A 282,742-nucleotide genomic window follows, 5' to 3' on the forward strand; every position below is an offset into this window, starting at 1 on the left:
ATGATCAGATGCGTCTTTGGCAGGAGGGTCACAGAAGAGATGTTAGGCTCTCCTTACATCTCATCAGGAAGTTTACTTTGATCACTTCGGTGAGGTGGCATCTTCCAGGCTTCTCCACTGTAAAGTTACTCTTTTCCCTTTTGTAATTAATGTGTTTTCTGGGGATATATTAATATTTTGCTGCTATGCGAATACCCCATTCCTCATCAAACTTTTAGTTTATTTATTTAGTCATATCAGAGTAGACTCATAGCATTGATGAATTATAATCTATTGCAATCATTGTTTATTCCAATGTTCAAAATGTCTCCAGTTTGACCTGTGGGAGCCTTTTAGAGCTGGCTTCTCTGTCCTTTCAACTTGTCTCCATCATTCTTTGAGCATTTCTTTGCTTCTCGGCACAAGACGTGCCAGGCTCCGCTTGTACTTTCCTATCCCAGTCCTAGAATTAGCCTTTACTCCAGGAAGCCCTGGTGTATTTCACTGGAGAATGACACTTAGAAACCAAAACTTGGAAGCTGCATATGGTCATTGCTCTTGGGCTCTGACTGCATCCAGGCTGTCTTAGTGGACAGAGGTAGGGAATATGTGTACACACGCACACACACACATACACACACATCTATTTCAATGTCTGTATATGTTGAAAATCATGAGTTTACCCTGATATCTGCAATCTTTACCCCACATGACAGCGTTCATTCTAATTCTTTCCCTTGCATAATTGTACCCATTTCTTCATCAGTGAGAACTCTGTCTCCCAATGTCCTTAATATATTTATTTATTTGCTCGATTCCCTCTGAAAGTAGCCAATCTCTTATGACTACCACAGCGCTATGGCCCCTGGAGTGGACACCCTGCTCACCCCACTTTGTCACCCTATTCTGAGTCCTGAGCCCCCTCCCCCCCACTGCAACCCCTCTTCCACACACCTACTTGCTTGTGTTCCGGAAGGGAAAGGAAAGGACAAGAAAGGAAGTGCTTAATTTGTTTAAAATCGAGTACTATTTTGCGCTTTCAGTTTCTACTTCTAAGCTCCTAGCTGGGTTTTCCTTTCCTTTTCTCTCTCTTGTTAAACATGCCAGATTCTGCATATATTAAATGTTCTTTTATTGAACTGGACAGAGCTTTAAAATAGTCAGTACGGCGCTCACCAATGGAAGAGAAAGGAGGAGATGAAGGACGTGCATGAAGGGCAGGAGAATCTAGTCAGATGAAAAGCAGCAGAGAGGGAAATGACCTCATCTGGTCCCCATATTTTTTCCTAAGTTTGATCTTTGAGGTCCATGTTTGTGCTTGAGAAATGGATTTCAACATCAGGCAGGGCTTGCTGGGGACAAGGCAGGTGTGACAGGGGACAGGGCGGGAGGTTCTGCCTGAACTGGCCTTGCTGGTTTTTCTTCTTCCTGGGTTAGTGTTTTTAATGAAGGGCTTATTTCATTTTAATGACATAAGAAATACATGAATACCTTGCTGCTGTAAAACATTCAAACAACACAGAGAGAGAGCAGAAATCCCTTTTGAGAAATGGACAGTCAACCAGTGGCAGAGGGGGGAATTTGAACACAATTTGGAAATGTGTTTCAAAATGACAAATGCGCATTACTTCCGACTTGGCAGTTTTCCTCCGAGGAATTTATCTTGGAGGCATGGACTCATGGCTGGCACAAGGTCTGCCCAAATACTATTAATTGCAGTTGTGTTGGTAATGGCAATAAACTAGGAATAACCTAAGTGTTTATTAAGAGGGAGCTAGTTAAGTTAATTCTGGTACTTCAGACAGTTGGATGCTTTATGGGCATTAAAAAAAAACACGAGGCACATCTGTATGTATTCATTCGTCTGGAGAGAACTTGAAGATAATATTAAGTGAAAAAAAAGCAAGATGCAGGCCAGTTCGCCACCATTGTGTTAAACGCTGATCTGTGTGTGCGAGCTTGTAGATGCCTAACGTATTTCCGGAAATTCCCACAAGGCAGTAAATGCTCTTGCCTCTGGAAAGGATATTGGATGGCCCCTGAATGGGGGTGGAAGGGGATTTTTCCACACTTCCTGTGTGATCTTGGATAAGCCACGTGTCTTCTCTGAGCCTCAGTTTCCCCATTTGGAAAGGGAGGGTCATTAAATGAGAGACTGGAGTTTCAGTCCAGAGCTGGCACACCAAGGAGGCCATTAAAGAGGGGTCATTCCTACCCCCCTCTCTTGGGACTTCACCAGGAACTCACTCCAACTTTGGGTTTCATCTAACCATAGAGTCAGCATTTGCAGCCACCAGTCTGCAGCCAGATACCCTCGGGGATTTTCCCAACTCCTTGGCAATCTGTGGTGGGTAAGAAGGAACATAATTCAGTCCTTTCCCATATCTCTTCATCTCACCCACACACTCTTGCTTGGGTCCAACTGCGGGTTTCCCCTTCAGGATTCTCAAGAATCATCATCATTGTGTTTCTGCCGTGACCTCCCCTGAGGGCAGGAGTGGCCCCCATGGGTTCTCACTCACCCAGCATAATATGTGACCTCTGTAGGAGCCCATCTCAGTTCTACGAGCAAGGAGCTGCACTTCCTGGTTCCAAAGCCCTGCTTCTCCTACGATTTGTAACTTTGGGCAAGTCCCCTCATCTTTCTGTGCCTCAGTTTCCTCATCTATGAAAATAGAAGCAATACTAGTACCTACTTCATAGGGTGGTTGTGAAGACATGTTAATTAGCTAATATGTCTATATCTGTCCTGTCCAGTACAGTAGCCACTGGCCACACATGGCTGTTGAGCCCGTGAAATGTGACTGGTATGAACAGAGGAGCGCTGTGAATGTAAGGTACACCCTGCATTTTGAAGACATAGTGAGGAAAAAATAAAAGAAGGTAAAATACTTCATTGATCATTTTTATATGGATCACATTCTAAAATGATAATATTTTGGTTAGGTTGGGTTAAAATACAATAATCTTACCTGTTGCTTTTTGCTTTTTCTAATGTGGTTCCTAAAATATTAAAAGTCACACATGTGGCTCAAAGTGCATTTCCATAGGATGGGGCTGGTCTAGAAAAGTGCTGCGCACATGAATTTTACTTTGTATTTTTGGTTTTTGTTTTCTTTTCCTTTCTTTCTTTTTTTTTTTTTTTATTAGAATAAGAAATTGGGACAGATTCAGAATTCTGTGTGATTCCTGAATGTTTCTCAAATAAATTCATTTCTTCCATTTCTACCACCTGAGTCCAGGCTATCTCATGTCTTGCTTGCTCCCTGTGGTTCTGGCTGCTTCCACGCTTATGGCCCGTGTTGGCCATTGCTCCTGGTCACCAATAGCCAGTCCTCTTCTACTTCTAGACACCTGGGAGGATCATCCTTTCCCATGCCTGAAAGACAACATGGCCATGTGACTTGTTGTGGCCAAAGAAATAAGAGCAGAAGTGACAAGGGGTGCTTTCAGGTGTTCTCTGCCCTGTTGATGTGACAACCAACCTTGCAAATGGCAGAGCTTTTGTTAGCCAGGGTCATAGAGTAAGGACGATGTGGAGGAAGGTCCTAAGAGATCCGTGACAAATGTCAATAAGTAAGGAAAAAACCTTGTTTTTTTCGAGCCACAGAATTCTGCAGTTGTCACCACAACATACCTTAGCCTGGTCACGACTGAGGGCATCCTTTGCAAATCTGGTCAAGTCCTCCTACCATCTAGAACCCTTTCCTGACTCCCCAGAACTGTCAGGATAAGGTCCAAATGCACTACTGTGGCTTTCTAGGCCATACCTGCCCTTACGGATCATGCTGACTGCTTCCAGCTTACCTTCAGCCTCTCCCTGTCCTTGATTGACATTCGTATTACAGTTTACTGTAAGCATCACACTCTTCTGCTCACTTCCCAGCCTTTCCATGTGCCCTCCCTTCTGCACAGAAGGCTTTTCCCTTGTCCTGCCTTCTTTATCTGGCTGACACCTACTCCTTCTTCAAGACTCAGCTCAGATAATCCTCTCCAGCAGGAAGACCTCTCTGACCTCCAGTCTTAGTAATGTGCCTCCTTTGGGGCTCCCACCATCCCTGGGCTTCCCCCCCATAATTGTTCTGATTACTGTAGATCATCTCTAGCTGAGGAACAAGTCTCTCTCCGCCACTGGACTTTGAGTCTCCTGAGGTCAGGGCTGGGGCTATGTTTTCAGCCCTGCTCAGTTCAAGGCCAGGCACAGAAGAGGGTATCAAGAAAATGTTTGTTGAATGCATAACAAATGAGTTCAGATATTAAATAGATCTCTTCATCACAGGATTTCTGAAAAGTGGAGGTACTGTCTCTACCTCTCACTTCTCTGCACTTTTCTGACAGGCTTCCTTCAGTGCTGAGACTTGACAATTGGCATCATTCGTTCCTGAGTGCTACAGGGAAGTGGCTGTGGTTTCTGTGGAAAGTCCCAGAGAAATTCTTTTTCTTGGCTCCTTTAACCAATTCAATCCAAATTTATTTGCTGACTCCACACCCTCACCAACTTTTATTTTTACATTTTCCCAAACATTTTAAATGAAAAATTTCAAACATACAGAAAAGTTGAAATGATTTTACAGTGCACGCTCATGTACCCATCACCTAGATTCTACAATTAACATTTGACTCTACTTGCTTTGTCAGACATCCACCCATCTTACTGTCCTGTCCATCACTCCCTCTAATTTTTCTGATCCATTTCAAAGCAAGTTGCTGTCACCAGTACATTTCCCTCTCAAAACTATCACATGTGTAAAATTAACAAGAGTTTAGTATTTACTTACAGTTCATTCTTATTTATTTAGTTTTTCCTTTTCAGGTAAAGTTTACATTCACTGAGATACACAAATCTTAAGTGCACTGCTAAAAGAGTTATGATATTGTTATGGGAGTCTCGGTTCTTCTTGCCGACACAGTGAAGAATCAAAGGTCAACAAGCTGATTAATATGCAGGCAGGTTTATTAGTGATACGTTCTCAGGGAAGAGAACAGGGCCTCGCTGGGCTGGGAGAGAGAGCACTGAGGGCCAGAGAAAGAGAAATCCCTTGTTCCCATCCCCGAGGACTTATAGTTTTCTGGGTGGGGTGAGGGAGTTACATATGGATTTGGTGGGAAAAGGTGGTGCAGGCTGTTCCACGGGAGGGTGTGACCTCCTAAGATGGGTGGAGGTCTGTTGACTCAGATCCTTATCTTGCTCCAGACCACCTCGTGTCATCTGTTGCTATAAAAACAGATATGTGGCTGGAGGCAGTTAATCAAAGTTATGAGCTTTTTCTGTAGGCACTATGGATCCCCTCCCACCCCTCCTCCTCCTCCTACATTTTCTAACTTCTACCTAACAATATGTAGACCTGCGCCAGCCAAATCCCTGTCATGAATCAGAGCAATACCACCACTCCAGAAGGTTCTCTCCCACCCCTTCCCAGTCAGTCTTTAGGTTTCAGACAGGAGTAGGGGAGGTAGGAGTAATGGGGTGGAAAGGGGGTGGGAAGGACCCCTTAAACTGTGATGAGGAATTTAATAATATGATCAATAGTAGTAATAATATTGATCAATAATATGATCAATAGTACTATTGATCATATTATTATCTTATTAAGAATAAGATCAATAATAATAATAGTATACTGGATATTTTTTGTTTGCTTCAGGTCCACTCCAGCTTTCCCTGTCATACTCTTGGGAATATGGTCCTACCTTGGGAGGCTGATCTGTATGGACTATAATGGGCTTTCTTGACCTCTAGCTTCCTGTTCAGTTTGGCCAGTGGGGAACACCGGCAAGAGATTGGAAGGAGGAGTATTTCTTTCCCAGCTCCCTCCCTGATGTAGAGGTTGCCTTTCCACCCAAGGCCACAGCTCCTATCAGGAGGTCCTCTCCACACGCATCTGGGTAATGGCTGCCTTTCAGGCCTGGGGGTAATGAATGCTCCCATCTTTCTGTTTCTGGAGAGTGGACTCTTCTCGGCGCGGTGTCCAGGTTCTTGGCGTCTCGAGCAAACAATTAAACAAGACACACAAATAAAGTGGTGAAAGAGTAGTTTATTAGAAGCTACAGTACACTCCAAAGAAATAGTGGACACGAGCAGCAGTGAATGGCTCAAGGGCCCAAGGTGGCATTATTAGGAGGAAAAACTACACTCCAAAGGGTTTGGAGTGGGCCCTGAGCAAAGGCAAAGCTCAAGAGGCTCAAAGGGCCCAGACTGGCGAGCACTTGGAGTTTTTATCCTTTTTTTCTCTAGAATAGGCTCTTCCTTTCTGGGCATGGGACCACTTGATTGACAAGAGGCTATAACCTCATCTTTTTAGACTGTGCATGTTCCTGCCCAGAATTCAGTCTGTTATAATGATATCAATGAACTTCCAGGCATATGTATGATATTATAATGAGAGTATAATGACGCCCAGGTGAAATGAAGTTCATTGTGGCCTTTACTGTGCAGGTGTGAGTGGCCAGTTTAATATAGTTGGGTATTTTGTACCCATTGGTTCCTCATAGGGGTAGATAATTACAATGAAAAGGGGAAGTTTTGGGCAGAGAGGGGAGGTCTTTTGGGCGGTCGCATTCTGTGCAGAAATGCAGAGACCTGATGCCTAGCTCTAACTGCCTGCCTTATTTTCCCCTTGAGAGACGTGATCCCCATAAAATCTCTATGGGAAGTTGAGGGACAGGAGGTCTGTTCTTCTGTATCTGCTTCCTGCTGGGCAAGGGCGTAAAGCTGTTCCTACCTATTGGGGGATTCAAGGAACTCTCATCCTATCTGATCTTAGATGAGAGGAAGGGGTCTCGAGATCTACCTGAAGGCTGTTGGCTTCTTTGGTTGCGACTGGCAATCTTGCTGGGGCATCCTCTGTGTCCCCAAGGCCCCTAAATAAGGAAAAATAGATTTTAATTAATAAATCCGTTAGCTCTGTAGAGCCTGTGGCCAGTCAATCAGTCACTCAGGTGTCGTTAATTGTCCAGGAGCTGGGCCCAGAACGGGTAGGAGAGAACATTAGGCTTCAATGATTACAATCAACAAGTATGAATCACAAGCTTTAATCGAAAGCAGGGGTAGGAGCCAAAAAACTGGGGGAAAGGAAACTTGAGAAGGAAACTTAAAATTTCTATAGGAAAGAAAACTTAAAAGTTTTTCCCGGGGGCGGGGGGCTACTCTCGTTGGCCCATATCATTTCCAGACCAGGGATGCTGCACCACCCTTTGTGGTTTCCCTACTTACAGCCTCCACCCTTGTTACTAATCTCTTCATTAAACTCTCCCCTATCACTCTGAATTTGCTGTTTCCTGCTGAGACTCTCAGTGCTGCTGCCCCTAAACATGTATTAAGAATGTCCCAAGTGACACTGTTCCAAGCGCTTTGTAGGAAACAATCTGCTTAATCCACCTGATGACCTTATGTAGAAATAGAGGTTTGGAGAGGTGATGTCACTAGGTCCGAGCTTCAGGTTGAATAAGTGGCCCATCCAGGATTTTAACCCAGTAGGCATTTTAACTGTTAATCATAACAGTAACTGGCAGCTATTGTCAGGGTTTGAAGCCAAGTCAGGTGGTGTTTTGAAAGCGCCCTCTGGTGGCTGGGAGGAGCAATGTCAGCTAAATTAGCGTCGACTTGGCTGAATACTTCTACTATTTAGCTATGTGGGTACAACATTCAACTAAATCCTGCTCTGGAGACACTGACAAATGGACTCTGCCTAGGTTCCAGGATGTCCTTGGTGGAGGTGACCTTGGAGCAAAGCCTTAAAGGACAAGTGGCAAAGGCCTGAGAGAACCCGCCTCCTTCTGGGAAGAGGGTGCAGTTTTGTATGGGAGGAAGTCGGGAGATGAGGCTGGGGAAATATGTTGGGGCCCATTTGGGAAAGAACCTTGGACTTGGCACTATGTCCTGTTACCCAGTTTGGAACTTGTGAACCAGCAAATTTCAAAGACAAAATTGGAGAGTCAGACGTAGGGTTGTCAACTTTTTATTCTGCCAGTATGGACTTAAAAACAAAAAAGAAGAGACCATTTTGATTCATTCTAAAAGCTTTTCTTGAGCACCTATTGTGTGTTGGGGAGTGTTCTGGGGCAGGGGCTGAGACTGTTTTGTCCACCGTGGTACCCTCAAAGTCCAGACTCATGGAAAGCCCCTACTAGAAGGAATGAGAGAAATTAAAGATAATTGCTAGGGCAAGGTCAATGCAGGAATGAACTGCTGGTAATGAGGTCGAGGTGAGTGGGGCTGTACATGAGTTTGGAGATAGAAGGGAATAGAGTTGGAAGTTTTCACTCTATTATTATTAATTTTTAAAAACGTCATCTTTAATATGGGTATTTCCTATATTCTGGGGATTTTGGGTGGGGATCATATAACAGAAATACCCAATTCTGGAAAAAACATTATGCAAATGTTTCTGTACGAGTATGTATTGGGATACAAAGCTTTTGTGCCTTCTCAGGTGACCTTGGTGACCTCCTTCCCAGGGAACAGAACAAGAGAGAGGGGAAGTAACTTGCTCAAGGCCCTTCAGCTGGTGAATTGTAAAGTCAGGAGTTGAATCCAGGCAGATTGGCCCAGGCTCTTAACCATTTTTCTCTATTATTTAAATTACCTTTTTCTAGAATTTCATGTTTCTTCTAAGGCAATGCTTTTTCTTGTTTTTCTTTTTTAAAGATTTCATTGGGGAAGGGAAACAAGACTTTATTGGTGGACAGTGTATGTACTTCCAGGACTTTTTCCAAGTCAAGTTGTTGTCAATCTTGGTTGTGGAGGGCACAGCTCAGTTCCAGGTCCAATTGCTATTGTTAGTTGCCTTGTGGGAGTCGAACTGGCAGCCTTGTGGTTGAGAGCCCACTGGCCCATGTGGGAATCAAACCGGCAGCCTTCGGAGTTAGGAGCACGAAGTTCTAACTGCCTGAGCCACTGGGCCGTCCCTTTCTTTTCTTTTTTTCCCCCTGTGACGTCATCATTGACTTTTTAGGAATTCTTTTGCACTGGAGTAACTTGTTTGATAGCACATGCATATCAAAGTCTCAAGTTTAATCTAACAGTTATCAAAATCCAGAACAAAGTAAACTCTCAGTCACGCAATTCCCCATATCTGGCAATTACCATTTCCTGTAAATGCCACATGCAGTATACTAAAATAGCTGATCAAATGTTCTTTAAGAAATATTGCAAGATATGGGGGGAGGAGGCAAAATGGGAAAGACACAGCCCAGTGGGGCAGGAGGACTCCAGCGGTGGAAAGAAAGAGAGGGAGAAGGCTTTCTACAAAGGGGGGCATGAGAGAAATGAGCCTTACTAATGATGGCAACTCCTGAAACACTCCAATGGCTTCCCTCCTCAATTAGGGGGAGGCCGGCACCCTCGCTGTGGCCCACAGAGCCGTACAAGTCTGGCCCTTGATGCCTGCCTGACCTCCCTCAAGTACACTGCCAATTATTTATGCCACTCCGGCTGTGCTGGCCTCCGGGTGGTCCCCAACAACAACGGCCCGGTCCTACCACAGAGCCTTTGCACCTGCTGTGCCCTCTGTCCAGAATGCCCATCCCCCAGTTATCCACAGTGATGTCACCAACACTTATGCAGTGTGCCAACACTTACCCGGTGCCAAAGACAGCGCTAAGCACTTTATAAACAACCTCATGAATCACTTCTTCACTTCCTGTTTCAGGTCATGGTGCGAATGATACTTTCTCCGTGAGGTCTTCCCAGGCCATCCTGTTTAAACACCCCTCACCCCCACACAACATACCCCTTGAACACTATTCTCCCTCCACATTTAATTTTTTAAACACGGATCTACAACTACCATAGTACAGGCACACCTCGTTTTATTGCTCTTTATTTTATTATGCTTCGCAGATATTACTCCCCCGCTCCCAAATTGAAGGTTTGTAGCAACCCTGCATCATGCAATTCTGTTGGCGCTATTTTTCTAATAGGCTTAGATGATGGTTAGCATTTTTTAGCAATTAATTATTTTCTACTTAAGGTATGTACTTTTTATTTTAGGTATGTACGTTTTTTAAAGACATAATAGTATTGCACATTTAATAGACTACAGTATAGGGTAAACATAACTTTTATGCACTAGGAAATAAAAAAATGTGTGTGTAAACTTGCTCTGTTGTGATCCTCACTTTTTGCGGTCGTCTGGTACCAAGCCCGCGACATCTCCGAGGCCTGCCTGTATGTGTTGAGCTTTCCCTTGTCTCTTATCTTATCCCCACCCCTGACTAAAATGTAAGTTTATTGAGGGTGGAGATTTTTGTCTGCCTTGGTCACTTGTATTCCCAGTGCCTAGAACAGTATTGGCACACAGTAGGTTCTCTGTGAATATCTGTGGAAGGAGTTTATGGAGTCCCTGAGTTCTGAGTACCTCCCGGATCATCTAATTTAATCCTCACATCTGTTCTATCAAGTGGAGGGTCTTATTATCGAGCCTATTCGACAGATGGGGAAATGGAGGTTCTCAGAGGTGAAGTCTCTTTCCTGAGGATGCACAGTTGAAGCAGAGCTTTGATACAAAATTGGGCCATCTGGCTCCCGAGCGGAACTGGGTTTTAAACACTGAGATGTGGCTGCACTTGTTGAGGGGAAAATGGAGCAGGGAGGGCATTTCAGTAATGGAACAACACGTGCAAGTGCTCGGGCTGGGGCAGGACACGTGGTGGGTGCCCGGGGAGTACCCAGTCTCTGAGAGGTGATGTAGGGTCCGCCTAGCTCTTTTTCTCTCCATAAATGGTCTCTGGGAGGAATTAACATGCTTCCCAAAGGGAGTGTTTTAGGGACCAAGTGGGGTTTTAGACTTCATGTCAGTTTATAAAAGGCAGGAGTGATTTTCCCCAGAAGACTTTACTTCCAATTGTTTTTGTGTTTTGAAAAAATTGAAATAAAATTCCCATAACATAAAATTAACCATTTGAAAGGGTACATTTAGTGCATTCACCATGTTTTAGAGTCACCACCTCTATCTAGTTCCAACACATTTTCATCTCTCCAAAGGAAAGTCCATTTCCATTAAGCAGTCACTCCCCACCCCACACCCCCAGCCCCTAGAAACCCCCAATCTGCTTTCTGTCTCTGTGGATTTTTCTGTTCTGGGCGTTTCATATAAATGGAATCTTATAACATGTGGCCTGTGTGTCTGGCTTCTTTCACTCAGCATAGTGTTTTCAAGGTTTATGTACGTTATAGCATGTGTCAGTGCTTCATTCCGTTTTAGGGCTATACCTCATTGGATAGATATACCACATTTTATTTATCCACTTATCTGGTGATGGGCATTTGGGTTGTTTTGTGTCTTTTTTTAAATTACATAAATCACACATGGACTCAATCTTGCTGTAGAAATTCAAATCACACAAACTCAGGTAGAGTCAAAAGTGAAAATTCCCCTTGTCAAGATTCCCCCATGAATCTTTCTCCTTAGTTTCTGGAGGGACAGCCATCCCATGGGAATTTTCCTCCTGGGACCCTGGAACAGGGAGACACAGCACTTTGTGGGTAAAAATGCCGACAGTAGACTGAAAGCTGACGCTTACTGAACACTCACCATGATCCAGGCACTGTCTAGAGGGCTTTCCACATATTAACTCACTTCAGTGTCACAACAATAAAATGCAAACTCCTTACTCATTTGCCTCTCAGACATCACCGCCTGTCACTCTACTCCCTGTCTTCTTCACTCCAGCCTTCTTTCCATTGTTCATACAGGATGACTTCATGTCTGCCCCCGGGCCTTTGCACGGGCCTCACCTCTGCTGGGAAAGCTCTCTCTCTCTATCTGTGTGTGACTTCCTCTCCCTTTTCAGTCCTGTGTCTGCTGGATTGTCACCTCCTCTAAGTGGGCTCCCTGGGCACCTTATCAGAAGCAGCAGCATCTTGTCTCCTGCACCCCCAGTCCTCTATCCCTTTCCTCTGCTTTACTTCTCTTCAGAGCAATTTTCTCTACCTGGCATTCTGCCGTAGATCTATTTGTTTCTTCTGCAGCTGCCCCCTTGAACGTCAGCTCCATGAGGCCAGGAACTTTGTCTCACTGTTGTTTCCTCCTCACACAGAGCAGTAGGAGCTCAGTAAACATTAGACTCCTGAATGATGAAACAGCCCTGTTGGGTTAGAGCTGCTCTCATCCCATTTTACAGATGAGGAATCTAGGGCACAGGGAGGTAAAGTCACTCAGCTTACAAATGGTGGAGGTGGGATTCAAATCCTCACAGTCCAGCTCAAAGATCTGACCAGGGGCCTGCAGGTGTCAGTATCATTTAGCTTTTGCTACAATAACACTGTGTAACAAACCACCCCAACCAACCTCAGAAGCAAGTATTTAGCTAGTGGGTTTGTAGGTGGGCCGTTTAGGGTGGGCTTGGCTGGATGGCTTTCCTAGGCTCAGCTGTGCTTGCTCATATGTCTAGTCACGTGTTAGCTGGTCTAGCTTGCTTTTGGCTGGGATGCCTGGGACACTTGGTTTTGCTCCATGTGTGTCACTTTCCAGTAGGCTAGCTCGTGCTTGTCCTTGTGGAGGTGCAAAAGTACAGGTGGAAATGTGCAAGGCCCCTCAATTGAGACCAAGGCTTGAAACTGCCACTCTGTCACTTCCCCCTCATTCTGTTGGTGAAAGTAAGTCACGCAGTCAAGCCAGAGTCACATAACTACGAAGTTACGTGGTAAAGCACACGGCTACAGGGAGGGGTGAAGAGTGGCAACCAACAGTACAATGTACCACGGTTCCCACCAGTTCAAAGTTCCTGGGCTCTGCTCCCAGGCAGGAGAGGTCAGAGGCCATTTGGAGGAGGACGCAGGGAGCTTCCATGCAGGGCTTCTTTGAAGGAAACTCACAGGCGCAGGGTTGACAGGATTTGTGTGGGGGATGGGAACAAAGTAGGCGAGGGTGGTGCAGCAAAGAAGTTGTCCTGTCTGCATTTCTCGCTTGGGTGTGGTTGTCTACAGGAAGCAGCAGGAAGCTCTGACGTTTGACAGCACCCACATTTGACAGCACCCACATTTGCTGGCCCGTGGGGTGAATGCCCTGACATTATTTCATCATAGTCACTGAATTACCTGTTTTGGGCTTTTTTTTTTTTTTTTTTTTTTTTAGTGAAAGAGCAGTTTATTAGAAGAAAAAGTACACTCCAAAGTGTTAGGAGCGACACGGTTCAGAGGCTCAAAGGTCTGTTTTGGGCTTTTTAATCTAAATAGGCTAATTTAGATCTCTATCTATCTACCGTGTTTCCCCGAAAATAAAACCTAACCGGAAAATAAACCCTAGCATGATTTTTCAGGATGACATCCCCTGAACATAAGCCCTAATGTGTCTTTTGGAGCAAACCTTAGTATAAGACCCGGTCTTATTTTCGGGGAAACATGATTATCTATCTATCTATCTATCTATCTATCTATCTATCTATCTATCTATCATACATTGATCTATGTTTCTCTTAATTTTTGCCTTTAGTTCAATTAAGCATTGGTTTGTAAGTAAAAGTGCAGAGGAGGGTTCCATGCATCCCAAGGTCTTTTGAGTTCAAGTTTTTTCTCGTAGTTCTTGTGAAAGCTTCAGCCTCACACTCCTGCCTTTCATCCTGGCTCCATTCAGAAGCTGCCAATGATCACAACTGCTCCGTAAAGCCAGAAATACGATTTTCTCCATTTTACAAATGAGAGCAATTTAGTGGTTTGCACAAGGACTTTTGCTGCTTGTAAAAATAAGCAGACCCAGATGATTTTAGAACTTCCCTGGGTTTGGTGATGCTGGCTGGGCCATCACCAGCAGAGCAGAGATCTCTGTCCTGGCAGAGGAGCCTGAGGCTGGATCCAGGCGCACACCCATCTCCCCAGAACCACAGATGTAGGATGGAGGGACTGGTCTCATCTGTAACTGTCATTCTTACAGTAACTGTGGGCGTGGGTTTTTCCTGGTTCCTGGTCTCCTGGCGTGGCCCTCCATCCTCAGGGCTCACAGGCTTAGAGAGGCTCACGTCTGTAATAACAGGGATGATTTGCAGCTAATCTGGCAAACCCAAGCCCAATCTTCCTCATCTGGAAGACTTAGCATTCCTCGTGGTGATTTGGAGGGTCGACTTCCTGGTGGTTTAGCAGTCAGAACTCAATTTTTCTGGTCCTTCATCTCTGAGCAGTGGGAGACACCAGTATGTCCCAGCCACTCCGAGATATTATTCTGTCCCAGAAGCCGGATCAAGTGTTGGGCTTTTGCAATATTGAATTTACTCCCAGCTCCCCCTATGCCCATGGCTGCGTCCCTAAGGGCTTCCCCAGCACTGACCATCGCACCAGGAACAAAGTCCTATTCCCCAGCTTGGTGCTGGCAAGGACATAATCAGTGCCGGCAGCCTCAGCCTGTGCCCACCCACCTCCTGGGGAGGCTGCCCGTGTGTAGGGACAGTGCAAGGATTAGCAACGACTTCCAAACAAGACATTGAGGCCACTGGCCTGCAGCTTGGGTCCTGAGGGGTCTACACGTCACAGCTATAAGGGGGCACGCTTGCCAATCCCAGGCTACATTCCACTCCTGGCTTTCCGTGTCTCCCATTCTCATAGCGGAGCCAGACTGCTCGTTCTGTGCTAGTAAGCATGCTTTGGCATCTTATTTAGACTTTCTGTGCCTCGGTTTCCCCATCTGTAAAGTTGAGATAATAGAAGCACTAAGATCATAGTGTTCTGAGGATGCAGGTGAGTTGACACAGTAAAGAGCTGTAACCCTATTGTACTGGTAAGTGCTCCATAAATACTGACTATTGATAGTGTAATTATTGAGGAGGGGTCCTACTCTTCCTGGGACTATGGATACTCAGCCCTCCCCACTGTGAACACAGAAGGGAAAGGATTGGGAGGGGGGGCCTAGAGGGCTGTATGTGAGATGATGAGTATATTTATTTATCCATTCTACTGTTGACAGGCATTTGGACTGCTTCCCGTTTGGGGGCAGTTACAAATAGTGCTGCTCGGAACATTCTTGGAGAGAACCTTTGGCGGACCAGACACCTTGCATTTCTGTTGAGTGCGTAGGAAGAACCGGCAGTGCAGGGTCTCTGGGTATGTATGTGTTCATAAATACTGAATTTCCCAAAGTGGTTGTATATACGTACTGAATTTTGAACCATGAGATGGTATTTCCTATTGAAATAAATAAAGAAAATTAAGATGTACTACTATAAACGCCACCAAGTTGCACAGACATTGCTTGAGGTTGAGTGTATTAATTTCCAGTTGCTGTTATAACAAATTACCACAAACAGACAGCCGGTTAGCTCTGTTGGTTAGAGTGTGGTGCTCTTAACAATGTGGCCGATTTGATCCCCACGTGGGCCACTGTGAGCTGCGCCCTCCACAACTAGATTGAAACAACTACTTGACTTGGAGCTGATGGGTCCTGGAAAAATACACTTAAACAAAAAATGTTAAAAAACAAAAACAAAAACAAAACTCCCAAAAAACAAATTACTAGAAACTTAGTGGCTTAAAGCAACACAGTTTTATTATTTTATAGTCCTGTAGGTCAGAAATTTAAATAAGTCTTACAGGGCTAACATCCTTGTTGAGCCTCTAGGGAAGAAACTGGTCCTGGCCTTTTCCAGCTTCCAGAGGCTGCCTGCATTCCTTGGCTCCCAGCCGCAGCATTCTGACTTCTGCTTCTGTTGTCACATATTCTCTGACACTGAGCCTTCTGCTTCCCTCTTATAAGGACCCAGGTGATTACATTGGACCCTTCCAGATAATCCAGGATAATCTCTTCATCTCAAAATCCTTAATTTAATCACATCTGTGAGGTTCCTGTTGCCACAGTAAGATAACATATTCACAGGTCCTGGGACTAGGATTTGGAAATCTTTTGGGGGGGGGGCATTGTTCTATCTCCCACATTGAGGTACACTACAGAGAGACCCATGAAAGCCTCTGGGTCACAAATCTGGACCAGGACTGGCTGCGGTGGCTGTGAGTGGGTTATCGGGTTCTGAACACAGAAGCCACAGTGGGATCTTTTATCTCCAGCTCAGCCAGGCTCCCCATACCCCGCTGGCTCCTGAAGAAGTCTTCCTCTATCGGTTACTGAGATTTCATCTCTTATTATTATTCAGGTAATGACTTTTAGCTCTTCTCGTGTGCCGGGTGAAGTCTAAGAGCTTTGTGAGGATTAACTCATTTCACACTAACAATAACAGCACCACCACCACCACCAACCACACCACAAGGTATGTACTATTGTTATTTCCCCTGTACCAGTGAGGACACTGAGGCACAGAGAAGTTAAGGGACATTCTCAAGGTCACACAGCTAGGAAATGGCAGAGCTGGGATTCAAGCCTTTGCCTTAACAGGGCTACACTCTTCTGAGGCCGGCGTCATTGCACAGCACTCACACCTCAGGCCCGTGCTGTTTGTTTCCAGAGCACACAACCGTCCTCCTCCAGTGACATTTCTGAGTGGGCATTGCCATCTTCAGCTGGTTTTCCCAGAGGACTTGGTCAGAGACCTGAGGGAGGGGAGAGAGCCACCTTGTGGCGGAGAGGGAACCTGAGACCCTGGGCCCAGATCTCCACGTGTACACTCTACCCGGCCAGTCTCGCATTCTGGTATTTCGTGTCTTGAAAATACTCACACAGTAGTCATTTATTCTATTTTATTTAAAGTTATGAAAAGCTTAACTTTTTAATTGGGGTATAACTTAGAGCGCAAAACTGACGTGTGCAGCTTGATGCATTTATATATGTATACATCCATGTAACCGCCACCTATGTCAGGATATAGAATATTCTAGTCATTCCAGAAGGTTTCCTTGTGCCCCCTTCTAGTCAGTACCGCCAAGGTTAACCACTTTCCGATTTCTTTCACTATGAGTTAGATTTGCCCATTTCTGATATTTATATAAAAGGAATCATATAATTATGTACTATTTGTCTCTGGCTTCTTTCACTCAGTGTTATGCCATGAGATTCAACCATGTTGTTGCATGTAGCGGTATTGTTTTTCTCGTTTTGAAATGGCTATGAAGCATTTCATTTTATGAATACACTGATTTATTCACCCAAGTCTGCTGTTGTCGGGTATTTGGGATGTTTCCAGTTTTCAGGTCTTATGACTAGAGCTGCCGATGGCATTCTTTTACATGGACATAAGCAGTTCATTATTCTGGGGAGTACACCCGGATGTGGAATTGCTAGGTCATAGGGCACACTTCTGTTTCGTCTTAGTAGGTAGGTACTGCCAAACATTTTTTTCAGAGTGCATACTGATATTTTTGATTCCATGACATAATTATTTCTGTATTGTAAAAAGAGTGAGAAATCTGAGTCATTTGTCTGGAGACACGCCCAGATATCAAACACTGTATTGAAAGCTTCTCTTAAATAAAGTTTGCTCATTTCTGGCTATATTCTTCCCTTGTTTGTAGAGCTGCCAAGGTAACTTGTTTCTTTTAGTTTGCATTTTCTGGGTTCCTAGCGTGGGAAATTGAACATATTTTCCAATCTCCTAACACACTAGATCATTTATGGATAATGCCATTGTCTGAAGGCCCGAGTCCAGTGGGGGCACCACCCCAGATGCACCCTTCACAGAATTCTGTTCCTCGGGCCATCATTTATATAGACCACTGGAGACTGCTGTACTTCGTAGGTCCCTGCCTCTCTTTCCCTTGAGATAATAATAATAATAATAAAAGAATCTAGACCTTCCTTCCTACTTATCCTATCTGGACCTAGAACCTAAATTTGGGCGCTGGAGGAATAAATAATGCAGTGGCCAAGGAGACCATAAGGAAGATGATAGTGACTGAAGTCACTTCCGATTAACTGTCTACTGAGCACCCATTCTGTCCTAGGCACTGTTCTAGTCACTGGGGCTACAGCAGGGAACAGAACAGACAGAAATCCCTACTCTTGTGGAGCTTATTTTCTGAAGAGGGAGACAAGAAATACTATAAACAAGTAGGATACATGAGGGTGACAAGCACAAAGGAAAGAAAAAAGGTGGGGAAGAGGGAGTGCCTGGGTTGGGGAGGATGGTTGCTCTTTTAAGGAGGGTAGTCAGAGAAGGGGACATTTGTGTAAAGACCTGAAGGAGGTGGCACCATGGCCCAGAGGGAACAGCAAGTGCAAAGGTCCTGAGGTGGGAGCGGGCCTGGTGCATTGGTGGAACAGGAAGGAGGCCAGTGTGGCTGGAGTAGCGTGACCCAAGGGATGTGTCTTAGGAGATGAGGTCAGAGAAAGGAGGGGATGATACAAAGAGTATAGCACCTTGTAGGCCACTGTAAGAAGTTTGACTCTGAGTGAGATGGAGAGCCATTGCAGGGTTCTGAGAAGAAGGTTTAGACTTACTTTTATTTATTTATTTTTTTAAAAGATTTTATTGGGGAAGGGGAACAGGACTTTATTGGGAAACAGTGTGTACTTCCAGGACTTTTTTCCAAGTCAAGTTGTCCTTTCAGTCTTAGTTGTGGAGGGCGCAGCTCAGCTCCAGGTCCAGTTGTCGTTGCTAGATACAGGGGGCGCAGCCCACCCTCCCTTGCAGGACTCAAGGAGTCGAACTGGCAACCTTGTGGTTGAGAGCCCACTGGCCCATGTGGGAATCGAACTGGCGGCCTTCGGAGTTAGGAGCATGGAGCTCCAACCACTTGAGCCACCGGGCCGGCCCCTAGACTTATTTTTAAAAAGTATCACCCTGGCAGTTGTGTTGAAAATAGAATGGGATTGAAGGAGGGCCAAGGTTGAAGCATAGAGATATTTGGCTTTTGCAATAATCAAGATGGGAAATGGAGGAGTTGGACCAGGGAAGTAGCAGGGGAGGTAATGAGAAACGGTCAGATTCAGAGGAAGTTTGAAGGTAGGATATACCAATGGATTGGAGACAGGATAGGAAAGGAAGAGATGAAGATCCAGTATGATTCCATTGTTGTGGTCTGAGGAGCACACTTGAAAAAACCCTTTGATTATGAACAATTTTGAACATATACATAAGTAGACAAAAACAGTGTAGGAAACCAACGAACCCCAACAACGACCACGTCATGGTCAATTTCATGTCTTCTATACCCCCACCCACTCTCCTTCCCATATTTTATTGAAGCAAATCTCAGACTTTATTTCATCTAATATGTAAATCCTTTATCATATTTTTTTCAAAAAGATAAGCCCCCCTTTTAATAAACATACCGCAAAAACTGTTATTATACCTGTTAACGGCTGGCTCCCACAAAGACCACCAGAATCTCTGCAGACAAAGGGGAAAATGTAATAAGGCTGTTTGAGATGGGTTTTTCAAAGCAAGAAACAGGCTAAGATTGGGCAAGGATTATGACACAATAATTTAGGATTAGTGAACATGACAAAATAGGGGTCTTGAAACAAGTCTTGATATGCAAACTGTCGTCTGTTAAGTGAGCTTTTTGCCCGGGTGAGCAGTCTGTTATCCTGGTAGGAGAGCTGTTTGCCCAGATAAATCGGTTTGCAGGAATTTCCTGGAGCAAATAATGAGTTCTTTATTGGTTTTACACATGTAGCCGTCTAAGCAAGACTTTTTTGGAACAAATCCTTAAGTCATGTTGAAATACATGGTCTCAGTTTTTATATCTAATAGAATTTAAAATGGTTAAATAGCCAATCAATTAACAGATTTCCTTACCTGTCTCATAACAATAAAATATCTAATATGGTTAAATAGCTACTCAAGTAATAGGTTTCCTTACCTGTCTCATACAAATATTTTTCCTGGATTGTCAAGTCAGGATCCACGTGAGGTCCACACATTGCACTTGATTTTGTGTGTTTAAGTCTCTTAAATGATAGATTCCCTCTTTTTTCTCTAAAAATGATTTTTTACAAAGCCACAGTCTGGATTTTGCTGACTGTATCCCCATGGTGTCATTTAACATGCTCCTTTACCCCATGAGTTCCCTTTAACTTGGTAGTTGGAACTCCTGATCTAAGCACCTCAGCTTACACTTCCAGCAGAGAGTGGGAAGATGGCAGACTAGAAAGCACCAGAATCTGTCTCCCACCTACAGAGCAATTGCACTGGCAGAATCTGTCTGATGTGATTATATTGGAACTCTGGAGTCTATTGGAGGCGTGCAACTTCCAGGGGGAGGACTTGGACACTAAATTGCTGTTAATTTTGGTCCGTTGCAGCTCTTAGCACAGCCATATTGCCGCTGCCCATCTCTCACCGCCAGTCACGTGGCAGGCAGCTGTGTGCATGTATGTTGCATGCAGCTTGTGGGAATCAAGGCGGGCAATAAGGACCCTGTCCCCCAAATGCCAGGAGTCTGTGTTCTGACTGCTGCGTGGGACCACAGAGGTACAAACACAGACACGTTATTGTTGCTTCTCCCCACGTTGTTGCGAGCCCCTCCCCCTCCAGCGGAAGTGACTCCAGAGGATTTAAAGGGCTGCCGCCTTTTCTTTCCCCTTCATTTTTGCTTCTTCCCCTATTGGGAGCCAGATATTAAAGACAAGAACATTAAAAAAAAGCTATTATATATATGCGGAAAATTAGTAAGTGACCGCACATGACCAAGGAAAAGGCTCAGGAAAAACGATAAGACTTGAAGTTTATACTTCAGGTTGGTCCTCAGCAAAGATAGTACACAACAATTAAAAAAAAGGGGAGGGGGGCAGCCTGTTAGCTCAGTTGGTTAGAGTGCGGGGCTCTTAACAACAAGGTTGTGTAGGCTGCAGGGGGGCTGAAGGGGGTCCCTCCTCACCCCACAACTAGATTGAAAAGGCAGCAGGACTTGGAGCTGAGCTGCGCCCTCCACAGCTAGGTTGGAGGACAATGACTTGACTTGGAGCTGATGGGTCCTGGAGAAAACACACTGTTACCCAATAAAAAATTTAAGAAAAAAAAAAAAAAAGCAAACCCTGGGGAAGGGGGAGAATCTGATGTTGAAAACCCTAAAGATTCCACCAAAAAATCTTTTAGAACTATTAAGTGAATTCAGCAAAGTAGCAGGATATAAAGTCAAAGATCAGTTGCATTTCTATACATGAACGATCTGAAAAGGAAATTTTAAAAAAACCCTATTTACAATAGCATTGAAAGACTAAAATATTTAGGAAAGACTTGTACCATGAAAACTATAAAACACTGCTGAAAAGAAGAATGCTCCTGGCATTCCTTGGCTTGTAGCTACATCCCTCCAATCTCCGCTTCCATCTTCACGTGGCTTTTCTCTGAGTGTTTCTGTGTGTCCTCTCCTTTCCTTATAAGAACACCAGTCATTGGATTTAGGGCCCAGCCTAATCTAGCCAATGACCTTATCCTAACTGATTATGTATTCAAAGACCATATTTCCAAATAAGATCATCTTTTGAGGTTCAGTGTGGACATGAATTTAGGGGGGGGACACTATACACACCACGACAGCTACCTTGAGCAACTGTTGCAAATATTGGACTCATGTATGAATCCTTCCAGAACCCCAATTTGGACTATTGAAAAAAAGAAAGTGCTTTTCACTGCAGGGAAATGAGATTTCATTATGCAACATCCTTTGGTGTTCTTTCACCTGAGAGGAAAATGTCTTTTTTCTCTTACCTACGTGCTTCTGCCATGCACACCCCTCCCACTCTACACAGCTTGACCAAGTGTTCATCTCGGACTTTGATCATGGTCCAGCTCACAAGGCTTTATGGTGTTTGTCTCAAGGACATAGGGCAAGGCCTGTGGAGAAGCATTCCTCTGAGGCCTGATTGGTGTTAGACCCAAGAGTGGATGTTTATGGTTAGGAAGTATACTTGTTAACCTAACAATAAAAGGCCATGATGAGAGGCACCAAGTGTTTATTTGAGATCCAGAAGAACAGCTATTCAGGAAGCACTGGTTCACGTAGAAACCCAAATAGTGGTCCAAAAGGAACAAAGAAAGGCAGGGTTTGTAAAGGCTCAGGCTGCGTGTGTTGTCCTCAATCCAACCCGCTTTATGTAAATGGAAGATTCTAGCTAAATTAGGGAGGATTGGTTGAGTCCAACATGCAAGCAAAGGATGCTGGTTGGCAAGATGGGTTGGCTTCTGTCGTGCGGGGAGGCCTGCAGGGTCTCTGGTCCCGCTCCCCACATAACGCAGGATATGGTGAGGCCAAAAAGGAACACCCACGGAGCCATAGGTAGGGGAGTCATACCACTATATTCTCTCTGGCGGCACTATACTCTCACTGGAGGCTGGATCCACACTGTCCACAAACCGCCATCCACGCTTGCCAGCCCAGCCGCCATCTTCTTGCTAGCCCCCATTCTTTCTCTCTTCTCCTCTCCTCTGTTGGCGTAGCCACAGCAGTTATATTAGTGGCCAATGGCTCACTGGTTACAGCTGACGGCCAACTAGCCACAGCTGATGGCCATGCAATCACAGTTGATGGCCATTTACTACCTGAGCCAGCACCTGTCTATGTGAGGCCGAGAGCCTGGAAACTACTTTCTGGGGCTCTGCCCCCACACTCCACCCCTACAGGCTCTCGCCTCACAATCTACGCGACAAGCGTCTTCCGCAAGGGGCCCTGTGCGAGGAGCCTGGAGGTGAATGCAATATCCTGGACACAACTAGGCTCTCTGAGCACAGCCAGGGTTTCTCAGGGCACCACCGGTGCTTCTGGGCACGGCCAGACTTCCTGGACTTCTTAGGGTACCACCTGTCTTCCCAGACACAGCCAGGGTTTCTCAGGGCACCACCAGTACTTCTGGGCACGGCCAGACTTCCTGGACTTCTTAGGGTACCACTAGTTTCCCCGGGCACAGCTAGGATTTTTAGGGCACCACCAGTGCTTCTGGGCACAGCCAGACTTCCTGGACTCAGCCAGGGCTCTCAGGGCACTGCCACAATCTCTGGGCCTCTCAGGGTACCCTGCTGGACCAACAGCGACTCACAATCAAGGTGCTTACATATTCTCAATGGCGGCCAGTCAAGAGACAAAAGCAAATATCCCCCAGTTCCACTAACAACAGTTCCCAAACAAACAGTCAAGCAGTCCACCAAATTAGGGATGGAAGGCAACTCCCCACAGTCCACAGTCATTCACCAGGGCTGTCCTGGGGGTGAGGGATGACCTTGACCTCACCCTCATCTCCCACGGAGGACTCAGCAAGCGTTACCTCCTGGGACTATAAGTCCTGCATCCGGGCTGCCTGAGCAGGAACTTCCCCAGCCCACAGGGCTGCAACGACCTTCGCTTTCTCCGGCCTGTGCTGGTTGGGGAACCGTCCACATCTTTCCACCTCTCCACGGGGCTCCATCTCTGCAGCAGCTGCATGGCTTTTCCTGTGCTGGTGGGAGAACCGTCCACATCCTCCCACCCCTCCACGGGGGTCCAGCTCTCCGGCAGCTGCTCCTCCTGGTCTTCCTGAGACTGGGTGTTCATACACACAAACTGCTCCACCATCCTTCGGAGAGCTTTGGCCGGCACCATACCCTGCTCGCTGCGCCATTTGTCATGCGGGAGACTGTCGTGCGGGGAGGCCTGCAGGGTCTCTGGTCCCGCTCCCCACATAACGCAGGATATGGTGAGGCCAAAAAGGAACACCCACGGAGCCATAGGTAGGGGAGTCATACCACTATATTCTCTCTGGCGGCACTATACTCTCACTGGAGGCTGGATCCACACTGTCCACAAACCGCCATCCACGCTTGCCAGCCCAGCCGCCATCTTCTTGCTAGCCCCCATTCTTTCTCTCTTCTCCTCTCCTCTGCTGGCGTAGCCACAGCAGTTATATTAGTGACCAATGGCTCACTGGTTACAGCTGACGGCCAACTAGCCACAGCTGATGGCCATGCAATCACAGTTGATGGCCATTTACTACCTGAGCCAGGCACCTGTCTATGTGAGGCCGAGAGCCTGGAAACTACTTTCTGGGGCTCTGCCCCCACAGCTTCTTTCAAAGTAAAGAAAGCAGATGGTCTGGCTGCCATGATAGGAAAGAAAGTAAGGTCCAGGCATGGCTGAGAGGTTCAAAAGTTTGTGGATAAATAGGCGGAGTGAAACATGTGTAAGACAAACTTCTTCATGGCCGCTGGGCTCATTTTTGTTCTCTTGACATAAATGACATAAATGATCGCCTCAGCAACCTCTGTTCACATACTGTACCATTGTTGAGTGGCAAGTCGTGAGTGATAGACACCCTCATGGGATCTTAATTAACTGTGTGTGTGAGATGTGTGGGACGCTAACATGGGCCCTCCTGCCTAAGTCTTGCCCAAGAAAATTGAGTGCTATTCTAAATTAAAGAAGCTAAAGAGACATAACCAGATGTTAGGTCTCTAGGTCCATGGTCCATGGACCTAGCTTGCCTTTTAGTAAAAAAAAAAAAAAAAAAAAAAAAGCTTCAAAAGATATTGGTGGAACAATTGGGGATACTTGAATACAAATAGATATTCAATGATATTATGGAACTATTATTAACTTTTTGTTATTTTAATTTGATGATTATGATAATTTTGCCTTCTCTTGTCGTTTTATTTTTTGCAATGCTTATTGAAAATGGTTTTTGTTACCAAGAGTGGAAAACTAATTGTCAAGTGTCAACCTAAAAAATAAAACATTCACTTATTTTACCAGCAAAATGGGTTTATTCAGGAATGGCAGAGGATTGCAACTTGGGACAAGCAAGCTATAGCAAAAACCATAAGCAAGTCCAGCAAGCAAAAGAAAGGAAAGCTACTTTATAGTGAAAAAGGTGGACAGTGGGAGGGGTTGTTTTAAATGAAAGTCCAGTGGAGGAAAGCGAGAGTGCAGGCTGGTGATGGTTTCTCATTGGCTGAGTTGCTGGGCAAGGAAGAAAGTCTTCCTTCCTCCTGCTGGAGCTGTAAAATAGTATCAACTTGTGTTTCTTCCTGTTCAGGTCAGTAATTGCCAATTGTTCCTGTTGGGGTTTATAATTGGACTGGAGCAGCAGTGCATGAGGCCCCCCCCCCACTCCATTTTAAATGCGGGTTCTTTTTAGTAATTTTCACACAAATACCAACCATATTGTTCCTACAATAATGAAAGTGAGACACTCATTTTAATGAAACATGTATAGTGACTTGGATTTCCAGAGACTTAATTTTCTTATATATGATAATGGTATTGCAGCTGTATAGAAGATTGCCCTTATTCTTGGAAGATGCATGTTGAAATGCTCAGGGGCGAAAAGTCATGATGTCTGACACTTAGTTTCAAAAGGTTCAACAACAACTGAGGGGGGTGGGTAGGGAGAGAAAGGAAGCAAATATGGCAAAAAATGAAAATTGTTGGGTTTGAGCACAGACTATGTGGGGGGGTGTTGTTCTGGTCATTAAATTTTTCTATGTGTATAAAAAAATTTTAATACAAATTTTGGAGATGGAGAATAGAAAGGAGAAATGCCATTAAAATGTAAAGGGATGGATACATGCCATTTACGTTTGTCCAAACCCTAGAATGCACAACACCAAGAGTGAACCCCGATGTGAACTATGGACTCTGGGTGATGATGGTGTTAATGTAGGTTCATCAGTTGGAACAAATGTTCCGTCCCGGAGCAGGATGTTGTTCCTGGGGGAGGTTGTGCATATGTGGGGGCAGGGGGCGTCTGGGAAATCTCCGTCCCTTCCCTCAGTTTTGCTGTGAGCCTAACACTTCTCTAAGAAAAATAAAGTCTGTTAAAAAAAAATTTAGGGGAAAAAACAGCAAACGGTTTAGAACCCTTGAGGACTTGATGGACTCTCAGAGGGTGAGCAGAGTTTTGACTGGACTGACCAATCACCATTTCTGAGATGAGCACGTGTGAAAACCATACACCCTCTGATTGTATGTAATGGTGACTGACACACCCCAGGCCTCGGGGTGGGGGTTGGAGTGAGAACAACCCTTCACTCATTGTTTAGTAATAGGAAAGGAAAACCTTAAGAACTTAAAGTTGTCATCTATGAGAATGGTCCCCTATGGTGTTTATTGTCTCCCCAGCACCCCAAAATAAAGCACTCATTCATTTGTTTATTAGGCATAAATTTCCCTACTACTGAGTATACATAGCGATGCCCACATAGCAAGCAACCAGCATGCTTTGCTTTTCAGGAGCCCATAGCCAACTAGCAAAACACTAGACAGGTAAATATATTAAAGATATACTTCATATAGATTAAAAATAGAAGTTAGAAGGAAAAAGATGTCGTGATGATAAAATCACTCCCCTCTGAACAGAACATTGTATTAAAGTTAAAATAACATTAACATAGTGTTAAAAGTTAAAAACTCAACTAACAAAACATATTCTTGATATTTTATCTTCCTTTTAAATGTTTATGTATCACGCTTCTGTCTTCTGTCCTAGTGAATGATGCCAAATTTCCTAAAGGTGGTGCCTCTGTTTTAGGAGCTTGATTTTCCATTGATTTTGCTTTAATAATGACATCTCTTGTGTTTCACCATTAATTACGATGTTGGTCATTGATTTGGAAAAGATGTTTCTTGGCAAGTTAAAGAACTATTTTGTTTCTGTTTTGAGGATCGTTGTTAATAAAGGGGAATGATTTAAAATGTATCAATATACTTTAATAACCATTGAGATGACTGTGTATGCCATATACGTTTTTTTGTTTTTTCGCTCAGCAGTATTTATTGAGTGGCTTCTGTGTGCCAGGTACTGATACACCCATGTCTGATTTTCATCCCCACCTTTTATTAGCTCCTCCATCCTGGGCAATTTACTTAACTTTTTCTGAGCTCTTGCTATCTTATGTATAAAATGATGATATTGTTAGCGCTTCCACTAGGAATGTGGTGAGACTCTATGAGGTCAAGTTCTTACCACATGTTGGGCACTGTGTTAATATTACAGCTCACTCTCTCCCCCGTTCCCTTCCTGTTGACCACCCACCTCTCCTCTTTCCGCTTTCCTCCATCTCCCTGCCTTGCTCACTGTCACCCTCCTTCCCCTTCCATCTCCTCTCCCTCCTTCCCAAGGTCCTCCCCATCACCGCCTCTTTTTCTCCCATTCCTCTGAACTACCCCCTTCCCTTTTCACTTCTTTTGTTTTATGAAGCTGCTACCTTCCTCAAATAGAAATAACTAAGAGGTGCATCCCTGGGAGGATTAAGTGTGGTGGTGTTGAGTAGAAAGGAGGAATGGTGGTGCAAAGAAGAGATAATGATCAGCTGGACCAGACAGGACATCCACCGAAAGTATCAGTGATGTGATTGACTCAAGTTACGCAAGCAACAAAGACATCTCATTGCTTTTCTTTTTTTTATTGGGGAATATCCGGGAACAGTGTGACTTTCCAGGACCCATCAGCTCCGTGTTAAGTTGTTGTTTTCAATCTAGTTGTGGAGGGCGCAGCTCACTGGCCCATGTGGGAATCGAACCGGTGACCTTGGTGTTATGAGCACTGCGCTCTAACCACTGAGCCAACCGGCTGCCCCAACATTTCATTTCTTGTGATAGGATGGGATAATAATTAACAAACAAACAAACAAACAAACAAGGCTTTTCCTTGAAGATAGGAATGCGTCAGGATCGTGTGTATTTGCCAAGGGAAACTGGCAAAAAGGAAACAGGTTAATACTATAGAATTAGGTTTCCAGTTTTGCATATTTTGTCTTTATCACTTTCTCTTATAGGAGTGGATTTTTACTCCTATAATAAGAGTAATGTGGAAAGCCCACAATAAACACAGTAAACTTTGATAATTCAGTTTTTAAACTTCCATCAGCCCATAATATTTGGATGTCACACTAGAAATTTTTTACTATATTCCCCTCCTAAAAAAAATCAAATAGAATATTCAGAAATTGGTTGTGTTTTTACAAACCAAAAAAAAAAAATCAAATAAGTAGAAACTCCATTAAGCCAAAATTCTCACTGAATCTTTACCTAGCATCGTTGAGTGTTAAAAATAACCTCTTATATTTTGTGAAAGCCTGGAATCACTGAGAAATGTATGTCAGGTCTGAGAGATAGAAATGGATATGTATAGAGATAGAGATGGAGGCCGGGGGGAGGAGAGAGGGAAAGGAGAGAGAAGGCAGTTTTTTTCCTTTTTCCTTTTTCAGTGTAGGGTATGGGAGCAGACATGGTGAGAATCTTAGCAGACTCCCAATACCAGGAGGAGGGTGGAGGTCTGCAGGCTGCAAAGAAATGGACTATTGATCCCACTCCTTCAGTAGTCCTGGTAGGATTTGGAGGGAAATAGCCATGTTGTTCTAAACACCTCCTGTTCACCCCATTGGTGAAGGAGGGATACCCCACCTTATGCAATGACCAACACAGCACCCAACACTGCACAGATGACATTGATTGACCGCAGTATCTAATCACATATATTCACAGGGGGAGGAGGACATTGCACCCCACGCAGGTCCACCCAGGGGTTACACTTAGGAGCAGAGCAAGTAAGCAGGGGATGCAGGAGGCAGGCTTGAAGTAACAAGAGGAGGAGGTGTCCCTTGGTTCTCTTAGTTCGATGGAAAATCTAATGATGAGAATTCATGAGGTTGATGCAGGGGGTACATATGTGTATAGATTAGTCCCTGGAGAGAGTCTTGGACTTTCTGATTCGTATCAAGAACATTCAATCCCTGGAAGAGAAAAACTGTGTTCATCTCTTCTGCTGATTGAATAATGATCCAGGTCATGGGAGCCAGTGTAAGCATCCAAGACACTTCCCCTTACTCCTGTTTTTAAAAAGAGCTTTATTGAAGTATCATTTGAGTACCATAAGTTTCACCTGTTTGATGTACACAAAACATTGCAGAACGAAATCGAAGAAGACTGAAATCAATGGGAAGACATCCTGTGTTCATATGGAGAGACATAATATTGTTAAGATGGCAGCACTCCCCAAACTGATGTTATTATTTCTGCCCTTTCCTCTCTTCTCCTTCCGGTACTCCTATTATGTGTATGTTGCCCTATCTGATGGTATCGCACAGGTCTTTGAGGTTCTGTTTATTTTTCTCATTCTTTTTCCTCAGATTGGATAATTGTTCATCTATCATCAAGTTTGCTGTGTTTTTTTTTTGCTAGTTCATCTGCTTTTGAGCCCCTCTAGTACATTTTTGATTTTCATTAATATACTTTTTTTTTTTTTTTTTTTTAAAGGAGGGCGCAGCTCACAGTGGCCCATGTGGAGATTGAACCTGCTGGTACCACGCTCTAACCAGCTGAGCTAACCGGCCACACTCATTATTATACTTTTAAACTCTAGAATTTCCAACTGGTGTTTTGTCAAAAAAAATAATTTTTTAATTCTTTTTCACCTATTTCCCCACACCTCCCCTCTGGCAATCATCAGTTTGTTCTATTTTTGTTTTGTTTTCTTGTGTGTGTTTTGTTTTGTTTTTTTTTACATTCCACATATAAGTGAAATGATATGGTATTTGTATTTTTTCTGTCTGACTTATTTCACTTAGCATAATATCTTCTAGGTCCATCCATGTTGTTGCAAGTGGTGAGATTTCATTCTTTTTTATGGTTGAGTAATATTCCATTGTATATATGTACCACATCTTTATCCTTTTGTCTGTTGATGTGCACATAGGTTGTTTCCATATCTTGACTATTGTAAATAATGCTGCAATAAACATAGGAGTTCATATATCTTTTTGAATTAGTGTTTTCATTTTCTTCAGATAAATACCCAAAAGTGGAATCCCTGGGTCACGTGGTAGTTCTGTTTTTAATTTTTTGAGGAATCTCCATACTGTTTTCCATAGTGGCTGCACCAATTTACAATTGTTTGTTGACCTAAAAATAATTTCCAACTCTCTATTTGATGGATCAGTATTATGATACTTTTTAAAAATTCTGTAACATGGCTTTTTTAAAGTTCTTTGAACATATTCATAATATAAGCTTTGGAGTCTTTGTCTGGTAAGTCCACCATCAGCACCCCTCAGAGACAGTTTCTGTTAATTGCTTTTTTCCTGTTTAGAGTACCTTTCTGTTTCTTTACATATCTCGTAAGTTTCTGTCAAAAATTGGACATTTTAGATACTAGATTGTCACAACTCTGGATTTTGACTCCCTCCCCAACCCAGGGTCATTTATGTTGCTGTTGGCTTATCTAGTCACTTGCCTCAACTAATTCTGTGGAGTCTGCTTACCCTGCAGAGACTGCTGGTATCCCTGCTTAGTTGTTCTTTTTAAGTTCTTGTGTGTTTGTTTTTAAACCTGGCTTCTCAGGAGTCACTGTGTTTCAGCAGCGCTTAGTGGTGAGCCAATGATTGGTCAGAGGTTGTGTTTACATATCTTGAATCTGTATATCTTCTTCCACATGCTGGTGGAGTTTTTTATGAATTGGGGGATGGATTTAAAGTCTGGATATAATTATGCATAATTAATTATGCACCAGGTTTTACTTTCTGTGTACACAAGGCCTTGCACTCAGCCAGGAACACATAGATAGTGAGGGTCCTCTCTCTCCTCTCACGCTGTCACACAGCCCTGCACATGAGCACAGACTGTTAGATCCCCAGCGATACGTGGGAGTTTATCGAGTCCTATTGGGGTCGTCTTGTTCCTTAGATCTCCCTGTTGAAACGTGACCTATCTGCTGCTCTGTTTCTGTCCCAACCAGCATCAAACCTGGCCATGATGTGGATCTCTCTTAAAGCTGGGCATGTGTTTTTAGATGCCCAGCTCCAAATCCACTCATCTCCCTCCAGGTGAGGCTGCCAGTCCTCAGGAGTGGTCCCTCCTCCTGGAGCCTCTGCTCCAGGAAATGGGTCATGGGAGATGGGAGCAGCCTCAGGCCAAAATGCCACAGACTTGTATTTTTCTTACCAAGTTTCAGTCCTTTTTTTTATTTTTTTAAAGTAGTTTTGAATTTAACTTATGCCAATGTTTGATTTCTAGAGTCATGAAATGGTTATTTTTGTGAGTTTTGTCATCATTGCTTTTTGGAGAGAAGACTTATCAAGCTCCTCACTCACCTGTTCTGGAAATCCGCACACTCTTTTTATTTTTAACGTAAGTTTCCTGTCTTGACTCATAACAAAACTATGTGATCGAAATTATTGGCATTTTCATTTTATAGATGACAAAACAGGGCCAGAGCAGTTAAAATCTTTCCCCGAGGTCCTCCTAGCTAGAAAGCGACGGAAGCAGGCCTGGATTCTAAAGGTTCTTGAAACGCAGAGCCACACTCCTCACCAGGGCACAGGGAGAGATTCCCAGTCAAGCCAGGAGACAGGGCACCATGTGGGTCTCTGTTAAATCTGCTGTAAAAGTGAGAAAGCACCTTTAGTAACGGCCTCCCAGTTTTTTAAAGCAGCTTTGTAGCGATACAATTCACATCTCCTACAATTCATTGATTTAAAGTATATTCAGGGGTCTTTGGTGGGGTCACAACTGTGCAATCATCATCACAGTCAATCTGAGAACAGCTTCGTTACCTCAGAAAGAAACGCAGTGCTTATCATTAGTTATTCCAGTTCCCACCTTCCCAGCCCTTGGCAAGCACTAATCTACTTTGTCTTTATAGATTGGCTTATTTTGGACATTTTCTATAAATGGAATCATACCACGTGTGTTTGGTGCCTGGTATAACGTCCACTTAGCATAACGTCCACTTAGCATAACGTCCTCAAGGTTTAGTTATGTTGTGGTATGTAGGATTACTCCATTCTTTTAAATTGCTGAATAACATTCCATTGTATGGATATACCACCTTTAATTTCCCCATTAGGTGAGGAAGAGAGAAAAAAGAAGAAAAAAAAAATATATATATATATTATATATATATATGTATATATATTATATATATATATATATATATATATATATATATATATATATAGAGAGAGAGAGAGAGAGAGAGAGAGAGAGCGCTGCATGTCTGCCTCTGGTTCCTGGCACAAAGCTCCTAAAACCCTTGTAATTTCCTAAGTGATATGATAGCAGTAGAAGCATCTTTTGTTCTAATATTTGGTTTTTGACTCTGGTTCCTGGCACAGGACTCCTAAATCCCTTGGAATTTCCTGGGTGGTGGGAGTATCTTTTGTTCTAATAGGTGACTCTTGGTGGGCCCCTGGATGGGGGCCAGTTACCAGAAAGACCAAGCCATGATTAGAGGCTTGGAATTTTCAGCCCCACGCCCCATTCTCCAGGGAGGGGAGAGGGACTGGAAATGGAATTAATGATCGATCATGCCTGCATGAGGGAACCTCCAAAAAATCCCCAAAAGTAGAGGTTTGGAGAGCTTCCGGGTTGGTGAACACATGTCAGTGCTGGGAGAGTGACGCTGCTTCCCACATACCTTGACTTCTGCATATCTGCCTTCTAGATGTTTATCTGTATCCTTTACCATATCCTTTTATGATAAACTGGTAAATCTAAGTAAAGTATTTTCCTGAGTCCTTTGAGTTGCTCCAGCAAATAAATTGAACCCAGGAAAGGGTCATGGGAAACTCCAATTTATAGCTGATGTGAGGTCAGAAGCACAGGTGACTGGACTTGCTATTGGCTTTTTTTTTTTTTTTTAAGCCCTGTCCATTGTTTATGTGCGTTTATGTGCATTTAGGTTAACATGCTTTTTTTTTTTTTTTTTTTAATTGGGGAAGGGGAACAGGACTTTATTGGGGAACAGTGTGTACTTCCAGGCCAGTGCAGCTCAGCTCCAGGTCCAGTTGCCGTTTTCTAGTTGCAGGGGGCGCAGCCAGCCCACCATCCTTTGCGGGAGTCAAATTGGCAACCTTGTGGTTGAGATTTGTGGTTGAGAGGACGCATTCCAACCAACTGAGCCATCTGGGAGCTCAGCGGCACCAGCTGCCGTGTTCAATCTTAGGTGCAGGGGGCGGAGCCCACCATCCCTTTCAGGACTCAAGGAGTTGAACTGGCAACCTTGTGGTTGAGAGCCCACTGGCCCATGTGGGAATTGAACCGGCAGCCTTCGGAGTTGGGAGCGTGGAGCTCTAACTGCCTGAGCCACTGGGCCGGCTCCTGCTATTGGCTTTTGAATCTGGGGATTAGCAGTCTCCAAGGACTGAGCCCATAGCTTGTGGGATCTAACACTATCTCCAGGTAGAGAGTGTCAGAATTGAGTTAAATTATAGGACACCCAGCTGGTATCAGAATTGCTTGGCGTGGGAAAAACCCCCACACATCTGATTTCAAAAGTGTTGTGAAAGTGGTAGTCATGTGAGAATAAAGGAGGAACACAGGAGGAAGACCGTTTTTCCTGCTAACCTGGATCTGTACCTATAAGTGGAATTTCTGGGTTACATGGTAAGTCTATGTTTATCTTTTTCTTTTTTTTCCCTTCTTCCGCCTCCCGTGCCCCCCACCCCAACTCCAGTTCAAGCCGTTGTTTCTCAGCCTAGTTGTGAAGGACACAGCTCCCTGGTCATGCTGGTGTTATGAGCATTGCACTACCCCCGGCTGAGGCAGTCTGTCACCAGTTGTCGGTCAGCCGCTCACAGCCGCTCTCACTGGCCACCAGCCGCTCCTGGCAGCTCATGCCAACCTGCAGCTGCTCACGGCAGCCTGGCAGCCCAGCTGCAGGGAGAGCTGTTGTTCACAATCTTAGCTGTAGAGGGCGCTGCTCACTGGCCCATGTGGGAGTAAAACGGGCGACTGCAGCTTTAGGAGCACGGCGCTCCAACCGCCTGAGCCACTGGGCCAGCTGAAGCTGTTCTTTTAAAAAGAAAAAAAGGTCTGTTCCCTCTTACCCTCTCAACCTTTTGCTTTGCTCCATACAGCTTCTATATCATTTGAGACTTTTAAAATAAGATAGATTTTATGTATTCTTAATAATTAAGCAAATACATAAATAAGCATGAAAATCTTAAAAAAAAATCCACTCCCAATAGTCTCAGGAGTAGCTCCCTCCTAAGTTCCCTCTGGCCACTGAAAAGACGTTAGGTAGGCAGCAGAGAAGGGAAGGAATGATGCAAAGTGGGCAAGGGACAGACAGGACATAGGGAAATGGAGCCCATGATAATTGGAGAACTTGGAGTCTCGTTTTTCTCGTTCTCATTCTGCCATACCTCCCAGGGAAATACTAGAATCCCAAACAACCAACTTTGGCCTTACTGTATTGGACCGGGAGTGTTCTGGAGGAGGTCAATGTTAGTCTCGTGTTCAGCTAGCCTATCAGAGTGAATGGAAAACCAGACTTTAGATCAAAATATCAAAGTTCTGGTCTTGGCTCTGCCCATAGCTATAAATGTGTGACACTCTCTAAAGCTTTCCAGATCTGTGATTCACTTTCTGCAAAACGTGTGAGTTGGAGAAGATGAATTTTAAAGGCCCTTTCAGCATTAAAATTCCACTTGTAGTCTTGGAGCATACACAAATCACAGCAGAAACTTTATTATAAATGTCAAACACATCCACAGAAACACTGTTCTTCAGATCTCCACCTGCTCATCCGCTAGTTCATGTTCAGCAGTCAAAGGATCCCCGTCAAAAGGGGTGTCCTGTGACCTGGGACAGACAAGCCTCTTCAGGAGAAAAGGACAAGCAATGGCAGCAACAGCAGCAGCAGCAGCAGGAATTCAAACCTCCCAACTGAAATGGGAAGCAAGGTGGCCCCATTTTCGATTTTTCGGGGTTGAATGAGAGACTGGTATGGACATATTTCATTCACCCACATGGGTCCTATTGTGAGGAGCCCAGACATCAGCCTGCAACCAGTTATGGATGTACAGCCTTTGACCTCCAAAGCTGAGTTGATGTCTCCTATGGAACAAAAAAGGATGGGGAGACACATAGATGTCTTAGGACATCAGAGAAAAATCCAGTCCCCCTTTATTCCTGGGCCCCAAGAGTGTCAGGACCTCTTGGGATCCACTCAGATGTCTGGTTTTCCAGCCCCTGAAACCTTCGATGTTCGGTTTACCTCCAATGATCCGAAGTCTTCCTTGATAACATCGACCTGTACCTTTGGGACAGGGAAGAGCAGGCGCACTCAGACAGGTCCCCAAAGCCACACAGGTTGGACAATGGAGGGTTGTTGACACATTGGAAGCTGGAGGGGAAAAGAGAGGGACAATTATGGATATGTCCTGCCTTTGGAGTTGTCCCTTCTTTCTGCCTTCCCAAGTCCTTCCTGCTGGCGCCACTCTAATCAAGGCCTATTGCTGCAACCTCCCCACCCTTTTCCAACTGATTTTTCTGTGTTGTCAGAACCCCATCCAATCTGACTTCCAAACTCCATGCGTAAGTGTGGAGATACAGAGATAAAAAGGACCCAGTTCTATCTAGGATCATTGTCTAGAAGGACAAAGACGACAGTAATTAACTACAACACAACTCAGTTGGCACTGTGTCCTAGGTGTAATAGCAAAGGATTAGAGGAGGACCTAATTACGCGAAAGAATTTAAAGATTTTCACAGAGCGGGAACCTGAGTTGAGATGGAGGATAAATAGAGGTTAGCTACGTGGAAATGGGGGTTGAGTGGGGGTAGGAATGGAAACAGCAAGGACAAAGGCCTGGACGTGTGAACCAGCTTGGTGAATATGGAGAATTGTGAGAAACTGCAGTGTTGATATTCAGCTGGTAGGCACAAGTACGGCTGGACTGATTTTTATAAGCAGTGTCCATTCTGATTGGCCAGTATCCTCTCCATTGTTAAATATTTTGAGTACTAGCCCCAGCTAGAACCCAATAAATGACAGAGGGAAGAGGAGGAAATGAGCTGAGAAGATAGTCAGGGCCAGATTATTTATAAGCTTTGAAGCCAAATGGGAGACTTGGGCTGTGGTCATGCAGCAACTGTTGGATTGATTATGGCATCACCCTGCTCAGAGACCTCCACTGACATCTTATTGTTTAATAAACACAAAACCCAATTTACACCCTAGCCTTCGTTGATGTCCCTTTGCTCTGAGCAGTGTTTAGATCCCAGGTTAACAATTTAGAAAAAGGAAGACAAACTGACTCTGGGTGGTGAACACACAGTGGGATTTATAGGTGATGTAATACAGAATTGAAATCTATGTAATTTTACTAACAATTGTCACCCCAATAAATTAAAAAAAAAGAAAGAAAGAAAGAACAGAAAAAAAAAAGAAAAAGGAAGACAAGCAAAAGGTCTGAGGTCCTTTTGTGTATGGCCCACTTGGGCCTAAGCCAAGTAAAACCACAAAGAAGGAAGACCTACATTCTCTTCAGGGGTTTAACAAGTTTCTCTTCGCAGCCATCTCCCCCTCCCAAGGTACCTGGGGTCACATCTGGTCTCCATAACTCAGTTAAGTTCTTCTGGTTGTTGCACAGGGAATCCTCACAGTAGTTACTGTAAGAGACTGTGATTATGCCGGGGGGTGGAGAGTGCTGGGCAAACGTTACTGCCTGTGTTCCTTCGGAAATGCAGCCCTTAGTGGCCAAAACTGCTGTCCTGGCCCCTATTATGAGACAAGAAGGAAGGAAAGTGGACGGTGGGCCTAATGTTTGGCCTGGGGAAGGGGGAACAGCAATGACACGGACTCACTCACCCTTCCTCCCACCTGTCCCAATTTCCCCTTTCTCATTTTACCTGATTTAATTATCAGCATGGATTCCTGGCAGAGTGACCCATTGTCACAAGTCTCAACTTTCTCTGTGGTCCAGTTAAATGTACTTCTTGGATCCTCTTCTATACTCATGGAGATACCCTTGTGACAATACAAATCTTGTGCCACTGGGGAGAAAATGAGATAAAGCATTTGCCCTTCTGTGTGGGGCCCAAATCACACCTTTTCTAGAAATCACCTTGTGACCCAGCTGTTCCTTCCCTCCCCCATACATACATGCCAAGGAGGAGGCTCCGAGGAGAAAGAGGAACAGCAAAGTTTGGATGTGATGGGTTCCCATGGCTTCTTTTAGAGAGGCTGGGAATAGCTGATCAGGATCTGCAATTTGATGGAGAAGAGGGAACTTTGCAACCACATGGATGAGATTCAATCTAGGTCCTGGCAAGTCCCAACTTCAGGGCAGAGCTTATGGTACATAACACTATGACTTCTAAAGTCAGTCTGTCCCTATCTAGCTTGTGGGTTTGAGCAAGTTAACAAGTTTAATGTGCCTCAGTTTCCATAACTGTAATTCTCAAACCCGGCTACCTATTCCCTTAAGATAAGAAGTTCAACAACTCAATACCCTCCAACCTCAGGATCCAGGAGTCGGGCCCAAAGACGCCTTCTTCCTCACACTCAGGAGTCCAGGCTCAAACCTACAGGCTCTCAAGGCCCAGGTATCCCAGTCCCCAGCCCTCAGGCCCATCAGAACCCAGGATTCTGAGATCCCAGCCCTGTTCTACCTAACGATCCAGGAGTATGGGTTCAGTCACCTTTTCCTGTAGGACACGTCATTCTGGGCCCAGCCCCTCCTCCCTCAGACCCAGGAGCCCAGGCCCCCAGCCCCTCCTCCCTCAGACCCAGGCCTCCAGCTTTCTCTTTCCTCAGCACTCAGGAATCTGGGTCCCCAGCCCCCGTGGACTCTTTAAGGGACCAAATTCCTCTTGGCTTCCAGGTAATCTCACAAGAATCTCACCAGGTTCTGAAAGTGCTCCCTGGAACGCCCGTCCTGCTCAGCCTGGCCCTCTTGAAGTCTTCGTGAGGTACGGAAGGCGGGCTAACCCCCCCCCTCCACAAGGTCATTCGAAGCCCCATTGGTCAGTGCGAAAGCATCAGATGAGCTTATTGGATGAGCCTGGAAGAACGCTACTCCTCATTGGCCCTGGAGACACCAATTCCCGGCAGTCTTAGAAGGTGCGCATGCGCAAAATGGTGAGCAGAGGGCAAGGCCGTTAGGAAGGGAGGGAAGGTAGCTGGTTTTTGCAGCGCCCCACGTGCATTGCAGGGTGGGCAGCGCATCGCCGAATGACCTCGTCTACCCTCTTCTCTCTTTGGGCTACGGAGTGTGCTTCTCCAGCCACACTAGGAGGTCACCCTTGGCCCTCACCCACTGAACTTGTTTCCCTGCCCAAAGGACCTCTCATGTTTGCAACCTGGCCTCTGCCCCACCCAGTGGCCATAGCCAACTTGACCTCCTCACTTTTCACTTGCAGTGGCTCCTGCTCAGCCCAGGAGTCATCCTGTGATGACGTCATCCTCTCATCGCATCCTGGCACCAGCCCTGTCCGTGGTCTTTTGGAAGGCTGAGCAGAGGAATGTCAGTGTCAGTGTTATTTCCAGCACTCCTAAATGTGTGCATGAGCAGTAACTGGTGGCAAAGGTTGCCATCTTGTCTCACCTGTGTGTCCGTGTCAGTACCACGAGCAAGACGTGTCATTCAGATTTCTTGTTCATGCAGAAAATTCTATTTTACATATATGTAAACCTTCCAGTGGCAACATGAAGTAAAGATGCCCTTTGTGTGCTTTCTGATGTGGTACTGTGTCTGTGAGTTCTGTGGTATAAATGAACATTTATTTTTAATAGAGAAAATGCCTGCATAAAAGCCTGCCAATGGGGCGCCTCACCAGGGAATGCTTCTTCTCTTCCAGACTTACAAGAGTGAGTTTCCAGCAGAGTCCAGAGGAGCACAGGGCTTGGTCTGGCCTGAGCAGGCCGCACACTGAGCGTTACAGGACCTCACCAGCCTGCATTGGCGGGAGTCCCGGAGCACGCGCGTGAATAGCTTCTGTGCTGGTTATCCTCTTATTGCCCCTCAGCCCCATCCAGATCCACTCTTCATCACCCTGCTGGACCTTGCAAGCGTTTTGCACTGTCCTCCTGGCACGATGCTGGGCGTTGCCAGTAGAGAGTGCTGCAGGAGGCAGCGCTTCTCTTCCAGCCCCAGGGGGGAGGTGGCTCCCTATGTCTCCCATTCCCTTATTCTTTAGAGTTCTCTCTGCCCTTTACTAACCAATCCCCACATTGATGCTAATCTCCTGCTACCAGATAATGATTCTTTGTATTAAACTTTCCCTATTAAAATTAGTGTGTGGCTTCTGACTCCTGCCTGGACCCTGACTGAAAGACTGTAAGGGTGTGAGACCAGAGGACCTGGCTTGATGGGGCTGAATCCTTCCACATGGGAATTAGGACTTAAGGTGTTAGCTCAGGCATCTGGGCCTATCATTACTACTCTGCCAGGATAGTTAGTTAATGTCTGGATTCAATGCTAGAGCTTCTTTGGCGTGTTGGAGAGAAATAGAGTCCCAAGTTTGGGGACATGGGAAAGCTGGAATGAGTCTGTCAATGTACAGCCTCTTCAGTCATCTCCTTACCGTATTCCCAGGAAGGGGACACCAAGAGCTCTGTGGTGGCTCACCTCTGAGGCAGAAGATGCTTGTGGGAACTGCTGGGAAAAGAGGGTCCTGGAGTGGCCAAGCGGTGACACTGGGTATGCAGAGGCAAAGTGGCCCCAAGCACTGCAATAGCCACAGAACTAAAAGGTCACCAGAGTGTTTTGACACGTAGGGATCTGTGGTGAAGCTAAATGACCAAGAGGTCCCTAAAAGTGAGTTCCCTGGGAAACCTACTAAGGAGCTGCTTGATACTGATGGAAATTTTCAGGCTCTGATGGGAAGCATTAGGACTTGGGTCGCCATGACAAGAATAGATGACTTTACCCAGTTCCCAGACTAAGCCAGCTCATAGACCTGGAGCACCATGAATGAGGGGGGAGGCTGCGTCCATTTGAGAAGGACCCTGCAGCGTAACCACAGGTGTAGACAGTGAATCTTCCCCAAAACCAGAGAGAGCAGGGGCCATTGATCTGCAGGAGTTGGGCGCCGCTTTAAAGGGAAATAAACACACAGAGCTTGTGGGGTTAGTTGGCTGGTGCCTCTGGATGGGGGCTGATCCCACCATGAACCAGGTCAGGGCTTAGATGGACTTTTGGGCAGGTCCCTTTCCCAGTGGGCTCCATGGGCCCACAGAATCATCGTCTTGGTGTTTAAGTCATCACAGAATGTGTAATCCCGTGTCTCCCCGAAAATAAGACCTAGCCAGACAGTCAGCTCTAATGCGTCTTTTGGAGCAAAAATTAATATAAGACCCGGTCTTATTTTACTATAAGCCGAGGTCTGTATAATAATATAATATAATATAATACCGGGTCTTATATTAATCTTTGCTCCAAAAGACACATTAGAGCTGATTGTCCAGCTAGGTCTTATTTTCGGGGAGATAGGGTAGGAATTAGTTCCTATTACATAGGTTCCCTGACTCATGGAGTGAGGGCTATTATGGTAGGAAAGGCCAACTGATACTTCTGATACCATCCCTACCCCCACCAAGATAGTAAATCGGAAAAAGTAATTCCCTGGAGAAATTTCTGAGATTAGTGTCAACACCAAAGATTGGAAGATGGAGGGTCTAGGTTGTTGCTGTGTCTCCATTTACTGTGCTTGTTTGGTTACTGCAAAAGCAGAAGGGTCTGGAGAATCATGACAGGTTACAGCAAATGTAAGTGGCAAATGACAATTGCAGCTGCAGTTCTAAATGTGGTTTCTTATAGACCTTGAATATACAGCAACAGATCAAACACTTCATTTTCCTGTATCTCTTGGCAGAGATAATCATTTATGTTCATATTTCAGGGACAAGAGTATACCTTCACTTTCTGGCCTTGTGGCTTGGTCCTCTCCTGCTCTCTCCTACAATGCGATCCACAGGGATCTTGATCTGATTTTCTACAGAACATCACATTTCATTGATGAATTTATGTTATTTAATCAGACTCAGTGAACAAGATGTAGCAAGCATCCTTGATGATTCAGGAATAAGACCATGTCAGAGGTTGGGAGAGAAACTGCAGTATCCAGCACCCACCGCACTGATGTAAATCTTATAGTTCTGGGGCATGTGCCACTATTCCTTCTAAACTGAGAGACAATTTGCTACAACTTCAGAAAAGACTTAGGTCTCTCAAGATTTTTTTGGAGGGGAAATGTAGTACATTTTTTCCTCGGCATGAATACTTTTATGTAACTGGGGGGAAATGAGCCACAAATTTTGAAGATGAATTTCCTGAAAAGATCATAGTAAATTTTAGAGAGGTTTCTATAATCACATGACAATGACATTTATATTAAAACACTAGTAATTGAAGTCTTTTTAAATTTTATGTACAAAGAGCTGGCATTGTTTCTGCAGCATTCTTCCATTCATTCATGGAAGTTCATTTAGTCCAATTTAATGAACCTTATATCCTTCGCGAACTGATGGAAACACTGGTGACACATATTGAGGCCGTACTTTCAGATCACACCGTGCAGGTTTGAGCAGACACGGCAAGAACGAGAACCCTGACTGAATTTTCTTGGATGGCTCCAGTAGAGCTGCCGGTGACCCATCTTGCTCTCTCGGATGCAACGAGGTAAAAGGCTGCAGCACATTTTGATACTCTGCTCTTGAGCATTTCTGAGGGAATCCATAAGAGGGCCGGTTTTGAGTGGATCCTAGAGCAAGAAAGGGCCCTGTTGAAGGTTCAGGCTAGACACCCAGCTGTCTGAGCCTCAGGCCATAAGACACAACAGACCCAATGTCACTGAAAGTTTCTGTGACAAAGAGATAATAGGATAATAACAGTGCAAAACTTCAGGGTTTTAGAGCAAAGGTGTGTCTCTTCTGCAGAAAACTATCCTCCATTTGGAAAACAGCTCCTGAAGTATCACCACTGGGTCCCAGTAAAGTCGGAAATTGTGACTTCAAGACACCAACAGCATTGTGATCGAAACTGCGTATCACACACTGGGCGCTGTCTGAGCCACCAAGCGTGACATTGGGCACGTACAGCAGCATCCATCATCCATGAAACAGGTGTGCATGGGATCAGGTTCGAGCAGGAATGGAGGGCTCGGGTGAACGCCCCATGAGGGGGCTCGGACGCCCACCGCGCCTGCTCTTCTAGCCCCTGCCTCCACCCACACCTACGGGCTCATGCTGCTACCCCGTGATCTGTTTACAGAGGAGAGAGAGTGCCGACCAGGTTTACGTGAGTGTGCGTGAGGAATCCCATCACATCGTACTCGCGTGGAAGCCATGACTGCGCCCTGGCCATTTTGTGCTCCAGCTGCAGCTGAAACAGGCAGAGAACAGGTCCCTCTGCTGATCACCAGAAGGAACGTGACCACTAGAGGGAGGCCACGCACCTCGGTGGAGGAGGACGAGGTTTGGAAGCCAGGAGATTTTTGGGGGTACATCTTATCTCATTGGCCAGTGGCCCTGTTCAGTGGGAAACTACAGAAACTCAAGAGTCAAAACCATCAGACACTCACGTCCCAAAAGAACAAAGACTTGCGTCACACAACAATTGTCCACAGCAGGTGTGGGCAGGTGGTGAGAGAATGTGGAACAGGTGACAGAAGAAGGCAGCTCTGACTGGCACGAGCTGCACTGACAGGACCTTCGCAGCTTTGCTGTATGCACCCCCCCACACACACTGTGTACGAGAAGAACTGGCCCCCTGACACTGGGAGTATGGCTGCACTGTCATTACCACCACGTTACTAGGATGGAGTAGCAGATGGGATTGTGTGTGTCTTCTACATGGGAGACTGATTCCCATCGGGACAGAGAAAAAGGATGGATGTGAAGAGGAAATGGGAGGACAAGCTGGCCACGCTTTCCTTTCCCAGATTCCCTCTCTCCCCTCTTCCCCCTGCTCTGTGCTGTGGGTGAGATTTACGGGGCCTGCGTCAATCATATCTGCTGCCTTCCAGCTGGGCTCAGTCAATGGGAGACAGAAGACGGACAGAGTGAGGCTGGGGGACTAATTTCCCAGCTCCCTCCCTGCAGTGTCACCTGGGCTGGACGGGTGACTCAGCCTGAGAGCAGAGCCCCTGTCAGGCAGCCCTTTCTAAACCTCCGCGCTCCCTCTCCAGATTCTCGTCACGGTAAGGACTTGTCGGCCTTCAGGCCTATGATGATAACAGACCCCATGACATCAGCCTCAGGAACCTGTGCCTGCCCTCCTTTCTCTACTTACTCACTCAGACCCTTATGTCAGTGACTCAAGTAGCGTGAGCCCCCTGTTTGTGCGGGAGCCCTGACTGCTAAGTAGAAGCCTCCTTGGTCAGAGGACACCTTCACCACCCAGGTCATGGTGATGCCCATAGACCTTTGGCTGCAGCTCCGTGCAGATTCTGCTACCATCCAAGCTCGATCGGAGACGTGCACTGGGCCAGTGAAGGATGGGTCTGAGATGGTGAATTTCTCTCCAGATTAGCCCCACCCGCCTCCATGCAGATCTGTGGGTGTCCCGCCCTCCCCTCCCATAGAGGAACGCCAGTCCTAGGAGAAAAGACGATGTCTTTATTCATCACACACACGTGGCCACTGCTTGAATGTTCACTCTCCCACAGCGCAGGTTCAACTGCTCCCAGGCCCTTCCATATGTTGTTATCAGGTCACAAGGTGTGTGGGTTGTGCGTGGATGAGAATTCATGGAGAAGATGGGAAATAACTCAGTGTTTGGTTATAAGGTCAGAGGGAGGTTTGGGTTTAAAGGGTCAGCAGGGACTAAGAATCAAGGGGAAATGGATTCAGCAGGGAGGGCACCCCACACCAAAGGGCTAGGGAGAGCCCCAGCGTCACCACCCAGACCAGGTAGGGGGTAGAGGCAGCTCCAGATTTCTGTCTATTGGGAGCCTTATCTTTCTTCCCAGTGACCTCCAATGCATACAAGTCCCCAATATTGAGGGTGTGGTTCAGCAAGGAGCTGGAAGGTTGGGCCACGCAGCCCTGAATGTCAAATGTGTAGCTCAGCTTACCTAAAGGGCGAAGACAAAATCAGACAGGACTCAAACTGGAGCACACTTCAATTCCTAAGACCCAGGGTTTCCACACCCATCCTCTCCCCCATGAGACCAGGAGATCAGGCTCTTAGGCCCCTCCGCCCTCAGACCAAGGAATTTGGGTCCCCAGCTCCCCAAGCCTATAAGTCAGAGCCTCAACCACCATCCCACCTCAGGGCCAGTGAATCCAGGCCCCCATCCCCTTCATCCTAGGAACCTGCCCTCAGCACTTACGCCCTAGGAGTAGAATGGAACCACTGTAACAATGACTGGTGCCATTAGGGCATGTGACAGTTCTAGTACAGGATCCATGGAGTCCCACGCAGGCAGGACACTGCAGGTCTCCCGGGGCAGGGGCCGCTGGGGGGCAGAGAGAAGGTTGGGGTGCACAGCCCTGCTCCCAGCTGCAGCCACCCTCCTTGAGCCCGAGTCTCTGAGTCTCTGTGTCCAGCCTCTCCTCGTGGCCCTGGTCCCCCCAGCTGTCTGGGCTGCCATACCTGGATGAAGGAGGGAGTCCAACAGGACACTGCTACTGCTGGCATTGTTGCAGCCACTGGAAGAGCAGAAATGGGCATAGGAGGCAACGAGTACTCCGGGGGGCGCCGAGTGGATGGTCACGGTCTGGGAATCCCAGGTCCTGTCCCTGGTGCAGCCTTTGTTCCCCACTATCAATGATTGGGGTCCTGAGGGATGAGAGCAAAAGCACAGGCTGGGGAAGCGGAGGCTCCGAGGGGGCTGCAGCCTGTGATTCTGGGATGCTCACAAGCACAGGGGGAGGCAGGGCCCCTGAGAACAACAGCACAGGTCCTGGCAGGTGGGGCAAGGACTGGGTGGGGCCTGCGCCAGGGTCCTCCCCCAGCTCTGCCACCTCAGATCTTGCCCAATTGTCACCTTCTCAGGAGATCCTCCTTGACCTCTGGGTTTCCATTTGCAAACTTCACTTGACTCTCCCTCCCTCCTTTCCTGAGGAGTTTCTCTCCATTGCTTACGTCTTTCTGCCCAGATCTTGCTCTTTCTTATTTGTTGTTTCCTCTTTTCCCACTGGCGCATAGAGCTGCAGGAAGGCAGATGCCATGGGATCTACAGAGCCTGGCACACAGCAGGTGCCCAATGAGCCTTGAATGAAGACCCTGAGGTCATTCTGTGCCAGCTCTGTTCTCAGCTCTTTGCATGGATTATCGATTATGTCCTCATGACCACCCAGCAAACAAGGTAGGGTTTCTGCTAGCACCTCACCCCGTTTTCCGAAGGGGAAACCAAGGTGCAGACAGAAGAAGTTGGAGTTAGAACTCCAGGCATGGGGGACACCAGGCGGGAAATTCAGGGGACACCATCCAGGGCAGGGGCCCCGGGACTCTGCTCAGGGGTCCGGCCAATTTGCACAGCCCACGCACCTACATCTATGAGCAGAAGTGTCTCCTGACACATCTCCTGAAAATTACACCTGACGTTGTTCAATGCGTTCCATTGGATGGCTTTGTGAGTCAGGTTTCGCTGAGTCGTAAATATGGTCCCCTGTTGACAGGTCAGAAAAGCTGAGGAGAAGAAATGAATAGGGTCTGTGTAAGCCAGGGAAGCAACCATCACTGTCCCTCCAGGTCCCATGTTGAGGGGCTGATCACGTTCTTGAGTCACACTCCAGGTGACCTGGACACAGAGTCACTCAATCTCAGGCTTACGAGGGACCTTTGAAGTCTGAGTCCAACCCCCATTCTCTCCTGCTTCTGTTCCCACAGCTGCAGGGATGTGGGGGAGCCGGAGGTTCGTCCTCAGCGGAGCCCATCTGTTTCCCTCACTGGGTCTCAAAGTCCTCATCTGCATAATGAGGTGCTAGTCGGACACCACATATTCTTTTAACTGAAAAGCCCTATGTTCCAGACAAAAATAGTCCAGCGCCTACTGTGTACTGAGCACTTCCTACATGCTGGCGGTCAGGATTGCTTGCACGGATTAGCCCATTTAAGCCTCCCAAGCAGCTTCCTCACCTCAGTTCCCTCATTTCCTACAGCGACCACCCCTCCCCCAAAATAGGTGGTGTTATCCTCCCGCTCCCCTTTTTCAAGATGGGAAACAGACAGAGGACTCCTGAAGCAGCTTGCCCACTGTCCCACCACTAGAATTAGCAGAGCTGGGCTCCTTGGGGTGAGTGATGGGGAAGACGGTGGTTGTTGACCATCCTCAGCTGCCTTGGTCTCTGAGGCCCTCAGGAGACCCGTTAGAAAACCAGGATCCCAGAGCTTCTCTGAAGGTCGCCGCGTGACCAGCAGGGCTGTGTCCCATGCTGCAGAATCTCCTCTGCTGACCACGTGGCACCAGCACCTCATGTAAGCCTCTCTGCAGCCCACGAAGGAGGCCCGCTCATTCCCCCCTGGCAGACCACATCCAGCTCCTGCTGTCCTCCCAGCCACGACCCCACTCTCCCCACCCCCATCTTCCCCATCTTGGTCAGTGGCAGCTCCTTTCTTGCAATTGCTCAAGTTGAGAACATTGCGGTCATTCTTAACAATTCTCTGTCTTACAGCCCGTGTTGCACCCATCAGGAAATCCTGGTGGCTTAAGCTGCAAAATACCTCCAGAACCAGCCCACTCCTCACCCCCAGGCTCCGAGACTCCCTGCGCTTTCAGCTGCTTCCTCCTGAGTCCCTGGGGCCCCCGCACCCCTGCTCCTGCCTCCCCCGACTCTATTCTCCACCCGGCAGCCACAGGATCCTCATAAACGGTCAATCGATTCATGTCACTCCTCTGCTCACAAGACTCCAACAGGTCTCCATCCCTCTCCGAATATTACAATGGCCTCAAAGGCCCTCTGTGATCTGGCCGCCCCCTCTGTCTGCCACATGTCCTGCTCTCCTTTGACCACACTGCTGGCGCCACACAGACAACCTGTGGCTCTTCCTTGAGCACAGGGCAGGCACCCGCCGCCCCGGGGCCTTAGCCTCTGCTCCCCTGCTACTGATGGTCGCGACCATCACCACCTCCCTGAATGTGGTCCAAAAGGCTCAGAGATGGAGAGCCTTCAACAGTGGCTCAGTGGCAGAGCGCAGACAGGAGCCCGCGTCTCTGACTCGGAGCCGAGGCTTTTAACTGCTGTGCTCTCCTGACCGTGCGGACCCACCACTCTCACCGGGACCACTGCCCAGGTCCTCAGGGGCACAGTCGAAGGCACTCACGTTCCTGCCCTTTGGTTCTCCTTCATGGACTCCTGCGAGGGCCTGGTTTGGCGATCTGTGCTGTGCACCCAGTCTACTCCCAGCCCCATGCCTGTCAGGGCTGTCTGTCACCCCGGAATGCCCTTCTCTCTGCGTGACATCTTGTTGTACCCCAGCTTCCGACTCCCGGCCTTGCTGATGCTCAGGCATAGGTTGGTGCAAAAGTAATTGTGGTGTCAAAGGTTAAAAATAGTTGCCAAAACCGTAATTACTTATGCACCTAATTGCTAAATTGCTGCAATGAACTGAGGCAGGGAAGGCAGACACGTCCTCCAAGATCTGCCTCCAGTGTTGAAAGCGAACAGAATAGGGTTATGTATTAGGAATATTCATTTGTGGTGTAGTCGCTGTGTTTTGTGGGCCTGTGTGTGGTTTGTGTAGCACATGTGTATGGTGTGTGGGTGAAGCGGGTGTGTGGTGTGTGTGTGGGAGGATGGGGTGTGTGGCACGTGTATATGTTTGTATGGTATATGCAGTGTGTGCATGTGCGGTGTGTGATGTACTGGTATGTGTGTAAGATGCATGTGGTATGTTTGTTGTGCAGGTGTGGCATGATATATGTTCTGTGTGTGTGTGTGTTGTGTGTTTGTGGTGTATGGTCTGTCATGTGTGGTTTATGTGGTGTATGTGGTATGAGAGGTGTGGTGGGTGGTCTGCGTGTTGTGTGTGGTGGGTGGTCTGCGTGTTGTGTGTGGTGGGTGGTCTGTATGTTGTGTGCTCTGTGTTTTGTGTGGTTTGCGGTGTGTGTGGTGCATGAGATTTTGGTGTGTGTGGTGTGTGTCAGGTGTATTGAAGAATGTGTGGTGTGTATGTGGCATGGTGAGTGTGTTTGTGTCTGCTGTGTGTATTATATGCTGTGTGTCTGTGCGGTATGGTTTGAGGCGTGGGTTACATCTGATTTGTTACTGAAATTCTGTCTGGAGGATGAATATTTCCTAGTCCCAGAGATGAGGGCCAGACAATTAAACAGCACGGATCAAAAGGACTCACACCGTCCCTCCGTGCTCAGCACTTCCGTCGCCCCCCGCCCTCAGGAGAAAGGCTTTGAGCTACTTGACCTGCACCAGGCCCCCCACCTCCCTCTCCACTCCCACACCGACGTCCAGTCCCAAGGTCACTTCCTGCCTCCTGGCCTTGCACTGCTGTTCCTTCTGCTTGGAACAGCTCTGTCTTGCTTGCCCACACACACCTTGTCTACCCGGAAAACTTGTCATCCCCCCACCCAGCTGCACCCGTCCTCTTGATGGGCCCTTCTCAGGCAGAGCTGAGGAACCCTTCTGGAAATCAGCAGGCTTATTCCCAGCTCCAGGCCTGTGCACATGCTGCTTCCTCTCCCTGTCAACGTCCTTTTCCTCTTCTACTAATAAACTGCAGCTTACCTTTAAGACATGGCCCTCAGGTCACCTCCTCTGTGAAGCCCTCCTTGATGCCCCAGTCAGGACATCATATCTTCCTCCTCTGAGCTCCCCAGACCCCTACACCACAGCCCTGTGACCATCTGCATCTGTGATGACTCCCCTCCCCATCCTGGAGGCCCTTTAGGGCAGGGATGGGGTCTGAGTCCGCTGGGATCTCCACGGGAGACCTTGGAATCCTGCACAAACACATTTCCCATCCTGAGCCAGCCCTTGTGCTGCCTGAGGCTGGAAACCTTGGTGCCCGTGATGTCCAGGCCCTGTCCTCAGGCTCCCAGTCTAGCCCGAGAGTTCTGAGCACACAGAGGAATGTGCTGAATTCACTCAACGTTCTCCTTGAAGCTTTAAGGACTGGGTGCCATGGGCAGATGAGGAAACTGAGGCTGGGCCAGGGATGGCTCTCTCACAGTCTCCTGGGTCCCCAGTTCCATGTGCCACAGAGGTGCTTCTCATTGAGACACTCTAGGCCACTTTCCATCTGTCTGGTGTTCCTGTCGGGCTGGGCTTATGTTGGTAGGTGGGGACCCCCCTGTGTCACTGACTGGCTCTTACTTTCTCTATCACACCTGAAGCATCCTTGATTTTCTCTCTTATCTTCTTTCGTATGTAGCATGTCTACTGGGGTTGTCAAGGGGAAGTGGGAGACCCAGGGCTACCCAGTTCAGGAGTGTAAAGAAATAGAATTGAAAGGAATGAGTCAGTCCCAGCATGAAAACCAGTGGATGCCCCTGCACTCACTTCCGCCCCCAGTGGATTCATCAGAATGCAAAGTCACCAGCCCTCTGTGCTGCTCTGACCATCCTGCCTGCTCCTCTGCTCACTTACCACCCTCACAGGTGGTCCTAACTTAGTTGGCCAATCGTGGCGTCATTTAAAACATCCCCCAGTGGGTTTCTGTCCCTCATATCTGTCCTCTGGACCAGTGCCGTCTTTCTCCTCTTCAGCTGGACACACCTTACTGATACCCTCACCCTGAAGTGCCTACTGGGAGAATCCCTCACTTTGCCTATGCCTCATTGAGTAACTTCTAAATCACTTCTGGGTACTGGCTTTGGTGGGATGTATCTGGATGTCCGACTTTCCCATGGGCCAACGTGCCGGGGCCAGGGGGCAGGGCGCAGCCTTCCAGGTGTGGGACTCACCACTAGAATCACAGTTCTCCCTCACAGACAGAGGCCCGATTTCCTGAGTCTGATTCAGCAGGTCGCAGGCTGCTTGGGACATGCAGCCCTGGACTTCCAAATTGGTGTAGATGCCCTCTGTGGAAAGAGGGTGAGGCAGAGGGGGACAGAGGGAGAGGCTGGAGCCATCCAATCCTGGGAAGCCAAGCCCACCTTCCTCCAGGTCCTGGGCCTCAGCGACCCTCCCTCCCAGAGAACTCCCCCCCTCCTGCCTTTTCTCCCAGGAAACCTGCCCCTTTATATCTTGCCTCCCCCAGGCAGCCCAGGAAAGGGGTGGGGAGTGGAGGTCTTGCCCCCTCCTTAGATCTTGGTCCTCAGACCCTCCTTGGCGTTGCTGTCCCGCCCTTGCTGGCCTGCCCGGAGCTTGATGTCCCAGCTCACCTGCCCTGAGCTGGAGGACCCCCTTGTAGCACTGCGTGTGCCCGACAGGGCATGTCAGCTCTGTTACAGATTCACAGCCTTTCGTAGACAAGCAGACTGGGCATCGCACGGAGGATTCTGGGACAGGGGAGGTGAGAGTGGAAGGGAGGACTGAGCAGTCTCTGCATTCGGATCCAGTGCCTTCTACCCACCCCACTTTTGCTGGTCCCCAGAACCAACATTCTCAGTCTCCCCAAATGTGCCCTCCTCAGACTCCTGTCTTGTAGGTCTGGGGTGTATGAAATTAGAATCATTTGGCTATAGACAGAGCAAGGGAGGGAAGGAACATGAGATCTGGGGAGCGACACCAGGAATGGAGTCAAGAAGGGGTGTCCTGGGAGGAACCAGGGCCAATTTTGCCTGCAACTTCTGCTACACAGTCAAAGCAGACAAGATGCCCCAAAGAATAGAGGTGCACAAAACACCACCCCAAACCCAGTTTATGATTCAGCAAGGACAGTGGAGAGTTACAGACCAATTTCACTTTGGAAGAGGAAATACCAAAACCCCAACTGAAACACAAGTGACCCAAAGCCCACAGTGTAGGAAAAGGGCATGTCCAGGTTGGGGCCATCGCCAGGGCCTGAGGTGGGGGGTTGAGCTGCAGCAGAGCAGACCACACTGCTGCCCCGGGACTGTCAAAAGAAGCTGCACTGGGAGGAAGACGCAGTCCTGGGGAGTGTGGCCTGTCCAGGTGAGAGGGAGGGAGTCTCAGGGAACAGGCCCTCTCTGCTCGCCTCAGCCCCTTTTTTCGCCCCCCTCCCCGCACACCTTCGAAGGAGGACGGGGTCCAGACAGGGAGAGTGGTGGAGAGGTCATTGCAGAGGTCCTTGTCCCGGCACACGTAGGTGTAGGAGACGATGGAGAGGCCAGGGCCTGCCCGGTGCTGGGTGACCTGGACGTCGTGATCTCTTTCCAAGGTACAGCCCTTTATGATCACCAGGAACGCATTGGGTCCTGGACCGAGAGAGGGCGGCAGGCCAGAGTGACCATCTGGACACCAGGGTCCTGGGCTGGGAGTGGGCGGGTAGGGGGGACAGGGCTGGGCTGAGAGGCTGGAGAGGAGGCGACTGGGCACCTGAGGGGTTGTTCCTGCTGGGGAGGGGACAGCTGCTGGTACGAGGGGAGGGGGTCTTCTGAGTCCCTACACAGAAGGCAGGTAGGACTAGGCAGGGGGAGCTTTATTTCTGCACAGGACAGGGCGGGAGTCAGGCTTGGGGGTTCTCACCATTCTCTATGGCCATCAGCGTGTCTTGGCAACCCCAGCTGTCCTCACAGACAATCTCGCCAGCTGTCCACTCGAAGGGCGGTGCTGATGCATTCCTCATAGACTGCAGTGTTCCCGACTGACAGGTCAGGGCCTGCACTCCTGAGATGGGAACACCAAACCCATCTTAGCCTATCCTCCAGGGCAAATCCCCTCCCACGTTGAGGTCTTCACTCACGGGGCAGCATGAGGGTGACACCCAGGAGGGCTGGCAGCAGGACAACCATCATGGTCAAGGCAGCTAGAACTCTCTCCCTCCTGCTCTTTCTCCCAGGAAACCTGCCCTTTGTATCTTGCCTCCCCCCAGGCAGCCCAGGAAAGGGGTGGGGAGAGGAAGGCCTTGCTAAAGGAGGCCTGGGCCCACCCTCTGAGTCTCAACAGCTTAGAGAAACCTGAGTCTCTTCTCTCAGACCCAGGAGCCCAGCCCTCCAGCCCCTCCTTCCTCAGACCCAGGAGCCCAGGCCCCTCCTCCCTCAGACCCAGGAGTCCAGCCCCCCAGCCCCTCCTCCCTCAGACCCAGGAGTCCGGGCCCCCAGCCCCTCCTCCCTCAGACCCAGGAGTCTGGGCCCCCAGACCTCTCAGCAGTTGAAAACTGACCCTTAGCCCCCATGGGTCCAGATCCTCAGCCTTATTTCTTCCTGCGCCCAGCTGTGTGGGTCCCCACCCCCACCGTGTATCAGGGTAGTTTGGGAAGGCAGTTTCCTCATCTCTCTAAATAGCAACCTGGCCATCCTCTGGCCCCAGGTGGGGAAATGGCCCAACTGCCTGTGAGGACACTGTGTGGTGGGTCGTGGCTGGTCCCATGGTTTTTCTACCCCAACCTCTACCCTCTACTAATTCCTACTTCCCCCTTCTTTGTGTGGCCACTCACTCGCGGGGGTAGAAATATAGAAGTGTCAACGAAAAACATCCAGCCTAAGAGAAAGTTTATAAGAGTTTATTTGAGCCAAACTGACAATTGCCAGGAAGCAAATTCTCAACAGATTGAGAAAATACTTCACAAAATGGCGGTTTGCAGCTCATTTTATACATAGAATCAAAGGAAGAAGGTTACATGAAACCCACGGGTGGTAGGTTAAGGAGGTGGGAGAAAGCAAAGTGGGGAAATCTCTGGGATTGGATAAAAGTAAATTGGAGAGACAGGTACTTCTTTCACATAGGTGGGTACAGGACAGTTAATAGTTCTCATAGAGATGGTAATCAAAGGACAAGAATAATAACGAGGGAGTCTGCAGTTTCCCTGCTCTGGTCTGGAAAAAGGGATTACTGACCTTCCAAGGATGTCACCTTAGGTTCAACAAGACAACAGACAGGTTCACTTAAGGTGAATATTGTCTTTATGAAGGAAGCTTCAGGCTAAAGATGTGACTTCCTGCCGTGGCCCACCTTAGTTATAATTTTTTTTTATGTTCATGCCATCTTATGTGGTTATTTTCAGTCTCCTGACCTTGTTAGGTTTAACCTGTGTCCCCTTTTCTGTCCTCATCACAAAAGGAAATGGGTTTCTGGAGGTGGGGATACTCACCCAGAGTCACACACCTGCAAGTGGCAGAGCTGCGATTTGGAGCCAGACAGGCCATGTATTGTCTATTGGCACTTGGCACCTGTACTCCATCTCTATGTTCCCTCCTATATCAGAGGGACTGGAAGGTTAAATACTACTTTTTTTTCACTTCCTAGCAAATGATTTTTCAGATGTGATTTAAATTCTGTCACTGAGATGTACTTGTGTGAAATTTGGAAGGTTCAAGGGAGATGGAGGCTGTTATTTCTGCTACTGTGTTGACTGATGATGGATGGGCTCTGGCAGACACAAATGTTATGTGAAGAACCAGGTATTTCCTTACCTCTGGGTGGGGGCTGTGGCAGTGTGACCTTGAAACCGGACTTTCAGTGTCAACTCCCTAGCTTTCATTTTTCTAGCCCTTGAGTGGTTTTATAAGCACTTAACTCCTTGTGTTAAAGTCCTTTCTTAGAAGTACCTAGAGGGTTTTTTTTTTTCTTGAATCCTTGAATGGTATACGATAAAAGTGAACTGGTGTCTTGTGATGTGTAACCATGGAGTTGAGGGGACTGTGGGTAGAGCCGGGCTCCTTGTTGGCTCTCTTGTCCTGACTTCCTGTTGGACTTTGTGGTGACTTCCGGGGGAGGGATGCAAATAAATAGAATAGCCATCTTAGAATCGAGGTCATTCTTCACGTGGGCAGCCGGCTGGAGCCCCGGGTTGGAGCTGTGCATTCCCGCACAGCGGTGATGGTTTTTGTTTCTTTTCCCTTTTCCCGAATAAACCATTTTTTTTGTGGATGTATCTGGAGAGTTATTTTTGCTGGTCGACGTATACCAGTCGTGCTTTTCCCAAGATCTATAGTGTTTTTACCAGTACACTATAAATGTGGGGACCAGAAGTAGAAGTGAGAAAAAACGAGAGTAGTGAGGATCAAAGAGAGAACGGAGAATGGCAGTCAGAGTGCCTGGGTCCTTGGTGTGAGTCCCATGAAAATAGAATGGGGGAGGGGAAGAAGAGGAGGAAGAGTTTATGTAGAGATTCTCTTCCCCAAAGCTGTGGACAGAGAAGGTACATCACTGGATGAGGGACCCCCTAGTCACATCACTCTGCTTCTTGTGAGGGATCTGTTTTAGAATCCACTGGGAATCTTTGTCTGGGAGGTCTTTTAAAATTAAAGAAGAGACTCTACTGGGCGCTGAGGAAGAAAGGACCCCTCAAGTCTGCAATCTGGCTACTGCAGAGCTGGCCTGTGTTCCAAGATCTATTCTCTCTCAGCCTTCAGGAAATGACTTTGAGATAGGACGGGGGCAGAGCCTCCAAGAAAAACCACTAACCACCAGCCGGAGACAAAGGCAAAGAATCAGTAAATCAGGATGTGACAAACCAGCCAGAACCAGCCAAGACCAAGATGGCAATGACATTCGCTTCCAAGTCATCTCCAGTCTCATTATACTGTCATTGTAATAACTTCCCATACTAAATAACACACTGCCAACGAAAAAACATCCAGCCTAAGAGAAAGCTTATAAGGGTTTATTTGAGCCAAATGGACCACAATTGCCGGGAAGCAAAATCTCAACGGACTGAGACAACGGTCCCCAAAATGACGGTTTGCAGCTTATTATATACATAATATCAAAGGAAGAGGGTTACATGAAATCCACTGGTGATAGATTAAGGGGCTGGGAGAAAGAAAAGTGGGGAAATCTCTTGGATTGGCTAAAAGTAAATTGGAGACACAGGTACTTCTTTCACATAGGTGGGTACAGGACAGCTAATAGTTCACATAGAGATGGTAATCAAGGGGCAAGAATAATAATGAGGGATTCTGTACTTTACTGCTCTGGTGGGATTACTGTCCTTTTAAGGAAGTCATTTTAGATGCAAAAAGACAATAGACTTAAAGGCACAGATTAACTTTATGAAGGAAGCTTTTTGCTAAAGATGTGACTTCCCGCCATGGCCCACTTAGTTATGAAATTTTCTTTTTTTGTGCTCATGCCATCTTATGTGGTTATTTTCAGTTTCCTGAATTTGTCAGGTTTAATATGTGGCCCCTTTTCCGTCCACAGCCTTCTACTTAGGAGTTCCTGCACAAACAGGGGGCTCACCCTACTTGAGTCACTTGACATGTGTGAGTAAGTAGAGAAAGGAGGGCAGGCACAGGCTGATGTCATGGGGTCTGTTATCATCGTAGGCCTGAAGGCCGACAAGTCCTTACCGTGACGAGAATCTGGAGAGGGAGCGCGGAGGTTTAGAAAGGGCTGCCTGACAGAGGCTCTGCTCTCAGGCTGAGTCACCCGTCCAGCCCAGGTGACACTGCAGGGAGGGAGCTGGGGAATTAGTCCCCCAGCCTCACTCTGTCTGTCCTCTGGTCTCCTATTGACTGAGCCCAGCTGGAAGGCAGCAGACCTAATGGACGCAGTCCCTGCAGATCTGCACCTACGATGTCCTTCCTCCCCAACTTCATCTCTCCTCTCCTCCTCAAAGCTCAACATGGAGTCCCAGGCAGAGGAGTAAATGAGTTCAACAGACTTATTTGGGTGATTGAATGAGCTAACAGGCCTGCAGAGCCCAGCACACAGTGAGCTCTAAGTAAAGGCCCTCGGGACTATGACTACACTCTTGTGGGCACACAGCCGGGCCTGGTCACTTGGAAACAGCAGTAACAGGGGACGACATTCTCGGCTGACCACACAGGCAGTCCATAACATCAAGCCTCGATCACAGCTGGACTGAGGCGTAAGTGACAGACAATGAACATATTTAAAGTGAACGATTTGATGGACGTTGACGTGCCCGCTCACTCCATGTGAATCCATTCACACAAAAGTTTCTCACGTGCCTTTGTAATCCCCACCCCCAACCCTCAGGAAACCACTCATCTTCTCTCACTCTAGATTAGTTTGCATTTTCTAGATTTTATGTCAATGGAGTCATAGAGTATGTTCTCTTCTTTGTCTGGCTTCTTTTACTCAGCTTAATTATTCTTTAATGAGGTAGAATTCACGTAACATAAAACGAGTCATTTTAAAGTGAACAATTCAATGACATCAGAATGTGGTACGACCACCACCTTCTATCTAGTTCAAAGCATTTTCATCCCCCCAAATAAAGCCCTGTATCCAGTAAGAGTTTGCTCCCCATCCCCCATGCCCTAAGCTCTGGAAACCACCAATCTGCTTTCTGTCTCTATGGATTTACTTGTTCTGAATATGTCATATAAATGGAACCATGTACTATGTGGCTTTTTGTGTCTGGCTTCTTTCACTCCTAGATATATATTCCAAAGACTTGAAAAACGGTATTCAAACAAATGCAAGGACACATGCTCATAGCAGCACTATTCACAATCGCCAAAGATGAGAACAGCCCACGTGTCCATCAATGGATGAGAGGATAAACACATTGTGGTGCAGACAGTCAATGACAGATCCTTCAGTCCTAAAGAGCAATGAAGTACGGATACGTGGCAGGACATGGGTGAACCTGACAATATCATGCTCAGCCTCATTACTTTGAAATCCCGATCGTTGCCTGTCTCAGCAGCTCATTCCTATTTATGGTTGAGGAGCGTCCCATAGTGTGGTTACCATAGTTTGGACGCCTTGTTTCCCAGTTTGGGGCTATTGAAAATAAAGTTATCATTCACGTGTCTTCATAGGCCTTTGTGTGGACATATGCTTATATTTCTGGGGGAAAAGTTGCAAAACATCGATTTAACAAAGGACTTGCAACTAGAATATACAAAGTGCTTACAACTTGGTAAGAAGACAAAAATCAGAAATTGGCAAAAGATTTGAACAGGCACTTAGGAGGCACATGGATAGCAAGTAAGCACATGGGAAGAGGCTCAGTATCCTTTGTCACTAGAAAAATGCAAACTCAGACGACAAGAAGGTACCACCACAGAACTCTTAGAATGGCTGACACTGAAAAGAATGACTCTAGTGAGCGGTGGAGAAACTGGAGCCCGCACACACTGCTGGTGGGAATGGAAAAGCATGCAGCCACTTTGGAACACACTCTGGCAGTTTCTTAAACAGGCAAGCGTGCACCTAGCATGTGACCCGTGAGTCCATTCCATTTCCACATGACTGTCATTTAAGAGGGACTCAAGTGAAATTATCTTGAAAGACTTTTGCCAAAGTGACGTTATTGATGAAGGGTGGAGTAGGCAAGTGACATTCTCAGGTCAAACCACTGTCGTTTCATCTGTGGCCTTGGTGGCTTCTAGGCAAGATGGCTGCTAACACGAAGATGGGCCCAGCGCTGCCAGCAGTGGGCTTGGTCCTTTTCTGTGTCTTCTTGTTTGTGGTGAAAAGACTGAAAACCACGCCTCACTTTCCATAGAAGGCTATTGAAGGCAAGAGCCAGGAAGTCTGTGGTTCAGATCAGAGTGAGACCACGGCTGGTCTAGAATCTCAGCCTCTTTACTCACAGCTCACAGTTCCCAAAGATCACAGCTCCCCCTGTCTGTATGTACTTTAGGAATTCCCCCCCCCTCCCCAAATGAAACTCCAGGTCAAAGGACTTGGAAGGCTTAGTGCCAGATTAGTCCCCCGCGGGGCGGGCAAGTGGGTAACCTACCCAGTGTCACCAGCGCTGGGCTGATGACATGCAGCACAGCCAGTTTGTGTTCAGGCATTTGTCTCTGTCCCTCTGGTGAGTGTACACAGGCAGGGAAAGATATTAGGTGCAGCTTTTCAGCAAGTACCACAGACCCCTCCATTTGTTAAATCAATTCCTGTACCTGAGTGTGAGTGACTTGGCCATACAAATAAGTTTTCTTTACTGGAGAAAACTGGGTGCACACATCCCACCGATGTCAGCACCCACAAGTAATTTAGAAGTTAATTACTCACTCAGGCATGCATAAAGTGAGGGATTCTCCCAGTAGGTTCTTTGGGGTGAAGGTGTGTGGGGACAGAGTCCCAGAGAGCAGTTTCCAGGCTCTTGGCCTCACGTGGAAAGGTGCTGGCTCGGGTAGTAGATGGCCGTCAGCTGTGGCTAGTTGGCCATCAGTTGTAACCAGTTAGCCATTGGCCACTGATATAGCTGCCATGGCGGAGCTAGCAAGCGCGGATTGCAGTTAGCAAGGGGTTGGTTGCTTGGTTGGTTGGCAGAGAAGCGGAGGGCGGATTACAGCTAGCAAGTGCGGTTAGCAAGCGTGGATGGCGGATTGCGGATCATGTGGATCCTACTTCCTGTGTCTCACCTGGCCACCAGCGAGACTGGGGTACAGGAAGGCCCCTTGTTGGGGTACTGGTGGATGTCTGCTTCCTGTTTCTCCAAGCCAGCGAGACTATAGAGGTATGACCCCTTATCCATGGCTCCATTGCTGTTCCTTGTTGACCTCACAATATCCTGCGTTCTTGTGCGGGGAGCAGGACCAGCGACCCTGCATGACAGGATGCCAGTAAGGGGTGTCCAGCTGAAGGGGAAAGAGGGTGTGTGGTCCAGGGGACAGACAGGAGGGACAGGAACCCTCTGGTGGGTGTTTTAAATGATGCCGGGACTGACCAACTAAGTTAGGGCCACCAATGAGGGTGGGAAGTGAGTAGAGGAGCAGGGAGGAAGGTCAGAGCAGCACAGAGGGCTGGTGGCTTTGCATTCTGCTTAATCCATTAGGGGCAGAAATGAGTGCAGAGACATCCACTGGTTTTCATGCTGGGACTGACTCATTCCTTTCAATTCTATTTCTTTACACTCCTGAACTGGGTAGCCCTGGGTCTCCCTCCTCCCCTCGACCACGCCAAAGATGATCAGAAGAAAATCAACGGTGCTTCAGGTGAGACGGTGAAAGTGACAGCCAGGTGGAGACATAGGAGGGTCCCCACCTACCGACATAAACCCAGCCCGACAGGAACACCAGACAGATGGAAAGTGGCCTAGAGTGTCTCAATGAGAAGCACCTCTGTGGCACATGGAACTGGGGACCCAGGAGACTGTGAGAGAGCCATCCCTGTCCCAGCCTCAGTTTCCTCATCTGCCCATGGCACCCAGTCCTTAAAGCTTCAAGGAGAACGTTGAGTGAATTCAGCACATTCCTCTGTGTGCTCAGAACTCTCGGGCTAGACTGGGAGCCTGAGGACAGGGCCTGGACATCACGGGCACCAAGATTTCCAGCTTCAGGCAGCACAAGTGCTGGCTCAGGATGGGAAATGTGTTTGTGCAGGATTCCAAGGTCTCCTGTGGAGATCCCAGCGGACTCAGACCCCATCCCTGCCCTAAAGGGCCTCCAGGATGGGGAGGGGAGTCATCACAGATGCAGATGGTCACAGGGCTGTGGTGCAGGGGTCTGGGGGAGCTCGGAGGAGGAAGATATGATGTCCTGACTGGGGCATCAAGGAGGGCTTCACAGAGGAGGTGACCTGAGGGCCATGTCTTAAAGGTAAGCTGCAGTTTATTAGTAGAAGAGGAAAAGGACGTTGACAGGCAGAGGAAGCAGCATGTGCACAGGCCTGGAGCTGGGAATAAGCCTGCTGATTTCCAGAAGGGTTCCTCAGCTCTGCCTGAGAAGGGCCCATCAAGAGGACGGGTGCAGCTGGGTGGGGGGATGACAAGTTTTCCGGGTAGACAAGGTGTGTGTGGGCAAGCAAGACAGAGGAACAGCAGTGCAAGGCCAGGAGGCAGGAAGTGACCTTGGGACTGGACATCGGTGTGGGAGTGGAGAGGGAGGTGGGGGGCCTAGTGCAGGTCAAGTAGCTCAAAGCCTTTCTCCTGAGGGTGGGGGGCGACAGAAGGGCTGAGCACGGAGGGACGGTGTGAGTCTCTCCTTTTGATCGATGCTGTTTAATTGTCTGGCCCTCATCTCTGGGACTAGAAAATATTCATCCTCCAGACAGAATTTCAGAAACAAATCAGATGTAACCCACGCCTCAAACCATACCGCACAGGCACACAGCACACAATACACACAGCAGACACAAACATACTCACCATGCCACATACACACCACACATTCTTCAATACACCTGACACACACCAAAATCTCATGCACCACACACACCGCAAACCACACAAAACACAGAGCACACAACATACAGACCACCCACCACACCTCTCATACCACATACACCACATAAACCACACATAGCAGACGATACACCACAAACACACAAAACACAAACACACAGAACATATATCATGCCACACCTGCACAACAAACATACCACATACATCTTACACACATACCAGTACATCACACACCGCACATGCACACACTGCATATATCATACAAACATATACACGTGCCACACACCACATACTCACACACACATACCACACACCCGCTTCACCCACACACCATGCACATGTGCTACACAAACCACACGCAGGCCCACAAAACACAGCGACTACACCACAAATGAATATTCCTAATACATAACCCTATTCTGTTCGCTTTCAACACTGGAGGCAGATCTTGGAGGATGTGTCTGCCTTCCCTGCCTCAGTTCATTGCAGCAATTTAGCAATTAGGTGCATAAGTAATTACGGTTTTGGCAACTATTTTTAACCTTTTACACCACAATTACTTTTGCACCAACCTATACCTGAGCATCAGCAAGGCCGGGAGTCAGAAGCTGGGGTACAACAAGATGTCACGCAGAGAGAAGGGCATTCCGGGGTGACAGACAGCCCTGACAGGCATGGGGCTGGGAGTAGACTGGGTGCAACAGCACAGATTGCCAAACCAGGCCCTGGCAGGAGTCCATGAAGGAGAACCAAAGGGCAGGAACGTGAATGGCTTCGACCGCGCCCCTGAGGACCTGGGCAGTGGTCCCGGTGAGAGTGGTGGGTCCGCACGGTCAGGAGAGCACAGCAGTTAAAAGCCTCGGCTCCGAGTCAGAGACGCGGGCTCCTGTCTGCGCTCTGCCACTGAGCCACTGTTGAAGGCTCTCCATCTCTGAGCCTTTTGGACCACATTCAGGGAGGTGGTGATGGTCGTGACCATCAGTAGCAGGGGAGCAGAGGCTAAGGCCCCGGGGCGGCGGGTGCCTGCCCTGTGCTCAAGGAAGAGCCACAGGTTGTCTGTGTGGCGCCAGCAGTGTGGTCAAAGGAGAGCAGGACATGCGGCAGACAGCGGGGGCGGCCAGATCACAGAGGGCCTTTGAGGCCATTGTAAGGACTGTGGATCTTATTCGGAGAGGGATGGAGACCTGTTGGAGTCTCGTGGGCAGAGGACTGACATGAATCGATTGACTGTTTATGAGGATCCTGTGGCTGCTGGGTGGAGAATAGAGTCGGTGGAGGCAGGAGCAGGGGTGCGGGGGCCCCAGGGACTCAGGAGGAAGCAGCTGAGAGCGCAGGGAGTCTCGGAGCCTGGTGGTGAGGAGTGGGCTGGTTCTGGAGGTATTTTGCAGCTTAAGCCACCAGGATTTCCTGATGGGTGCAACACGGGCTGTAAGACAGAGAGAATTGTTAAGAATGACCGCAATGTTCTCAACTTGAGCGATTGCAAGAAAGGAGCTGCCACTGACCAAGATGGGGAAGATGGGGGTGGGGAGAGTGGGGTCCTGGCTGGGAGGACAGCAGGAGCTGGATGTGGTCTGCCAGGGGGGGAATGAGCGGGCCTCCCTCGTGGGCTGCAGAGAGGCTTACATGAGGTGCTGGTGCCACGTGGTCAGCAGAGCAGATTCTGCAGCATGGGACACAGCCCTGCTGGTTACGTGGCGACCTTCAGAGAAGCTCTCGGATCCTGGTTTTCTAACGGGTCTCCTAAGGGCCTCAGAGACCAAGGCAGCTGAGGATGGTCAACAACCACCGTCTTCCCCATCACTCACCCCAAGGAGCCCAGCTCTGCTAATTCTAGTGGTGGGACAGTGGGCAAGCTGCTTCAGGAGTCCTCTGCCTCTGTTTCCCATCTTGAAAAAGGGGAGCGGGAGGATAACACCACCTGTTTTGGGGGAGGGGTGGTCGCTGTAGGAAAGGAGGGAACCCAGATGAGGAAGCTGCTTGGGAGGCTTAAATGGGCTAATCCGTGCAAGCATCCTGACCACCAGCATGTAGGAAGTGCTCAGTACACAGGAGGCTCTGGATTATTTTTGTCTAGAACATAGGGCTTTTCAGTTAAAAGAATATATGGTGTCCGACTAGCACCTCATTATGCAGAATATAAGCCTCCCATCCCAGAGAGAGCTGGAGCTGCCCCTACCCCCTACTTGGCTTGGGTGGTGACGCTGGGCTCTCCCTAGCACTTTGGTGTGGGGTGCCCTCCCTGCTGAATCCATTTCCCCTTGATTCTTAGTCCCTGCTGACCCTCTAAACCCAAACCTCCCTCTGACCTTATAACCAAACACTGAGTTATTTCCCATCTTCTCCATGAATTCTCATCCACGCACAACCCACACACCTTGTGACCTGATAACAACATATGGAAGGGCCTGGGAGCAGTTGAACCTGTGCTGTGGGAGAGTGAACATTCAGGCAGTGGCCATGTGTGTGTGATGAATAAAGACATCGTCTTTTCTCCTAGGACTGGCGTTCCTCTATGGGAGGGGAGGGCGGGACACCCACAGATCTGCATGGAGGCTGGTGGGGCTAATCTGGAGAGAAATTCACCATCTCAGACCCTTCCTTCACTGGCCCAGTGCACGTCTCCGATCGAGCTTGGGTGATAGCAGAATCTGCACGGAGCTGCTGCCAAAGGTCTATGGGCATCACCATGACCTGGATGGTGAAGGTGCCCTCTGACCAAGGAGGCTTCTACTTAGCAGTCAGGGCTCCCGCACAAACAGGGGGCTCACGCTACTTGAGTCATTGACATAAGGGTCTGTGTGAGTAAGTAGAGAAACGAGGGCAGGCACAGGCTGATGTCATGGGGTCTGTTATCATCGTAGGCCTGAAGGCCGACAAGTCCTTATGTGACCAGAATCTGGAAAGGGAGCGCGGAGGTTTAGAAAGGGCTGCCTGACAGGGGCTCTGCTCTCAGGCTGAGTCACCCGTCCAGCCCAGGTGACACTGCAGGGAGGGAGCTGGGGAATTAGTCCCCCAGCCTCACTCTGTCCGTCTTCTGTCTCCCATTGACTGAGCCCAGCTGGAAGGCAGCAGATATGATTGACGCAGGCCCCGCAAACCTGCAACCACAGCACAGAGCAGGGGGAAGAGGGGAGAGAGGGAATCTGGGAAAGGAAAGCGTGGCCAGCTTGTCCTCCCATTTCCTCTTCACATCCACCCTTTTTCTCTGTCCCGATGGGAATCAGTCTCCCATGTAGAAGACACACACAATCCCATCTGCTACTCCATCCTAGTAACGTGGTGGTAATGACAGTGCAGCCATACTCCCAGTGTCAGGGGAGCAGTTCTTCCCATACACAGTGGGGGGGGGGGGCATACAGCAAAGCTGCGAAGGTCCTGTCAGTGCAGCTCGTGCCAGTCAGAGCTGCCTTCTTCTGTCACCCGTTCCACATTCTCTCACCACCTGCCCACACCTGCTGTGGACAATTGTGTGACGTAAGTCTTTGTTCTTTTGGGACGTGAGTGTTTGATGGTCTTGACTCTTGAGTTTCTGTAGTTTCCCACTGAACAGGGCCACTGGCCAATGAGATAAGATGTACCCCCAACAAATCTCCTGGCTTCCAAACCTCGTCCTCCTTCACCGAGGCGCGTGGCTTCCCTCTGGTGGTCACGTTCCTTCTGGCGATCAGCAGAGGGACCTGTTCTCTGCCTGTTTCAGCAGCAGCTGGAGCACAAAATGGCCAGGGCGCAGTCATGGCTTCCACGCGAGTACGATGTGATGGGATTCCTCACGCACACTCACGTAAACCTGGTCGGCACTCTCTCTCCTCTGTAAACAGATCACGGGGTAGCAGCATGAGCCCGTAGGTGTGGGTGGAGGCAGGGGCTAGAAGAGCAGGCGCAGTGGGCGTCCGAGCCCCCTCATGGGGCGTTCACCCGAGCCCTCCATTCCTGCTCGAACCTGATCCCATGCACGCCTGTTTCATGGATGATGGATGCTGCTGTACGTGCCCAATGTCACGCTTTGGTGGCTCAGACAGTACCCAGTGTGTGATGTGCAGTTCTGATCACAATGCTGTTTGTATCCGTGCCAGGTGTCTTTGTCCTTTTGGACTTCTATGACAGAATACATGGCTTATCATCAACAGAAATTTATTTTTGTTTTGAAGGCAGAAGTCCAAGGTCACGGTGCTTGCATGATCACGTTCTAGTGGCGGTTCTCTTCTGGGCTGCACACTTCTTATTATATCGTCACATGGCTGCTAGATGGCTAAACAGCTCTGCTGTCTCCATATAACGGCACTGTGGCGGATAAGCTTATGTTCTACTTCCCCAGACTAAGGGATGCCCAGGTAGCTGGGAAAACATTATTTTGGGGTGTTCCTGGGAGGGTGTTTCCAACAGAGAACAGCATTTGATTGGTGGAGTGATGGCTCTCACTATGTGCATTGGCGTCTTCCAATCCTTTGAGAACAAGAAGGTGGAGGAAGGAGGAATTTGCTCTTTGCTTGACCTGGGACATCCATCTTCTCCTGCCCTTGGACATTGGCCATCCTCTTCTCCAGCCTTCAAATTCAGACTGGAATTTACACCATAGGCTCCTCTGTTTTTGGGTCTGAAGTTTGGACTAGAACTCCCTCACCAGCTTTTCTGGGCCTCCAGCTTGCAGACAGCAAGTCATGAGACTTCTAAGCTTCCATAATCGTATGAACCAATTCCTCATAATATCTATCATCTATCTTTCTATTATCTATCATCGTATTGGTTCAGTTTCTCTAGAGAACCCTAATGGGATTAAAAGCACTAATCCCATTCATGAGGCTCCAGCCACGTGACCTAATCACCTCCCAAAGGCCCCAGCTTCAAACACCTGCGCACTGGGAGTAGGATTGCAACATATGAAATTTGGGGGAACACACACATTAGTTCAGAGCACCAGGTAGCCAGACTCCACTAGGGTACAGTAACAAGCCAGGAGTCTCTTTCCAAATGTCAGATCTCTGTCTGTAGAAGGAAGCACGATTTTCTCCAAAATACTCAAACCTGGAGTTCTGCACTGCAATTCTCCTACTGGAGCTTGTAAGATGTGCCACATAAAATATGCTGAGTTTGAAACTTCTTACTGTCCGTAATTTCTAAATATAATTACCCAGGAGTTATTTAAAAGACTATTTTACAATTTCCTACTGGAAGATTTTGGTGGGAGGAGGCTAGGGTTAATTTCTAATATAATTTTTTGTTTCAGTGGTTTATCCTTTTATAACTTATGGCTCTTTCCTACATGGTCTAGCATTTACTGTCCTGCTATTTGATATTAAAATGTATCTGCATTTATCAACGTGTGATTTTACTTCAGAAGGAAGGAAGGAAGGAAGGAAGGAAGGAAGGAAGGAAGGAAGGAAGGAAGGAAGGAAGGAAGGAAGGAAGGAAAAAAGAAAGAAAGAAAGAAAGAAAGAAAAGATCAACTGTGGGTGACTCCAGAATAAAAAAAGCATTGAAATTTAGATTTTGTTTGTTTATTTGCAGAGGTTTGAATGAGCTTATGCTTATTTAATTTCTAAATTATTCTTGTTGGGTCAAAAGTCAATTTCAGTCACCAAAGAACCAATTTTTAACGCTGTTTAAATTCTCCTAGTATGGGATAAGAAAAGGAGTTAAGAAAAAGAGAGAGGAGGAAAGAGAAGAGAGAGAGAGAGAGAGAAATGAAAAACAGAAGCAAAAGAAAAGTAGCTACAGAATAGAGGAGAGGAAGGAAGTAGAAAGAGACAGGGTGAAGTCCAGGTTTATAGTTTCTGAACACCAGCCTCTCTCCTCTGGACATTGACCTCTAATCTAATCCCAGAATCAGAATGACCCTTAATTCTGACCCCACAACCAGTTCCTGTTCCTGACCAGGCTGAGCCCTGACCCAGACCCTAAAATCTGACTCTGTTATTCGCACTCTGTTATTTGATCTTTAGAGAACCTAAAGTTCCCCAAGCGAACCTAAGTTCACCCCCCCACACACAGATGGTGTTTCTCGGGGTAACTGTGGATGAAGCAGCCTCTGTCCTGCCAACCTTCAAGCTCTTAACATGTTACCACGCAGCAGCCCACCCGTCTGTCTCCTTGTACCTGCCCCTAAAGAAAGGAGAGTCTGTGAGACGGATCCTTTCAGGGACTTTGCTTCATCTTTGTGCCAGCACCTTATGTCTCCCTGTTTGGCCCCAAAATATGGCTGGCTAGTCAAAGACGGGTACAACATCCCACGGGTGGAGGGGGACAACCCAAGCCAGACACAGCCATGTGGGGACCATCTGGGGAACTCGCGGGTCGATAGAGGTGGGCACAGCCCCCACCTTCCCCCGGCTAAGGAGAGCCTCTGCCTCTGTGGCTGCATTCCTTCCCACAACCTGCAGGGGAAGTGACTCGATGTGCTCTCCATCTATTCATATGCATAAAGGTTTTGTCCCTTGGGGAAGTACTTATCCTGGGCGTTGTGGTTTGGCTGCCTGCAGGCAAGGGTGATTGGCTTAAATCAGTTTCCTATTGTAATGTATGGGATTCACAGATCTTGAGGTTGACAAGCTTTCCTTCTTTTACTTCCACACCTAACTAATAAAAGCCGTGCGTTGGCCCAACTCGGGGCTCAGTCCTGAGGCTGCAGTCCCTTGGCCCCGCTTGCAACACGTCCATGTTATACCTCTTCTATTCTTGTCTACTGTCTTTCTTAACCTTGGGCCGCCCTCCTCACTTCCCACAACTCTTGTCGTGCTGGACGTGACATCTACATCCGATGGGGAAATTGACGTTAAAATGGTTCTCTGCCATGTGGAACTGACCTAAAATGGTGGCCCCAGCGGAGAGAGAGGTCCCCAGCATAAGCCCCGGCCCACTTCCGCATAACCCCCTCCAAGCCACACCTTGAGCCAACCACCAGACAACACCTACGCCTTCCCCAACTCAAGAAAGTCCCCAACCCATAAAAACCCACTCAAAACCTTGCTAGGGGCTCAGTCTTTTGGGAAGGATCTCGCTGAGTCCCCTGGCATAATAAAGCTGACTCCCCTAACTCTCTGAGTGTCGCTTGGGTTCTTTCCCATCTTAGATTCTGCAATATGTCCATGTTATACATCCTCTAAAGCCTGACTGAAAAAAAAATCACTTCCTTGGTCTTCTATTCCTCTTGTCTTGCTAAACCTGCCACCTGCCCCTCAGATGAGTTGTGATGCACGACTTCTTTCCTGGAATAACAACTGTAAGGGTAAATAGAAATTGAAAAATAAAAATAAATTAATTTTCCTTGATGCAAAAAGGGAAGAAGATCCCCCTTTCTCTCAGCGCATTTTCTTTAGAAAATGTGTTTTTGTAGATTCTTTCTCTGTCCCTTTGAGACACATGTTGAATAAATTTAACCAAAGAGGTGAAAGATTTGTACACTAAAAACTATAAGGGGCGGGCCCCGTGGCTCCAACGGTTGGAGTTCTGTGCTTCTAATGCCGAAGGCTGCTGGTTAGATTCCCACATGGGCCAGTGGGCTCTCAACCACAAGGTTGCCAGTTCAACTCCCACAAGGGATGGTGGGCTCCGCCCCCTGCAACTAACAATGGCAACTGGACAGAAGCTGAGCTGCACCCTCTACAACTTTGATTGAAAGGACAACAACTTGACTTGGAAAAAATCCTGGAAGTACACACTGTTCCCCAATAAAGTCCTGTTCCCCTTAAAAAAACTGAAAAAAACCAAAAAACTATAAAACACTGATGAAAGAAATTGAAGAACACACAAATAAGTGGAAAGATATCTTGTGTCCATGGATTGGAAGAATTAATATTGTTAAGATATTTGTACTACTCAAAGTGATCTATAGATTCAATGCAATCCCTATCAAAATTCCAATGGCATTTTTCACAGAAATAAAAAAAGTCCCCAAATTTGTATGAAACCACAAAATACCCTGAATTTTAAAAATATAGACCCACTTCCTTATTTTGGTATTGTTGCCTTTGTTCTTGGTGTCACATCCGAAAAGTCATTGCCAGACTGATATCAAGCAGCTTACTGCCTATGTTTTTTTCTAGGAGTTTTATGGTCTCAGGTCTTAAGCTCAAATCTTTCATCCATTTGGAGTTTATTTTTGTATATCATTTAAGATAGTGGTCCAGTTTCATTCTTTTCTATGTATCTGTCCAGTTTTCCCAACACCATTTATGCAAGAGACTGTCCCTTCCCCATTGTATATTCTTGGCTCATTTGTCAGAAATTAATTGACCAAATACGTATGGGTTTATTTCTGGGCTCTCTGTTCTGTTTCATTGAGCTATGTGCCTGTTTTTATGATAATACCATACTGTTTTCATTACGATAGCTTTGTAATATGTTTGAAATTAATACACTGCATCCAGCTTTGTTCTTGTTCAAGATTCTGCCTATATTAAATATTATTTTATTTGTCTATATCTCTGAGTCTATTTTTGTTTTGTTTGCTCATTTATTCTGTTCTTTAGATTCCATATATAAGTGAGATCATATGGTATTTGTCTTTCTCAGTCTGACTTATTTCACTTAGCGTAATAATCTCTAGGTCCATCCATGTTGTTGAATGCCTTTTGTTTCTTTTTCTTGTCTGGTTGCTAGGACTAGGACTTCCAGGACTGTGTTGAATAAAAGTGGAGAAAGTCGGCAACCTTGTGTTGTTCCTGATCTTAAGGAGAATGCTTTTAGCTTTTCCCCATTGAGTATGATATCACCTGTGGGTTTGTCAAATATGGCCTTTATTATGTTGAGGTTTGTTCCCTCTATTCCCACTTTGCTGAGAGTTTTATCGTAAATGAATGCTGGATTTTGTCAAATGCATTTTCTGCATCTATTGATATGACAATATGATTTTTATATTATGTGATGTATCACATTAATTGATTTGTGAATATCGAACCAACCTTTCATACAAGGAATGAATCCCACTTGATCGTGTATGATCTTTTTAATGTATTGCTGAATTCGGTTTGCTAATATTTTGTTGAGGATTTTTGCATCTGTGTTCATTAGGGATACTGGCCTATAGTTTTCTTTTTTGTAATGTCTTTGTCTGGTTTTGGAATCAAGGTAATGCTGGCCTCATAAAGTTAGTTCGGGAACCTTCCCTCCTCTTCAATTTTTGGATTAGTTTGAGAAGAATAGGTATTAATTCATCTTTGAATGTTTGGTAAAATTCACCTGTGAAGCCATCTGCTGCAGGATTTGTTGGGAGTTTTTTGATTACTGATTCAATTTCATTAGTAGTAATCAGTCATTTCAGATTTTCTGTTTCTTCTTGATTCAGTCTCAGAAGTGTGTATGCTTCTAGGAATTTATCCATTTCTTCCAGATTATCCAATTTGTTGGCATATAATTGCTCATAATATTTTCTTAAAATTTTCTTTGTATTTCTGTAGTGTTGTTGTCACTTCTCTTTCATTTCTGATTTTATTTATTTGTGTCCTCTCTTATTTTCTTGATTAGTCTGGTTAAAGTTTTAGCATTTTTTAAAATTTTTTCAAAAAAACAACTCTTGGTTTTGTTGATAATTTTTATTGTTTTCCTTGCCTGTTTCATTTATTTCCACTTTGATCTTTATTAGTGCCTTCTTTCTACTTTGGGCGTTGTTTGCTGTTCTTTTTCCAATTCCTTTAAGTGTAAAGTTAGATTATTTATTTGAGAGGTTTTTTTGTTGTTGTTATTGTTGTTTTATTGGGGAAGGGGGACAGGACTTTATTGGGGGAACAGTATGTACTTCCAGGACTTTTTTCCAAGTCAAGTGGTTGTCTTTTCAATCTGTTGTGGAGGGTGCTGTTCAGCTTCAAGTTGTTGTCCTTTCAGTCTTAGTTGTGGAGGGTGCAGCTCAGCTCCAGGTCCAGTTGCCGTTTTTCTAGTTGCAGGGGGCACAGCCCACCATCCCTTGTGGGAGTCGAGGAACTGAACTGGCAACCTTGTGGTTGAGAGGACATGCTCCAACCAACTGAGCCATCCAGGAGCTCAGTGGCAGCTCAGCTCAAGGTGCCGTGTTCAATCTTAGTTGCAGGGGGTGCTGCCCACCATCCCTTGCGGGACTCGAGGAGTTGAACTGGCAACCTTGTGGTTGAGAGCCCACTGGCCCATGTGGGAATCGAACCGGCAGCTTTCGGAGTTAGGAGCATGGAGCTCTAACTGCCTGAGCCACCGGGCTGGCCAGAGATTTTTTTGTTTGTTTCTTGAGGTAGGTAGTCCTGTATTACTATGAATTTCCCTCTTAGGATTGTTTTTGGTATGTCTCATAGATTTTGAGTTGTGTTTTCGTTTTCATTTGTCTCAGGTATTGTTTGATTTCTTCCTTGATCTCACTGTTGACCCATTCATTTTTTTAGTAGCATGTTATTTAGCCTCCCATGTGTATTTTTTTGTGTTTTTTTTTGGTAACTGACTTCTAGTTTCATATCATTATGGTTGGAGAGGATGCTTGATATGATTTCAATCTTCTTGAATTTATTGAGACTTGTTTTGTGGTCTAATATGTGGTCTACCTTGGACAACATTCCATGTGCACTTGAAAAGAATGTATAGTCTGCTATTTTGGGGTGGAATGCTCTAAAAATATAAATTAAATTCATCTGGTCTAGTATGTCATTTAAGGCCACTGTTTCATTGTTGATTTTCTGTCTGGAAAAATATGTCCATTGGTGTCAATGTCCCATGCTATGATTATATTACAGGTAACCTCCACATAACACGGCACGTCTATAACACGGTTTTGCTCTAACATGGTTTGAGAATTGGGGAAAACCCTCGCACAACACGGCATCCTAGAACATGGCTTCACTCTAACATGGTTTAAGAATTAGAGAAATCGCTGAACAACATGGAGTGTAATAAGAGCTTTTAAAAATATATGTATAGATTTTATTGAGGAATATTGGGACAGTGTGTTTCTCCAGGATCCATCAGCTCCAAGTTGTTGTCCTTCAATCTAGCTGTGGAGGGTGCAGCTCAGCTCCAAGTCCAGTCGTCATTTTCAATCTTTAGTTGCAGGGCGTGCAGCCCACCATCCCATGTGGGGATTGAATCAGCAACCTTGTTGTTGAGAGCTTGTGCTCTAACCAGCTGAGCCACCCAGCCCTCCAGCGGAAGTTCAGGGGCAGCTTGTTGTCTTCAATCTAGTTGTGAAGGGTGCAACTCACTGGCCCATGTGGGAATCGAACCAGCAACCCTGTTAATCAGAGCTCGCACTCTAACCAACTGAGCCATCTGGCCACCCCAATAAGAGCTTTTAAGAGCAAAATATATCTCATTTGAAATTAGGGAAATCCCCGAACAACACAGAACATAATAAAAGCTCTTAAGAGCAAAAAATATCTCATTTGAAATTTTTCATTTGCGTGTGTATGCCATATCAGATTTGACTGCAGAATTTTAAAATTTATTGAGTTTTTTAATCCACAAAGTTTAAGAGAGAACTTTACAAGTAGTTAGCACCATATAACAAAATTTAGAAAGATCTCTCAGCTAAAAGCAAGCAATCTAAAATAACAGATTTCTTGCAAAAAGTACAGAATAGAAGTCAAGATAATGCTGAAGAAAGGTCAGAGGATGAAACTATCTTGTCAAAAAGAAAACACCCTCAGTTAATGGTGCTTAGTAGTGATGACAAAAAGAACATTATTTAATACATATTAATATGTTATACTTTTGGTGAAAATTGCTTTAATAAAGATATTTCTCTTAATTATAAAAATATAATACTATGTTTTTTTTAAATTTTGGAAACTAACCCCCTTTTTTTGTACTAGTCCTTTGTTTTGTATAACACGGATTCGCATCACATGGCATTTTTTTAGGAGCCTAACAGCCGTGTTATAGGGGTTACCTATGCTGTCAATCTCTACCTTTATGTTGGTCAATATTTACTTTATATATTCAGGTTCTCCTATGTTGGGTGCATAAATATTTACCAGGGTTATATCCTCTTACTGAGTTGATCCCTTTATCATAATGTGATGTCCTTCTTTGTCTCTTATGATAGTCTTCATTTTAAAGTCTATTTTGTCTGATATAAGTATTGCAACCCCAGCTTCTTTTTTTCATTGCATAAAATATCTTTTTCCAACCCTTTACTTTCAGTCTATGTGTGTCTTTTGATATGAAGTGGGTCTCTTGTAGATAGCATATGTATGGGTCTTGTTTTCTTATCCAGTCAGCTACTCTATGTCTTTTCATTGGAGCATTTAATCTATTTACATTTTAAGCCATTTTATTATTCATATTTTTTAATCTCCCCCCCCTTCTTAAAAAAAGTCCCTTTAACATTTTTTGTAATACTGTCTTGGTGGTAATGAATTCCTTTAGCTTTTTCTTCTCTGGGAAGCTCTTTATCTCTCTTTCAATTTTAAATAACTTTGCTGGGTAGAGTAGACTTGGTTGTAGGTCCTTTCTTTTCATCACTTTGAATATTTCATGCCACTCCCTTCTGGTCTGCAGAGTTTCTGTTGAGAAATCACCTGACAGTCTTATGGGAGCTCCCTTGTAGGTAATGAATTGTCTTTCTCTTGCTGCTTTTAGGATTATCTCTTTGTCTTTAACCTTTGCCATTTTAGTTAAAGTGTGTCTAAATGTGGGCCTGTTTGGGTTCATCCTGTTTGGGACCCTGTGCTTCCTGGGCTTGTATGTCTATTTCCTTCACCAGGTTAGAAAAGTTTTCCATCATTTGTTCAAATAGGTTCTTGATCCCTTGCTCCCTCTCTTCTTCTTTTGGTACCCCATCATGCAAATATCGTTACACTTGATGCTGTTCTAGAAGTTCCGTAAACTATCTTTGTTTTTTTAAATTCTTTTTTCTTTTTGTTGTTCTGATTGGATGTTTTTTGTTACCTTGTCCTCTAAATCGCTGATTCAGTCATATGCTTTATTTAATCTGCTGTTGATTCCTTCTATTGTATTCTTCATTTCAGTTATTGTATTCTTTATTTCTGTCTGGTTCTTTTTTATGGTCCCTATATACTTCTTTATTCTTGCTATATCTTTGTTGAAGTTCTCATTAAGTTCCGTAAGCATTCTTCTAACCAGTGCTTTGAACTCTGTCTCTGGTAGATTGCTTGCCTCCATTTCATTTAGTTCTTTTTCTGGAGTTTTTTTTGTTTTGTTTCCTCATTTTGGTTGCCTCTCTGTGTTTGTCTCCACGTATTTGGTAGAACTCCTATGTCTCTCAGTCTTCACCAGGTGGTCTTATGTAGTAGATGTTCTGTGTGGCCTAGTGGTGCAATTTCTCTGATCATCTGTGTTATATGTTCCAGGAGTGTCCCTTGTGTGCGTTGTTGTGTGTTCCCTCCTGTTGTAGTTGGGCCTTGATTGTTTTGGAACATCAGTGAGTGGTATTGACTCGCAGGCTGACTGGCTATGGAAATTGGTTATGCCCACAGCATATGAGCTGCTGTGTGGGGGCTAACCGCTCACAGAGTTGCCCCAGGAGGCTCTTGTGCCTATTGAGACCACCCTTTGGGTGTGCTGCTTGTGGGTCCAATCAGGTGATGCTCTGTTTTGGTCTGAAGCCGGCCTCTGGGTGTGTTGTTTCTGGTGCCTCTTGGGAGGGGCTCCTGTGCAGACCAAGTTCAGCCATTGCCTATGAACAGCCCAGGGTTACCTGATAGGAGCTACAAAGCTATATGTGATTGGTTGCTTTGTGTGGTAGACATGGAAGTGTGTGTGTGTGTGTGTGTGTGTGTGTGTGTGTGTGTGGCATTGCTGTGAACTAGGCTGGCTGGCATCAGTATTGGGCCCGGGGCAGCTTAGCAAAAGGCCCAGGGCAGCCCTAGGCCTGTTGTCACCTGCCACCTGCCTGTAAAACTCAGCTGCTGAAGAGCCTCCTTAGGTGTGCAGGGCTGGGCTGATTGTCTCAATGCTGACAGTGCCCCCAATAATGCAGCTCAAGTTTGGCAGGGTGGGGTCCCAGAGAGTCACAAGGGTTGGGTGGGTGGTGTTCACAAAATTAATGCAGATTCAGTTCTTGCGCCAGTGCTGAGCCTGTGGCCACTCCGCAAAACACCCAGAGAATACCACATCCAGCCACCACTAGCCTTGGGCCCACACATCCCCAAGAGCTGCCCAAGAAAGGCTGTGGCATGAGCTGGGACTGACTGTCTGCTACTTTCTACTGACTGTCTGAAAATTTCCCAGGCAGATGCACAGGTTCCTGCAGGCCCGTCAGCTGCTGGAATAGCCTCCTGCACTGGGCCGGGCTGGCTGCCCAGGTACAGACAGTGCCACCCCAGCCCCTGTGATGTTGTATGAGCTGGGCAGGGCGGGGTCCCAGGGAGTCACCAGGATAGGGCAGGCCAATGCAGTCTCAGATTTGGCCATGTGGGGAAGGGCTCAACACAGGAAAGGTGGTGCCCACCTGTAAGCTACACATGAGGTCAGCTACACACAGGGATAATGGCGGCTATCCCTTCAGTCTGCGCCCTGAAGTCACATAACTGAGTCTTTCCCTGTATGTCTCTGGCACCTCTTGAGTTGCTGCCCCTCTGCTGGATCCCAGACTGAGTGCTTGCAAGCAAATGAGTCCATGTGAAGACACTTTAAGAGGACATCTGGGTTTCCAGCTTCCTTCTGTCTCACAGAAGGGCAGAATCCTCGCTGATTTTCACAGCAAGATGTTGTGGGACCTCCTGGCACTGGACCCCTGGGCTGGGGATCCTGGTGTGAAGCTGGGACCCCTCACTTTTTGGGGGGAACTCCCACCGCCAAGGTGTTCCTCTCGATGCTCAACCACTACCTGTGGGTTTGGGTCAGCCTGTTTTGCATCTCTGCCCCTCCTACCAGTCTCAACATGACCTCTTCTATATATCCTTAGGGACAGGGCTTCCGTTCAGCAAGTCTTCAGATGGCTCTCCACGTTGGTTGTTCTAGAATTTAGTTGTAATTTTAATGTGGTCATGGGAGGCGGCAGGCACAGCGTTTACCAAGTACGTTTTGTTTTTTTGTTTGTTTGTTTGTTTAAGGAGGGTGCAGGTCACAGTTCATGCGGGGACTGAACCGGCAACCTTGGTGTTATTAGCACCACAGCTCTAACCAACTGAGTTAACTGGCCACCCCCGGCACAACATTTACCTATGCCACCATCTTTAGACTTATCTAAATTGTATACTTTTAATATGTTAAGTTTATTATATGTCAACTACAACTCAATAAATATGTTAGAAAATATATATACACACATGAAATATTGCTTAAAGTCCAAGTTGAATAAAAAATACAAAACTAAAAAAAAAACACGGAAACTGTAGCGTGACTTTTTCTTGCACATTTTCTCCTTGTCCACCAGAGGGCGATAGAGCTGCTCCACAGCCTGCAGCTTCCTTAGGGGGCTGCCGACTCCCCTCAGCAGCGTCCACAGCCCAGCAGGGCCCAGCCCTCACCAGCCTCACTCAGTCCACAGTCCTCCTCACTCTCCAAGCTCCCCACACTGGACTCTGTCAGCTCCTCTATCCAGCCAGGCGTCTGCCCAACAAAGGCCAGTCCTCTGCAGGCAGCTCCTCCCTCCACACCCGCTGTCCTTCAAACGACGAATGGCCACTCACATCCACTCACGCTTCAGGTCTCAACCAAGAGGTCACTGTCTCAGAAGTGCTCTCTGCGATCCCCAGACCAGCTGAGACTCCATCCACTACATGCTCTGGATGCATCAGACACATTCCCTTCATGGCCTTTCTCTCGATTATAATTAACTCCTTAGTTCCATGATTTCACTGAGTGCCTGTCTCCGTTACAAGGTAAACTCTGTGAATGCAGGACCCAAGTGTGTCCTGTGCTCTATGGAGTTCCCAGCCCAGGGCCAGACACATTACAGATGCTCGGTGAACACTCATTAAATGGATGAGGAACCATACAATGGTAGCCTGTCACTCCGTGTGACACCTGTGATTAGAGCATGTTCCCTGTAGACACAGGGGCATTGGTGTCAGCATGGGAGGGGGCCACCAAGTGCCTGGGGCTGTCCCAGGGATGGGCTTTTACTCCTCGTAGAGTCAGGACAGAGGACGGAAACCTCCTAACAGTGAGGAGTTGGACCCTCCTTCATTTCCGGAAAACCACAGCCCTGCCCATCTCTACTTTGTGAGTAACCTCTCCCCAGGGGTCAGGAGGGACGCAGCAGCCTGTGTCCTTCCTCTTCTCACAGAGACCTGACCTGGCACAAGCTCTGGATCCTCCTCCATCCCAGGTGGAGGAGGGAGCCCACTTTGACCTCAGAGGAAGTCAGGGGGCACTTCCGCACCCCCATGGTCTCTGGTCTATGGGAACACCTGTCTGTGGTCCCCTGAAGACATCTCACCAGCCTATGATGTCCTGGGGAACAAGTGGAACCTTCCTGTGCAGGAAAGGACAGGCGAACCCAGGAGCTGTGTTTGCTTCACTCTCAGAGGGGCTGAGAGTTCCAAGGGGGCTTCTCATGCCGTAACGGAGGAACCCATGGGGTCCCATGACTGAGTCTCCATGTGGAGCTGCTTCAACTCTGGGGCCCTGTGGAGAGGCCTAGAGCAGATGACAGGCAGGGACACAAATGCAACACCCCAGTTCTGTGATGGGGGATACACAGGGCATTCTGGGGATCAGCTCCCCAGGCCAGAGCCTTCTCCTGAAAAACCTCAAGAGACCACTCACCGGGCCCTTCCGTTGAAACCTCAGGCACAGAGAGCTCCTCCTGAGGCAGCACATCCTCCTGGGGACAGTTCTCCTGATGCAGGACCCAGAGTCCTCTGAACCATGCCCGTCCTCTCCACAGGGTCACCCAGCACTGGGATGGAGTCAGGAAGCCTGAGACCACTCAGGAAGCAATGACCAGGAACCGGGCTAACTGGCCCCTCAGCCTGGAGGTCAGAGCCCACCTCTGCCCAGGGCTCAGGCTCAGCTCACACCGTGTGGAGCCTGGTCGGCATCCCTGGCTCAACTCCTGACATTGACCGCAGGTCTCCTCGTGCCCTCCAGGGGGCGGCATTGAGACACACAGACAACACACGGGAAATTAACACAGGAACCTGCCTTCCGCTAAGGAGGTGGAAAAGGACACTGATTTCTATCCCACAGACCCTTCTGGGCCCCTCCCATGTGCCTGCTCTGTTCCACCTGCTCCTTCTAGGGGCTGTGAACGAAAAGGGGCCTATGCGATAAACCTGACAAGCTCAGGGGGGCCACATAACAGGCCTGACCAGCTCAGTGACCAAAAGTCACCACACAGGATGGCCTGACATACATTCCTAACTGGGCAGGTCATGGTGAGAATCACGTCCCAGGCCCACAGCTTCCTTAGCAAAGGTCAGTCTTTACTTTAAGTGAGCCCTGTCCACTGTTCTTATGCATCTCAGATAACATACCTTTGACGTGTCAGAGTCATTTTCTTTGCTAGGGCCTTGGAGGCACAGCCTCCGGCACCAGAGCACAAGACCACAAGACCCTTATTATCTTGTCCCCCACATACCATCTCTGTGTGCTGTAAATGTTAATTGTTAACTATTCTGTACCCACCAATGTAACAGAAGTGTTTCTCCATTTTGTCTTTTATCTACACCTAGAGATTTCACTGCTTTGCTTTCTCTCACCTCCTTAATGGATTTCACGCATCTTCCTTATGTTTTCTCCTTTGATTCTAATGTATAAGCTGCAAAACTGCCCTTCTCCGCAGCATTTGAGATCTTGCTCCCCGACATATGTCATCAGTTTGGCTCAAATAAACTCATAAAAATTCTTCACAGGTTTGGACGTTTCTTACGTTGCTAGGGCCTAAAAGCCCCTACCTGCTCTGTCAGGGGTCCCTGTGCTGCTCCCCACCCCCTACCTGGCACCACCCATGAGGAAGGCGGGGTGAACACAGGAAAGTCCCCAGGCAGAGTACAGAGCCTGGCCAAACGGTCAGGGGGCACGTGGACAGCCTCTGAGTCACAGCTCAGCCTACAGACATGGAGAGGAGGGTCTCCCTGGAACCTTCCCCCGAGGCCCAGGGAGCCCGCAGGCACCCGACCACCCACCACTGTCCTCTCTTCCCAGGACACACAGGACACCTTCCCCGTCACATATGGGAACTGCAGGTCCTTCTGAGACACCTGATCCTGGGTCTCTGACCCAGGAAGCAGAGGCCGGGCTGGTGACACCAGGATATAGAAGGTGGGTCCCCTCATCAGTCATCATGCAGCTCACCCCTTTCTCACCCCCAGAGTCATCCCTGTGACCTTCCTGCTGGGAGGAAATCCAACCTTCCCAGAGCTTTGAAAACACGGGGAAGACCCTGTGCCCAGCTGGGTTTCTGTGTCACAAACAGAAATATCCCCCGGGACTTGGGGACTTTTTGTGTGGTGCTGACTGACACATGGCCAGAAGAAAGCAGAGGCTAATGCTGGGGTAGGCAGGTCGTCCTCTCAGGGAACAGGGGTCCGCATCAACCTTGCTATTGGAAGTGTGCTCTTATGTAACTTTATTAACAATTGTCACTCCAATAAACTTTAATAAAAAAAAAAGTGTGCTCTACAGGCCAGCATGAGCAGTATCCCTGGAAAGCTTGATAGATGCAGAGTCTGGGCCACTGCACACGAGTCAGAATCTGCATTTGAACAGGATCTGCAGCCCCTCCCTGTGCCTGGGGCCCACATCATAGGGTCCAGCCCGGCATCCATGTGAGCTGGTAGCTGCTGAAACAGCATTTCTAAGGTGTCACCTGGGCATCACAATCTTTATCAAATTTCACAGTTAATTCCGATGCACAGCGGGTGTGACATCCCTGTGACAAAAGTTCCTGATGAAGCACCCTGGGCTCCTGCTCTGAAGGGAGAAACCAGACAGAATGAGAGAGGGCTGTGCGGGGGCTGTGCACCTACCTGACACCCCAGGCTTGTGCTTGTCCAGACAGAGAGAGTGTGTGTGTGTGTGTGTGTGTGTGTGTGTGTGTGTGTGTAAGGCCCGGAGTCACAGCTGAAGAAGGCAGAGGCCTCAGTAGTTACAGGGAACAAAAAGATAGATGAGAAGGAGGGGACAGGAGAGGAGGGAGTGAGGGGAGGGAGAGGGAGGGTCCTGGCAGAGACCCCGCCCCGGTGTCAGGACTTGGGAGGTGCTTCTGGGCACCGGGAGGGGACATCAGATCCGACACCTCGGGACAGCGGTGCCTGTGTGCATCTCTGGAGCCCAAGCTTTTCTCCCAGAGGGAGAGACAGAGCTGGCAGCAGACACCATGGAGCCCCTGCCCCCAGCCTCTGCCCTCAGAGGGAGCGTCCCCTGGCAGGGTCTCCTCTTGGCCGGTGAGAGGGGACGATTCTCTAGGGGAAGACAGGCGGATGGGAGACAGAGAAGGACTGGGGTCTCCTGGGTAGGACAGGGCTCTCAGAGGAGACAGAGTGCTTCTGTCTGGATCTGAGAGGAGAGGACACTGAGGCAGAGAAGGATGGGGGAAAGGGGTCAGTAACAGGAAAATCTCAGGATCTGGAAGTGGTGAGGGGCAGGAAAACCTCAATTACAGCATTACAAGTAATTAATCTCTGAGCAGCAATTTCTAAAAACATGATAATAATAACAATTTATGTCAGAGTGACACCAGAAAAAGCTTAACCAGGAAATATAAATATTGTCCTTACCACCAACCTCAGAAATGGGCAAATACACAGCAGGAGGAGGAGGGCCCTGGGAACACCCATTCATTCAGCCAGGGGTATTTGCAGCCTGTTCCAGGCACTGAGGTACAACAAGACCAGACAAGCCCCTGCCTGCATGGAGCTCACATTCCATGGGGGAGGAGACAGACAGGAAAGCTCTAGATGTGATGTCAGGTACCCACAATGCCATGAAGGGATCAGAGCAGGGAAAGGTCAGAAAGTGAAGATGGAAGGACATTAGAGGTGGTGGTCAGGGCAAGTGTCTCCCCAGGACGCCCCTGAGTGTCAGCAGGGGTCTGAGGGTGATATAGGGGTGCCCCTCACTATAAAAGTCCCCTCACTATAGAAGTTTGAAGTCTCCTTTTCCCTAGTTTCTTAGCTCCTTTTCCCCTGGTTTTAATCACTCTTCTAATCAGTTTCTAAATCTTAAAGATTGCTCCTAGCCTAAATCACAGAATGTCTCTCACTGCTTAATAACTACTTAAAGGCCTGCGAGCTGTAATCAGTGTAGCCCAACATTCCCCTAAGCCATTCGATAAATAAACGCCATCCCAGAGACAGAATGAGTTTTAACACTCCTCCAGGCCAGTCCAGACCTAACTCCTGGATGAACAATCATCACCTGAAATGAAGGTAAATAGGCTTTGAGTTCCATCCCTGGAGCCAGCGCTTTTAATTTATTAACTAATATCTGTCTCTCCTCATCTAGGGGCCGTCAGGATACAAATTATGTCCCAGTGAGGCTCCCAGTGCACCCCTGACCAAGAAAGAAGAGATCCCCCTTTTTATTTAAGATCAGATAGGGTGAGAGTTTCGTGAATCCCCAGTAGGTAGGGACAGCTCTACCCCCTTCTCAGCTCGAAGCAAATACAGAAGAAGAGACCTCCCATCCCTCAATTCCCCACAAAGATTTATGGGTTCACATCTCTCAGGGAAAACAAGGCAGGCAGTTAGAAACAGGTAATTGGGTCTCTGCATTCCTGCACGTCCAACACAATATATGGGGAGCACCGCCTGGAGACCTCCCGAATACTTCCCTTATCTGCCCTAAACCTTAGCCACTGTGAGGAGACGAAAAGACCATAAATTAGATCCATCCTGCGCAGTAAAGGGCTACAATGACCTCCATCTAACCCTAGCCTTGTTTTACCATCATTATAATATCATACATATGCCCAGAAGTTCATTATTATAACAGACTGAACTCTGGGAAGGGACATGCGCAGTCTAAGAGGGTGAGGTAATGGCCACTCATCAATCACAGGTGTCAATCAAGTGGTCCTGCATTTGGAGGGAAAGAGCCCAGCCCAGAGAAAAGAAATAAAACCGCCAGACCCTTGCTACGAAAGGGCCTTGAGCTGCTTTTCTTAGTGCTCGGCCAGCTCCTAATTCTGTGGAGTGCACTAGCTCTTCTAATAAACTTTTTCCACCACTTTACCTCTGTGTCTCGTTCAATTCTTTGCTCGAGAAACAAAGAACCCGGACACCACATCGAGAAGGGCCCAACCTCCGGAAACGTAGCAGCTGGGATTCCCGCTTCTCACCCAGAAGGCCCGGCTTCAATTCCCTCTGTGGGGAGCTAGCCCACACTCTGCCCCGACTCCACCAGGTTAAACCCCCAGTGTGAGAGCCAAGTCCGGACTTCTCCCTGAGAAGGGCCCCACTCTCTGGTAACAAGGGCAGTGAGGGGGTGAGCCGGGCAGACACCTGGGGAAGAGTATTTCAAACAGAGGAAATAACAGGTTCAGAGGTGCTGGAGTAGTGGTGGCCATGCTGCTGACCTTGACCATGGGACACACACACACACACACACACACACACACACACACCACAGGGCTGAGAGATGAAGAGACCTGCTCAGGACTCAGGGCCTCATCTTTCCATCCCAACACATACATCCAAATATTGATCAACTTCTCCCTTTCCTCCTAGTCTCACTCTTAACCTTGTGGAGCCCGCCCACCACTGCCCGACTCGCTCTTGAATTGATGCCGTCCAATGCTGCTGAATGGGAGGATGTGCTTTTCCTTGCTCACAATCTGCCTGACGATCTTCTAGGCTATCTGTGGTGCTAACCCTGGGCTAGTATACAGTGGCAGAGAGACAATATACCCCAATGGATCCCTGCTGGTCCAGAAGGTCGTCCTGGAGGACAAAGGATACTACACCATAATAGCCTTAATTGGAAATATAAAAAGAGAAATAGGTTTTGGACAGCTCTATGTATGTGGTGAGTGATTCCTCGCTGAACTCTGGGTGTCGGGTGGGGTGAATTCTACTTCACACACACAGACTGACAGCCTGGACTCTGCCCCCAACCACTGCATTACGTCCCATGTTGGGGCTTCAGTATTTAGTGCAGAACACACATAGTGGAGACAAACTTTACAAGATCAGAGTTCCCTTCCCGGATTCCAGGCCCTGCAGATTCACCCCAGAAAGAAGGACCAGTCTGATGGGAGCAACTCAGCAGAGGGAGACCAGTCTCAGTGCAGCCCCTGGGCCCCTCCCGTGGCCATGACCCCGAGAAAGACCCTGCAGAGCTTGTCAGGTCCTGGACTGAGTGGCCCCCTACAATCCTCCTGGAGAAGCTCAGCCCAGGCAGCCCCACCCCTGTCCCCTGTCCCAGGGCTGCTGATGCCAGGGACGCTGGGGATCGTGTCCCAAGTTGGGATTGGTCTCCTGGGCAGGGCTGACCGGGAGCAACGATTTCCCAGGTGCCTGAGCCCCCAGGCTCCGGAGCTGGTCACCAGCCAGGGCTCAGCCTCAGGAGCCACATCTGGGCAGGGGCGGGGCCTGGTCCTTCACCTGAGGCTGTGTGGAGATCAGAGACAGACAAGGTCATCAGCCATTAGCCGACTCCCTGGGGGACTTAGGAGACCCCAGAGCAAGGTCAGCGTCCCCAGGGAGGGACAGCGGAGAGAAGATGCTCTTGGCAGCTCCTCGTCCATCAGGTACCACACCAGGGGATTCTCTTTAGAGTGGGTCATAACAGATGCCTCTTATTTGGGCAGCTCCCCTATCCCAAGACATAGGTCAGGACTGTGAATATTTTAAGTTTAATTCACTGACAACCTGGCAGCCGAATCTTTATCTTATTTCATTGAGGGGGAACTGAGGCACAAGGAGATACAGTCACGAATCAGGGTCACACAGACGACGAGAAGCAGATCAGACTCATGTGAAGTCTGTCTGCAGTCACAGCCCTGTCCTCTCCTCCACCCGGGACCTATTATGCAAATATAGACCCTGAAACCAGCTGTTGGTTCAGGTCCTTTCTTCTTAGGCGTCCCCAGTTCAGAGGGAGACATTCTGGTCTGGGGAGTGAAAGCAAATGGAAAATTAATCTGGTTTTACTCTAGAACCAAATCACCTGCAGTAACCACCACGGTCAGTGCTGGGACGCCCAGGCCTCCCCCTCAGGTGGCCGAGGCCCCGCTCCCTGCACTGGCCTTGAAAGCAGTTGTTTCCTGATGTGTTGGTGTCACTCCCACTGGAGTATAAAGGGAAAGGACTTTGCTTCTCACTCCCCACTCCACACCTGCAACAAGCTCAGGGACCAACGTATAACAAACACCCAATTGCTTTTGATGAAGGAGGAAGGAATTATGATGAGTGAATGAATGAATGAATGAATGATTCATAATCTCTTCAGAGACGGAACCTGGATTTAGAGTCCCTGGAATTCCGGCCACATAGGACAGCCTCCTGTCCCTCCAGGGTCTGAGACCCATATTTCAATCGTTTTACTGCTCTCTCTAGAGAAATATTCCTTCCTGAAATTGGTCTTAGGCCCTGGGGCATTAAAATAATTTTCACATATCGAATAATTTTAACTTCTTCCCGAATGTTCACCTCATAACCACCAAACACGAATGGCCCATGAGAGCCAGAATGTCAGCAAGCTCATGATCCCTCCTTTCCGTCTGTCACCCCTTCTTTGTTTGCACAAGTCCTCACCTGCCCTCAACAAAAGATGAATGACTTTAATGACCAAGGATAGAAAGCTGGTTCTGTTCCCATAGCCACACTCCTGCCTGTCCCCCTCACTCTTTTCTAGATCATTCCTTGGACTCTGCTCTATCATTTATTGGCTCAATGGCTCATGTCAGTCAAATTCACCTGGGAAAACCTGACCCACTTCTTGGCCTGCGTAGTCAAGTGACCACTGGCTTACTCCTGGTCCCCAAGTGTTATTTCTGCTCCAACCCCAGTCCCTAGGATGTCCTGGGAAATGGTGCTTCATGGAAACAAACACATCTCGGCTGTGTGAGGGAGGTCTGTGCAGCGGGAAGGAACTGCCCTTGGTTGGCTGGATAGTGAGCTGGTCAGTGAAAAACCAGGACAGGTACGGGGTGGGGGGGTCTTTGACTCCCAGTCCTGTGTCTTTTCGCGACCAAATCCTACTAATCTATTGACACTTGAGAAAGTCTGTGCTTTCTCCCAGATGTAGAGCTGGCGGCCTTATGTTCTCTGAACACTCAGAGCCTCATGCATTTGTCTTGTGATACACAGACCTGCCTTATTCTTTGAAGGACTCAGGTTGGCTGAGAGGTGAGAGGTGCCAACTGTGATTGAAGATGCCTTTGGAGGAATCAAAGGTACCACACAGGGCAATGTTCTCTGTTATCTTCACATTGGAGTTGCCTACACCCAACATCACCAATAACACTCTGACCCCGACAGTTTTAATTTGCATTTCCCTGGTGGTAGAGATGTTGAGCATCTTTTCATGTGCTTATTGATCATTTGTATATTTGCTTTGGAGAAATGTTTATTCAGGTGTGTTGCCCATTTTTCCACCAGGTTATTTGGTTTTATTGCTGTTGTTGAGTTGTAGAAGTTCTTTGTATATTCTGGATATTAACCCCTCATGCGATATATGATTTGCAAAATATTTTCTCCCATTCCATAGGTCACCTTTCACTCTGTTGATTGTGTCTTTTGATGAAAGAAGTTTTCATTTTGATGAAGTACAATTTATTTTTTTATTTTTTTGCCAGTGTTCTTAGTGTCATATTCAAGGAATCATTGACAAATTCAATGTCATAAAGCTTCCCTCTGTATTTTCTTCTAAGAGTTTTATAGTTATAGGTCTGAGCGATAGGATTAGATTCATTTGGATTAGTTTTTGTATGTGGTATAAGGCAACGGTCTGCTTCATTCATTTGCATGTAGGTATTTTTGTTCAACACCATTTGTTGAACACTCTGTCCTTTCTCCATTGAATGGTCTTGACTCCTTTGTCGAAATCATTTGATCATATAGTTGAGGCTTTATTTCTGGGTCTCCCTTGTACTCCATGGTGTATATGTCTGTCTTTACGCCAGAGTCATGCTACTTTGGTTATTTTAGCTCTGTATTAAGTTTTGAAATTAGGAAGTGTGAGACTTTCAATTTTGTTCTTCTTTTTAACATTGTTGGAACTATTTGGTGTCCCTTGAGATTCCATATGAATTCTAGGATGGACTTTTTCTACTTCTGCAAAAAAAAGTCGGGATTTTGATAGGGATTGTATCAAATATATCTGTAGTTTGGGGTATTTTGACATCTTAACAATATTAAGTCTTCCAATCCATAAACACGGATGTCTTTCTATTTATTTGTTTCTTTCTTACTTTCTTTCAGCAACATTTGGTAGTTTTCAGTGTATATATCTGCCACCTCCTTGGTTAAGTTTATTCCTAAGTATTGTATTCTTTCTGATGCTATTGTGAATAGGATCATTTTCTTAATTCCATTTTTGGATTGTTCATTGTTACTGTAAAGAAATGGAACTGATATTGTGTTGATTTTGTCTCCGGTAATTTCACTGAACTTATTAGTTCAGTGAGTTAACAGATTTTTGTGTGTCAGTGGAATCTTTAGGGTTTTCTACATATAAGATTATGTCTTCTTCTAAAAGAGATAAGTATTCTTCTTCTTTTCCAATTTGGAGGCCTTTTATTTCATGTTCGTGCCTAATTGTTCTGGCCAGGACTTCCATACTGTGCTGAATAAGTGATGAGAGCGGCATCCTTGTCTTGTTCACGATCTTAGTAAAGTTTTTGATGTTTCTTCATGAAGTATTGTGTGAGCTGTGGGTTTGCATATGTGGCCTGAGCATATCGAGTAGTTTCCGTCTATTCCTACAGTCCCTGTCTTTTGATCAAACCATAACTGCTTCTCTCTAGAGATTTCTTTCACCATAATATTCAGGCCACAGATGAGGAAGTAGAGTCCTGTTCAGATTGAGAAATCCTTTAGATGGAACCTGTCCAGGTCCAAGGTCATGGAGACGGGACTTGGCCATCTTTATTGCATAACAAATTATTTAACTTAAAGAAGTAAATGGCTTCCCCACTTTATGTAAAGCTGCCCTGGCCTCAGAGATGAACAGGGGTGGCAAGTCTGCCTTCTCCAACCTACATGGAAGTTTATATGAGGAGCAGGACCTGATTTTTTTTGAAGTCTAAGAAAGTTCCAGGAAAGGATCAGTAAAAGTTCATGAGAGAAAAATTCCACCTGAGGATGAGGATGCTGGACACGTGAGCTGAGAAGGGGTTCCCGGTGCTGATACTACAGAGATGTCCAGGAGGACAGGTCAGGGGTCGCCCTGAGGTGATCTGGGGTCAGATCTCTCCTGAACAAAGACACTTGTCCTTTTGCAGAGGTCAGGGCCATCCTCTGGTGACCTTTACAGAGCTCACAATGGACTGCGAGCGGCTGAGATGTCTGAGGAAGCAGCGTGGCCTCAGTCAGTCACCTCTTTTGTCCACAGAGCCTGTGACAGAGCCCACCCTCCTAGCCAGCAAAGCCACAGTCACAGAACATAAGGACGGTGTGGTCCTGACCTGCTGCACAAATGGGATCTCCACATAGTGGTTCCTTAATGCCCGGAGTCTGCGGCTCACGGAGAGGATGACGCTGTCCCAGGACAGCAGCGCCCTCACTGTAGACCCCACCAGCAGGCAGACACTGGGGATTATCACTGTGACATCTCCAACCCCATCAGTTCCAGCGAAAGTGCTGGATGTGGAATATGAAAGATCCTCTTCCCCACCTCTATGTTATTAAACTCTGAATAATTTTTTAATCTGAAAATGATGGTTATAATGTACTTTTAAAATTATATAAATGTCTAACCACTCTGCTGTACCCCTGAAACTAATATGAAATAATATTGAATGTCAACTATAATTTTTAAAAAATTAGATTTGTTGTGCATAGTCAATGATGAAGGTGGAAAGTCCTTAGAAGACTGGCTTTGAGTCCATAAATGCTCAAAAATGTGAACTGACATTGTCATTATTGTTGGTTTAAGGCCACATTCCACTCCAGCTCCCATCCCTGCTTGGTCTCAGTTGCACCATCTCCACAGTGGAGGTGACACTGTGTCCTTCAGAGGACGGGCAGTCGTCGTGCAGTGAGGGGTGGGAGCACACGATAAGCTCCCGGGAATCCCAGCTCTAGCCCTCCTCCAGGGGGACGTGTGGATGGCGCCTGGACTCAGACACGGGCAATGGGAATAGGTGGGAAGACACACATGTGGGTAGCAACACCCATCTTCTTCTCCCTGTCTGATTCCTCCCAAAGAATTCCTAACATCTTCTTGAGCATTCTTCTTTTCATAACAACAGTTACTTGCACAGGTTCAGTAAGACTCTGTCCTCCTTACTAACAGGATATAATTGGAGACGCTGGTGAAACAACTGAGGCTTTGACTTGAATGTCCTACCTTAGAATGATGGCCATGGAGGCAGAGGGGACCGGAAATGTGAAGGAGCTAAGCTTGACCTGATGGGTACTTTAGCATTTTAGAAGAGAGGATGTCACCCAAAACTAGAGAGACTGCAGGTGAAGTCTGAGGGTGGGGCTTCCCAACCTCAAGAGGCTGTTAAAAGTCCCATGTGAAGTTTCTTAGGAAAACCTGCATCAGAGGAAACTATGTGGTGAATGTCACTTCCTCTGCACTTATGTAAACAATCAGGCTGAATCGAGTGAGACCAGCCATGTTGTATGATCAAGAAAACTCTTCCTTGCAGATGATGTTTGATCAAAGGGGGTGACTGTCGAGAGAAATATGCTATCTCCCTGGAAAACTCCAGAGGCACAGCCTTCTGGGAGACCAGATTCCGGCCTGTTCAGTGTCTTTCAGCTATTTTGCAATCTTTTTAAATGACAGGAACAGACGGAGATGGGTCTTGACCGAAAGAGATGTAGTTGAGTTTTCCTCCACTGTGCAGACTTTTGTTATGACCCAGAGGCCTTAATGTTCCTCTCAGAGTCACTAAACTTTAGACAGGTGCTTCCTGACGATGCGCCCCTGACCTCCCTTTTCTTAGAGTATTTCCCTTAGAAATGTAATCGCAATTTGTACTTGCAGATTCTTTCTCTGCCCCTTTGAAAAGTATGTAAATCTCCTTAGAAGCCTCTTGCCAGTATTAGGACCCAGGGAATGTCTGTCTCAAGAAACTGGACCCGTCCTTTTGAAAAGTAACCCGCCTGATGTCTCCATGTGTCCCAGGCTCCGAGGGAGAATAGGAGCCTAACATGGGTGGGACCTTCACAACCCAGAAGTAAAACTACTGCCTATCGGGGTTTCATGAGAAGTTTTATTGTTCTCTTCTGAAAAGCCAATTAGCAAACACAGATGCCTATGATTCTTTCTCCTGCTCTTGAAATCTCTCCAGCTTTTTGTTTCAAGGGCGCTGAATTCAGTTTCTGTCCTATTGCATTGTCTTGAACAGTCTTTCTCACCTCTTTAACTTTGTCTCCTGCAAGTTTTACTCTGACGTGACCTACCTGTAATTAGTTGATCCTGTCACCTTGCCCACACTGTCAATCCTTACCATATTTTCAAATCTTCCCATTTTTTTCCTTCTCTTCATCCTCCTCCAAATGAATGTTTCCAGTTTCCTCCCTCTCTCTGACCACGTCCACAGTAGGAGACGACTTCACCATCCAGATCTCTCTGGGGCCCTGGGTTGTCTCAGAGCAGCCTTTGTCCCAGAATCTGAGAAGACGTGCGGGCTGTCGCCTGACAGAGGCCTGAAAGTGCACACCTCCGCAGCGGCCCCAACCAGCCACAGTGTTCTCACTCCACACACATTTCCATTGCACCTTCAGGATCACAGAGATTTTAAAAGACATTCTGTCATAAAACTCAACAACTCTAGTGGACAAGCAGGTTCCTGCCACGTCAGCTACTGACGGGCTGACGGCCGGCTCTGGACCATCATGCCCTGGGCCCTCCCTAGCCTTGAGCTCAGCCCAGACATCAGCGTCCTCATTCTTTGTTTTCTTTGTTGTTTTTACAAATTGCCTGTGCCTGTCCTGAAGAGAGTCCATGAACAGAACCTGGGAAATGGAAAATAAATCTCTTCTCTGGTCCTGTTTCCTTTCTTGCTCCTTCTTGTCTCTAGGGTATTTGGCTGAATTCCTTGGAGACTCTGCCAGAGGTGGATTGTGGTTAAATAGAGGTGGGCATGAAGCAGGGCCTGGTTGGCACCCCCAAAGTGGAGGCCTCTACATGTCCCCGGCCTCACCTCTTCTTGGCCTATAGCTTAAGGATAGGTCATCCCCCTGTGGCTTGAGCTCAGAATGTCCCTTGTCGCACCCAGTTCCCTGTTTTAGAAAATTACCCTGAAACTTCTGTTTAATACCCTTAGGCTTATTGATCACAATCTCAATGGTCTACCAGACTACTCTCATCTTTGTTCCTGGATAAATGACTCCACCGGAGAGCCACATTGCCAGAGGGAAGGCTCCGTGCAGACCCCCGAACTGTCCTGTAGCTTCTGGAGGAACACCCAGATTTTCCCTTAAATACCCCAAACCGGTCTGAAAATGTTTTGCCATGACGGTCAGATATATCCGAATGAATATATCTGAAATTTTCATACATAAAAAAATGTCATTTGTATACAAAGCAGCTTAAATTGTTATTATTAAATGCATAGTCAAAATGTCAACGTTTTGTTTTTTGTGTTTCTGACAATTTGGAAAAAAAACCTTGAAATTAAAGCAGCGAAAGAGTTAAGGCAGTTTTTGCAGGTGTCAACCCACTGCCTTCTCAGACCCCCGGTGCTCTGAGAATAAACGCTTATTCTGTGACCCAGCTCCTGTGTCGGTCTATTGGCTGAGCGGCGCAAGCAGCACCAGCCCCGGACTCAGTTGGCCTCCGGTTTCAGGCATAGAGGGGCCCATGGAGGGATGGGGTCTCCTCAGATTCAGGATGAGAAATTGTAAAGCCTGGGTAGGGTGTCAGAGTGTTAGGCATGGTTTGGGTTCAACAGAATTTGGGTGCCATGCAGGAGGGCTCTTACTAGGGGGTTCAGGATGGGGTTGAGAATTCTGAGTGAGTTGCCAAACTACACGTTGAAGGAGGAACAACTGGAGGTGGTGCGGCTGAAGTGGGGGGTGCCGTTCTCTCAGACTCGGATGGGCGTGAGGGGTAAGACAGGGTTGGGGGAAAGGATAAGGTTCTTGAAGACTCAGATTAGTGCCCTGACACTAGGGACAAGAGGAAGCACCAAATGTACAGGCTGACAGGGGACATGGGACAGGGGACAGGGGACGAGGGGGAGAGGGAGACGAGCATCCAGTGAGGGGCCAGGAGTCTGGAGAGCGACAACGGCCTGTAGGAGGGTGGACACCATGCATGCAGAAGGCAAGCAGGTGTTTGGAAATTCGAGTCAGGAAGCAAGTTTGAGTGCGGGGTAGTCAGGCTGGAAAGGGGATTGGGATGGAGCCTGGGGAAGGTGTGAATGCAGGGCACACTAGGGGTGCGGGCCAAATTGAGGTCCTGAGATTTCCAGTCTCCAGTTCTGACCTGGTTCAGACACGTACAGCTGGCTCTCAAAATGTGGTCTGGGTGCAACAGTTTCCACACAGCCTGGGAAGCCAACCCTCGCCCTCATACCCCAAGACCTGCTTCAGCTGAGTCAGCAGTTAGCCATGTCCCAGGGGATTTGTATGTCAGCTGAATAGGAGCCTGGGGACAGGTGAGGGAGTGGCTGATGATGGGGGGCGGGCGGGGACTGAGGGCCACGATGAACTTGGAGTGAGTGGACCCTTTTCCTTCTTTGTTGACTAGTCAGAGCGAACTTCCCATGAACAGTTGAGAGCTGTGCTGGAGGGGCAGGTGCCAGTGGTCTTGGCCACCTGTCCTTATTTAATTGAGGATTTACCACTTCCATCTGTGATGGCTGCTGCTGTCCCCACCTGACCTTATGTTGGGAGTGAGAGAATCCAGGTCATCGTGAGAAGTTCTGGCTACCCACCTGGTCATATCACGTCCCACGTTCAGACACTCCGTCTCTCCCCAGGCCTCGAACAGGCTGGAAGCTGTCATTCTATCGCTGTAGAAGACGTGGTCTTACTTTAGATCCCTAGAAGTCTGCATGTCATTCTCTTATTAGGTCCCACCAAAGGTTTGACAAAACACCTTTCTCCTTCTAACATGGATTATATGGAGGTACAAGTACCGTAACTTGTCCTTTCCTCTGGGGCGGGGGGTGGGGGGTATATCCAGCATGGCCCTGACTGCTGGAGCCATGAGACTTCACAGACATAGCAGATCCTTGAGTGGTCACAGAGGTAGAAGTCCCTACAGCCACGGAACTCTCACCCCTTTGCTTAAATTGGTGATCACTAGAGCTGATCCTGTCACTGGTGTCACTGTCATCACTGATATCATTGTCCTCAAGCATCAACAGCAGCAGGCATCCATTTCCACTCTTTGGAGCACACGTGTCTTACTAAGGCATTTAGAAAACTTGCCATTTTGTTCAGCATTAGTGGGAAAGCCTCTGATTCTCACCATTAAGGATGACATTAGCTGTAGGTCTGTAGAATTTTTATGACTTGAGTTCAGCGTGGAATTTACTTGGCAGATGGACACATCCATCAGGGCCGGCTTCATGGGCTCACAATCTGTGCGGTCACCTAGAAGGGACTGTGGTAGATTTAATACTCTGCTTTTGCCATCCTGAAATTCTTAATGATTGTTGAACAAGGAGTCCTGCATTTTCCCTTGACATTGACGTTTACTGGTTCTGCCCCTAGGAGTGACCATGAGTTGATGAGTTCCCTCTGGGAAAAAAAGGTCTGACCCTATTGGGAGATGCAATTTGTGAGGTGACCACCAGAGGGCAGCACCACCATAGGTAACCTAGAGGGGTGTGAAAGGATTTGGAGGGAAGTTTGGCTTTTGCTACTCTGTTTGTGTCATTATAAGTCTCTAATTAGTAGCAGGACCACGCCTCCCCCACCTCTGTAGCTCACAGAAGGAAGGGTCTCCATTCCTGATGTACTTCAGAGAGTTCAAATGTGAAGAAATCACAGCTAGCTGGCTCAAATGTGAATAGTATTAAAGAGACGTAACAAAGTCCACACTAAATGTTGTTCTTAAGAACACACTGGAGAGATGTGGCTGGGAAGGTGCATCTGTTAGTGACGGGGAGAAAGCAGCTGTGTCCTCATCTTCCAAAAGGGAAGATGTTAGATTATACCTAATGTGAAAAATCAGTAATTATCCTCAAAACACGTTGTTCAGAGATGACTTTGTTTCCGTCCAGGGGAACTGTCACAGATGTCCTCAGCGTGGCCCTGACTGAGATGGCAGAATCTTCCTGTGATCACTCTGAAAAAAACACTCAGAGACACAGGGCTTATCACGGCAACATCCACTGTTGTTACATATACAAGAAAGAGAACATCCAACAGGAGTGAGCTAGAGCTGGCTTTGCTCATAGTGTAAATATTAGAAATAGAAAAATAATTTCACGTTCCAGCCACAGTGAGAGTTCAAATCTACTTAGGGTTGTAGGTCATTTACATCAAAACAAGATGACCCCTCTGGGCCTTACACAGCTGAATTAAGATTCACCTGAGAAACCCAGACTTCTTGGGTCTTTGTCCAAATGACATATGATGGGCACTGACATGTTCTCTCTGTTTGCTTTGTTTTGTTTTTGACATTAGGAGCAGAGAACTGAAAATTCTACAATCCTGGTTTCATGACCCAGTACCCTCACCAGTCCATAAATGGCCTGCCTTGGTGTTTTAGAGAAATATTACTTATTGAACTTAATTTTTATTTTTTAGTTATATATTTGGAAGCAGACTCAAGGTGCAGGTTCAGGAATGATCTCCAAGGACAAGACTGGAGATATGGCTCACAAGAAAAAAAAGCTGTTGCTACTTCCTGGATGAAGAAACTGGGAAATCGAGATGCTGCATTTATCTTGAGCCACAGACCTCTGTGGCCTCTTGGTAACGACAGGCTTGGGAGCCACCATCTCTGTGGCCCTGAGTGACGAGAGAGGCACACCCGCATCTCACAGGAACTACTTCCCTCTTTCAGGCCTCACACACTTGCATCTGCTGTTAGAGATTCCAGGAACTGCTGTCGTCAGATTCCCAGGCTTTGGTGTGTTTTCCAGGGGGTTGGAAGAGAATGAGCTAAATCAATCTGGGGTATCTATCGTAGACATTCTTGGGGCACCTGTAATGTAACATGTGCACAACCAAGGTCTTTATTCCTGCACTTTCCAATCTGATCTGACCAGAGTCTTCCTCTTCTCAGTCAAGGTCAATTCCATCCTTCCAGATGCTCAGGCTGGAAATCTTGGCATTAGCCTTGATGCCTCTCTTGCTCTCGCACTAATCTCTCATCCATCAGCAACCGTGCAATCAGTTTACAAAATATAAATAGAACCCAAATACTCAGGTCTAAACCACTATCACCCCTACATGGGTTGTTGTAGGGTCTCCTAACTGGTCTATCTGCTGCCTCCTTGATCCACCTTGTTAAAATTCACAAATGCAATATAGGGCAAAATGAAAAAAAAAAGATATAAAAATTCACAACAGAGGCGAATAATAAGACCAAAGACAAAAGGAAAACATGAGGGGGTGGCCGGATGGCTCAGTTGGTTAGAGCGCCAGCTCTGAACAACAGGGTTGCGGTTCAATTCCCGCATGGGATGGTGGGCTGCGCCCCCTACAACTAAAGATTGAAAATGGCGACTGGACTTGGAGCTGAGTTGCGCCCTCCACAACTAGATTGAAGGACAATGACTTGAAGCTGATGGGCCCTGGAGAAACACACTGTTCCCCAATAAAATAAAATAAAATAAATAAAAACATTTAAAAAAAGAAAACAGAGGAACTATAAGGAACACGATAAAATTAAATACATAAATGTAATATAGGCAGAAATGAAAAAAATGATATAAAAATTCACAACAGAGATCAATAATAAGACAAATGACAAAGAAAGCATGCGATGTTACAACTAAACTACAAAACGACCAGCATTGAGAATCACTTGAAGTCTAGCTGAACAGAAATCCTATAACTGAGGACATACAAAACAAGCCATGTAGAGAATGGTAGGAAGGGCAGAGACTCAGAATTGTCTGGTCCACACCCATGAGTGGGGATTAAAAATCGGGAGAATATCTAGGTTGGGGAGGTACCCCCTGAGGAGTGAGGGGTCCCAGCCCCACAACAGGCTCCCCAGCCCAGGATTCCAGTGACAGTAATAGAAGTCCCCATAATTTCTGGCTGTAAAAACCAGGGGAGATTGTGGTTGAGTTAGACGAGGGTGGCTGGAGTCCCAGGTGTTCCTCGTACAGGGTCCGCACATAGACTTCCGTGCTGGTGGATAACGTATATAAATGTAAAATATGTAAAAGACCAAGCTGAAATAAAAATTCATAGCAAAAATAAATAATAAGACAAATAAAAAGTAAGCATAAAATAAAATATAAAAGAACATGATAAAATAAAATATAGAAATATAAAATACATTAAATGGACAAACAGAAATAAAATTTTGTAATAAAGATAAAAGGACATAAATAAAAAGAAAGCATAAAAATAGATAACTATGAATCAAGTAATAATAAATTAAGTAGAGTTAAAAATATTAAAATAAATGAAAATTAACACAAGACTAAAATGGTTTAAAATGGATATTTGAACGTAACTTACTACTAATGTTGCTTATAACACATAATAGCCCCTGAATAATTAAGTGTTGAATGAATTCACTCAACTCCTTACCTTCGTCCTCACTCTCATTTATCATGTGTGCCCATTCTTTTCTCTGCTACATCCTGAAAATAGTATATTGTAATACACTTTTTTTCAAGCACGCATGGCACATTTATGAATATTTGCCACACACTAGGCTAAAAAGCCCATTTCTGCAAATATGCAAAGACTGACTTGTACAACCACGTTCTTTTCTGTGAACATTGTGCTACTAAGTTAGATCAGGTTGCCAAAAGTTAGAGTGGTTTTAACCTATTGAATTTCCAAAAATTGGAGTGATACTATAAACTCTTCATTTTGCTTTAGGACAGCAAGTTCACTTAACAAAAAGCAATATGCTGCTCAAGTAAATAGTAACTAAGTAACTCTTGATGGTTCAATATCCCTTCCCCACCCCCAGGGCTTTCTTTTTTTTTCTTTTCTTTTCTTTTTTTTTTTTTAAGATTTTATTGGGAAAGGGGAACGGTGTGTATTTCCAGGACTTTATTGGGGAACCGTGTGTTTTTCCCAAGTCAAGTTGTTGTCCTTCAGTCTTAGTTGTGGAGGGCGCAGCTCAGCTCCAAGTCCAGTCACTGTTTTCAATCTAGTTGTGGGGCAGGTGGGCACAGCCCACCATCCCATGTGGGAGTCGAACCAGCAACCTTGTTGTTGAGAGCATGCGCTCTAACCAACTGAGCCATCTGACCGCCCACTGGGAGCTCAGCAGCAGCTCAGCAGCAGCTCATTGTCTTCAATCTAGTTGCGGAGGGTGCAGCTCACTGGCCTATGTGGGAATCGAACTGGCAATCCCGTTGCTCAGAGCTCACGCTCTAACCAACTGAGCCATCTGGCTGCCCTTGATGGTTCAATTTTATTAGAGATTTTTTTCAGGTTTTTGAGCTAACATGTTTTAGGTTGTCACATCTCTCCTTAAAAATCACTTGGGGAGGAACCAAGATGACACAGTGGGTAAACGATGTGTTTATGTTCTCTCACAGCCACATCAAAATTACAACTAATCTGCAAAACAACCATTATAGAGAATAGCCTAAAATTAAGCTGAACTGAAACCTTTCAACTAAGGACATGCAGAAGAAGACACCTCCAGACTGGTAGGAAGGTCAGAGACACAGAACAGGCTGGTCCCACACCCGTGTGTGACCATTAAAGATTGGGAGGGCTATTTTGGTTGTGGGGGTCCCTCACCATCGCCTAGAAGGGCAAGAAATCCCAGCCCCACTTCAGCCCAGGGTTCCAGTGCTGGGGAGAGAAGTCCCCGTAATTTCTAGCTGTGAAAACCAGCGAGATTGTGACTGAGGGAGACTGAGTGCGGCTGCACTCCCAGGCGCTCCTCTTAAAGGGACAGCAAACGGACTTACCCACCAACGGATTCACTTGCTCTGAGCTCCAGCATTGGGGCAGCAGCTGGAAAGGCGTCAGGGACAAATGGTGGGGAAGTGAGTTGTCTGGCTTGGGCCGGGGCTAGGAGAGGCAGCTTTCTCCTGGATGGGGGAGCTGGTGGAGACCATTGTTTCTTTGTTGAGCCCTCCCTATTACCAGCGTGTGGAAGCTGGCAGCCACCATATTGGAGTATCCACCATTAATTCCCCACACCCTGGCAATTTGATACCCAGCCCCGCCCAACTTTCAGGCATATCCAAGCACTTCCAGTGGCTTTTTCATGCATATCGCCTGCCTTGGCTCATGCTGTAGACTATCCTAGACTCTCAGAGGTTCCTGGAACCCAGACAAGCAACATCTGGCTTGAGTGTGTCCTGTGCCTCTGTCTGAGCAGCCCTAAGCCGGCACAAAATGCAGCTGGCCTAGGTTCATGGCTTGGCCTCTCAAGGCGCTTCCAAGCATAGCACAGATGGCAACCATCTGCAGATTTCTTTCTGGTTCCTGCTGGGTGGCCCCAGGTGGGGCACCAGCTGTGGCTGAAGTAGACCTACAGTGGATCCCCTCCAAGGTGGTCCTAGGGCTGGCACCCACAGTGGCCAGCTGCAAGACGAGCTGAAGCCCTAGGGTCAGCCCCTCACAGCGGCTCTTCCACTGTAGTCCAGGCCAGTCCTCACACCCGGTGAGCCCAAGAGTCAGTGCCTCACATTGATGTGCAATTATCAACCAAGGCTCATCTACAAGAGGAGGGCACACACAACCTACACAAGGGACACACTTGGAACGCATGGCTCAGGCGACCAGAAAGACTGCGCCACTGAACCCCTCAGCACACCTACTACATAAGGCCATTCTACTAAGACCGGGAGACATAGCAGCCCTACTAATACTTAGAAACAAACACAGGGAGGCAGCCTAAATGGGGAGACAAATAAATATGTCCCAAATAAAAGAACAGAACAAAGCTCCAGAAAAAGAACGAAGTGAAACAGAGATAAGCAATCTATCAGATGCAGAGTTCCAAATACTGGTTATAAGAATGCTCGATGATCTCAGGGAAAACTTCAACAGAGAGACAGGAAGCACAAAAATGGAGATGAAAACCATAAAAAAGAACGAGTCAGAAATAAAGGATACAATTATTTCTGGAAATGAAGAATATATTACAGGGAATAAAAAGTAGATTAGATGAAGCAGAGGATCCAACCAGTGATGTAGAAAACACCCAACCACAACAGCAAAAATAAAAAAGAATCCAAAAAATTGAGGAGAGTTTAAGGGGCCTCTGGGACAATATCAAGTGTACCAACATTTGCATCATAGGGGTACCAGAAGGAGAAGAGAATTGAAAACCTATTTAAGGAAATAATGACAAAAAAATTCCCTCACCTGGTGAAGGAAATAAGACATACAAGCCCAGAAAGCACATAGAGTCCCAAACAAGATGAACCCAAAGAGGCCAACACTGAGACACATCATAATAAAAATGCTAAAGGTTCAATACAAAGAGAGAATCTTAAAAGCAGCAAGAGAAAAGCAGTTAGTTACCTACAAGGGAGCCCCCGTACGACTGTCAGCTGATTTCTCAACAGAAACTTTGCAGGCAAGAAGGGAATGGCAGGAAATATTTCAAGTGATGAAAAGCAATGACATACAACCACGATTGCTCTACCCAGCAAGGCTGTCATTTAGAATTGAAGGACAGATAAAGAGCTTCCCAGACAAGAAAAAGCTGAAGGAGTTCATCACCACCAAACCAGTATTACAAGGAATCTTAGAGGGACTTCTTTAAGATGGGAGGGGGGTAAGGATGGGTGAAAGGGAAAGGGATTAAGAAGTACAAATTGGTTGTTACACAGTAGTCATGGGGATTTAGGGTATAGCATAAGGAATATGGTCAATAATACTGTAATAACTAGGTATGGTACCAGATAGATACTAGATCTATCAGGGTGATAGATGGGAATGGGGTTGGGAGCAGGGCGAAAAAGGTGAAGGTGTTAAGAAATACAAATTGGTAGTTAATACAGTATGGGGAATATAATCAACAATGTTCTAAAGATCATGTAAGGTGCTAGATGGGCACTGGACTTATCAGGGGATCACGTCATAGACTGTGTAGACGCCTGACCACTGTGCTATACACCTGAAGCTGAAGTAGAATAATATTGAATGTCAACTATAACTAAATATATAGGTGTATATAGTCACAGGATGTGAGTACAACATAGGAAAGATAGTCGATGGTATTGTAACAGCTATATAAGATGTCAGAGGACACAGACACAGACAATAGTTTAGTGGTTACCAGAGGGTAAAGGGGGTGGGGGGTGGGAGGTGAGGGTAAGAGGGATCAAATATATGGTGATGGAAGGAGAACTGACTCTGGGTGGTGAACACACAAACGGATTTATAGATGATGTAATACAGAATTGTACACCTGAAATCTATGTAATTTCACTAACAATTGTCACCCCAATAAATTAAAAAAAAGAGAAAAAGAAAAAAGATGTCAGAGGAGTAGTAGCTTGGGGAGTGGGTTATCACTTTATGAGGGGTTTAAATGTCTAACTATTATGTTGATTTGTGCACCAGAAACTAATTTTAAAAAATGGAAAAAAATCACTTGGAATTCAATCTCTTGGTAGGAGATTTAAGCATATGTCTCTCACTAATCTAGAGAGCAAACTAAAAAGTAAGGCTAGAGAATATCTGGACTATGCAAGACGCTTGAGCTAGCGACATATATATTATATTGTAATACATTTTTTTCAAGCACACATGGCACATTTATGAATATTGCCACATACTAGGCCAAAAAGCAAATTTCAACAAATACTCAAAGACTGAATCACACAACAATGTCCTCTGAACATTGTGCGATGAAGTTAGAAAACTGAGTGGAAGGGTAACCAGAAAAGCACCATATGCATGGAAACAACCTTTTCAAAAAAAACCTCATGCTTTGAAGAAGAAATGGTAATGGAAATTTGAAAATATATATAACTCAGGGCAAATATAGTTTATGGAAAGCACACAGGATGCAGCTGAAATGTGACTTGTGAGTAAATTTAAAGTGTTAAAATGCTTAAAGTGGAAAAAAAGAAAAGTATAGTTGTTCATGAGTTAGTTGTCACTTTAGAAGTAAGAAAAAAAGAACAAAAATTCAAAGGAGAAAGAAAGTAAAGCTAAAAGCAAAACCTCAGCAGCTGGTTACTATGTATTAGAATTAAAGTCTAGAGATGCTTCTTTAAAAACCAAACTTCTGGCAAGATTATTAAGAAAAAGTAAGTGCTGGCAAAAGAAGCAATACTAGGAGTGAAAAAGGAAACAATGACAGACAGCAGAAAATAGAGGGATATTACGAGCATCCTTATTGTAAATATTTGAAAAATTAGATAAAAGGAATGAATACCTAGAAAGATAAAATGAAACCAGAACTGAGTCAAGAAGGAAGAAAGGCATGAGTGGGCCCCTTAACCAATATAGAAACTGAGTTAGTATTTTTGATCCTTCCAATAAAGGTTACACAAAATCTAGATAATTTGATAGGGAGTTTCCCAGCATTTAAGGAAAAATGCATCCTAATCTTACACATACCCTTACAGAAAACAGAAAAGAGAACACTTCTCCAGCTCTTGTGAGGCTAGTATAACCTTGACCGCCCCCAAACCAGAAAGAACTCAGAAGGGAAAATAACAGGCTAACATCAGCATATACGAACATCCTACAGAATATTTGTATATATGTAACCACACTCCAGCAATTAATGAAAAAGATACTGTGCATGAAAAGTGGGTTCATTCTGGGAATACAGTGAGTTTAACGGTAGAAAATCAGTGTAATTCACAACATTAATGGTTTAAAGAAGAAAAACCATATACATTTTTTGAAAGACAAAAAAATCCCACTCCACTTAAAATTCAGCCTCCACTTAACATGTTAACATAAAACTTATGTTAAAAACTCAGGAAAAAAAAAATGGGACGATCAAATGGCTCAGTTGGTCAGAGCACAAGCTCTGAATGACAGGGTTGCTGGTTCGATTCCCACATGGGCCAGTGAGCTGTGCCCTCCACAACTAGATTGAAGGACAACTACTTGGAGCCTATGGGCCCTGGAGAAACACACTGTTCCCCAGTATTCCCCAATAAAATTAAAAAAAAAAACAAAAAAAACCCTCAGTAAACCAGAAATAAAAGGAGCTTCCTTAATCTGACAAAGAGTGTCTACAAAAGCTACAGCACATGTACTTTTTAAGATCAGGGAGCGAGGCAGGGTGTCCGCCATCACCACTTCTAACTGTACATCTGGGTTGCTTGCCGTGCAGCATGACTAAAACGGTAAAATAAAAGGTCTGAGAACTAAATAAAAAAAAACAAGGTCATAGTTTAAAGGTGGTACTATTGCCTTATGGAAAACTCAGAAAAACCTGATCAATGATCAGGATCCATACTGTAATTTACCAAGATTGGCAGATATGGGATCCATGAGACTCAATGCTATTGCTTTAAAATACACGTGCACTTTTTAAAGATAATACTAGTAATAGCAATCTAGGAATAAATACATCTATATGCAAGCTCTTTATATAGAAAAACATGAAACTTGGCTGAAAGACATACTAGCAATAACTAACAGATGATAAATAATTCAACAGATGAAGAGAGAGATACTATTTTCATTAATAGGAAGGCTGAGTACAATGACGATGCCATTCTTCCCAGTTATCTATAGAATTATGAGTTTCTGGATCAAGTCCTAGGCATTTTCTTTTAATTTGACAAGCCAGTTCTAAAATTAAATAGTATAACAAAGAAGAAGAGTCACAAGGTGGCAACTGCCCCCCTACATGACAAGATGTATCATTACGGCACTATTTCAGACAGCGTACTGCTGGGACACTGGGGGACTGTATAAAATTGAGAACTACTCCCACACACACAGAAACTTTATAACAGAGGCGGGATTACAGATAAGTTGGGGAAATGAAACACTTTTCATAAACGATTCTGGAAAAATGAGTCACACACACATGCAGCCTTGGGGAAGTATTCCAAATTAGATAGGAAAGTGTTAATGTAAAGGCAAAAGAGATAAATTCTACTGTACTAAAATTAACATCTATTTATAAAAGGAAACTATGAAGACAGTCAAAAGACAAGCCACTAACTGGGAAAGCGTTGTGCAGCACACACAGCTGACAAAGAATCGTATTCCGAATATATAAAGGACTCCTACAAAGTGACAAGGGAAAGACCACCCAGCAGAAAGCTGATGTCACAGCCCAGGAATGTGTGTGTGTGTGTGTGTGTGTGTGTGTGTGTGTGTGTGTGTGTAACAACAGACATGTAGAAACAGGAATGTGCATAATGACAGAGTTTGTGCAGCACAAAAACAAAATCAAACGCCATCCGAAATGTTCACCAATAACCGATTTGAGAGAAATAAAATGTGGTCAGTTAACACAGTGGGAGACGATATAGCAATGAAAATGCAAAAGCCACAGCCAGCCATGCAAGTCTACGCGAGTGGGTTTGGGGAACGTAATTTTGACTGAACAAAGCAAGTAGAAGAAAATTCAGTGTAATTTCATTTTTATGAACTTCTAAAACACTCAAAATAAAATATATGGCTCAAGGATACAGTGTGTGGTTGGAAACTAGTGCAGATAGCGTTGGAGGCTATTTTGCATACTGCTGCTGGGGTGGGGGGGCTGGGAGTGGGTTGGGTTGGAGCACACAGGGCCTGTGGGGAACTGTTTTCTTCTTCCTTAAGCCGGGTGAAGACACATGGTGGGTTTTTAAAAAATGGTTGCTCTCCATGCCCTGCGCAGATGTTATAAATAATTCTTTTGACTATATTCAATATGATATGTGAAAACAAAAGAAAAGTTTTAAGTTTTTTGTGCCCTATTCAAGAGGTAAAAAAAAGCCCCAGCGTAGACAGACAAGCTCAGTGCAGACCTTTACCAAAAGCCCTTGATGATCAACCAAGTTCTTAATAACATGGACTTTACAACCAGGAATCATAAGACATTTGAGAACAATCTGTAACGAAAGAAAAGGGGGCGATGAAGAACAGCCAGGTGACCAAGGTGCACACACTGTGAGGACAGGGCATGCAGGCAGGATGTGGAGCAAATGGACCGGCGACTGGGGGGAAACTCACAAGTTTGGAAAGACATGTAAACATCCTTAGACTTTTTCGGGATTCAGGAAGATTGCTGAATGAAAAGATGCAGTCAGAACAAGGAAGAGTTCCCAGAGACCAAAAGAGTTCAGTGTAATTGCTGAAAGATCGACCGAATGATCTGGGACAGGAACAAAACAGAAATTGGCTGGGCCCTGGGCCCAGAGGACGCCGGGAGCTGCCTAGGCTACTGTGCCAGCTTCATCTTTGGCAGTTGGTCCCTCGCACAGCATTGCCCATCTCCCAAGAACCAGAGCCCACCGTGGCAGCTGCTTGAGACTATGGCTGCAGCTGCTGCGCTGCCCAAATGGGGTGTGGGATTGACTCCAAGGGCCAGGGAGGCCAAGCTAGAATGGGTCTCAGAAATCACCCCCATCCATCCCCATTTTATAGATACAACTGGGGAAACCAACCACAATGTGAGGGGAAAGAGAGACAGGACGCATGAGAGAGAAGTGGTTTGAGGACATGTGCACATTAGCTTAGTGTTTAGAGGATGCCACCTCTGTTCTAAGTGTATTAATTCTGTGAACAAATCCAGTATTTAGACAGCTCGACGAGGAGATTCATAGGATATTTGTTCAGGAATTAGGTTTGAATTTTATCAAATGTGGTTGATGTGGTGAATTACATTTTAATATTGAAACATATTTGCTTTCCTGATATAAACTCCACTTGGTCATGATACTTTTTGTTGGTTGGTTGGTTATTATTAATTCTGGATTGGGTTTCACGGATATTTAATTTGATTTTGTATGTATATTAGTAAGTGAAATTGGTCCATATTTTCTTGTCTGGTTTTAGTGTCAGTTATACTAATCCCATAAAATGAGTTAGGGAATGTTCTCTTTTTAAACCTTATAATTCTCTGAGACGGTTTGTTGAGGATTGTCTTTAACTGGAGATTTGCTAGAACTCACCCATAAAGACACCAGAGCCTGGCACTGTGTGGTTGGAGGAGGGAAAATACTGGCTCTCACTGTAATTTCTTTAATGCTTATTGCTCAATTCATATTACCCTTTTTTTTTTTCTTGAGTCAGTTTCAGTTTACATTTATCTAGATAATTGACCATTTAATCTTGGTTTTAAAATATATTGGCATAACATTCATGGTAGTCTCTGGTAAATTATATAATCTCTCTTGTATCTCCCTGATATGTCCTCTTTAAATTTATATCAATATATCAATCAATCGCTTTCTTTCTCCCAACACCCCGGTTTGGAGGTGAATGGTACAGGGTGGAGAGAAACACGTAACAAAGACCCTCTCCGTGACCAGACTTGAACCAGGCTCCTCTGAGCCTCTGGTCAATCACACCTGACGTTGGGTTCTGCCTCCGACCCTGTAGCATCCAGATTTAGCAAGAATCCTGCTGAGTCAGTTTAGCCAGAATCCCCCACCCTTGATATCTGATCACCCTCCATATCTGACCAAATTCCTCATCCCTCACCGTCCTCGGGTGATATCTGATCACTCTGGCCCGACTTCAGTAAGAATTCTCTTAGGTCAGTTTAGCAAGAATTACTTTCCCCTCTTGGTAATTTTCCATCCCCCGACGGCCCCACCCTGCACCCTGGCTATAAATCCCTCCTTTTCTTTGTTGATTCAACATTGAGCTCAATCTCTATTCCCTGTTGCAAACCCCACTGTAGGAGTCCCTCTGGACAGAGTGCGTCTTGCCACCTTTCACAAGTGTCAGGACAAGTTTTTCTTTAATACATGTAAACAAATAATTACAATATGGTTGATGAGTTCTAAAGAAAGTACACAAAAAGGGGCTCTGGGGTCACAAGGGAATCAATTAATTGCATTTTAGGGGGGTAAAGATCCAAGAGTTGGGAAAATATAAGAAAAGTGGTAGTGCCCAGGCATGATGGGAAGTTGGGAGCAGGCACCGCTAAACACTGTTAAGGCCAAACTGCTGGCGGTGATTTGGGGCAGTTCAGTGTCACTCAGTCACACAATGTGCACATCCTACGAGTGAGCAAACAGACTTCTGGACATCACCTCACAGTAAAGCACAAGTACAGCGTGTTAATCTCCACGGCGTTTGCTGCAGCCGAGTCTGACTGATCATTGAATCAAAGGCATTTACGTCCCAGACACAGCAAACAACAACCGAGCGTTTTCTACGGCGCAAGGCTCTCTCATTCTCCAGCCTGTGATGGAGGTGTGACTGCGAACCCCAAGGTAACTCTAATTATGTAGAGTCCAGGTAACGCTACATAATTGCTTGGATATGGTGGTTTACTTTTATAGATTAGGAGGAGGAGGACAAGTTTGCAAATCTCCTGTAACCCCTAATACAGCAGTGATCTGTCCTCCTGGGAGAACCTCTAAATTATGCTATTTAGGGAAATGTTGCTCATATTCTCACTGTTCTTGAGAATTACCTGAGGGGCTTTTTGATGATGGAGATCCCCAGACTCCATGTTTTTAAGGCCAAGCCTGAGATAAACGGGGCTGGGGTGGAGATGTGCTGTCCCTCCATTGGGAAGAGCTGCAGGGTGCAGGGGGCCAGGCAAACGGGGGGGGGGGGGAATGAGTCATGAGTCATTGTAACGTCAGGAAGGTAGGAAGGTTAAGAAGAGGGATTGATCTACAAGATGAACCTGTGTTTATCAGATGCAGAAGGCCTGCCCATGAACCCTTGCATTTAAAATAAATGTTTGTTAAAGGGCTCTCAAGTCCCCTTACCTTGAGACTTCACACATGTCCAGGGTCACCACACACACACACACCCCTAAACACACAAACATACACACCACACACCTCAGGACATGGACAACACCAGACAGTCATCAGGAGCAGAGCAAAGAGAGCCAACGGCCCTGAAGATGTGCCCGATCAGCTCAGAGACTGCAGTGAGGGCGGTGATGGGGCTGGGGGGTGGGGGGCTGCAGGGAGCGGGGAGGGCACCGGGGCCTGGGGACTGCCGGCCAGGGGGCACTATTCCATACAGAGAACACATCTCTCTGCAGCAGCGCACACGCAGAGGGTCCCCAGGGCCCAGCAGCCAGGGCCTCCCACCAATTCCAACCTTGCACCAGGGCATGCAATTTGCAGTCGGTGCCCCAAATGGGTGGCACTAGGCTGATGGTGGCATTAGGAAAAAACATCTTAAGAAAATTATCTCATAGGAGTTTCTCTGAAATTCAGGATCATAAACCGTGGCAACATTCCTTAAGTGTGAATCTACCCCCGAAAATGGACTGTCGGTGACTGGACTCAGTCAGGAGCTCAGTCCCAGCACCTGGGGGCTGACAGCTCCCTGCCCCCCAGGCCTGGGCCCCTCTCTGAACCACAGGAGCCTTTGATGCTCCCTCATTAAGGGGGGAGGGGGTCTCTGTAGTGTCCTCACCATTCACCCTCCACCTCTAGACTCTGGGCAGGATCTGTTGTCCACTCTCTGATGTGATACTTAAACTACCAGCCTCTACTTCCATCCTTCAGCCATCACCACATTGTAACAGGCCCAGCAGGTGCCTTTGTATGTGATTTTGAGGGGAAAGTTCTCACAAACAGTGGCCCTCACCACCTTGCCCTGACCTCCACCCTCAGTGCCTCATCATTACCCAGCAGCATTGGGACACTTTCTTTTTTTTTCTGTAGTCAGATGCTTTCTACCCAGCGGGGAATGTGTGCCTCTCTACCCTGTGTACGGGGGTGACTAGTAGAAGTGGACAGAGTGAAATCGCTGGAGTGTTCACAGATGATCTATATGAACTGATAAAAGTTGAAAATCATAGGAGAGCCTACGCAAAATCCACTTCCCAAGCTAAAACATGAACTATAAGCAGCTTTCACCCTGTCCTTAAGAACTAAATTGTAAAGAGTGACATTAATAATAAACCAGAAGAATGAAACATGCATCCCAGTTACCGGTAAAACTGCTATCTCTTTGTCCCTCAAAGAGCATTCCAGGGGATTACCTTCATTTTTACCACGTAGGAAGGGGATGCCTTCCAGTCAGCATGTCTCCCCACCACCCTGACGCAACTGTCGATCTGTAATTTTTGTGCCCTGATAGAAATTAGCCTTTCTCCCTTTAACTCTCAACTACAACACTGGGGGCAGCTCCTGAGCCAACCACCCACAGCCGTGTTATTGGGGTGCCACAGCGCCCTGCAGTCTGTGTCCTCGCCCCCCCCACCCCACCCCCGGCCTGGTGTGTCCCAGGCAACATCCTACAACCTTTATGCCAACCGTCACCTGAGCCCTGTGCGCCTCGCTCGGGCCGCATCCGAGCACTTGGGAACCTTCTGGAAGCCGAGTCCCCGTCGAAGGCCCACCCCACCGCCCGCTGCTTCAGGACAACAGCAAGAGCGCGGGGCCTGTGCACGCGCGAGTGCGCGCCGCCGCCCCGCGCCCGGAGTCTGCGCCGCATCCAGGGCATCCAGGGTGAGCACCGGGTCCCGTTCGGTGCCCACAACCACCCGTCAAGATGTGGCGGGACTAGCACTCGCCAATCCCGGCCCGCGGCGGTCACAGGGGCTTGGAGGCGCGTTCCCACCAGGAGGCCCAAATCCCATCCCCGCGCCATTCGCTCCGCTGCGATGGTTACGCGAGGCTTAGGGTTTGGTCAGCTCCGCACCGAGAGCGGTGTGTGGCCCGGGGACCTCAAGATCGCTCTTCTGAGAGCGGGGACCGGGATCTCCAGGGCCTCCACCGTCGGAGAGCGCCCAGACCCGAGTGCCAGCGAGACCGTGCTGGGCCCTCAGGCAACGAGAAAGCGAGCCCGGGGTTGGACCGGGAACCGCTCCGGGTTGACAGCCCGACAGTGAGCAGGAGGCGGAGCCTGGGCGCCCCAGATGAGAAAGGGGGCGGTCCCTTCCTTGTGCCCCGGCGGGCCCCGGTACAGAAGCGCCTTCCCCTCGGTCCCGCAGGATGAGACAGAGCCTGATATTCGGCCCCTGTCTGCGGGCCACTTGCTGCGGGGACCGCACCAGGCCAGGGCCCAAATCCTCAGCTGGGTGGGCACTCAAACTCCACGGCCTGGATCTACAGCAGAGGCCACCAGTGGGGCCCATTTTCCACTGCGGACCTCCTCTTGCCGGGTGGCCCTCTGAAAGTCGAGGCCGTCCAAGGCACCTCTGGGGACTCAACTATCAACTGCTTTCACCCTGATGGGCCCTGCGTCACCACCATGGCTCACCGACCACCGCAGGCCACCTCCACCAGCTCCCACGGACGGCACTGCCAACCTCCCGGACCCCTGTCTTTCTCCTGCGGAACCACCCAGCAAAGGAGCTTAAGTGGAATCATGAGATCCCGACTCCCCACCATCCTACTCTGCACTTCTTGAAGACACTCTGCTCTTCCCATACTGAACCCACTTGGGGTCCCCCCAAAAGGAGATGGGGGCCCCTTGTAGTCCCAGTCCAGTAACAGCTGCAGCACCTCCCAGCCCCTCTCCCCCCTCAATTCCTCAGCCCCCACCTTTGCCAACCCTAAGGGCATCACACCCACAAGTGGCCTGTGTCCCTATCAGCCCCACCCCACTTAGACCTCGGCTGACTCAGCCTCTTCCACTTCTGAGAACTCAGAAGCCCCAGATTTCTGACTCAGCCATCAAGGAGGTAATGTTAGCCATAGGGGCTCCTGGCCCCTTTCTTTCAAAAAGTGGGGGCCCATGGCCTCTGTGGGGACCCAGAAGGAGGCCAGGCAGGGTCCCCTTGGGCATGAACTAGCCTCCTCTCCACCCTGGAGACACCCTGTTCTTATCACAGCCCTTGTCTTCCCCCCACTCCCTCCGCCCACCCGCTCCTTCCTGTCTTCTCCCCACAAGGCTGACTTGCCAGGAAGCCTCTTCCTTCCCCACCTGCCCCACCTGCCCAGGTTGACATACAGATTCGTTCTCATATAAAATATTAAGAGGTTGCTATTGTCATGGAAATTGTCATATTCTTTCTTGTTAAAACTTATAGAGTAAGACTTTGTCTGCAGAGGATTTTCAACCTTGCACTACGCTCATTTTGGACCAGAGAATTCTTTGTCCTGTGCATTGCGGGCCTTTGAACAACATCCCTGGTCTCTATCCAGTAGGTACCAATAGTTCACCCACAGTTCTGACCACAAAAAAATACCTCCAGACGTTGCCCAAGATCCCTGGGAGGAAAAATCCATACAGTTGAGAACCACTGAACGAGACCTAAATTGTTTTTAAGGTTAAATCTAAAACAAGATAATGATGAATGGAAAACATTAGAGATAGACCTTATGTGTAGCACAATGTCATTTAAATAACTACAAAATATTTCAGGCAGAATAGAGAAGATCTAAACCAGGGAAGGGTCCTTTGGACACTGTCACGGTCTGGTCTTTCCATCCAAAGCATCTTTAACTACTGAGCAACATGAATCTCGTGGTTTTCCCTAGTTACAGAGGCAGAAAATGCTGCTGTAAACAAAGCAGCCACTTCTCTGTTGGAGCTCACTTTCTACAAGCTGTGGAGACAGAAGAAAAGCAAATAAACAAGAATATCCTATGTCAGTTGAGGATATGGGCTATAAAGAAAAATAAAGTCAATTGATTCATTTCTTCTGAGGAGCTGACACTGGCACTTTGAATGGGAAATTTCTTACGTGGGACTGTCCTGCGCCTTTACCGCATTTGTTATCTCTCGCCTCACACTAAGTTCTGGAAGGCCTATCACCTCACTGATGGAGTGAAATTACTCCCCCCACCCCCAGCATGCCCCCCCCACACACGCCCAAATAGTCTCTGAGCATGGCAGTGCCATCCTAATTGAGAAAAACCTCTCTAACTCTTTAACATTTATTTCCAGGCTTTGTGGCCTTCTCCTTAGAGAGGAGGGGGTTTCCGGGGGAAATGAGCAGGTCTGTGACCCACCCGTGATCACCAGGAAAGGTTCTGAATAAAGAGGACCCTTCCCTCATTTGCCTTTTTCTGCTCACGGGAATTTTCTCTTAGCAGAAAGTCACCTGAAACTCCAAGTCCATTCTTTCCTGGGGCACACAGGGAAAACATTATGTCTCAGGTACTCCAACCCCCATCCCCATTTCCTGGGAAAGCAGAGTTGTGGCAGGGACAATATTAACAGGAGAGGGTGAGTTCACGAGAGTCCCTGTCCATCCAGGAAAGGGCTGGGCGCTCCTCACACGGCCCCTGGAACCAAGGCACCGTGGTCAGCTCCCAGCTTTCTCCCCTTTGCAAATGCAGGTAGAGACACAGAAAACAGAGAATGGGGCCCGCTGGTGTCCACACAAATAGGAGCAACGAAGGAGCAACCATGGGCTGTGCCACTTCTTCTCGGCCCCTCCCCCAGTGTCCTGAGTCCTCCTGGCCTCTTCAGCACAGGCTCTGGAGGAAAGACACCCACAAGGCACATCAACTCTTCAGAAAAGCTACCATCTTGTTTCGTCTCACCTGCCCTCATGTCCTCCCTCTCACTGGCTCCTTGTCATTCCACGTCCGCATATAGTGTCCCCTCATAACTCTTGGTCCATCAAGACTTGCTCTTGCCTCCCTGTATCTGCCCGTACGGTACCCTCCTGGGATGCCCTCACCTCCTTTCTCTGTGAACCTGCTCCTTCCCCTTCTTTACAGCCAACCTCATTGGCCATCGTGCCACAAGGTCATCCCAACCTCCACAGGCAGACACAATGGACCCCCTCTAACTCCCTCCTCTGACTCTTCTTTGTGCTCTGACATGTTTAGGAGCAATGACCTATGTGTCCTATGGATCCCGGAGTTCCCGAGAGACAGGCAGGACGAGGCTAGCTGTGATTCTCAACGGGCCCCATCGCTCCTACACACGGTCCTGGCACAGGGGGAAATGGTTGTAAGTGTTCAGGGAATGAATAAAGGAAGGGAAGATGGATTAATGGTGGACACGGCTTCTTCTCCCATGTAATTACTATGAAAGTGCTAAGGGCGTGAAGAAATGGACATCCACACACACTCCCCATGGTGTACTGGTGCAAATTTTGTACCAGGTAATGTGCAGGCTTCTCTCCTAAGTGCTGTGTTTGTTTTAAAATAAAATTCACCATGTTTAGCCATTTTAAAGTGTGGGGCCAAGGGATGTGGCCAGTCTGGTCCTCCCAGCGTTCTTCCTGCTGTGGGTAGACGGGGTGGCTGGAGTCCTGCACGAACCCTGGGACATGAAGAGGTGTGTTGTACTGTGTGTCCCAGAATCAGAGTTTCTTCCTGAACACCAGGCCCTGGGAGTGAGAGGGGATTGACTTGCCCTACTTTCCCCCTCTGATCCCCTGACACAGACCTTCACTTCCTGACACACCCAGTTCCCTACTCCTCCATTTTCTCCCCCACAGACCCACAGCCCAGCTTTGCAGCCACAGATACCTCTCAACCCAGGGGGCAGACATGGTATAATTTACTAGAGACAAACACAAACTGATATACATTCCTGGAAAATTGAGCTTGGTGACATCACATTAAGGAAGGAGGTAGGAGTTCTTGGAGGAACAGAGACTGCGACTCACGGAGCTGACACATGTGGAGCCTTATGCTGTGTGACCCATGTATGTCTATGAACTGATGTTGAATAAACACAGAGAAGTGCATGGCGACTGCTGCATTTCCCTCTTTGACCACCAGAGGGAGGAAGAGCTACTCCGCAGCCTGGAGCCTCCCAGGGGGCTGCTGACCCCCCCTCAGCAGCGTCCACAGCCCACCAGGGTCCAGCCCTCACCAGCCTCACTCAGTTCACCGTCCTCCTCACTCTCCAGGCTTCCCACACTGGACTCTGTCAGCTCCTCCAGCAGCCAGGCATCTGCCCAGCAAAGGCCAGTCCTCTGTAGGTAGCTCCTCCCCACCACCCTCTGTCTTACAGGGCAAACATTCAGTCATACCCACTCACACTTTGGGTCCCAGACAAAAGGAACCTTTCGCAGGGTAGCTCTATTATATGGTACCACCTCACTAAGTACTTCCCTTCATATTCCCTCTCGATTGTCATTAATTAGTCACTTCTATAATGACATAGTGAATGCCTGGCTCCCTGCTCCAAGTACAGGGATCACATCAGGCCTGTTCTCTGCAGGATCCCCTGGCCAAGCCCAGGGCTGACATGGAGAAAGGCTCAAGGAGTGCTCGTAGTGACAGGAAGTTGATCAAGCAGAGACATCCACCCGGCCCACTGGACACTGGAAGAGCACCGTGTGTGAAGACCCACAGGCACTGGTGCCCTCAAAGATTCCCCCAGTGACCTGCATCCTTGGCCCCATGAAGTCGGGAGTACAGGTGTGCCAGGTGTGAGGGATGAGATCTGTCAGCAGCTAGGACACTGACCACACCCACCCTGTGAGTTGTGAGCAACTTCATTTCCCGATATGGGCTCTCCTGGCACCACCTGTCCTTCCATCCTGACACACTGTCCAAGATCCAAGATCCAAGGTGACAGCACAGTCACATGAGTCAGGATGAGTGTCCCCAATCCTGACCATTCTATTCATGAGCCTCTGAGAGCCTGGTCCTGTGGGGATTCCCATGCAGCTCCCCACTCCCTGCTCAGCACCACTCATAGGGAAAGGCAGGGTGGTGACCAAAGGAAAGTCAGCTGAGCAGAGGACGGAGGGCGCACCCAGAACAGTCAGGAAGCACGTGGACAAGCCTCCGGGGTACAGCTCAGCCAGTCAGACCCGCGGGGGCCAGAGTCTGGCTGAGACTCGCCCCTGGTGACCTGTGGCCCACAGACCCAACTGCCCAACCACCATGGGCCTCTGCTCCCAGTACACACAGAGATTCGCACTTCACACCCGCAGGAGTTACTATTCCCTCTGGGACACCCAGGTCCTGAGAGTCTGTCTGTGGAAGCTGTCGCCAGGCTAGAGCCCCATGTAGATAGATATTGGGTCCTCTCTATAGTCCTTACCCAGCTTGACCCTTTCTCACCCCCAGAGTCATCTCTGTGACCTTCCTGCTGGGAGGAAATCCAAACTTCCCAGAGTATTTGAGAACACAGGGAAACCCCGGTGCCCAGCTGGGTTTCTGTGCCACAAATGGAAATAATCCCCCAGGGTTTGGGGACCCTTGGGGCTCTGTGGGGTGCAGACAGACACAAGACCAGGACAGAGCAGAGGCCAACACTGGGGTGGGTGAGTCGTCCTCTAAGGGGACACGGGTCCCCATCAGCCATGCCATTGAAAGTGCACGTCAGGCCTGCACAATCAGTATCCCCGGAAAGCCTGAGAGATGCAGAGTCTCTGGTCCACCGCACACGTGAGTCAGAATCTGCATTTGAACAGAATCTGCAGACCTTCCCTCTGCACAGGTCAGGGGGAGGGGTGGCCCCACTCCCACATCACAGGGTCACAGCCTGGCCAGGAATCCACATTAGCCGGGTAGCTGCTGAAATAGCATTTCTGAGGTGTCACCTGGGCATAGAATCTTTACGGAGTTCCACAGGTGATTCCAATGCAAAATGGGTGTGACATCCCTGTGACAAGAGTTCCTGATGTAGCCACGGAAGCTCCTGCTCTGAAGGGAAAAGCCAGAGGGATGAGAGAGGGCTACGTGGGAAGGTACTGAGTACCTGACAGTGGGGCTGTGGGGAATGAGCCAGACATGGGCACCTCAGGCTCGTGCGTGTCCAAACAGGGTGTTTGTGTGCGTGTGTGCGCGCGCGTGTGTGCATGTGTGTGCGCCTGTGTGCGCGCGCAGAGGCCTCAGCAATTCCCAGGCAACAGAAATGTAGACAGAAGGTAAACGGAGGAGTGGACAAGGGAGGCAGAAATGAGAGGAGGGCTAGGGAGGGTCCTGGGCACAGACTCCGCCCCCCAGCCCACGTGACTGGGGAAGCACTCCTGCCCCCGAGGAGGCTCAGCGCACCTGGAGGAGGGACATCAGATGTAAGGCGTCTGGACAGCGGTGCCTATGAGTGTTTCTGGAGCCCAAGTTCTTCTCGCAGACAGAGGGATCGAGCAGGCAGCAGACACCATGGAGCCCCCCTCAGCCCCTGCCCGCAGAGGGCGCGTCCCCTGGCAGGGTCTCCTCTTGGCCGGTGAGAGGGGACGATTCTCTAGGGGAAGACAGGAGGATGGGAGACAGAGAAGAACTGGGGTCTCCTGGGTAGGACAGGGCTCTCAGAGGGGAGAGAGCGCTTCTGTTTGAACTTGAGGGGAGAACACTGGAGCAGAGTAGGATGTTGGGGGGGGGGGGTCAGTAACAGGAAAATGCCATGATCTGGTGAGGGGCAGGAAAACCTCAATTACAGCATTACAAGTAATCTCTGAGCAATAATTTCTAAAAACATGATAATAATAACAATTTATGTCAGAGTGACACCAGAAAAAGCTTAACCAGGAAATATAAATATTGTCCTTACCACCAACCTCAGAAATGGGCAAATACACAGCAGGAGGAGGAGGGCCCTGGGAACACCCATTCATTCAGCCAGGGGTATTTGCAGCCTGTTCCAGGCACTGAGGGTACAAGACCAGACAAGCCCCTGCCTGCATGGAGCTCACATTCCATGGGGAGGAGACAGACAGGAAAGATCTAGATGTGATGTCAGGTACCCACAATGCCATGAAGGGAACAGAGCAGGGAAAGGTCAGAAAGTGAAGATGGAAGGACATTGGAGGAGGTGGTCAGGGCAAGTGTCTCCCCAGGATGCCCCTGAGTGTCAGCAGGGGTCTGAGGGCAGTGAGGGGGTGAGCCGGGCAGACACCTGGGGAAGAGTATTTCAAACAGAGGAAATAACAGGTTCAGAGGTGCTGGAGTAGTGGTGGCCATGCTGCTGACCTTGACCATGGGACACACACACACACACACACACACACCACAGGCTGAGAGATGAAGAGACCTGCTCAGGACCCAGGGCCTCATCTTTCCATCCCAATATATACATCCAAATATTGATCAACTTCTCCCTTTCCTCCTAGTCTCACTCTTAACCTTGTGGAGCCCGCCCACCACAGCCCAACTCGCTCTTGAATTGATGCCGTCCAATGCTGCTGAATGGGAGGATGTGCTTTTCCTTGTCCACAATCTGCCTGAGGATCTTATAGGCTATGCCTGGTTCAAAGGGGGAAGAGTGGACAGCAAACGTCAAATTGCATCCTATAGGATAGACACTCGAGTAAATAATCCTGGACCAGCATACAGTGGACGAGAGATAATATACCCCAATGGATCCCTGCTGTTCCAGAAAGTCACCCTGGAGGACACAGGATACTACACCCTACAAGCCATAAAGACACATTTTCACAATGAAGAAGTAACTGGACAGCTCCGTGTATACCGTGAGTGATTCCTCTCCGACCTCTGGGTGTCGGGTGGGGTGAATTCTACTTCACACACACAGACTGACAGCCTGGACTCTGCCCCCAACCACTGCATTACGTCCCATGTTGGGGCTTCAGTATTTAGTGCAGAACACACATAGTGGAGACAAACTTTACAAGATCAGAGTTCCCTTCCCGGATTCCAGGCCCTGCAGATTCACCCCAGAAAGAAGGACCAGTCTGATGGGAGCAACTCAGCAGAGGGAGACCAGTCTCAGTGCAGCCCCTGGGCCCCTCCGGTGACCATGACCCTGAGAAAGACCCTGCAGAGCTTGTCAGGGCCTGGACTGAGTGGCCCCCTGCAATCCTCCTGGAGAAGCTCAGCCCAGGCAGCCCCTCCCCTGTCCCCTGTCCCCTGTCCCAGGGCTGCTGACGCCAGGGACGCTGGGGATCGTGTGCCACGTTGGGTTTGGTCTCCTGGGCGGAGCTGAGCGGGAGCAATGATTTCCCAGGTGCCTGAGCCCCCAGGCTCCAGAGCTGGTCACCAGCCAGGGCTCAGCCTCAGGAGCCACATCTGGGCAGGGGCAGGGCCTGGTCCTTCACCCGAGACTGTGTGGAGAGCAGAGACAGACAAGGTCGTCGGCCATTAGCCGACACCCTGGGGGACTTCGGAGACCCCAGAGCAAGGTCAGCGTCCCCAGGGAGGGACAGCGGAGAGGAGATGCTCCTGGCAGCTCCTCGTCCATCAGGTACCACACCAGGGGATTCTCTTTAGAGTGGGTCATAACAGATGCCTCTTATTTGGGCAGCTCCCCTATCCCAAGACATAGGTCAGGACTGTGAATATTTTAAGTTTAATTCACTGACAACCTGGCAGCCAAATCTTTATCTTATTTCATTGAGGGGGAACTGAGGCACAAGGAGATACAGTCACGAATCAGGGTCACACAGACGACGAGAAGCAGATCAGACTCACGTGAAGTCTGTCTGCAGTCACAGCCCTGTCCTCTCCTCCACCCGGGGCCTATTATGCAAATATAGACCCTGAAACCAGCTGTTGGTTCAGGTCCTTTCTTCTTAGGCGTCCCCAGTTCAGAGGGAGACATTCTGGTCTGGGGAGTGAAAGCAAATGGAAAATTAATCTGGTTTTACTCTAGAACCAAATCACCTGCAGTAACCACCACGGTCAGTGCTGGGACGCCCAGGCCTCCCCCTCAGGTGGCCGAGGCCCCGCTCCCTGCACTGGCCTTGAAAGCAGTTGTTTCCTGATGTGTTGGTGTCACTCCCACTGGAGTATAAAGGAAAGGACTTTGCTTCTCACTCCCCACTTCACTCCTGCAACAAGCTCAGGGACCAACATGTAACAAACATTCAATTGCTTTTGATGCAGGAGGAAGGAATTATGATGAATCAATGAATGAATGAATGAATGAATGAATGAGTGATTCATAATCTCTACAGATTCTGGAACCTGGATGCAGAGTCCTAGGAGGTTTTGGCCACATCTGTTCCCTGTCCCTCCAGGGGCTGGGACCCACGTTCCGCCCCTCTGACCACCTGTCCCCAAAGCCCCTGCAGGAGCCAAGTCTCATGGTGACGGTGGGGCTGCTTGCTGCGGGAGGATTTTCCTTCTCTGGACCAGCCATGGGCTCCTGGTCCCTGGGGACTCTGAAGTCACCTGTGTTCCCCACTGTTCTGGCTCTCTGCTCCTTCCCTGTCCTTCGCCTGCCTCCTCCTTCATTCTAGCCACGCTGCCCTGCTCTGCTCTGCTTCCTCCACTCGAAGCCTCCCAGGATTCTCCCACTAGCACCTGTGGCCAGGCCCACCCTCCTGGGCAATAGGAAAGGACACAGAAATGAGTCGGAGCAGCAGCCCCTGGCTCCATCATGAGCCAGTTTCCCCGGTCACCAGGAGCACGAGCTTCCGTGGTGTCCCCGTCCAGGGCTCCTTCCCTCCCTGATGCCAACAAGAGGAACACGCCACAGGACAGGGACTGTGACCCCTTGATCTGCTGTCTACATGACTCTACCAGGGAGTCAAAGGCAGAGCACAGGTCTGTCCCCAAAAGCTCTCGGGCTCACTTCACCCAACTCGTGACACATCCTCCTCCTGGTGTGAGGCTCCCGTTCCTCCCAGTGGTTCCCGAGACCTTCCCAAGGTGGGGCCTGTGCCATCTGATGGCGTATTGCCTATTTCACACACGTGTCCTTGTGCTGACGCCTTTACCACAGGGTGGGATCCTCGCAGACAGTGAGATCCACAGGCCACTGTCCCTTCTCTTAGATGCTGTCCAGTTTGATGAATTGGCTCAAGATCTAGCTGTTTCCTGAGTTAGAGAGAAAGGGAAGAACGCGTGCCACGTGCCCGTGTGGGGGCTCCTCCCCATTCACCTGATCGTCCATAGAAATTGGTGACAGGGACCTTCTTCCTAAATTTGCTAACATAACGCATATTATTTCTACTAATTTGGGCTCATTCATCCCTTTGTACAACAGAGAAACCTAGATTTCCCTTCTGATCACTTCCGTCTCTTAACAGGACTCACATTCTCTCTCTCCCCGGGGAGGCACTGATTTCAAACCCACTGTAGCATCTTCCTTTCACCACAATGTGACCTGGTTGGACTGCAGAACTGGTCTACGAACTTCAGTGCTAGACAGAGATTCCTCTAGAAACTGGTCTTAGATCTTTGGGGCATTGATAATGATTTTCACATACTTTTACAATTTAACTTCTCAAATTTCTATCTCATAACTGTCTGCAAATGGTCCACGAGGGTCCGATTTTTCAATAAGTCCATGCTCCCCCACTTTCCACAAGTCACCCCTTCTGTATTTGCTATTGTCTAGGAGGATTTCAGGGAGAATCGACATGGTCCCCACTGCCCTCAGCAGTGGGAGAAGAGACATCAAAGACCAAGGACAGAGAGCATGGTCCTGCCAAAGCCAGCTAGCTCCCGCCGTCCCCTCACTCTTTTCTAAATTATTCCTGGACTCTGCTCTATCCTTTACGGGGTCACTGTTTCTTGTCAGTCACCACTGAACACCCCACCTCATGGCCCTGTAGCCTAAGTACTGAACTGACTGCCGACCTGCTTCTGGGCTCCCCATGTATTATTTCTGCTCAAACACCCAGTTCCAGGCCATAATTACTGCCCAGTCTTGCCGGGGTTTAAGGACTATGGGATGGCCCATCATTACTCACCTCTACGACAACCTTGGAAAGTGAGGCTTCCATGAAAACACATCTCGACCAGCAGTGCAGGTCTATGTAGCTCGAAGGTGCTCAGCACTTGCACATTCGAGGTGAGCACCTCAAGGTTGGCCAGGCAGTCAGCTGGTCAGTGAAGAACCCAGAGAAGTGCAGTGTGTAGGGTTTCTGACTCTAGGTCCTGTGTCTTTCCATAACCAAAACCTGCTAATTTATTGACACTTGAGAAAGTCTATGCTTTCTCCCAGATGTAGAGCTGGTGGCCTTATGTTCTCTGAACACTCAGAGCCTCATGCATTTGTCTTGTGATACACAGACCTGCCTTATTCTTTGAAGGACTCAGGTTGGCTGAGAGGTGAGAGGTGCCAACTCTGATTGAAAATGCCTTCAGAGGAGTCAAAGGTGCCACACAGGGCAACGTTCTCTCTGTTATCTGCACAGCGGAGTTACCCGAACCAAACGTCACAAGCAACAACTCGGACCCCGTGGAGCACAAGGACCCTGTAGTGTTCACGTGTGAACCTGAGATTCAGGACGTCACCTACCTGTGGTTGATCAACAGTCAGAGCGTCCAGAACAGTACCAGGCTGGAGCTGTCCAAGGACAATAGGACCCTCACGTTACTCCGTGTCACAAGGAATGACACAGGACCCTATGAGTGTGACATCCGGAACCCAGTGAGTGCCAGCCTCAGTGACCCATTCTACCTGAATGTTCTCTGTGAGTAACTTCTGTTCCTACCTGGCCCAGGCTGCCCGCCCTAATCCACACTGCGAGAGGCCAGGCTACATCCGTAACCCTCTCAGGTCCAAGTACATGGACCCTCACCCTGGACACCCATACTAGCCATCACTCCCTCGCCCAGGCAAATCCGGGCATGCCCAGCTTTGAGCTGAGACTAAGAGGGGATGGGCTGCTCCTGTCTCGAAAGGTTCGGGGTCAATAACCTCTCAGGGGGAAACTGGTCAATGTCTCAGACTCACGCTCAGTGAACGCAGGGAGTTATGGTTGGGACTTTTTGAAAACTAGGTTGATCCAGCTCAGAAGGACAGTATGGCCTTTATACAGACAAGGAGTGTCCCCTTTCCTCTGATTACATCACAGGTGGCTTTGTTCTGTTTGCTCCAGATGGCCCGGAGGCCCCCACCATTTCCCCCTCAGACACCCATTACCGTTCCGGGGCAAACCTCAGCCTCTCCTGCCACGCAGCCTCTAACCCAGCCGCACAGTATTCTTGGCTTATCAATGGGAGGCCCAAGCAATCCACACAGGAGGTCACTATCCCCAACATCACTCCGAATGATAGTGGATCCTATACCTGCTTTGTCCATAACTCTGTCACTCGCCTCAATGGGACTGCAGTCAGAACTATCACAGTCTCTGGTAAGTTACTCCCTGGACCACCAGCACTAAGCTCTGGGGTGGAAGTCTCTGATTTTCAGAAAAGAGCCTAGAGGTTCTCTGCCATCCCGCAGCCATGGATACAAGCAAATCACAAATTCTGCCCCTGAGCCCTCCTATTACATCTCTGTAGACTCTCTCTTCTCCTCGCTCTTCTGATTTCTCATGGTAGAGTGTGGGTCCAGCCTCACAGTGTAGAAAGGGGTTCTCTCAGCCCCAGAAAGCCCCATGGGGTCAAGGGGGTTTCACAGAAGGGCAAAAACAAAGGTGCTCAAGGGCAAGTTGCTGCTTCTGTCACTAACACATTCCTCCTGTCACTTCTTTATTTTCTGTTACCTACTCCATGTGCTATAATGAACATACAGGGCTCTGAATCAAGCTCACCTCTTTCCCCCAAACAAAAGGACAAAACTACATATAAGGACAGATGAGCAGGACAGACTCCTGCTCTCTGCTCTGCTGCAGGTTCACCTGGTGACTGACTCTGCTCTGATGCCATCTGTGGTAGAACAGAGGCCCGTAGAGGAGTTGCATGGGCAGCATGTCCTCAGTCTGGCCAAATTGTGCTAGTCTTTTATTTCTTTTACCAATGTTTTGTAATTTTTCAGTATTCGATCTTTCACCTCGGTTAATTCCTAACTATAGTGGTACCTCGGTTTTCAAGTGTCTCTGTTGATCAACATTTCTGTTTACGAATGCCATAAATTTTTTGGATGTATAGTATCATTAGATAGTAAAATTCATGCTAAGTTTGCAGTTTTAGGGGTTGATTTTAAAGGTCTGGGACGGATTAATCCATTTTGCATTACTTTCTATGGGGAAACCGTGCCTCGGTTTTCGAACGTTTCAGAACTCAAACGGTCTTCCAGAATGGATTACATTCGAAAACCGAGGTACCACTGTATTTTATATTTTTTGATGCTGTTATAAGTGGAATTTTTAATTAATTTATTTTTCAGATTGTTCATTGTTAGTGTGTAGAAATACAACAGATTTTTGCATGTTGATTTAGTATCCTGTAACCTTGTTGAATTTGTTGAATTTGTTTATTAGTTCCAATAGTTTGTGTGTGTGTGTGTATTTGTGTGTGAGATCTTTAGTGTTTTCTACATGTGAGGTCATGTCATCCATAAACAAAGATCATTTTACTTCTTTCCAATTTGGATGCCTTTTGTTTCTTTTTCTTGCCTAATTGCTCTGGCAAGTACTTCTAATACTAGTTTGAATAAAACTGGCAAAAGCAGGCATTCTTGTCTTGTTCCTGAACTTAGAGGGAAAACTTTCAGACTTTCACCATTGAGAGTGATGTTAGCTGTGGGCTTTTCATATGTGGTCTTTGTTGTGTTGAGATCTATTCCAGTTGAGTGTTTTTATCATGAAATTTTTATCATGTTGAATTTTATTGAATTGCTTTCATTGATTCATTTTCCTTACTAGTTATAGGGTTATTCATATTTTCTACTTCTTTGTAATTCCATCTTGGTAAGTTTTGTGTTTCTAGGAATTTGTTAATTTCATCTAAGTTATCCGATTTGTCAGCATACAATTATTCATGGTACTCTTAAAATTCTTAATATTTGTGTAGAATTGATAGCAATTTCCTTACTTTCATTTCTGATTTTAGTCATTTGAATCTTCTCTCTTTTTTTCTTAGTAAATCTAGTTAAAGGGCTGTCAATTTTGTTATTCTTTTTTGAAGAACCAACTTTTGGTTTCACTGATTTTTCTCTATTGTTTTTCTATTCTCTATTTTATTTATTTATATTCTAATCTTTATTATTTTCTTCCTTCTGCTAGCTTTGGGTTGAATTTGTTCTTTTTTTTTAGTTCTTTACATTGTAAAGTTAGGTTGTTGGTTTGAGGTCTTCATTTTATGTAAGCATTCACAGTGACAAAATTCTTCACGAGAGTCTTAATTTCTCTGAGCCTCATATTCCTGAACTGAAAATTACAATAAGTGTGCCTGCTTCCTGGTATTGTTTTACAGATTTAATGCAATAATCAATTAAACACTTAGCAAAATGCACACACAGAGGAAATGTTCCGTGACTGTTAGCTGCTGTTATCACTACTATATCATTAGCCTCTATGAAGTCAGGTAGTCCTAGAGTCAAATCTCAGATCCACCTCTTACTAGCCATATGACTTTGGGTAAAATTTTCACCACTCTGAGCCTCAGTTTTTTCATCAGTAAAGTGGAAATAATGTCTATCTGACAGTGTTTAGCACAGAGACTGGCACATAGTAAGTATTCCATAACAGTAATAATGATATTAACATTAATATTAGTTATCAACCTTGATAGGTGGGGGCAGTGGAAATAAAAAAAGAAAAAAACAAATGCAAAATGTATAAGGGGTGCATTACACACATAAATCATTGGGACGTGGTTACTGACCAAACATGGGAAAGGCAAAATAGGAGTTGAGTGCAAAGTTCCAAGCCTGGTTTGTTACTTTTCATCCCCTGAGAGGCAGCCAAGATGGGATTAGACATACAAGCTATTTATTGGGAAACATGCCTGTGAAGGAAAGTGGGATGGGAGTGGGAGAAGCCTGGGAGATTCGTCAGCTCACAGTGCGGATCTGATTCCTGTGAAGGAGAAAGAGAAGGAAGTTTCGGGGTGCAGTGCAGTTCTAAGAGAGGATCCACAGGGGTGATGGGGGGTGGGGGGGTCTTTGAGGTAACTTCACCCATCAGAGGGAAAGCATTTCTCACAGAACTGGGCTTATTTCATATCCCTGCTGGGAGCCTTAGGTAGCGTGGTCTCCATGCAAAGGAGGCAGTGAATTCAGAAAGCACCGCCTTCCGTCAATGAAGTCCCCCCACAACAGACCTGACAGGCACATATTCATGGCCGCAACCATGAAAAGTGGGAAGTAATACAAAAGTAGCAATCAGCCTTTCTCACATTTCCAAAGCTTCAAAAATATCTGAGTGCAGAAAGGCCAGGATGGAATTGAGGCAAGTCTGACCATCAACCTAGAAATACAGTGGCAAAAAATATTACAAGGATATAGTCACTAATCATCTCACAGCAGCCTTCCCACAGAAAACGTATTCCTTAGAGGAACAGGTAGAGACTGCTTCCAGCTGAGAGTTTTTCCCCAGGGCACCCGCACTGTAAAATCATGTCACCTTCATTCATTCTCCTCTTTTCTATCCTCGACAGATGATTCAACACAAGGAAGTTTTGGCCTCTCAGCTGGGGCTATTGCTGGCATCGTGATTGGAGTCCTGGCCGCGATAGCTCTGATAGCAGCCCTGGTGTACTTTCTGTATATCAGAAAGACTGGAGGGTATGGTGGCCTTTCTCTTGTCCTGCTTTCCCCAAGGCTAACCGCCACGCTTGGGAGAGGGAAGGAGACTCCCCTCTGTCTCTGGGCCTGCATCTGCTCCTCCTCCTTCCGAAACCCCTGCTTCTCGGCACTAATTCCTGTGGTCTCTCCTTCCCTGGGTTTCAAACTTCCTGTACCCCACTTTCTCTTGGCCTGGTTATTCCCATCCCCATCTGGTTTACCGTGGGCGGATCGAGTTCTATTCCTTAGTCCCCAGGCAGGGAAGTCATGGTCCAAGAAGGAAAACAAATGAAGATGACAGGAGGGGCAGGAGAAAGCGAGCTGTGTGCTCTGTCAACCATAGGAGGACGGGGGTGAGGGGAGAGGGATAGGACAGGGAGAGAACTTAAGAAAAAGCAGAAACCAAAGGCCTCTTGAGCAACAAATAGAGAAAAGGGAAAAAACAAAAACAAAAAAAACCACAGCATCTACCTACAAAAGGGAAAGGTGTCAGAGTACACATAGGCTCAGAAGCAGTTGGAAAAGAATGGACCTAAATGTGAACCTCAGGCAAGAGGAAAGGAGTGCACACTAGAAGGGATGGTGGGTACATTGAAGAAGAGGCCCTATGAGCAAAGGCAGTGCCAACCCTGGTGTGGGGACAGAGCCCCAGAAAGTAGTTTACAGGCTCTCGGCCTCACGTGGAGGGGTGCTGGCTCGGGTGGTGAATGGCCGTCGGCTGTGGCCGGTTAGCCGATTGGCCACTGGTATAACTGCTGCGGCTACGAAGGATTGCCAAGGATTGCCGAGGAGCCGAGCAGAGCCTAAGAGAGCGGAAGAGGAGGGCCGAGGAGAGCGGAAGAGGAGAGCCGAGAGAGGAACGGAGGAGAGAGTGGAGGAGAGTTGTCGGTCAGTCGGTTGGCGGAAAAGCGGACGGCAGGTCGGCGTCCAGTGGGCCCAGCCTCCAGTGAGACCGTGGTGGTATGGCTCCCCTACCTATGGCTCCGTGGGTGTTCCTTTTCGGCCTCACCATATCCTGTGTTCTTGTGTGGGGAGCGGGAGCAGAGACCCCGCAGGCCGCCCCGCCTGAAAGATGGCGCAGCGAGAAGGCCTCTGCGCACGACAAATGGCGCAGCGAGCCGGGTCCCCCGCACGACACCTGTTATGACTGACTGAACACTGAGGAGCCCCAAGGAATTATCTGCTGACAGTGTCCTTCCTAAGTCAAGGAGCAAAGATACTATGCTTGGGAATAGCAGTCACAGCGTCTGATATTTATTTAGGGCAAGTGACCAATGTGATCTCACAGACCACAAACCCTCAGCCTCCAATCACAGTAAGTAAAGCCATCACCCAGTGAGCGTTGGTGTGTTCTACCACATGCCCTGCCCTAGCAGGGAATCCTGGATTCCCAAATACTCCCTACCTTCTGAATTTGTAGAGGGCATCTCCATTTCCCAACCTTACATTGGCATAAGTCCTCACATCCTGCTAGCCACAAAAGATCCCGCTGAGACACAGCCCCGGGAGAGACTCACTCGGCCTAGGCCACACAGGCCCAAGTAAGATGGACATGTTTCCAGGAGCCACCCCTCACCCTTACTCCTTCCCTCCTGCCTCTTACGGATGTGGGCACTGTCCTTTGGTGAGACATTCCCTATCTTGTGGCGCTCTGGGTGCTGTGGGCCTCAATGCCCCTCTTTGCCACTGCGGCCTGTTGCTGAGGAGCACATTTGGGCAAAAATCAAGGCCTTTGAACTGGGAAAAATCTTCAGAAGTGGACTGAGGCCTCCTCCTGCTCCCCCTCTGGTACTAACACCCTAGGTCTGGACCCCAGACTCTGAGGAAAGGTAATTCCTTAAGCAATCACGGGCTACCTCCCTACCCCATCTTCCCACCACCTGCCATCTGCTTCAGCTAGAAATGTGGACAGCTTAGGACCACCACCCTCTAAGGCTGTAAGTCAGCTTTGCATTTTCATGGATTGGTAACTCTTCTTTCACTTCCCCAAACAGGGTCACTCTGACAACTCACCTAACAAGGTAAGCACAGCTAATTTCACTGGCTCATTTGCTCATGGAGCTATCTCTGTGTAGAGTGGATTACTCTTGAAGACACAAATGCGAGAGCCAGTTTGGGTCAGAGTTCCTCAATGCAGCAACAAACAAAGATATATTGATTAGTTACTCGCTTGGGTCTACTTCATGCAAGACCTTGGACTCTGGAGTTATCGCCAACACTTGTTTGAGTCCTGGTTATGACTCTTAGTAGCTGTGTGACCTTGGGCAAGTAACTTAACCTCTTTGATCCTCAGCTTTGTCATCTGTAATTTGGGCATGCTGCCCACTTCAAAGAGATGTTGAATGAATTAAATGAGATAACAAATGCAAAGCACCAGCCCAATGCCCAACACCAGAAGGCACTGAGTCATTCTCCCTTCTCTCCCTTCAATCTGACCTTGCTCTTACTGTCAAAGGATAATGTCCATTCCAGTCGGTCTGAGGTCTTTGTTCATTTACTTTATAATAATTTTACCAAATTGCACTCATCTTAGCCTTTCAGTGGAACACACACACACACACACACACACACACACACAGACATCCTGAAAAGTACTTCAATCACAAGCATGTGACAACAATGTATAAATTTTCATGAGTTGAACATACCCACGTAAGCAGCATGGAAATCAAGAAACAAAACATGTCATCCCTCCGCAAAAACCCTCCAGTCCCTTCCCTCCAAAGAGTAACCACTATCCTGAATTCTAACGCACTGGGTTAGTTTTGCCTGTTTGTGCTCTTACATTGAAAATCACAGCATATCCTTATATGTGTCTAGTTTCTTTCATTCAAAATTGTTTTGTGAGATTTATCCATATTGTTGTATGCATTTGTCGTTGCTTTTTCTCATTGCTGTATCATCGTATTCCCTTGTATGAATGCCATAATCTGTCTCTTCTAACGATCAGTCAGAGGATGTCAGCAAGCAGAGCTAATGGGTAATAAAAGCCCATCTCCAAAGCCAGAAGTTTCAAAGTGGTGATAGGAGGTGACGCTGAATCACAGCGGACAAGCTGAGGGCCTGACCTATGACACTGATCTAACTGACTGCTGCTCATGCCTTTCAGATCGATGAAGTCACATAATCTACCCTGAACTTCAGTGTCCAGGAATCAAAGAAACCAATTTCAGCTTCCCCATCCCCCAAAACCACAGAAACAGTGAATTCTGAAGTAAAAAAAGAAAGAAGTAATGCAAACTGCCCTGATCACTGCACTGGCTGAATTATTCCAAGCTTCTCATCTCCATCGCTAGGAGATCTCTTTACCCTCAGGAAAAAGGAGAAGCCTTTTCCCCCACTTTACACCCTCATGAGGCACCTGTAGGCTGCCTGGCCAGCCCCTCCCTTCAGTGTCAACAGTGAAAAGGTACCCAGGGGAGTCTGAAGGAAGCCCAGCCTTCCTTGTCATTGAAATGTGGCTGGTTAATATGTACCAGAAACCACAAAGTCTAGAGATGCTTTGAAAAGCAAACTTCTGGCACGATTATTAAAAAAAAAAAAAATGAGAACAGGCACAATAAGCAATATTAGGAGTAAAAAAGGAAACAATGACAGACAGCAGAAAGTAGAGGGCTATTACGAGCATCTCTATTGCAAATATTTGAAAAATTAGATAAAAGGAATGAATACGTAGAAAGATAAAATGAAACCAGAACTGAGGCAAGAAGGAAGAAAGGCATGAGTGGGCCTCTTAACCAATACAGAAACTGAGTTAGTATTTTTGATCCTTCCAATAAAGGTTACATAAAATCTAGATAATCTGACAATTTGACAGCGAGTTTTCCAAACAAGCAAGGAACAATTCATTCTAATCTTACACATACTCTTACCAAAATAGAAAAGAGATCACTTCCCCAACTCTTGTGAGGCTAGTATAATCTTGAGCCCCCTAAACCAGAATAAGCACAGAAAGGAAAACAACAGGCTAACATCAGCATATACAAACATCCTACAGGATATATGTATATGTAACCACACTCCAGCAATGAATGAAAAAGATACTGTGCATGAAATATGGGTTTATTCCAGGAATACAGTGAGCTTAACAGTAGAAAATCAGTGTAATTTACACTATTAATGGTGTAAAGGAGGAAAATCATATACATTTTTCAAAAGACAATTAAAAAAAAAAAAACTCCACCTAAAATTCAGCCTCAATTTATGTTAAACACTCAGTAAACCAGAAATAAAGGGCGCTTCATTAATCTGATAGACTATCATAAGGAGACTCGATGACATTGCTTTATGATAGCAAATGTACTTTTAAAGATAATGTTTGTAATAGCAATCTAGGAATAAACAAAGATCTTTATGTGCAAGGCTTTTATATAGAAAAACATGAAACTTGACTTAAACACATTCACCAATAACTAACAGATGATAAGTAACAAAACAGATGATGAAAATATCCATTCTTCCCAAATTATCAATAGAATGTATGACCCCCTGATCAAATCCTAGATTTTTCTTTTAACTTGACAAACTAATTCTCAAATTAAATAGTGTAACAAAGGGCCCTGAAGAAGAGTCACAAGGTGGCAACTGCCCTGCCAGATGGGAGGGGCATTGGGAGTCCGGGTGAAAGGGGGGAAGGGATTAAGAAGTACAAATTGGTTGTTACAAAGTGGTCATGGGGATGTAGGTGTAGCATAAGGAATATAGTCAATAATATTGTAATAACTATGTATGATGTTGGATGGGTATTAGGTTTATTGGGGTGATAGATGGGAGGGAGTTGGGGGCAGGTGAAAAAATTGAAGGGATTAAGAAATACAAATTAGTAGTTACAAAATAGTCGTGGGGATGTAAAGTAAAGCATAGGCAATATAGTCAATAATGTGGTAATAACTATGTGTAGTAACAGGTGGGTACTAGACTAATCAGGGGGATTACTCTTTAAATTATAAATGTCTAATCACTATGCTGTACACCTGAAATTAATATAAAATAATACTGAATGTCTGTAACTGAAAAATTTTTAAAAGGGGGCAAAGGTGAAGGGGGGTAACGTTCAAATTTCCAGGTATAACACAAGTCATGGGGATGTAATATACAGCAGAGGGAATGCACTCAGTATTTTATAGCATGTCATGGTGTAAGATGGTTGCTGGATTTATCATGGTGATCACTTCTTTCAGTATATACATGTTGAATAACTATGGTGTATACCTGAAACTAATATAATATTGTATGTTAGCTATATTTTAATTAAAATCTTTTTAAAAAACATATTATTATGGCACTATTTCAGACAGCGTACTGCTGGGACACTGGGGAACTGTACAAAATCGAGAACTACTCCCACACACACAGAAACTTTATAACAGAGGCGGCATTACAGTTAAGTAGAGGAAGGAAACAATTTTCAAAAATGATTCTGGAAAAATGGGTCACACACATACGTCCTTGGGAAAGTATTTTAAATTAGGTAGGAAAAGCGCTAATGTAAAGGCAAAAGAGGTAAATTCTACTGTATTAAAATTAACATCTATTTATGAAAGGACACTATGAAGACAGTAAAAAGATAAGCCACTAACTGGGGAAGCGTTGTGCAGCACACACAGCTGACAAAGAATCGATTCCAGAATATATAAAGGACTCCTACAAAGTGACAAGGGAAGACCACCCAGCAGAAAGCTGATGTCACAGCCCAGGAATGTGTGTGTGTGTGTAACAACAGACATGTAGAAACAGGAATGTGCATAGTGGCAGAGTTTGTGCAGCACAAAAACAAAATCAAACGCCATCCAAAATGTTCACCAATAACCGATTTGAGAGAAATAAAATGTGGTCAGTTAACACAGTGGGAGACGCTATAGCAACAAAAATGCAAAAGCCACAGCCAGCCATGCAAGTCTACGCGAGTGGGTTTGGGGAACGTAATTTTGACTGAACAAAGCAAGTAGAAGAAAATTCAGTGTAATTTCATTTTTATGAACTTCTAAAACACTCAAAATATATGGCTCAAGGATACAGCGTGTGGTTGGAAACTAGTGCAGATAGCATTGGAGGCTATTTTGCATACTGCTGCTGGGGGGGGGGGGGCTGGGAGTGGGTTGGGTTGGAGCACACAGGGCCTGTGGGGAACTGTTATCTTCTTCCTTAAGCCGGGTGAAGAACACATGGTGGGTTTTTTAAAAATGGTTGCTCTCCATGCCCTCATGACTATGTTCAGTGGGCCATGTGAAAACAAAAGTTTTAAGTTTTTTGTGTCCTATTCAAGAGGTAAAAAAAGCCCCAGCGTAGACAGACAAGCTCAGTGCAGACCTTTACCAAAAGCCCTTGATGATCAACCAAGTTCTTAATAACATGGACTTTACAACCAGGAATCATAAGACATTTGAGAACAATCTGTAACGAAAGAAAAGGCGGCGATGAAGAACAGCCAGGTGACCAAGGCGCACACACTGTGAGGACAGGGCATGCAGGCAGGATGTGGAGCAAATGGACCGGCGACTGGGGGGAAACTCACTCACAAGTTTAGAAAGACACGTAAACATCCTTAGACTTTTTCAGGATTCAGGAAGATTGCTGAATGAACTCCCATGCAAAGATGCAGTCAGAACAAGGAAGAGTTCCCAGAAACCAAAAGAGTTCAGTGTAATTGCTGAAAGATCGACTGAATGATTTGGGAAATACACCTGAGGAAACCAACCAAAACGTGAGGGGAAAGAGAGACAGGACGTGTGAGAGAGAAGTGGTACCAGAACATGAGCACGTTTGTTTAGTGTTTAGTGGGTGCCGGCTCTGTTCTAAGTGTATTAATTCTGTGAACTAATCTAGTCTTCAGACAGCTATACGAGGAAGTGTATGTTTCCGTTTCCGGTTTTTAAGAGATTCACAGGATTTTTGTTCATGAGTTAGGTTTGAATTTTATCAAATAATTTTACTAAATCTATTGAGATACTAAGTATTTCCCCTTTAGATTGTTGACGTGGTGAATTACATTTTGACATTAAAACATATTTGCTTTCCTGATATAAACTCCACTTGGTCATGATACTTTTTGTTGGTTGGTTGGTTCTTATTAATTCTGGATTGGGTTTCACTAATATTTAATTTAATTTTGTATGTATATTAGTAAGTGAAATTGGTCCATATTTTCTTGTCTGGTTTTAGTGTCAGTTATACTAGTCCCATAAAATGAGTTAGGGAATGTTCTCTTTTTAAACCTTATAATTCTCTGAGACAGTTTGTTGAGGATTGGCTTTAACTGGAGATTTGCTAGAACTCACCCATAAAGACACCAGAGCCTGGCACTGTGTGGTTGGAGGAGAGAAAATACTGGCTCTCACTTTAATTTAATGCTTATTGCTCGATTCATATTACCCATTTTTTTTCTTGAGTCAGTTTTAGTTTACATTTATCTAGATAATTGACCATTTAATCTTGGTTTTAAAATATATTGGCATAACATTCATGGTAGTCTCTGGTAAATTATATAATCTCTCTTGTATCTCCCTGATATGTCCTCTTTAAATTTATATCAATATATCAATCAATCGCTTTCTTTCTCCCAACACCCCGGTTTGGAGGTGAATGGTACAGGGTGGAGAGAAACACGTAACAAAGACCCTCTCCGTGACCAGACTTGAACCAGGCTCCTCTGAGCCTCTGGTCAATCACACCTGACGTTGGGTTCTGCCTCCGACCCTGTAGCATCCAGATTTAGCAAGAATCCTGCTGAGTCAGTTTAGCCAGAATCCCCCACCCTTGATATCTGATCACCCTCCATATCTGACCAAATTCCTCATCCCTCACCATCCTCGGGTGATATCTGATCACTCTGGCCCGACTTCAGTAAGAATTCTCTTAAGTCAGTTTAGCAAGAATTACTTTCCCCTCTTGGTAATTTTCCATCCCCCGACGGCCCCACCCTGCACCCTGGCTATAAATCCCTCCTTTTCTTTGTTGATTCAACATTGAGCTCAATCTCTATTCCCTGTTGCAAACCCCACTGTAGGAGTCCCTCTGGACAGAGTGCGTCTTGCCACCTTTCACAAGTGTCAGGACAAGTTTTTCTTTAATACATGTAAACAAATAATTACAATATGGTTGATGAGTGCTAAAGAAAGTACACAAAAGGGGCTCTGGGGTCACAAGGGAATCAAATAATTGCATTTTAGGGGGGTAAAGGTCCAAGAGTTGGGAAAATATAAGAAAAGTGGTAGTGCCCAGGCCTGATGGGAAGTTGGGAGCAGGCACCGCTAAACACTGTTAAGGCCAAACTGCTGGCGGTGATTTGGGGCAGTTCAGTGGCACTCAGTCACACAATGTGCACATCCTACGAGTGAGCAAACAGACTTCTAGACATCACCTCACAGTAAAGCACAAGTACAGCGTGTTAATCTCCACGGCGTTTGCTGCAGCCAAGTCTGACTGATCATTGAATCAAAGGCATTTACGTCCCAGACACAGCAAACAACAACTGAGCGTTTTCTGCGGCGCAAGGCTCTCCCGTTCCTCAGCCTGTGATTGAGGTGTTGCTGCGAACCCCGAGCTCAAGCCTGTTCCACATTTCAGGGTTCCATCCTGATGACGAATTTTTGGGGTCACTTAGGACCTATATTTATTTACAAATGACAAACCCAACATAAGCTGACATTCACTGCAGAAGGGCTGTGTGAGCTCATGGAATTGGAAGTCCGGCTGCAAGCTGGGCTTGGGCATGAGGTGGTGTGAGGTTCGCTCCAACAATCTCACTACATCTCTTGACAGTAGGTGACATAGTCGTCCCCAGATTAAAAAAATAATCAGTGGTGGCTATTGGCAGTGTGGCGGGGAGAGGAGGAAGACGCAGTAAATGTCGACTTTGGACTCTCCAAACCCCGCCTCATTTTGTTTCCGGTCCCTCCTCTGTTCTCAGTGTTGTGTGCACTTCATCCTATAGACATAGGTGTTGATGGTGGATGCTTGAGGAAGGTGCTTGGAATTTTAGGGACCAGTGACCTTCAAGGACGTGACCCGGGATGTGGCTCCTGCACCCTTCTCAGAGAAGCCTGTAGAGACGTGACGTCACGCTGGAGGATGACAGGCCCCTCCTCTCAGCAGGTAAGGGCAACATTCTGATTCTCATTCAGCCCCTTGTGGGGGAGTCTTCATCTCCTCAGAGGTCAGAGGCTGTGGGGTGCTTCAAGGGCCCACAAACCTCATAAAGTCCCAGACTCATAAAGTTTGGGTCTAAAATACAGGGACCAGGGTGTCTGAAACCCCAACATACAGAGAAAGACACATTCTTTTCCCACTTGGGTAAAAGACTTTTCTTTTTAAAGTTATAAAGGGATGCTCTCAGTGGGTTGCTTCTGAAGCCTTATTGTACCTGTCTCTGAGAGATTTCAAAGCTCCCGTGTGGCTAATATAAATTGGGGGTAATTTTGTCTCTTGCGTGTTTTTCCAGGCCCTTATGGTTCCCCTTATTCTCAGGGAATCAACTCTGGAAAGCAGACGTTATATCCCAACCGAACCCAGAAGAACAGCGTTGCATGATGGAAAGAGAACCGTTCCAAGAGGCATGTCTGGGTGGGAACCTACGGCTGAGAGTTCTGGCAGGCACCCTCACGTCAGTACTGACCAGGGAGTCACCCCCACATGTGGCTGCTGAGCCTTTGAAATAGGGCGAGTCCAAATGGACACATGCTGTGAGTGTAAAACACCAGATCAAAGGTGTAGAATGAAGAAAAGAGTGAAAATACCTCATAAATAATTTATATTGATTACATGTTGAATTATAATATTTTGGATTAAATCAAATATAATGACATTAGATGAAGTTCATCTGTTTAGTTTCACTTTTAAATGTAGTGTATGACACAATGGGATTTATAGATGATGTAATACAGAATTGTACACCTGAAATCTATGTAATTTTACTAACAATTGTCACCCCAATAAATTTAATAAAATAAAATTAAAAAAAAAAAAATGTAGTGTATGAATTTGCTAGGACTACCATTACAAAGTCCCACAAACTGGATGGCTTAGAACAACAGAAATTTATTATCTTGCAGTCCTGGAGCCCAGAAGTCCAAGATCAAGGTGTCAGCAGGGTGGGTTCCTTCTGAGGGCTGTGAGGAAACATCTGTTCCATGCTTCTCTCCTAGCTTCTTGGTGTTCCTTGGTTTGTGGCAGCGTAATTCCAATCTTCATGTGGCCTTCTTCCTGGGTCTCTGCCTCTGTGTATGAATTTCCTCTTTTTATAAGGACACCAGTCATATGGATTGGGGTCCATCCTAACGGCATCGTTTTTTAGCTGATTACACCTGCAATGACTCTATTTCCAAATAAGGTCACATTCTGACGTAGGACGTAGGACTTCAAAACAGGAATGGGGGGAGGGAGGGACAAAATTCAACCCACAATGTAGCTACTAGGAAACCTAAAATTGAATATGTGGCTTGCCTTATATTTCCATTGGACAGAGCTGGGCTAGGTCGTCAGTAAAACAGCGATGGCCGTTGACCTGGATCATGATGGGGCATGTTCACGCATTCCATAATGACTCCTTGAGGTTTACTACATGGTCCATCACCAGAGATCAAGCATAGGATAGTTAACTGAAGCATGTTTCCCCCCTCGAGGCACTTGCAGTTTAGTGAAGGAGGCAGAGAACAGTCAATAACCACACAAATATTTAATTGCAAAGTGGGCTAAGTGCTACGAGAGACAAGTACAGGTGTGACGGTCTTGAACTTCACCTGTGCCCTTGCTCCTGGACATCAGCGATGGTTAGAAGCTCGCCCATCCTTCTATGTTTGGGAAATGGCTGACTGTGAGAAACATCCCTTCCCCATAGGAGTTAGATAAGACTTGCGACGGCACCTTGTTTTCCTATGACAAGGCCAGACACAGGCCCCACAAATTCCCACGCTTTGTCTCATGAATGAGTTCTGGTTTATTCACTGAGCAGCAGGAACCATGAAAAGAGCCTCATTGTCTGACCTACACTATGAGACAATCCTGGTGCATCTCCGACCTTGACTCTTTCCACCTGTCAGTCGTGTCCCGTTGATCTCTCTCAGAGTCTCTAAGGTCTCAGAGAGAATCGCAGTGTTTGATGCCAGTGGCAGTGTGGATAAATGTGCGCTTAGGTTACTGACACCCTGGATGCTACATGTTGCTACTGCAGGCTTTTAGCTACCATTTTTTGTGTAGTCATGTGTTTTTTTCATGTGTTCCAGACACTGTGCTAAGCCCTTTACACACATTACCTTATTTAATTTTTACAACCCTATGAATTAGATGCTATTAATTCTTCCATTTTTCGGATGAGAGGCTAGGTTGACAAAGGGCATATTGCAAGTGAGGGGGAGAGCAGAGATCTAAAACTACCGGTGTTCTAGCCTGAGTCCATAAAACCCACAGTTCTCCATGTTCTTTATTAACAGTATGTCTGCTTTTCTTGATTAGACCTAAATTCCTGAAGGGCAGAGGCTGAGTGTTATTTGGGTTTGAATACCGAGCATGTGATAACTGGTTATGGCATATGAGCTTCAGACTGGTGGATGTTTAGGATTTGAACCCTCCAAGAGAAGTGAGGAGAACATTTCTGGTTATGGCAGCAGCATGTTCGAAGGCCTAGAGTTGGAAATGGGTGTGGTTCGTGGGGTTGGGGAGGCAGGCAGAGCAGAGTCTCACCCAAGTGGAGCAGTGGATGTTTGTTGGGGCTGGCAGGTGCCATGCTTGAATGCACTGGGGTACCCTGGGTAGTGCTCTACACACCAAGCAGAGGACATGTGAGCTTTATGCGGTAGCCACTGGGGACAAGGACATTGATGGCAGCAGAGGTAAGGAGTTCAGAAGAGAAACTAGTGGACAGCAATCTAATTCCAGTTAGAAAGCTTCAGCTTAAGGGAATAAAAGGGAAACCAACCTTAGCTTAGCACCTGCTTAGTACCAAGTGTCGCGCTGGATCCTTTTCTGCACAAGGCCACGCTCAGCTACAGAGTCCAAAGAAAGATGTTAGAGTAAAAGGATCAGGAAGGGGCTGTAGCCTGTCTGATTTCATGGAGGTTGAAAGCATTGATGACAGAATTTGATTACACATCTGCTTCACTGCAAAACGCATTTTCTTTTTATTCAACACGCCGCCTTTGCTGGCTCTGTTAAAGGTCAGGCTTCAGGGAACCAAGAGACATTATAAATAAGTCCATTGTTTCAGGGTTTAAGAGTGAAATAAAAGACTGGGGAAGCAATGGGTTAGAGAGGTTGAAAGAAATTAGCCCATCTTTATGGGAAGGGCAAGTAAGGATTCCATGAAACAGGTGTCTAAAATATTTCACCTGTCTAATAGACATCTCAATGTTTTACATCCCAAATGAGGTTCTTGGATTTTTTTGTCCCCCCAATGTTTTTCCCTAGTGTTCCCCATATCATAAATTGGTACCACTACCCCCCCCCCCATCAAGCCAAAAGCTTAGGAGTCATCCATGATTTCTCCTCTTTTCCCTCAACTCCTCCCACATCCAATCCATGAACAAGTCCTATTGGTTCCACCTGACAATAGAGCTGTCAATCTTTGGTCCACTCTTTCTTTTCACCTCTGTTGCCAGCAGCCTCATCTGAGCCACCATCATCGCTCCACTATACTTCTGGTCTACCCAAATCCAGGCTCCACAAAGTAGAGAGAGTCATCTTTAAAACTTCATGTAATATCTCACTCCAACCTAAGACTTTCCAGTGGGTCCCTGGTACTCTTAGACTATACCAACTCCTTCACATTGCTTAAAGTACTTACGTCATCCACAACTGTCTCTAAACTTATGTCATCTGAGCCAAGCACTGTTCTAAATACTTTACATGCATTAGCTCATTTAATCTTCACCACAGCCTTATGACGTAGGTATTAACTATTAGCCCCATTTTACTTGTGGGGAAACTGAGGCGTGGGGTGACTAAATGACTGGCCTAAAAATCACATAGTCTCACCATTTAAATGGTAAAGGCTAAACTTTCCCATGGTCAAAATGGCAGAGTCAAAACTGTAGAATGGAGCGAGTCTGTGTTCTTTAGCTCTTACTCTTGTGAATTGGGACTCAGGAACCACCACTTCTTTGCTCAGCCATTGGGAAAGGGCTAAAGAGAAAGCCAAAGAGGTGACTCTCACTCACAAACACTTTATATTTTGTCTGGCTCCAGTCTGAAATATTTAAATGGCCAACCATAATAATGACTTGTCATTATTGAATCTGCTCTATCCTTACAACTAATAGGAATGGAATAGCTACCCGAGTTTCTTACTATAGGAACTATATAGTGAATATATTCATTTGCTAGGCTTCCATGACAAAATACCATAGACTGGGTGCTTGGACAAAAGAAAATAACTTTCTCACAATTCTGAAAGCTAGAAGTCTGAGATCAAGTTGTTGGCAGGTTTGGTTCTCTGAGGCCCTTCTCCCTGGCTTCCAGGCGACTATCTTCTGGTCGTGTCTTCACATGGTTGCCCTCGGTGTGTTGTCTCTGTGTCCAAATCTCCTCTTTTTATAAGGACACCAGTCAGATTGGAGTAGGACCCATTCTAATGACCTCATTGTGACTTAATTACCCCTTTAAAGATCTTATCTTCAAATACAGTCTATCATACTCTGAGATACTTGGGGTTAGGGCTTCCACATGAGTTTGGGAGCTACAGTTCAGTCTATAATGCTAATTCTTAAAGGGAATGGTTCCAGTAATTTAGAAAACCAAGAATTTTCAATTTACAAAGCTGAATTGCAGACAAGAAAAGTAATTGGGAAAACTATTTCCAAAGAAAAAACTAAAGAGCAAACTTAGGGGCCAGGAAAAAAGTGATCTTACCTGAAAGTGGTCAGGTTTTTGAAGGAGATTCTAATATAAAGTTGGAGGTGGGGATGGAACATTCTAGAGACTGTAAAAGTCTTCAGCACAGCCAATCAGATCATGAGATAAAAATGTAAAGCTACAGCAGTTATGATCACTACCATCTACCCCTTAAACACTGATTAACAAGATTCTCTTGGTGAATTAAGCCTGATCAGCACAGCTCCTGAGGTAGGAGGCATATTTCCTTAGTGTTTCATCAGACAAGCAACATACCAGAAGCAGCCCTACTGTTATTAACGTAATAGGATATTCTGCTTTTTCTCAACAGCAAGATGTAATAACACAGCTGGACTGGGTAGAAAGCTATAGTTTGTCACAACCAGATGGTCTTTGTGACCCTTGTTGGGTCTGGGATTTGATTTCACCCTATTTATAAGCTAATAAGTTAGCCTGTTACTGTGGGTGCTGGCAGAAGACACAAGACTCCTGGGTCAGAGACAAAGGACGCTCGACAAGAAGTATGAGCCTCTTGTTTGCATTTGCTCCCTTGCTCCCTAAGTTCCACAGCAATGTTAAGGGGCCCAGATGGATGCTGCCACGTAGTGGGTCTACCCCGCAGCTGAGGAATACAGAGTGTGGGGAAGCTGCTGCTGTGTAGGAAGGAGTAATACACCTGCTCTTTGTGCCAGAGGAAGACACTACGTCCCTCAAGGTTTCTCACTGCAAACACAACCCTGAGCAAGAGCAGGTAAAGACAGTTAGGGCCTTACATTCTTGAGGCACCTAGTGAGTACATGCAGGGACACTCGGGGCCCATGATGGAGCTTTTCCTACAGTCTACGGCTTGCTGAGGTGGCCCTACGGAGTTCTTCCTGTTGCCTGAATTATCAGGCAAACAATCAGTGGGCATAGTGTCAGTGACAGCGAGGCATGCAAGAAAATGTAGGAGAAACAATTATTTTAATAAAAGTGAGAGTTCTGGGTGACGTAGAAGTGCAATGAGTTTTACTCATAGTCACCAGTGGTGATAGAACGAGGACACTTGATAAGCTCTGATGATGTTAAATGTGAGGTAGATTACAGGAAAATTCAAACTTTTAAAGTTTGCTTCATATCAACAAACTGAGAATTACAGTCAGAGATAAGGCAGCTGGGAGTCCATGACCAAAATGACTCTTTTGTCCAAAAGATACTTCTAGACTTTTTTTTCATTCTCTTGCTGCAAAGCATGTTATTATGCAAGCCAATGATGCCATCAGAAACCTATACTAAATTACGTGTATCTGGAAGGACTTTTTAAATGTGTAATCTCAGATAATGGCAAAGTTGGGTAGGTACCCCGTAGGTCTAATGTTTCAGAAATCTAACCCAACAAGTTTTTCTGGGATGCTGGTCACCAAAGAAAACTGACAATGTTCCTTAGGCCATGGCAGCCCTCACAAAACCAACGTTCCTGTCATTTTTTTTTCTTTAGGTCAGCACAGGACCTTCACAGTGAGGCTGAGGGTTCCCTAGGACACGGCTGGGCACGAGGCTCCAAGGAGCAGCAACCATTAGCTTCATGAGATGAAAGTGTGCGTGGTGTGCGGTGCAATCACAGGCGTTCAAGAAATACCTTAGGGCCGGCCCGGTGGCTCAGGCGGTTAGAGCTTCATGCTCCTAACTCCAAAGGCTGCCGGTTCGATTCCCACATGGGCCAGTGGGCTCTTAACCACAAGGTTGCCAGTTCAATTCCTCGAGTCCCACAAGGGATGGTGGGCTCTGCCCCCTGCAACTAAGATTGAACACGGCACCTCGAGATGAGCTGACTCCCGGATGGCTCAGTTGTTGGTTGGAGTAAGTCCTCTCAACCACAAGGTTGCTGGTTCGACTCCTGCAAGGGATGGTGGGCTGTGCCCCCTGCAACTAGCAATGGCAACTGGACCTGGAGCTGAGCTGCACCCTCCACAACTAAGACTGAAAGGACAACAACTTGACTTGCAAAAAAAGAAAAGACCTGGAAGTACACACTGTTCCCCAATAAAGTCCTATTCCCCTTCCCCAATAAAAATCTTAAAAGAAAAAAAAAAAAGAAATACCCTAGTACGTATGTTATCAGTCGTGTTATTGTGCATAATTGTGTGGGGAGAAATAGTGTCTGAGGGAGAAGGGAGAATAAGTCTTTTGAGTAAAGGGGTGTTTGCCTCTGCCAGTACACAGGTGATGGTGGATTTGTTTTTTGTTTTTTTAAATATAGTCAAGTTGCATGAGAAAAAAGAAACAAAAGATACTCAGGACAAAATGCAGTTTGAATTATTCTCATTCTACTTGGGCCAGTAAAGTACAGACATTCTATTAATCACAATATAACACAGAAAACAAGGAAGATGGGGGAAGCAACTAATTAGTTATGACCTGCCCAGTGACTTTCCTACTCTTTAGCTGTAACACACAGGGTAGTGCTGCCACAAGCAGGGCAGCCAGGAAACAGCACTCCAGGCTGCAGCCCAGGAAGGCGCTGGATGAGCGCAGATCTCCGGTCTGTTAGCTGTCCCACTGCCCATCAGGTTCATCCACGTCTTGTAAGTCTAAAGACCTCAAGGCTCAGGTCAACATGTAAGAATCATGTCACTCTGGATGGACTGCACACACCACTCCTCTCTGGCCTCTCATCTCAGCTGGGACCATGCTCAACCAACCAGTTAAACCATTCACTCTCCACCATCTTAAGTATACAAACAATTTAAAAGTATAATTCTGGGCTCCACGCAGGCTCACTCTGCATATATCTCATTTTATTAAAGGTGTTTCCATCCACCTACATAGTTGTTCAAGCGAGAATCATGGGAGTCACTATTGATTCTCTCCTCGCCCTCCTGCCCCACATGGAATCCATCACCAAAACCCTATAGCTCCCTCTGCAAAGCATTTCTCATATTTCTCCACTGCTTTCTTCTCCACTATGACCAAGGTTCTAATCCATCATCTCCTACTTGGACCTGGCAAGGTCTAACCAATCCTCCAGTGTATTAGGTTCCTGTCGCTGCTAGTAACAAACTATCACAAACTTAGTGGCTTAAACAACAGAAATTTATTATCTTGCAGTTCTGTATATCAGAAGCCTGACACAGATATATCCAGAGGACAATCTGAGATCTTTCCCTATTTAAAGAGATCTCCTGGGGCGTTCGGATGGATCAGTTGGTTGGAGCGCGAGCTCTGAACAACAGGGTCGCCGGTTCGATTCCCACATGGGCCAGTGAGCTACACCCTCCACAACTAGATTGAAGACAATGAGCTGCCGCTGAGTTGCTGGAGGGGCGGCCGGATGGCTCACTTGGTTAGAGCGTGAGCTCTCAACAAGGTTACCGGTTCAATTCCCGCATGGCTGTGCCCCCTGCAACTAAGATTGGCAACTGGACTTGGAGCTGAGCTGCACCCTCCACAACTAGATTGAACGACAACGACTTGGAGCTGATGGGACCTGGAGAAACACACTGTTCCCCAATATTCCCCAGTAAAATTTATTTAAAAAAAAGATATCTCCCTATTTAAAGGCCATTAGCAACCACAGTGCCATCTGCACTTAACTCCCTTGTTGCCATGTCAAGTAACACATTCACAGGTCCTGGGGATTAGGGTGTGGACATACTTGGGGGCCACTCTCCTGGCTGCCATACCCAGCTTCCTCTCTCTCCTCTTTCTGGTCCCTTTTCCACCCAGTAAGCAGGGTGATAGCATTATAATGACATCATCATGTAAATTAGATCAAATCAGTCCTAGAAAACAAATCAATCAAACAACTAATAAACAAACGCTTTAGCAACTTCCCACTGCACTTCGGATAAAGCCCAGATTCCTTCACGTGGCACCCAAGGCATCGCATGGTCTGTCCCCCATGCTTTAGGCACACTGGCTGCTCCCAGTTTTGAGCAGATGTGGATATGGGCGTAGGGAGGGAGGGTGGGTCTCCAGGTTGTTTCATTCCATGGAATAGATCCACATTACCATTAATTTTTTGGTAAGGTCATAAAGATTAAATCTCCTGACCATTTTATCCAGGAAGACAGCCTTCGTGTAGCTATTTATACATGCTGGCCCTGCTATGGTGATTTGCAGTGTCTGTTCCAACAGCTTTAGGCACAGCGTTCTAAGTTTAGACCAAAACACATGTGAGTTATTGTTCCAGTTACCCAAAACAGTAACAGATACATGCTCGTCTGAAGTCCCCAATGTTGCAGAAGGGAGAATAGTAACTGACCTGTTCCTGCTATTTCTGAGGGGGTTCACAGCCAAAAGTGGTATTTTTACCTCCTGAAAGTCCAGGTAACTCTACATAATTGCTTGAATACGGTGGTTTAGTTTTATAGATTAGGAGGAGGAGGACAAGTTTGCAAATCTCCTGTAACCCCTAATACAGCAGTGATCTGTCCTCCTGGGAGAACCTCTAAATTATGCTATTTAGGGAAATGTTGCTCATATTCTCACTGTTCTTGAGAATTACCTGAGGGACTTTTTGATGATGGAGATCCCCAGAGTCCATGTTCTTAAGGCCAAGCCTGAGATAAATGGGGCTGGGGTGGAGATGTGCTGTCCTTCCAGTGGGAAGAGCTGGGGGCGGGCAGGCAAATGGGGGGAATGAGTCATTGTAACGTCAGGAAGGTAAGAAGGTTAAGAAGAGGCATTGAGGGCGGACAGGTGGCTCAGTTGCTTAGAGCACAACTCTGGGCAGTGGGGCTGCCAGTTCGATTCCCACATGGATCAGCAAGCTGCACCCTCTGCAACTAGAATGAAGTCAATGAGCTGCCGCTGAGCTCCCGGGTGGACAGACGGCTCAGATGGTTGGAGCATGCCCTCTCAACCACAAGGTTGCCGGGGTTCGACTCCCACAAGGGATGCTGGGCTGTGCCCCCTGCAACTAACAACAGCAACAGGACCTGGAGCTGAGCTGCACCCTCCACAACTAAGATTGAAAGGACAAACGACTTGGATGGAGCTGATGAGTCCCAGGAAAAACACACTACTGTTCCCCAACAACAACAAAAAATGTCCTGGAAATACACATTGTTCCCCAATAAAGTCCTGTTAAAAAGAAGAAGAAGAAGAAGAAGAAGAGGGATTGATCTACAAGATGAACTTGTGTGTATCAGATGCAGAAGGCCTGCCCATGAACCCTTGCATTTAAAATAAATGTTTGTTAAAGGGCTCTCAAGTCCCCTTACCTTGAGACTTCACACATGTCCAGGGCCACCATACACACACACCCCTAAACACACAAACGTACACACCACACACCTCAGGAAACCCACCTGGTCATGGACAACACCAGACAGTCATCAGGAGCAGAGCAAAGAGAGGAAACGGCCCTGAAGATGTGCCCGATCAGCTCAGAGACTGCAGTGAGGGCGGTGATGGGGCTGGGGGGTGGGGGGGCTGCAGGGAGCGGGGAGGGCACCAGGGGCTGGGGACTGCCGGCCAGGGGGCTCTATTCCAAACAGAGAACACATCTCTATGCAGCAGCGCACACGCAGAAGGTCCCCAGGGCCCAGCAGCCAGGGCCTCCCACCAATTCCAACCTTGCACCAGGGCATGCAATTTGCAGTCGGTGCCCCAAATGGGTGGCACTAGGCTGATGGTGGCATTAGGAAAAAGCATCTTAAGAAAATTATCTCATAGGAGTTTCTCTTAAATTCAGGATCATAAACCGTGGCAACATTCCTTAAGTGTGAATCTACCCCCGAAAATGGACTGTCGGTGACTGGACTCAGTCAGGAGCTCAGTCCCAGCACCTGGGGGCTGACAGCTCCCTGCCCCCCAGGCCTGGGCCCCTCTCTGAACCACAAGAGCCTTTGATGCTCCCTCATTAAGGGGGGAGGAGGGTCTCTGTAGTGTCCTCATTCACCCTCCACCTAGAGACTCTGGGCAGGATCTGTTGTCCACTCTCGGTTGTGATACTTAAACTACCGACCTCTACTTCCGTCCTTCAGCCATCCCCACATTGTAACAGGCCCAGCAGGTGCCTTTGTATGTGATTTTGAGGGGAAAGTTCTCACAAACAGTGGCCCTCACCACCTTGCCCTGACCTCCACCCTCAGTGCCTCATCATTACCCAGCAGCATTGGGACACTTTCTTTTTTTTCCTGTAGTCAGATGCTTTCCACCCAGCGGGGAATGTGTGCCTCTCTACCCTGTGTACGGGGGTGACTAGTAGAAGTGGACAGAGTGAAATCGCTGGAGTGTTCACAGATGATCTATATGAACTGATAAAAGTTGAAAATCATAGGAGAGCCTACGCAAAATCCACTTCCCAAGCTAAGACATGAACTATAAGCAGCTTTCACCCTGTCCTTAAGAACTAAATTGTAAAGAGTGACATTAATAATAAACCAGAAGAATGAAACATGCATCCCAGTTACCGGTAAAACTGCTATCTCTTTGTCCCTCAAAGAGCATTCCAGGGGATTACCTTCATTTTTACCACGTAGGAAGGGGATGCCTTCCAGTCAGCATGTCTCCCCACCACCCTGACGCAACTGTCGATCTGTAATTTTTGTGCCCTGATAGAAATTAGCCTTTCTCCCTTTAAATCGCAACTACAAGACTGGAAGCAGCTCCTGAGCCAACCACCCACAGCCGTGTTACTGGGGTGCCACAGCGCCCTGCAGTCTGTGTCCTCGCCCCCCCCCCCACCCCCATCCCCCCACCCCCACCCCCCCGGCCTGGTGTGTCCCAGGCAACATCCTACAACCTTTATGCCAACCGTCACCGGAGCCCTGTGCGTCTCGCTCAGGCCGCATCCGAGCACTTGGGAACCTTCTGGAAGCCGAGTCACCGTCAAAGGCCCACCCCACCGCCCGCTCCTTCAGGACAACAGCAAGAGCGCGGGGCCTGTGCACGCGCGAGTGCGCGCCGCCGCCCCGCGCCCGGAGTCTGCGCCGCATCCAGGGCATCCAGGGTGAGCACCGGGTCCCGTTCGGTGCCCACAACCACCCGTCAAGATGTGGCGGGACTAGCACTCGCCAATCCCGGCCCGCGGCGGTCACAGGGGCTTGGAGGCGCGTTCCCACCAGGAGGCCCAAATCCCATCCCCGCGCCATTCGCTCCGCTGCGATGGTTACGCGAGGCTTAGGGTTTGGTCAGTTCCGCACCGAGACGGGGTGTGGTCCGGGGACCTCAAGATCGCTCTTCTGAGAGCGGGGACCCGGATCTGCAGGGCCTCCACCGTCGGAGAGCGCCCAGACCCGAGTGCCAGCGAGACCGTGCTGGGCCCTCAGGCAACGAGAAAGCGAGCCCGGGGTTGGACCGGGAACCGCTCCGGGTTGACAGCCCGACAGTGAGCAGGAGGCGGAGCCTGGGCGCCCCAGATGAGAAAGGGGGCGGTCCCTTCCTTGTGCCCCGGCGGGCCCCGGTACAGAAGCGCCTTCCCCTCGGTCCCGCAGGATGAGACAGAGCCTGATATTCGGCCCCTGTCTGCGGACCACCTGCTGCGGGGACCGCACCAGGCCAGGGCCCAAATCCTCAGCTGGGTGGGCACTCAAACTCCACGGCCTGGATCTACAGCAGAGGCCACCAGTGGGGCCCATTTTCCACTGCGGACCTCCTCTTGCCGGGTGGCCCTCTGAAAGTCGAGGCCGTCCAAGGCACCTCTGGGGACTCAACTATCAACTGCTTTCACCCTGATGGGCCCTGCGTCACCACCATGGCTCACCGACCACCGCAGGCCACCTCCACCAGCTCCCACGGACAGCACTGCCAACCTCCCGGACCCCTGTCTTTCTCCTGCGGAGCCACCCAGCAAAGGAGCTTAAGTGGAATCATGAGATCCCGACTCCCCACCATCCTCTCTGCACTTCTTGAAGACACTCTGCTCTTCCCATACTGAACCCACTTGGGGTCCCCCCAAAAGGAGATGGGGGCCCCTTGTAGTCCCAGTCCAGTAACAGCTGCAGCACCTCCCAGCCCCATCCTCTCCCCCCTCAATTCCTCAGCCCCCACCTTTGCCAACCCTAAGGGCATCACACTCACAAGTGGCCTGTGTCCCTATCAGCCCCACCCCACTTAGACATCGGCTGATTCAGCCTCTTTCACTTCTGAGAACTCAGAAGCCCCAGATTTCTGACTCAGCCATCAAGGAGGTAATGTTAGCCATAGGGGCTCCTGGCCCCTTTCTTTCAAAAAGTGGGGGCCCATGGCCTCTGTGGGGACCCAGAAGGAGGCCAGGCAGGGTCCCCTTGGGCATGAACTAGCCTCCTCTCCACCCTGGAGACACCCTGTTCTTATCACAGCCCTTGTCTTCCCCCCACTCCCTCCGCCCACCCGCTCCTTCCTGTCTTCTCCCCACAAGGCTGACTTGCCAGGAAGCCTCTTCCTTCCCCACCTGCCCCACCTGCCCAGGTTGACATACAGATTCGTTCTCATATAAAATATTAAGAGGTTGCTATTGTCATGGAAATTGTCATATTCTTTCTTGTTAAAACTTATAGAGTAAGACTTTGTCTGCAGAGGATTTTCAACCTTGCACTACGCTCATTTTGGACCAGAGAATTCTATGTTGTATGGGCTTGTCCTGTGCATTGCGGGCCTTTGAACAACATCCCTGGTCTCTATCCAGTAGGTACCAATAGTTCACCCACAGTTCTGACCACAAAAAAATACCTCCAGACGTTGCCCAAGATCCCTGGGAGGAAAAATCCATACAGTTGAGAACCACTGAATGAGACCTAAATTTTTTTTTAAGGTTAAATCTAAAACAAGATAATGATGAATGGAAAACATTAGAGATAGACCTTATGTGTAGCACAATGTCATTTAAATAACTACAAAATATTTCAGGCAGAATAGAGAAGATCTAAACCAGGGAAGGGTCCTTTGGACACTGTCACAGTCTGGTCTTTCCATCCGAAGCATCTTTAACTACTGAGCAACATGAATCTCGTGGTTTTCCCTAGTTACAGAGGCAGAAAATGCTGCTGTAAACAAAGCAGCCACTTCTCTCTTGGAGCTCACTTTCTACAAGCTGTGGAGACAGAAGAAAAGCAAATAAACAAGAATATCCTATGTCAGTTGAGGATATGGGCTATAAAGGAAAATAAAGTCAATTGATTCATTTCTTCTGAGGAGCTGACACTGGCACTTTGAATGGGAAATTTCTTATGTGGGACTGTCCTGAGCCTTTACCGCATTTATTATCTCTCGCCTCACACTAAGTTCTGGAAGGCCTATCACCTCACTGATGGAGTGAAACACTCCCCACCACCCCCAGCACCCACACACACACGCCCAAATAGTCTCTGAGCATGGCAGTGCCACCCTAATTGAGACAAACCTCTCTAACTCTTTAACATTTATTTCCAGGCTTTGTGGCCTTCTCCTTAGAGAGGAGGGGGCTTCCGGGGGAAATGAGCAGGTCTGTGACCCACCCGTGATCACCAGGAAAGGTTCTGAATAAAGAGGACCCTTCCCTCATTTGCCTTTTTCTGCTCACGGGAATTTTCTCTTAGCAGAAAGTCACCTGAAACTCCAAGTCCATTCTTTCCTGGGGCACACAGGGAAAACATTATGTCTCAGGTATTCCAACCCCCTCCCCATTTCCTGGGAAAGCAGAGTTGTGGCAGGGACAATATTAACAGGAGAGGGTGAATTCACGAGAGCCCCTGTCCATCCAGGAAAGGGCTGGGCGCTCCTCACACGGCCCCTGGAACCAAGGCACCGTGGTCAGCTCCCAGCTTTCTCCCCTTTGCAAATGCAGGTAGGGACAAAGGAAAACAGAGAATGGGGCCCGCTGATGTCCACACAAATAGGAGCAATGAAGGAGCAACCATGGGCCGTGCCACTTCTTCTCAGCCCCTCCCCCAGTGTCCTGAGTCCTCCTGGCCTCTTCAGCGCAGGCTCTGGAGGAAAGACACCCACAAGGCACATCAACTCTTCAGAAAAGCTACCATCTTGTTTCGTCTCACCTGCCCTCATGTCCTCCCTCTCACTGGCTCCTTGTCATTCCACGTCCGCATATAGTGTCCCCTCATAACTCTTGGTCCATCAAGACTTGCTCTTGCCTCCCTGTATCTGCCCGTACGGTCCCCACCTGGGATGCCCTCACCTCCTTTCTCTGTGAACCTGCTCCTTCCCCTTCTTTACAGCCAACCTCATTGGCCATCGTGCCACAAGGTCATCCCAACCTCCACAGGCGGACACAATGGACCCCCTCTAACTCCCTCCTCTGACTCTTCTTTGTGCTCTGACATGTCTAGGAGCAATGACCTATGTGTCCTATGGATCCCGGAGTTCCCGAGAGACAGGCAGGACGAGGCTAGCTGTGATTCTCAACGGGCCCCATCGCTCCTACACACGGTCCTGGCACAGGGGGAAATGGTTATAAGTGTTCAGGGAATGAATAAAGGAAGGGAAGATGGATTAATGGTGGACACGGCTTCTTCTCCCACGTAATTACTATGAAAGTGCTAAGGGCGTGAAGAAATGGACATCCACACACACTCCCCATGGTGTACTGGTGCAAATTTTATACTAGGCAATGTGCAGGCTTCTCTCCTAAGTGCTGTGTTTGTTTTAAAATAAAATTCACCATGTTTAGCCATTTTAAAGTGTGGGGCCAAGGGATGTGGCCGTCGGATCCTCCCAGAGTTCTTCCTGCTGTGGGTAGACAGGGTGGCTGGAGTCCTTCCCTGTCACTGCAGGTGAAAGGTCAGAGCCAATCTTTGCCCAGGGGTCCATGTCCACAGCACTAATCTGAACCCTGGTCACATGCCTAGTCTCATGATTAACAGAGGGTATAGGTCTCATGTCCACCAGAGTGTGACACTGGGACACACAAAGGTTTGTGTCACATACACACACACACACACAAACTGCTAGACTCACTTGACCCACAAATATCCTCAAGTATCCTGAGCACGGAGTCAATGATTTTGGGAGACAGTGACCACCATCTCAGATAAAATAATAGACATGCCTTTGCTAGACAAATGATCCTGCCCCAGGAGACATGACATGGTGTCCCAGTGTGCACTTCGCAGGGAGAGCTGAGCTGAAGAGACACTCATGGAGTCTGAATGGGGTAGGGGTGAGCTCCTGTAAGTGTAAACACTTCTCCTTGCTCTCTTCCGCACAGATGGACATGCCTAAGGAGCCTCCGCACCTTTCCCCTGCGGGGGCCGTCGTGGGCATCATGACTTGGGTCCAGGCTGGGCTGACTCTGACACAAAATCCTTGGGTGTCTGCTGTTCCCAGAAACCTATGGGGTAATGGGGCCCCTCTTCAGACCAAGCTCCCCTCTGTCTCCCTCCTCCTCTGCTGGGGAGAGATCAAGGGGTCCCCCTTATCTGTAAATGGGTCTTCCTTCTCATCCTCATCCCTCATTCCCAGTCCCAGGACATTCTCCTGCACTCAACTAACGAGGATGACTTTTCAATAGGCCTTTGACCAAGGCAACCCCAACCCCATCGTGTGAGCCCAGGAAGCAGCTGAGAGTAAGGGCTCCAAGGACACCTGCATCTTTCATCCCCCACCTCCTTGCACTGGGATCTCTGTCACCTGGATCTAAGTCCCTTCAAGTCCAAAGCCTCAGTACAAAGAGCTCACACTCCCCCCTAAGGCATAGGACATTCCCAAAGAAAAAGACACCTCCCGAGAGGGGACCTTCCAGGCTGATCACGTCAGGCTGACCAGACGGTCCATGTCCATGGGCATCTCTTCACCTGGCTCACTCCCCTCAGCCATTCCAGGAGAACTTGGGACTGTGTGTGGGGTATTCTTTCCCTCCTAGGGGTTCCATGGGATGGGCCAACTCAAGACCTCCTCAAAGAAAAATACCTCCACATCCTCCCTCACTCAGCTCACTATCTGTCACTGCTCTTACATCTGTATCTATTTATCCTGACAGAACCAGAACCAGGAGGTCTGTGCATCAGAAAATAGACCATTTCCTCAGCAAGAGAGGAAGGGATACAAAGGCCTAGGGAGATTGTAATGTGGTGTGGATTTATCATTTAAGACCTGCTCACCCACCCTGGGAGAGTCCAGAGGACACACCTTTCACCATGACTGTGAGATATCAGTTTGTAAGGGAGCCCAGTATCCTTGAAGAACTACATGATGGTTCTTCTCCGTAGGTCAGAAATTACAGCACAAACTGCTGCCACTGAATTGGGAAACCTAAGTGCAAAGGGGGTAATTGGATCCTGAGGTAGCAGAGCTAAGAGGCAGCGCTTAATCACCAAAGGCAAGGTGGGCCATAGTCACCATAATGGGCAGCAGAGTCAAAGCAGCAATCAGAATAGCCTGACTCAGAGACCAGTGGCATCGGTAGGTGACCCTAGTGTTCCTAGAAATGAAATAGGTGTGAAGTCTACTAAATTTGTACTTGGTCTGTGTAAACAGAAGAGTTCTATGCCAAGGAAACAAAAGTATAACTTGAATTATAGAAACAGAGTATTGTGGCCCCTCAATCAATTCCCAGACTTGGGCCAGTTTACAGACCCAGAACCCCTTGAATGAAGGGAAGGCCAGGTCCCCTTGAGGAAGGACCTCAATACATACCAAAAATTTATAGTTATTCTTTCTCCCAGTCTTTCCCAAAGAGACCTATGGTCTTTTACCAGGGTAACTGTGCACTAGGGAAAAAGAAATAATCTGACCTTTCAGGGACTACTGGACATTGGCTCTGAACTGACACTAATTGCAGGAGACCTAAAACATCACAGTGGCCCACCAATCAGAGTGGAGACTTATTGAGGTCAGGTGGTCAATAGAGTTTTAGCTCAGGTTCATCTCACAGTAAGCCCAGTGGGTCCCCAAACCCATCCTGTGTTCTGGAGTACATAATTGACAAAGATGTACTCAACAGCTGGCAGAATGTCCACATTGATTCCGACCTGTGAAGTGAGGGCTATTATGGGGGGAAAGGCCAAGTGGAAGCCTCTTGGCTTCTACCTAGGAAAATAGTAAACCAAAAGCAATACCACATTCCTGAAGGAACTACAGAGATTAGTGCCACCATCAAAGATGTGAAGAATGCAGGGGTGGTGATTCCCACAACATCTCCATTCAACTCTCCTACTTGACCTGTGCCAAAGAGATAGACCTTGGAGAATGACAATATAGCCCTGAGTTGCTTAACGATGGGGAATGTGATGTTAGGCGATTCTATCATTGTGCGAGCCTCATAGAGCGCATTCACACACACCTAGATGGTCCAGCTGACCACACACCTAGGCTGTATGGTACAGACTACTGCTCCTAGGCTACAGGCCTGTACAGCATGTTACTGTATAAAACGACACGAGATTAAATCCAGCACATGAGAAAATGATGTGGTAAACACAAGATGTACGAGGCTGCTGCTGGCGTAATACAGCATACTATTTTACAACAAACTTCTTTTTTTCATAAGTGGAAAGAGTGCATTCTAAAATAATGATTAAAAGTATAGTATAGTAAATACATAAACCAGTAACATAGTCATTTACCATCATCAAGTATTATGGACTGTCCATAATTACATGTGCTATAGTTTTGCACAACTGGCAGCACAGGTGTGTTTACACCAGCATCACCACAGACACGAGAGTAATGTATTTCACTACAACATTACAACAGTGATGATGTCATTAGGCAATAGGAATTTTTCAGTTCCTCTGTAATCTTATGGGACCACCATTGTATATGTGGTTCATTGTTGACTGAAACGTTGTTATATGGCGCATGACTATAGATTATCATAAACTTAACCAGGTAGTATCTCCGATTGCAGCTGTTGTACCACATGTGGTTCACTGTTTGAGCAAATTAACACACCCCCTGGTGGTTGGCATGCAGCTATCAATCTGCATTTTCTCCTTACCTGTTAGTAAAGAGACCAGCCAGAGTCAGTTTGCTTTCAGTGGGCAAGGCCAGCAGTACACCTTCACTGCCCTATCTCCAGCCTTATGTCATAACTCAGTTCACAAGAATTGTGATCACCTTTCCCTTTCACATGAGATCACACTGGTCCATTCATTACATTGGTGACTATGCTGATTGGACCTAGTGAACAAGAAGTAGCAGCTACTGTAGACTTATTTGTAAGAATTTTGCACATCAGAAAATGGGAAATAAGTCCAACATGGAAAATAAATCCTTCTACCTCAGCGAAATTTCTAGGGCCCCAGTGGTGAGGGACATATTGAGATACCTCTTCTAAGGTGAAGGGCAGCCGGCCCGGTGGCTCAGGTGGTTAGAGCTCCATGCTCCTAACTCCAAAGGCTGCCGGTTCAATTCCCATATGGGCCAGTGGGCTCTCAACCACAAGGTTGCCAGTTCGATTCCTTGACTCCGCAAGGGATGGTGGGCAGCGCCCCCTGCAACCAAAAATTGAACATGGCACCTTGAGCTGAGCTGCCGCTGAGCTCCCAGATGGCTCAGTTGGTTGGAGTGCGTGCTCTCAACCACAAGGTTGCCAGTTTGACTCCCGGAAGGGATGGTGGGCTGTGCCCCCTGCAACTAGAAAACAGCAACTGGACCTGGAGCTGAGCTGTGCCCTCCACAACTAAGACTGAAAGGACAACAACTTGAAGCTGAACGGCACCCTCCACAACTAAGATTGAAAGGACAACAACTTGACTTGGAAAAAACGCCTGGAAGTACACACTGTTCCCCAATAAAGTCCTGTTCCCCTTCCCCTATAAAATCTTAAAAAAAAAAAAAAAAAAGCTATAAGGTGAAGGGTAAGTTGTTGCATCTGGCTCTTCCTACATCCTACAAGAGGCACAATGCCCAGTGGCCTCTTTGAACTTTGAGGTAACATATTCCTTATTTGGGTATGCTACTCTGGCTCACTTATCAAGTGATCCAAGAGCTGCTAGTTTTGAGTGGTACCCAGAATGAAGGAAGGCTCTAAACAGGCCCACACTGGGCTAACCGCTCTGCCATTTGGGCCATATGATCCAGTAGTCTCAATGGTGCTTGAGGAGTTTGTGGCAGATGGGGTTGGTGCTTGGAGTCTTTGGCAAGTCCACATAAGTGACGCAGGCCCTTAGGATTTGGGAGCAAAGCCTTGCTATCCTCTGAGGAAAGCTACTCTCCTTTTGAGAAATAGCTTTTGGCTTATTAACGGGCCTTAGTAGAGACTGAATGCTTGACCGTGGGCCACCAAATTACCATGCAACCTTAGCTGCCTGTGCATTGGGGAAAAGGAAATAATCAGATCTTTCGGGGGTTGCTGGACACAGGCTCTGAACTCACACTTGTTCCATCATGAACTGGGTATTGTCTGACACACCACGCCATAAGGCTAGGTGTGCACAGCAGCACTCCATCATCAAATGGAAGTGGTCTATACACGATCCAGCCTGAGCAGGCCCTGAAGGCACAAGTAAGTTACAAGAAGAAGTGACTTAAATGTCCATGGTTCCTACTCCTTTACCCTGTCCTCTCTCCCAGTAACACCTATAGGGAGTTCCCTAAATTAATTGGTGGAGAAAGAGAAAACTTGGGCCTGATTTGCAGGCTCCACTGGAAATAGACAGCTGCAGCACGATAGCCCTTTTCGAGGACATCCCTGAAGGACAGCGGTGAAGGGAAGTCCTCTCAGAGGGTAGAGCTTCAGGCAATGCAACTAGCTGTTCATTTTGCTTGGATGGAGAAATGGCCAGATATGTGATTAGACACCAATTCGTGGGCTGTGGTCGATGATCTGGCTGGATGGTCAGGGACTTGCACATGATTGGAAACTGGTGACAAGGTCTCAGGATGATGGAATAGACCTCTCTCCATGCTCACTATTCACCTCAGCAGAGGAGGACTTTAATTACCCAGTGGCTGGGATGACCCGTCCTGTGGCTACCAGGCAACCTCTTTCCCCAGCCCCTTTGTCATCGCCTGGTGGGCTCATGAACAAAGTGGCCATGGTGGCAGGGATGGAAGTTATACATGGGCTCAGCATCATGGACTTCCACTCACCAAGGCCAACCTGGCTATGGCCACCACTAAGGGCCTAGTCTGTCAGCTGGGAGACCAACACGGAGCCGCAGGGTGATCCGCAGCTCCCTGGGGGCAGCTTGATTATGTTGGACCACTTCCACCACGGAAAGGGAGCATTTTGCTCTTATTGGAATAGACACATACTCTGGATACAGATTTGCATTTCCTGCACACCTGCTTCTGCCAAAACTACCACGGACTCACAGAATGCCTAACCTCCATCATGGTACTCCACATAGCATTGCTTTGGATCAAGGGACTCAAGTCACAGCACATGAAACGCAGCAGTGGGTACATGCTCATGGAGTTCACTGGTCTTACCATCATCCTGAAACAGCTGGCTTGATGGAAAACTGGAATGGCCTTTTGGAAACTCAGTGACAGCACCAGCTAGGCGGCAATACCTTGCAGGCTGGGAAAAGGTACTCCAGAAAGCCATATATGCTCTGAATATGTGATGCTGTTTCTCCCACAGCCAGGAATCACAGGTCCAGGAATCGAGGGGTGGAAATGGGAGTGACACCACTCGCTATTACCTCTGATGAGCCATTAGCAAATTTTCTGCTTCCTGTCCCCAGGACATTATGCTCTGCTAGCCGTAGAGGTCTTAGTTCCGAAGGAGGAACGCTCCCACCAGGAGACGCAACAATGACTCCATTGACACATCAGTGTTTCTCCCTCTTAAGCTGCCCAGAAAGTGCATCACCTTGGAGAGCGCCAATCGCACTTCCATCCACCTTCCCTCCCAGGGGCCAAGGCTCAGAACAAATGAGGCAGGTGAAGCCATTGGCTGAGGCTGCCACAGAGACTCAGGGAGAAGGTGGTACAGGAAAGAAACCCCAGGAATGGGGATGGGGAAAGTAGAGGAACACAGGTATTTGGGGGGTTCCAATTAAACCGTGGGTGGAATTGTGCGTGGAAAGCCATCTCAGGACCAAGGGCTTCCCCCACTCATGCTGATATGAACAGAAGGCACCAACAATAGCCCTGGATCAATGTGGACTTAACCCTTGACAGTTCAGCCCTGGGCACAGGCACACGTGAGGCCCAGGCCATGATGAACTGGAGAAGAAGCAGTTCCCACTAATCTGATGCAGGGACACAGAGAAGTGGGCGATGCTGTGTATCCCCAGAATCAGGGTTCCCATCCTGGGTGCCAGGCCCTGGGAGTACGAGGGGAAGCTAACTTGTCCATCCTTCCCCCTCTGCTCCCGACACAGACCTTCCCCGGCTAACACACCTGCTTCCCTGCTCCTCTTCCTCCTGAGAGACCCACCAAGCAGCACTTCAGCCACACGCACCACTCCACCCAGGGGCACGCATAGTGTAACTTATTGGAAAAAAACACAAATTGATATATGCATTCCTGGAAATCTGAGCTTGATAATATCTCACCGAGGGAAGAGGCAGGGTCTCAAACTGGTCCTTCAGCCTGGAGGTCAGAGCCCACCTCTGCCCAAGGCTCAGGGTCAGCTCACACCGTGTGGAGCCTGGTCAGCATCCCTGGAGCAGCCCCTGACATTGACCGCAGGTCTCCTCGTGCCCTCCAGGGGGCGGCATTGAGACATACAGACAACACACGGGAAATAAAGGAATCTGCCTTCCGTTAAGGAGGTGGAAAAGGAGACTGAGTTCTATCCCACAGACCTTTCTGGGCCCCTCCCATGTGCCTGCTCTGTCCCACCCTGTCCTTCTAGGGGCCTAGGAGCACCTGCTCTGTCAGGGGTCCCTGTGCTGCTCCCTACCCCCTACCTGGCACCACCCATGAGGAAGGCGGGGTGAACACAGGAAAGTCCCCAGGCAGAGTACAGAGCCTGGCCCAACGGTCAGGGGGCACGTGGACAGCCTCTGAGTCACAGCTCAGCCTACAGACATGGAGAGGAGGGTCTCCCTGGAACCTTCCCCCCGAGGCCCAGGGAGCCCGCAGGCACCCGACCACCCACCACTGTCCTCTCTTCCCAGGACACACAGGACACCTTCCCCGTCACATATGAGAACTACAGGTCCTTCTGAGACACCTGATCCTGGGTCTCTGACCCAGGAAGCAGAGGCTGGGCTAGTGACACCAGGATATAGAAGGTGGGTCCCCTCATCAGTCATCATGCAGCTCACCCCTTTCTCACTCCCAGAGTCATCCCTGTGACCTTCCTGCTGGGAGGAAATCCAACCTTCCCAGAGCTTTTAAAACACGGGGAAGACCCTGTGCCCAGCTGGGTTTCTGTGTCACAAACAGAAATAATGCCCCCTCCCCCGGGCTTCGGGACCCAAGGGGCTCTCTGTGCGGTGCTGACAGACACAAGACCAGGACAGAGCAGAGGCCAACGCTGGGGTGGGTGAGTTGTCCCCTCAGGGACTGGGTCCCCATCAGCCTTGCTATTGCAAGTGTGCTCAGCAGACCATTATGATTAGTGTCTCCTGAGAGCTTGTTACGTGCAGACTGTCAGGCCCACCACACACCTGGGAGTCAGAATCTGCAGCGCCTCCCTGTGCACGGGGGAGGAGGAGGGGCTACCCCGCCCCCACAGCATGGGGTCTCAGCCTGGCCTGGCATCACCGTTAGATGGGCATCTGCTGAAGCAGCATTTCTAAGGTGTCACCTGGGCACTCACAATCTTTACAAAGTTCCACAGGTGATCCAAAGCACAGCGGGGGTGACATCCCGTGACAAGAGTCCCTGATCTCACTCTTAGGGCTCCTGCTCTGCAGGGAAAAGCCAGATGGTGATGAGAGGGCTGCGCGGGAGGCTACTGTGCACCCAATACGGAACTGTGGGGAATGCCCAGACCCCGATGTCCCAGGCTTGTGCCTTTCCCAACAGGTTGTGTGTGTGTGTGGGGGGGGGGGGGGTGAGGATAGAGAATCACAGCTGAATAAGGCAGAGCCTCAACATTTCCCAGGAAACAGAAACAGACGGAAGGTAAACGGGGAGGGGACAAGGGAGGCAAGAATGGGGAGGGGTGGGGAGGGGTAGGGAGGGGTAGGGCGGGGCAGGGAGGGTCCTGGGCAGAGACCCCGCCCCCGGCCCACGTGACCAGCGAAGCGCTAACTACCGCGGGAGGCGGCTCTACGCACTGAGAAGCAGAACAGATTGCACTGGTCGAGAGCGCTGCTTGTGAGCGTTTCTGGAGCCCAAGCTCTTAGCACCGAAAGAAAGACAGAGGAAGCAACAGACGTCATGGAGCCAGCCTCAGCACTTTCCCAAAGAGGGCACGTTCCTTGGCAGGGGTTCCTGTTGTCAGGTGAGAGGGGACAGTTCTCTACGGGTAGAAAGGAGGATGGGAGACACTGGCTGGGGCCATCTCCTGTAGAGAACACAGCTCTCAGAGGGTGGAGGGTCTTCTGTTTGGACCTGAGGGGAGAGGACACTGAAGCAGAGTAGGGTGGGGGAGGGGGGCCGGTAACAGGAAAACCCTCTGATATGGAAGTGTGCGGGGCAGGAAAACCTCAAGTACAGTAACTGTTACAAGTTATTTTTCAGTGAGGAGTAATTTCTGAAACTGATGATAACAATTTATGTCAGAGTGACACCAGAAAAAACTTAACCAGTGAATATAAATATTGTCCTTACCACCAACCTCAGAAATGGGCAAATACACAGCAGGAGGAGGAGGGCCCTGGGAACACCCATTCATTCAGCCAGGGGTATTTGCAGCCTGTTCCAGGCACTGAGGGTACAAGACCAGATAAGCCCCTGCCTGCATGGAGCTCACATTCCATGGGGAGGAGACAGACAGGAAAGATCTAGATGTGATGTCAGGTACCCACAATGCCATGAAGGGAACAGAGCAGGGAAAGGTCAGAAAGTGAAGATGGAAGGACATTAGAGGAGGTGGTCAGGGCAAGTGTCTCCCCAGGATGCCCCTGAGTATCAGCAGGGGTCTGAGGGCAGTGAGGGGGTGAGCCGGGCAGACACCTGGGGAAGAGTATTTCAAACAGAGGAAATAACAGGTTCAGAGGTGCTGGAGTAGTGGTGGCCATGCTGCTGACCTTGACCATGGGACACACACACACACACACCCCACAGGCTGAGAGATGAAGAGACCTGCTCAGGACCCAGGGCCTCATCTTTCCAGCCCAATACATACATCCAAATATTGATCAACTTCTCCCTTTCCTCCTAGTCTCACTCTTAACCTTCTGGAGCCCGCCCACCACGGCCCAACTCGTTCTTGAATTAATGCCGTCGTCCAATACTACGGAAGGGAATGATGTGCTTTTCCTTGTCCACAATCAGACTGATGATCTTATAGGCTATTCCTGGTTCAAAGGGCAAACACTGGACCGCAAACATCAAATTGCATCCTATAACTTAGGCTCTCAGAGCAATGCCACTGGGCCAGCATACAGCGGTCGAGAGACAATATACCCCAATGGATCCCTGCTGGTCCAGAAGGTCACCGAGGAGGACACAGGATACTACACCCTACAAGCCCTAAATTCAGTATTGCAGGCTGAAATAGTAACTGGACTGCTCTATGTATACCGTGAGTAATTCCTCTCTAATCTTTGGGTGTCGGGTGGGGTGAATTCTACTTCACACACACAGAGTGACAGCCTGGACTCTGCCCCCAACCCCTGCATTACGTCCCATGTTGGGGCTTCAATATTTAGTGCAGAACACACATAGTGGAGACAAACTTCACAAGATCTGAGTTCCCTTCCCGGATTCCAGCCCCTGGAGACACTCTCCCCAGAAAGAAGGACCAGTCTGATGGGAGCAACTCAGCAGAGGGAGACCAGTCTCAGTGCAGCCCCTGGGCCCCTCCCGTGGCCATGACCCCGAGAAAGACCCTGCAGAGCTTGTCAGGGCCTGGACTGAGTGGCCCCTTGGGATCCTCCTGGAGAAGCTCAGCCCAGGCAGCCCCTCCCCTGTCCCCTGTCCCAGGGCTTCTGACGCCAGGGACGCTGGGGATCCTGTGCCACGTTGGGTTTGGTCTCCTGGGCGGGGCTGACCGGGAGCAATCATTTTCCAGGTGCCTGAGCCCCCAGGCTCCAGAGCTGGTCACCAGCCAGGGCTCAGCCTCAGGAGCCACATCTGGGCAGGGCCTGGTCCTTCACCTGAGGCTGTGTGGAGAGCAGAGACAGACAAGGTCGTCGGCCATTAGCCGACTCCCTGGGTGTCGGAGACCCCAGAGCAAGGTCAGCGTCCCCAGGGAGGGACAGCGGAGAGGAGATGCTCCTGGCAGCTCATCCACCAAGGATAGAACCAGGGAGCCCTGTCTCGTGGATTAAATAATAACAGACACTGTTACCTTGGGCAGCACTTCTATTCCAAGCTTTAGGTCAGGTAATTGTGAAAGAGTTAAGATTCACAGGCAACATGGCAAGCCATTTACCATTTATCCTGTTTCATTCAGGGGAAACTGAGTGACAGGGGGACACACCATGACTGGCCAATCAGAGTCATGCTTACATCTGTCTGCAGTCACAGCCCTGTCCTCTCCTCCACCCAGGGCCCATTATGCAAATATAGACCCTGAAACCAGCTGTTGGTTCAGGTCCTTTCTTCTTAGGCGTCCCCAGTTCAGAGGGAGACATTCTGGTCTGGGGAGTGAAAGCAAATGGAAAATTAATCTGGTTTTACTCTAGAACCAAATCACCTGCAGTAACCACCACGGTCAGTGCTGGGACGCCCAGGCCTCCCCCTCAGGTGGCCGAGGCCCCGCTCCCTGCACTGGCCTTGAAAGCAGTTGTTTCCTGATGTGTTGGTGTCACTCCCACTGGAGTATAAAGGAAAGGACTTTGCTTCTCACTCCCCACTCCACACCTGCAACAAGCTCAGGGACCAACATGTAACAAACACTCAATTGCTTTTGATGCAGGAGGAAGGAATTATGGTGAGTGAATGAATGAATGAATGAATGAGTGATTCATAATCTCTACAGATTCTGGAACCTGGATGCAGAGTCCTCGGAGGTTTTGGCCACACCTGTTCCCTGTCCCTCCAGGGGCTGGGACCCACATTACACCCCTCTGACCACCTGCCCCCAAAGCCCCTGCAGGAGCCAAGTCTCATGGTGACGGTGGGGCTGCTTGCTGCGGGAGGGTTTTCCTTCTCTGGACCAGCCATGGGCTCCTGGTCCCTGGGGACTCTAAAGTCACCTGTGTTCCCCACTGTTCTGGCTCTCTGCTCCTTCCCTGTCCCTCGCCTGCCTCCTCCTTCATTCTAGCCACGCTGCCCTGCTCTGCTCTGCTTCCTCCACCTCGAAGCCTCCCAGGATTCTCCCACTAGCACCTGTGGCCAGGCCCACCCTCCTGGGCAATAGGAAAGGACACAGAAATGAGTCGGAGCAGCAGCCCCTGGCTCCATCATGAGCCAGTTTCCCCGGTCACCAGGAGCACGAGCTTCCGTGGTATCCCCGTCCAGGGCTCCTTCCCTCCCTGATACCAACAAGAGAAACACGCCACAGGACAGGGACTGTGACCCCTTGATCTGCTGTCTACATGACTCAACCAGGGAGTCAAAGGTAGAGCACAGGTCTGTCCCCAAAAGCTCTCGGGCTCACTTCACCCGACTCATGACACATCCTCCTCCTGGTGTGAGGCTCCCGTTCCTCCCAGTGGTTCCCGAGACCTTCCCAAGGTGGGGCCTGTGCCATCTGATGGCGTATTGCCTATTTCACACACGTGTGTCCTTGTGCTGACGCCTTTACCACAGGGTGGGATCCTCGCAGACAGTGAGATCCACAGGCCACTGTCCCTTCTCTTAGATGCTGTCCAGTTTGATGAATTGGCTCAAGATCTAGCTGTTTCCTGAGTTAGAGAGAAAGGGAAGAACGCGTGCCACGTGCCCGTGTGGGGGCTCCTCCCCATTCACCTGATCGTCCATAGAAATTGGTGACAGGGACCTTCTTCCTAAATTTGCTAACATAACGCATATTGTTTCTTCTAATTTGGGCTCATTTCTCTCTTTATACAACAGAGAAACCTAGATTTCCCTTCTGATCACTTCTGTCTCTTAACAGGACTCACATTCTCTTTCTCTCCCCAGGGAGGCACTGATTTCAAACCCACTGTAGCATCTTCCTTTCTTCACAATGTGACCTGGTTGGACTGCAGAACTGGTCTACGAACTTCAGTGCTGGACAGAGATTCCTCTAGAAACTTGTCTTATCTTCGGGGCATTGATAATAATTTTCACATATTCTTTTACAATTTAACTTCTCAAATTTCTGTGTCATAACTGTCTGCAAATGGTCCACGTGGGTCCGATTTTTTCAACAAGTCCATGCTCCTCCACTTTCCACAAGTCACCCCTTCTGTATTTGCTATTGTCTAGGAGGATTTCAGGGAGAATCAACATGATCCCCACTGCCCTCAGCAGTGGGAGAAGAGACATCAAAGACCAAGGGCTGAGAGCATGGTCCTGCCAAAGCCAGCCAGCTCCCGCCGTCCCCTCACTCGTTTCTAAATTATTCCTGGACTCTGCTCTATTCTTTACGGGGTCACTGTTTCTTGTCAGTCACCACTGAACACCCCACCTCATGGCCCTGTAGCCTAAGTACTGAACTGACTGCCGACCTGCTTCTGGGCTCCCCGTGTATTATTTCTGCTCAAACACCCAGTTCCAGGCCATAATTACTGCCCAGTCTTGCTGGGGTTTAAGGACTATGGGATGGCCCATCATTACTCACCTCCACGACAACCTTGGAAAGTGAGGCTTCCGTGAAAACCAGCAGTGCAGGTCTGTGTAGCTCGAAGGTGCTCAGCACTTGCACATTCCAGGTGAGCACCTCAAGGTTGGCCAGGCAGTCAGCTGGTCAGTGAAGAACGAGGACAGGAGCCAGGTGGTCTCTAACTCGCAGTCCTATGTCTTTCCGTGATAAAACCCTGATACTTAATTGACACTTGAGAAAGTCTGTGCTTCCTCCCAGATGTAGAGCTGGCGGCCTTATGTTCTCTGAACACTCAGAGCCTCATGCATTTGTCTTGTGATATACAGACCTGCCTTATTCTTTGAAGGACTCAGGTTGGCTGAGAGGTGAGAGGTGCCAACTGTGATTGACGATGCCTTTGGAGGAATCAAAGTTACCACACAGGGCAATTTCTCTCTGTTATCTGCACAGCGGAGTTACTCAAACCCACTGTCACAACCAACAACTCGGCCCCCGTGGAGCACAAGGACCCTGTAGTGTTCACGTGTGTATCTGAGATTCAGGACGTCACCTACCTGTGGTTGATCAACAGTCAGAGCGTCCAGAACAGTACCAGGCTGGAGCTGTCCCAGGACAATAGGACCCTCATGTTACTCAATGTCACAAGGAATGACACAGGACCCTATGAGTGTGAAATCCGGAACCCAGTGAGTGCCAGCCGCAGTGACCCATTCTACCTGAATGTTTTCCGTGAGTAACTTCTGTTCCTACCTGGCCCAGGCTGCCCGCCCTAATCCACACTGCGAGAGGCCAGGCTACATCGTCCCTCTCAGGTCCAAGTACGTGGACCCTCACCCTGGACACCCATACTAGCCATCACTCCCTCGCCCAGGCAAATCTGGGCATGCCCAGCTTTGAGCTGAGACTAGGAGGGGACGGGCTGCTCCTGTCTCGAAAGGCTTGGGGTCAATAACCTCGTGGGGGAAACTGGTTAATGTCTCAGACTCATGCTCAGTGAACGCAGGGAGTTATGGTTGGGACTTTTTTAAACTAGGTTGATGCAGCTCAGAAGGACAGTATGGCCTTTATACAGACAAGGAGTGTCCCCTTTCCTCTGATTACATCACATGTGGCTTTATTCTGTTTGCTCCAGATGGCCCGGAGGCCCCCACCATTTCCCCCTCAGACACCCATTACCATTCCGGGGCAAACCTCAATCTCTCCTGCCACGCAGCCTCTAACCCGCCCGCACAGTATTCTTGGCTTATCAATGGGAGGCCCAAGCAATCCACACAGAAGCTCTTTATAAGCAACATCACTCCGAAAGATAGTGGATCCTATACCTGCTTTGTCCATAACTCTGTCACTCGCCTCAATGGGACCGCAGTCATAATTATCACAGTCTCTGGTAAGTTACTCCCTGGACCACCAGCACTAAGCTCTGGGGTGGAAGTCTCTGATTTTCAGAAAAGAGCCTAGAGGTTCTCTGCCATCCCGCAGCCATGGATACAAGCAAATCACAAATTCTGCCCCTGAGCCCTCCTAGTACATCTCTGTAGACTCTCTCTTCTCCTCGCTCTTCTGATTTCTCATGGTAGAGTGTGGGTCCAGCCTCACAGTGTAGAAGGGGGTTCTCTCAGCCCCAGAAAGCCCCATGTGGTCGAGGGAGCTTCACAGGGGAAAAAACAAAGGTGCTCAAGGGCAAGTTGCTTCTTTTGTCACTAACACATTCCTCCTGTCACTTCTTTATTTTCTGTTACCTACTCCATGTGCTATAATGAACATACAGGGCTTTGAATCAAGCTCACCTCTTTCCCCCCAAACAAAAGGATAAAACCACCTATAAGGACGGATGAGCAGGACAGACTCCTGCTCTCTGCTCTGCTGCAGGTTCACCTGGTGACTGACTCTGCTCTGATGCCATCTGGGGTAGAACAGAGGCCCGTGGAGAAGTTGCATGGGCGGCCTATCCTCAATCTGGCCAAATTGTGCCACCAATCTACACCTGAGCCATCATCAGTCCAGGCCGCACAGAAATGGGAAGGAAAGAGGTGCGGGGCAGGCTCCTCTGAGCTGTGTCCTGGCTCTGAAGTCACCAGCTGTGTAACGCTGTGTGACACCAGCATATATGATATACCCAGGAGAACAGTGAATGATAGTGGATACTTGAAAAATAGATAGGTTCATCCATGAAGTTCTTTCATAGAACAGAAGGAGCAGTGCCAAAAATTTATAGTTTACAGAGAAGGCTAAGAGCAGCAGCCTATTGTTAAAACTGTGACTACTTTTCTCTAGAGATTTTCTCTGCTAGTCACTCCACAGACCAGGAAGGGAAAGTCCTATTCAGATTGGGAAATGCTTTAGATTGGAGTTTCTCCAGGTCCTAAGGTCATGGCTAGTCATTCTCTAATAAATTATTTAACAAAAAGAAAATGCCTTCCCTTCTCTACGTAAAGCTACCATACTGGAAAGGCGAGGGGGTCTGATCTTTTTGAAGCTCACGAAACCTCTAGGAACGTGACCCCCTCAGACTGGATGTGCAATATAAATGACCCCTTGCCCCATCCTGCACCTTCCTGGGAGGATTGTTCTACCAGTGGTGTGCAAAGTGACAGAACTCACAGGGGCAGACTATCGATCAGGAGACCATTACAGTAAACAGAATGGAAAGTGGTTAAAAGCTCAGTCTCTGAAACTAATATTCTTAGTTTCTTCTCCTGGGTCTGGCACTCACTGCGACCTTGCACAAGATTATTTTCTTTTTTCGGTTACTATAGATTATGTGGTAAAATATACATAAGATTCACTATTTTATTCAGTTAAATATACAGTTCAGTGACATTAGTACATTCATATTAATGGTTGTACAACCATCACTACTATCCATTTCCAGAACTTTTTCATCTTACCGTACTAAAATTCTGTCCCCATTAAACAATAACTCCCCACTCCCTAACTCAACCCCTGGTAACCACCATTCTACTTTCTGTCTTTATGAATTTGACTATTCTAGGTACCTCGTATAAGTGGGATCATACAACATTTGTCCTTTTATGTCTGGCTTATTTCATTTAGCATAATATCTTCAAGGTGCATCCATATTGTAGGATATATTATAATTTCATTCTTTTGTTGAGGCTAAATAATATTCCTTTGTAATGTATACATTACATTTTGTTTATCATTTATCCAGCCATGAATATCTGGGCTGTTTCTACATTTTGGCTGCTGGGAATTAGGCTGCTGTGAACATGGGTATACAAATACCTGGTCAAATCCCTGCATTCAGTTCTTTTGGGTGTATACCCAGAAGTGGAATTGCTGGATCAAATGGTAATTCTTTGTTCAATTTTTTGATGAATTTCCCTACCATTTTCCACAGTGGTTGCATCATTTTACATTCCCACCAGTAATGCACAGAAGTTCCAGGTTCTCCACAAACTTGCCAACAATTGTTGTTTTCTGTTTTTGTTTTTTTTTTAAAAAAAACGTATAATCGCCATCCCAATGTGTGCGAGGTGGTATTTCATTGTGGTTTTGATTTGCATTTTCCTAATGATTAGTGATGTTGAGCATGTTTTCATGTGCTTATTGGCCATTTTTTGAAATCCTTTTTTTTAAATTGGGGAATATTGGGGAAGAGTGTGTTTTGCCAGGACCCATCAGCTCCAAGTCAAGTCATTGTTTTCAATCTAGTTGTGGAGGGCACAGCTCACTGGCCCATGTGGGAAATGAACCGGCAACTTTGGTGTTATGAGCACTGCGCTCTAACCAAATGAGCCAACTGGCCTCTCCCTTATTGGCCGTTTTTATATCTTTGGAGAATTATCTGTTCAAGTCCTTTGCCCATTTTTTTATTTGATTTTTTTGTTGTTGAGTTGTAGTTCTCTATATATTCTGGATATTAATCCCTTATCAGATATATGATGTGTAAATATTTTCTCATTCTGTGGGTTGTCTTTTCATTTTGTTGATAGTGTCCTTTGATAACCAAAAGTCTATAATTTTAATGAAGTCAAATTATCTAGTTGTTGTTGTTGCTGTTGCTTGTGCTTTTGGTTTCATATCCAAAAAATCATTACCTAATCCAAAGTCATGAAGCATTCATCCTATATTTTCGTCTAAGAGTTTTTGTAGTTTTAGCTCTTCCATTAGGTCCTTGATGCATTTTGAGTTAGTTTTTTGTATATGGTGTCAAGTAAGGGTTCAACTTCATACTTTTGCATGGATATCCAGTTTTCCCAACACCATTGGTTGAAAAGCTTTTCTTTTCCCCATAAAACGGCTTTGAGACCCCTGTCAAAAATCAGGATATTTGGGGCCCCTTGAAATTGCATAGGAATTTTAGGATTAATTTTTTATTTCTGCAAAAAAAAAAGTCATTGGGACTTTGATAGGGATTGAGTCTGTAGATCACTACTTTGGGCAGTATTGTCATTTTAACAATATCATGTCTTCCAATCCATAAACACATAATGTCTTTCCACTTTTTTATGTCTTTGATTTCTTTCAGCAATGTTTTATAATTTTTCAGTGTATGAGTCGTTCACCTCCATGGTTAATTCCTAACTATTTTATATTTTTTGATGCTGTTATAAATGGAATTGTTTTATTTTCCTTTTCAAATTGTTGTTAGTGTATAGAAACATATTTTTGCATGATGATTTAGTATCCTGCAACCTTGCTGAATTTATTATTTCCAACAGTTTTTTGTTTTTCGGGTGTGTGTGTGTGTGTGTGTGTGTGTGTGTGTGTGTGTGTATATTTGTGTGTGAGATCTTTAGTGTTTTCCACATGTGAGTTCATGTCACCTGTGAAAAAGATCATTTTACTTCTTTTCAATTTGGATGCCTTTTATTTCTTTTTCTTGCCTAATTGCTCTGGCAAGCACTTCTAATACTGTATTGAATAGAAGTAGCAAGACCAGCTATCCTTGTCTTGTTTCTGATCTTAGAGGGAAAACTTTCAGTCTTTCACCATTGAAAATGATGTTAGCTGTGAGTTTTTCATATGTGGCCTTTGTTGTGTTGAGATAGCTTCCTTCTATTCCAATTTGAGTGTTTTTATCATGAAAGAATGTTAAATTTTGTTGAATGATTTTACTGATTCATTCTCCTTACTAGTTATAGGTCTATTCATATTTTCTACTTCATTGTGATTCTATCTTGGTAGGTTTTGTGTTTGTAGGAATTCGTCCATCTCCATCTAGGTTATCCAATTTGTTGGCATACAATTATGCATAGTACTCTTGTAATTCTTCTTATTTCTGTAGAATTGATAGCAAGTTTCCCACTTTCATTTCTGATTTTAGTCATTGACTTTTTTTCTTAGTCAATCTAGTTAAAGGGTTGTCAGTCTTGTTATTCTTTTTTAAAGAATCAACTTTTGGTTTCACTGATTTTTCTCTACTGTTTTTCTATTCTCTATTTTATTTATTTATATTCTAATTTTTATTATTTCCTTCCTTCTGCTAGCTTTGGGCTGAATTTGTTCTTCTTTTTTTCTAGTCCCTTATGTTGTAAAGTTAAATTGTTGGTTTGAGGTCTTCTTTTTTAATGTAAGCATTTACAATGACAAATTTCTTGCACAAGATTCTTAACTTCTCTGAGCCTCATATTCCTGAACTGAAAATTACAATAAGTGTGCCTGCTTCCTGGTATTGTTTTACAGATTTAATGCAATAATCAATTAAACACTTAGCAAAATGCCACACGCAGAGGAAATGTTCCGTGACTGTTAGCTGCTGTTATCACTACTATATCATTAGCCTCTATGAAGTCAGGTAGTCCTAGTGTCAAATCTCAGATCCACCTCTTACTAGCCATATGACTTTGGGTAAAATTTTCACCACTCTGAGCCTCAGTTTTTTCATCAGTAAAGTGGAAATAATGTCTATCTGACAGTGTTTAGCACAGAGACTGGCACATAGTAAGTATTCCATAACAGTAATAATGATATTAACATTAATATTAGTTATCAACCTTGATAGGTGGGGGCAGTGGAAATAAAAAAATGAAAAAACAAATGCAAAATGTATAAGGGGTGCATTACACATAAATCATTGGGACATGGTTACTGACCAAACATGGGAAAGGCAAAATAGGAGTTGAGTGCAAAGTTCCAAGCCTGGTTTGTTACTTTTCATCCCCTGAGATGCAGCCAAGATGGGATTAGACATACAAGCTATTTATTGGGAAACATGCCTGTGAAGGAAAGTGGGATGGGAGTGGGAGAAGCCTGGGAGATTCCTCAGCCCACAGTGCGGATCTGATTCCTGTAAAGGAAAAAGAGAAGGAAGTTTCAGGGTGCAGTGCAGTTCTAAGAGAGGATCCACAGGGATGATGGGGGGCGGGGGGTCTTTGAGGTAACTTCACCCATCAGAGGGAAAGCATTTCTCACAGAACTGGGCTTATTTCATATCCCTGCTGGGAGCCTTAGGTAGCGTGGTCTCCATGCAAAGGAGGCAGTGAATTCAGAAAGCACCGCCTTCCGTCAATGAAGTCCCCCCCACAACAGACCTGACAGGCACATATTCATGGCCGCAACCATGAAAAGTGGGAAGTAATACAAAAGTAGCAATCAGCCTTTCTCACATTTCCAAAGCTTCAAAAATATCTGAGTGCAGAAAGGCCAGGATGGAATTGAGGCAAGTCTGACCATCAACCTAGAAATACAGTGGCAAAAATATTACAAGGTTATAGTCACTAATCATCTCACAGCAGCCTTCCCACAGAAAACGTATTCCTTAGAGGAACAGGTAGAGACTGCTTCCAGCTGAGAGTTTTTTCCCAGGGCACCCGCACTGTAAAATCATGTCACCTTCATTCATTCTCCTCTTTTCTATCCTCGACAGATGAGTCAACACAAGGAAGTTTTGGCCTCTCAGCTGGGGCTATTGCTGGCATCGTGATTGGAGTCCTGGCCGCGATAGCTCTGATAGCAGCCCTGGTGTACTTTCTGTATATCAGAAAGACTGGAGGGTATGGTGGCCTTTCTCTTGTCCTGCTTTCCCCAAGGCTAACCGCCACGCTTGGGAGAGGGAAGGAGACTCCCCTCTGTCTCTGGGCCTGCATCTGCTCCTCCTCCTTCCGAAACCCCTGCTTCTCGGCACTAATTCCTGTGGTCTCTCCTTCCCTGGGTTTCAAACTTCCTGTACCCCACTTTCTCTTGGCCTGGTTATTCCCATCCCCATCTGGTTTACCGTGGGCGGATCAAGTTCTATTCCTTAGTCCCCATGCAGGGAAGTCATGGTCCAAGAAGGAAGACAAATGAGGATGACAGGAGGGGCAGGAGAAAGCGAGCTGTGTGCTCTGTCAACCATAGGAGGACGGGGGTGAGGGGAGAGGGATAGGACAGGGAGAGAACTTAAGAAAAAGCAGAAACCAAAGGCCTCTTGAGCAACAAATAGAGAAAAGGGAAAAAAAAACCCCACAGCATCTACCTACAAAAGGGAAAGGTGTCAGAGTACACATAGGCTCAGAAGCAGTTGGAAAAGAATGGACCTAATGTGAACCTCAGGCAAGAGGAAAGGAGTGCACACTAGAAGGGATGGTGGGTACATTGAAGAGGAGGCCCTATGAGCAAAGGCAGGGCCAACCCTGGTATGACTAACTGAACACTGAGGAGCCCCAAGGAATTATCTGCTGACAGTGTCCTTCCTAAGTCAAGGAGCAAAGATGCTATGCTTGGGAATAGCAGTCACAGTGTCTGATATTTATTTAGGGCAAGCGACCAGCGCGAGCTCACAGACCACAAACCCTCAGCCTCCAATCACAGTAAGTAAAGCCATCACCCAGTGAGCGTTGGTGTGTTCTACCACATGCCCTGCCCTAAGCAGGGAATCCTGGATTCCCAAATACTCCCTACCTTCTGAATTTGTAGAGGGCATCTCCATTTCCCAACCTTACGTTGGCATAAGTCCTCACATCCTTCTAGCCACAAAAGATCCCGCTGAGACACAGCCCCGGGAGAGACTCACTCGGCCTAGGTCACGCAGGCCTAAGTAAGATGGACATGTTTCCAGGAGCCACCCCTCACCCTTACTCCTTCCCTCCTGCCTCTTACGGATGTGGGCACTGTCCTTTGGTGAGACATTCCCTGTCTTGTGGCGCTCTGGGTGCTGTGGGCCTCAATGCCCCTCTTTGCCACTGCGGCCTGTTGCTGAGGAACACATCTGGGCAAAAATCAAGGCCTTTGAACTGGGAAAAATCTTCAGAAGTGGACTGAGGCCTCCTCCTGCTCCCCCTCTGGTACTAACACCCTGGGTCTGGACCCCAGACTCTGAGGAAAGCTAATTCCTTAGGCAATCACGGGCTACCTCCCTACCCCATCTTCCCACCACCTGCCATCTGCTTCAGCTAGAAATGTGGACAGCTTAGGACCACCACCCTCTAAGGCTGTAAGTTAGCTTTGCATTTTCATGGATTGGTAACTCTTCTTTTACTTCCCCAGGTCAGGGTCATTCTGACATCTCACCTAACAAGGTAAGCACAGCTAGTTTCACTGGCTCATTTGCTCATGGAGCTATCTCTGTGTAGAATGGATTACTCTTGAGGACACAAATGCGAGAGCCAGTTTGGGTCAGAGTTCCTCAATGCAGCAACAAACAAAGACATATTGGTTAGTTACTCGCTTGGGTCTACCTCATGCAAGACCTTGGACTCTGGAGTTATCGCCAACACTTGTTTGAGTCCTGGTTATGACTCTTAGTAGCTGTGTGACCTTGGGCAAGTAACTTAACCTCTTTGATCCTCAGCTTTGTCATCTGTAATTTGGGCATGCTGCCCACTTCAAAGAGATGTTGAAGAAATTAAATGAGATAACAAATGCAAAGCACCAGCCCAATGCCCAACACCAGAAGGCACTGAGTCATTCTCCCTTCTCTCCCTTCAATCTGACCTTGCTCTTACTGTCAAAGGATAATGTCCATTCCAGTCGGTCTGAGGTCTTTGTTCATTTACTTTATAATAATTTTACCAAATTGCACTCATCTTAGCCTTTCAGTGGAGCACACACACACACACACACACACACAGACATCCTGAAAAGTGCTTCAATCATAAGCATGTGACGACAATGTATAAATTTTCATGAGTTGAACATACCCACGTAAGCAGCATGGAAATCAAGAAACAAAACATGTCATCCCTCCCCAAAAACCCTCCAGTCCCTTCCCTCCAAAGAGGAACCACCATCCTGAATTCTAACGCACTGGGTTAGTTTTGCCTGTTTGTGCTCTTACATTGAAAATCATAGCATATCCTTATATGTGTCTAGTTTCTTTCATTCAAAATTGTTTGTGAGATTTATCCATATTGTTGTATGCATTTGTCGTTTTTTCTCATTGCTGTATCATCATATTCCTTTGTGTGAATACCATAATCGGTGTCTTCCAACGATCGTCAGAGGATGTCAGCAAGCAGAGCTAATGGGTAATAAAAGCCCATCTCCAAAGCCAGAAGTTTCAAAGTGGTGATAGCAGGTGACGCTGAGTCACAGCAGACAAGCTGAGGGCCTGACCTCTGACACTGACCTAACTGACTGCTGCTCATGCCTTTCAGGTCGCCGAAGTGGCGTATTCTTCCCTGAACTTCAGTGTCCAGGAATCAAAGAAACCAACTTCAGCTTCCCCATCGTCAACAACCACAGAAACGGTTTATTCAGAAGTAAAAAAGAAGTAATGCAAACTGCCCTGCTCGCTGCACTGCTGAATTATCCCAAGCTTCTCATCTCCATCACTAGGAGATCTCTTTACCCTCAGGAAAAAGTAGAAGCCTCTCCCCCTCTTCACTCCCTCTGGAGGCACCTGCCCATGCCTGGTCACAGCCCCTCCCTTTAGTGTCAACAGATGGAAAGCTACATCCGGAGTCTGTAGGAAGCCCAACGTTCTTTGTTATTGAAAGTTGGCAAAGCAGACCTTGAGATAGAGCTGTCAGAAACTCCTGCCCCTCTCCTTTCCTGACCTAGACTTGTTCTAAACTTACCTTTCAGAGCATAGTCATTCCTTCCCATCCCTGTCCTCTCCTGTGGGAGTCTAACTGGAATGTGCCTTAACCTTGAGAGTTACGTCCTTATCCACTAAATTGCATGTGCCAGAAAAGGAGAGAAAAAGTAAAAGCTTCTTCTCTCTCTCCAAAGCCTGGTGTAAACCCACCACACCCAGGAAAGAATATATACATTACTAGTTTTTAACTGGAAAATTCTACACCTTTGTCCACTGGCAGGGTGTCTACCTGTAGGATCAGAGCCTAAACACCTTGCTGCTTGGCTGGAATACCATCCAGCCCTTTGGTGAGCCTGTCTTCAGAGAATCCACTAGAGGCAACTAGGAAAACTATAGGTGATTCCCAATGGAATTTTTTTTAATCATGTATTTTTTAATAACTTTATGGGATTTAGTCAAGGAAATGCCTACAGAAGAAGGGGGTTACAGAGAACTACCCTTCTGAGATTATTTAAATAATTATTTAAGAATGCACAATTTGAAGTATTGGGCTTTTTCCCGTTTCTCTAAGACATACCACTGTTTTAATTTTTGTAACTCCTTATTTATGTGAATGGGGTTATTTGTACTTAGCTGCGTACGCCAATCTGAGGGCCTTCGGTATGAGAAGCCACCAAAACCCCTCACGTCCCCTCAGCTAGGAGTTCTTCATGTCAGGGGCTCCAAATAGAAAAGAAGCAGTTTTCTTACTCATGGTTAGAAGTGGCTCTGACTCAGTTTCCGTGGATCTCAAGCCAATCCCCAGCCACCATTCTATTCCATGTCTGTACCGCGCGTGTCCTGTGGGTCTGCCCCACTCCCTTTCTCAGGAAACCTGGGCCTCTGCTGAGGAGTGTTTGACCCCTGAGAAGCGGGTGTCCCACAGGCCACACTGTCCCTCACACTGTTGACGTTGTTTACAACCTGGAGCTGCACTGGTGCTGATGCTCATTCGGGACCTGGGGCATTATCACTGGGACTAGGTTTCCTGAACAGTCTCTGAAATCTGTTTTCTCCCATGGGGTCTGAGTCCCAATGTGTCAGAATAAAAAGGAAGGGCAGGAGGAGAGGCAAATGTACTTCGTAGCCAGCCTCGACATAGACGGACTCTCTGGGGCTGTTGAGAGGAAGGTTTCATTTGATATTGATAATCTGATCTCATGCTGTGTCTAAGAGAACCCTCAGTGAAGGTTAGTTGGGGGCAGACGGGTGGCTCAGTTAGAGCACGAGCTCTGGGCAACGGGGCTGCCAGTTCAATTCCCACATGGGCCAGTGAGCTGCGCCCTCCGCAACTAGAAGTCAACGAGCTGCTGCTCAGCTCCCAGGTGGCCAGATGGTAGGAGCGCGTCCTCTCAACCACAAGGCTGCCAGTTTGACTCCCGCAAGGGATGGTGGGTGCACCCCCTGCAACTAACAATGGCAACTGGACCTGGAGCTGAGCTGTGCCCTCCACAACTGAGACTGAAAGGACAACAACTTGACTTGGAAAAGTCCCAGAAGTACACTGTTCCCCCAATAAAATCCTGTTCCCCTTCCCCAACAAAATCTTTGGGGGAAAAAAAAAAGAGGGTTAGTTGGGAGTTCTCTGTACTCAGGTACCTCTTTCAGGGATTTCTAATCCTGACAGACTGTATATACTTCCCCTCATCCATGCTATTCTGTGTTATTTAATTTTGCCTGGCTAAGGCCACTCTTGAATTATTTGTAAAATTGGCTCTATATTTATAATAAAAATTACATATCAAACATCAACACGCTGCCTTACCGTTGATGCTACTTAAGACAATGTCTTCTTTACAAGCAGAAGAAAGAGAAATTGCTTAACTGGGAATCAAAGTAAAGTCTATTCTAAGTCTACAGATATTTGATCTAGTGATCAGAGAATTAGCCAAATCCATTTGCACACCTGCTAACAAAGCGAGTCCATCTAGAAGTCATAGGCCACAGCTGCAAACTGACTGAAAGAAACTGTTTTCCTCTGGGAAAGAAGATGATTTCAGGGGTAAATGATCTCCCAGCCTCTTTATTAGGAATAAATAACACTTCCCCATGAATCAGATGCAGCAACAGAGTTTTCATCATAGGAGCCTCCACATGTTCTGACATATAGAACTCTCTCTAGCACCTTCTATCTTCCTTGTCCCCAGTTACTTTTTTTGCCCCTTCATAGGGTCAGATCTCTTCTAACCAGAATAACCTTCATTTATTAATTCCACGAAATATTAGCCTGTTACCTCATTTCCTTCACTTCCAAGCAATTGAAACGTGTGCTATCTTTCCATTTCCTCATCACTGAATTTCTCCTCCATCCCCAAGACCACTAGAAGCAGCTTAAAATCAGTATCCACCTCTTAGCCAAATTCAAAGGTATGTTCACTGTCCTCACGTAGTTCATTTTTCCGACATCTAAGACCACAGACAACTTTTTCTTGCTTCGGTGTCCTTCATCTGTCCCCACCTCCCCACTGCACCCCACACACACCAGAGTTAGTACTCAGAAGCTGCTGTCTCCCTCCACACCTTCTTCCCGCAGCTTCAGTGACCTCTCTGCAGATGTCTCATACATCTATATCTCGAGACCCTATGATTTCCCAGAACTCCTGACATTCACATCTGAATACCTTCTGAAATTACTTCCCATTTAAACTGGCTTTCCCTCACAGCTCACTCATTTATCTCAGTGACAGCACTGTTTCCTCAGCTCTTGCTTTTTGTTTCCAGATTCCATGCAACAGCAAAGCCTGTCGATTCTTTTTTAACACCTCTCAGCTGTGTCCTTCTGTCCATTCCCACAATAGTAAACAAGCCAGGCTCTCAACAACTCTGCTGGAAATAGACCTTCACGTCTTCTCCCTGGTCTCTACTGAAATCTTTCTTGTACACCACTGCCTCATTACATGACCCTCCTAAAAATTGGTTCCCTCCTACTCAAGAATCTACAGTGGCCTGCCCTGGCCTATCAGGTAAATTCAAATTTCTTCCCCTCTACTAATATTACTTTCGTTACCACTACCCTCTAGTGTAATTCCTCCATTTGAATTAGATCTGCGTCTTTACCCATCCATGCCCCTCTACCCCATACACACATATCATTCTTAGTCCCAATAATATGCCTGAAAACAAATACACAGGGCAATATTCCCTCTGTTATCTCACAAAGCAGTGACCCACATCGTTCATCACAAGCACAATTCTGAGCCCAAGGAGGATGAGGCCCTGTAATACTGGTGTGTGCACCTGAGACTCAGGATACAACCTCCCATCGAGACGCTTTTCCTAATGACCAATTTATGTATCCATGAAATCCTTACAGAGCACCTACTGTGCTACAAGTCTCAGTGTTAGACCCCAGGCAAGAGACACAAATGAGAAAGGCAGGGTCCCTACCTCAAGGAACATAAATCCTAAGACAGGAGATCAGACTTGAGAAATTATTATAATACAAAAATAGCAAGAGATAAATGCCACAAGACAGAGAGAAATTCAATGGAAAATATGGCTACTCATTAGAATGACTAGGTGTCATGTGGGGCCTCTGGTCTCGCTCCCTACATCAGAACGCAGGATATGGTGAGGCCAAAAAGGAACACCCACGGAGCCATAGATAGGGGAGTCATACCACTATAGTTTCTCTGGCGGCTGGGTTGGAGACACAGGAAGCAGGAGCCACACGATGCACAATCCACACTCCGCTTCTCTGCCAACCAACCAACAACCAACCAACCCCCTAGCGTAGCTACGGCAGTTATATTAGTGGCCAATGGCTAACTGGTTACAGCTGATGGCCACCCAGTCACAGCAAATGGGCATCTGATTACAGCTGTTGGCCATCTAATAACTGAACCAGCACTTTTCCATGTGAGGCTGAAAGCCTGGAAACTGCTCTCTGGGACTCTGTCCCCACACTGGGAAAATTTTAAAAACTACTGATACTCAGTCCCCACCCACAGATTCTAATTTAATTGGTGTGGGGTGGAACCCAGGCACTGGTCATTTTTTAAAGCTTCCCAGATACTTTTAAAGCCAGAATGGAGAACCTCTACTATGATAGGTAGGACTTGAACCTAAAAGCAGCAGTTTTTAGCCAGGAGTATAAATCAGAATTGCCTAGGTGTCATACGGGGTCTCTGGTCCCACTCCCCACACAAGAACGCAGGATATGGTGAGGCCAAAAAGGAACACCCACGGAGCCATAGGTAGGGGAGTCATTCTCGCTGGTGGCTGGGTTGGAGATACAAAAGCAAACATCTTCCAGTACCCAACAAGGGGTCTTCCTGCACCCCAGTCTCACTGGCAGCAGGGCGAGACACAGGAAGTAGGAGCCACATGATCTGCAATCCGCCGCCTGGTTCTCTGCCTGCCAGCCAACCAACCAATCAACCCCCTAGCATAGCCATGGCAGTTATATCAGTGGCTAATTGGCTAACTGGTAACAGCTGATGGCCAACTAGCCACATTTGATGGCCATCTTCTACCTGAGCCTGCATATTTCCATGTGAGGCTGAGAGCCTGGAAACTGCTCTCTGGGACTCTGTCCCACACTAGGGGACTTTTTCAACATACATAATAAGCCTATAAACCATTCCTGAGGAAGTTGATACAGTACGTCTAGGGTGAGACTGGAGCTTATATATTTGAAAAGCTCCCAGGTGAGTCTCACATATATTCCATGTTAGGAAACACTGACCTAAAACATAGGTAGGATTGAAAAATTGGGGAGTTGGAAAAGTTGCATTTCTGTAGAAACCAAGGTTGATGTAAGGAAGTTCTTCCAGCAAAATTAAAATCAAATTTTGAAGCCAATAAAGAACATCATTGAAACTTCAAAAAAAAAAAAATTGGGGAGTTGGGAGAACATTCCACAAGGTAAGCATAACGTGAATATTGTATTCTGCAAGGCATCGAGAAGTAGTCAAAAAGAAATTATTGGCAAGTAGCTGAACTTTAAAAGGCTGATGGTACCAAATGTTGTGAGGATGGGAAACAACTGGTGGAAATATGATGTGGCACAACCACTCTGGAAAAGAGTTTGGCATTTTCTTGTAAAGCTAAATATACTTATACAGTTCAGCAATTCTATTACTAGGGTTTTACCCAATAGGAACGAAAATATATGTCCACACAAACAGTTATACTTGAATGCCCATAGCAGCATTATTCATAATCGCCAAAACGTGGAAACAACCCAAATATCCATCAACATGTGAGTGGATAAACAGACTGTGGTCTAGCCATACAAGGGAATGCTAATCAGCAATGATAATGGCACAGACTGCTGCTAAAATGAGATGGATGAACCTTCAAATATTATGCTGTGCAAAAGAAGCCAGACACAAAGGAGCACGTACTATAAAGATGCTATTTAAATGAAGATCAAGAATAGGTGACAGTAATTCATAGCGTTAGAATTCACCATGGTGTGGGGTGGGGAGGGCGGCTAGAATTAACTGCAAAGGTGCACACGGAAGAGTTTTGAGCTAATGGAAATGCTCTCCATCTCAATTCAGGTGGTCATTTCACAGGTGTATACATTTACAAAAATCCAACTGTACATTTAAGATGCATTGCTGTATGTATTTCAATGTATTTTAATTTTACTTCAGTTTTTAAAAACTGAAATAAGGAACAGCTAATTCAATCTAACAGGTAAAAACACCTGTATTCATTTTCTATTTTTGCAAAACAAATCACCGCAAATCTAGTGGCTTAAAACCACACCCATTTATTAGCTCACAGAATTCAATTCCTTGAAGTAATGAGACTGAGGTCCCATTGTCCTGCTAGAGACAGCTCTCAGTTGCTGCAAGGCATTCTCAGGTCCTCACTACAAGGTCCCCTCCATCTCAGCAATGGAGACCATCCCTTCAATCGAATCCCTCTCACACTTCTACTCTCTGATTTCCACTTCTGGGATCAGCTGGGGAAAAAACTGTCCGCTTTAAACGGTTCATGTGATTAGCTCAAGCCCACTCAAATAATCTCTTTTTGTTAAACTCAGTCAACGAATTAGTCACCCTAATGATATCTGCAAAATCCTTTTTGCCACATAAGGTATCACAGGCATGATGTCTCATCACAGTCACAGTCACAGGGGTCAAACTTGGGGTGCATCTCAGAAGTCTGCCTACCACAGCACCAGAGGAGAGCTGTCCATACTCTCAACATACTCCTTCAGAGTTCCTGTTCTGAAGAAACAGTGAAAAAGCCAAACTTGGTCAGTCCAAACTCAAAGTGAGAGAACAAGAGACTAAGGACAAAAAGCAGAGGCAGGCAAGACAGCAAGGGCCCATTTCCCTCTGGCCTGTGCGTGTCTGAGTCACAGGGACACTCACTGCCCCCGACCTTTAGTCATGTTCACAGGCACTGACAGTAGCTAGCATCTAAATGAACCCCGAACTAAAGTTATCAGAAACCAAAGTCACCCCAAGAGACCAACCAAAAATGACAATAAGACTACACTAATTCAACCAGGATATTTTATAGATTTCTGATGATTCATTCATTCAACAAACATTTATTAACGATTTACTATATGTTGAGCACTAAACTGGGTGCTGAGAAGGTGAAGATAAAAAAAATAAACCCTTACTTCGATCTTTATTCAAACAACTCTATTGTTAAAAAAGGGGGTGGGGGGAAACAAAGGAAGAAATGAAAGAATAAAGAAAAATGGAAGGGAAAGAGGGAGGGAAGGGAAGGAAAAATATTATGAGATAATTGCAGAAATCTAAACATTGAATATTTTTTGATATGGAGAAAGTATCAATTTTTATGTGATAATGGTTTGTGGTTATGTTTTTTAAAGAGCCCTTCTGTGTTAGTAATACAACTGAAATATTAACAGAAGAAATGATTTGATGTCTGGGATTTGTTTCAGAATGATCCAGTTTGGGAAGGGAGTATAGATGAAACAAGATTGGCCATGAAATAATTGCTGAAGCTGGTGATGAGCACGTATAGATTCATTATATTATTAGCTTTGCTTTTGCAACTATTTGTAATTTTCTAGGGGAAAAAAGTCCTTGCTCTCCAGAAGGTTATAACACAAGGAGTGAGATATTCCAACAAATAGAATACTATGTACTTAAAATAGACACAAAGTGCTCTTCAAGCTCCAAGGACAGTGACTGGCCAGGGACAGGCAGAGGGAGTCAGCCCCCGACCAGTCTTTAAGGAAGAGTACCCCAGACCACGGGCAGAAGGGCAGACTGAGGTGGGAACTGCGAAGGCAGAGTTCCCACACACTGATGGCTTACTGAGCTGGAGTTCCTCTCCTGAGCGCCTACTGTGAGACTCCAGGCCAGCTATTGGTAATGCCTCGGTACCTCAGATTCTTTACCTATAAAACGGGATTTATAACAATATACACTTCACAGGGCTCTTGCCAGGAGTCAATGAGCTAATTCATGTGTAAAACGTTCAGAAGCTGGTGGGTAAACAATAAACGTTAGCTGTTAGTAATGGTAGCAGTATCTCAGCCCACAATACCACACATTTTGAAAAATCTCATCTAATTTCTAAAACCTACGTCTTATTTCTCTCTATATCCCCAGAGCCTAGCCTGAGGCCGTGCACTCTGGTTGCCCGTAATAGGCACTGACCAGGCATCAGTGGACAGAATACCTTATTCCACCTGGATTACACCCTCAGTTCCTACAATTCTTTGGCTTCCTTTAGCTTCCTTCTCGTTTCCACCTCCTCCCTTACTCTGCTCCGGAGATGTTCATTCACTAATGGTGTTCTCTGGTCCCTTCCCTGGCAGGTGATCCAATGCTTCCTCTCTCTCTCCCCACAGCTATATTCTCAAACAGCCTCAGCGTCACTCATTCTGCAATTCATAAAGCGTGCAGGGAGGCTGAATTGCTAGACCATCGGCCTCAGACCTATTCGTGAGTAGAATCCTGTGGAAAAGAGAAAAGCAGGTAAGATGGTAGCGAGACTATAGCTCCACCTTTGAAGAAATCCTATAGACATATTTGTACAGTCAGCTAACATCTTACTGGGGTTTTGAGGGGCTCAGAAATTACTCAGGAGGAAAGGGTGGCGTGATAGGCAGGAAGCCCGGCTTTGTATTAATTTTTGCTTTGCAAACTTCAGGGTTTCTTTCCCCCACTAGTAAACATCCTCGTTTTCTTCCTAGAGCTGAGACTCAGAGAGGAAAAGAATATGAAGATCCAGAGACAGAACTGAGAAGTTACAAGACCACAGCTGGCCGCAGACTCTTAAGATGAAGGAGGAATGTCAGACGCAGAGCTCATTCAAATCACAACTCTAGAAAGTGCCCTCTGCCCTGAACAGCAGTGTTGGGCTGGAACGTGATCCTGGGCTCCCCGAGACTGGGGATTACTGGTGGAACATTAACTAGCTATCCAGAAGCAGAAGGAAATGGAGCCCGCTGAAGTGTCTCTCCCTACCCATTCTCCCAAAATTCCTCTGAGAAGACAATTCAAGGCTATGTTCCCTAGCCCTAGGCTTTGATGGTTCTTTTCCGAGAAAAAATAAAAAAGGTGGAAGAGGGGATCACATAGCAGAAATGGGACACTGGCAAGACTGCACTAAAAACATAGTTCAAGCGTGCTTTGTTTAAGGTCAAAGTCTTGTGAAGCATGCGTCTCCCTCCACTGCCTGGGCGCTCTCCGATCATGAGCTTTGCCCCATAATGGAGCCCTAGCTGAACTCAGGTTAGAACAAGAAAGAAAAAGGGGAACTGGGAACAAGAGACAAATGAATACAAGCAGAGTGACACGTTCCCTGAAATACTTCCTTATAATAATGCTATTATAAGGAAGTGAAACTGTTCTTGTAGGGCTCAGATAGGTTTTGAGAACAACGCTACATAAGTAACCAAAATATTTTTGGTAATGACAGAACTTTTGGAATATATATATGTGTAGCCACCTTGGCAACTACTTGTAAGGTGTCCATATTTATCTAGATATGATATATTTATAAAAGGAATCCTATAACTCATGTTTCATAATTGTTGTCTTAACTTTCAGAAGAACCAGGAACAGGTTGATACTACCAGGAATTTGAGGAGAAAGGTAAGAGCAGGAAAAAAACAAAAGTATTTATGGTGGCAGAGACGTGTGGAGAAGAAAAAAAAAGAGCCAAAGAGAAGAGTAATATGAAAGAAACAATAAATTCCTATCATAAATATGGACATGAAAGCAGTGATTTAATTATGTCTAAAATCAGCTTAGTAGGCCAACTCTCCCAACTGAAGCTTTCCTGGGTAACGCTGTCAGCCAGCCCTATGCTGTCCAGGGGTGGGCTGGAGAGGGAGTGGAAATGGGCAGGAACAAACATTAATCTCCCACTTCCATTTAAACCTGAGAAGGACTTTATCACCCTCCACAAAAGAATTAGACTTTGCACCTTTGTTGGCTATTGTACACTAGACAGAGACATTTGATCAATGTCAATTCTTCAAAGAATCAGCTGTGAAACTTGCCTACCACTAAATGAAAGAGCAAGAGTTATTCGTGCTTCATGTATGTGTCCATGAGCTTATTCTCTAACACAACCTCTGTTCTTAAGAATCCTAAGACCGCCACATGACCCAGCAATCCAAGAGAAATGAAAACATATGTCCACACAAGAACTTGGGCACAGGGCGGACGGGTGGTTCAGTTGGTTAGAGCGCGAGCTCTGGGCAACGGGGCTGCCGGTTCGATTCCCACATGGGCCAGCGAGCTGCGCCCTCCGCAACTAGAATGAAGTCAACAAGCTGCCGCTCAGCTCCCAGGTGGCCAGATGGCTCAGTTGGTTGGAGTGCTGCCTCTCAACCATAAGGTTGCCAGTTGGACTCCTCGACTCCCGCAAGGGATGGTGGGCTGCACCCCCTGCAACTAACAATAGCAACTGGACCTGGAGCTGAGCTGCACCCTATAAGACTAAGATTGAAAGGACAACAACTTGATTTGGAAAAGTCCTGGAAGTACACAGTGTTCCCTAGTAAAGTCCTGTTCCCCTTCCCCAATAAAAATAAAAAATAAAAAGAAAAAGAACTTGGGCACAAATGTTCTTAAGAAATATTATTTGTAATAGCCAAAAAGTGGAAACAACCCAAATGTTGGGAATGAATAGACAAAATGGGGTGTACAATGGAATATTATTTGTCAATAAAAAGATATGAACATCATCAACAAGACAAATAGTAACAAGTGTTGGAGAGGCTGTGGAGAAAAAGGAACCCTCATACACTGTTGGTGGGAATGCAGACTGGTGCAGCCGCTATGGAAGGCAGTGTGGAGGTTCCTCAAAAAATTAAGAGTCGAATTACCATATGACCCAGCAATCCCTCTCCTGGATATCTACCAAAAAAATCTGAAAACATTTATCCATAAAGACACAAGTGCTCCAATGTTCATTGCAGCTTTATATATGGTGGCCAAGATATGGAAACAACCAAAAGGTCCTTCGACAGATGGACAGATAAAGAAGTGGTGGTGTAGGGCCAGCCCGGTGGCTCAGGCGGTTAGAGCTCCGTGCTCCTAACTCCGAAGGCTGCTAGTTCGATTCCCACATGGGCCAGTGGGCTCTCAACCACAAGGTTGCCAGTTCAATTCCTCAAGTCCCGCAAGGGATGGTGGGCTCTGCCCCCTGCAACTAAGATTGAACACGGCACCTTGAGCTGAGCTGCCGCTGAGCTCCAGGATGGCTCAGTTGGTTGGAGCGTGTCCTCTCAACCACAAGGTTGCCGGTTCGACTCCCGCAAGGGATGGTGGGCTGTGCCCCCTACAACTAGCAATGGCAACTGGACCTGGAGCTGAGCTGCGCCCTCCACAACTAAGACTGAAAGAACAACAACTTGAAGCTGAACAGAACCCTCCACAACTAAGATTGAAAGGACAACAATTTGACCATTGTTCCCCAATAAAAGTCCTGTTCCCCTTCCCCAATAAAATCTTTAAAAAAACAAAACAAAAAACTTATTTAAAAAAAAAAAAAAAAGAAGTGGTGGTGTATATATACAAAATGGAATACTATTCGGCCATAAGAAAAGATGAAATAGTACCATTTGTGACAACATAGATGGATCTTGAGATTATAATGCTAAGCGAAATAAGTCAGACAGAAAAAGTAGAGAACCATATGATTTCACTGATATGTGGGATATAAAACTGAAAACAAAAAAAAAACAAGACAAACAAATGAAAAAACAAAGAATCTTAGACTCAGACAACAGTTTAGGGGTTACCAGAGGGTAAGGGGGGGCACTGTAGAAGAGGGTAAATGGGGTCTAACATACGGTGATGGAAAGAGAACTGACTCTGGGTGGTGAACACATAATGTGATTGTAATGCAGGGACTCAGCTCCCGCTCCCTGCACAAGAACGCAGGATATGGTGAGGCCACCGAAAAGGAACACCCACGGAGCCATAGATAGGGGAGTCATATCACTATATTCTCGTTGGCGGCTGGGTTGGCGACACAGGAAGCAGGAGCCACACGATTTGCAATCTGCCGTCCGATCTCCACCAACCACCCTTGCTAGCCGCAATCCACACTTGCTAGCATAGCCACAGCAGTTATATCAGTGGCCAATGGCTAACTGGTTATAGCTGACGGCCAACTAGCCACAGCTGATGACCCTCTACTACCCGAGCCAGCACCTTTCCACGTGAGGTCGAGAGCCTGGAAACTGCTCTCTGGGAGTCCGTCCCTACAGTGAGATATAGATGATGTAATACAGAATTGTACACCTGAAATCTATGTAACTTTACTAACAATTGTCACCCCAATAAACTTTAATTACAAAAAATATATATGAAGTACTGATACATGATACAACATGGATGAATCTTGAAAACATTTTGCTAAGTGAAAGAAGCCAGACACAAGGACCACATGTTGTATAATTCCATTTATATGAAGTGTCCAGAAGAGGCAAAGTCAAGAGACAGAAAGTAAATGAGTGGTTTCCCAGGGGCTGGAGAGAGGAGGTGTGGGGGCGGGACGGCAAGGAGGAGGGATTGCTAATGAGGAGGGCTCTGTATTAGCTACACTATCCCAGAAGACCATTAAGACCCATACCCAGTTTGTAAAACTGCAAAAATATGAACTTTTGCTTTAATTAAAAAAATTAAAAAATGAAAACTGACATCAAGGCCTTGGACCTCATTTCTGTTCTCTCCCTACCAGCTCTGTACCACTTGTTCAATTGGTTTAATAAGAAATATGTTCAAAGTAACTATGGTAAATCATTCACTGACATCACAAATATTCACTGAACATCTATTATGTGACAGGTAGTTTTCTAGGCCCCAGGAATTCAACAATGAGACACAGAGTCCCTAATTATAGGATGCTTACAATACCGTCACCAGGTGGTCTCAAGGGAACATGCATGGTAAGTGTTGCAAAAGTGGTACGTGCTGGTACTTCAGGAGCATAATCTGAAGTTGGTATGTCAGTGTCAGGTTGCAGAAGAAGTAATATATTAACCAAGGCCTGAAGGACACTAAAATTGATAGGAAAATAAGAGGCATGACAGGAGTATTCTAGGCAAGCAGAATAAGCACAAAGGCCCAGATGCCAAGAGAAAGCAGGGGTATTTAAGGAATTAAAGTGGTTTGGTGTGACTAGAGCATAAAGTGCAAGAATTGGGGTGGGATGGGGGCAGGACTGGCACAGATGAAGGTGGAGAAGACTGAGGTCTTTTACATTTGTAACATGTCCCAAAAAACTTGGGAGCCATGCTGAAGAGAACAAAGTACATCCTGAGGACACAGATTAAAGGACTTGAATAATGGAAAAAGAAATGATCAGAGTTTTGTTGTCTAAGACCACTGTAGGTGCACTGCGGACAGTCACTGCGAGGGAGCATGCAATGAGACTGGAAGCAAGGAAGAAAGTCAGACAGAAGAGTTGCAGTGATCTAGAGAAGGAAATAATGGTGGCCTGAAGTAGTAGTATGAGTAAACTTGGAAAAAGGAGTACACAGGTGAGGGATATACTTAGGAGGTAGCATTGTCGAGACTGAGCAACTGACTAGGTCAGGGAATGATGAAGGGATGAGTCAAGGATGCTGGCCAGGTTTCTGGCATAGATCACTGTGGAGTACCAGCCACTAAAGCAATATATCTATATCTATACACATCTATATAGATATATGTATAGGTATAGGTATGTAGACATAGATATAGATTTTTTTTCTTAAAGACTCAGGTTTGGAGGTCAGATAAATCCAGTTTGGGACATGTTACATATTCGAAAGCAGATATCCAACAGAGTTGAGATATACAACTCAAGAGAGATTGATTATACTTGAGGTCACAGAGGGCCTGGTGAGTATATATAGAAAGAGACAAGGGCATAGGACAGAACCCTAGAGACCACTGACATTTATGGAATGGACACATCAGAGAAGGTGGCAAAGAAAACTAAAAAGGACCGGCCAGACTGGTGGGAAGCTACCAAAGGGAGGGCCACACCAGCAGCTCGAGTGAAGCAGTGCTCACCGGTTGCAATGTTCTGACATCAGGTAAAACAAAGGTGAGAAGGGTTTCTGTGTGCTGCGGGCTGACTTCACCATTGCAGACCTTGGTTAGAGGAGGTTGGGTTGCAACAGGGTGGGGGAGGTTCAGTCAACTCCATGATACTGCGGAGTGGATGGGAGAGATATTGATGAAAAACAACGCTTTTAGTAATTTCGTCTCTAAAAAGGAAGAGAGTGATAGAGTAGTGATAGAGTAGAAGTCAGCAAGAGACTTTTTAACATGTGAAAGACCTAAGTATATTTAAATATTAAAATAGATGCAGAGTTTGTAGTTTCATATTATAATCATGATCTTCCCCCCTTAAGTCCTCCCTCCTTCTCACAGGAAACATGGGAGGGACAATCTATCTTTTAATGTGCTTGGTGTTTAGTATTTTAAGCCAGAGCAGGTTCCCTGCAGACTTGACTTACCAACATCTTCTCAAATGGGTTGCCTCTAATATCGCCATTAAAATCTGCTCGCCTTTCAGGTTTTTCCTTTATGGCCGCACATATTATAAAACTACTGATTTTCAGGCGGTGGCCGGTTAGCTCAGTTGGTTAGAGCGTGGTGCCGATCCTAGCACCAGGGTTGCTGATTCGATTCCCCGCATGGCCCACTGTGAGGAAAAAACAAAAAACACACAAAAAAACTACTGATTTTCTTATCATCTTTAAAACAGTCTACGTTCTTCTAAAATGGGCTTTCAAAACCATAGTATTTGCTAACTTATAAAGATCCAATAGAGACATGCAAATGTTGCCCCCCCTCTCTCGTCTGTATTAGCAGAGAATCTCCATTGCTACCTCTGTGAGAGGGTTTATTTGTTTTTACAGAAGCTGTGGTTTCAACGATGAAAAGGGGAAGAATCTGTCAAAGTGCATAGAAGATGCTGACCCTAAGACTAACTCCTGGGAAGGCTATCTCGCCTGCCTGTTGGGCAATTACTCAAAGATATCACCCTCACTCTGCCTAAAATTTTCACCCCACTTTATTAAACGACTTGATATTTCATCCAATTCATTTAACAAATGATTCTGAGGGTAGACAGCTTTCAACTATACACGAATCACTTGAATAGTCAGACTGCCTTCCCCCCACAAACTACTTCCTCTCTACCACACTAAGTTGGGAACCTTGATGGCGTAGGGTTGGAAAGAGGACTCAAAAGCAAGGACAATTTGGGCCTTAAGTGAGGAACAGAGTGGGCCTAGGTCAGGTATTACAGAGGAGGCCTAATGGAAGTATCAAAGTCCTATGTGCCTAAAATCTTGGAAAAGGGAGAAGAGTTCGGATGAAAAGCATTCAGGAGATGAAAAGGCATCAAAGGTAAGCATCGTTTTTAACGTGCGCCTCATGTTAGTCCAGTTCCAGGAAAGACAGATAAAACTCTTCCTTTCTCTAGAATATTTCTAAAAATCTAGAACATAAGTGTTTTAGTCAGGGTTCTCCAAAGAAGCAGAACCAATAAGATGAATAGATGATAGATAGATGATAGATGATAGATAGATAGATAGATAGATAGATAGATAGATAGATAGATGATAGATATAAAAAAAGATTTATAAGGAATTGGCTCACATGGTCATAGAGGCTGACAAGTCCCAGGGTGTGCAGGGTGAGTCAGCAAGCGAGAGACCCAAGAGACCCAACGGTACAGTTCTAGTCCGAAGGCCAGAAGGCTCAAGAGGAGCCAATATTTCAGGTGAAGTCTGAAGGCAGGAAAAGCTGATGTCCCAGTTCCCAGGCAGTCAGGCAGGAGGAATTCTCTTTTATTCAGAGGAGGGTCAAGGGTTTTTGTTTTATTCAAGCTTCAATTGATTGGATGAGGTCCACCCACATTAGAGAGAGCAATCTGCTTTACAAGGTCTACTAATTTAAATGCTAATCTCATCCCAAAATACCCAGCATAATGTTTAACCAAATATCTGGGCACGCTATGACCCAGTCAAGTTGACACATAAAATTAACTATCACACTAAGTTAGTAATACAGTTCAGCCACAACTTTCATTCAACATTTACAAGGCCCTGTGCTATGGAATACACATGGCTAAACTATATCCCTTCCTTCTAGTGGGAATAAGAATGATAACCCATATATAACTCTAGCAGATAGCATGAAGTACCATGACAGGGTCTAAAAGTTGAGCTGTTCAGGATAGAGAGAAACTATTTCTTTTACATGGTTTCATGAAAAGAATGTAGCATTTCAGCAGGGAAATGCAGGATGATGATAATGGACATTCCTAATGAAGAGGGCATTCCTAATGAAGAAAAAAAAAACAAAAAGACAAATAATCAGAAAAACATGGTGAGCATCTAATACAACTGTAGTTGAAAGAGTATGAGGGTAAATGAAAGTCATTTGTTTAATGGTAAATGGTAAAGGAAACCCAGAGCTTCCCAATGGCCCCCACAGGACTTTCTAAGAACCTACAACCTTTGGCCGAGAACCCTTCTGAAATTGTTCAGTTCAACTGCTAAATATTTCTGAGTAGTAACTCTATTCCCATTCTGCGAACTTCTCCCATCTCCTAGAGTTCCTCTCCTTCTCAAGCTTTCAATATGCCCAATTACCCCTGTTAGGGTCTAGATTTAAAAGGCTCCTGAAGGGGAATCAGACCCTAATCAACATTTACAACATATTTCATGAAACATACTTCAAGTCCAAATAATGAATTTCAAATTCATGAAACAAATATCTATCATCACTTACCATGTATCAGGCACTGTGATACGTCCTGGGAATACAAAAATAAATAAAAATACATTTCCTCCCCTGAAGGAAATCCCTGTCTACTTTGCAACAAAGACTTGTCACAAAATGGAGAATGTCTTTGGCGACATCTTGAGAAGAGTCATGCACAATGTATCTTCAAGGTCAGTTCTAACCTGGAAAGCAATTTTGCCTGGTATGTGACCACAGGAAAAAGGGTACCCACCTTACTTTCAAATCAGTGTTTAGTAGGTGCCAGCACAAGCCACAGCAGTGGAATTAACCAACATGTACCGAGCATCTCCACGTGTCAGGCATTGTGTTAGACTTGAGAGATACAAAGAAAAATGAGGTGGCATTTCTTACATGCTGCCTGTTTGCCAAGTATGAGACACACTCCATAAGAATAGAAAGGAGTATCCTAGAGAAGAAAACAGCAATCACAGCTAACTCAAGCTATCATGTTCCTGGGGTTTCCCTCAGTTTTAGCTCATCTTCCTCTAACTCATTGATTCTATTTGTTCTCCACTTTGATAGAGTGATTTCCTAAAGCACAAATCTAATCATGCCAATGCCCTGCCTACAATCTAGAGGCAGCTCTCCATCACCTCAAGGATAAAATCCTGTTGACCTTAAACAAATAGACAGCCAGATATTTCTCCAGCAAAATTGGTTCACTCAGGAAAAACAAAGAATTGCAATTCAGAACATGTAGTCTAATGGTGAACCACATGCAAGTCCAGAGAACAAAGGAGAGGAACATTCTTTTATAGAGGAAAGGGAAAGTTGAGAGGCACTGTTGTAAATAGAGAGTCCATTGGTGGAAACTGGCAGTTCAAAGTGTAGTGGCTTGTCATTGGCTGAGTTGTAATAGTCTTTCATTGGCTGAGTGGTTGCAGGGCAAGGAGAAGACCCTCCTTCTTCCTGCTGGAGTAGTAGAGTAGAAAAACATCTTCCTGTTGAAGATGCAAAGTACATCTCTTCCTGTTTGGGATAAATAATGATGAGTGGTTGGGTATGAAAGTTCCCCGAGGCCCTCCCAACTCCAATTTAAGTGAGGTTTCTGTTTAATCTTTACAATCCAAACTTCTTCACCCAGCATGCCAGGCTCTTCATAATCTGTTCCCTGCGTATGTACCATCCCTCTGTATGCTCTGTTAAAACATACTCAACTATATACAGTACTGCCTCACATCACTGACTTTTCAAAGTTCCCTCTGTCTGGAAGTTCTTCCCTCTTCCTTTAGCATTTTGCTCTAAATTCTAAGAGAGAGAGAGAGAGAGAGAGAGAGAGAGAGAGAGAGAGAGAAAAAGGCCTTCCCTGACTGGTCTCAGCCCCTCCACCGTCATCCCAGGATGCATTAGGAAACCCTCCTCTGTGATCCTATTACGCCCCATCTGTCCCTCAATCACAACACTGTTCTGTAGTTGTCTGTTTACTTGACGGTCTTTCACCAGACTATGAACTTCTTAAGGGCCATTAAACCCTTAGTTTTTATGCCCATTAGTATACCCAGTGCCTAATATAATGCTTAGTATCTAGTAGGCATTCAGGAAACTAAATATGTATTAAGGGAATGAATGAATGAATAGAATCAAATATTTACTGGAATCCATGTGTGAGACACATGGAAAAGTCTTCGATTTAATAACTGTTTACTGGGTACCTGTAAATAGTATCTTGCCACACAGTATAAAAATCAGAAACAATGACACAGTTCCTATCCTTAAGTTACTTTCAGAGGAGCGTGACAAATTAAATATGTACTCAGATAAAGAACAAGGCATAAAGACAACACAATCAGTGCTATTTGCTGTGGCGTGGCCATGGCTACCACCATCTATTTCTAGAGTTGCTCTTCCAACCCCCCTAGTTATAGTGGCGAGGTAAGAATGAATCTTTTCTATTCAGTTCAACCAAGACTGACTGATTTTCAATGGGAACTAACAACAAGAATAAGAAAAAATACAAAAGAATTTTTTTAAAGCCAGCACTTTTCAGCCAAGGGATAACTGAAGCCTAACCAGAGAATTCTCATTGGATACCATGTGCCTAAGTCTGAACTTCCTTGGACAACAGATACGGCTCCTTAGGCCCCTAACCGGCTCCCCAAAGGGTTGGTAGGTTCCATCTTCCCACGGTTTTCCTCATGTCCACTCTTACCAAAAAAATAGAAAATAGCTTCTTTTCCTATTTGAAAATCACTCACCCAAATTCATATACTTCCAATGGGCGTATAGATAACTCTTAACAAGTTTTGGGAAAACAATTTGGCAATATTTAATAACAGCCCAAGTAAGTCCTTCAACCAAATTATCTATTCACTTTCAGAAATATAGCCTAGGGAAATAACTAGAAATATGAAACTAACTTAATGCAAAAAAATGTTTATCATAGTAATACTTAAAAGAGGAAAAAAATAGAAATAACCCCGATGTCTAACAATAGGAAAATTATTATATTGTTATTAATCATCCATTAACATAATGTTATACAGTCATTTCAAATGTTTTTAATTTTAATAATATGAGAAAATTCATAACAAGTGAAAAAATCAGTATATAAAGTTATATACACAGTATGATCTCAATAAGTAGCAAATGGGCAAAGAAAAATGTCTAAACACATCTATATCTCCAGGTGGTTTGATTAAGGAAATCTTTTCCTCTAATTGACAGAATTTCTATAATAAGCTTGTATTGTTTTTACAATCAGCAAAAATATATTTTTCTTCAATATATGCCCTCTTGTGAACCTCAAATTAGTGGAGCACCTGATTCATCCTGGGAACTTCATAAACGTGCTGCATTCATGTTTATTGAACTCAAGGGAAAGTTAACTGCACTGAGAATGAGGAGGCCAGATTTGAGAGGCTCTGAGAAATTCCAGCCTCTCCTCATCCCTAAGATGGAGGCAGCACCTGCTTAGCCTCCCTCAGGAGACTCTAGAAGCCAATGAGATAATGCCTGTGAGACTATTTTGTTAATGGGAAAACTCTACACTATAGCTAAAGACAAACAATAAGGAACTATTGCTATTCTTGCCCTTCTGGATTTATTGTAGAAGAAGAAGCACATAAACCTGAAGTCCACTGACGAATCACCCCTTTCCCAGAACAGTTTACCAGTTTCCCCACTTCTCCAGGTACCCCAAGAGTGCGTGTCTCCTGGGGAGGTATGTTACAGAACTCAAATTTTTATAGAGTCACAGTGTCAAAGTACCTAAAATATACAGTAAAGACCTTCCCCACCTACACCTGAAGTCTCTTACAAGATGCAATAAGAAGCTTCGTGCCTGATATTGCACCGGCTTCCTAAATAATACTTCTAACTCCAATGTCTCCCTTCCAACCGATTCTGCACTTTATCATCAAAATAATCTTCCTGTATCGTGGAATCACAGACTCTTTAGGTAGAAAAACTCCTTCACAATCACATGGTACAAACTCCTTACTTTAAAGATGAGGGATCCAAGGCCCAGGGGTGTTAAAAGAATAAGTAACCGAATCAAGGTCATAATGTTAATGTCATTTCCTCAAGAACCTTCAGATAATTTCCAAACTGCTTAGCGTAGCATTCAAACCCCTTCACAAACTAGCCCCAAACTACCCACGGACCCTCATCTCACGCTAATCTTCCCCCACAAACCCTGGGTTCCAATCTAACTGGTTTCCGTGCCTTTGCAAGGTTTAACTTGTTCGGGACGACCTCCCTGACCAGCTCAGCTCTGGGGCAGGTCTCCTCCCTCTGAACCACCTGAGCTACCAAAGCTCTCCCTGTCCCTCACACTTGTTGGCCTGTGTATGTTACTTGCAGTCCTGACATTGTGATTTATGTGTTTACCTGTCTTATTACCTCTCCCTCACTAGACTATATCCTCCTTAAAGGCGAGGGGGGGTGTTTTATGTTTCTCCACATTCCCTAGCTGCACCTACACATGACTGAGAACACTTCCTGAACACCCAGAGTATGGAAGTCGTTGTTCTAGGTTATTTCATTTGATCCTCAATTTTCTCACAAGTGAGAAAACTGATGCTCAGAGAAGATGAATAAACAGCCGAGGTCATGCAACTAAAAAATGGCAGAGCCATGCTGGGAATCCAGGTCCCTCAGCATGCAAAAGCCTTAGCCCTAAGCCATGCCACCTCCAACCCAACCAGTGCCTCTGCGTGGGGCAGGTGTGCCGGAACTGCTCGCTGCTGACCAAGCCATCCCCAGGGCCAGGCGAAGGCCAAGGTACACACGACAAGGAAACAGGACAAGCCTGATACTCCCCTCTGAAGCCCACATCTGGGTTTGCCTGAGTCCCTCCAGGGTCTCCTTGGCTTCCTGGCATTAACCCCTCACCTGTCCACTTTAGGCAGCAGACTCACTGTGTTCCACAGGTAGGAGCCCTGACCAAATAGGTATGACGTCAGGAAATGAAACGCCAAATTCTTCAGGAGCTGAGCCAGGAAAGTGATTCTTGAGCAACTGGCTTGCTGGAAGGGAGCCCCTCCCTATGACAATCAGTTCCAGCTCCTGTGTGTTCCTTTCCGGGCCTGTCAGGCGACTTTGGGATTGCAGGCACAAGACTTTTGCCAATAAGCCCCCTCTAACAGAGCTCAGTTGGAAGAAGCCCTGACGCTGCAAATCCCAGGTCAGTAGGAGGGCCCGTGTCTGATGCGGGCCTGACCCGCGGCCACATCTGCCACATGCCCACATGGGAGCAGGCTTCTCAGCTCTGGTGGTAACAGCTACCATTTATTGAGTGCTTACTATGTGCCAAGCACCATACCTGGTGCTTTAAATATTTATCCTTTGTTAATATTCTGTGAACTACACCGTCCAGTTCAGCAGTTAAGGACGCAGACTCTGGGGTCTCTACCACTTAACTTGAGTCTGCTCCTTAACTTCTCTGTGCCTCAATTTCTTCATCTGAAAAACGACCATTACGCTAATATTTAAATCCTAGAAGTGTTATGAGGATTAACTGAATTAATAAGTACAAAGTGCTCAATATATATTAGCTATTATTATAACTATTATGTGGCATCTCCATTTTACAGGGGTAGCAACTGAGTCTTAGAGAGCTTAAGTCACTTGCCAAGGTCACACATTAATAAAAGACAAAGAGTGGATTAAAATCCAGGTCTTGTTTACCTGACTCAAAAGGCACATGGACTCCTGACACATGCCAGTGCTTAAGCCTCTCTCTCTCTCTCTCTCTCTCTCTCTCTCTCTCTCTCTCTCTCTTTCTCTCTCTCTCTCTAACTGTACTTAGGGAGCAGCTGGGCTGGTGAAAGACCTACAATAGGACCCAGGGTAGAATTAAGTTCCCAGGATCATTCTGGAGAGTAGAAATGTACAGGGCCCAAAGCCAACCCTAAGAATGTGGGGTCTGAAAAAATCTCACTCACCCTACTCCCAGTTATTTTACACAAGTGATATCAGGCTAAAATAAATATCAAAGGCAGTATAGAAAAAGAAAAAGACGTCTCAAAAGGGCATCACAAAGCTTTAGCAGGATGAGTTTTCAGTGGAGCGGGGACGTCCCACCTGAGTTGACTGGTACCTCAGCATGGTAAAGGGATACTAGCTTAGTATGGGAGCCTCAGAGAAATGTTTGACACCAGTTGGTCTGAGCATTTTTGTGCATCTGTCCTGCTACCCCACCCTTAGCTACTGCCCAACCTCCTGGTCTGAATGGAGTGAAGTAAGTTCCCTAGAGACAGTTGTGCAAGGCCAGAAATTGTCCGGCCTTCTCACTGTTAAGGTTCTTAAGAGCAGCTAACAAATCTTTCCAGGCCCCAAGGGATATATGCTTGTTCTCCATCTCTGGGGATGCTTGAGGGCATGCTCTCAAATCTTGAGGAGCTGAGAGACAAGCTAAGGGACAATTGGAGTCACCGTCCCACCCTGTTACCTATCACGGCATTTTCTAAAGAGCCCGGTTTCCTACTTCCTGGTCACTGTGCTCCTAAAAGGAGGGTCAGAAAGCGCACATGTCTGACGCCTGCCCACTCACTCTGCTCCATCAGCCACTGCAGAGTTTGACGTTGCCTGTCTGGTTCTGAGGGTCCCCACAGCCTTACCATTTCGACAGAGTTGGGTACTGAGGGAATTAGGCTCAGAAAGCCTTGTTCAAGAAAAGACTGCATATTAGCTCCTGAGGACCGGGGCTGAATTTCATTTATCTTTGAAAATTCAGCACCTGGCAGCTGGTAGGTAAGTGACAGTATCAGTGAAATTCAATTGTTTTTTAAAGTCGGGATGTCTAAATATTAGTTAGAAACAAGCCACAAATTTGACCTGTTTCCTGCTTGTCAACTTGTCTCTAATCTTCCCAGAAAAGGATGATGAACTGTGCACAGCAGCTCTCAAATCCCCTGGGTCCTGCTCACAAATCCAAGGGTGGAGATGGCTCAATAATCAACAATCAGACTGTTCAAGAAGGTCTGGTGTTTCATCCTCCACCTCCCCACACCCTCGCACGTTACACAGCCAAGCATAAAACAAGGTGAATTTCAGACCGGATTAAGGAAATTTCTAACATCTTTCTAATCAGGTCTCTGACAACACAAGTAACCAGTATAATTGCGTAAAAAGTAGAAACATAAAGAGAACAAATGCAGCTCCTAAATCACTTCCTCTTGGCATCCACTGCCATGGACCCCACGCTGTCACCCACACGCACACCCAGGTACATGCAATACACTCACGCACATTCACAGCACCCACTCTATACTCTAAGTGACAGCAACATACGAGACATTCAGACATCACACGATACACATATGTGTTATGCAGGCCCCTAGACAATATTAAGAATATAACCCCACCCTTCATCTTCCATGAATGCAGGGCGCAGGCACATGTGTCTCTGCGTTTGTGTGTTGTGTCAGTTTTTATGGAGAAAGAGGAAAACATGAAACAGAGACCCTGAGGCTGTGAAAACAATTTCCTGCTATTTGTTTCAGGAAACCACAGGCAGGAAACAGCCAGGAAAGTTATCAACATAATGATAGCCTGCTCCGGAACTGAATGTAATGCCCAGGGCTAGGTTGTGGAGGAGGTGGGAGAACAGGAAGTCCTATCACACCAGCACACGAGCCGTCTGTGCAAGGATAGGGAGCTTACCAACCAGGCCCTCGTGGCCCAGGGCCCAGGGGCTCCTGGCTGAGACCCCTCCCCACACCCACAGCGGGCATCTTCAGGCCACTGAAACAGAGCTGTGCAAGAGGAGGCACAAATAGAACTCACAACCTGCTCATGTGGGGGGAGGCAGGCACATGAGACAGAAAAAAAGGGGCTGCACTCAGGGCTCTGCCACACCTGCCCCGTCTCCCTGCTCATCATAGACTCAGAACTGGAGAGCAAAAAAGGAACATGAAAGATTACCTCACCCAAATCCCACAATTTGCAGATAAGAAAACTCAAGTCCAGAGTGGGCTAGTGACTTTCTCATGTAACAGGATCTCACTTAACTGACACAGAACGAGATCCCCTCACGCCCAGCCCAGAACGCACCCCCACCTCTGGATCTCCCCGAGGTCAGTGTGAACATCCCCCAAGTGAACTGTATAAACTCTCCACTGTCCTCCCTCAAGGTAGGGGGTGTAACTGGATCAGACCTCCAGACTTGCTAATGGATGAGAGAAAGTTTCCGATTTCCTCCTGTTTGTCTGCATTGCCTGGCACAAAGCTTTAGGGGGACTGACCCTATATTTCAGAAAAGATTTGGACACAGCAGATCCTGGGTGATGGGATTTCCAGGCTGTGACTCCACTGTCCCCACCACTGCTCCCAGCATGGCCCTGCTCTTGAAGAGACCAAATGAGGCAGCTGAACTTCATGGAAGCTCCATCTCCACGTCAGAATGTGGCTGCACCTGAGAAACCACAGCGGACAGGCTCCCTCCCAGTGCACACCCCCTACTGAGTCACAAATCGCACCCAGGCTCACCTGGCCGCCTCCACCCAGGTGGTAAGTCTCTGTCCCACCCAGGTGGTAAGCTACCCAGGGGACAAGCACAGAAGTGAAACTCACCCCTGGGGAGGAGTGGGCGGGGTGAGGGTATGAGAGGAGAGAAGCAAATGAAGGGTGAAAGGAAAGTGTGAATAAAAGACACTGACTCAAAATGCCTCCTCTAGTATAAATGTCAGCATGATCTCATCCATTCTCAGAATGGAGCTCACCCCTCTTTCTATGAAAGAAAGCAAGGAGAGACCCCATTGTCGATTTCACAGAGGGACAGACCCAAACTGTGGGCCACTGCATTCCAGAACATCCAGCCTCAACTCAGTAAGTCACAAATATCAGTGTAATAAAGATGGTCTGAGGACCGCTCTGTCACTTCCCCACTGGTCTGCTGGGTTAGGTTAGGGGCACATGCTATAAAGTCTCCCAGGAGACCTGACTTCAAATTCTGGCTCTAGCACAATTGCTGCAAGGAGCTGGGCCAATAACTACACCTGAGTCCTGTCATCTGTAAAATGGGGCTAATAAAAGTACGCACCTCTTATGCGGCTGTGATCAAATGAGGTAAACCAGTTATTTAAAGTGTTTAGCATACTGCCTGGCAGGTAGTAAGCATGCAATATTTGTTGGTTTCAGTTGTTCTATTAGTAAGCAATTAGCTGTACTAGTTGTCAGTTGTACTATAATTAGTAAGCCTGCCATATTTGTTGCCTATTAGTATTTTTATGGACTACGTTATAAAACTCATTATTCCCAAGAAATTGATAGGTCAGGCAATTTTTAAGCTATTGGGAGCCATGCAAAGACATATCTAGACCTAGTAGCCTAGCTACGAGCTTGCTCCTTCTAAGTGACCTCTTCCCTTTGCCCTCCAAGTCCACCCCTACCCCTTCTGCCCCAGGGATGTCATGTTCTCAACAAAACTTTAAATTTACATTGTGCGTTTATGTTTCATAATGAGTGTTAAGGTGTTTTATAGTGTATGTATCTTGGTTGCCTGCTCTTCTCTATTAAGTTTCTCCAAAAGTCCCTCCTTCCCTTCTCCCCTTTCCTCCTCTCCCCTCATGTCTTCTCAGCCCTCACTTCCCCATTTTCCAAAAGACCTACAGGCAGTCAATATGTGAGACCCCAGGCTAAGAATATCCACCTGGCCAAAACCCTGAAAAGTCACTCTGATCAACAGAGGAAAGGTTGATGATGAGTAGAACTCGGCCCTGTGCCTTCTGACAAGGAAACTAGGCCAAGCAGATGGCACAGACACAGGCTCTGGGCCCGCTCGCAGTTCCCGTGTCGGCCTCCTCCACGCCCTGGCACCAGCCCAGCCTCCTTCTAGAGCTTCTTCCTACTGCTCACCCAGTATTTCCACCTGGATCGTCCATAGGCATCTTACTAAACATCCAAAACTGAATTTAGCACCGGATGGTGGATCCGTGGGCCCTTGAAGAGATGATATAGGTTCCAATGAAGGAGAGAAGAAAGAAAATGCATGGCCAGGCCATTCAAGCTCCAGGGCTTGAGTTCATCTCGTCCAATCTCCTCATTTTGCAGCCGGCAAGGCTAAGGCCTAGAGAAACAAGGCTACCGATTCAGGGGCAGAGCTTAGTCACCAGCATCAGGTCCCCCGGCCCACAACTCTGCCTTTTCTGCCAACAGGCACAGACGACTCTCCCAAGCTCAATGGGATTCCCACAACCTTCCCCTCTCCCTGGACACTATTTAGGACTCCTATTCCACCCCACAAGCCTGCAGATTCCAAGGTGACCTGGAAGGAACAGAACAGGAAGGCGTGAGCTTTGGCACCAGTTCAGGGTGGAACTCTTGGGGCCAAACACAAGGGCCTTTGACTATAGGAAAAAATAGATCCATTGTCTTGGTGGGTGGAACCAAACCATAGCAGGAGCAAGGAAACCAGTTTTGTGCCCAGAGATCAAGACGTGGCCCTAAAATATCAGGGTGGAGAAGGGGAAGAGAGAAAGAAACACATACTTTAAGAAAATAGAGGCAATTACAACAGTTCTTACTCACCCCTGGGTTTTGGGTTTTGTTTTTGTTTTGTTTTTTCCTCACATAGTGCTCTGTGTGACCTCTGAGTCCCCTGGCTCTAGGAGGGCCAGGAAAGGGCACAGCTCCCTAGAGGGTGGAAGAATCAAGATGAGACTTAGGTGGCTCCATTATAAGACTATTAGTAGAGAAAAGAGCCACTCTATCATTTCCCTAATGGGTAAAAGAAAAAAACCAAAGCAAAACAACAACAAAAACTCACAGCTATATATCCACCTCTCAAGAAAGAAATCAAACCCTCCTACAAAATACAGGATTGGTGAAGATTCCACGTATGAATTATTTGAGGGTATCCTCCTTGATCCATTCCATAAAGTTATCAGACAGAATCCTGAAACCCAGTGGATCCCCAAACCAGACCACAAGCACAGGGAGACGTGAGGCCTGACATCTGCAGGCCGCAAAAGCCGTGGCCTTGGAAAGGGCCACAGGTTCCACCATACTGTTTATTGGTGGTTCTCAGTGTCCATCTTGGAGAATGCACAATACTCTCCAGCTCCACCCTTACCGCTAATATGAGTAATGATGGTAAAATTCTTACCTAATAAACAATTTAGGACAGTCATGTCTGCTTAAAAGTATTCTTTAATTTGTTAAAACTAGTGGTCTGCAGATTGTTTTCATGAATGCGTTGTCAAATTATGAAAGTTAAAGTGCAATAATGTTTGAAGACTAAATGATGGTCTATCTTGTTTCTCACACGATAAATGCTTTTTTTCTTTATCTTATTAGGGAGTTCATATGTCAGTGTTTAAAATGCTGTTTGGTATAACAGGTGTAAAATAAATTCTGTGAAAGGCGTGCAGAACTAGCCATGTAGATTTGTTGGTGCTTATGATGAAACCTACAACTTTCCTCGGGTAATGCCATGCTCTGCTGGTTTACTCTCAAGGGGCTGTTTTTGGAGTTCAGCAAGGACAAACATTTTAAATTGAATTTTGCTTGAAAATGTGAAGGGTATCCTAATCCGTTCTCATGACCATATGCAGGAAAATGAAAGTTGACTAGGGAGTACACATTTTTAGACTTAACCCAATACTCTATTTATAAAACTGCTGCTTCTGAAAAGAGAAAAATTTAAAACAATGCCACCATTATTTGGGAAACTGAATAATCCTGTTGCAAGAGGCTTCTCTTACAAGTAAAACAAAGCCTGGTTAACCTAAACCAAATTGGCTTGGTCTCCACAGGACCCCTGAAGTTCACGTAAAAGTCAGAGACTCCTGGTTCAATCCCATGACTCCACAGGGTCTGTAGAATACTGAATTTCATGCAAAGTAGCCAGTAGTGGTAATTACACTCATATATATTGAAATCAATGGAAATTGAACATAAGGTAAATGAGAAGGGAATTACTAGCTTTAAGGTTTGTTATAATGTTAATTTATGACCATTATGAAACCGCTAGCCACCTTAGGGAAAAAATATGATTGGCTTTATAGTACTTCATTGCTTAGTCCAATCAGTCTTAGAAGCCATCTGGGTCAACCCACTTTATCCATTATTCCCATAAGGCTACTGACAAAAGCCATGTAACTGGTGTCAATACATGTTCATGTTTCCAATCCAACCTTAAAAAAAAAAAAAAAAAGAAAGGAATCCCTGGGCCACAATAGGGAATTCCATTAGCAAGATAAATGCTATTTGCAAGACATCCCCTGAAACCTGTTGTTTAGGCTTGGCTTTCAGCAAAACCATCTAACTCTAGGACACATTCCAGACCCACAGGGAAAATAACTGTGACAGAAGCCACATACCTTCTGCGAATTTCTGCTGTTGAATTAAGATATTTTCCAGAGTGTTGTTCATACGTTACTGCTACCCAATCTTTCTACTCCTGGAAGTTAAGCCTCCCCCTTGGCCTTCCAGGAGTATGCCTAGAAAATGCCCCCCACCCTCGATGACCAGGGTGGCACCTTTGCTTATTCCCATAATTATAATAGCTGACACTTACTCACTATGTGCCAGGTACTAACCTAAAGGTTTTATATGTAGCTATAGTCTTCACACACACACACAATGCCATGAGTGTTATGTGGGGGCAGAGCCAGGCGTGCAGTTTCCAGGCTCTCGGCCTCATGTGGAAAGGTGCTGGCTCAGGTAGTAAATGGCCATCAACTGTGATCGGATGGCCATCAGCTGTGGCTAGTTGGCCGTCAGCTGTGACCAGTGAGCCATTGGCCACTAATATAACTGCTGTAGCTACGCTAGCAGAAAATGGGGGCTAGCAAGAAGATGGTGGCTGAGCTAGCAAGAGTGGATTGCAGTTAGCAAGTGAGGTTGGCAGAGACAAATAGACGGCGGGTTGCAGATCGTGTGGCTCCTGCTTCCCGTGTCTCCAACCCAGCTGTCAGCGAGATTGTAGTGATATGACTCCCCTACCTATGGCTCCGTGGGTGTTCCTTTTTGGCCTCACCACATCCTGCATTCTTATGTGGGGAGCGGGAGCAGAGACCCCGCAGGCCGCCTCACACAACAAATGGTGAAGCGAGCAGGGTCCCCCGCACGACAGTTATCCCATTTTAACACATTTTTAAAAACACAGAGAAGTTAAATAATTTACGCATCACACAATTCCATAATTTAACCTCATCTCTCACCCAAAAAATGTTAATAATTTAATCTGGGCAGAGGATACCCTAAGATTTCTGAGGTCTCTTGAATGAAATCCACCTTCCGGAATGATTTCTGCCCCCTCCATTTTCAGGACTTGACAGTCAGTGTTTTGTTTCTGTCTTGCCTGTCCCTTCTGCACCTGTGCCCTAACACCACGCTCACAACTGCATACCCCTTCATCAAAGCTTTTTTGAACTGCATAATTGCTTTTATGAGCCTCAATATCTTTGGTGAAGAAATACGTCAGGTTCCCGGTACCCATGAAGTCATTCTCACTGAATTGTCAATTATTTGCATAGCCATTCTCTGGCCATAAAAGGGGTGCATTGGGGAAAGAAAGCATCATGAGAAGGAAACAGGAAGAGGGAGAGTCCCTGGAATGGTCACAAAGGGGAAAGGGGAGGAGATACCAAACCAGAAACAGTCATAAAACACACCCAGAGTTTGTGGACTTTAAAAGAGACAGTCCCACCTGTCTCTTTCTATGCCTGTTGGCACCTGACTTCCTTCTCAGCCTGCCCCTCCTGGCCTTGTGTTCTGAGATCAGTTCTAGAAGCCTGGCACTTGGGGCCAAACCACCTAACCCAGTAGTGAGCTTTGTGGGTGGATGGAGGTAACACAAAAGGAAGTAAGGTGTTTAGTTCATAAGGGACCTGATTCACCTATGTACACACCACTTGGGAAGAACATGGATTTTTTTGGAGGGTTATTGTGCAGGACTCATAGTTTAAGGAGTTTTACTAAGGCGTCATATTTTCTCAGTGCCATCTGACTGAGAGCAAAGGGGTGGGTCGGGCGGCATCACAGCTTTCTCCCATTTAGACTCATTGTCCCTCGGTTCTCCCTCTATTGGGTTACATTCCTCTATCCATAGGTCAGCCATTTACTGAGTTGGTTTCCAGGAAAAAGATCTCAGTTGAATTCCTTAAAGCCCCAAGCACTCAATTCAGTTGAGTATTTAATTGTGCTGACCAAACACAAATATCTTTTAAAGCTGCAAAAGAAACTTTTGATAAGAGCCTTTGCACCACCCACAATCCCTTTGGGGACCACTGAGTTACAAACAAGAGGAGGAAGAATCTCCTGTGGGCTGGGGACCTTTATGTTTGTTGGTACTTCATCTAACGCTCACAGTGACCCCTTGCAGTAGGTACTATTATCCCTGTTTTGCAAATGAGAAACCAAAACTCCAAGAAGTCAATTAACTTATCCCTTATGCAAGAACTGGTAAAAGGTGGAACCAGGATTCATGCTCACCTATTTCTGAATCTGAAGCTCATGTTTTCACTCTACACTATCTTACCTTCCAGATTTTAAAGAAAGGAATGATGGCCGCTTTAATGAAGAGACAGGATCTGAAATGGGCCTTAGAATGAAGAATAATTCAGGTGGCTGAGCAGGAAGGCAAGGGTGGTATAGGAAGAAGGAAAGGAATTAGAATAAACTCAGACATGAGAAATTAAATGAGGTTCAGATCACAGACCACGGGAGCAGATTCGGGCCGTGCTTCGGGGCTTTGAACGGCAGCCTAAGGAATATGACTCCTACAGATGACAGGAGTCACCGGAAAGCTTTGAGACAGTTAGAAATGTGACAAAACAGCACTTTCATGAAGATTACTTCAGAAGTATTGTGGGGACAGAGCCAGGAGTGCAGTTTCCAGGCTCTCGGCCTCACGTGGAAAGGTGCTGGCTCAGGTAGGAAATGCCATCAACTGTGATTGCATGGCCATCAGCTGTGGCTAGTTGGCCGTCAGCTGTAACCAGTGAGCTATTGGCCACTGATATAACTGCAGTGGCTACACCAGCAGCAAATGGGGGCTAGCAAGAAGATGGTGGCTGAGCTAGCAAGCGGCGGAGTGAGGGTTGTGGATCGTGTGGCTCCTGCTTCCTATGTCTCCCACCCAGCTGCCAGCAAGAATATAGTGGTATGACTCCCCTATCTATGGCTCTGTGGGTGTTCCTTTTTGGCCTCACCATGTCCTGCGTTCTTATGTGGGGAGCGGGACCAGAGACCCCGCATGGCACCCTGCGTGACACATGTTTTTCTTAACAACAATGCGTCCACTCCAAATAAATCAAGATCAAATAAACGAAGAGCTCAAGGTAACGCCAGTCCCATCTGTCCTTGTTCTGCTGTGTGAATGAAAAGCAGCAGCTAGTTAGGATGGTGTGGGGACAGAGCCCCAGAAAGTAGTTTACAGGCTCTCGGCCTCACGTGGAGGAGTGCTGGCTCGGGTAGTAGATGGCCGTCAGCTGTGGCTGATTGGCCGTCAGCTGTAGCCAGTTAGCCAATTAGCCGCTAATATAACTGCTGCGGCTACGGAGGAGAGGAGAGGAGGAGAAAGAATGGGGGCTAGCAAGAAGATGGCGGCTGGGCTGGCAAGCGTGGATGGCGGTTTGCGGACAGTGTGGATCCAGCCTCCAGTGAGAGTATAGTGCCGCCAGAGAGAATATAGTGGTATGACTCCCCTCCCTATGGCTCCGTGGGTGTTCCTTTTTGGCCTCACCATATCCTGCGTTCTTGTATGGGGAGCGGGAGCAGAGACCCCGCAGGCCTCCCTCCATGACAAATGGCGCAGCGAGCAGGGTCTCCCGCATGACAGATGGTGATGGGTGATGGACCCCCATGGCCAACTGTGTTAACATAGTTCCATTTCTAAACTATCCTTAAAGGAAATCATATGTGGGGTCACACTGTCCTCACGGCAGTCCAGCAGAGCAGCCGTGCCATCTGGATGGATGTTTTCACCAGTAAAGAACCGGTAGTTTTTAAAATGAGCAAGGCTGTGCTTGATTTGCTCTGCAGCCCCCGTCATAAAGATTTTACTCTTTCTGGGCTCTGTTCTTCAAATTTGCCTTTGACTGATTTCATGTAATCTTTGATGTTCTTTTTTTTTTTTAATTAAAGTTTATTGGGGTGACAATTGTTAGTAAAGTTACATAGGTTTCAGGTATACTTCTTGCACGTTTCTTTTATGAAGCTGGTTTCCTATTAATGATGATTCATGACAATATCAAACCAGTGACTGGTGCTTTTGGTACCTTCATCATCCGGGCCTTCAGCGGAGGCATTTCCACCAATGAGCGAGTCATCAAAGTCACCCTCTGTCCTACTGACCATCTTCCCCTTCGGCTCCAGGCACAGCCCATCCGCAATCTCCCAGATCTGGTAGATGTCGGAGAACATCTCACCATGGCTGATGAGGTCCCGGGAGGTGATCACGATGAAACTAGAAGGAGACAACATGGTTTAACAGAAGCTCAGAGCTCAGAGCAAGAACAATGCCACCAGAGCAGCACTGCGGTTGGGGTGGGGTGGGATAGGGTGGAGGAGAGGGATGGGAGAGCGGGCAGAAAAAGTTCAGGATCTCTTTTTCCTCCATGACCTTAACATTTTTGAAAAGTATTGGTCAGTTATTTTGTAGAATAACCCTCAGGTTGGGCTTACCTAATATTTTCTAATGATTAAACTTAGGTTACGCACTTTCGGCAAGAATACCACAGAATGGCTGCTGTGGGGGCAGAGCCCCAGAAAGTAGTTTACAGGCTCTCGGCCTCACGTGGAGGAGTGCTGGCTCGGGTAGTGGATGGCCGTCAGCTGTGGCTGATTGGCCGTCAGCTGTGGCCGGTTAGCCAATTGGCCACCGATATAACTGCTGCGGCTACGGAGGAGAGAGAAGGAGAAGAGAGAAGAATGGGGGCTGGCAAGAAGATGGCGACTGGGCTGGCAAGCGTGGATGGCGGTTTGCGGACAGTGTGGATCCAGCCTCCAGTGAGAGTATAGTGCCGCCAGAGAGAATATAGTGGTATGACTCCCCTACCTATGGCTCCGTGGGTGTTCCTTTTTGGCCTCACCATATCCTGCGTTATGTGGGGAGCCGGACCAGAGACCCTGCAGGCCTCCCCGCACGACAAATGGCGCAGCGAGCACGGTCCCCCGCACGACAAATGGCGCAGCGAGCAGGGTATGGTGCCAGCCAAAGCTCTCCAAAGGACGGTGGAGCAGTTTGTGTTTATGAACACTGAGTCTCTGAAAGACCAGGAGGAGCAGCTGCCGGAGAGCTGGACCCCCGTGGAGGGGTGGGAGGACGTGGACGGTTCTCCCACCAGCACAGGAAAAGCCATGCAGCTGCTGGAGAGATGGAGCCCCGTGGAGAGGTGGAAAGATGTGGATGGTTCCCCAACCAGCACAGGCCGGAGAAAGCGAAGGTCGTTGCAGCCCTGTGGGCTGGGGAAGTTCCTGCTCAGGCAGCCCGGATGCAGGACTTATAGTCCCAGGAGGTAACGCTTGCTGAGTCCTCCGTGGGAGATAGGGTGAGGTCAAGGTCGTCCCTCACCCCCAGGACAGCCCTGGAGAAATGACTATGGACTATGGGGAATTGCCTTCCATCCCTAATTTAATGGACCGCTTGACTGTTTGTTTGGGAACTGTTGTTAGTGGAACTGGGGGATATTTGCTTTTGTGTCTTGACTGGCCGCCATTGAGAATATGTAAGCACCTTGATTGTGAGTCGCTGTTGTTCCAGCAGGGTACCCTGAGAGGCACAGAGAGAGTGGCAGTGCCCTGAGAGCCCTGGCTGAGTCCAGGAAGTCTGGCTGTGCCCACAGAGAGTGGCAGTGCCCTGAAAGCCCTGGCTGAATCCAGGAAGTCTGGCTGAGCCCTGAAGATGCCCTGGTTGTGCCCAGGAAGTCGGGCTGTATCCCAGAGAGAGTGGCAGTGCCCTGAGAAACCCTGGCTGTGTCCAGGAAGACAGGTGGTACCCTAAGAAGTCCAGGAAGTCTGGCCGTGCCCAGAAGCACTGGTGGTGCCCTGAGAAACCCTGGCTGTGTCCGGGAAGACAGGTGGTACCCTAAGAAGTCCAGGAAGTCTGGCTGTGCCCAGAAGCACTGGTGGTGCCCTGAGAAACCCTGGCTGTGTCCGGGAAGACAGGTGGTACCCTAAGAAGTCCAGGAAGTCTGGCTGTGCCCAGAAGCACTGGTGGTGCCCTGAGAAACCCTGGCTGTGCCCAGAGAGCCTGGCTGTGTCCAGGATATTGCATTCACCTTCAGGCTCCTCGCACAGGGCCCCTCGCGGAAGACGCTTGTCACGTAGATTGTGAGGCGAGAGCCTGTAGGGGTGGAGTGTGGGGGCAGAGCCCCAGAAAGTAGTTTACAGGCTCTCGGCCTTACGTGGAGGGGTGCTGGCTCGGGTAGTAGATGGCCGTCAGCTGTGGCTGATTGACCGTCAGCTGTAGCCAGTTAGCCAATTAGCTGCCGATATAACTGCTGCGGCTACGGAGGAGAGTAGAGGAGAGAGAAGGAGAGGAAAAAAGAATGGGGCTAGCAAGAAGATGGCGGCTGGGCTGGCAAGTGTGGAGGCGGTTTGAGGACAGTGTGGATCCAGCCTCCATTGAGAGTATAGTGCCGCCAGAGAGAATATAGTGGTATGACTCCCCTATCTGTGGCTCCGTGGGTGTTCCTTTTTGGCCTCACCATGTCCTGCGTTCTTATGTGGGGAGCGGGAGCAGAGACCCCGCAGGCCTCCCCGCACGACACTGCTGTGTTTTCTCAGTCCATTTTATCAGAAGGCCCATGATTTCCACACCTCTCATTACTGGTAATGTAAACTTTGAACACCTGGCTAAGGTTTCTCCACGGTGAAATGACTGTTTTACACAGAAGCTTTTTCAAACTACCAATGCCTGGGCCACCCCATTGACCAATCAAATCAGGCTCTCTGGAAATAAGGCACAGGCATTGGTAGGTGTTAAATGCCCAGCAGGTGATTCTAACCAACATCCAGAGTTGGAAACCACCAGCTTAGACAATGAAGATTAAAACACTGGAAATCAGCAAGGAACCCATTCCTTGGGCCTCTCTTTAAAAAAATAAAAAACGAAACAACCACCACAACAACAAAAAACCAGTCAGTTCCAGCCACAGATAAGTATATCTGGACTTCGGCATGGACCATGATAGGGGAAAGGAAAGCAAAAATTCCCAACTGAGGGCCAGCCCGGTGGCTCAGGCGGTTAGAGCTCCAGGCTCCTAACTCCGAAGGCTGCCGGTTCCATTCCCACATGGGCCAGTGGGCTCTCAACCACAAGGTTGCCCGTTCAACTCCTCGAGTCCCACAAGGGATGGTGGGCTCCGCCCTCTGCAACTAAGATTGAACATGGCACCTTGAGCTGAGCTGCCGCTGAGCTCCCAGATGGCTCAGTTGGTTGGAGTGCTTCCTCTCAACCACAAGGTTGCCGGTTCAACTCCCGCAAGGGATGGTGGGCTGTGCCCCATGCAACTAGCAACAGCAACTGGACCTGGAGCTGAGCTGCACCCTCCACAACTAAGACTGAAAGGACAACAACTTGACTTGGAAAAAAGGCCTAGAAGTACATGCTGTTCCCCAATAAAGTCCTGTTCCCCTTCCCCAATAAAATCTTTTTTAAAAAAAATACTTTCCCATTAAAAAAAAAAAATTCCCAATTGAGAAAGTGACAAGTGAGTAGACTGCTGTCCAATAAAAAGAGAAGGCAGGTCACTAAGTAAAATGTCCAGCCCTTTAGTCTCTTTTCCCTCCAGACCTCAGAAAAACTTTTACTGCAGTGAAAGCACAACCCATGTAATTTTACTATCATAAGCTCCTGACATGAGCTCCTAATTGCCTCTGGAGGAGGGAATTATGGATAATATGATAAAATATACAACCACACACGCAAAGATGAACTCTTCTGGGCATGGCTGAATGAATAATTCACAGAATCCAGGTCACAGGTATGTGATCTCCCTTAAACAACCTTTGTCTCCCCACTTGGTCTTTTGTACGTAATCTCTTCTAGAGGCCTGGAACTTGGGGCCGAGGTAAGACAGTGAGGACCTTGTAAATTTCATGAACTAGGAAGGTATACACATCTCCTGTGCCCAGGGTAAAGAAGAAATAATACTGTGCCCAACTTCCTTAGCATTATTCACTTGGGGTTTCTTTTCTATAAAGAGATTTCATCAACGGGCCATCTGATAACATGCACAGAAATTTGACCAAAAAGCAGAGGCAGAAAGGAGCCAGATGAGAACTAGCCCCACAATATTCACAAACTGCTAGGATCTGGGGCTGCTGGTGCAGGGGGAGCTGCCGCTAGTCAATGGGACGAAAGAGAAGGTAACGCTGACACTCAGGGAAGAGTCAAAAAAATCAACTCAATGATCCCTCCATTATTACACAGCCAATTATTCCTCAAGCCCCTCTAACAGGTGTCACTGAGAGGGCTGGCACATAAGTAAATGCTAAAACATGGGTGAAATAATTTATAGAAGTGTGGGACCAACGAGGTCAGGAGTGGCTGGGAAATGCTTCATGAAAGAGACAGGATTCAGGTCAGGCCTGTGGAAGGTTACGTCTCAGAAACAGAGACCAGGAGAATCACAGGCAGGGGACCAGGGGTCAGGCACCATTGTAGATGCCAGGTTTGAAGGCGGTTTCAGGAATCAGAGTGGGTTTGCATGTTGTTTTATTTACTCCTTTCTCCCACCGCATGGGGTGTTTTCACAGGAGGACACTGATGCTCAGGAAGGTGAAGTGCTCTTTTTCATGGCATCTCGGAGGCGGTCGGCTGCGTCAGGATGAAGCTGAACATCTGTCTCAGCCACTGGCTGCCAGAAACTCACTGACGTGGACGATGAACGCAAACTTCGTACGTTTTATGAGAAGCGTGTGGCCACAGAAGTTGCTGCTGACGCTCTGGGTGAAAAATTGAAGGGTTACGTGGTTTGAATCAGTGGTGGGAACGACAAATAAGGTTTCCCCATGAAGTGGGGTGTCATGACCCATGGCCGTGTCCGCCTGCTCCTGAGTAAGGGGCATTCCTGATACAGAGCAAGGAGGCCTGGAGAAAGAAGGCGCAGACCTGTTCGGGCTTGCATTGCGGATGCCCATCTGAGTGTTCTCAACTTGGTCATTGTATAAAAAGGGGAGAAAGGTATTCCTGGTCTCACTGATGCTACTGTGCCTCGTTGCCTGGGGCCCAAAAGAGCTGGCAGAACCGCAAACTTTTCAGTCTCTCTAAAGAAGATGAGGTCTGCCAATATGTTGTGAGAAACCCTAAACGAAGAAGGTAAGAACCCCAGGACCAAAGCACCCAAGATTCAGCGTCTTGTTACTCCACACATCCTGCAACACAAACACCGGCGTATGGCTCTGACGAAACAGCGGACTAAGAAAAATAAGGAAGAGGCCGCAGAATATGCTAAACTTTTGGCCAAGAGAATGAAGGAGGCCAAAGAAAAACAAAAACAGGAACAGATTGCCAAGAGACGTGGGCAGTCCTTTCTGAGAGCTTCTACCTCTAAGTCTGAGTCCAGTAAAAAATGAGATTTTCTAAGAATAACAAATATATAAGATCAGACATTTGAAAAAAAGGTGAAGTAATTTGCCAAGGTCGGTGGTGGACCTGGGATTATGTCTGACTCCAGAGCCAGGCCAGTACTGCTACCACTGAGAAAGGCCTGAGCGTGGTGTGTCTAGGGAACAGGAAGGAGTGGGGAGAGTTATGGTAAAAAGAAAGGGGTAAGAAACAGGGAAGTTAGGGAAGCTTGCTAAAGTGGGACCACACTTTGTACAGACATGAAAACTAGATAGAAATATTGATCTGTGGTTATAGAAGAGCCACTGAAGGTTTTGAGTAAGGGAGTAACCAAAGTGACGGCTTGAGCAAAGCTAAAGGGGGGGGGGGGTGTGTAAAAATGGGAGCTCTGGGTTCCTAAGCTAAAGAGGTGCCACTAACAAGAGTACAGGGGGCCACATGATGTAGTGGAGCGAGAACTGGACTAAGAGTCAAAAGCTTGGGTTTAAATGCAAAACGTTCCACACTAACGTCCTTACTATATTGGGCAAGTCCCTCCCTCTATATTTCAGTTTCTCTTCATCCACAAATCGGGTGAAGGGAAAATTAATCTCTGACCTCTAAAGCTTTGCTACTCAAAGTGTGGTCCACCAACCCGCAGCAACAGCATCATCCAAAATCTTATTAGAAATGCAAAATCTCAGGCCCCGCCAGAAGAATCAGATCTGTATTTAAACAAGACCCTCAGGGGTTCCGTAAGCACGTTAAACGTTTGAGACACTTCTCTAAAGTGTCTTCCAGTTCTAAAATGCAATGGTTTCAGGCTTACCTCAGCTCTGACCCTTCACAGGAAAAAAAAAATAGGAAGAAGAAACGAAGTTTACCTAGTCGCTTCATTTGTGACATTTCCCTACTCCTAAACTGGGCTCCCAGACATGCCCATATTGGCGAGTTCTTAGGAAACACCGGTGGGGCAGCGCTGCCACCTGGTGGTCCTGATCGGGAAATGCACTGAAGTCTTCATGTTCTCACCAGTAAAGGAGAAAGGGGAGGGTTGGCAAAGGGGGTGAAGTCCAAGTCACAGATTAGATAAGTGAATCTCGAGCACCCACAATGCCTGGCAGTCACTGTCAGACAGAGCTCAGGCCGCATCAGAGTAATGTCACATTTCAAAGGGCAGTTTTTATAAGACCTAATGAAATGTGATATTAGTGGGAAACCTGGTTCCAAGCCAAGCTCTGCCCTAGTAACCTTCAAAATAAAAAATCACTATGATAGTTATTTTCAGACATCCAGCCCCTGCCTGAACTCTACCCGTAAACTTGTAATTTTTCAAGGAAACTACTTTACTGGAACAGTTCTTTCTCATCCTGAGCCAAAATGTGTCTGATGCATACTCACCAATTCTAGTCCTACGCTCTCTAGGCACCGCAAAAGGACTAAAACCTTTTCACACAACACCTTCAAATATTTGTGAACGACCTTCAAATATTTCACACAACGACCTTCAAATATTTGTGAACAATGACCATGAATGAACCCCTCCCAGCTTCCCTCAGCCACTTCCCTACACTCTCCTACCACTTTCAAAGGGCAAGTGAAGTGTGTCAACCACAGGAAACTCCGAATTCTAGGAGTGTTCTAAGCAAAGCAGCAGAGCCACAGACTACCCATTTCCCCATTTTGAGCACCTCACGTGTATTTAGAAAGTAAAATGCTACATCGACTGATTTGAGGACACTGAGTTTTCTTACCTGTGCTGCTGTTCAGTCATCCCATTCCTGTGTAGATGTACACATTTTAGTCAATTTTATAACAAACATTTATTAGAACCTGCACTGGAGGGACAAAGGTGAATCAGACCTGGTCGCTGCCCTCACTGAGCTCTAGGTTATGGAGGGAACCAAAAAGAAGAAGGAGAAGACTGGTCTTGGGGCATAGAGTCTAAACCCACAGCAGAATGGCTAGGTAGAAAAGCATGTCCGTCATCCCCAAGTTTTGCAAACGTTTTTATACATCAAGTGGGATGAAGAAAGATGTAAGGACTTATTTTAGCTTTAGACAGGGCATGGGCCAATTCTGGGATAGGCTCAGCAGAGTCTGCAAGGAAGACGTGTCTGCTCCTGTGGATTAGTTGTGGGCAAGAGATTGGAAAATTCATGTGTAAATAAGCAGAGGCTCCTGGGGTTCAATGGCACCTGGCTATTCTCTCTTTTGGATAATCCCAGAAATAGTTAGCTGGAAATTAATCCTAAATTCCAACAGATATACAGGAATGTCAGCAGTCTTTTGTCAGAGCCTGTCCACAGCTATTAACAGGGGAACTGTTTTGTGTCTTTCTTTCACTCTCTGGCTGCTGTAATTTTAATTTACAACATCTCAGAATTTTTTTCTTGTAAATATCAATGGGCTTGAGGGACACAAAGCCCCCTCCTCTGGTACACAGGACCCTATACCCCACCCCAAGTCCATGGAGGGGAAAATCAGACAGAATTAACTGACAGGGAGCCAGGGCCTGGGGAGAGCAGAAGGGTAAACAGACTGAGGGGACCAGAAGGAAGGTCTGAGGAGGAGCTCCCTGATCCTGCAGCAGCCTGGGAGTGGACTGACAGACAACTCAATGGGAAAAGTAAAATATCCCGGGTAGGTTCCATGTGTATGCATGACCATTTATCAATAACATTTTCTTTCTGGTAATGGACTGCACTTTCACATGCTTTCTAATACATCAGACCTAGCTGAGGTGTTACAAAAATACCACTCAATTCAACAAACCTTTATAGAGTACTCCCAGAGTACCAGGCCCTACATAAGTTCAGGAACACAAAATTGAACAATAAATAGTCCCTACCCTCAAAGGCACCCATCCAATTAGCTTCATGCTTCTTCTCTACACTGCCCTCCTGTCTGCCCTCCACCAACCCAAATCCTTCCCTACCCTGAGATCGGCCCAAGTTCCACCTGACCTAGAGTCCCTTGAGCTACTCTCAGTCCACAGCGAACTCCTGCTACTTCTGAAATTTGGTTTCACGTATATCCCTAGGTTTTATGAAGTATATGTCATCTCCTTAGTTAGACTTGAGCCTCCTAAGGACAGGGACCATTGCTAAAATTTTCCAGAGAGAAACCACATCAGTGGCTTATATCAGACCAAGCTCAGGCCAAGCCCTAGCCTTCAACAGGAGGACAAGACAATCTCCACTGCCTAGAACAGTGCCTGGTCCCCTGCAGGTGCTTGATAAACTTTGTAGTAGAAAAGACTACAATCAACTCTCCAACAAGGCAATAGGCAGGAATAATTTGAAAATTGAAAGGGTAAGAATGATCAAACAAAAATCGCAAAGGATTGGAAGACTAAGCCACTGAGCCCCTCAGCACACCTACTACAGAAGGCCACTCTACTAAGACCAGGCAACACAGCAGCCCTACCTAATACACAGAAACAAACACAGGGAGGCAGCCAAAATGGGGAGACAATGAAACATGCTCCAGATGAAAAAGGGAACCAAGCTCCAGAAAAAGAACTAAACAAAATGGAGACAAGTAATCTACCAGACGCAGAGTTCCAAACACTGGTTATAAGGGTGCTCAATGAGCTCAGGGAGAACTTCAACAAAGAGATAGGAAACATAAAAGTGGACATAGAAAACATAAAACAGAACCAGTCAGAAATGAAGAATACAATAATGGAAATGAAAAATATAGTACAGGGAATCAACAGTAGATTAGATGAAACAGAGGATCAAATCAGCAACTTAGAAGATAAGGTGGCAGAAAACACCCAATTAGAACAGCAAAAAGAAAAAAGAATCCAAAAAATTGAGGAGAATTTGAGGGGCCTCTGGGACAACCTCAAGCATACCAACATTCGTATCAAGGAGAAGAGAGAGAGCAAGGAATTGAAAACTTATTTGAAGAAATAATAATAGAAAACTTCCCTAACCTGGCAAAGGAAATATATATATACAAGTCCAGGAAGCACAGAGAGTCCCAAACAAGATGAACCTAAAGAGGCCCACACCAAGACCCAACATAATTAATAATGCCAAAGGTTAAAGACAAAGAGGGAAATCTTTTTTTTCCCCCTTCTTCTGCCTCCCTCTGCCCCCACTCTGGTTCAAGCCGTTGTTTCTCAGTCTAGTCGTGTAGGACACAGCTCCCTGACCCATGCTGGTAGTATGAGCTTTGTGCAGTCCATCGCCAGTCAGTCTCATGCCAGCTGAGCAGCCGGTGCACGGTAACACTGGAAGCACTCAGCAGCCCATGCCAACCTCCGGCTGCTCACAGCAGCCCAGCTCCAGGGAGAGCTGTTGTTCACAATCTTAGCTGTAGAGAGCACAGCTCACTGGCCCATGTGGGAATCGAACCGACAACCTTGGTGTTAGGAGTACGGTGCTCCAACTGCCTGAGCCACTGGGCTGGCCCTGAAGAATCTTTAAAAGCAGCAAGAGAAAAGCAGTTAGTTACCTACAAGGGAGCTCCCATAAGACTGTAAGCTGATTTCTCAACAGAAACTTTGCAAGCCAGAAGGGATTGGCAGGAACTTTTCAAAGTGATGAAAAATAAGGACCTACAACCAAGATTAGTCTACACAGCAAAGCTATCATTTAGAATCAAAGGACAGATAAAGAGCTTCCCAGACAAGAAAAAGCTAAAGGAGTTCCTCACTACCAAACAAGTATTATAATGAATCTTAGAGGGACTTCTTTAAGATGGGGAAAAATAATAATAATGATAATAATAATAATAAATATGAATATAAAATGGCAATAACTACATACCTATCAACAATTACTTTCAATGTAAATGGATTAAATGTTTCAATCAAAAGATTGGGGAGCTGAATGGATAAGAAAACAAAACCCTTACATATGCTGCCTATGAGAGACTCACTTCAGATCAAAAGACCCACAGAGACTGAAAGTAAAGGGATAGAAAAAGATATTTCATGAAAGTGAAAACAAACAAACAAACAAAAGATCCGCGGTAGCAATACTTATACCAGACAAAATAGACTTTGAAACAAAGACTGTAACAAGAGACAAAGAAGGACCTAATAATCCTACTTCTGGGTATTTATCCGAACAAACCAAAAATGCTACTTCAAGGGGATGTGCTCATCCGTATGTTCATTGCAGCATTATTTACAATAGCCAAGATAGGAAGGCAGCCTGGGTGTCACTGAACGGATGAATGGATAAAGAAAATGTGGTACATATATACAGTGGAATATTACACAGCTGCAAAAAAAAAAAAACACCCTGAAATCTTGCTATCTGTGACAACATGGATGGACCTAGAGGGTATTGTGCTAAGTGCAGTAAGTTAGACAGTGAAAGACAAATGTCATATGATTTCATTTACAAGGAATCTAAAGAACAAAATAAGCAAATGGAACAGAAACAAACTCATAGATACAGAAAACATTTTGATGGTTGCCAGATGGGAGAGGCGTTGGAGGTGGGTGAAAAGGGGAAGGGATTAAGAAGTACAAATTGGTTGTTATATGCTAGTCATGAGGATGTAGGGTATAGCATAAGGAATATAGTCAATAATATTGTAATAACTACGATATGTATGGTGTCACTGGGTACTAGATCTATTGGGGGATAGATAGGAGAGGGGTTTGGGCAGGGTGAAAAAGGTGAGCTGATTAAGAAATATAAATTGGTAGGTACAAAATAGTCATGGAAATGTAAAGTATAGGGGATATAATCAATAATGTGGTAATAACTATGTATAATGCCAGGTGGGTACTACTCAGGGGGATCACTTTCTAAATTATATAAATGTCTAACCACTAGCCTGTATACCTGAAATAATATAAAATAATATTGAATGTTAACTCTAATTGAAAAGTTTTAAAGGGGGGGAAAAGATAAAGAATAAGAGGTTCAAAGTTCCAGATATAAAACAAATAAGTCTTCAGCATGTAATATACAGCATAGAAATAGTCAATAGCATTGTGATCGTGTGGTACAGTGCCAGGTGGTTGCTGGACGTATCATGGTGATCAATTTAGCACAGGGAATATTATCAGTAATGTGGTAATAACTCTATATAGTGCCAGGTGGGTACTGTTGAACAACTGTGATGTACATCTGAAACTAATATAACACTGTACGTTAACTGTATTTTAATAAAAATATTTTTTAAAAGTCAAAAAGGATTTGACTCATGCCTTGCCTCTTTCCTTTTCTGAGGTGAAACAGTCACACCACCTTTTCTCACTCCCGCTTGGAGGCTTCCTTGTTAACTTTCCTTTAGCCCCCAACGTAGTATCACCCAGCATTGAAGCCTGGCCTCTCCTCTTTCTTTGAGCACATTTCCTAGTCTCTAGAATGAGTCACGGTGAGTAAGTGTTAATGTTCTGTAACCTTTAACATTTACTTTAAGTAGTGTACCCTCTTCTTTTATCTTAGGCCGTTTCCAAACAAGGTCTGGAGCCAGGAGTTCCAGCAGCCTTTCCTATGGTTCCTGTTGCCCAAACCCTCTTGGACCTGAAGTGCTACGGCTCTTCCACCAGCCGAGTTCCCACTCTGGGAGTGACTAGGCCAAAGCCACCTTCCAGACCAACAATTAGGAGGCCTGGTCAAACCCACTGCTCCAGGGGCAGCGTTTCAGGCAAGAGAGAAAGCCTCTCCTCCTTGATCCTGTCTCCCACCTTCTGTGAAGTGGAGGAAACCAAACGAGTGAGGACACAGGACAAGTTGCCAGGCAACACCACCACTATTGCTGAGATTGTGCCAAGGATGGGAGCAGAGTAGCTATGGGGGAAACAGACTCATCCTCTATGCTGTCAACCCTTAGTACTCACTTTCCTGCCAGATATTAAGCTAGAAAGTGTCACTGAAAGGTATAAGGAAATGCAAAGGAGCAAAAAGGCTTGGGGAAGAACTCATAACACGTTGGGGATACGGAAGCGGGAAGGAGGAGGGGAGGGAATGAGTATTACTGCCAAGTTATCAGCCACTTATGTTCTTAAGAATGCTTCACGTCTTTTGTGTGACTAGGTTTACCTCCCGTAAAACACATGGTACAACCTGTTGCCTAACAAGGCCAGCGTCACTTAGCTGTTCTCGCCCTCCAATGGGATCACTGGCCTGGGATTAGCGCGCAGACCCATAAGCCAAACACAGAGGCCTGAGCCATCCCAAGAAGTCAGGAGCCTCTAACTGGGAACCTTCCACACCGTCTTTAAGCCACTTACAGCAGCACCAACAGTTGCAATGAAACTTCTCATTTCTTTTCTCCTTCTGTTGCTGCCCCTGATGCTGATGTCCGTGGTCTCTAGCAACCCAAATCCAGGTAAATAAGATTAATTTTCTATTAAAGGGGGAAATGGAGGGGAGGGGGAAATGTGGCAAAACAGAAAAGAAAATGTGGCAAAAAAATATGCACTGAAATGTAGCTCCTTTTAGCAATAGGGATTTGGGGCAAGTCAGCCTATTTGAGTGCCTGTTTCCTCATTTACAAAAGGGAGAAAACTGTACAGTGGGACCTCGGTTTTCGAATGTCTCCATTGACGAACATTTTGGTTTACGAACGCCGTAAATTTTATGGATCTATGGTATCATTAGATAGTAAAATTCATGCTAAATTTGCAGTTTTAGGGGTTGATTTTAAAGGTCTGGAACGGAGTAATCCATTTTGCATTACTTTCTATGGGGAAACTGTGCCTCGGTTTTCGAACGTTTCAGAACTCGAACGGTCTTCCAGAACGGATTACATTAGAAAACCGAGGTACCACTGTACTTGCATCCAAAAAGTGTTGTGAGAGCTAAATGAAATACTGTATGTGGAAATGTCTGAAACTATAACTGGCAAAGAAAAAAACAAACTGGCTCAACAAATATTTGCTCCTTTACCTTCTCCCCCAATCTCTTTTGCAGAAGACTAGTGAATTTCCCCAAGGTGGCAGTGGTGTAAAGGTGTTGAGGGCAATTGTACATTCGTAGAAGATAAGGAAGTCCTTGCTTATATTCTCTATAGTGCACCAGACATCCCACCAACAATTTTAATGCTATTTAATGGTAAAGTAATAAACTATATAAATCACACCACCAGATAGTAGATTTGAAGCTTTAGCCACACCAAGCCCTGTTTTAACAGATCACCTTTGGGGAAGCAGACCCTCAGTTAGGGTTTTGGAATCGGCTCCCGTGGCCCAGCCCTTAGCAGAACAACCATGCAGAAGAGAGTTCATCCCCATGTATGTTTCTTCTTGAGAGAAGAACCAGATCCCCAAGGGACACTTTAAGGTGAAACAGCTTTGATACAATACTCAGCATGAACTTGGTCCTAAAATCAGAAGTCCACCCTATTCCACCCCAATTTCAGACTTCGTCTCCCTTGTAGAGAGAGCCCTCTGGAAGCTGCCGGGTCCCATGGCTAAGACCACCTTTTTGGAGTGGAAGGCATTTCCCTCACTATGACAGACCCCAAGGCTAGAGTCCACAAACCTTGAGTCCTCGGCCTGAATCGAAGCTCTCGCCACAACCTGCCTTTCCAATCCACCCCCTCCACTTACTAACAAATGCTCTGTGCTTCACCTAAACTAGACTGTTGGCTATTCCCTGAAAAGGTCTTATACTTTCCCACCAGCTCAACTTTGCTCATACACCCAGCTCCAAAACCACCTCCTCTCCACAGCCTTAATTCCTGCCATGATTGCACATGAGTTCTCCCTCCTGTGGACATGCTCAGCCCTAGCTTGACTCTCTCTTTGCACTTATCATATTCTGCCTTATACGGAAGGTGCTGGTGTGCCTCTCCTACCTCCACCCCCTGCCCTTCTAGACTGAAACCTTGGTGACACAATCTGGTGTATTGTTTCCATATCCCTCACACTCTCCAGCACAGTTCTCAGTAAATATTTGCTGAGTGAAAGAATAAATCCTCAGGTTTCTAAGTTCGAAGACTCTACACCTGGATTTGATAGCAGCTCTATTAACATTTGAGGCTGGATGAGTCTTTGTTGTAGAGGCTATTCTGTGTACTGTAAGGTGTTTAGCAGCATCCACATGGCATCTACACGCTAGATGCCAGTAGCAGCCTCCCCCACCCCATAAGATAGACAAAAATATCTCCAGACCTTGCCTGGAGGGGAACCCACTCCCCAGTTGATGACCACTGCTCTACACCAATAGTTCTCATTGAGTAAACGGACTGAGTCAAGTTTCTAAAGTAGCGCCTAAGGCACAAGGGCGATCAATCGGGAAAGCTCACTATGCCGCCAGGTGGCGCTATTACAAACCACATCCCATCGACAGTGGCCACCAAGCTCAAGGCTTCTTTCAGCCAAGCACAGTATTGCACGGCAGGGCTAAGTCGGGCTAGAGGAAATGACACACCACCACCCCTCAAAAAAACCCAAAGTAAAATCTGATCTTGTTTTATCTCTTAAAATAACCACATAGTCGTACATGCTCAATATGCTTTCCACAGGAAAGGGGGGGAAGATAAGTGAGAATATATGAGACTATTAGGAAATAAATTACTTGTAATAATAGCTTAGTCACTACTTATAATAGTACTTATGAATATAAAATTACTTATAATTATAGCTGACATGTGTTCAGCACGTCTAAGTGGCAGGCACTGTTCTAAGCACTTCACACATATCATCTCATTGTGTCCTCACGGAAATCTAACGTATATTTTTTAATTTTTAACTGTCCACTTTTCAGACTTCTAAAAATGTTGTAAAAATAATCAGAGTTCCAGTATATCCTTCATCCAGGTTATTTCAAATAACATCTTACATAACCATAATATGATAATCAAAACCTGGAAACTAGCATTGATACAATACTATTAACTAATGTACAAATATTCAAATTTTCCTAATCATACCATTGATGTCTTTTTCCTGGTCCAGAATCCAATCCAGGTCCTACACTGAATAAAGTCATCACGTTTCCTTGATCTCCTCCAATCTAGAGTAGTTTCTTTGCTTTCCTTCTCTTTCATGACCTTGACACTTTCGAATCAGATACTCATATTTTGAATCAGATACTCATATTTTGTAGACTTTCCCCCAACTTGGGTTTGTCTGGTGTTTCCTTATGATGAAGTTCGGATTATGCATTTTTGGCAAGAACACCACAGAAGTGACATGTGCCTTCTCAGTGCACCACACCAGAAGGCCCATGACATCAGTCTCTCTCATTACTGGTGACGTTACCTTTGAACACTTGGATAAGGAGGTGTCTGCCAGGTTTCTCTATAGTAACTGTAAAGTAACTATTTTTCCCATTGTAATTAATAAATTATCTTGTAGAGAGATATTTTGAAACTATACAAATAGCCTGTTTCTTCTTATCATACTGTTGCCCACCGATTTTTAAAATCCATGGATGAGTCCTGCCTACAACGAGTATTTCTATGGTATTCGCCAAATGGTGATTTTCTATTTCCATCATTCCTTCTACATTTATTAATTGGAATTCTACTATAAGAAAGAACTGTACCTTCTCTCCTATGTATTTATTCAATTATTTATTTATATAAGACTCATGAATATTTATCAATTATAATCCATTACTATCATTCTTTATTATGTTGTTCATATTGTCCCAAAATTGACCATTGAGAGCTCCTACAAGTTGGCTCCTATGTCTTTTTAACATGTCATTTTTTTAACAGTTCTGACACAATAAGATGTTCCAAGCTCATCTTGTATTTTCTTGCCCCAGGTCTGGAATCAGCTATTTTTCCAAGGAGCCCTGGTTCCTTTCATGGGAGAATGGTATTCACAAACCACGGGCACTAGGTATTGCCCATGGCTTCTGGGCCCTCTAGTGGAAAGAGCTAGGAAATAGATGTACGCATACACACACACAAATGTACTGTTAGCCCCATTTTACAAATTACATAAATGAGACACAGAAAAGTTAAGCAACTTGTCCAAAATCACAAAGCTAGCGGAACTGGGATATTAAAATAATGATAAATCTACCAAAAGTCCCAACAAGTGGAACTTCTTTACACATACAATTCAGCAAAAACAAGCCTAATATACCAATATAGACACTCTCTTTGGGAAATAACTAGAAGTCTGCAATTATAACCACAATAAAAACGATCATGTACTGAACACCTACTTGGGCACTGGGCACCCACAGTAGCTCATTTATTGCTAACAATTCTGCAAGGTAGATACTCCTGTACTCATTTTACAAATCAGAGAACCAACAGTCAAAGAAGCTAAGTGACTTGTCCAAGACTACATAGTGAAGTAGCAGAGCAAGTAGTTAATCCCAGGTCTGTCTGGATATAAAGTCCATGTTTATTCCACTGTGTCAGTATTTTCCAAAACTGTGTTTAGGTGGAATATAAAGTAGTTTTTACTATAATAGTTATATGTTTATTTTAATGTATGTTAGAAAAATCTAATCATGTATCAACCCATAATCTCACAGATAATATTGCATAGGACGAGGCTGTTTTTAAGCAAATTAAATTTACTTAAAGTAAACACATGGAGTAACTAATAATAGAAGAGGTACAAGCTATAGCAAAAATCATAAAGGTGGCCCATAAGTGCTATAGTGACATGTAGCTTCATTTTCAGTCACACCATGAAATTGAGGTGACGTAGGGCTGCAGAAAGTACAACAGACTAAGACTCTCAGACCAGAGTTTTAGCTCTAGATGTGTCACCATTACCTTTATTTACCTGGGCATTTTGTTTGCTCTCTCTGGACCTCAGTTTCCTTGTCTGAAAAATAAGAGATAGTGATTTAGTTATTTAATACAATCCTTTTAAAAGCAATTTCATAATGATATCAAGAAACATAAAACTGTTCTTAACTTTTGACCCAGAAATTCCACTTTGGGAAATCTCGCCCAAGACAATAATACAAAATTTGGAAACTAGTTACAAGTACACAGAAATTTATCAATATCCAGAAATAATGCAATCTAAATATTCAGCAATGGGTGAACAGTTAAATAATGTGTTGGGAGTATTGTGCCATCATTAAAAATGAAGATGACATTGCAACATGCTTATAAAGTAAGCAGAAAGAAATTTGTTCACAAGCTATGAACAAATATATAAAGAAAATCATATGCAGGAAACACACCAAAAGACCAGCAGTTGGTAAGAATAAAGAATTTCTTTATTTGTACTTTTCAAATTTTTTCTAATGTAGTTATATTACATGTAGAATGAAAAAAAAAAAAAAACACACAAAACCTCAATGCAAGGATTCAACCAAGATTCTTCTGGCTCTAATATTCTGTGACTTTTCACTGGAACTAGGAGTAGAAATCAGGTGAGAATAAAATATTAGAAAATTTCAGATTGCAGGGGCTTTGCCTGTTTAAATTATTTTAACAGCACTCAAAACAGCACATGGGAACATTTGGAAACTAGCACTTCAGAAATGATGCAACACCCTCCATCTGTGGCAGAAAGGGCACAAGTCTGGGAAATAAGAGACCTCAACTGAACCAAATGATCTCCAAGGGCCCTCTCTAGACAACTTGTCCATCCACTTACTGAACAAATATTTACCAAGTGCCTACCATGTGTCAGGAACCATGCAGCTGAATAACTACTAAGCTACTGGTTCAGAGTCTAGAAGAGAGAAAGTTTTCAGTTTGCTAGGGCTGCCGTAACAAAATACCACAGGCTGGGTGGCTTAAACAACAGAAATTTATTTTCTCACAGTTCTAGAGGCTAGATAGAATCCAAGATCAAGGTTTTGAAAGTTTGGTTTCTTCTGAGGCCTCTCTCCTTGGCTTGCAGATGGACCCCTTTTGCTACACCCTCACATTTTCATTCCTCTGTGCACACAAATCCCTGGTGTCTCTTTATATGTTCAAATCTCTTCTTATAAGGGCTCCAATAACAGCCTCATTTTAACTCAATCACCTCTTTAATGACCTTATCTCCAAATACACTCATTCTGAGGTACTGAGGGGTTAGGGCTTCAACATGAATTTGGGGGGACACAATTCAGTCCACAACAGCCTTCAAACAACAAACTATAACTGCAATAATGGAGCTGCATTCAAATATGATGGGGAATGAAAGGGAGGCATAATTAATTCTGCCAGGAATCTCAGAAACTGCTGTACAGAGGACACATCATCTGGGCCTAATTTTAGCTCCAGAATCTCAAGTCTGTATATAAACCATCATCCCTAATTGTCGTAAAAATATTTTAGGTATCACAAAGTGGGAGTAAGACAGCATTGGATGGAGCGGCTGGTTGGCTCAGTTGGTTAGATTGAAAAAAAAAAAAAACACAGAAAAACAATGACTTGACTTAGAGCTGATGGGTCCTGGAAAAACACACTGTTCCCCAGTATTCCCCAATTAAAAAAAAAAAAAATCATTGGGTGAGAAGACATTTAAATAGAGGCATGGCTTTGTTCCAGAGGAACAAAGGTAAAAACCATCCTTTTGTAGTTGAACTGGAATTAGGGATTCAAATACAGCGAACTTGGAGGTCAGGTGAAGATCCTGGAATTATTATGGAATAATCTGCTCCTTGCTCTCATTCCTTAATTCATGAGGACTTTCATGTGTGTTTTGGGGGGTGGGGTAAGGTCTTGATTAAGCCCCATCTTTTGTCCTTTCTTCCATCCAGAAGCCATTCTTTCTCCACCTACCTCCAGCTAAGCTTTTCTCTAGGCCAGATATTCGACCTCAATTCCTTATCCATTTAAAATACTCCTCTCTTGAGGACTCGAGTGAAAATACTCTTAGATCACTGAGCAAAAAAGAAAGAGAAATGGAACTGTGCTGACCTAGGTAGCACAACGCTAGGGGACCATTTCTGTCAGCCCCTTCCCTTTCCAGTGCTTGGAAGTGACCTCTTTCCTTCCCACAGAAGTTGCCAGAGACCACAGGGACAAGCGCCAGGCTTCCGGGAGGTGGCTCCAGGAAGGCGGCCAAGAATGTGAGTGCAAAGGTCAGTAACTCAGTATCAACAACGGTGATGCACAGTCTCAATCCCAACGCTCCCCCCTGAGTCCTTGGGACCAGTGCAGAAGTTAACTGAGCTCTCCACCAGCCCACCACGTGCAGCACCCACATTTGTTTTCTTCCTCAGTCTCAGTCAAGAGCTGGACTCCTAAATCTCTGCCTGTCTCCTCCCCCTTACTTTATCCCTAAGAACCCTGGGCTGCCTTCAAAAACTTCCCGGATAATATTCTCAACCTTATTTTACTCACAGGTAAGACTGAAGTCACACAGGCAAAATGGCTTGCCCCAGGTAAAGCAGCCACAAAAGGCTGATACCTAGGTTGTATTCCTTATTTTTCGGTCTCCTTAATGATATCCCGACGCCTTCTCCATCATATTTTTGGCCAACACAGGTCAGGAAAAACGTCTCAGAAATATGTGTGTGTGTGTGTGTGTGTGTGTGTGTGTGTGTGTGTGTGTGTGTGTATATATATATATATATATATATATATATATATATATATATCTGGATAGCTCCACTGTTCTGTATTGATGCTTTTCCCCACCCCATTGCAGTAAGAAAAAGGAACTGGAAGGCAAGCAAGACGGCAAGTAAAGCCCTGCCTTACTCTCAAACATATTAACCCTCCCGTCTAAGCAGCAACCTTGTATTTCAGATTGGTTCCTGAGAGCTCCTAAAAGAAAACTCATGGCATTGCCCGGGGTGCCACAGAAGCAGTGCCCTTGTGATCATCTCAAAGGAAATGTGAAAAAAAACAGTAAGTTTCCAAGGAATGGCCTTCCTTACACCAGACTCTCTCTATAGAACCAACTAGGGATGCAGCAAAGGTTGAGAGCAGACGAGAGGTAAGATGAAGACCAGGGTAAACACACGTCAGTCCTTTCTACTGATGTCAACTTGTGGGGAAACAGGAAGAGGAAGAAAAGCAGGATGCGATTCTCCTAATACTAGAGGTTTAACCAAAGTCTTAGATTTTAGAGCCCCATTGCTTATCAAAGTGGAGCGAGATGGGGCTACTGGGGACCTGGTCATTGACCTCTGAAGATGACACCAATGTCGGTGTCAAACAGAATTTGATTCTTCCCTAGTCTAGCAGTTTTTAAATGTCATATAAGAGTAAACTGGCAAATGTTAAACTGATTAATATTATGTTATTATCAAGAACGGGATAAATCCATGGGACGGCTGGATGGCTCAGTTGGTTAGAGCGCCAGCTCTTAACAACACGTTGCTGGTTCGATTCCCGCATGGGATGGTGGGCTGTGTCCCCTGCAACTAAGATTGAAAACAGCGACTGGATTTGGAGCTGAGCTGCGCCCTCCACAACTAGATTGAAGGACGACTTGGAGCTGATGGGCCTTGGAGAAACACAGTGTTCCCCAATATTCCCCAATAAAAATTTAAAAAAGAAGAAGAAAGGGATAAATCCAGATCCTTATCACTGTTGATGGAAGTAAAATACAGTTCACTACTACCTATCAAAAATTTAAATGTGTGTATCTTTTAACCCAGTAATCTCACTTCACGATATCTCTAGTGTAGAACACTAGCATATATACTCAAAGATATATATGCACAAGAATATTAATTATAGTAGTATTTGTATTGACAAATAAATAGAAATAAAAAATGTTCATCAAAAGCAAACTGGGGACACAGCCTCCGCACCTCGCTCCACTCCGACATGGCCCTGCAGAGACCAAGTGGTGCATCGAGTCTCTGATGGCTGTTTTTTCCAGAAGGATGCTGGAAAGGATGGTAACAATGCAATCTCTCCAAGACTGAGTTCCTAAGCATCATGAATACAGAACTGGTTGCCTTCACAAAGAACGAGAAGGACCCTGGTCCTTGACTGCATGATGAAGAAACTGGACCTCAACTGTGATGGGCAGCTAGATTTCTTGACCTTATTGGCTGCTTGGCAGTAGTTTCCATGACCCCTCTACCTGTTCCCAGAAGCACATCTGAGGAGCCCCGGAAGCTGGCCTCCAGACCACCCCTTCCCTTCCAGCCTTCTGGTCATCATCTCCTCACAGACGACACGTACCCTGAGACTGGCACACCCGCCACCCCATGCAGGCCACCCCTGCTGATAGCAATAAAACATTATTTTTTTTAAAAACACACACACACTTAAAAAAAAAAAAAGCTGATTTTGCAATTCTGCCGTTGTCAGAAGTAATGAGGTAAAATCATTACGTGTTAATCAGAAAGATATCCACAATACATTATGTGAAAAAAAGATTCAGAGACCCCCTATTTAGCACTCTTCACAGAAATAAATTTCAAGTGGATTAAAGATCTAAATTTGAAAGACAAACTTATAAGGGAATATAGGAGAATATATTTATGACCTTGGGATGGGAAAAGATTTCTTAAATAAGATACAAAAAGTATAATCCATAAAAGAAAAGATTAATAAATCTGACTTCACTGAAATTAAGAAATTTTGGTCATCAAAAGAATAAAATGACTATCTAAAAGTAAAAGATAATATCTGCAATATGCATGACCGATGAAGGATTAATATTAAAAATATATAAAGAATTCCAACAGATCAATGAAAGGAAGGCAGGCAACACAACAGACAAATAGGCAGAAAACGTGAATCAGCCCTTTGGAGACAAGGAAATCCTAATAGCTAATAAACACATGAAGTGGGACTCAACCTTACTGGTAATTGGGAAAATTCAAGTTAAAACCAAACATATATCACTCTACACCATCAGATTGGCATGGTTTTAAAGTCTGACAATTGCAAGTGCTAGCAAACATAGGGCAAAGAAACTCTCATATCCTGCTAATGGAAGTGTAAACTGATAAATCACTTTGGAAAAAAGTGCTGTCAGTTATCTGCTAAACTTTAAGCTCTGTCACCAAGCAATTCCTCTCTTCAGTAAATATTCCAAAGGAATGCATGCTTATATACACCAGGAGACATGCACAAGAATTTCATAGCAGCATTGCTCATAACTACCCCAAACTGAAAATTGACCAATGAATAAATAAATGGTGGTATATTCAAATATTATGTATCAGTGAGAATGAACAAATACGTGACAATGTAAATGAACCTTACAAACATAGCATTGGGTAACCAAGACACAAGAAAATAGCTACAGTATGATTTCATGTAAATAAAATTCAAAAACAGGCAAAATTAAACGAAGATATTTATGAATACATAAGTAAGTGGTAAAACAATAAAGAAAAAAGTAAATGCTTGCAATAAAAGTCAGGATTACCTCTGTGAGGGTGAGAGGGAGAACAGTGATCAGAAAAGGAAGGGGGTTGCTGGCAATATTCTATTTCTAGGCTTGGGTAGTAGTTTCACGAACATCTGCTATATAACTATTTATTGAACTGCACATACTATAAGTTTGTATGAATTTTATAGATGTATAATATTTTGCAATAATAAAAAATGTGTTAAAGGTGCAGAGCAAAACAATATGTATAGTATAAACTCATTTTTGTTTTTAAAAATCAACTATTATGTTTATATATAAAAAGATATGGAAGACTATATAGTAAACAATTAACAGTAGTTAGCTCTGGGGAATGGGGAGTGGAGGTTGAGGAGGTGTCCTTTTACTTTTTACTGGATATATATTTTTATTGTTTTCCACAGGATAAGTCTTACTTTTATAACTTTAAAAGCTCTCATAAAACTAAATTTTTAAAATGGTTTTTAATAGTAGTCTCTTCCCTTTATTTTCACCCTAGGGCACCGAAGGCACCACCGGAAGCCAAACAAGCACTCCAGGGCCTGCCAGCAGTTTATCAGACGTTGCCAGCTAGCAAGCTTTGCTCCGCCTCTGTAGGAGCTCTGAGAGCCCACTCCCCCAGCGAAACATTCTCAGTCAAGGCGGCAGTGAGCTCACCTACAGGACGCTCTTCTCCCACCTCAAGCCCGCCCTCCCTGCCCTCACTCCCTAAATCATTCTAGTGTTCTCAAAAGGCATTTTTCCCTCGATTACTTTGATTATTGTTCCCTCTGGTGCCTTCTTCTCTTATCAGTCTTTTCCCATGCCCTCTCCTTACCCAGGCTTAATAAGCTTAATTACCGGAAAGAAATCGGGAAACCCTGGTTTCCTAGCTGGTCCCACCTGACCCTACATACAATCACACAAGTAGCAATCAGAAATCAATAAATATTTTTAAACATGATAGGTCAAAATCATTTCTTTCAAATGGGGTCTGGCAACTCACATGCAATCCAGATGACCCGCCCACTTTACCCTGTTCACTCCAAACTCAACCCAGATTCTATATCTACACACACTTCTTCTCCTCCTCCTCCTCCTCCTCCTCCTCCTCCTCCTCCTCCTCCTCCTCCTCTTCCTCCTCCTCCTGCTCATTTTTCTTCTTCTTCTCCTTCTCTCTCTCTCTCTCTCCCCACTGCCCAACTTTTTATTCTTTTCCTCTTTCAACAAACCTTTCTGAGGTAAGTGCTAAGTAGGGCAAAATAAGCAGGTACAGAAAAGAATCAGACATGGTCATATTAAAGATAATATAAGTTTAAAAAAAAAAAACGGGCACAGTTTCCCAGCATGTAGAATGCCTTTAGGATTTATGATTGTTATTATCACTGTCGTCAGTAAGGCTCATTGTACTCTGTGAGTTTCCAAACTAGTACAGAAGACATATGCAGAACCATAGGTTCAGGGCTAGGGAGATGGGGTGGAAGATCCCAAATGCCACTGAAAAGGGCTTCAAGCTGTAAAGTTGAGAGGACATCGTTTTTTCAACATGGGAGTGAAATTATAAAGCAATAGGAAACTAAACTGGCAACCATTTAAAAGACTCAAAAAAGAGGAAAAGATTATTACAATAGTATAGAGACTGCCTCCCCCTCTGATCCTTTCCTTAAACATCAGAAGGGGGAGGAAAACAAGGAACACTCATCCAGAATCTGCTTTCTGTCATCCCAGATGAAACAGGACTAAGTTGGGATGCTGCCTTATGAGAAAAGACATTTTAACTAAGTGGTGAGTGGGGTGGGGCCCTATTTATGACACAAGAGGGCAAGCCCCTCCCCTGTGGTAGGAGAGTGCTGGGCACACAGCCTCCCCCTGTTTCTAATCCATCCTCCCACAACAGGAGGCACAGAAGAGCCTCACTTGGCACAGGAGTGGGGTCCAACAGTGGTCGGCCCACTTGCCAACTGCCTTAAAAAGTAAGACCAGGAATCCAGGATGAAGGAGTAGAACCCAAAGGGAGCTGCCATCATGAGGAATCAATGAGAGATCTGTGACAAAGGAAGCCTAGCTAGGAGGGCCGGAAGGATGAAGCCTGGGAGATCAACATCTCTCATGAGGGAAATATCAACAGTGGTGCCAGATTCTAAGTCAGTATCTAGGCCTGACTGGGAACTTGAGCCACACCAGACACCTATCACCCAGCCAGAGCCTGGCCCAGAAAAGACACCCACAGCACAGCCAGCATCGAAGGCTCAGCAGAGACCCAGTACTCAGCAGGAGTCTGCTTCCCAGCAAAGACCCCTCCCTCAGCAAGAGCCCCTTGCCCCAAATGAAGCTGAATCCCAGCAGGAACCTAGAGCCCAACTAAAATCTGCTTCACAGCAGGAACGTCTTGCCCCACAGGAGCCTGCACCACAACAATCTCCTCCCTTTGCTCAACAGGAAGCTGCATCACAACAGGGACCTGGGTCAGGAAAAGGGTCTGGAATTCAACAGGAGCCAGAAATGGGAGAGGGACGCATAGAGCCACCTCTAGCTCAACAAGAAGTTGGATCAACACCTCTGGACCAGACTGAAGCTGGGTACCAAGAGAATCCAGGACAGTCAGAGCCTATAGCCCAACAAACAGCTCCAGCCAAATCCCAGCAGAGATCTTTGATTGAGTGGGAGTTTCTATCAAAACTGCACGAACTATCCATACAGCAACAGGCTTCAGAGTGGAAGACATTTCTTGAGTGGGTCACAGATTTAGACTCAGAATCAGATTCAGGGTGTCCGTTTGAGAATGACTCACCAGCCATGAGCGGTGGAACAGTGGCCCAGGGCATGAAACTGGCCTTCAAGGGGAAGCCTGATTATGAAGTGAAGTCAGAATGTGCTGGGACATCAGCCCACGAGAAGAAAACCAGCAGCCAGAATCACAGACGCTACCAGGACACAGGTGAGCTGAGCCTGGAGGAATGGGGTCGAGAAGTACTAAGAGCTGCCAGTATGTCAGGTGTCAGGTTAGCTCAGGTTACCTCAACAGCAAGACAAAGATCAAAAAGCCCCGTTTGATAGATGAGGAAGCCCAAGCAATGAGACAGAAATAAAGGATCTGGCATAAGGGGGCAGTAGGGAGAGGCCTCGCCCAAAGCTAGGGTCGGACTTCTTCCCAGGCACCAGGATGCCTCCCTATGAAGGATTTTGGGGAACTCGAAGCGAGAAAGGTTTCTGGACTAGGGGCCAAGATCAGAAGGGAAGTCATCCTCCTGCCAGTATTCATCCATCTGTCCCCAAACCCACTGAGCCCAGTTCTGGGACAGACACTGCCCTAGGCACCAGAGACACAGGCTAAATGTGGCCCTTACCCTCAGGGAGTTTCCATCCTGACTAGGCCAAATTCAGGCCTTAGAGATCCTTGAACTCTCCAGACAGGCCCTCAGCGCAGGACACTTGCTGCCCAGACAGGATGTCCAGGGGAACCCCCAGTCAAGCCAGGCCTGAGGGCCTTGGGGGTTGCGTTCTCATGAAGAGGGGACCTGGGAGAGGGGCCATGGGTTCCGCCAAAGTCCCAGGCAAGGTTGGGGCTGAAGGATGGGAGAGCCGAAGGGAGAGGGAGGCAAGGATGATGGTTGCCAGCACTCCCTCCCCTCTTCTGAAGCAGGCAGTGGTGCCCCGGGGTGCAGGCCCCAGTTTCCATTCTTCTCCTTTAGGCTCCAAAGTTCTGCCAGGCAGAAGTGGGCAGCAAGGTTTCCCCCTGGAATGAAGGGTTACTTGTTGCAGTAGCCCAAGGCGGAAAAAACATGCAGCCCCACTCCGGAACCTAAGAACACTGTAAGGCCACTTAGTCTGAGGGCCGACGATGGTGGTCCCAGCCCAGAGGCATGACTCGTCTCTCTCTAGTCTGAAGAGATGAGGGTAATTGGTGAGATGGTTCCACGTCTTTTTCCAGCGCTGAGGGTTAAGAGTTGTTTCTCTAGGCTTCCAGAACCCGGTCTCAGGAGACACCCTCTTCACACCGCGGAGGCGAACACGCCGCCTCTCCTCGAGCGCCCGGGAGGCAGTGGCTGTGTGCGCATGCGCGAGCCTCGAGCCTCTTCTGTTTCCCGCCTTTTCCCAGGTGCTCGCCGCCTCCTCCACCGCGGTTCCTCCCTACGGGTGGGCCCGCGGCTTAAGGCTAGTGCGCAGGTACCGAGCATGCTCCTTGCCCCTCCCCCATTCTCGTGAGAAGGAAAGGGAAGAAAAAAGGACCGCGAGAAAGAGAACTAAGATAACAGAACTAGGAGGCAGGGGTCGGGGAGAAGGCGGGGCTTCCTCCTCTGACAGCTCGCAGGCAGAGCCACGCCTCCAGCTCTGGCGCCCCGCCCCGGTTTTGAATTGCCCGAGGACCTGGCCCCGCCCCCCCGCCCCCAGGCAGTGGTTCAGTGGTGCCCGGTTCTCCCCCTCCAGCGGGCTCGCTGGGTCGCATTCTAGGGGATCCCTACGTGGGAAGGTGAGTGGGAAGGCGAGGCTGAAAACCTACATGTGATAATAGCGAGGCTTCCCTGCTAGGGTGACCGCCGTGAGATTCCCTAGTCCTGCCTGAAGGACGCTTTTCGCCGCCTCCAGGGCGGCATTTTTGGTCGCGGGTCCTTTAAAGCGTATGAGGGGGCGGGGCCAGGCCTTAGCAGTGGAGTGAGGTACGAATTGCTTAGGGGGCGGGACCCAAAGAGGAGCAAGCACAGGATTGGGTGGTATAGGGGCCCGGCGGTGGTGTGTAACCAGAATTGGCCACCGGGGCGGGGCCTGGCGGCTGGAATAGGTCCTCGCGCGGGGACCTAGGAGAATTAATGGAGTCAGCCGGGGGAGAGGGGCCCGCCGGGGCCACTGGGGCCCCGGCCTCGAAGAAGAATAAAAAGGTGTCCAAGAGCCGTAGCCGCCGGCAGTGGCGAAAAGTCAAGACCAAAGGTGAGCGCACGGGGGTCGACAACAGCCTGGAAGGAACCTTGGACATCCCGCGGGGAACTGGGGACTGAGTGGACTGACCCATCTCCACGAGAAGTAGGGGAGTCCGTGGACTGGCCTATTGCCGCTCTGCAAGGGGAGTGCGGGGATGATCCATTGTGAGAAGGGGATGATGTGAGAGCGGAATATACCCCCAGCATAGAAACTGTCCGACGCCCCACTACTGCCTTGGGTGGAGAGTCCAAAATGCGTGTCTCCTGGATCAGGGTTCCCGCTCTGGCTCTGTACTCGCTGCGTGACTGTAGGCAACTCGTGTCCTCGGTGTTTCCCACCTGGGAAATGGTTCCAGCTCCGATTATCAGGTCTCTGGCATTCTTGAGAGGATGATAAGGAAGAGGTTTATTATAAGCTGTTGCCGAAAGAGGAAGTTTAGGGGTGAGTCACGGTAATGTGGGAAGAAGGGGTACCCCAGAATGGGCAATGTCAGTGGGCCAATACAGCTCAAAACAGACCTGTTCCCATCCTTCATTCAGTCCGTTCTTCCATTCTTTTCAGTCCACCTGCTTCAGCCTGGCTCCCCTGGGGCCTAACTTCCTGACCCCCACTCTTTCTAGGACTAGGGGTTCCTGAGTTGGCTTCCAAGTGCCACACTCTCCCTCAAGAGAAGAAGGAAGGGCTGTCCTCACCTGGATTCCGTAGGGTGTCTCATTATTTACATATCTAAGCAGGCTAGAAGAAGACTGACAGACCAGTGGAGGTGCTTCAAGCCTCAAGGAGAGGCTCACTGTGTTTTGAATATTTGTCGATCCAAGTGAGGACCTGTGGGAAGATCCTATGCAGAAAAGAAACTGACATAGTTCCTGGGCCCCAGGGACCCCAAACTCATTGTTCTCCTTGCCGTACGCTGCATTGTTCATCCCTGCCAAGAATAGATCTGGATTTGGCTCCAGACACACTCACAGGCTCAAACAAACTCAGACTCTTGCCCTAGGGCATTCACTGTCACACAGCAAGACAGCCTCATAAGGACAGAGTGCCCAGAGGCAGTACAGACCATAGTTAAGTACATGGGCATAGGAGACCTCGTTCTTCAGGCTGTGACCTGTGGTACACTGGGCAATAGGCTCTCTCCTTCCCTGCCTCAACTGGCTGTTGTGAGGTTTGAATGAATGTAGTGTGTTTGGCACCAGCACACAGGAAGCCCTCAGGAGGGGAGGTTACCCACCCCCCACTAGATAGCGAGCTCCCTAAGAACAGGGCTGTGTCTGCCTTCTTTACTCCGCACTTCCAGAGCCTGGTATGCCAGGCACATAGGCACTTAGATATTTATTGAATTAATAAGTGAAAGAATGCGTGGGCTGTAACACAGGGATAATAATTATCGTGCTGTGCTTAGGGTTGTCATGAGAAGTCAGAATCCTCTTGGGCAGGGCTCCCTGCACATGGCTGAGCCAGTCCTCACAAATCCGTGGGCCCACCTACTGAAAAAGGCTCATTCTCCAAAGCTGTGAGATTCGCCTGTCATTTCCTGAGGTCCTGCCCTGGTGCCAGGCCTCAGTTGAGTGAATCAGACCTCACCCCTGCCCCAAGGGCATCCAGGCTGGCTGGAACAGTCCTAGTCATCAGTTTGATCTTGCCAGTAACCTGATGACGCTAGTGTCATGATCACCTTATTTCCAAGATGATGACATGGAGGCCCTGAGGAAGCAAAGTCACCTGGGCTTCCTTACCTGGCCAGTGAGGACAGAGAGATGGTCGTCCCCAGCATCCTGAGGTCAGGGAGTGTGTGAGCTCAAAACTGCTGTATGCCCAACCTTGATTCTGGACCCAGAAGGCTCCAGATGCACAGATTCATTCAGCAGACATTCACTGTACACTTACTTGTGACAGTCCTGGGCTCTCAGTGGTGAGGACACACTCACATTTGAGCTGTGGACACAAACATTAATCAAATAATCCCACAAATCAGATATAATTATAAACTGTGATAAAAACAAGAGGGACATTCCTGAGAAAATATAAGAGGGAGGCTTCCCAAGGAGGTGACATTGGCGCCAAGGATAAGCGAGTGTTGACTGCTAGGCAAGAGGGGGCAGGGAGGACCGGAGGAACACAATGGGCAGAGACCTTGAGGCCTAAAGGAAGCAGCACATTACAGCTCAGAGGGAACTCAGGAAGGGAGGGGAGGAAGAGAGGAGGCTGGATGGGCAGGAGTCCCAGATGGTCCCTGGTTTGGGAGGCTGTGTCCGGGATTTGGGGCTTTATCCTGAGAGAAAGGGTGGGGGCGTTGAAGAGTTGAGAGTGTGTGACCAAATTTATGTTTTAGAAAGATCCCCTGGCTGCTATGTGAAGAGATTGAATGGGGCAAAATCAGAGACACATAAAAGGTTGTTATAATCATCCAGACGAGGGGACAGTGGGGGTGGGGAGGCTTCTAGGGGACAGAGTGAATAGGACTTCCTGATGGATTGGATGGTGTAGAAGGTGGCCAGGATGATGCCCTGGGTTCTGACTTGAGCAAATGGGGACAGATGCTTACACCACACACACACACACACACACGGAAACCATGATATGCACAAATATACATCCATACTCATATAAACACATACCCACACAATCTCATAGTCCGAGACAAATAGAGACTCAGATACACTCACAGGCTGAGAAACACAAACGGGCCGTGACACATGCATACAAACATACCTTCAGACATACCAAGAAACAGAAAAACGCACAGGGGGAGAAAAAAAGGTCGATACACCTGCTCACAAACAGGCCAGAACCAACACTGGCCATGACCCATACCTACGTACATACATATGTGCATGTAAGCCTCCACATTCATGCCTGACCACCCAGAAAGCACACAACTGAGACATGACAGAGAAGGAGCAACACTTAGATACATACAGAAACAAGCAATGCCACCCTTGCTGGCTCTGTAACCCATGTCACCATGACAGGATGGCATGTCACCTCTCCGCATCTCAGTTTTCTCATCTTCCAAAAGGGGTGATAATGGTCCCTACCTCGTGTGTTATGGGGAGGATGAAATGAGTTACTTCGCGTAAAGCACATAAAGAGAACAGTGCCTGACACACAGCAGTCGTTAGAGCAGTATTTGCTTTTTCTCAGGGAATACACTCACTGGGAGGGCTACACTCACTGGCCCCCCTCCTACATCTGCGCCCAGGCCTCTCCCCTCAGAAGCCCTTGCCCCTCCGAGGCCCCACACCTGGCCCTTCCTCCATCCTCCCCCCATCTTCCTCCCCATTGCCCTGCTTAGTCCCCAGGGGCCAAAATCCAGGCCGGGTTCAGCTGCACAGTGGCTTTTTAGGGCAAAGAGCTGGTGCCCAGGCAGTAGGACCCCTCTGCTCTACCTCTGCTCCAGTTCTCGCCCATGGCCCTGGTGGGCCTGCTCCTGCCCCAGTGACCTCTGCCTGGGATTCTTGGCAAGTTTCTGGCAATCTCAAACATCCCTTCCTGCCAGTTCCACCCGGCCTAGCCCCAAGGGAGCAGCCCAGACCAGGGCAAAGAGCAGGGCCCTGGAGTCATGAGGGCATGGGATCCAGCCTCTTCCCCACCGCTTTGTGCAAGTTACTTGTTCTGTTCAGGTCTCCTCCATTCTCTTCTTCTCAGTTTTCTGTAAGAGCCCTACCGCATAGACAGGAAGTAAATAATAGTGGCTTTATAAAGTGGGAAACCACAGCCTATTATGCAGTAAATACCACACACTGGCCATGCACCAGGCACAGGAATAAAGCATATAAAGTCCCTGCCCTCAGGGAGCCTATAACCTAGTGAGGGAGACAGCGCAAACACACAGTCAGTTGTGTAGTGTGTTAGAGGGCGATGTGTGCCACAGAAAAAATGACCCAGTACACATCTCGGGGAGGCCACGGGAGAACCACCAAGCACACAGCTGCAGAAAAGGTCACCCAGGGCACCACTTACAAAGTGCAGTTCCTACCCTCTGTGGGCAGGAGGGCCAAGTGCAGTTTACAGATGAGGAAACCAGGCTCATCCAGAATCACCTGGCAAGTAGCTTGGGCCAGTGTTCTGTTGTCACAGCCACCAAGCTTCGAGCTGCCTCCAGGGGCCTCTTTCCATCTATTTGCCTGCCCTGCGGAGGGGTGGTCCTCTCCCAAGCTCCCATCCATCCCTTCCTCCCTCCATTCTGACTCTTCGTGCTTTCCTTCCTCCTTCAAATATTTGCTGAGCACCTACTGTGTGCTAGGCCCCATGATGGGACGTGGGGACACCTCTGCCCTTGTGAGGATGGCATTTAAGGGGGGAGAGACAGGAGCATTCACCTCTGTCCAAGTAAATGACACTGAGGCCTCATTTGCATTGGCCCCTCCCAGGGCCCTATACCTAATTTTGTACTGGTGATTTTATAATCGTTTGTCTAAAGAGCCCCATCTCCACCCGTATCAGCTCAGTGAAGCCAGGTTCTCCCCCTGAGGGGAGACAAACAACAAACATGTAAAGAAGCAAATGTGTACTTGCAAATGTGTAAAATTCTAGGAAAAACGATTTAAGTACGATGGCAGAAAAGAGTGCTGGGGGGGCATGCCTCCCATGGGGAGGAGGACTTAGGGAATGCCTCTTCCAGGAGGCATTTCACACTCTAAGGCCTGCAGTGTGAAAAAGAGCTGGCTAGGCTCGTGGATTAACCTGAATGAAGTGTCTCTTGGAGCCTCGCTTTCCTGTTTGAGGTGGGGAGGACAGTCCCCACCTCAGAAGTGGCAGGTACAGGGTGCCTGGTGTGGGAACACCACACAGTAGGACCTGCGACTCAGGCCCCAGCTGAGCTTGGCACTGCCCTTAATCTGCTTTTGTCCTCTCAGGAGGGACAGGCAGGGCTGGCTACCCTCTCTCTCCCCCTAACAGCTGGGGACGGCTGTGCCAGGGCCAGCCTGAGGGGCGGGAGCTGAGATCACGGGGCCTTTGCTCCCTGAGTCCACCCTGGGAGGGAGGGCAGCCTGGCTGGGTGAGAGGGCACAGTTTTTTCAGGTCAGGCTGAGATGCCTGGGTCCAAAGGAGGCTGGGAGCCATGGGCTCTTTGGTCTGAAGGAGGAGGGGGCTGGGGATTCCTGAATTCTCAGTAAGAGAAGCCTAGGACAGGGACTCCCAGTTGAACTGGGGCTGGGAGCAAGCAGGGGGGCAGGAAGTTGAGCTCCTGCTCTATTTACAGCACGTGGTTCTCACTGTCCCTTGTGGTGGGAGGTGCAGCGGTGGCCACACCCTGGGCAGGCTGGGCCCCTCCCCCGGTTTATCGCCCCAGGCATGAGCCACAGTCCTCCAGTCCAGAAGTCCCAGCCTGGGGGAAGCTCCGAAGAAGCCTGGAGGAGTAAGTGCATGGCTAGCTGGGAGACAGGAGCGGCCGCTGCCAATCCCCAGGGCCTGGAAGGGAAAGGAGACACCTGGAGGGGGCTGGGGGGAGGCTCTCCACTCAGGAGCCAGGCAAGGTGCTGGGTGGGCTGCAGGAAGGAAGAGTCTGGAGCAGAGGGCAGCATCCCCATCAAGGGGGACCCTCAAGTGTGGGCAGTCAGGCCTAGTCCAGGGTAAGTCTTTGAGGGCCAGAGCCAGAGGCCCAGCCTCCAGAGCCCCAGGAGGGAGACACAGCTCTGGACCCAGAGATCTGGGTTTGAATTCTGTTCTGCCACTTTCAATGCAACCTTCAGCTCCTTACTTAATACCTCTTAGCCTCAGTCTCCTCTCCTGTAAAATGGGATGCTATTCCTAATACCTGAGCTGTGAAGTGAAGCAGTCTGGGTCTCAAGGAGCGAGGACAAATGAGCAAATACACAGAAAGCTCTTAGTACAGGGTCTGGCACAGAGGGAGCTCAACATCCTTGACAGTGATGAGTACGAGCACTGCCGTTCCAGGTGCGGGCCGGGCTGGCCCACGCAATCTAAGCCACGTGGACAGGTTCAAAGGCCAGGTGGTCCAGGTGGGGGAGGAGTGCAGCCAAGTTTTGGGACCCCGCAGAGGAACAGAGAGGAAGCTGAAGTGTGGAGGAGGGGGTTCCACAGCCAGACTTGAGGGACAAGGAAGGGCCAAGAGTGACTCCAGTTTTAAGTAAGGCTAGAATGATGGACTCCTGGGTTCAGAAAGAGAATTGGGCTTGGGACCAGTGTCCTGGGACACCACCAAGTAGATGGGAATGGGTGGGCTGAGGGCTGAATTCTCCCAAATATTGGTCGAGGGGAAGGGCCTGTGGGTGACACCTGAGGCCTGAAAAGGATGGGGGGTGGGGGCCTGAACTCCTGGGGCCTGAGAGAGGGTACCAGCTGGGGTCCAGATTTTCCAGAACCTAGAAGGAGTCCTGGGCCCAAGAGAGTAAATGGAGACAGATGCCTGAACTCTTGGGTCCCTGAAAGACAGAAAGGGGTAGGAAGACTTCTGGGTATAGGAGAGAGCCGGGACTCCTGGAGCCTGAAGAGGGGGGTCTGGGTACCTGGACTCCTGGGTCTAAGGAAGGATGGGCTGAGGGATTAAACTCCTAGCTCTTGAGAAGTCAGAAAGGGTCTTTGTACCTGGGCTCATGGGTCCCAAGAAAGGAAGAGGATGGGGACCCTAGACTCCAACGTTGGGTCTGAAGGAGGAAGCTGGGTTCTGACTCCTGGGTCTGAGGGAGGAGGGGATAGAGCCTGGACTTCTGGAGCTCAGGGCTCCAAGTGAGCAAAGGGTGATCGAGCCCTATCTGATAAGCCTCTCCACCTGCCTACAGCTTCGCGGCTCATGCACAGCATGGACCTACGCACAATGACACAGTCACTGGTGACTCTGGCAGAGGACAATATGGCCTTCTTCTTGAGCCAAGGCCCTGGGGAGACAGCACGGCGGCTGTCGAGCGTCTTTGCGGGAGTTCGGGAGCAGGCTCTGGGGCTGGAGCCCACCCTGGGCCACCTGCTGGGCGTGGCACACCTATTTGACCTGGACGCGGAGACGCCAGCCAACGGGTATCGCAGCCTGGTGCACACGGCCCGCTGCTGCCTGGGGCACCTGCTGCACAAGTCGCGCTATGTGGCCTCCAATCGCCGCAGCATCTTCTTCCGCGCCAGCCACAACCTGGCGGAACTGGAGGCCTACCTGGCTGCCCTCACGCAGCTCCGCGCTCTGGCCTACTACGCCCAGCGCCTGCTGGCCACCAACCAGCCCGGGTCACTCTTCTTCGACGGTGATGAGGGACTCACCACCGATTTCCTGCGCGAGTACATCACTCTGCACAAGGGCTGCTTCTACGGCCGCTGCCTGGGCTTCCAGGTGAGCCCCCACCCTCTACTTCTGGGCCCAGGTAAAGGCACCAGGTAGCCCCTAACCTGGCCCAGTATTATAGTAGAATAACCACCAGGGTCATGATTCAGAACACTGCAGATACAGAAAGGAGAAACTGTCTGGGGCTCAGACAGAGCTGCACAGGGACCGCAAACATGTGTCCCCCAGGCTGAATCCACTATGTAGCAAGAAATCTTTAACTCGCATAGCTTTTAGCGCCAGGCACCCACTGCTGTCTATCCCGTACATTTAGGAGAGCTATTCACTCCTTCATGTGACCTGTCTGGCCCTGAAATCATTGGAGTTTGCGACTCCCCGTAGGAGGGTAGCCAGTATTGTTCTCAAAGGCCTATTTGTAAGAGCACACCCCGTTAGTGATCCCCACTGCAGGCCTAGGAAAGAGGGTGCAAACCCCATTTTACAGAAGTTCAAGAAGCTCAATTGGACCCAGGTCTGTCTGGGCTTTTTGACTCACCTAAAGAGCTGTAGAATCAGGATTTTCAGGCTGGGGGAAAGGCCAAGGAGTATATCCGAGTTGGTGATAGTGAAGGAAACCTAGCCGAGACCCCTATCTTCTTTGAACTGGGACCCTGACCCCTGCCCACTGCAAGCCTTCTACCCTCTGCCCCCCCAAACCACCCTCAGGGAGATACAACCCATCTCAGCACTGAGAGGGAGGCAGCCCAGAGGCCTTCAGATTCATAGGAAAAGTAGTTTGGTGACTCAGAATGGGGGGGGGCGCAGGGGGACACCAGGCTCAGAGCAGAGGCCCAATTGCCACTATCTGGGGTCAGTGCTGGGGACTGGGGGACCCACATCAGGGAACCCCAGCAGGAGTATCTGGAGCTATGTGGCCCTGTAGTCCTTCAGACCCTCTCAGGGCCGCCCCCCCACCTCAGTGTCAGCTGAGTGGCAGTCTCTCAGCCTCCAGCTCACCCCACCTTTCTGTTTCCCTGTGGGACAGCCTGTCCTCATCAACCCAGCCTGGGTGTTTCTGGGAACTTCCTCTCACCTAAGCTGAACCCACAAATATTGATCAGCCCAGCTGGGCCAGCCAGCTCCTCCCTGTGTCCCAGCTATGACCTTGGCGTCATGGGAGAGAGATCCTACAGCCCCCCGAGCCAGCATCCAGCCACAATGGCCAGGCACCCCTGTGCTCTCTGCTCTCTGGGTCCCCAGCCAGCCATGCCTGACAGCTAGTTTGAAGGCCCAGCTGCGCTGTGTTACAGGACAGCTCTCCCCCCCCCCCCCCCCCGTAAAATGTCAGCCCCAGAAGGGCAAAGGCGTCACCTGTCTGGGTTTTGCTCAGCGCCTGCTCCAGCCCAGTGCCTAGTGAGCAGTAGGACCTAGGCCAGTATTTGCCAAATGAACAAGAACGCTGTTGGCCGTGTGCCCAGCCTGCTGTGGTGTGTTTTTTAAATCTGATCTTGTCTCCCCATTCTTTCCTGAGCTGTCTGGCTCCTCTCTCAGATGCTGTCTCCCCCTTTGGCTGTCTTTCTGCCTCAAAATCTCTGGCCCTGTCTCTGACCATTTCCCATCTGCCTTCCTGCTGCCCCATAACTGGTCCCCACTGCCGCCCTCGCTGACTTTCAGGAAATCCCTGTGTCATCTTACTCCCAGCTTACAACCCTCCAGTGGCTCCACCCCACATTGGGAATAAATCTAAATTCCTCAGGCCTATGTAAGCCCCCTTTGCATCTCTGAGCTCATCCCCGGTCACTCTCCCCCGGCTCACTCTGCTCCAGCCACACTGGCACCAGCTTTCCTTATCCACCCAAGCATAGTCCGCCTCAAAGCCTTTGCACTTTCTGTGCCCTTGGCAAGAACAGCCTCGCTCCATTCAGGTCCCTCCTCAAGTCCCCTCCTGGAAACTGTCTAAGTAGCCTGACCCCTAGTCTTCACTCTATGTCCCCTCCACCTATTGTGTTTTCAAAATTAGTTATTACTTGACATTATATGGTATATGCCTAGAGCAGTGCCTGGAATACAGTAGGAATCCACTAAATATTTGCTGAATGACAGTTTCTGCCCCCCGCCCCTCTTCTGGGTGGCGCGTAACCGCTGCATCTCTCCACAGTTCACACCCGCCATCAGGCCATTCCTGCAGACCCTCTCCATCGGGCTGGTATCCTTCGGGGAGCACTACAAACGCAACGAAACCGGCCTCAGTGAGTCCTGGCCAGCCGGGCCCTGTCCATACCACCCTCCCCTCTTGTCCCTCCTCTGCAACCCTGCCCCACCGCCTGACCCACTCGGGCTCCCTGATACCCTCCCAACCCCCAGGTGTGGCCGCCAGCTCCCTCTTCACCAGCGGCCGCTTTGCGATCGATCCAGAGCTGCGTGGGGCCGAGTTTGAGCGTATCACTCAGAACCTGGACGTGCAGTTCTGGAAAGCCTTCTGGAATATCACCGAGATGGAGGTGCTGTCGGTGAGCATGAGGCCCGATGAGGGCCCCAACCTGTTACAAGATGGGGAAACTGAAGCCCAGAGACCCGTCCTAGGCGACATCAGGTCTCTTCAGGGCTCCAAGCCAAGGGATGGCACATAAGGGAAGAATTGGGGGGTCTGAAGGGAGTTGTGAGGGGGGCCCCTGTAAGCAGCCCTTCCCCAAGACCCCTTCTGTTCCCTCTCACCAGTCTCTAGCAAACATCGTATCGACCACTGTGAAGGTAAGCCGCCTGCTCAGTCTGCCGCCAGAGGCCTTTGAGATGCCGCTGATCACTGACCCCAAGCTCACAGTCACCATCTCACCCCCCTTGGCCCACACGGGCCCTGGGCCGGTCCTCGTCAGGCTCATCTCCTATGACCTGCGTGAAGGACAGGTAGGGCCCCTGCCTCAGCCAGGAGCAAGTACAGAGTGAGGGGCATGGGCCCACCCCCAGCACCCACTCCCACCCAGACGCCTCCCTTCTCCACTTCCATCCTTCATTCCCTCCTATCTCTCTGAGAACATCCCTTTGGGGGGATGGAGGGTGGCCCACGTAGGCCCCCCATCCTCACCCACTTCTTTGCCTGCTCCTCCCTTCCCCCCAGGACAGTGAGGAGCTCAGCAGCCTGGTGAAGTCTGAGGGTCCGAGGAGCTTGGACCTGCGGCATCGGCCGCAGCAAGCACCCCGTTCACCGTCCCTCATCGTTCACATCCATGGTGGTGGCTTCGTGGCCCAGACCTCCAAGTCCCATGAGCCCTACCTCAAGACCTGGGCCCAGGAGCTGGGCGTCCCCATCCTCTCCATCGACTACTCACTGGCCCCCGAGGCCCCCTTCCCCCGGGCTCTGGAGGAGTGCTTCTACGCCTACTGCTGGGCCGTGAAGCACTGCACCCTCCTCGGTGAGCCCAGACCTCACTGTTACCCACGCCCCCGCCTGCTTCAGCCCCCAGCCCTCACTGCAGGGGAGTGAGCCATCTCATGGCTCAACCCTCAGTCTTGCATCCCCTGCCTCCCCTTCCATCTCCTACCACCCAGCCCTCTGCCACCTGCTCACTCCATCTCTGCCTCAGCGGTCTCTCGCTTTTGCCCCACTGCTCACCCAACCTTCTATCAACCACTTCCTCCCTCCTGCTCCCCTGCACTCCATTCTCCCACCTCCCTCAGGGGTCTCCTCTGACCTTGGTTTCCTCTTCCTGTTGCCCCACCCCCTGACATCTGCAGCCCATTTTTCCAGCTCCTCTGACTTCCCACTTCTGACATCTTGGGAGGCACAGAGCAGGGTGGGACTATGCCCCACGGCACAGGGCCCATGGCCCCTTGTCAGCCTGAAGCTGGCTTCCATCTCCTGGCCTAGGACGACCCTCCCTCCCTCTGTGTCCCCTCTTCCCCAACCCCCACCATCCTCCTTACTGCCATCCTCCAGCCTCCCAAGCTTCCCCAAAGCTTCCTGGTCTCCAGGCCTCTCCATGTCCTAAGTCAGCCTGGTCCTCTGATCACTGTCCTCCAAATGGGTCCAAATCCCTGCCTCAGTTTACTGGTGTCTAATCTTGCAGTTGACTAACCTTGGAGTTGGGGCCCCCACACCCCACCTCTGAGCACCTAGCACTCCTGGCCCAGAGCTTGACTTCCCCCCTGCCAGGTGTAACCAAGCTCCCCCTCCAACCAGGCTCAACGGGCGAGCGAATATGCCTCGCGGGAGACAGCGCAGGCGGGAACCTCTGCTTCACCGTCTCCCTTCGGGCAGCAGCCTATGGGGTGCGGGTGCCAGATGGCATCATGGCAGCCTACCCGGCCACGATGCTGCAGTCCACCGCCTCTCCCTCCCGCCTTCTGAGCCTCATGGACCCCCTGCTGCCCCTCAGCGTGCTCTGCAAGTGCGTCAGTGCCTATGCTGGTAAGGCCCACCCCCCCACAGCTGGGACTGGGGGGGTAGGATGTCTGGAACCTGCAGGGATGGGCTAGAGCCCAGTCTCCTGGGGCTGAGGAGAGGAATCTAATACTCCTACTGAAGCACTCAGTTATTCTTGGGTCCCTGGGCACAGATGTCTGAAGCTGTGGGTGTTGGTCACAGAAAGAGAAGGGACCAACTAGCCCCTCCCCCCACCACATACACTCTGCAGGTGGGGAGATAGAGGACCTCTCTGACTCCGACCAGAAGGCGCTGGGTGTGATGGGGCTGGTGCAGCGGGACACAGCTCTGCTCCTCCGGGACCTCCGCTTGAGTGCCTCCTCGTGGCTCAACTCCTTCCTGGAGCTGAGGCACAAGTCCCATCCGAAATCAGTGTCCATGGCAGGTGAGTGAGGCCTTCCAGGATGCCCAGGAGAGACAACCTGGCACACCACAAGTCCTGGGGCAGGAAAGGGGCCGTGCCCTGGGGCATTCAGAGAAGCAGAGATCAGCTTCCTGGTTCTGCCCCGTATCTATCCCTGGTCTCCATCACAAAGCCTGGATTTTCCGCCACAGTCCATATCCCGGAAGGTCAAGGACTTCTGGTCCCCCAGGTCATCTCAGTCCCAGGAACTGTAAGACTTAGCTTTCCAAACAGCCTTTCCCAGAAAGGCACCCTGGGAAATGACTCAGAAGGCCTGCCCATGTCCTGGTTTTCAGTCCCGAGAAGGCCACTGGAATCCCTTGGGCCCTCAGATGGGAGTTCAGCCCTCTAAGATTCTTTCCAGACTCTTAACAGAGGTACATAGGGATAATACCCCAACTCCAGGAGCAGACCTAGGAGGCTGGGGCAGGGATATCAATAGACTGGATGGACCTCAGGAAGTGGAGGAGCTTCCCAACCTTGGGTGGTGGGCAGGACTCTCAGGCAGCCAAAAATCACCTCCATCCAAGGATCCATGTTTTTCCACCATTTTTTAACATTTTAAAGATTTTAAAGCACAACCAACTCAACTTATTTTCTATCTCTAGCAAATCAACAGTATTTTGTGAGTAATTGGAACCACATGTTCAAAAGCAGATGCATATTCAGAAAATTATTCAGAAAGTTGTTCCAATTGGACGTGTTTTAAGTTTTTTAATTTTAGGATTCTCAAATAGATGCAAATAAATACACACAAAAACAAAAGGGATTTATTTGAATTTTAGGTAACTAGACCACTGAGTACTGGGATTTCCTTGTAGGCTAACGGTGACAGATAGCCCCCTACATAAACACTAGTTTAGCTCCCTATTGTACCAGGTACTTGCTGGTTGCTGGATGACGTGGGTAAGTAATAGTCTCTGTGAGCCTTGCTTTGCTCCTCTGTGAAATGGGTACACTAAGAGTACCTGCCTCATGAGGTTGTTGTAAGGACTGCATGCACCCATTTGTGCCAAGCACCCAGCATAATACCTGGCACACAGTAGGTGCTCTTAGAAAATGCCAGCACCCCTGACTGGCTGTGCCCTGTGACTCTTAACCAGCAGCTCTGTTCCATTGACCCCTGGGTCAAAGAGCACTTATACAGTTATTCTCATATCTTCTATTTTGCTTTCATGGATCTATAAAGACAAGTGAAGAACAACTGGTAAATATAGAGTCCTGGTCCTAGTGGTAAGCAGGGTGGGTCTGATAAAATTAATGGCGCTAAGGCCAAGGTGGGCACACCAGGTGGGCCAGAAGCACATCTGTAACATTATTTGGGTGCTTGCTTGCCTGGTCACTCAAAGGGAAGGGATAAAACTGACGAACACAAAGGACATTTGGGGAACAGATCTATGTGGCTACAACAGGTATGGGATCCCTAGAAATCTAATATGCCCCCAAGATTCTTTTTAGCTCCCTTTCAAGCCATATGGGCCTGTTTCCTACTCCACTTTAATCCATTCACACCCTCTGTGTCAAATGGCCATAAGTTGCTGGGCCTCACGCTGGGACAGGGTGCCAGGCCTGGTAATAAAATATTAATACTGATATATTAGGACCTCCCAGGAGGTAGCCGTACCTAATCCCATATCTTAAGCCACTGAGTCCTCCACACCTCCTATGAAGTAAGAACTATTTTTACCCTCTTTGTACAGATGAGGAAGCAGATTCCCAGAGGTAAAATGACTTGCTCTTAACCTTCCCAGTCACCACACACATACACACCCCTCCGTGGCCATGTGACTCCTTCCCCCTACACCTTAGAGTTGCTTCTGGGCACCTGGAGCTCCCCATCCCTCCCCAAGGAGGGTGTCTAGGGGACCACTCCAGGCCTCCACAGCCCTGCCTAGGATAGTTTCTCCTCCAGAGGACTCTGCCCTTCCCATGAGCTTCCCTGCCAGCCTCCCACGTGCCCAACCCAGCTGATCTTCCCTGACCCTCCTTCTGTCATAGAGCCAATGCGGCGCAGCGTGTCTGAAGCAGCGCTGGCCCAGCCTGAGGACCCACGGGGCACAGACCCCCTCAAGAGCCTGACACTGCATGACCTGAACCTCAGGGGCAGCACCGAGACATCGAACACCTCCGAGCTGTCACTGTCAGCCGAGACACTTGGTCCCTCCACGCCCTCAGACGTCAACTTCTTACTCGGGCCTGAGGGTGCACAGGAGGAGGCTGAGGCCCGAGATGAGTTGAACAGCAAAAACAGAAGCCGCGGCATTAATGCCTCATTCCCTGAGGGCTTCCACCCCAGGCGCTCCAGCCAGGGCCCCACGCGGATGCCCCTGTACTCATCGCCCATCGCCAAGAACCCCTTCATGTCACCACTGCTGGCACCTGACAGCATGCTGCAGAGCCTGCCACCAGTGCACATCGTGGTGAGCACCAGATGGGGACGACACGGGTGGGGTGCAGGTGCACCTGGTGGTGGGAGTCGGTGGCCTGGCCTGAGAGGAGAGGTGTACCACCAGGAGGGAGTCAGGGCTGCCATTTTCTTTTGCAATTTTGTGGAGCTCCGTGGGGCCGGAAGAGTCAGGGAAAGGGAAAAGAGATGGTAGTTCTCTAGGGGAAAGGAAAAGCCTGCCAGAGGCCAGGGAGCCCCGTTAAACTCATTCTGCACCTCCCCATCATGTCTCCCTCCTCTGTCCGCGCTGTGTCCACGTGTTCCTCCCTTTCCTTGGCTCATCCGCCCTTTCCCCGTGCCCCACCCCACCGTCCTGCAGGCATGCGCGCTGGACCCAATACTGGACGACTCGGTCATGTTCGCGCGACGGCTACGCAACCTAGGCAAGCCCGTGACGTTGCGCGTGGTGGAGGACCTGCCGCATGGCTTCCTGAGCCTGGCATCGCTGTGCCAGGAGACGCGGCAGGCGGCGGCGCTGTGCGTGGAGCGCATCCGCCTGGTCCTCTCTCCGCCTGGGCCCGCCCCACCGAGGCCGGTCTGAGCTGCCCGGGGGAGCCGGGCTGCGTGGGGACGTGGGGGCTTGGGACGACACTAAAGGCCTCTTGTTTCCATCAGCACCGGCCTCCGTGGTGAATGCGCCCGGGGAAGACGGTGGCTGCAAGGGGCTCCTAGGCCCCTCCAGTCCCTCGGTCCCCAGCCTCGGCCCGCGGGAGGGGGTGGGCTGTGCCTTATGTGGGGGGGGACGACGGAGGAGGAGGAAGGTGTGACTGGCCTGGGGGAGGGGGCTCACTCAAACCAGCCTCAGAGACCGCTGCACCTGCGCGCCTCCACTGCCTTCAACTACTGCTGCTGCAACCGCCGCTGGCGCGGGGCCTGGCCCTACCCCACGGTGGCTGGTTTTCGTTTGTAAATAAAAGTATTTAATTAGTTTCGCCTCTCGAAAGTTGGGGGATCGCCCACCAGGGGGCAGCATCGGACTCTGCTGCTGGGCACTGAGAAACCTGGGACTGGAGAATAAACGGCTGGGCGTTCAACTTCCAGGGCCTGAGGACTCCCCTATAACAGCCCTACATTCCCTGCAGATTTAATCCACGTGGGGCTCCAGGGAACTCTGGGTTCTCAGCTACTTCCCTTTACCAGCCCAATCCCAGCACCCACCAGAAGGAAACCCAAACCTAGAGAAGTAGACCAAAGCTAACAGGACACCAGAAACAAACTGGTCACCCAAAATTCTGGAAGCCCCAGCTCAGCTGTGACAGTCACTCAGTCCCTCAACCAAGACTCTGGCCTTGCCCTTTTGTAGGCCCTGGGTTTGGAGCAGAGATGGTTTCTATCCAGGGCCGGCCCTCAAGGAGGAGGGGGGGAAAGATGCAGACACAGGCTGTCACGAGCTCCATCTGTGGTAGTCAGGAAGGGCTTCACAGAGGAGGTGATCCAAGCTTGACCTTAACAGATGAGCACAAGTTTGCTAAGCAAAAGAAATATGCAAGGTTGTGAGAGCCAGTGGACAGTGATCAAGGCCTCTGGCCAGAAGGTTAGGTGCAAAGTAGGAATGGCCTGAGAGGCCAGGAGTGTGATTGGCCTATAACTGGAGGGCAGTGGGAGCCACAGAAGGGCTTGGAGCAGGAGAGGGACGGGGTCAGCTCGTGCACTGAAGAACCTCCTGGGACACTGAGAGGGCAAGACTGGAGCCCTGGAGGCAACAGAGGAGGCTGGAGGTGAAGACAAGGCCTGAGCAGGGGCAGAGGCCATGAGCATAGGGAGTAGGAGAGGTAGAGCAGACGCCAGAGCCATAACTGAGGTTGGATGAATAGGACTTACTGAGAGTGGAACAGAGGTGACAGGAGTGGACAGAGCAAGAAGAGTAGGATGTCACTCAGGTCTCGCCAGGGGAGTAAGTGAACAGTGAGGCTGTCTCTTTAGTAGAAGGAGGCTCAGGTGTGTGGGAGGGTTGCTAAGGGCTGTTTTGCACAGGGAAAGATCAGAAGGTCTTAGTGAGAATCCAGGGGGACATCCAGGAGGCAGAAGAATGGGTTGGGTGCTCACTTCTGACTGGAGCTGAGGGACTAGAACCTCTACAGGAAGACAGGGCAGGTGGGACAAGTAGAGGGCCAGGACACAGAGAGCCCCGAGGATAGTGGCCCCCAGTAAAGGGTGGGCAGTGAAAGGTGAACCCTCCAGGGAGCAACTGGAGAGGGAAGAAGCTGACCAGGAAAGAAGAAGATGTAAAGGAAAGGGACTGTCATATGGGAAGGAGTGGTCTGTGTCAGATGAGAACCCAAATGTTATCCTCAGGTCTCAGCAATGAATGAGTGGGTCCTCAGTGACCTTGTTCAAAACCACTGCAGGGCCATGGGAGGTGGGCAGCCAGATGAAGAGGGTTAAGAAGGAAATGGAAGATAAGGGACTGAACCAGTGGATGCACCACAAAACTTCACCTGTAAAAGGGATGAGAAATAATTCAAGGGAGCTTGATGCAGGCCGCATGCGTGCACGCACTGTGTGTGTGTGTGTGTGTGTGTGTGTGTGTGTGTGCTTAGAGATCATGAAACATGTTTTAATGCTGCCAGGGAAGGAGAGAAGGAAGATAGAGAAGCACAAGAAAGCAGTTTCCTGTAGAGGTGGGGAGAGGGGGACCTTTACTCAGGCCTTCATTCACCCAACAAGTGACTTCTAAGTCAGGGCCTATGATGGGAGAGGGAACCATAGCCCAGAACTGTCACAGAAGGTCCAGAGCCACTGGCCTGAGTCAGCTCCTTTGGCCAGCACACAGGACCCTTGTTCATCTCTGTCCAGTCACCACCACCAACCTGCTCCTCTTTCCTGACCCCAACTCAATGATGGCTTCATCCTCCCCCAGGCCGGAGCACTGGGTCCTGTCCTGGACACCCCTATACTCCATAGCTCATCAAGCCCCATATTCTGTTCTTTCTGCCTCCTGAATCTCTGTCTTATCCCCTCAGCCTCTGGCCTAATCCAGGCTCCATCCTTTCCTTCCTGAGTCCCTGCTCAATCTACCTTCTGGGCTACTTACAGGCTTCCAGTCACATTCCTCCGGTTCTTGGCTCCAGCTCTGACCAGATCCTGCCCTGCTCTAAACCCTTCCATGGCTCCCTACTACTACCACCCTCCATCCCCAGAACAAAGTCCAAGCTCCTCATCCTGGCCTCTGCCCACCTTTTCATCATCTTCCAGTCTGACTGGCCTTCTGCCCGGACGTCTATAGACAGTCATACTCCTGCACACTCCCCTGTCTTTGCTCCTCCTGAAAAGCCCTCCCCACAAGCTCTTCTCCATCGTTGCTTGGCACCTCCTGCTCCTCCAAAATCCAGCTTCAATGGCCCCTCCTCTGGAAACCCTTTCCTGACCTGCCAAACCAAAAAAAGACTCTTGCACTCCCTTCCTCTGCACACCCCTGACCATTAACGTGTGGGTCTGTCCCCCCATCTGACCCCGAGCTCCTTGAGGGCAGGGCCCAGACCTGACTCATCTTGGTCACCATCATCGCCCAGCACGAAGCTCAGCTCGGCACAGCAGAAGCCTCAGGAAATATTTAAGTAATGGGTGGGTGAAGGTGTGAATGAGCGAGTGTGAGTGAGTGGTTATATGAGGAAATCAGTGAGTGAGGGAATTAATGAGGGCAGGAAGGACCGAACGGACGGGTGGGCAGGACAGGTAGGTGCCGACGGGAATCAGGTTTAGGGTGGGAGGAATGGAATGGATGAATATCTGAGACTGCATCCCGGATTCAGTTTCTCCAACAAAGCAAAATAGAGTTTAGTCGCCCAGGCTAAGCTCTTCCCTCCGCCTCGAGCCCCACCAAGTTCACCGTCTCCCGTCCGAGCTATGTCCGGAATCCCAACACTGGGCATGCTGGAAAGAGCTTACCGGGCCGGACCCGCAGAGCCTGTCCCGTCACCGGCGGGCTCCAGCCCTTGCGGAGCCCATCAGGACGCCCACCCACGAGGTGCCCCGCCTATTGGCCGACTGGCGTGACAGACGGAGACTGGCGTCTTCGAAAGCCTATCGCTGTCCGACTTGGGTCATGGGCTCCGCCTACTGGGGAACGCGCCCTGAGTGGCCCAGGGTGGTAGTTGAGAAAGAGGTGGAGGAATGTCTATTGGCTAGTTGATAGTGACTGACGTCAAGCATAGCTTATCACAGCTAGACTCCGGAGGAGTTCTCCCTCCTGTGTCAGACCCGCTTCTGGAAAGACTGAATCGGGAGGTAGTTGAGGGCGTGGTTGACTGCAAAAGAACCGGGAATTGGGTTTCTGGGTTGCACGTACGCTGGCCTGATCCTTGTGTCCTGAGGAAGGATGGGGACTTGAGAGTTCTGACTCCTTGGTCCCGAGGTAGGAGGCTGGGGGCCTGAGGAAGAAGGGGACTGAGGACCGATGGAAGGAGGGACTGGGGTCCTAGACTTCAAGATCCGAGGGAGGAGAGCGCTGGGAACCAGAAAGGTCAGGGTCTAGGGACGGGGACTTCTGGGTCCCAAGAGTCACTGGCCTGCCCAGGGATGACATATATGAGGTTCAGGATTTTATGTGGTTATTTATGGGATTGGAGCCAGGTCTTGTCCTCAGGCAAGAGTTCTGGGTCCTGAGGTGGGGCTTGGGCTAGAGATGAAGAGGAAGAAGCTTAGCAGTTCTGGCCTCTACATGCCCTTTCCTCATCCCTAAAAGGAAGCCAGGGGAAGAGTGCTGTCTGCAAAAGGAAGTCAGAGTGGGAGGAGACTTGAAACTCACGTGGAGACAAAAACATAGATACCAATGGAGAGATTAAAATATTGAAAACAACAATAATAATAATGGAACTCTCTTGTATGGAGTTTACTGTGGCCCAGGTTCTGTCCTAAGCATTTATGTAATTATCTCATGTCTTCCTCATAACAGCTCTAAAAGATTGGATTATTATTATTATCCCCATTTTACAAGTGAGAAAATTGACACCCAGGGAGAAAAAAATCAAGATGTAAAAAGACAGGAGAGACACAAAACACAGATGGAGATAAACAAAGAGATAAAGATAGGCCCAAAGAAAAGAACAGGCAGACAAGGGTAAAAAAGAGAGGGGCTGAGATCTGTCACTCCTAGGGGGTGGAGGGCAGGCCGGGGGGCCAGATTCCTGGATCCTAAGGAAGGAAGGACCAAGGATGGGGACTCTTAGGTATTTCCTACCCTGACTCCCACATACCACGCTGTCCAGCCCTTCTTGCTGTGGGCGTTGGGCCTGGTTGAGGTCAAAAATAATGATTAGGAGGAAGCAGGTATGTCATTAGCCTATCAGAAGCTGATAAGATAATGATTCATGGGGATACCCCGAGCCCCAGAGGGAGGGGCCTTTCCCCCACAGCCTCTGTTATTTGATCTGGACAGATCAGACTTCAGGGAGGACCAGGGTGGGGCAGGGCTCTCTCTGTCACTCTCCATCACTGGGTCTCCATCACTCAGAACTGTCACTGAGACCCTTGTGGAGACAGGTGGGCCACCCTAGGACAGCAACAGCTTTGCTGGTGGGTCTTCACTCTCTGGGTCTCTCCTTTCCCCCAGACCTTGAATCATTGCCCACCAGAGGTCCTGGCTCATTGCAGGGGCTCAGCCAATGCTAATGGAGTAGATAAACGAACATCCATGTTTCTCTGTGCAGCTCTTCCTCTGGCCCCATCACACCCTCTCTCGTGTCCCCATCATTTCATTTCTCAGCCTCTCCCTGGCCTCATCCATCTTCTCCCACCTTCCCTTTCACCCTGGTGTTTCTCCTGAAGCCACAGAGCCATCATCCCCATTAGGGAGAAACTGAGGCTCATTTTGGAAAGAGTCACGCTCCCAAGGCCACCTGTGGGACATGTAAAGGAGTAGCTGAGAAAGATTCTCAAGGCCCCAGATACAGACACATTCCCAGCGCCTCAGAGTCAGAAATGCAAGATCGCCCCAAGCACATGCCTTTACAACATATCCTTAGGGTGATCTTGCATTTACACCCACACAATCAGAGAATCGCATACACAGAATCACATACACGCAATCACCTACAAACACAAACATAGACACACAATCACAGAATCGCTGCACTAACACACACAGAACTATCCTATTCCACATGCAAAACAAAGAACCCCCTTATGCAGTTATATGCCCAGCTACTGATAGGCATTCATTCAATCCCCTACTGGGACCAAGAGCAAAGACTTGCTTTCATTTACTGTTGTAGCCCCAGCAATTAGTACAGACCTCCATCATTGTCATCATCACCATAAACACAAGATGTTTCCTATGTGCTAGACTCAAGTCTAGGCACTTTACATGAATTAACTCATTTAATCCTCTCAATAACTCTATTCACAACAACCCATTTTGCAGGTGGAAAAATTGAAGTCCAGGGAAGTTCAGTGATTTGCCCAAGGTTTCACCGCCAGTGAAGAGGCCATCAGGATTGTAACAGGCTTTCTGGCTCTCAAGGCCATCACACAGGTCTACTCAATAAATAACTCCTGCCTTAATCCAGTCAGAATTACAGAACCTGAATGACTGAAACCACACCCAAACTCAGGCACACAGTGGGTAGACTAACAGGAGGGCAATAGAAACACACAAATAAAAAAGACTCCTTCACATGTCACACCCCATAACACAGGGACACACAAAGTGACATATCGTGACAATCTCCACACAGAAACACAGCACCCAGAGGCACACACCACACAGAAACAACAACACACCCAAACCCAGATACACGGACCCACCCAGAGCTCTGTTCTGCCCCCAGCCCCACTGGGCTGGCGCTCGAGGAAGCAGCATGCTTAGGATGGGAAGGGGGGGCCACCTCACTTGTCCGCTCGGCCGGACCGGTTCCACGAGGGCCACGGATGGCACCACCTGCCTTGTGAAACCCATGTTGGGCAACTGGACCCAAGCCTGGCCTGGACTCCTGGGTTCTGGGGAGAGAGGGGCTGGGAGCCTGGACTCGGGTCTGCGGGTAGAGGGCCTGGGGGCCTGGACTCTCAGGTCCTGAGGGCTGGGGGCCTAGAATCCTGGGTTCTGCAAAAAGGGGGAGCCAGTTACTTGTATTCCTCTTTTTTTGAAGGTAGCATTCTAGATTTAGCAGATAAAATACAGGATGCCCAGTTAAATTTAAATTTCAGATGAACAACACATACATATTTAAAAAAAAGGTATTTAACTGGGCGTCCTGTATTTTATCTGGCAACCCTATTTGAGGGGGAGGAGGCCAGATGCTGGAGACTCTGCCATGGTCACTCCTCAGCCCCCAGGCCTCTCTTCTTCCTGCCCTCCGCCCTCCTCCTCACCCCTAAGCAGGCCACCTCACAGCTTCCCCAGTCCCGATTTCCTCATCTACATGAGTTGCTGTATCTAATTGCGGCCCCCAAGCTGTGTCAGAGTGAGGAAGGAAACTGGAAGAGAACTCAGGTTGTCACACCAGGAGCCCCAGGGTCCTCAGAGATGACTAATCCTGAGTCACCTGCAGTCCATGGTCTGAATAGCTGGGGATAGGGCCCTTTGGCTGCCTCCAAGGGGTCGGCCTGGAGAAGGGAGAGGTGCTGAGATAGGCAGAGAGCCCAGGAGAAGGGAAAGAGACACAGAGCTTGGCAGGAGGGAGACTCAGAGATCGGGAGACAGAGAACCAGAGAAATTTGGAAACAGATTGGCCGAGACTGAGGAAAGAAAGTGGAGAGATTTAGAGCTGGAGAGACAAAGATGCAGAGATGGGGGGACAGGGATACGAACAGAAGTGGAGAGATGTTCGGCAGACATTCACGATCCCGGACCAAGTGATGGACACACGCAGGCCAGACGGCTGCGTGCTGCCCACAGGTCTGGGGACAAGGCTAGCAAGCCATCTGGGTGATACCAGGAGACCAAGGCTTGGGACCTGATGTGTTGGACCAGGGGGTGGGGGAAAGCTGGGATCTCAAGCCAACATAGTGAGCCACCTGCCGTCACCCCATACCCATAACCAGTGGGGTGACGACACCACCTTCTCTGCAGTTGACACCCCAGTTTTCCAGTGCCTCCTACATTTTTGGGGTAACACCCGTGCTCAAAACCCCACCCGGCCCTAATGCTGCTTCCTTCATTGAGTCACGTCTAACCCCGCCAGGTCTGTGGGGGGAGACGTTGGTGACTCAGGCATCCAGGCCCCCAGGTCTCTCACCTCTCAAGAACCCAGCAGGTCTGGAATCCCAGGACTCCCTCCCCAACTCAGGGATACAGCCTGGCCTAATCCAAGAATCTGGACCCCAGACCCCTCCTCTCTCAGACCCAGGAATCTGAGCCCCCTCTCCCTCCTCTATTAGGATCCAGAGATCAGGCCCCCAGCCTCCTCTTCCCTCAGACCCAGGAATCCAGGTCCCTAGTCTCCTGCTCTGTTAGGACTCAGCCACCTCCTTCAGGAACCAGGCTTCTCAGTTTCCAGCCTCCTCTCTCCCCATGTAAAGGTAGAGAGAGGTGTGTTTATTTACTTTGGTTCCAGCATGAGTCACCCCCAAAACACACTGCCCCCCCCATGTGCCTCATGGTCCGGAATGGGAGGACAATGACCCCTCTCCCAGGGGACATCCTCACTAAGGATGATGGGCGAGCCCCTCAAAGGAAGCCCACACTGCCCTCTCTACCACCCTGCAGCCCTTTCTTCTCTCCCACCTTCCCTTCCCTCTAAGCCCTGTGGTGGCCATGGCCTCCACCTACCTGCCCCTCCACCTTTCCATCTTTGCATCTCTCTGCTCCAAGTCTGTCTCCCTCTCCTTGTTATTTCTCCCCAGATCTTTGTCCCTCTGTCTAGGCATCTATTTCTCCATCCCTCTAGGTCTTCTCTTCTCCCTCCATCTCTGAATCTCCTTATTTCTCTCTCTCCAATCTCGACAGACCTCCCCTCTGTCTCTGTGTCCCCCATTCCTTCCCTATCTCTCTGTCTCTCCCTCTTTCGGTCCCCACTTTGACCCAGCTATACCTCTTGCGCCTCCCCTCCACCTTCTCTCCCCAGCTCTGCCCACTCCCCTTCCTATCTCCACTCCCAGCTCCACATCCCTGGACCCCTCCCCACAATTTCCTCCGTCCTCTGAGGCACAGCAGGAGGGGGAAGTGGGGGGATGGGAGATAGAGAGGGAGGGGAAGTCCCAGTGGTGGGGGGAAGAGGGTCAGCCCAACCGGCTTGGCTCCCTAGCCACCTCTGTCATAGCCCCGCCCAGTGCCTCATGGCCCGCCCAAATATAAGCAGCTCCTGGCCTGAGACTGAGAACTCAGTGCCCGTGTCATCCACACCTCTGTCTCCATCATCGCCATCAACTTCCTGCAGGTAGGAACACCCCCTCTAAGCCTTCTGCTCTGAGGCCAACACCTCTGCCTGCTCTGTTCTCCCCTCACCCCACTCCACTCACAACTCTCTTTCCCCTTGCAGATCTCTGACTCTCTCTCTCTCTCTCTCTCTCTCTCTCTCTCTCTCTCTCTGGACATCCCTGTCTTTCTCAGTGGCCCCTGTACCCCCTTGTCACCCTGAGTGGCGCAAGGTTGAATTTGGAAACCATGGGGCCCAGCACCCCCTCTACTAACCTCCTTGGCCTGGGTTATCAGATGTGGGGCATTTCTCTTCACCTCTCTGAGCCTCAGCGCTGTCTGTGAAATGGGCTTGCAGAGAAGTGACACTGCTGGGCAGGTATGAGTGTTACTGGTGGCATCTCTATGGGCACCTGGCTCTGATCTCTTTCTCCCCTCGTCTCTGACGTTCACTGTCTCTGTCTCTTGGTCTCAGCTCTGCCTCTGGAATGAGGAGGGTCCTCTGGGGTCTGTCGGGCAGCAGCACAGAGTTGGGCGAATTTCTCGCCCCCACCCCATACATTCCTATTCCATGCCTCTCCTAGATGGCAGGCTAACTTGGCCTCTTTCTCTTCAGCACCCTTCCCCCTGAGAACCCAGCCCCCAGTGCCCCTGCCCCTTGCCCTCCCCTCCCCCAGTATCCAGTGTCCCTTGGACAGACTGCACCGCTGTCACCGCTGCCACTTCTGCCGTCCCCAACGCCACTTCCTCAGGGCCAGCAAGATGCAGTTTGAGATGCACGACAACGTGAAAGGCAAAGGTGGGACCACTGGATGGACCGGAAACCCTTCCAGTCCCTGGAATCTGGCCGCTTCCCTCCCCTGGGCACCTTGGCTTCGAAGACAGACGGCACCTGCTTGCACCCCAGAGGCCCCCGAAATGCGGGACCCAGCACCCCAGGCCCAGAAGTGGAGGAGACAGCAGCACGTCTTGGCCCCGCCCACATGTGGCGCCCACCCTTCCCCAGATGTGCAGGCGCTCCCCACCCCCAGCTCAGCCAGACGTGCAGGAGGCAGCTGCAATGGGACAGACTGGGGTGTCGGTGCTCAGATGTAGCAGAAGGGAAGGGGGCGCAGTGGAGTCCCCTCAGTGGGCGGCCTGGCGGCCCCGCCCAGCCTGCCCGGCAGAGGGAGGAGTGGCAAGGGTGCGCGGACCCTGGAAGAGCTGCAAGGCTGCCCTCTGACCTCAGTCTCCCACCTCCGCAGCCATGTCCTACCCAGTGACCAGCCAGCCCCAATGTGCCAGCACCTGCTACCAGACCCAGCTCAGTGACTGGCACACCGGTCTCACGGACTGCTGCAACGACATGCCCGTCTGTGAGTGCGCGCCTCTCCCCTCCAGGCCGGCGGGAGAGCAAAAGGGGAGGGAGGGTCACCTCTTCCCCCCTTCCCCACTAATCCCACTCCCTTCTCCCTTTTTTGGACTCCGAATTCCCACTCTCTAACCCTCAGGCCCTCCTCGGTCCCCTAACACTTCCTAGGATCCTGACCTCACACCTTCCAACTTCCCCTCTGACCCTCAACCTCCCTCTTGCACACTCAAACCCTGTTTCCCAATCTCTAAGCCCTCCCCATTCCCTCTGGGACCTTCACTTTGCTTTCCCCCAACACTCAATTCCCTCTGGGACCCTCGACTTGCTGCGGGGACAGCCTCGGCCCTCCCGGAGGCGGAGCCGACAGGAGGCACCGGGTGGGCTCCCCAGCACCCCACCCTGCTCGGCTCTGACCGCCCCGACTCCGCCACAGGTCTGTGCGGCACTTTCGCCCCTCTGTGCCTCGCCTGCCGCATCTCCGACGACTTCGGCGAGTGCTGCTGCGCGCCCTACCTGCCTGGAGGCCTGCACTCCCTGCGCACCGGCATGCGCGAGCGCTATCGCATCCAGGTGCGCGTGGGGCCGTGAGCCGCGGAGACAGGAGACTGGGGACAGGCCTCCTGGGACCCGCAGGGATCCTAACCTCTCTCTCCCACCCTCTAGGGCTCTGTCGGGCACGACTGGGCGGCCCTCACCTTTTGTTTGCCCTGCGCCCTCTGTCAGATGGCGCGGGAACTGAAGATCCGAGAGTAAAGAAGTGTCCCCCGACACTCTTCTCCCACCTGTCTTGCCTGGCCTCCTCTGCCCACTCCTGGGAGGGCCTGCCCCTCCACCCCATCCTGCCACAAGAAATACACCCACAATAAAAACCTGAAAACCAACTCCGCCTATGTCTTGCGTCCCAGAGAAGGAATCTGGGTGGAGAAGGAGGTTTGGTGAGGAAGGTGAGGACACAGGGAAGATGCCTAGGTGTGGAAGGAGGAGTTGCAGTCCAGTCAGATCTTTGACCCCCACCTTCTAGGGATGAAATTGGCAAGTCTCTTTTCTCTCTAAGTCAGGGTGTGCTCGCAAAGTAAAACGAACTCCCCCCTTGGCTGCCTACCTGAAGCTCTGTCCAGATTCTGAAAAGAAGCAAAATCAGAAAGGCCCTCTTGGTAGAGTCCAGGCACTCAAGTTCAAAGAAAATATTTAGGAAAGCCCTCCTGCTCATTCACTACCTATGGACTCTTACCCTACACACAGTTCTAACAGGTTGGGGGGACTTTGTTTCCAAAGCAGAGAATTGCCAGGTTTGGGGCTCTCTGGAACAGGAAGAAATCCTTAAGGATCAGCCAATTCAATCCACTCTCTCTGTTGCAAAAGCAACAAGCAAATTATGTTCTTGCCTCAAAACTGGACAGACCTGGGATCCAATCTTGACTCTTACCACGTACTACGTAATCCTTTCTAAGCCTGTTTCCCCCTCTGAGAATAAACCCTAATATGTCTTATGGCTATTGTTGAGAGCAAGAGATGAAACAGATGGAAAGGCCAAAGATGGAACTTAATAAACTGTTATTATTATTTTATGAATACTATTATAACTATTCTAATAATATATTATTTGTATTATTTGCTATTATTCTTCTCAATCTGTGGATCCAACCATCGAGTGACATCTTCACTTGGACTATCCAATAGACATCTCAAATTTGACGTGTCCAAAACCTAACTCCTGATTTCCTTCCCAAGCCTGCTCTTCCCACCACCTTCCCCATCTCAGAAACTAGCAAGCCCCAACCTTTCAGTTGCTCAGTCACTTTCTCTCTCACCCAGCATCCAATCTGTGAACAAACTGTGGGCCCCACTTTCAGAATATATCCAGAATCTCACTTCCCCCTCCGCTGCCCCCACCTGTTCCAGCCGCCGTCCTCCTCAGCCTGAACTAATGCAGTGGCTCCTCACTGGACTCCCTGCCCCACCCCCACTGGTCCTTTAGTTGCTTCCCCAGAGAAGCCCTGTGAACATGTGAGTCAGATCACACATTCCTCCTCTGCTCAGAACTTTCTCAGAGCTCCTCCTGCACTGAGTAAAAGCTGGAGTCCTCACCTGGCCCAAGGACCTGCGTGATCTTCCACTGGTTCCCCATATGCCCAGCTCGGTCCACTCCAACCACATGTCTTTGTTGTTTCTCTAGAATGCTAGGCACGCTCCCACCTCAGGGCCTTTGCCCTGGCTGTTCTCTCAACTTGGCATTCTCTTCCCTCAGACGTCTGTATGGCTCGTTCCTCCAGTTCTGCTCACGTCATCTTATGAGCGAGGCCTTCCCTTCCCAGCTTACATTAAACAGCAAGTACCAGCCTCCTACCCCTTCCTTCACTGCCTTATTTTCCTAGTCATCTTCCAATATACCTCACCACTTACTTATTATCAGGCTTTCCACTGGTTTGTTAGCTCCATGAGGGTAGGGACCTTGTTCACTGCTGTGTCCCCTGCACCTAGGACAGTGTGGAACCCATTGTAGGTGGAAATAATAAGTTATCACAAGTGGGAGACACTGGCTTAGCAAAGAGAAGTGATTTTAGAGGTAATGGGAGGGCAGCGGATGGAAACTCAGTCAGGCTGGTATCAGAATCTGGGTGCACCTATTAATTAGCTCTGAGTTCTTAGGCAAGGGACTTAGTTTCCACATCTGCAAATTGGGGGGCCCAGACTTAATCTTCCCAGCCTCCCTGCTAGGAAGGTTAAGGCTCATGCAAGCACCCCACACAGTGCATGGAGTGTGGTTGGCCCTTGGAAGTATTCCGTCCCCCACCCCCTTTCCTGAGCGTTGCCAATCCCTAGGGCGTTGTGGCCACATATAGGCTGGAATCCAGGCCTCTAGCCTCCCACACCCAGGCTTTTTCTCACACTCCATGAGCCTCATGCATTTAGGTGCATGGATACCAGGGAGAGGTGACAGCTGAGGGGCTGACAATGGAGGGAGGAGGAACACGTACTGTGGGGCATTTGTACATGGGTATCTGCATGACAATGACAGGAGTTGGAAGAAGGGTGGCTGTGCATCCCAGAGAAAAGTTCCAGCCACAGTACAAACACTCTACTTAGGAAGGCAAAGTCACATTAGGAAGAGACCTTACCAAAGGGGCCACGCATAGCACGGAGCAGTCTTGAAGAGCCGCCTTAGCTCCTTCCTGGTCACCCAATGACCTCTCCACTGGCCTGGGGACTCCCTGAGGCAGCATGTCCCGCTGCTGGTTACCTTCCCAGTTGGGAAATTTACCTTGTCCCCAGTAGGAATTGGCCATTTTGAACACTCTGCCCCTAGTGCCCACTCTGTGCTGGGCCAGCTCTCAGGTCGTCGACCTGTGCCTTCTCTCTGGAGGCAGAAGCTGACAGTTGGTGGGCTGTCGTCAGGGCTCATGGATTTGAAAGTCAAAAGGTGCACAGAGGTTAGGTTCAAATGACGGCTATCACTCAACAGCTAAATAAATCTATTTGTTTTCTCATCTGCAAACTAGGGATTACATGGTACCTACCTCATACAGTTGTTGGAAAGATCAAATAAAACCACTGCAGTAACAAGCCAAGCAAACTGTCTAGCATTGGTGCTCAGTAAATACAAGTTCACAGTCATGTCTTGGAGGTTAGGTACTACCATCAGCTCATAAAAGCCAAACCGCATGTGTGGGCCGAGGAATTCCTAAAAATCCCTTGAATTGCCCAGAAAGTCTGAAAATACTGATATTCACAGACTACACTGGAGACCCACATGCCCCTAAGTCCCACACATCACCCCTTGGCTGAACATCAGCTGAAGCAGCCAGCTTGTACCTAGAGGCTCGTTTGCACAGAAAGTACATAGTTTAACATTCCCAGCAAGATTTCCATGGTCAGAGAGGCCAGCCAAGGGGACAGAGAGTTCCCGCTCCCAACTCCTCTTGCCTCAGAGCTCTTGCCTGCCAGGCCACTGGCAGCTAATGGCTCCCAGGATACTTTTGGTTGTGTCTACCTGAATTAGGGTAAGCTCACCATGCTGGGGCTAGGGCCTCCTTTCCGTCTCCGCACTGCCTGAACTCCTGTCTCTCATGTCAGGAACCAGAATTAAATCTGATACAGTAGTACCTCGGTTTTCGAATGTCTCCGTTGACGAACATTTCGGTTTACGAACACTGTAAACCCAGAAGTAAATGCTTCGGTTTTTCAATACGCCTCAGAAGTCAAACATGTCACGCGGCTTCTGCTGAGTGCAAGATCCTGAGGCCTAGCTGTCGGCTGTTTTCCAACGTTCCAGAACTCGAATGGTCTTCCAGAACGGATTACGTTCGAAAACCGAGGTAGCACTGTACTGGGACCAAGGCAGTCTGTTTTCCCTCCTGAAACAAACTGCAACAGGCATCGGGATAGGGTGGAAGGCCTCACAGCCCTCATGTCCCCTTGGTTTGTCCGTCCCTTCTGGGAACAAGAGCTTCTGTAGTGGCACCACCCTGACTCCTGTCTAGGACGGGAAGCAAGGAGTCAGGCACAGGTAGCGTGGCTTGGAGGGGGCACCAAGATAAGGACATTTATCCAGTTTATCCAGAGCTCAGGTGTTGGCTCAGAGAGCCAAGACACTCATCTCCTGCTTGCAGAGTGCTGGGACACCAGTCTTCCCCACGTTCTTTGCCGATTCAATCACTCCCCAATCTCTCAGCTGGCCTCCAATGGCACATGTGCACAGGCCTCTTAGACTGAGGCCCCCAGAAAAAGGGAAGACACAAGGCCCAGCTCCCCAAGGTCTAAAAAAGCATCTGGGAGATGGGAGTCTTGGGAAAGGAGAGTCTCAAGTTCAAGGTGGCTAGGATGGAGGGGGTTGTCTTCAAGGGGTAGAGGAGCTCCGAAGTCCAAGGTGATAGCTGGGGTCTGGGGCAGCCCCTGGAGAGAGCCCAGAAGTCACCCAGGCAGCTTTGTCTGGGAAGAGAGCTGTATGTTGAGGTCTCCACCATTTGTATCTCCAGCCTTGGTGTCCACCCCCACCCCTCCTCCCCATGTCTGGGGCAGCATCTCAGGCAGCATTAGCGCTCCTGAGCTGGGGGACCCGGTCCTGGGGTCAGGTAACCAGCCTCGGGGTGGCAGCAGCAGTTTCCTGCCCTTGCTGGAGCCCCTGGGCTGCCTCACTGTCCTGCCTCTTCTCCACCGTGTCCCTTACCAGTCCAGCCAGTCCCCTGCACTCAGTTCCTTCCTCTGAAACGCTCAGAATGGTTTCTGTTTCTTCGGCTGGACCTGAACTATGAGGTCGAAAGGGCATCTTAGGTCAAAAACTGGACTCATCTTCCCCACAGGCCCAGTCTGCCCATCTTAATAAAGGTTCCCATCATCCACCCGGTTTGGGCCACAACACTGGGATCATCCTGGATTCCCTCCTCCCTCACCTCAACATCTACACCATCACTACATGCTTCTGCCACATCCTGCATCTGTCCTTGACCCCCTCCCAGGGCCACCACCCTGGTCTGGCGCATCATCTCGTCCTTCTGCTGCCTCTCCCACTCCCTCCAACCCATTCTCCACACCACAGCTGAGTGACCTCTTAAATACATTGTATCCTGTCATTGCCCTGAGAACCAAAGCCCACAGGCCCTGGGTGATCCAGCCCCTGCCTGACCCTGACCCTATTTCCTCTTCACACTCGGTTAGAATCACACTGGCCAGTTTTCGATCTTTCCAATAAAACCAGCTGGTTCTCACCTCAGCGCCTTTGTTCCCTCTGCCTGGAACTCACTTCCCACAGCCAGTTCCCTCTATGTCATTGTCTAGCTTCTTGAATGCCCAGCTGACTTTACCCTGAGGTCCCTACAGCCACATCAGTCCCAGGGGATCAGGGAACCTTGTCTTGGTTCCTGTTTGCCTGGTGCCATCAACAGTGCCTGATACATAGTAGGTATTCAATAAATAATTGTTGAATGAAGAACAAAGAAGGCCCTGAGGACCCAGAGGGAAGGGAACCAGAGGTCTCTGAGGATAATGTCCAGGGGCCCCCACATGGAGGGGCCCCAAGTTCAGAGCAGCCCCATCAGGTGACCCAGCGTGGGTCAGAGGGACATGCTGGTGAGATTGTCCTGGCTCAATAGTCCCTTCCGGCCTACACCAGACCCATGCCCACTGCCCCCAGGACCCCCGCCGCCCCCACAGTACTCATGCAGCCTGTGTCTCAGTGTAACAAGCGCTGACCCCAGGCAGGCGCCGTTGGGTGCATGTGGCCCGCCAGGCAGCTGGAGTAGCAGTGTGGCCACACCGGCCATGCCATCTTCGGTGGGCTCGAGGGTGATAGGCCCAGCTCGCAGGCCGGCAGTGGTGGTGGGGATGGCGGGTGGGCAGCAGCCCCCTCCCACAGGTCCCCAGGGCCCCCCAGCCCCTGTCAGCAGCAGGGGTGCCAAGAAGGGCTCTGAGCGGCGGAATGTGGGTGGTGGGAGCCCGGCTGGCTTCCAGGCAGGGACTGGGGCAGCAGGGTCCGGCGGGAAGCAGACGGTGACCTTAGCAAAGGGGCGGCTGGCCATCTTGGTCATTTCTTGCAGGTGCCGGCGCTGCTCCTGCCGCTGGTCCAGGGCCTGCTTAGCTTTCCAGAGGAGCACACAGAGCGAGAGGAAGAGGAAGAAGCAGGAGAAGAAGACGGAGAAGAAGACAAACAGGTCGATGTGGGCTTGGTCCTGCCGGAAGAAAAGCAGGCCCTGCGAGTCCGCGGAGCCGTTGGCGCCGGGCCCACTTGGGTCTCCCACGCCCAGGAGCAGCAGGTAGAAGCGGCTGGACTTGAGGGCGTGGTGCTCATGCGGGTAGGTGATGACCAGCCGGTCCCGCACGCTGTGCACCACCAGCACTGCTGATGGCTCCGTCACTGTCACATAGGTGATCAGGCCCCGTGGCCACACCTCCCGCACACGTGGCTCTGCTGGAGTAGCTGGCCCGCTCCCTGCTCCTGGTCCCCCCAGATCCCCGGCGCCCCGAGGCCCGCCATCTGCAGGGGGTGGGGGTGGGGGCGGGGGCGGGGGAGGCTGGATATGGACGGTGTGGACGCCTGTGTCCGGGGCCACGCGGACCACAAAGGTGTCGTAGGAGGTGGAGACGTAGAGGTCCACAGCACCGAAGGTCACGTCCAACGTCAGGCGGATGTCCACATTGGTGAACTTTGGCTGCACGCCAAAGAGGACCGTGCGGCCAGGGCCCAGGGCCCTGCGCTTGGGCTCATGGAAGCAGTTGGTCTGGGACGTCGGGTCCAGGCAGCATTCCTGCTCCACGGAGATGAGGCGGTAGCACTGCTGACCACCCAGTGGGCTCCCATGGAAGGACTCCCGGCACTTGGCGCACTGCAGGCAGGGGTAGTGGGTGGAGGCAGCCATCAGGGCTGAGCTCAGTGCCCAGCCCTGCTCGGAGCAGGGCTGACACTCTGTACCTATTGGTAAGGAGCCAAGGCCCGGGTTCCTCTGGTGCCCCCAGCAGCTTCCTGTGAGCCCGCGGAACCTCCCTGACAATATGGATGCTGCCAGGACCCTATTCCAGCACTGCTGTCCCTGGTGTCACCCCAGTGGCCACAACACCTTGAAGCTGAGGCCTCTGGAACTCTGAGGCAAAGCGATGAAGAACTCTGCTGAATCCTGGTTCTACTTCCTCACCAGCTATGTGTGTGGCCTTGGAAGACTGACTGAACTTGAGATTCTTTCCCTGCACAGAGCTGGTAACACAGCTGGCTCACAGGACTGCTGAAAGCACAGGCACAGCACAGGGTGGGCCAGCCTTGCCCACCAGCCTTGCTGTTTCTGGATTGTGTTAGGTACATCCCACTTGAGGGCTTCTGCACTGGCTGATGCTCTGCCTGGATCACTCTCCACCCAGCCCCGTCCCACCCCTACGTCCGCTTGTCTGCATTCTCACTTACATCAGGTTTTCACTCGTGTGTCCTTCTCACCGTGGCCTTCGTTGGCCACAGTGTCCACCATTGCCACTCCCCAACACTTCCTAGCTGTCCTTTCTGCTTAATTTCCCTCCTTACTGTTCATCACCACCACACTGTGTATCTGCCTTACTGATTTGTCTGTTGCTGGACTCCTGTGAGAATGTAAGTTCCTTGAGGACAGAACATTTGCCTGTTTTGTTCCCTACTGTGTCCCAGCGCCTCACACAGGACCTGCATATAGCAGGTACTCAGTAAATATGGACTGAATGGATGAGTGGATCACAGCTATTTTGATTCCTGCAGTCCAGTGCGAACTGCTCAGCACCACTGCCTGGGTCCTAAAACTGACTGAGGCTCAGGAACAGTCTATCAATCTGACTTTGATCCATGACCACAGAGATCAGAACTGTACTGCCGGTCTGGCCTGGGCCAGGCTGCCTCCTCCCAGCTCTGACCCCTTGGGAATGTGGTGTCTTTGGCCCATAACTCATTTTTCTAGCCGCACCTGGTACTTGTAGCAGTCTCGGCGGTCACTGGGGGAGCTGCCCTGGCAGGTGCCCGTCTCCGTGTTGTTCTGACACGGGCAGCCCGTCCCATCCTGCTCATTACATGTATCCGCATGGCCATTACACTGGCACCTGAGGAGGGGAGAAGCACAGGGGTTTAGTGCTCCCATGACCTACAGGGGCCCTGGCTGGAGGCTGCATATGTGAGTGCCAACCTAGGACAGAAGAGGAAAGTGAGGCTCACGAGCAGCCCTTGCCCAAGGCCAGGGGTGCTAAGTGCAGAGGACTAGAAACCAGCACGGACAGAGCCTTCAGAAGGAAGGGGTTGGAACGGGGACTGTCTCACGGCCTCTCCCTCAGTGGACCTCTTTTGCCCACCGGTATCTCCATTGGGCTGCTCTGTAGCCTGAGTTTCAGGACTACCTTTGAGGTCGGGGGTCTCCCATCGAAGCCCAGCTCCTTCCCCCAACCCTTGCTCCAGCCTGGGGGCTCCCTGGGGTTTCATCCTTTCCTGGCTGAGGGCAGAGGACTGTGGAGGGGTGTCTGGCTCCCAGAGTTGTGCCCAGTGAACAGGGCAAGGACTCCCTTCTACTTACTTGGTGCATTTCCCATCCAGGAGGAAGTAGCCATGGAGGCAGCTCTCACATTTGTCCCCGTAGCTGTTATTCTGGCAGTTTACACACACGGCCTCGTCTTCACTAGGACCCTCTGTCACCCAGTTTTCAATCTGGCCAAGGAAGGACAGGGTGGTCACACAAAGGCAGGGACCAGTCCTCTCCTCCCTCAGACCCAGGAGTTTGGGCCTCCAGCCCCTTTCACCTCCTCTGGATCCAGCGAGTACTTTTCTGGCTCCCTCCTGGCCATTTCGAGCTCCTTCCTGGAAACACACACGTGGCTGTTGCCTCGACAGAAGGCATGGCAGGGTCGGCAGGTTCCGCCTCCCACTGCGGAACCCACAAACAGCGGGAGGCACTGCTCACAGTGGCTGCCCTGGGAACCGGGATCAGGCAGTCAGCAGGGTTGGAGAATCATGGGGGCACGTGACAGTGGAGAAGGGACTTCTGAGAGTGCCATAGGAGGGTAGTGGGCTTGGCACTTGGCTTGGGCGATCCCAGCCTATCTGCGTTTTAGCCGTCTGCCTTCGCCTGCACACCTCCAATGATGGGGGGTTTACTTCCCTCCAGCCCAAAGTGCAGAGCTCAGAAAGCCCTTCCCTAAACTATCTCAAGTCTTCCTCCACATGACCACCCTACCAGGCCCACTGCCGACTCTGTCCACTATTCCAGGGCGCCCCTCTCACACAAACTTGGAGGGTGTCCCCAAAGTCTTCCCACATTTCTTGGAACGGGTCATGCCACCACCCCTGTGCCTGGCTTATTGGGGCTCGGCTGAAGGCAAGGAGGAGCGGAGGGCCAGGCAGCCCACCTTGGTGTGATTGCGGCAGAGCAGGCAGTGGTCTCGGGCCCCCACACCGGCACACTCGCTGTGGCGGTTGCAGCGACACTCTGTGGAGCAGTTGCGGCCGACAAAGCCAAAGTGGCAGCGGCAGTGGTCGGGTTCCACACACGAGCCGTTCACACAGCCCTGGGCACACACCGGGCGGCACAGACCCGTGACACTGCAAGGCGGGCGGAGGGGTTAGGGCAGGACAATGGCGAGCCCACCACCCACCATCCTCACCCCTGCTCTGTTCCATCACTGTCCCCGCTCCAGGAGCCAGCCCACGCCCCCTTCCCGGGGTACCCCATCAAACTCACCAACCTTGCCCCTCCACTACCTAGCCCCCTACGTGCACGCCTTCCTGGATCAATCCCACTACCTTCACGCCTTAGGCTGTTTCCTTTCAAACTGCTTTGGTCCACACCTCATCCTTTACTGCTCCCAGTCTCCCACCCCACAGTCTGCCCGGCCCCACTCCCGTCAATCCCTCCCGGCCTCCAGTCTGGCTGCAGCCGCACTTGTCCATGGTATAGCCGGTCTTGCAGCTGCACTCATAACCATGGGGCCGGTCGTGGCAGTTCTGTGTCTCATTGCAGTCGTGGTGTCCATTTGCACACTCATCCTCAGGGGGGCAGGACAGGAAGGCCCAGGAGGCCCCAGTACGCCCACACGTCAGCCCTGGTATGGGGAGACAGGACTTCACCTGGGGGGCCTCTGTACCACCCACCCAGCCTCCTAGGCCCTCGCTCCTGCTTCCCCTGAGCCCCACCTGAGACCACCCCCAGCGCCCCCCAGGTTCTTTGCACAGCCCCTCTCACCATCACGGGGGCCGCTGAGTCCACCCTCCAGGCAGCGGCCGCCCCCATCCTGGCCCCCCCAGGCACACCAGCCACAGTGGGGGCGCCGCAGGCACAGAGCGCACTGGGTTGCCTGAGCACAGCCCAGGGAGCAGCTCTCGGGCCCTCGGAGCAGCCGCCCGCAGCCGCCGGCCATACATCGCAGGGGCAGGTAGGAGGGGCTCAGACACTGTCCAGGGGAGGGGAAATGCAGAGAAAGAGGGTCAGACGAACACATCCTGTGCATCTTCTTGGACCGCACCCACTTCTCGGATAGCTCACCCGCCCTGGCCACAGCCGGGTGAACCAAAGCGGACACCAGCTGCAGTCATCACATTCTCCCTCTCAAGCATCTATAAGTCAGACTAGGGACATCCTTGAAACTCAAACATTATGCAAACTAGGGCTGGCAGGCGGTTTGGACGAGCAAATGACAACAATGAAGAGGAGGGCGGCAGGGAAAGATCAGAGGCAGAAGGAAGCACATGAGAACCACGCCCAGAACACGGGTGGAAAGGCAGCTTTCTAGCTCCATATCCAGTCCCTGGTGACGCCTGGCTGCACTCTGCACCCTGGCCTCTGAGAGGTGCCACTGTGTTGGTGTAATGAGTCCCCTTTACCCACCTTGCTTGGGGCACAGCTGCTTCTTACAATCAAAGGTAGGCAATGATCCCAGGTAGAGGCAGAAACCAGGCTCAGGAGGGAGGTTGCAAGCCACAGTTGCTTAGAAAACCAGGGACCTGGCTACCGGGGCTATAGGATGCGCCCGCCTTAGGCTGGGAAGCTGAGGAGTCCGCAGTCAGGGCTGAGCAGCAGCTCACACACCGTCACTCATAATGTCCCGGGACCCAGACGAGCAACACAGTGAGGGTCAGACCCTTGGGACCTTACTGCAGCGTATAAGAGCATTTTATTTACTGCTCAGGCCTTATATGAAGTATAAGAGGAAAGCGATTAGTCTGAGCTGGCAAGCTGAAAGCATTTAGGACAAAGCAAAGCCACCATGCAATCCTGAAATAGAAAACCCTGACTGCTGTGGCCAGAGCTCTGAGCACATTGAGGGTGACGGCCGGCGATGAGCTGAGCCTTGCTCAACTGCTGAAGTCACTGCCAGGCTAGGCCTCCAGATCTAAATTTGGTTCATTGACAGGCAGTGGGGTAATCTGGAAGGGAGCGGAGAGAAGCCCGAGGCCCCAGTCTGCACAGTGCTTTCTGCTGTGACCTCCCTAATGGCCAAATGCATGGCTGCCCAACACTGTAACTTTATTTCCTGTGCTCCTGGCAGCGACAGATGAACGTAAGTTCCGAGAGCAGGATCCCAGCTCGTCTGCAGACATATGCCCACAACCTAGCAAAGTGCAAGGCACAAGGAAGGTGCTCAATAAGGTATGTGGTGAAAGAGAAGGGAAAGGAGGAAAGAAGCCGGCCAGCCAGGGAAGGGAGCACTCTGTTGCCTGCTCCAGGCTCTGAGGTCAAAATCATTCAAAAGAACACAGCTAGATGGCTGAGATACAGCTGCCCTTGAGCCAAATCATAACAGGCCTGGCCAGCACAACTGTTATGTTTGAGCTGTGCTGTGGTGCTTTTTAAAAAACCTGAGCCAACACTTCAACTTGATTTCATAGAAACCTTCAGAAGATCTGGCGGAAGTCATCTCACACTCACATGCAGCCTCTCACCTGGCAGGTCCCTCACTTCCAGAGCAGCTCTGAGGGGCTGGGGGAGCAGCACGTGCTATCTGGTACTGCCTTCTGGTCCCTGGAGTCCCCACAGAGACAAGTCATGACACTCTCAATAATATCTGGAGGGAACATGCGTCACCAGAAGGACCCTAGGCTTGGGGAGGACAGGCCTCTGCCTGTTAAAGACCGACCCTGCAGGGTCACACTGAGCGCCCCCACAGGGACATGACCTCCCCACCCAGCTGCAGTGATCCTCTAGGTGTGTCCCAGACTGTGGAGACTGGGAATCCTCCCCATGGGTGGAACCTGGGGCGTTACCGAGTTTTTACCGCAAGGCAGGCTTTGCTCCATACTCTCAATACATCCTCCCATTTAATTTGTACAACCTGCCTAAAGGACAGTGTGCTGCAACACAAAAATACATTTGTTTTATTGTCTCAATTCCTGGCACCAAGGTACTAAAATGCTTGGAATTTCCTCAGTGATGGGAATGTCTTTTGTTATTCACAAGTTGCCCCTTTCACCTGAGTTTATGCCAATGAGGTGACTTAGGAAGGGGTCCCCAGAAAGCCCAAGTCATTCGAGGGGTGTAACTTTCAGCCTCTCCCACTGACCTGGGGTGGAGCTGGAGATCAAGCTCTATAAAAACTCTCCTCGAGGTTCAGAGCTGGTGAACACATCCACTGGGAGGGTGGTGTGCCCAGGTAGGGCCTGGGAACTCCACTTCCCCACCTTACTTGGCCCCATTTATCTCTTCCAATTGGCTCTTCCAGAGTTTTCTCCTTTGTAATAAACTGGTATTAGTAAGTAAATGTTTCTCTGGGTTCTGTGAGCCCTTCTAGCAAATTATCGAACTTGCAGAGGGAGTGGTGGAACCCCTGATTTATAGCTGGTTGGTCAGAATACAGGTGGCCTGGATGCGTGAGCAGTGTGTGAAGCAGGGGCAGTCTCGCAGGACTGAGCCTTTTAACTTGTGGGATCTGACGCTAATGCCAGGTAAATGGTGTCAGGGGTGAACTGAATTGTGGGACACCCAACTGGGGTCCAAGAGGCGGTGAATCGGTCGTTGGTGTTGGAAACACCCCAGATCGGGTCTGTTGATATCACTCCTATTTTACCAAAGATTCATGTAGGCTCATGGGTTGAGATGGTGAATGGTCGCGCCTCAATGGGGTCGTGCACAATAAAGATACGAATGGGGATCGAACATCAGCGGGAACTGGAGCCTCAGAACTCTGGCCCAGTGACGCTGCTTTTGAATGTGACAGCAGGATGTGAACCTTTCTTGTCTTCCACTGGGATAGGTTTGCGGGGAGCAGTAAATGCCTTCAATGTCTGCCACTCGGACATCTAAATCATGCTAGGACGTCATGAGGGAGCATGTGCTGGGCAGCCAAGGGGAGGACAGTGACTGGCACATACAGCACCTCCCCAGACCTTCAAGAATCATCTCTCCAGCCCACAACCACAGAGGAGGGGTGGGTCTGCTGTGTTAGAACCATGGGCACCTATCCCTGCCCCACCAGCTATGTCTCCTTGGACAAAGGCTGGACACCTAACTTGTGAGCTGAGCTGAAGTCTTCCCTTGAGAATGTGAGTGAAGTGACAAACAGGTGACTAGTCTCTGGAATTAGAAAGCCACCTAGACCAAGGGTCAAGGGCTGCCATTGTAGGCAATGTGTGTTGATGATCAAGTTGAGAGAAACAGGAGGATGGAAACGTGCAAAGAACAGCTGAGATTAAAGACCATGTGGCCTGAGAACCTCAGCGCAACAGTGCTTCCTGTCCTCAGATTCCATCAAATACCCCCAGTTCCTTATAATAAAACCAGCTCCAGTGGGTTTCTGTTTCCTACAACCAAGAGTTCTAAAAGCAGAGAGAGAAAGAGATGGAGGAGGGAGGAGTCATGGAAGGATGGGGCGGAGAGAGCATGAACGAGAGCTGGAGACACACAGGGCTGCGGCGTTTGGAGGTGGCACAGAGTGTGGCGAAAAGACACACCAGGGAGACTCACAAGGCAAGGAGGGAAGAAAGAGTTGCTGGGAGGAGAGAAGAGAAAGTAGGAGCAAAGCAAAAGCGTGATGGTGGCACCAGAGCTAGGGAGATGGAGGAGGAAGTAGGACAGAGGAGGAGGTGGTGGAGAAAGTCAGTGTGGAGCAGACAGGGACACTGGGACCCCCAGCCGTGTGCAGTACCTGTTGGAGGCTGCTGCTCCAGACACAGTGCTGCCAGCCCCCATCCGCACCCTTGGAGTCCAGGCAGGAGGTGCAGTTGGGCAGGAGATGACAGGGGGTGGGGCAGGGCAGTGGGGGCGATGATTCCACTGGCATTGGGGACACATTCAGCAGAGAGTGGCTGAAGCACGTCCAGTCATAGGTAGGCTGCACTGAGAGGATGCGGCGGGTCTCTCCTGGGATTGTGGGCACAGTGATTAGAACTGGGTCTGGGCCCCCAGCCCCTCTTCCCTCAGACCCAGGAGCCCAGGCCCCCAGCCCCTCCTCCCTCAGACCCAGGAGCCCAGGCCCCCAGCCCCTCCTCCCTCAGACCCAGAAGCCCAGGCCCCCAGCCCCTCCTCCCTCAGACCCAGGAGTCCAGGCCCCCAGCCCCTCTTCCCTCAGACCCAGAAGCCCAGGCCCCCAGCCCCTCCTCCCTCAGACCCAGGAGCCCAGGCCCCCAGCCCCTCCTCCCTCAGACCCAGGAGCCCAGGCCCCCAGCCCCTCCTCCCTCAGACCCAGAAGCCCAGGCCCCCAGCCCCTCCTCCCTCAGACCCAGGAGCCCAGGCCCCAGCCCCTCCTCCCTCAGACCCAGGAGCCCAGACCCCCAGCCCCTCCTCCCTCAGACCCAGGAGCCCAGGCCCTCAGCCCCTTCTCCCTCAGACCCAGAAGCCCAGGCCCCCAGCCCCTCCTCCCTCAGACCCAGAAGCCCAGGCCCCCAGCCCCTCCTCCCTCAGACCCAGGAGCCCAGGCCCCCAGCCCCTCTTCCCTCAGACCCAGGAGCCCAGGCCCCCAGCCCCTCCTCCCTCAGACCCAGGAGTCCAGGCCCCCAGCCCCTCCTCCCTCAGACCCAGGAGTCCAGGCCCCCAGCCCCTCCTCCCTCAGACCCAGGAGTCCAGGCCCCCAGCCCCTCCTCCCTCAGACCCAGGAGTCCAGGCCCCCAGCCCCTCCTCCCTCAGACCCAGGAGTCCAGGCCCCCGGCCCCTCTTCCCTCAGACCCAGGAGTCCAGGCCCCCAGCCCCTCTTCCCTCAGACCCAGAAGCCCAGGCCCCCAGCCCCTCCTCCCTCAGACCCAGGAGCCCAGGCCCCCAGCCCCTCTTCCCTCAGACCCAGGAGCCCAGGCCCCCAGCCCCTCCTCCCTCAGACCCAGGAGCCCAGGCCCCCAGCCCCTCCTCCCTCAGACCCAGGAGTCCAGGCCCCCAGCCCCTCCTCCCTCAGACCCAGGAGTCCAGGCCCCCAGCCCCTCCTCCCTCAGACCCAGGAGTCCAGGCCCCCAGCCCCTCTTCCCTCAGACCCAGGAGTCCAGGCCCCCAGCCCCTCTTCCCTCAGACCCAGAAGCCCAGGCCCCCAGCCCCTCCTCCCTCACACCCAGGAGCCCAGGCCCCCAAACTGTCCTCTGAGAGACCAAGCGTTGCTCCTCACCTGTCCTCTTAAACTGCCGCGTCCACATGCACTTGCCCTCCCTGGTGCACTGCTCGCAATCGGCAGCCCCACACGCAGCCTCCGAGCAGTTTCCTGCCCAGAAGACCTCTCTCTGATTGATCCGACAATCATTCTCTGAGGTGCAGGACCCGTTGCGCCCGATGCAGGCGCCCTCGGGACAGTTGGTACACCACTTACAACGGGGGACAGATGCCTGGTGGGAAAGACAGGCTCTGTGGGGTCCTCAGGGCCCCCAGCACACCTCCTGGCCCAGCTCCTCCCACCCAGTCACAGCTGAAGAGCGCAGTGGTTCCCGAGCCCCACCTCACACCACTCACCTCTCCATCTCCAGGCTGCAGGGTCCGGGGATGGCGGGCCAGGCACTCACTGCAGGTCCGGAGACGTCGACATTCCTCAGGGGAGCGAGGCATTGGGGAGCATGGGGGGACCCCACAGCCCAGCCTGCAGAAGCACGAGGCCTGGCTCATCACACCCAGCCAGGCCCCATCCTTCCTCCTCCCACCTTCGCCTCTTCCTGGTGCCTCCTGGACACCTTCCTGCAGACCCCCATGTGTGTCCCAAACTGGACTCAGCACAGGATTCACGAACCTGCTCCTCCCCCATCCCACTTGGTGATGGTCCCATATCCACAGGGCAGAGACACAGGACAATACGCCATATCCCCTACCCCTCCAGCGACTGAGGCCTTCAGCCTCCCGAATTTCTCCCTGACTGTGCCCCCTCTCCACCTCTGCAGCCCTTTGCCCAATTCAGGCCTCTTCCTCTCGCCCTGGCTTCCTCTTTGGTCTCTACCCATTGCCTCCCCTTGCCACTCCTCCCTCACAACAGCTCTAGGCCCTTCTGCCCAGGCCTGCCCCTGCCCACTCCTGTGCAAACCTTTGTGGCTCCCCGTCACTCACAGCCGAGAGCCACAATCACTTATCCCAAACCCTTGAAGGCCCACATGCTTCAGAACTTTCCAAATTTTAGAAAAGCAGTGGGTATACCCACTGTTACTTAACACCCCTAGTAGAGTCTGGGGGTGCACCCCATAAATCAAACCCTTTAGTATTTCTGTACTAAACATGGTGACACATTTAATGGGACAAATAAAGCCATTAGTACCTCACATCACCTCAGGACAATCATGCAACCAAATTGAGTCTGTGCTAAACCTAGGACAGCACTTTCAGTTTCCTGAGATGAGCAGCTTCCCAAACTACAGATGAGGGGTCTGTGAACCTTGACAGAGCCCAGAACCTTGGCCAGGCACTAGAAGCCCTTCCTGAGCTGACCTCATCCAACTTTCCAGTCTCGTTTTCCCCAAACTCAGAAGATCTCTCAAATATACCAGGCGCAGCTCCATTTCCAAACCTTTCCTGATGTAAAGTCTCCTGCTCATTTAGGGCCCAGTTCAGACCCAGCTCCTCCAGAAAGCATTCGTGGATGATTCTCCAGCCCACAAGCAGGGCTTCCCCTTTGGGGGCCCCCAGCCCATCCATGTCTGTGATGAACGGGCCATTTTCCCATATGAGTTGTATCTTGATCAGACAGTACCCTCCCGAGGCCTCCCCCAGCTTGGCCGAACACAGAACCTACTCGGAAGGGCACCAGTATCTCCCTCCCCTGCAGCTGTCAGTCAACATCGTTACCTGTGGGCCTGGGCCCCAGACAAGCAGGCCCCATGGCACCAGCTGCAGGCCCCAGACTGGTTACAAGCTTCAGGTGAGGGCAGCAGGCGACAGGGGTCAGCGGGCAGGGTCAAGGCCAGCAGGCGGCCCAGGGCCACTCCCCCGAAGCCCCCAGAGATGTATAGGCGGTCCCCTACTGCTGCCACAGCGTGGGCCACAGACTCCTCCATTGGGGGCCCCACAGAGGCCTGACCTGGGGAAAGACGGCAGTGTTCAGAAAGAGAGCAGACAGGAGACCCACACAAAGAGGCCAGTAAGAGGCCAGTCAGAGAGCAACCTGAGTGGAGAGATGTCTGGAGAGCAGAGCCAGAAACGGCAGGACAGAGAGAAATAAGGCCAGACAGGGCCTGAGACACTAGATAGCAAAACAAAACAAAAGAGGGGGAGAGAGACACCAACAGAGAAAAAAAGGAAGGAAGAGTGAAATTAAGAATGGAGACAAATGTTGTAGTATTAAGCCCTCACATCTATTGTGGGTTTTTTTCCTCTTTGTGATGCAGGTGCCTGGCTTAAGCTTTGACTGCGGAGGCATCCATTTCAAAGAGGCACTTGCTTCAAGGATGAATGTCGCCAAAAAACCCAGGGCCAGCCACCTCCCGCCACGGAGGCGCCTTTGTTTTAGAGATCTTGGTTGATTTCAGTAACAGGCCTTTTGGGCTAGTTTGCTTTCTCTTCCTTTTCAAATCCCTGCTCATACATTTTAAAGTCACCAGTAAAGAGTGAGACCTTGAAACCTTAGGCTCCCACCCTCAACCCCAAGAAAAGCAGCACCCCAGGCCTGTGCAGTCTCCCTCTCTACCCGTGACCTCACCATGTGGCCCACAGCCAGGCGCGCTCTGTAGTTTCCAGGTCTTGTAAGTAATGAACCTGTATCTTTTCCAAGTTTCCTGACAGTTATTGCTAAAGGGTGTCTTGCAATCATAATAAGAACGAGGAGAGCTGGTCCAGTCACAACACTGATTATTGACAGGCTGAGATTGTCACACAACGAACGTTTTGGAACCAGAGAGAAGTGGTGGTTGCACAACATTATGAAGGGACAAAATGCTGCTGAATTGTTAATGTTACGTTATGTGACTTTCACCTCAATGTTTTAAATCCTAAAAAACCAAAGTCATAGAGTGGTGGAAAAAACTAGATTAAGAGAAAAAGGGAATTAGAGACAGAGAGTTAGAGAGAGAAGCAAAAAGAAAAGGAGACAGGCCCAGGAAACATACACAGTCAGTCGCTTACAAGGTTATGTGAAATAAAAAGGCAAGACACAAACCTCTGTCGAGCCTATAAATAGGAGAGACTGGAAACAGCCCACATGTAATAGTGGTTGTCTCTAGAGAGTGGGATTACGGGGATTTTTTTCTTCCTATTTCACAAATTACATACAATGAATATTATTACTTTTATAATCAGGTTTTTAACATTTTTAAACAAAATTTTTAATAAAAAAATAAACTTTTTGAAGAGAAAAGAAAAAGGAGGGCATCCCCATGGGTGCTCAGATAGCATGAAGGGGACAGCAGGAGCTTTGCCGGTGGGTCTAAAGGGGCCCAACTGACTCTGAATGAGAGGGGGTCCCACGACAGGGCTCCCAGGGACAGCAATGGACTTACGGGTGAGGTCAGGCAGGAGCCAGGCGTTGCAGTTGACTTGGTAGAGTAGCACATCGCTGCTGAACTCATCAGGGTCCGAGCGCCCCCCAAGGACCACCATGGTGTCCCCTAGCAGAGCTGAGGCATGGAAAAGTCGGGGGTGGGGCTGTTGGGGAGACAGGTGGTGAGATGGCCTGTCAAGGCCCACAGTCCTCTCCTCACTCTCTCAGCTCACCTGCCACCCCAAATATCCTTGTACCCCAGCCCCCCACCAGCACATCCCATCCTATCTTTCCTCAGATCTTATCTCCTTCCTCTAGGAAACCTCCCTCATTCCTTAGAGCAGACCCCAGAACAATCTCTTTCCCCCTGAACCCCTACATCCTCAGGAACCTAGCCTGGACTGCTTAGGAAGAACCCCACATTCTCCTGTGGCTGGGCTGGGGGTGTCTGCAGTGAGGCTTGGGTCTCTTACTTTCACTTCCCTCAGTCCGGCCCCATAAAGAGCTTGGAAAAATGCTGGTGGACAGAAAATCCAATTGTCTCTGACCAGCACATCTGAGGTTTCGCCATCTCCCACACCCTCTCCTTTGGCCCTGAAGGCAGGAAGCACAAGCACCCTCAATCCCCATTTATAGATGCGGGGGGCCAGGAACAGGAGCTGGGCCTGCCAGGGCTGCACCAAAAGTGGGGTGCAGCTGGGGCAGAACCCAGGCCTCTGACTTCCTGGGCGAGGAATCTTTCCTCCAAGCCAGGGATAGAAGAAGGGAACACTTGGGGTACTCTTAAGTTTAGTTTAGGGGACTGGAAAGGAGGGGAAGTAGGAATCCAGGGTTGAGCAGTCCCTGGGTCACTGGTATGGGGGGCCCCTCCCTCTTCCATGCCCTACATCCATCTGTCTAGACTTCCTTTCCTGACCTTTGCCCCCTGAGAAGGGGCCAGAAGACTCCAGGTGCGGTCAGGACAGTGCAGGGAGTAGAGCTCAGGGGATGGGGCTGCCAGCTCCACGTGGAAACGGAAACCCCCAAACACGTAGAGGGAGTCGGTGGCCTCGTGGTATACCGCAGAATGACCATAGAGACCTGGCAGGGTTGGGGGGCAGAGTGAGCAAAGACACTGGGCAAGAGCTGGTGATCAAGAACTTGCCCGCCTTCCTGGGCTCCCCTTCTTGTGACCACAACATCCTCCCAGGCCCTGAGGCCAGACCTAGGATCCCAACCCCTCCCTCTCCCGTCAGTTCAAAGGACAATCTTAATAGAGACTCAGGGAAAGAGAAGAGAGGGAGATGCCGTGGCCAGAATATCCTGGGGACAGTGACCAAAAAAATGTAGATGAGGTAGAGAAAGAATACCTGAGGGGTGGTGATCTAGGCCCTGGGGGAGGGAGATGGTGACCCACTGCTACTGGGCAGGAGGTGGGCAGCTTATCATGGAGTCTGGGAGGGGTAAATAGAGAAACTGAACTTCTCAAGAGATGGTTCCCTGAGAATCTGGGTGGGGGTTGGGGGAAGACATGGAGATAACAAGATATGGGGGGGGCAATGACCATAGAGTACTGGAGTGAATAGAGAGCCTACATGAAGCCCTGGACGGTGGGACAGTCAAAGGTGCTGTGGCCTCCTTTCCCCAGCCCCACCTACCTGTGGGGGGTGTCCCACTCTGAGCTCCGGATACCCAGGTGCCGGTTGCTAGCTGGTACTCGAGCAGCTGCTGGTTGAAGCCATTTTCAGGGGAGTAACCACCCACCAGGAACAGAGACAGGCCTCGGCGGGCGGTAAGAGTATGACCAGCAACGGCTGGAAGTTCCACAGTCTGAGGGGCCTGACGGACAGAGGGCGGAGGTCACAGGTGGCCAGAGGTCAGGGGTCATCTTATGGATAGAAGCAAGACTCAGAGTTCCCACACTCGCCTTGCACCACTCAGGAGGTAGTGAGCTGCCCAGAACTGGTCAGACCCTAGACCTTCCAACCAGCCCTGTCTCGCAGGCTTGCAGTAGACCTCCTGCCATTTCTGCCTCTCAGTGTCACTTCCTCAGGAGCCACCTGTGTCCCTTTAGGAAGCCCTGCCCCTCGCCTCTCACTCTAGCTGCATAGGGCTGATTGTATCCACGCCACAGGCTGTATCCCAGCCTGGCTAACCAGAGTATTACATCCCTTTGGCCAGAGAATGGCTGGGAAATATAATGTGACCCAGACGGCCAATGAAATTCAATTCTGGGACTTGTGCTAGAGCCTCAGAGAGGAAGCCATTTCCTCTGGGGGCAAAGCTGGCAGAAGCTGCTCTGGCCATCTTTGCCAGAGCCCAGATGTGGGGGTTGGGGGTGGGAGAGATGCTCACCTTCTCCTGCCGCCACTGCAGGGTGGTGAGGTTGAGGACCCAGAAGTCTCGGGTGACGCCCCCAGCTGTGAGCCCCCCCAGCAGGTACATGGCACCACGGCCAGCGGGCACATAGGCAGCCGCGTGGAAGGAGCGGGGTGAGGGACCTGGGCCCCCGTCCTCGGCTCCTGCCAGCATCTGTGTCCACCGCCGCTCACTCACTGAGTACCTGGGGCCGAGATGCAAATAAGCAGCCTCACTGTCCAGTCATCCCAACATCCCCTGGGGTGACCCCTTCACAGGTATCCCAGCATTCCTTGAGGTGACCCCCGACAGGTCTCCCAACATCCCCTAGGGTGACCTTCCTACAACAATCACCTTACTATACCCTGGGGTAGCACCATCCAAAAAGTATCCCACCCCTGCGGTAAAACTCCTATGACAAGTGTCCCAGCAACCTTTGGGGTGTCCTTCATCTGTAAAGGTTTGCCTGCAGCCCCCTGAGAGGACTCTTGTGTGACAGACATCTCAGCATCCCGAGGTGACCTTCTCTTATTTAGGTATCCCACCTCCCCAGGGCAGTCCTCACCTGTACAGGTTTCCCAGCAGTCCCTGGGGCAGGCCTAGGCCCCCAAACATCCACAAGGTGGCATCAGGCCCCTCCACCATGGTGTGCCCCAGGCGATGCAGGAAGCGGCTAGCAGTGTCCTGGGAGTGGGGATAAGGAAGTGAAGGGTCAGGCTAAGGTCATGACAAAGCGTCAGGCTCAGTATAGGGTCTGGGGGGTGGTCCCAGGAGTGGAGGAGAGAGAATGATCCCGGCGGTGTGGCACCTCCCCAGACAGTAGGTAGCCACAACTCACAGCTGAGAGGCGGCTATCCATGAGGGTTTCCCAGACCAGCTGTCCACCGCCCAGCTTCGTGGCACAGTCGGAGCCCCCGAAGCCCTCAGCACAGATGCACACGCCCAGGCTCTGGGGGACAACAGAAGGAGGCTCAGAAGGAACCCTGAGCAACACTCATGTCCCACCTGGCTTGACCTGTCCCACCTGTACCTGGTTACAGGTCCCTGCCCCATTGTGGGCGTTGCAGTTTTCAGGACACAGAGCCATGCGGCAGTGTGGGCCAGCCCAGCCCTGGGGACAGCGGCAGAGTCCAGCACCTGCATCCCCATCATGGGGCACACACTCCTGGGGGACAGGGCAGCTCCCAGGGCCCCCTGACCCGCAGCGGGCAGAGCCCACCGAGGCATTGAAGCCCCAGGACGAGGAGCCGTTGGCCTCCCAGTGCAGCACGAGCAGCCCTGTGGGGGAGAGGCCAGAAACATGTAGCAAGGTCCCAGTGCAGGCGCTGCTCCACCCCAGGTTTTGAGAAGCCCCCATGTAATTGGGTAGGGAAGCAAGGTACCTCGGTCATCCACGATCACTGCCATGATTTACTGTCCTGCACACCACACACACTCTCCTTCATCAGCCCATCAAGTTCCATTGGTTTTAAAACCTCAAACTCTCATATTCACCCATCTGGCCTAGCCACCAGCACCAGTTCCCCCACCCCACCCCCACCACTGGTTTTCCTGGGTCCCCTACACTCTGCCTTTTATAGCAGCCCATGAATCTGATCCTGTCACTCACAACCTCCAAACCTTCCATAGCTCCCTCCTGCTCTTATGTAAAACCAAGTCTCCTTAGAAAGTAGACTGGGTAGAACGCACGGGAATTAATGATATGTAAAACACTGCCTCCGTACAGTTATATTTCTTAAACAGGAAAGCCCTACAGGCCCTCTGACATCATCACCTCCCATTCTCCGGCCCTCGGCTCCAGCACCACCTCCCCTGCCCGCTTCTCAGGGCCAGGGCACCTGCTATTCCTCCTCCTGGAGAAGTCACCCTCGCCCACACCGCCCCCTTCAGGCCTCAAGTGAAACTTCACCTCTGCACAGAAGCCCTCACGACTCCCCAGACAGGCCAGGCGCCCACTCTCTTCCACTTCCTTATGTCCCTCACTACTCTGAGCCTTTTTGTTCGCCGCCCCCACCACACACACACTGTAGCACCTTTGCTACATGCAGACAGCACCTTTGTCCCCTGTTCACTGCTGCACCTCCAGAATCTAGCGCAGGCCTGGCTCACTGCAGGTGCTAAGTAAACACTTACCGAGTGAAATGAAACAAGGGCCCCTCAACTGCAAGGGGTCTACAGTCCACCAGCTACAATTCTGCCCTCTCTCCAAGCTTGGAGCCGCTCTGATTGACAGCATTTCCAACCCTGGGCCCTTCAATCGCCATGGATAACAAATTATTTCTAGTGAATCTCCATGGGACTAAGCTGGGTTTCTCTCAGCCCCACTGATGTTTGGGGCCTAGAGAACGCTGGCTGTGAAGGCTCCTGTCCCCTGTAGGAGCAGCACCTCTGGCCCCACCAGGAGATGCCAGTAGCACCCCCATCATGACAACCAGACCATCTCCAGACATTGCCAAATGTCCCAAGGGTATGATGAGCCCTGGCTGAGAACCATGGACTGAGGGGACGCTCAGGGACCCTCACACCAGCCCCATTCTGTGTGCCCCAGCATGTCTTGCTCGGCCCTACTCTCCAGAGGCAGCCAGCGCAATCCTCTCTACTTGCTTCTCAGCTGAAGAAACTGAGGCCCAGAGGTGGCGAGGGACTGTATCACCCAGCAAGTCCGTGGCAGAGTTGGGCCGGGTCTTGAGCCCACCTCAGTTGGCAAGGTGCAGGGTCAAGGGATACACAGCACAGGACAGAGCCCCCCCCCCCCAGTCCCCATACCAGACAGGGCCTGCACAGTGAGGGGTCTGTCTCGCCGCTGGCCGCAAAAGGCAGCAATGAGGCTACGGTCCGACTGCACGACTCCAGTGTCCAGGAAGCGGGGGAAGCCATCAAAGGCCAGCACATAGCTCAGCTGCAGGGGTACAAAGCGGAGGATTAGGGGTCGATGAGGATGAGAAAGAGGGACGCTTGGGGTCTGGAAGGAGGAGTTTAAGGGGATCGGGCAATGTGAGACGGGGAAACGGGCTGTTTGAACATCCTGGGTAGATTTTCAAACTGGCACGGAGGCTACCATTTCCCTGGTGTGTTGACAGCAGACATGGCTAATCAATCAGGCACTGTCACCTGGAGCCTTTTTCTCAATCCACAGCTCCTGGTGGCCACTATAATTGATCAGAATTGGCACACACAGTGTAAATGTTTGCGATGCCTGGACTGGGGCAAGGGAGTTTGAGGACCTGGGGAACGGAGACTCGGAGTCCAGAAAACAGGAGGTGATCTGGGAACCGGGAAGGTCTGTGGGTGTAGGAATGAAGGGCTGGGGGTCTGAAACAGAAATAGAGTTTGGCGTTTGAAGAATAAAAAAATGGGAACATGGGGGTCTGGGTCTCTCTGAGGAGTCAAAAAGGGTGGGGGAGACATGGGTCCGAGCCCTCGTGCTCTTAGAGCTCACCGTGCAGGGGGTGCTGCTGTCAGGGGAGAAGGTGAGGGTGAGTGGCGGACAGAGCGTCCCCGGGGCACAGGGCTGCAGAACCTCTGTGGCCGAGACGACCCACACGCAATAGGACAGTCCTGGCCCGGCTTTTGCTGCTGCACCACCTGGAGGTAGCAGCCCCCCAACCCGGCGTGAGCCTAGTGCCACTGAGGACACGTTGGTGAGGAGGGCACGACCCCCACACTCCCGGAAGCAGGAGCCACCGGCCCTGAGGAAATGGAGGAGAGCCAGTGTCAGGTCAGGCCCGCCCCATCCCACCTCGCCCCTAAGCCCCCACCCCACGTGGCTGGCCCCTGGCTCACCGGGGGTCCCCGTAGTAGCCGGGGGAGCAAAGCTGGCAGTGGGCACCCTCAGTGTGGTCCTGGCAGAAGCAGAGCCCGCTGAGGTTGTCGCAGTGGCCATGGCGTGGGTCCCCATGCCCGTTGCACTGGCAGGGCCGGCAGCCGCCCGAGCCCGTGGCGTTGCCAAAGCTGCCAGGCCGGCACCGTTCGCAGTGCTCGCCCCACGTCCAGTCTGTGGAGGCCCCAGCAGGCAGGACGCAGAGTCAGGGCCAAGGGCAGGAAGGGGCCTGACCAACTGGCTCAGCTGATCCCTGACCCAACCTGGCTGCTTCAAAGGAGGGTAACCAGCGCCCCAATTGGGGTAATAGCAAGTCCCAAAAGGAGGCCCCATCAACGAGATGGGTGGCACTGAAGCCCGTCTGGGGTCATGAGCAGGCAATGGGGCAGGAGGACCCAGAGCTGGGTGAGGAGACACTGAAGCCCACGTAGAGAAAAAGAAACTGGAGCCCTAATGAAGCTCCCTTGAGGCCAGTCCGGGGGAGTTCGGGAGGAGGGCAGCTCACCCTGGCACTCATCGCAGAAGCCAGGCCCCCGCTTGCGGCAGTGGCTGTGGAAGTTGCAGCCACAATCTCGGGAACAGCGGGGGGCAGGGGGTCCCGGGGCAGGCGTGGGCAGGGGCAGGTCAGATGTCCAGCCCAGGTCACACATGCAGGTGAAGTCAGGGGGGCCACTGCACACACCATGGCCGCAGTCCTCCAGGCACCTGAGGGGCCGTGGCAGGGGTGGGGGAAAAGTCTCCAAGGCAGCCCCCCGTCACCCCACTACACCCCATCATCTCCATGGCAACACCAACACAAGCTATTGCCTGTTCCACTGCCCTGGACTACATTGCTGGCCCTATCTCTAAAGTAACCCCACACACGTGGCAACTCGTCTCTATAGTAACAACACATCACCACTGGTGATCGGTTCTTTGTGAAAACCCTGTTTCAGCTTGGTCCTCCTCCATCTCTACTGCTGAAGACTACAGCCCGCAGTCTGTGAGGGACCTATCTCCACAGTAACTAGTGTTACGTTGGGGACCCTATCACTCTAATGAGGACCTAGTCTGCAAGGTAAAAACCCGACGCTCACTGAGGATACTGTTTCCATAGGAGGGATCTCAGCACCATAATCACTTACTCCCTCCACCTCCAGTGCGCCCAGCCATGGGGCAACATCTCCATGGAAACCCATGCCCCACTCACGTGCGGTTGCAGTATGTGATACCATCGCCTTGGTAGCCCCGCTGGCAGTGACATTCATAGCTGAGGGGCGTGTTCAGGCAGGTTGCCCGCAGGTGGCACCGTGCCAGGCCCAGGCGACACTCATCCACATCTGGACAACGGGCATATGCCCAGCGGGCAGGGAGGGCCACAGACAGCCCCAGACCCTCCCCCACCCACAGGGAACAGTTACCCCCACCCAGGGGCTCTGAGAAGTCCCCCTGGAGGCACCTGGTGGGTGAGAGATTGAAGAAGGGGGTGGGATGAGGGAAGATGATAAAGAAAGAAGAGACAAGGGACAAGAAAACAGTGACAGAGAGAGGAGGCCAATAGAGAGAGAGAAACAGAAATATGAATATGGAGAAAGAAACAGGAGAAATGAAAGAGAGAGAAACCAAGAGAAGTCAGACAAAAAATATTTTAAAAGACAAACAGAAGAGAGACAGAGACAGGACTACAGTGAAAGGGAGAGAAGAGACAGAAACAGAAAGCCAAGGAGAAAGATGACAGAAAACAAGTCACAGAGACAGAGAAAAAGTGGAGAGAAAACAGAAATTGAAATGGAGAGAAAGGGGAAAGGAGAGAAAAAGAGATGATGGTAGGGAATCAGGCAGAGGGGCAGAGAAACAGAGCAGCCGTTAGAATTCGAGCTGTGGAGAGCCCCCCCATCCTGCCTGGCCCCCCCATCCTGCCCGGCCCCCCGCCCCTGTCCAGGCCTCACCGTCCCAGCGTGGGGTTGTCCTCATTGCCACACCAGCCACACTCGTGACTCTGCAGACACTCATGGCAGGTCAGGAAGCCATCACAGCTACGACACCTCGGCTCTGAGTGCACGCTACAGGGTGACAGGTGACGGGGGAGGGGGTGTCAGAGCCCAGCCCCCTCCACTGGTCTCCACCCAGCCCTCTATGAGCCAGGCCACCAGGATCGCACCTGTCATCCCAGCCTCGGCAGCCACCATGTGGGTACCGGGCCAGGTAGGCAGCGAACAGGAAGCAGGTGTGAGTAGACTGGCACCAGGCACACTGGCTGGAGTTGGCCAGGCAGTCATCACAGGTCAGGCGCCTGAGGGTGAGGAGAGGAGCCGGGGTCATGCCAGGGCTGCCCAATACATACCCCCTCCCTGGGCCCACTGGGACTCACTGGCTGCAGAGAGGGGGACATTCCTCCGGGCTCTTCAGGGCACCCCGACCTCGGCCCCGCCGGCTGCACGCTGCGTCCCCTTTGCGGTTGGTGCTCTGATGCCACTCACAGAAGGCGTCCTGGGGGGTTGGAAGAGTAAGAGGCAGCTTGGCCCTCTCCCTTGGCTTCGCAGCGCCCTCCTTTCCTAAACTGCTTCCCCCACAGACCCCTGCAGGTCCCCCTCTTCCCAACTGCCCGAGTCTCAGACTTTCCTCTTCAGCCAAAGACAGCCACGGCTTCTGCCTGCCCAGCACCTACTCTCTTTTTGGGCACTACACCCTTTGTGTGATTGAGGTGGGAATCCAGAGGTGAGCAGGGGGCTACCCCCCCCCACACACACACACACATATATACACTGCCCTCATCAACTAGTCCCAGGGTCGGTCGGCACAAGACCCAACCACAGCCAGTGAAACGTACTTCTGGGATGTCTGTTGACCTGAGGGGTGACAGTAGGGTAGGGACAGAAAGGTGCTGTCCCCTTGGCTGAGTGGGGGATGAAAGTCCAGAGCGCTGTGGCTCCCTGCTACTCCCAAGGAATGACCATCCACGGAAAACAAGGATGTGCAATGGGGGGAGGGGGATGCCTGACCACGTGGTCCGAACTGCTGGAGGTCCCAGCCTGAAGACCTGCTCTTGGACTCTGCAGCCTAAGCCCATAAATGATCCTCTAGTGAAAAGGCACTGAGTTGGGATTTTGGCCCTTATGACAAGGAAAGTCCCGACTGACTGAAACCCACTCTTCAGCCCCTCTTCTCTGTGCCCCACCTGGCTCTTGCCTGCAAATCAAAGACAATGGCCCCAGCTGTCTCCCCCAACAGCCATCAGCCATCATGCCCCCTCCCCCCGCCAGTTACCCACATCAGCCCTGGGAGGCCCTCCCCCTTTCCTAGTCGCCTGCTTGGGCTGCGTCCATCTCAAGACAGGCCCTTTGTGGCCTGGTGGGCACCTGGGTGCAGGCGTGGCAGTCGCGATGCTCCTCACAGAGTGGGCAGAGGGCGGGCACCAGTACCAGCAGGGACCCACCAGCCCCGTCGTCCCCACAGTGGGCCCCACTCTGGCGCAGGTGGCAGGTGGCGCTCGTCAGGCACCAGCCGCAGCCCTGGTCGGCCAGGCAGCCCAGGCAGGAGGAGTAGGAGGCGCAGGCCGCCGAACGGTAGGGCTCCAGGAAGAAGAAGGAGATCTCCTGGGGGAGGAGGCATAGGAGGTCAGGGGTCCATGTTCTGGGTCAAGGGTCAGGAGCTGAGGTTTGGGGTAGGGGTCAGAGTTTGGAGCTAAAAACTTAAGTCTTTAGAAACAAGGTTGAGAACTCA

At 48.4% G+C, this 282,742-nt stretch overlaps 8 protein-coding genes, 3 long non-coding RNA genes and 3 pseudogenes across 26 annotated transcripts in view; 8 read left to right on the top strand and 6 right to left on the bottom strand.

The window, feature by feature from the left end:
* The first annotated feature begins 14,536 nt into the window (after positions 1-14,536).
* Positions 14,537-38,783, top strand: LOC141567439 (uncharacterized). Of its 2 annotated transcripts, XR_012490029.1 has the most exons (7): positions 14,537-14,647; positions 14,874-15,010; positions 16,054-16,167; positions 36,976-37,093; positions 37,372-37,610; positions 37,910-38,019; positions 38,348-38,783. It is a non-coding gene; the product is annotated as an uncharacterized LOC141567439 (long non-coding RNA). The 2 variants fall into 2 exon arrangements; XR_012490030.1 differs by lacking the exons at positions 14,537-14,647; positions 14,874-15,010; positions 16,054-16,167 and adding an exon at positions 32,551-33,145.
* On the bottom strand, positions 34,248-36,819 carry TEX101 (testis expressed 101). The gene is made up of 5 exons (XM_019756603.2): positions 36,651-36,819; positions 36,398-36,541; positions 36,084-36,266; positions 34,761-34,889; positions 34,248-34,600 (listed from the first exon to the last, which is right to left on the bottom strand). The coding sequence occupies exons 1-5, from the start codon at positions 36,712-36,714 to the stop codon at positions 34,365-34,367; spliced, it is 756 nt and encodes a 251-aa protein (XP_019612162.2). The 5' UTR covers positions 36,715-36,819; the 3' UTR covers positions 34,248-34,364.
* Positions 38,784-40,934: 2,151 nt separating the features above from the next.
* Positions 40,935-41,146, bottom strand: LOC109460820 (small ribosomal subunit protein uS14; annotated as a pseudogene).
* A 1,940-nt stretch (positions 41,147-43,086) lies between these two features.
* Positions 43,087-142,967, bottom strand: CD177 (CD177 molecule). 4 transcript variants are annotated; one of them, XM_074314226.1, is made up of 9 exons: positions 142,453-142,967; positions 51,042-51,182; positions 50,585-50,770; positions 49,775-49,891; positions 49,355-49,471; positions 44,983-45,123; positions 44,086-44,271; positions 43,823-43,948; positions 43,087-43,564 (listed from the first exon to the last, which is right to left on the bottom strand). In XM_074314226.1, the coding sequence occupies exons 1-9, from the start codon at positions 142,799-142,801 to the stop codon at positions 43,314-43,316; spliced, it is 1,614 nt and encodes a 537-aa protein (XP_074170327.1). In that variant the 5' UTR covers positions 142,802-142,967; the 3' UTR covers positions 43,087-43,313. The 4 variants fall into 4 exon arrangements, with proteins under 4 accessions (XP_074170327.1, XP_074170328.1, XP_019612184.2 ...); XM_074314227.1 differs by lacking the exon at positions 142,453-142,967 and adding an exon at positions 105,974-106,037; XM_019756625.2 differs by lacking the exon at positions 142,453-142,967 and adding an exon at positions 51,678-51,761.
* LOC141567440 (cell adhesion molecule CEACAM8-like) lies at positions 112,448-171,005 on the top strand. 3 transcript variants are annotated; one of them, XM_074314230.1, is made up of 7 exons: positions 112,448-112,766; positions 113,650-114,009; positions 117,643-117,921; positions 118,330-118,584; positions 121,775-121,901; positions 123,896-123,922; positions 168,832-171,005. In XM_074314230.1, the coding sequence occupies exons 1-7, from the start codon at positions 112,640-112,642 to the stop codon at positions 168,857-168,859; spliced, it is 1,203 nt and encodes a 400-aa protein (XP_074170331.1). In that variant the 5' UTR covers positions 112,448-112,639; the 3' UTR covers positions 168,860-171,005. The 3 variants fall into 3 exon arrangements, with proteins under 3 accessions (XP_074170331.1, XP_074170332.1, XP_074170330.1); XM_074314231.1 differs by lacking the exons at positions 123,896-123,922; positions 168,832-171,005 and adding an exon at positions 123,164-123,884; XM_074314229.1 differs by lacking the exons at positions 123,896-123,922; positions 168,832-171,005 and having other exon boundaries at positions 121,775-122,292.
* Positions 153,523-154,587, top strand: LOC141567442 (uncharacterized). Of its 2 annotated transcripts, none has more exons than XR_012490032.1 (3): positions 153,523-153,755; positions 153,910-154,009; positions 154,367-154,587. It is a non-coding gene; the product is annotated as an uncharacterized LOC141567442 (long non-coding RNA). The 2 variants fall into 2 exon arrangements; XR_012490033.1 differs by having other exon boundaries at positions 153,910-154,005.
* On the top strand, positions 154,691-171,005 carry LOC109435703 (cell adhesion molecule CEACAM8). Of its 4 annotated transcripts, XM_074314232.1 has the most exons (8): positions 154,691-154,915; positions 155,798-156,160; positions 159,743-160,021; positions 160,425-160,679; positions 166,125-166,251; positions 166,994-167,046; positions 167,723-167,754; positions 168,832-171,005. In XM_074314232.1, the coding sequence occupies exons 1-8, from the start codon at positions 154,852-154,854 to the stop codon at positions 168,949-168,951; spliced, it is 1,293 nt and encodes a 430-aa protein (XP_074170333.1). In that variant the 5' UTR covers positions 154,691-154,851; the 3' UTR covers positions 168,952-171,005. The 4 variants fall into 4 exon arrangements, with proteins under 4 accessions (XP_074170333.1, XP_074170334.1, XP_074170335.1 ...); XM_074314233.1 differs by lacking the exon at positions 166,994-167,046 and having other exon boundaries at positions 154,693-154,915; XM_074314234.1 differs by lacking the exon at positions 160,425-160,679 and having other exon boundaries at positions 154,693-154,915.
* Positions 164,008-184,929, bottom strand: LOC109435704 (uncharacterized). Its single transcript, XR_012490031.1, has 4 exons — positions 184,319-184,929; positions 183,169-183,356; positions 182,720-182,859; positions 164,008-165,545 (listed from the first exon to the last, which is right to left on the bottom strand). It is a non-coding gene; the product is annotated as an uncharacterized LOC109435704 (long non-coding RNA).
* Positions 184,930-200,732: 15,803 nt separating this feature from the next.
* On the bottom strand, positions 200,733-231,455 carry LOC141567441 (translationally-controlled tumor protein-like; annotated as a pseudogene).
* Positions 203,665-206,437, top strand: LOC109435685 (small ribosomal subunit protein eS6; annotated as a pseudogene).
* Positions 213,468-224,521, top strand: CXCL17 (C-X-C motif chemokine ligand 17). The gene is made up of 4 exons (XM_019713750.2): positions 213,468-213,716; positions 220,256-220,336; positions 221,007-221,108; positions 224,078-224,521. The coding sequence occupies exons 1-4, from the start codon at positions 213,638-213,640 to the stop codon at positions 224,173-224,175; spliced, it is 360 nt and encodes a 119-aa protein (XP_019569309.1). The 5' UTR covers positions 213,468-213,637; the 3' UTR covers positions 224,176-224,521.
* On the top strand, positions 225,625-243,883 carry LIPE (lipase E, hormone sensitive type). Of its 5 annotated transcripts, none has more exons than XM_019713749.2 (10): positions 225,625-226,495; positions 235,221-235,756; positions 237,846-237,936; positions 238,052-238,197; positions 238,406-238,591; positions 238,803-239,097; positions 239,865-240,092; positions 240,319-240,492; positions 242,509-242,930; positions 243,276-243,883. In XM_019713749.2, the coding sequence occupies exons 1-10, from the start codon at positions 225,640-225,642 to the stop codon at positions 243,495-243,497; spliced, it is 3,156 nt and encodes a 1,051-aa protein (XP_019569308.2). In that variant the 5' UTR covers positions 225,625-225,639; the 3' UTR covers positions 243,498-243,883. The 5 variants fall into 5 exon arrangements, with proteins under 5 accessions (XP_019569308.2, XP_019569307.1, XP_019569303.1 ...); XM_019713748.2 differs by lacking the exon at positions 225,625-226,495 and adding an exon at positions 227,948-228,028; XM_019713744.2 differs by lacking the exon at positions 225,625-226,495 and adding an exon at positions 228,087-228,483.
* Positions 243,884-247,177: 3,294 nt separating this feature from the next.
* CNFN (cornifelin) lies at positions 247,178-254,480 on the top strand. 2 transcript variants are annotated; one of them, XM_074315894.1, is made up of 5 exons: positions 247,178-247,310; positions 252,865-253,047; positions 253,493-253,603; positions 254,033-254,169; positions 254,263-254,480. In XM_074315894.1, exons 2-5 carry the CDS (start codon positions 253,011-253,013, stop codon positions 254,350-254,352), a joined length of 375 nt encoding a protein of 124 aa, XP_074171995.1. In that variant the 5' UTR covers positions 247,178-247,310; positions 252,865-253,010; the 3' UTR covers positions 254,353-254,480. The 2 variants fall into 2 exon arrangements, with proteins under 2 accessions (XP_074171995.1, XP_019569282.1); XM_019713723.2 differs by lacking the exon at positions 247,178-247,310 and adding an exon at positions 252,234-252,270 and having other exon boundaries at positions 252,926-253,047.
* A 3,627-nt stretch (positions 254,481-258,107) lies between these two features.
* Positions 258,108-282,742, bottom strand: part of MEGF8 (multiple EGF like domains 8) — a 40,156-nt gene continuing 15,521 nt past the window's right edge. Inside the window, exons 15-41 of the mRNA XM_019713724.2 lie at positions 282,379-282,615; positions 281,391-281,509; positions 281,181-281,312; positions 280,969-281,082; positions 280,230-280,478; positions 279,546-279,745; positions 279,004-279,214; positions 278,660-278,909; positions 277,987-278,119; positions 276,251-276,498; positions 276,059-276,169; positions 275,786-275,904; positions 275,218-275,425; positions 274,521-274,701; positions 273,800-273,963; positions 272,903-273,047; positions 271,257-271,488; positions 269,943-270,066; positions 269,605-269,818; positions 268,165-268,379; positions 264,270-264,477; positions 263,970-264,129; positions 263,437-263,629; positions 262,831-263,001; positions 262,608-262,738; positions 262,011-262,143; positions 258,108-260,918 (exon numbers count right to left, since the gene is read on the bottom strand). Of these exons, the coding sequence (XP_019569283.2) occupies positions 259,650-260,918; positions 262,011-262,143; positions 262,608-262,738; positions 262,831-263,001; positions 263,437-263,629; positions 263,970-264,129; positions 264,270-264,477; positions 268,165-268,379; positions 269,605-269,818; positions 269,943-270,066; positions 271,257-271,488; positions 272,903-273,047; positions 273,800-273,963; positions 274,521-274,701; positions 275,218-275,425; positions 275,786-275,904; positions 276,059-276,169; positions 276,251-276,498; positions 277,987-278,119; positions 278,660-278,909; positions 279,004-279,214; positions 279,546-279,745; positions 280,230-280,478; positions 280,969-281,082; positions 281,181-281,312; positions 281,391-281,509; positions 282,379-282,615 (5,871 nt within the window). The 3' untranslated portion in view covers positions 258,108-259,649. The remainder of the gene's footprint in view (positions 260,919-262,010; positions 262,144-262,607; positions 262,739-262,830; positions 263,002-263,436; positions 263,630-263,969; positions 264,130-264,269; positions 264,478-268,164; positions 268,380-269,604; positions 269,819-269,942; positions 270,067-271,256; positions 271,489-272,902; positions 273,048-273,799; positions 273,964-274,520; positions 274,702-275,217; positions 275,426-275,785; positions 275,905-276,058; positions 276,170-276,250; positions 276,499-277,986; positions 278,120-278,659; positions 278,910-279,003; positions 279,215-279,545; positions 279,746-280,229; positions 280,479-280,968; positions 281,083-281,180; positions 281,313-281,390; positions 281,510-282,378; positions 282,616-282,742) is intronic.

The sequence above is a fragment of the Rhinolophus sinicus genome, linkage group LG11, assembly GCF_036562045.2.
Source record: "Rhinolophus sinicus isolate RSC01 linkage group LG11, ASM3656204v1, whole genome shotgun sequence".
Taxonomy (NCBI): domain Eukaryota; kingdom Metazoa; phylum Chordata; class Mammalia; order Chiroptera; family Rhinolophidae; genus Rhinolophus; species Rhinolophus sinicus.

What these genes read in the sequence shown, in the direction of transcription:
- TEX101 (XM_019756603.2), bottom strand. Translation starts at nt 36,714, where the DNA reads ATGGGAACCCATCACATCCAAACTTTGCTGTTCCTCTTTCTCCTCGGA. An exon ending in CGGAGCCTCCTCCTTGGCAT is followed by an intron (nt 36,542 to 36,650) that starts GTATGTATGGGG and finishes TTTTCTCCCCAG; the next exon opens with TGGCACAAGATTTGTATTGT. An exon ending in AAGACTTCGGATCATTGGAG is followed by an intron (nt 34,601 to 34,760) that starts GTAAACCGAACA and finishes TTTGTTCCATAG; the next exon opens with GAGACATCAACTCAGCTTTG.
- LOC141567440 (XM_074314229.1), top strand. Translation starts at nt 112,640, where the DNA reads ATGAGTGTTTCTGGAGCCCAAGTTCTTCTCGCAGACAGAGGGATCGAG. An exon ending in TGGACAGCTCCGTGTATACC is followed by an intron (nt 114,010 to 117,642) that starts GTGAGTGATTCC and finishes TTATCTGCACAG; the next exon opens with CGGAGTTACCCGAACCAAAC. An exon ending in CAGAACTATCACAGTCTCTG is followed by an intron (nt 118,585 to 121,774) that starts GTAAGTTACTCC and finishes TATCCTCGACAG; the next exon opens with ATGATTCAACACAAGGAAGT.
- CD177 (XM_074314226.1), bottom strand. Translation starts at nt 142,801, where the DNA reads ATGGCGCGGGGATGGGATTTGGGCCTCCTGGTGGGAACGCGCCTCCAA. An exon ending in GGAGAACTGTGATTCTAGTG is followed by an intron (nt 45,124 to 49,354) that starts GTGAGTCCCACA and finishes TCTTCTCCTCAG; the next exon opens with CTTTTCTGACCTGTCAACAG. An exon ending in ACTTCTGCTCATAGATGTAG is followed by an intron (nt 44,272 to 44,982) that starts GTGCGTGGGCTG and finishes CTCATCCCTCAG; the next exon opens with GACCCCAATCATTGATAGTG.
- LOC109435703 (XM_074314232.1), top strand. Translation starts at nt 154,852, where the DNA reads ATGGAGCCAGCCTCAGCACTTTCCCAAAGAGGGCACGTTCCTTGGCAG. An exon ending in GCAGGGGTTCCTGTTGTCAG is followed by an intron (nt 154,916 to 155,797) that starts GTGAGAGGGGAC and finishes CTTTCCTCCTAG; the next exon opens with TCTCACTCTTAACCTTCTGG. An exon ending in ACCCTCAGCCTCCAATCACA is followed by an intron (nt 167,047 to 167,722) that starts GTAAGTAAAGCC and finishes TTACTTCCCCAG; the next exon opens with GTCAGGGTCATTCTGACATC.
- CXCL17 (XM_019713750.2), top strand. Translation starts at nt 213,638, where the DNA reads ATGAAACTTCTCATTTCTTTTCTCCTTCTGTTGCTGCCCCTGATGCTG. An exon ending in CTCTAGCAACCCAAATCCAG is followed by an intron (nt 213,717 to 220,255) that starts GTAAATAAGATT and finishes TCCTTCCCACAG; the next exon opens with AAGTTGCCAGAGACCACAGG. An exon ending in CCAAGAATGTGAGTGCAAAG is followed by an intron (nt 220,337 to 221,006) that starts GTCAGTAACTCA and finishes CTTGTATTTCAG; the next exon opens with ATTGGTTCCTGAGAGCTCCT.
- LIPE (XM_019713749.2), top strand. Translation starts at nt 225,640, where the DNA reads ATGAAGCCTGGGAGATCAACATCTCTCATGAGGGAAATATCAACAGTG. An exon ending in ATGACCTGCGTGAAGGACAG is followed by an intron (nt 238,592 to 238,802) that starts GTAGGGCCCCTG and finishes CCTTCCCCCCAG; the next exon opens with GACAGTGAGGAGCTCAGCAG. An exon ending in TGCCACCAGTGCACATCGTG is followed by an intron (nt 242,931 to 243,275) that starts GTGAGCACCAGA and finishes ACCGTCCTGCAG; the next exon opens with GCATGCGCGCTGGACCCAAT.
- CNFN (XM_074315894.1), top strand. Translation starts at nt 253,011, where the DNA reads ATGCAGTTTGAGATGCACGACAACGTGAAAGGCAAAG. An exon ending in CGACAACGTGAAAGGCAAAG is followed by an intron (nt 253,048 to 253,492) that starts GTGGGACCACTG and finishes CCACCTCCGCAG; the next exon opens with CCATGTCCTACCCAGTGACC. An exon ending in GCGAGCGCTATCGCATCCAG is followed by an intron (nt 254,170 to 254,262) that starts GTGCGCGTGGGG and finishes CCCACCCTCTAG; the next exon opens with GGCTCTGTCGGGCACGACTG.